At 49.3% G+C, this 275,646-nt stretch overlaps 13 protein-coding genes and 1 long non-coding RNA gene across 27 annotated transcripts; 8 read left to right on the top strand and 6 right to left on the bottom strand.

The window, feature by feature from the left end:
* The first annotated feature begins 32,751 nt into the window (after nt 1-32,751).
* POLB (DNA polymerase beta) lies at nt 32,752-41,254 on the top strand. Its single transcript, XM_062510450.1, has 14 exons — nt 32,752-32,834; nt 32,912-32,969; nt 33,044-33,110; nt 33,634-33,708; nt 34,208-34,266; nt 34,992-35,041; nt 35,469-35,520; nt 36,504-36,558; nt 36,645-36,717; nt 37,180-37,250; nt 37,961-38,047; nt 38,359-38,423; nt 38,963-39,102; nt 39,720-41,254. The coding sequence occupies exons 1-14, from the start codon at nt 32,774-32,776 to the stop codon at nt 39,812-39,814; spliced, it is 1,008 nt and encodes a 335-aa protein (XP_062366434.1). The 5' UTR covers nt 32,752-32,773; the 3' UTR covers nt 39,815-41,254.
* A 2,884-nt stretch (nt 41,255-44,138) lies between these two features.
* Nucleotides 44,139-54,496, top strand: VDAC3 (voltage dependent anion channel 3). Of its 5 annotated transcripts, XM_062510452.1 has the most exons (9): nt 44,141-44,207; nt 45,139-45,188; nt 46,286-46,288; nt 48,970-49,122; nt 50,153-50,205; nt 51,472-51,699; nt 52,594-52,744; nt 53,672-53,729; nt 53,977-54,496. In XM_062510452.1, the coding sequence occupies exons 1-9, from the start codon at nt 44,141-44,143 to the stop codon at nt 54,066-54,068; spliced, it is 855 nt and encodes a 284-aa protein (XP_062366436.1). In that variant the 3' UTR covers nt 54,069-54,496. The 5 variants fall into 5 exon arrangements, with proteins under 5 accessions (XP_062366437.1, XP_062366435.1, XP_062366439.1 ...); XM_062510453.1 differs by lacking the exon at nt 46,286-46,288 and having other exon boundaries at nt 44,139-44,207; nt 52,594-52,633; XM_062510451.1 differs by lacking the exon at nt 46,286-46,288 and having other exon boundaries at nt 44,139-44,207.
* A 127-nt stretch (nt 54,497-54,623) lies between these two features.
* Nucleotides 54,624-65,198, bottom strand: IKBKB (inhibitor of nuclear factor kappa B kinase subunit beta). Of its 3 annotated transcripts, XM_062510449.1 has the most exons (21): nt 65,080-65,198; nt 64,913-65,007; nt 64,095-64,212; nt 63,275-63,344; nt 62,770-62,858; nt 62,224-62,313; nt 61,719-61,843; nt 61,281-61,388; nt 60,831-60,960; nt 60,179-60,373; nt 59,812-59,926; nt 59,338-59,461; nt 58,933-59,084; nt 58,758-58,819; nt 58,210-58,319; nt 57,901-57,950; nt 57,286-57,385; nt 56,954-57,101; nt 56,625-56,752; nt 55,808-55,898; nt 54,624-55,264 (listed from the first exon to the last, which is right to left on the bottom strand). In XM_062510449.1, exons 1-21 carry the CDS (start codon nt 65,182-65,184, stop codon nt 55,196-55,198), a joined length of 2,274 nt encoding a protein of 757 aa, XP_062366433.1. In that variant the 5' UTR covers nt 65,185-65,198; the 3' UTR covers nt 54,624-55,195. The 3 variants fall into 3 exon arrangements, with proteins under 3 accessions (XP_062366433.1, XP_062366431.1, XP_062366432.1); XM_062510447.1 differs by having other exon boundaries at nt 64,913-65,171; XM_062510448.1 differs by lacking the exon at nt 54,624-55,264 and having other exon boundaries at nt 55,613-55,898.
* A 3,337-nt stretch (nt 65,199-68,535) lies between these two features.
* Nucleotides 68,536-77,464, top strand: PLAT (plasminogen activator, tissue type). Its single transcript, XM_062510567.1, has 13 exons — nt 68,536-68,641; nt 69,654-69,693; nt 70,099-70,230; nt 70,622-70,735; nt 71,089-71,263; nt 71,834-71,925; nt 72,180-72,354; nt 72,704-72,789; nt 73,230-73,425; nt 73,912-74,048; nt 74,136-74,276; nt 75,706-75,854; nt 77,216-77,464. The coding sequence occupies exons 1-13, from the start codon at nt 68,579-68,581 to the stop codon at nt 77,372-77,374; spliced, it is 1,659 nt and encodes a 552-aa protein (XP_062366551.1). The 5' UTR covers nt 68,536-68,578; the 3' UTR covers nt 77,375-77,464.
* A 1,196-nt stretch (nt 77,465-78,660) lies between these two features.
* Nucleotides 78,661-86,316, bottom strand: AP3M2 (adaptor related protein complex 3 subunit mu 2). 2 transcript variants are annotated; one of them, XM_062510607.1, is made up of 8 exons: nt 86,005-86,316; nt 84,574-84,745; nt 83,933-84,070; nt 83,306-83,391; nt 82,638-82,771; nt 81,642-81,849; nt 80,783-80,927; nt 78,661-80,346 (listed from the first exon to the last, which is right to left on the bottom strand). In XM_062510607.1, exons 1-8 carry the CDS (start codon nt 86,275-86,277, stop codon nt 80,246-80,248), a joined length of 1,257 nt encoding a protein of 418 aa, XP_062366591.1. In that variant the 5' UTR covers nt 86,278-86,316; the 3' UTR covers nt 78,661-80,245. The 2 variants fall into 2 exon arrangements, with proteins under 2 accessions (XP_062366591.1, XP_062366592.1); XM_062510608.1 differs by having other exon boundaries at nt 84,736-84,745.
* Nucleotides 86,317-91,235: 4,919 nt separating this feature from the next.
* Nucleotides 91,236-125,155, top strand: KAT6A (lysine acetyltransferase 6A). Of its 4 annotated transcripts, none has more exons than XM_062510755.1 (17): nt 91,236-93,431; nt 103,933-104,041; nt 104,613-104,728; nt 104,984-105,065; nt 105,818-105,953; nt 107,172-107,485; nt 108,674-108,792; nt 110,227-110,342; nt 111,130-111,271; nt 111,718-111,879; nt 112,804-112,897; nt 114,117-114,348; nt 115,550-115,760; nt 116,451-116,710; nt 116,795-117,143; nt 117,879-118,200; nt 120,112-125,155. In XM_062510755.1, exons 1-17 carry the CDS (start codon nt 92,829-92,831, stop codon nt 122,694-122,696), a joined length of 5,952 nt encoding a protein of 1,983 aa, XP_062366739.1. In that variant the 5' UTR covers nt 91,236-92,828; the 3' UTR covers nt 122,697-125,155. The 4 variants fall into 4 exon arrangements, with proteins under 4 accessions (XP_062366739.1, XP_062366740.1, XP_062366738.1 ...); XM_062510756.1 differs by having other exon boundaries at nt 115,550-115,766; XM_062510754.1 differs by having other exon boundaries at nt 116,451-117,143.
* Nucleotides 125,156-132,360: 7,205 nt separating this feature from the next.
* ANK1 (ankyrin 1) lies at nt 132,361-187,262 on the top strand. Of its 3 annotated transcripts, XM_062510723.1 has the most exons (44): nt 132,361-132,501; nt 158,350-158,451; nt 162,213-162,311; nt 163,351-163,449; nt 164,157-164,255; nt 164,358-164,543; nt 164,682-164,780; nt 165,338-165,436; nt 165,761-165,859; nt 166,309-166,506; nt 166,583-166,681; nt 167,035-167,133; nt 167,369-167,467; nt 167,658-167,855; nt 168,027-168,125; nt 168,209-168,307; nt 169,397-169,594; nt 169,805-169,903; nt 170,296-170,394; nt 170,574-170,672; nt 170,777-170,869; nt 171,032-171,104; nt 171,515-171,538; nt 172,651-172,750; nt 172,997-173,075; nt 173,354-173,451; nt 173,536-173,760; nt 174,161-174,315; nt 174,515-174,726; nt 174,854-175,058; nt 175,226-175,322; nt 175,687-175,915; nt 176,098-176,223; nt 176,305-176,424; nt 176,641-176,725; nt 176,982-177,056; nt 177,529-177,660; nt 177,864-178,010; nt 179,677-180,229; nt 180,930-181,188; nt 182,394-182,477; nt 182,720-182,846; nt 183,187-183,322; nt 185,040-187,262. In XM_062510723.1, the coding sequence occupies exons 1-43, from the start codon at nt 132,376-132,378 to the stop codon at nt 183,297-183,299; spliced, it is 5,805 nt and encodes a 1,934-aa protein (XP_062366707.1). In that variant the 5' UTR covers nt 132,361-132,375; the 3' UTR covers nt 183,300-183,322; nt 185,040-187,262. The 3 variants fall into 3 exon arrangements, with proteins under 3 accessions (XP_062366707.1, XP_062366708.1, XP_062366709.1); XM_062510724.1 differs by lacking the exons at nt 132,361-132,501; nt 158,350-158,451; nt 162,213-162,311; ... (36 more) ...; nt 180,930-181,188; nt 183,187-183,322 and adding an exon at nt 181,287-182,219 and having other exon boundaries at nt 182,720-182,887; XM_062510725.1 differs by lacking the exons at nt 132,361-132,501; nt 158,350-158,451; nt 162,213-162,311; ... (36 more) ...; nt 180,930-181,188; nt 185,040-187,262 and adding an exon at nt 181,287-182,219 and having other exon boundaries at nt 182,720-182,827; nt 183,234-183,321.
* Nucleotides 187,263-187,914: 652 nt separating this feature from the next.
* Nucleotides 187,915-190,374, top strand: NKX6-3 (NK6 homeobox 3). Its single transcript, XM_062510727.1, has 3 exons — nt 187,915-188,660; nt 189,666-189,835; nt 189,911-190,374. The coding sequence occupies exons 1-3, from the start codon at nt 188,288-188,290 to the stop codon at nt 190,139-190,141; spliced, it is 774 nt and encodes a 257-aa protein (XP_062366711.1). The 5' UTR covers nt 187,915-188,287; the 3' UTR covers nt 190,142-190,374.
* A 3,674-nt stretch (nt 190,375-194,048) lies between these two features.
* GPAT4 (glycerol-3-phosphate acyltransferase 4) lies at nt 194,049-202,684 on the bottom strand. Its single transcript, XM_062510576.1, has 13 exons — nt 202,589-202,684; nt 200,899-202,055; nt 198,295-198,364; nt 197,676-197,973; nt 197,515-197,589; nt 196,985-197,074; nt 196,777-196,870; nt 196,195-196,310; nt 195,909-195,964; nt 195,495-195,580; nt 195,143-195,271; nt 194,986-195,065; nt 194,049-194,420 (listed from the first exon to the last, which is right to left on the bottom strand). Exons 2-13 carry the CDS (start codon nt 201,061-201,063, stop codon nt 194,312-194,314), a joined length of 1,368 nt encoding a protein of 455 aa, XP_062366560.1. The 5' UTR covers nt 201,064-202,055; nt 202,589-202,684; the 3' UTR covers nt 194,049-194,311.
* LOC134054681 (uncharacterized) lies at nt 195,089-199,687 on the top strand. Its single transcript, XR_009934053.1, has 3 exons — nt 195,089-195,211; nt 198,796-198,963; nt 199,062-199,687. It is a non-coding gene; the product is annotated as an uncharacterized LOC134054681 (long non-coding RNA).
* A 902-nt stretch (nt 202,685-203,586) lies between the features above and the next one.
* LOC134054687 (protein phosphatase 1 regulatory subunit 3C-B-like) lies at nt 203,587-205,040 on the bottom strand. Its single transcript, XM_062510584.1, has 2 exons — nt 204,984-205,040; nt 203,587-204,895 (listed from the first exon to the last, which is right to left on the bottom strand). The coding sequence occupies exons 1-2, from the start codon at nt 204,995-204,997 to the stop codon at nt 203,986-203,988; spliced, it is 924 nt and encodes a 307-aa protein (XP_062366568.1). The 5' UTR covers nt 204,998-205,040; the 3' UTR covers nt 203,587-203,985.
* On the bottom strand, nt 204,830-210,303 carry GINS4 (GINS complex subunit 4). Of its 2 annotated transcripts, XM_062510585.1 has the most exons (8): nt 210,217-210,297; nt 209,964-210,050; nt 209,539-209,652; nt 208,979-209,076; nt 208,569-208,657; nt 208,111-208,201; nt 207,920-208,024; nt 204,830-204,895 (listed from the first exon to the last, which is right to left on the bottom strand). In XM_062510585.1, exons 1-7 carry the CDS (start codon nt 210,295-210,297, stop codon nt 207,928-207,930), a joined length of 657 nt encoding a protein of 218 aa, XP_062366569.1. In that variant the 3' UTR covers nt 204,830-204,895; nt 207,920-207,927. The 2 variants fall into 2 exon arrangements, with proteins under 2 accessions (XP_062366569.1, XP_062366570.1); XM_062510586.1 differs by lacking the exon at nt 204,830-204,895 and having other exon boundaries at nt 207,789-208,024; nt 210,217-210,303.
* Nucleotides 210,304-210,736: 433 nt separating this feature from the next.
* GOLGA7 (golgin A7) lies at nt 210,737-214,731 on the bottom strand. The gene is made up of 5 exons (XM_062510559.1): nt 214,586-214,731; nt 213,530-213,682; nt 213,154-213,255; nt 212,852-212,915; nt 210,737-211,985 (listed from the first exon to the last, which is right to left on the bottom strand). The coding sequence occupies exons 1-4, from the start codon at nt 214,694-214,696 to the stop codon at nt 212,868-212,870; spliced, it is 414 nt and encodes a 137-aa protein (XP_062366543.1). The 5' UTR covers nt 214,697-214,731; the 3' UTR covers nt 210,737-211,985; nt 212,852-212,867.
* An 11,204-nt stretch (nt 214,732-225,935) lies between these two features.
* On the top strand, nt 225,936-237,156 carry SFRP1 (secreted frizzled related protein 1). Its single transcript, XM_062510672.1, has 3 exons — nt 225,936-226,470; nt 231,172-231,249; nt 236,760-237,156. The coding sequence occupies exons 1-3, from the start codon at nt 225,936-225,938 to the stop codon at nt 237,080-237,082; spliced, it is 936 nt and encodes a 311-aa protein (XP_062366656.1). The 3' UTR covers nt 237,083-237,156.
* The last annotated feature ends 38,490 nt before the right edge of the window (nt 237,157-275,646 follow it).

The following is a 275,646-nucleotide window of genomic DNA, read 5'->3' as shown; positions in this document are numbered from 1 at the left end:
AGGAGGGGGCAGCTTTGGTCTGGGAGAAATCCTCGTCCTTATGGAATTTTTGTAGGCAGAAACCCTGGACGGGCCGCAGGCAAGTTAGGGATGTTGGCTTTGAAAGGAGGCACTTTTCCCCAAGAAGCCAAACTGAAGAGCCCACTTGGCAGGTGTCATTTTGTAGGGCGCGTTTGGGCCTCCGATGGCAGCCAGGTTTGGAGGAGGGGGCAGCTTTGGTCTGGGAGAAATCCTCGTCCTTCTGGAATTTTTGGAGGCAAAAGCCCGGGACGGGCCGCAGGCAAGTTGGCTTTGAAAGCAGGCACTTTCCCCCAAGAAGCCAAACTCAAGAGCCCACTTGGCAGATGTCATTTTGTAGGGCGCGTTTGGGCCTCCAATGGCAGCCAGGTTTGGAGGAGGGGGCAGCTTTGGTCTGGGAGAAATCCTCGTCCTTATGGAATTTTTGTAGGCAAAAGCCCAGGACCGGATGCAGGGAAATTGGCTTTGAAAGGAGGCACTTTTCCCCAAGAAGCCAAACTCAAGAGCCCACTTGGCAGGTGTCATTTTGTAGGGCGCGTTTGGGCCTCCGATGGCAGCCAGGTTTGGAGGAGGGGGCAGCTTTGGTCTGGGAGAAATCCTCATCCTTATGGAATTTTTGTAGGCAAAAGCCCTGCATGGGCCGCAGGCAAGTTGACTCCGAAAGGAGGCACTTTTCCCCAAGAAGCCAAACTCAAGAGTCCACTTGGCAGATGTCATTTTGTAGGGCGCGTTTGGGCCTCTGATGGCAGCCAGGTTTGGAGGAGGGGGCAGCTTTGGTCTGGGAGAAATCCTCGTCCTTATGGAATTTTTGTAGCAAAAGCCCGGGACGGGACGCAGGCAAGTTGGTTTTGAAAGGAGACACTTTTCCCCAAGAAGCCAAACTCAAGAACCCACTTGGCAGGTGTCATTTTGTAGGGCGCGTTTGGGCCTCCGATGGCAGCCAGGTTTGGAGGAGGGGGCAGCTTTGGTCTGGGAGAAATCCTCGTCCTTCTGGAATTTTTGTAGCAATAGCCCAGGACGGGCCACAGGCAAGTTGGCTTTGAAAGGAGGCACTTTCCCCCAAGAAGCCAAACTCAAGAGCCCACTTGGCAGATGTCATTTTGTAGGGCGCGTTTGGGCCTCCGATGGCAGCCAGGTTTGGAGGAGGGGGCAGCTTTGGTCTGGGAGAAATCCTCGTCCTTATGGAAGTTTTGTAGGCAAAAGCCCAGGACCGAGTGCAGGGAAGTTGGCTTTGAAAGGAGGCACTTTTCCCCAAGAAGCCAAACTCAAGAGCCCACTTGGCAGGTGTCATTTTGTAGGGCGCGTTTGGGCCTCCGATGGCAGCCAGGTTTGGAGGAGGGGGCAGCTTTGGTCTGGGAGAAATCCTCGTCCTTATGGAATTTTTGTAGGCAAAAGCCCTGCATGGGCCGCAGGCAAGTTTGGCAAGTTGGCTTTGAAAGGAGGCACTTTTCCCCAAGAAGCCAAACTGAAGAACCCACTTGGCAGATGTCATTTTGTAGGGCGCGTTTGGGCCTCCGATGGCAGCCAGGTTTGGAGGAGGGGGCAGCTTTGGTCTGGGAGAAATCCTCGTCCTTATGGAATTTTTATAGGCAAAAGCCCTGCATGGGCCGCAGGCAAGTTGGATTTGAAAGGAGGCACTTTTCCCCAAGAAGCCAAACTGAAGAGCCCACTTGGCAGATGTCATTTTGTGGGGCGCGTTTGGGCCTCCGATGGCAGCCAGGTTTGGAGGAGGGGGCAGCTTTGGTCTGGGAGAAATCCTCGTCCTTATGGAATTTTTGGAGGCAAAAGCCCAGGACCGGGTGCAGGGAAGTTGGCTTTGAAATGAGTCTCTTTTCCCCAAGAAGCCAAACTCAAGAGCCCACTTGGCAGGTGTCATTTTGTAGGGCGCGTTTGGGCCTCCGATGGCAGCCAGGTTTGGAGGAGGGGGCAGCTTTGGTCTGGGAGAAATCCTCGTCCTTATGGAATTTTTGGAGGCAAAAGCACAGGACCGGGTGCAGGGAACTTGGATTTGAAAGGAGGCACTTTTCCCCAAGAAGCCAAACTCAAGAGCCCACTTGGCAGGTGTCATTTTGTGGGGCGCGTTTGGGCCTCCGATGGCAGCCAGGTTTGGAGGAGGGGGCAGCTTTGGTCTGGGAGAAATCCTCGTCCTTATGGAATTTTTGGAGGCAAAAGCCCAGGACCGGGTGCAGGGATGTTGGCTTTGAAAGGAGGCACTTTTCCCCAAGAAGCCAAACTGAAGAGCCCACTTGGCAGGTGTCATTTTGTAGGGCGCGTTTGGGCCTCCGATGGCAGCCAGGTTTGGAGGAGGGGGCAGCTTTGGTCTGGGAGAAATCCTCGTCCTTATGGAATTTTTGGAGGCAAAAGCCCAGGACCGGGTGCAGGGAAGTTGGCTTTGAAATGAGTCTCTTTTCCCCAAGAAGCCAAACTCAAGAGCCCACTTGGCAGGTGTCATTTTGTAGGGCGCGTTTGGGCCTCCGATGGCAGCCAGGTTTGGAGGAGGGGGCAGCTTTGGTCTGGGAGAAATCCTCGTCCTTATGGAATTTTTGGAGGCAAAAGCCCGGGACGGGCCGCAGGCAAGTTGGCTTTGAAAGCAGGCACTTTCCCCCAAGAAGCCAAACTCAAGAGCCCACTTGGCAGATGTCATTTTGTAGGGCGCGTTTGGGCCTCTGATGGCAGCCAGGTTTGGAGGAGGGGGCAGCTTTGGTCTGGGAGAAATCCTCGTCCTTTTGGAATTTTTGTAGGCAAAAGCCCAGGACCGGATGCTGTGAAGTTGGCTTTGAAAGGAGGCACTTTTCCCCAAGAAGCCAAACTCAAGAGCCCACTTGGCAGGTGTCATTTTGTAGGGCGCGTTTGGGCCTCCGATGGCAGCCAGGTTTGGAGGAGGGGGCAGCTTTGGTCTGGGAGAAATCCTCGTCCTTATGGAATTTTTGTAGGCAAAAACCCTGGACGGGCCGCAGGCAAGTTAGGCAAGTTGGCTTTGAAAGCAGGCACTTTTCCCCAAGAAGCCAAACTCAAGAGCCCACTTGGCAGGTGTCATTTTGTGGGGCGCGTTTGGGCCTCCAATGGCAGCCAGGTTTGGAGGAGGGGGCAGCTTTGGTCTGGGAGAAATCCTCGTCCTTATGGAATTTTTGTAGGCAAAAGCCCAGGACCGGATGCAGGGAAGATGGCTTTGAAAGGAGGCACTTTTCCCCAAGAAGCCAAACTCAAGAGCCCACTTGGCAGGTGTCATTTTGTAGGGCGCGTTTGGGCCTCCAATGGCAGCCAGGTTTGGAGGAGGGGGCAGCTTTGGTCTGGGAGAAATCCTCGTCCTTATGGAATTTTTGTAGGCAAAAGCCCTGCATGGGCCGCAGGCAAGTTGGCTTTGAAAGCAGGCACTTTCCCCCAAGAAGCCAAACTCAAGAGCCCACTTGGCAGATGTCATTTTGTAGGGCGCGTTTGGGCCTCCGATGGCAGCCAGGTTTGGAGGAGGGGGCAGCTTTGGTCTGGGAGAAATCCTCGTCCTTATGGAAGTTTTGTAGGCAGAAACCCTGGACGGGCCGCAGGCATGTTAGGGATGTTGGCTTTGAAAGGAGGCACTTTTCCCCAAGAAGCCAAACTCAAGAGCCCACTTGGCAGATGTCATTTTGTAGGGCGCGTTTGGGCCTCCGATGGCAGCCAGGTTTGGAGGAGGGGGCAGCTTTGGTCTGGGAGAAATCCTCGTCCTTATGGAATTTTTGGAGGCAAAAGCCCAGGACCGGGTGCAGGGAACTTGGCTTTGAAAGGAGGCACTTTTCCCCAAGAAGCCAAACTGAAGAGCCCACTTGGCAGGTGTCATTTTGTAGGGCGCGTTTGGGCCTCCGATGGCAGCCAGGTTTGGAGGAGGGGGCAGCTTTGGTCTGGGAGAAATCCTCGTCCTTCTGGAATTTTTGGAGGCAAAAGCCCGGGACGGGCCGGAGGCAAGTTGGCTTTGAAAGCAGGCACTTTCCCCCAAGAAGCCAAACTCAAGAGCCCACTTGGCAGATGTAATTTTGTAGGGCGCGTTTGGGCCTCCGATGGCAGCCAGGTTTGGAGGAGGGGGCAGCTTTGGTCTGGGAGAAATCCTCGTCCTTATGGAAGTTTTGTAGGCAAAAGCCCAGGACCGGGTGCAGGGAAGTTGGCTTTGAAATGTGTCTCTTTTCCCCAAGAAGCCAAACTCAAGAGCCCACTTGGCAGGTGTCATTTTGTAGGGCGCGTTTGGGCCTCCGATGGCAGCCAGGTTTGGAGGAGGGGGCAGCTTTGGTCTGGGAGAAATCCTCGTCCTTATGGAATTTTTGTAGGCAAAAGCCCAGAACGGGCCGCAGGCAAGTTATGCAAGTTGGCTTTGAAAGGAGGCACTTTTCCCCAAGAAGCCAAACTCAAGAACCCACAATGCAGATGTCATTTTGTAGGGCGCGTTTGGGCCTCCGATGGCAGCCAGGTTTGGAGGAGGGGGCAGCTTTGGTCTGGGAGAAATCCTCGTCCTTATGGAATTTTTATAGGCAAAAGCCCTGCATGGCCCGCAGGCAAGTTGGCTTTGAAAGGAGGCACTTTTCCCCAAGAAGCCAAGCTAAAGAGCCCACTTGGCAGATGTCATTTTGTAGGGCGCGTTTGGGTCTCCGATGACAGCCAGGTTTGGAGGAGGGGGCAGCTTTGGTCTGGGAGAAATCCTCGTCCTTATGGAATTTTTGGAGGCAAAAGCCCAGGACGGGCCGCAGGCAATTGGCTTTGAAAGGAGGCACTTTTCCCCAAGAAGCCAAACTCAAGAACCCACTTGGCAGGTGTCATTTTGTAGGGCGCGTTTGGGCCTCCGATGGCAGCCAGGTTTGGAGGAGGGGGCAGCTTTGGTCTGGGAGAAATCCTCGTCCTTATGGAATTTTTGTAGGCAAAAGCCCAGGACGGGCCGCAGGCAAGTTGGCTTTGAAAGGAGGCACTTTTCCCCAAGAAGCCAAACTCAAGAGCCCACTTGGCAGGTGTCATTTTGTAGGGCGCGTTTGGGCCTCCGATGGCAGCCAGGTTTGGAGGAGGGGGCAGCTTTGGTCTGGGAGAAATCCTCGTCCTTATGGAATTTTTGTAGGCAAAAGCCCAGCACGGGCCGCAGGCAAGTTAGGCAAGTTGGCTTTGAAAGGAGGCACTTTTCCCCAAGAAGCCAAACTCAAGAACCCACAATGCAGATGTCATTTTGTAGGGCGCGTTTGGGCCTCCGATGGCAGCCAGGTTTGGAGGAGGGGGCAGCTTTGGTCTGGGAGAAATCCTCGTCCTTTTGGAATTTTTATAGGCAAAAGCCCTGCATGGGCCGCAGGCGAGTTGGCTTTGAAAGGAGGCACTTTTCCGCAAGAAGCCAAACTCAAGAGCCCACTTGGCAGGTGTCATTTTGTAGGGCGCGTTTGGGCCTCCGATGGCAGCCAGGTTTGGAGTAGGGGGCAGCTTTGGTCTGGGAGAAATCCTCGTCCTTATGGAATTTTTGTAGGCAAAAGCCCAGGACCGGATGCAGGGAAATTGGCTTTGAAAGGAGGCACTTTTCCCCAAGAAGCCAAACTCAAGAGCCCACTTGGCAGGTGTCATTTTGTAGGGCGCGTTTGGGCCTCCGATGGCAGCCAGGTTTGGAGGAGGGGGCAGCTTTGGTCTGGGAGAAATCCTCGTCCTTATGGAATTTTTGTAGCAAAAGCCCGGGACGGGCCGCAGGCAAGTTGGCTTTGAAAGGAGGCACTTTTCCCCAAGAAGCCAAACTCAAGAGCCCACTTGGCAGATGTCATTTTGTAGGGCGCGTTTGGGCCTCCGATGGCAGCCAGGTTTGGAGGAGGGGGCAGCTTTGGTCTGGGAGAAATCCTCGTCCTTATGGAATTTTTGTAGGCAAAAGCCCTGCATGGGCCGCAGGCAAGTTGACTCCGAAAGGAGGCACTTTTCCCCAAGAAGCCAAACTCAAGAACCCACTTGGCAGATGTCATTTTGTAGGGCGCGTTTGGGCTTCCGATGGCAGCCAGGTTTGGAGGAGGGGGCAGCTTTGGTCTGGGAGAAATCCTCGTCCTTATGGAATTTTTGCAGCAAAAGCCCGGGACGGGACGCAGGCAAGTTGGCTTTGAAAGGAGGCACTTTTCCCCAAGAAGCCAAACTGAAGAGCCCACTTGGCAGATGTCATTTTGTAGGGCGCGTTTGGGCCTCCGATGGCAGCCAGGTTTGGAGGAGGGGGCAGCTTTGGTCTGGGAGAAATCCTCGTCCTTATGGAAGTTTTGTAGGCAAAAGCCCAGGACCGGGTGCAGGGAAGTTGGCTTTGAAATGTGTCTCTTTTCCCCAAGAAGCCAAACTCAAGAGCCCACTTGGCAGGTGTCATTTTGTAGGGCGCGTTTGGGCCTCCGATGGCAGCCAGGTTTGGAGGAGGGGGCAGCTTTGGTCTGGGAGAAATCCTCGTCCTTATGGAATTTTTGTAGGCAAAAGCCCTGCATGGGCCGCAGGCAAGTTGACTCGGAATGGAGGCACTTTTCCCCAAGAAGCCAAACTCAAGAGCCCACATGGCAGGTGTCATTTTGTAGGGCGCGTTTGGGCCTCCGATGGCAGCCAGGTTTGGAGGAGGGGGCAGCTTTGGTCTGGGAGAAATCCTCATCCTTATGGAAGTTTTGTAGGCAAAAGCCCAGGACCGGGTGCAGGGAAGTTGGCTTTGAAATGTGTCTCTTTTCCCCAAGAAGCCAAACTCAAGAGCCCACTTGGCAGGTGTCATTTTGTAGGGCGCGTTTGGGCCTCCGATGGCAGCCAGGTTTGGAGGAGGGGGCAGCTTTGGTCTGGGAGAAATCCTCGTCCTTATGTAATTTTTGTAGGCAAAAGCCCAGCACGGGCCGCAGGCAAGTTAGGGAAGTTGGCTTTGAAAGGAGGCACTTTTCCCCAAGAAGCCAAACTCAAGAGCCCACTTGGCAGATGTCATTTTGTAGGGCGCGTTTGGGCCTCTGATGGCAGCCAGGTTTGGAGGAGGGGGCAGCTTTGGTCTGGGAGAAATCCTCGTCCTTATGGAATTTTTATAGGCAAAAGCCCTGCATGACCCGCAGGCAAGTTGGCTTTGAAAGGAGGCACTTTCCCCCAAGAAGCCAAGCTAAAGAGCCCACTTGGCAGATGTAATTTTGTAGGGCGCGTTTGGGCCTCCGATGGCAGCCAGGTTTGGAGGAGGGGGCAGCTTTGGTCTGGGAGAAATCCTCGTCCTTATGGAATTTTTGGAGGCAAAAGCCCAGGACGGGCCGCAGGCAATTGGCTTTGAAAGGAGGCACTTTTCCCCAAGAAGCCAAACTCAAGAACCCACTTGGCAGGTGTCATTTTGTAGGGCGCGTTTGGGCCTCCGATGGCAGCCAGGTTTGGAGGAGGGGGCAGCTTTGGTCTGGGAGAAATCCTCGTCCTTATGGAATTTTTGTAGGCAAAAGCCCAGGACCGGATGCAGGGAAGTTGGCTTTGAAAGGAGGCACTTTTCCCCAAGAAGCCAAACTCAAGAGCCCACTTGGCAGGTGTCATTTTGTAGGGCGCGTTTGGGCCTCCAATGGCAGCCAGGTTTGGAGGAGGGGGCAGCTTTGGTCTGGGAGAAATCCTCGTCCTTATGGAATTTTTGTAGGCAAAAGCCCAGGACCGGATGCAGGGAAGTTGGCTTTGAAAGGAGGCACTTTTCCCCAAGAAGCCAAACTCAAGAGCCCACTTGGCAGGTGTCATTTTGTAGGGCGCGTTTGGGCCTCCGATGGCAGCCAGGTTTGGAGGAGGTGGCAGCTTTGGTCTGGGAGAAATCCTCGTCCTTATGGAATTTTGTAGGCAAAAGCCCTGCATGGGCCGCAGGCAAGTTGGCTTTGAAAGCAGGCACTTTCCCCCAAGAAGCCAAACTCAAGAACCCACAATGCAGATGTCATTTTGTAGGGCGCGTTTGGGCCTCCGATGGCAGCCAGGTTTGGAGGAGGGGGCAGCTTTGGTCTGGGAGAAATCCTCGTCCTTATGGAATTTTTGTAGGCAGAAACCCTGGACGGGCCGCAGGCAAGTTAGGGATGTTGGCTTTGAAAGGAGGCACTTTTCCCCAAGAAGCCAAACTCAAGAGCCCACTTGGCAGGTGTCATTTTGTAGGGCGCGTTTGGGCCTCCGATGGCAGCCAGGTTTGGAGGAGGGGGCAGCTTTGGTCTGGGAGAAATCCTCGTCCTTCTGGAATTTTTGGAGGCAAAAGCCCGGGACGGGCCGCAGGCAAGTTGGCTTTGAAAGCAGGCACTTTCCCCCAAGAAGCCAAACTCAAGAGCCCACTTGGCAGATGTCATTTTGTAGGGCGCGTTTGGGCCTCCAATGGCAGCCAGGTTTGGAGGAGGGGGCAGCTTTGGTCTGGGAGAAATCCTCGTCCTTATGGAATTTTTGGAGGCAAAAGCCCAGGACCGGATGCAGGGAAATTGGCTTTGAAAGGAGGCACTTTTCCCCAAGAAGCCAAACTCAAGAGCCCACTTGGCAGGTGTCATTTTGTAGGGCGCGTTTGGGCCTCCGATGGCAGCCAGGTTTGGAGGAGGGGGCAGCTTTGGTCTGGGAGAAATCCTCATCCTTATGGAATTTTTGTAGGCAAAAGCCCTGCATGGGCCGCAGGCAAGTCGGCTTCGAAAGGAGGCACTTTTCCCCAAGAAGCCAAACTCAAGAGCCCACTTGGCAGATGTCATTTTGTAGGGCGCGTTTGGGCCTCTGATGGCAGCCAGGTTTGGAGGAGGGGGCAGCTTTGGTCTGGGAGAAATCCTCGTCCTTATGGAATTTTTGTAGCAAAAGCCCGGGACGGGACGCAGGCAAGTTGGTTTTGAAAGGAGACACTTTTCCCCAAGAAGCCAAACTCAAGAACCCACTTGGCAGGTGTCATTTTGTAGGGCGCGTTTGGGCCTCCGATGGCAGCCAGGTTTGGAGGAGGGGGCAGCTTTGGTCTGGGAGAAATCCTCGTCCTTCTGGAATTTTTGTAGCAATAGCCCAGGACGGGCCGCAGGCAAGTTGGCTTTGAAAGGAGGCACTTTCCCCCAAGAAGCCAAACTCAAGAGCCCACTTGGCAGATGTAATTTTGTAGGGCGCGTTTGGGCCTCCGATGGCAGCCAGGTTTGGAGGAGGGGGCAGCTTTGGTCTGGGAGAAATCCTCGTCCTTATGGAAGTTTTGTAGGCAAAAGCCCAGGACCGAGTGCAGGGAAGTTGGCTTTGAAAGGAGGCACTTTTCCCCAAGAAGCCAAACTCAAGAGCCCACTTGGCAGGTGTCATTTTGTAGGGCGCGTTTGGGCCTCCGATGGCAGCCAGGTTTGGAGGAGGGGGCAGCTTTGGTCTGGGAGAAATCCTCGTCCTTATGGAATTTTTGTAGGCAAAAGCCCAGCACGGGCCGCAGGCAAGTTAGGCAAGTTGGCTTTGAAAGGAGGCACTTTTCCCCAAGAAGCCAAACTGAAGAACCCACTTGGCAGATGTCATTTTGTAGGGCGCGTTTGGGCCTCCGATGGCAGCCAGGTTTGGAGGAGGGGGCAGCTTTGGTCTGGGAGAAATCCTCGTCCTTATGGAATTTTTATAGGCAAAAGCCCTGCATGGGCCGCAGGCAAGTTGGATTTGAAAGGAGGCACTTTTCCCCAAGAAGCCAAACTGAAGAGCCCACTTGGCAGATGTCATTTTGTGGGGCGCGTTTGGGCCTCCGATGGCAGCCAGGTTTGGAGGAGGGGGCAGCTTTGGTCTGGGAGAAATCCTCGTCCTTATGGAATTTTTGGAGGCAAAAGCCCAGGACCGGGTGCAGGGAAGTTGGCTTTGAAATGAGTCTCTTTTCCCCAAGAAGCCAAACTCAAGAGCCCACTTGGCAGGTGTCATTTTGTAGGGCGCGTTTGGGCCTCCGATGGCAGCCAGGTTTGGAGGAGGGGGCAGCTTTGGTCTGGGAGAAATCCTCGTCCTTATGGAATTTTTGGAGGCAAAAGCACAGGACCGGGTGCAGGGAACTTGGATTTGAAAGGAGGCACTTTTCCCCAAGAAGCCAAACTCAAGAGCCCACTTGGCAGGTGTCATTTTGTGGGGCGCGTTTGGGCCTCCGATGGCAGCCAGGTTTGGAGGAGGGGGCAGCTTTGGTCTGGGAGAAATCCTCGTCCTTATGGAATTTTTGGAGGCAAAAGCCCAGGACCGGGTGCAGGGATGTTGGCTTTGAAAGGAGGCACTTTTCCCCAAGAAGCCAAACTGAAGAGCCCACTTGGCAGGTGTCATTTTGTAGGGCGCGTTTGGGCCTCCGATGGCAGCCAGGTTTGGAGGAGGGGGCAGCTTTGGTCTGGGAGAAATCGTCGTCCTTATGGAATTTTTGGAGGCAAAAGCCCAGGACCGGGTGCAGGGAAGTTGGCTTTGAAATGAGTCTCTTTTCCCCAAGAAGCCAAACTCAAGAGCCCACTTGGCAGGTGTCATTTTGTAGGGCGCGTTTGGGCCTCCGATGGCAGCCAGGTTTGGAGGAGGGGGCAGCTTTGGTCTGGGAGAAATCCTCGTCCTTATGGAATTTTTGGAGGCAAAAGCCCGGGACGGGCCGCAGGCAAGTTGGCTTTGAAAGCAGGCACTTTCCCCCAAGAAGCCAAACTCAAGAGCCCACTTGGCAGATGTCATTTTGTAGGGCGCGTTTGGGCCTCTGATGGCAGCCAGGTTTGGAGGAGGGGGCAGCTTTGGTCTGGGAGAAATCCTCGTCCTTTTGGAATTTTTGTAGGCAAAAGCCCAGGACCGGATGCTGTGAAGTTGGCTTTGAAAGGAGGCACTTTTCCCCAAGAAGCCAAACTCAAGAGCCCACTTGGCAGGTGTCATTTTGTAGGGCGCGTTTGGGCCTCCGATGGCAGCCAGGTTTGGAGGAGGGGGCAGCTTTGGTCTGGGAGAAATCCTCGTCCTTATGGAATTTTTGTAGGCAAAAACCCTGGACGGGCCGCAGGCAAGTTAGGCAAGTTGGCTTTGAAAGCAGGCACTTTTCCCCAAGAAGCCAAACTCAAGAGCCCACTTGGCAGGTGTCATTTTGTGGGGCGCGTTTGGGCCTCCAATGGCAGCCAGGTTTGGAGGAGGGGGCAGCTTTGGTCTGGGAGAAATCCTCGTCCTTATGGAATTTTTGGAGGCAAAAGCCCAGGACCGGGTGCAGGGAAGTTGGCTTTGAAATGAGTCTCTTTTCCCCAAGAAGCCAAACTCAAGAGCCCACTTGGCAGGTGTCATTTTGTAGGGCGCGTTTGGGCCTCCGATGGCAGCCAGGTTTGGAGGAGGGGGCAGCTTTGGTCTGGGAGAAATCCTCGTCCTTATGGAATTTTTGTAGGCAAAAACCCTGGACGGGCCGCAGGCAAGTTAGGCAAGTTGGCTTTGAAAGCAGGCACTTTTCCCCAAGAAGCCAAACTCAAGAGCCCACTTGGCAGGTGTCATTTTGTGGGGCGCGTTTGGGCCTCCAATGGCAGCCAGGTTTGGAGGAGGGGGCAGCTTTGGTCTGGGAGAAATCCTCGTCCTTTTGGAATTTTTGTAGGCAAAAGCCCAGGACCGGATGCAGGGAAGTTGGCTTTGAAAGGAGGCACTTTTCCCCAAGAAGCCAAACTCAAGAGCCCACTTGGCAGGTGTCATTTTGTAGGGCGCGTTTGGGCCTCCGATGGCAGCCAGGTTTGGAGGAGGTGGCAGCTTTGGTCTGGGAGAAATCCTCGTCCTTATGGAATTTTTGTAGGCAAAAGCCCTGCATTGGCCGCAGGCAAGTTGGCTTTGAAAGCAGGCACTTTCCCCCAAGAAGCCAAACTCAAGAGCCCACTTGGCAGATGTCATTTTGTAGGGCGCGTTTGGGCCTCCGATGGCAGCCAGGTTTGGAGGAGGGGGCAGCTTTGGTCTGGGAGAAATCCTCGTCCTTATGGAAGTTTTGTAGGCAGAAACCCTGGACGGGCCGCAGGCAAGTTAGGGATGTTGGCTTTGAAAGGAGGCACTTTTCCCCAAGAAGCCAAACTCAAGAGCCCACTTGGCAGATGTCATTTTGTAGGGCGCGTTTGGGCCTCCAATGGCAGCCAGGTTTGGAGGAGGGGGCAGCTTTGGTCTGGGAGAAATCCTCGTCCTTATGGAATTTTTGGAGGCAAAAGCCCAGGACCGGGTGCAGGGAACTTGGCTTTGAAAGGAGGCACTTTTCCCCAAGAAGCCAAACTGAAGAGCCCACTTGGCAGGTGTCATTTTGTAGGGCGCGTTTGGGCCTCCGATGGCAGCCAGGTTTGGAGGAGGGGGCAGCTTTGGTCTGGGAGAAATCCTCGTCCTTCTGGAATTTTTGGAGGCAAAAGCCCGGGACGGGCCGCAGGCAAGTTGGCTTTGAAAGCAGGCACTTTTCCCCAAGAAGCCAAACTCAAGAGCCCACTTGGCAGATGTCATTTTGTAGGGCGCCTTTGGGCCTCCAATGGCAGCCAGGTTTGGAGGAGGGGGCAGCTTTGGTCTGGGAGAAATCCTCGTCCTTATGGAATTTTTGTAGGCAAAAGCCCAGGACGGGATGCAGGGAAATTGGCTTTGAAAGGAGGCACTTTTCCCCAAGAAGCCAAACTCAAGAGCCCACTTGGCAGGTGTCATTTTGTAGGGCGCGTTTGGGCCTCCGATGGCAGCCAGGTTTGGAGGAGGGGGCAGCTTTGGTCTGGGAGAAATCCTCGTCCTTATGGAATTTTTGTAGCAAAAGCCCGGGACGGGACGCAGGCAAGTTGGTTTTGAAAGGAGACACTATTCCCCAAGAAGCCAAACTCAAGAACCCACTTGGCAGGTGTCATTTTGTAGGGCGCGTTTGGGCCTCCGATGGCAGCCAGGTTTGGAGGAGGGGGCAGCTTTGGTCTGGGAGAAATCCTCGTCCTTCTGGAATTTTTGTAGCAATAGCCCAGGACGGGCCGGAGGCAAGTTGGCTTTGAAAGGAGGCACTTTCCCCCAAGAAGCCAAACTCAAGAGCCCACTTGGCAGATGTAATTTTGTAGGGCGCGTTTGGGCCTCCGATGGCAGCCAGGTTTGGAGGAGGGGGCAGCTTTGGTCTGGGAGAAATCCTCGTCCTTATGGAAGTTTTGTAGGCAAAAGCCCAGGACCGGGTGCAGGGAAGTTGGCTTTGAAATGTGTCTCTTTTCCCCAAGAAGCCAAACTCAAGAGCCCACTTGGCAGGTGTCATTTTGTAGGGCGCGTTTGGGCCTCCGATGGCAGCCAGGTTTGGAGGAGGGGGCAGCTTTGGTCTGGGAGAAATCCTCGTCCTTATGGAATTTTTGTAGGCAAAAGCCCAGCACGGGCCGCAGGCAAGTTAGGCAAGTTGGCTTTGAAAGGAGGCACTTTTCCGCAAGAAGCCAAACTCAAGAACCCACTTGGCAGATGTCATTTTGTAGGGCGCGTTTGGGCCTCCGATGGCAGCCAGGTTTGGAGGAGGGGGCAGCTTTGGTCTGGGAGAAATCCTCGTCCTTATGGAATTTTTATAGGCAAAAGCCCTGCATGGCCCGCAGGCAAGTTGGCTTTGAAAGGAGGCACTTTCCCCCAAGAAGCCAAGCTAAAGAGCCCACTTGGCAGGTGTCATTTTGTAGGGCGCGTTTGGGCCTCCGATGGCAGCCAGGTTTGGAGGAGGGGGCAGCTTTGGTCTGGGAGAAATCCTCGTCCTTATGGAATTTTTGTAGCAAAAGCCCAGGACGGGACGCAGGCAAGTTGGTTTTGAAAGGAGGCACTTTTCCCCAAGAAGCCAAACTCAAGAACCCACTTGGCAGATGTCATTTTGTAGGGCGCGTTTGGGCCTCCGATGGCAGCCAGGTTTGGAGGAGGGGGCAGCTTTGGTCTGGGAGAAATCCTCGTCCTTATGGAATTTTTGTAAGCAAAAGCCCAGGACGGGCCGCAGGCAAGTTGGCTTTGAAAGGAGGCACTTTTCCCCAAGAAGCCAAACTGAAGAGCCCACTTGGCAGATGTCATTTGGTAGGGCGCGTTTGGGCCTCCGATGGCAGCCAGGTTTGGAGGAGGGGGCAGCTTTGGTCTGGGAGAAATCCACCTCCTTATGGAATTTTTGTAGGCAAAAGCCCGGGACGGGCCGCAGGCAAGTTGGCTTTGAAAGGAGGCACTTTTCCCCAAGAAGCCAAACTGAAGAGCCCACTTGGCAGATGTCATTTTGTAGGGCGCGTTTGGGCCTCCGATGGCAGCCAGGTTTGGAGGAGGGGGCAGCTTTGGTCTGGGAGAAATCCTCGTCCTTATGGAATTTTTGTAGGCAAAAGCCCTGCATGGGCCGCAGGCAAGTTGACTCCGAAAGAAGGCACTTTTCCCCAAGAAGCCAAACTCAAGAACCCACTTGGCAGATGTCATTTTGTAGGGCGCGTTTGGGCCTCCGATGGCAGCCAGGTTTGGAGGAGGGGGCAGCTTTGGTCTGGGAGAAATCCTCGTCCTTATGGAATTTTTGCAGCAAAAGGCCGGGACGGGACGCAGGCAAGTTGGCTTTGAAAGGAGGCACTTTTCCCCAAGAAGCCAAACTGAAGAGCCCACTTGGCAGATGTCATTTTGTAGGGCGCGTTTGGGCCTCCGATGGCAGCCAGGTTTGGAGGAGGGGGCAGCTTTGTTCTGGGAGAAATCCTCGTCCTTATGGAATTTTTGTAGCAAAAGCCCGGGACGGGACGCAGGCAAGTTGGTTTTGAAAGGAGGCACTTTCCCCCAAGAAGCCAAACTCAAGAGCCCACTTGGCAGATGTCATTTTGTAGGGCGCGTTTGGGCCTCCAATGGCAGCCAGGTTTGGAGGAGGGGGCAGCTTTGGTCTGGGAGAAATCCTCGTCCTTATGGAATTTTTATAGGTAAAAAGCCTGGACGGGCCGCAGGCAAGTTAGGCATGTTGGCTTTGAAAGGAGGTACTTTTCCCCAAGAAGCCAAACTCAAGAGCCCACATGGCAGGTGTCATTTTGTAGGGCGCGTTTGGGCCTCCGATGGCAGCCAGGTTTGGAGGAGGGGGCAGCTTTGGTCTGGGAGAAATCCTCGTCCTTATGGAATTTTTGTAGGCAAAAGCCCAGGACCGGGTGCAGGGAACTTGGCTTTGAAAGGAGGCACTTTTCCCCAAGAAGCCAAACTCAAGAGCCCACTTGGCAGGTGTCATTTTGTAGGGCGCGTTTGGGCCTCCGATGGCAGCCAGGTTTGGAGGAGGGGGCAGCTTTGGTCTGGGAGAAATCCTCGTCCTTATGGAATTTTTGTAGGCAAAAGCCCTGCATGGGCCGCAGGCAAGTTGACTCCGAAAGGAGGCACTTTTCCCCAAGAAGCCAAACTCAAGAGCCCACATGGCAGGTGTCATTTTGTAGGGCGCGTTTGGGCCTCCGATGGCAGCCAGGTTTGGAGGAGGGGGCAGCTTTGGTCTGGGAGAAATCCTCGTCCTTATGGAATTTTTGTAGGCAAAAGCCCAGGACCAAATGCAGTGAAGTTGGCTTTGAAATGAGGCACTTTTCCCCAAGAAGCCAAACTCAAGAGCCCACAATGCAGATGTCATTTTGTAGGGCGCGTTTGGGCCTCCGATGGCAGCCAGGTTTGGAGGAGGGGGCAGCTTTGGTCTGGGAGAAATCCTCGTCCTTATGGAATTTTTGTAGCAAAAGCCCGGGACAGGCCGCAGGCTAGTTGGCTTTGAAAGCAGGCACTTTCCCCCAAGAAGCCAAACTCAAGAGCCCACTTGGCAGGTGTCATTTTGTAGGGCGCCTTTGGGCCTCCAATGGCAGCCAGGTTTGGAGGAGGGGGCAGCTTTGGTCTGGGAGAAATCCTCGTACTTATGGAATTTTTTTAGGCAAAAGCCCAGGACCGGATGCAGGCAAGTTGGCTTTGAAAGGAGGCACTTTCCACCAAGAAGCCAAACTCAAGAGCCCACTTGGCAGATGTCATTTTGTAGGGCGCGTTTGGGCCTCCGATGGCAGCGAGGTTTGGAGGAGGGGGCAGCTTTGGTCTGGGAGAAATCCTCGTCCTTCTGGAATTGTTGGAGGCAAAAGCCAGGGACGGGCCGCAGGCAAGTTGGCTTTGAAAGGAGGCACTTTCCCCCAAGAAGCCAAACTCAAGAGCCCACTTGGCAGATGTCATTTTGTAGGGCGCGTTTGGGCCTCCGATGGCAGCCAGGTTTGGAGGAGGGGGCAGCTTTGGTCTGGGAGAAATCCTCGTCCTTATGGAATTTTTGTAGGCAAAAGCCCTGCATTGGCCGCAGGCAAGTTGGTTTTGAAAGGAGGCACTTTCCCCCAAGAAGCCAAACTCAAGAACCCACAATGCAGATGTCATTTTGTAGGGCGCGTTTGGGCCTCCGATGGCAGCCAGGTTTGGAGGAAGGGGCAGCTTTGATCTGGGAGAAATCCTCGTCCTTATGGAATTTTTGGAGGCAAAAGCCCGGGACGGGCCACAGGCAAGTTGGCTTTGAAAGCAGGCACTTTTCCCCAAGAAGCCAAACTCAAGAGCCCACTTGGCAGATGTCATTTTGTAGGGCGCGTTTGGGCCTCCGATGGCAGCGAGGTTTGGAGGAGGGGGCAGCTTTGGTCTGGGAGAAATCCTCGTCCTTCTGGAATTTTTGGAGGCAAAAGCCAGGGACGGGCCGCAGGCAAGTTGGCTTTGAAAGGAGGCACTTTCCCCCAAGAAGCCAAACTCAAGAGCCCACTTGGCAGATGTCATTTTGTAGGGCGCGTTTGGGCCTCCGATGGCAGCCAGGTTTGGAGGAGGGGGCAGCTTTGGTCTGGGAGAAATCCTCGTCCTTATGGAATATTTGTAGGCAAAAGCCCTTCCTGGACCGCCGGCAAGTTGACTCCGAAAGGAGGCACTTTTCCCCAAGAAGCCAAACTCAAGAGCCCACTTGGCAGATGTCATTTTGTAGGGCGCGTTTGGGCCTCCGATGGCAGCCAGGTTTGGAGGAGGGGGCAGCTTTGGTCTGGGAGAAATCCTCGTCCTTATGGAATTTTTGTAGCAAAAGCCCGGGACGGGACGCAGGCAAGTTGGTTTTGAAGGGAGGCACTTTTCCCCAAGAAGCCAAACTCAAGAACCCACAATGCAGATGTCATTTTGTAGGGCGCGTTTGGGCCTCCGATGGCAGCCAGGTTTGGAGGAGGGGGCAGCTTTGGTCTGGGAGAAATCCTCGTCCTTATGGAATTTTTGTAGGCAAAAGCCCTGCATTGGCCGCAGGCAAGTTGGTTTTGAAAGGAGGCACTTTCCCCCAAGAAGCCAAACTCAAGAACCCACAATGCAGATGTCATTTTGTAGGGCGCGTTTGGGCCTCCGATGGCAGCCAGGTTTGGAGGAAGGGGCAGCTTTGATCTGGGAGAAATCCTCGTCCTTATGGAATTTTTGGAGGCAAAAGCCCGGGACGGGCCACAGGCAAGTTGGCTTTGAAAGCAGGCACTTTTCCCCAAGAAGCCAAACTCAAGAGCCCACTTGGCAGATGTCATTTTGTAGGGCGCGTTTGGGCCTCCGATGGCAGCGAGGTTTGGAGGAGGGGGCAGCTTTGGTCTGGGAGAAATCCTCGTCCTTCTGGAATTTTTGGAGGCAAAAGCCAGGGACGGGCCGCAGGCAAGTTGGCTTTGAAAGGAGGCACTTTCCCCCAAGAAGCCAAACTCAAGAGCCCACTTGGCAGATGTCATTTTGTAGGGCGCGTTTGGGCCTCCGATGGCAGCCAGGTTTGGAGGAGGGGGCAGCTTTGGTCTGGGAGAAATCCTCGTCCTTATGGAATATTTGTAGGCAAAAGCCCTTCCTGGACCGCCGGCAAGTTGACTCCGAAAGGAGGCACTTTTCCCCAAGAAGCCAAACTCAAGAGCCCACTTGGCAGATGTCATTTTGTAGGGCGCGTTTGGGCCTCCAATGGCAGCCAGGTTTGGAGGAGGGGGCAGCTTTGGTCTGGGAGAAATCCTCGTCCTTATGGAATTTTTGTAGCAAAAGCCCGGGACGGGACGCAGGCAAGTTGGTTTTGAAGGGAGGCACTTTTCCCCAAGAAGCCAAACTCAAGAACCCACAATGCAGATGTCATTTTGTAGGGCGCGTTTGGGCCTCCGATGGCAGCCAGGTTTGGAGGAGGGGGCAGCTTTGGTCTGGGAGAAATCCTCGTCCTTACGGAATTTTTGTAGGCAAAAGCCCAGGACGGGCCAAAGGCAAGTTGGCTTTGAAAGGAGGCACTTTTCCCCAAGAAGCCAAACTGAAGAGCCCACTTGGCAGATGTCATTTTGTAGGGCGCGTTTGGGCCTCCGATGGCAGCCAGGTTTGGAGGAGGGGGCAGCTTTGGTCTGGGAGAAATCCTCGTCCTTATGGAATTTTTGTAGGCAAAAGCCCAGCACGGGCCGCAGGCAAGTTAGGCAAGTTGGCTTTGAAAGGAGGCACTTTTCCCCAAGAAGCCAAACTCAAGAACCCACTTGGCAGATGTCATTTTGTAGGGCGCATTTGGGCCTCCGATGGCAGCCAGGTTTGGAGGAGGGGGCAGCTTTGGTCTGGGAGAAATCCTCGTCCTTATGGAATTTTTGTAGGCAAAAGCCCAGGACGGGCCGCAGGCAAGTTGGCTTTGAAAGGAGGCACTTTCCCCCAAGAAGCCAAACTCAAGAGCCCACTTGGAAGGTGTCATTTTGAAGGGCGCGTTTGGGCCTCCAATGGCAGCCAGGTTTGGAGGAGGGGGCAGCTTTGGTCTGGGAGAAATCCTCGTCCTTATGGAATTTTTGGAGGCAAAAGCCCAGGACCGGGTGCAGGGAATTTGGCTTTGAAATGAGTCTCTTTTCCCCAAGAAGCCAAACTCAAGAGCCCACTTGGCAGGTGTCATTTTGTAGGGCGCGTTTGGGCCTCCGATGGCAGCCAGGTTTGGAGGAGGGGGCAGCTTTGGTCTGGGAGAAATCCTCGTCCTTATGGAATATTTGTAGCAATACCCCGGGACGGGACGCAGGCAAGTTGGCTTTGAAAGGAAGAACTTTCCCCAAGAAGCCAAACTCAAGAGCCCACTTGGCAGATGTCATTTTGTAGGGCGCGTTTGGGCCTCCGATGGCAGCCAGGTTTGGAGGAGGGGGCAGCTTTGGTCTGGGAGAAATCCTCGTCCTTATGGAATTTTTGTAGCAAAAGCCCGGGACGAGACGCAGGCATGTTGGTTTTGAAAGGAGGCACTTTTCCCCAAGAAGCCAAACTCAAGAGCCCACATGGCAGGTGTCATTTTGTAGGGCGCGTTTGGGCCTCCGATGGCAGCCAGGTTTGGAGGAGGGGGCAGCTTTGGTCTGGGAGAAATCCTCGTCCTTATGGAATTTTTGTAGGCAAAAGCCCAGGACCAAATGCAGTGAAGTTGGCTTTGAAATGAGGCACTTTTCCCCAAGAAGCCAAACTCAAGAGCCCACAATGCAGATGTCATTTTGTAGGGCGCGTTTGGGCCTCCGATGGCAGCCAGGTTTGGAGGAGGGGGCAGCTTTGGTCTGGGAGAAATCCTCGTCCTTATGGAATTTTTGTAGCAAAAGCCCGGGACAGGCCGCAGGCTAGTTGGCTTTGAAAGCAGGCACTTTCCCCCAAGAAGCCAAACTCAAGAGCCCACTTGGCAGGTGTCATTTTGTAGGGCGCCTTTGGGCCTCCAATGGCAGCCAGGTTTGGAGGAGGGGGCAGCTTTGGTCTGGGAGAAATCCTCGTACTTATGGAATTTTTTTAGGCAAAAGCCCAGGACCGGATGCAGGCAAGTTGGCTTTGAAAGGAGGCACTTTCCACCAAGAAGCCAAACTCAAGAGCCCACTTGGCAGATGTCATTTTGTAGGGCGCGTTTGGGCCTCCGATGGCAGCGAGGTTTGGAGGAGGGGGCAGCTTTGGTCTGGGAGAAATCCTCGTCCTTCTGGAATTGTTGGAGGCAAAAGCCAGGGACGGGCCGCAGGCAAGTTGGCTTTGAAAGGAGGCACTTTCCCCCAAGAAGCCAAACTCAAGAGCCCACTTGGCAGATGTCATTTTGTAGGGCGCGTTTGGGCCTCCGATGGCAGCCAGGTTTGGAGGAGGGGGCAGCTTTGGTCTGGGAGAAATCCTCGTCCTTATGGAATTTTTGTAGGCAAAAGCCCTGCATTGGCCGCAGGCAAGTTGGTTTTGAAAGGAGGCACTTTCCCCCAAGAAGCCAAACTCAAGAACCCACAATGCAGATGTCATTTTGTAGGGCGCGTTTGGGCCTCCGATGGCAGCCAGGTTTGGAGGAAGGGGCAGCTTTGATCTGGGAGAAATCCTCGTCCTTATGGAATTTTTGGAGGCAAAAGCCCGGGACGGGCCACAGGCAAGTTGGCTTTGAAAGCAGGCACTTTTCCCCAAGAAGCCAAACTCAAGAGCCCACTTGGCAGATGTCATTTTGTAGGGCGCGTTTGGGCCTCCGATGGCAGCGAGGTTTGGAGGAGGGGGCAGCTTTGGTCTGGGAGAAATCCTCGTCCTTCTGGAATTTTTGGAGGCAAAAGCCAGGGACGGGCCGCAGGCAAGTTGGCTTTGAAAGGAGGCACTTTCCCCCAAGAAGCCAAACTCAAGAGCCCACTTGGCAGATGTCATTTTGTAGGGCGCGTTTGGGCCTCCGATGGCAGCCAGGTTTGGAGGAGGGGGCAGCTTTGGTCTGGGAGAAATCCTCGTCCTTATGGAATATTTGTAGGCAAAAGCCCTTCCTGGACCGCCGGCAAGTTGACTCCGAAAGGAGGCACTTTTCCCCAAGAAGCCAAACTCAAGAGCCCACTTGGCAGATGTCATTTTGTAGGGCGCGTTTGGGCCTCCGATGGCAGCCAGGTTTGGAGGAGGGGGCAGCTTTGGTCTGGGAGAAATCCTCGTCCTTATGGAATTTTTGTAGCAAAAGCCCGGGACGGGACGCAGGCAAGTTGGTTTTGAAGGGAGGCACTTTTCCCCAAGAAGCCAAACTCAAGAACCCACAATGCAGATGTCATTTTGTAGGGCGCGTTTGGGCCTCCGATGGCAGCCAGGTTTGGAGGAGGGGGCAGCTTTGGTCTGGGAGAAATCCTCGTCCTTACGGAATTTTTGTAGGCAAAAGCCCAGGACGGGCCAAAGGCAAGTTGGCTTTGAAAGGAGGCACTTTTCCCCAAGAAGCCAAACTGAAGAGCCCACTTGGCAGATGTCATTTTGTAGGGCGCGTTTGGGCCTCCGATGGCAGCCAGGTTTGGAGGAGGGGGCAGCTTTGGTCTGGGAGAAATCCTCGTCCTTCTGGAATTGTTGGAGGCAAAAGCCAGGGACGGGCCGCAGGCAAGTTGGCTTTGAAAGGAGGCACTTTCCCCCAAGAAGCCAAACTCAAGAGCCCACTTGGCAGATGTCATTTTGTAGGGCGCGTTTGGGCCTCCGATGGCAGCCAGGTTTGGAGGAGGGGGCAGCTTTGGTCTGGGAGAAATCCTCGTCCTTATGGAATTTTTGTAGGCAAAAGCCCTGCATTGGCCGCAGGCAAGTTGGTTTTGAAAGGAGGCACTTTCCCCCAAGAAGCCAAACTCAAGAACCCACAATGCAGATGTCATTTTGTAGGGCGCGTTTGGGCCTCCGATGGCAGCCAGGTTTGGAGGAAGGGGCAGCTTTGATCTGGGAGAAATCCTCGTCCTTATGGAATTTTTGGAGGCAAAAGCCCGGGACGGGCCACAGGCAAGTTGGCTTTGAAAGCAGGCACTTTTCCCCAAGAAGCCAAACTCAAGAGCCCACTTGGCAGATGTCATTTTGTAGGGCGCGTTTGGGCCTCCGATGGCAGCGAGGTTTGGAGGAGGGGGCAGCTTTGGTCTGGGAGAAATCCTCGTCCTTCTGGAATTTTTGGAGGCAAAAGCCAGGGACGGGCCGCAGGCAAGTTGGCTTTGAAAGGAGGCACTTTCCCCCAAGAAGCCAAACTCAAGAGCCCACTTGGCAGATGTCATTTTGTAGGGCGCGTTTGGGCCTCCGATGGCAGCCAGGTTTGGAGGAGGGGGCAGCTTTGGTCTGGGAGAAATCCTCGTCCTTATGGAATATTTGTAGGCAAAAGCCCTTCCTGGACCGCCGGCAAGTTGACTCCGAAAGGAGGCACTTTTCCCCAAGAAGCCAAACTCAAGAGCCCACTTGGCAGATGTCATTTTGTAGGGCGCGTTTGGGCCTCCGATGGCAGCCAGGTTTGGAGGAGGGGGCAGCTTTGGTCTGGGAGAAATCCTCGTCCTTATGGAATTTTTGTAGCAAAAGCCCGGGACGGGACGCAGGCAAGTTGGTTTTGAAAGGAGGCACTTTTCCCCAAGAAGCCAAACTCAAGAACCCACAATGCAGATGTCATTTTGTAGGGCGCGTTTGGGCCTCCGATGGCAGCCAGGTTTGGAGGAGGGGGCAGCTTTGGTCTGGGAGAAATCCTCGTCCTTACGGAATTTTTGTAGGCAAAAGCCCAGGACGGGCCAAAGGCAAGTTGGCTTTGAAAGGAGGCACTTTTCCCCAAGAAGCCAAACTGAAGAGCCCACTTGGCAGATGTCATTTTGTAGGGCGCGTTTGGGCCTCCGATGGCAGCCAGGTTTGGAGGAGGGGGCAGCTTTGGTCTGGGAGAAATCCTCGTCCTTATGGAATTTTTGTAGGCAAAAGCCCAGCACGGGCCGCAGGCAAGTTAGGCAAGTTGGCTTTGAAAGGAGGCACTTTTCCCCAAGAAGCCAAACTCAAGAACCCACTTGGCAGATGTCATTTTGTAGGGCGCATTTGGGCCTCCGATGGCAGCCAGGTTTGGAGGAGGGGGCAGCTTTGGTCTGGGAGAAATCCTCGTCCTTATGGAATTTTTGTAGGCAAAAGCCCAGGACGGGCCGCAGGCAAGTTGGCTTTGAAAGGAGGCACTTTCCCCCAAGAAGCCAAACTCAAGAGCCCACTTGGAAGGTGTCATTTTGAAGGGCGCGTTTGGGCCTCCAATGGCAGCCAGGTTTGGAGGAGGGGGCAGCTTTGGTCTGGGAGAAATCCTCGTCCTTATGGAATTTTTGGAGGCAAAAGCCCAGGACCGGGTGCAGGGAATTTGGCTTTGAAATGAGTCTCTTTTCCCCAAGAAGCCAAACTCAAGAGCCCACTTGGCAGGTGTCATTTTGTAGGGCGCGTTTGGGCCTCCGATGGCAGCCAGGTTTGGAGGAGGGGGCAGCTTTGGTCTGGGAGAAATCCTCGTCCTTATGGAATATTTGTAGCAATACCCCGGGACGGGACGCAGGCAAGTTGGCTTTGAAAGGAAGAACTTTCCCCAAGAAGCCAAACTCAAGAGCCCACTTGGCAGATGTCATTTTGTAGGGCGCGTTTGGGCCTCCGATGGCAGCCAGGTTTGGAGGAGGGGGCAGCTTTGGTCTGGGAGAAATCCTCGTCCTTATGGAATTTTTGTAGCAAAAGCCCGGGACGAGACGCAGGCATGTTGGTTTTGAAAGGAGGCATTTTTCCCCAAGAAGCCAAACTCAAGAGCCCACTTGGCAGATGCCATTTTGTAGGGCGCGTTTGGGCCTCCGATGGCAGCCAGGTTTGGAGGAGGGGGCAGCTTTGGTCTGGGAGAAATCCTCGTCCTTATGGAATTTTTGTAGGCAAAAGCCCTGCATGGGCCGCAGGCAAGTTGACTCCGAAAGGAGGCACTTTTCCCCAAGAAGCCAAACTCAAGAGCCCACTTGGCAGATGTCATTTTGTAGGGCGCGTTTGGGCCTCCAATGGCAGCCAGGTTTGGAGGAGGGGGCAGCTTTGGTCTGGGAGAAATCCTCGTCCTTATGGAATTTTTGTAGGCAAAAGCCCAGGACGGGCCGCAGGCAAGTTGGCTTTGAAAGGAGGCACTTTTCCCCAAGAAGCCAAACTCAAGAGCCCACTTGTCAGGTGTCATTTTGTAGGGCGCGTTTGGGCCTCCGATGGCAGCCAGGTTTGGAGGAGGGGGCAGCTTTGGTCTGGGAGAAATCCTCGTGCTTCTGGAATTTTTGGAGGCAAAAGCCCGGGACGGGCCGCAGGCAAGTTAGGCAAGTTGGCTTTGAAAGGAGGCACTTTTCCCCAAGAAGCCAAACACAACAACCCACTTGGCAGATGTCATTTTGTAGGGCGCGTTTGGGCCTCCGATGGCAGCCAGGTTTGGAGGAGGGGGCAGCTTTGGTCTGGGAGAAATCCTCGTCCTTATGGAATTTTTGTAGGCAAAAGCCCAGGACCGGATGCAGGGAAGTTGGCTTTGAAAGGAGGCACTTTTCCCCAAGAAGCCAAACTCAAGAGCCCACTTGGCAGATGTCATTTTGAAGGGCGCGTTTGGGCCTCCAATGGCAGCCAGGTTTGGAGGAGGGGGCAGCTTTGGTCTGGGAGAAATCCTCGTCCTTATGGAATTTTTGGAGGCAAAAGCCCAGGACCGGGTGCAGGGAAGTTGGCTTTGAAATGAGTCTCTTTTCCCCAAGAAGCCAAACACAACAACCCACAATGCAGATGTCATTTTGTGGGGTGAGTTTGGGCCTCCGATGGCAGCCAGGCTTGGAGGAGGGGGCAGCTTTGGTCTGGGAGAAATCCTCGTCCTTCTGGAATTTTTGTAGGCAAAAGCCCAGGACGGGCCGCAGGCAAGTTAACTTTGAAAGGAGGCACTTTTCCCCAAGAAGCCAAACTGAAGAGCCCACTTGGCAGATGTCATTATGTAGGGCGCGTTTGGGCCTCCGATGGCAGCCAGGTTTGGAGGAGGGGGCAGCTTTGTTCTGGGAGAAATCCTCGTCCTTATGGAATTTTTGTAGGCAAAAGCCCAGGACCGGATGCAGGGAAGTTGGCTTTGAATGGAGGCACTTTTCCCCAAGAAGCCAAACTCAAGAACCCACTTGGCAGGTGTCATTTTGTAGGGCGCGTTTGGGCCTCCGATGGCAGCCAGGTTTGGAGGAGGGGGCAGCTTTGGTCTGGGAGAAATCCTCGTCCTTATGGAATTTTTGTAGGCAAAAGCCCAGCACGGGACGCAGGCAAGTTGGTTTTGAAAGGAGGCAATATTCCCCAAGAAGCCAAACTCAAGAGCCCTCAATGGAGATGTCATTTTGTAGGGCGCGTTTGGGCCTCCGATGGCAGCCAGGTTTGGAGGAGGGGGCAGCTTTGGTCTGGGAGAAATCCTCGTCCTTACGGAATTTTTGTAGGCAAAAGCCTAAGACGGACCACAGGCAAGTTAGGCAAGTTGGCTTTGAAAGGAGTCACTTTTCCACAAGAAGCCAAACTCAAGAGCCCACAATGCAGGTGTCATTTTGTGGGGCGCGTTTGGGCCTCCGATGGCAGCCAGGTTTGGAGGAGGGGGCAGCTTTGGTCTGGGAGAAATCCTCGTCCATCTGGAATTTTTGTAGGCAAAAGCCCAGGACCGGGTGCAGGCAAGTTGACTCCGAATGGAGGCACTTTTCCCCAAGAAGCCAAACTCAAGAACCCACTTGGCAGATGTCATTTTGTAGGGCGCGTTTGGGCCTCCGATGGCAGCCAGGTTTGGAGGAGGGGGCAGCTTTGGTCTGTGAGAAATCCTCGTCCTTATGGAATTTTTGTAGGCAAAAGCCCAGCACGGGACGCAGGCAAGTTGGTTTTGAAAGGAGGCACTATTCCCCAAGAAGCCAAACTCAAGAGCCCTCAATGGAGATGTCATTTTGCGGGGCGCGTTTGGGCCTCCGATGGCAGCCAGGTTTGGAGGAGGAGGCAGCTTTGGTCTGGGAGAAATCCTCGTCCTTCTGGAATTTTTGTAGGCAAAAGCCTAAGACGGACCACAGGCAAGTTAGGCAAGTTGGCTTTGAAAGGAGTCACTTTTCCACAAGAAGCCAAACTCAAGAGCCCACAATGCAGGTGTCATTTTGTAGGGCACGTTTGGGCCTCCGATGGCAGCCAGGTTTGGAGGAGGGGGCAGCTTTGGTCTGGGAGAAATCCTCGTCCTTATGGAATTTTTGTAGGCAAAAGCCCAGGACGGGCCGCAGGCAAGTTGACTCCGAATGGAGGCACTTTTCCCCAGGAAGCCAAACTCAAGAACCCACAATGCAGATGTCATTTTGTAGAGCGCGTTTGGTCCTCTGATGGCAGCCATGTTTGGAGGAGGGTGCAGCTTTGGTCTGGGAAAAATCCTCGTCCTTCTGGAATTTTTGTAGGCAAAAGCCCTGCATGGGCCGCAGGCAAGTTGACTCCGAAAGGAGGCACTTTTCCCCAAGAAGCCAAACTCAAGAACCCACAATGCAGATGTCATTTTGTAGGGCGCGTTTGGGCCTCTGATGGCAGCCAGGTTTGGAGGAGGGGGCAGCTTTGGTCTGGGAGAAATCCTCGTCCTTATGGAATTTTTGTAGGCAAAAGCCCAGGACGGGCCGCAGGCAAGTTATCTTTGAAAGGAGGCACTTTTTCCCAAAAAGCCAAACTGAAGAGCCCACTTGGCAGATGTCATTTTGTAGGGCGCGTTTGGGCCTCCGATGGTAGCCAGGTTTGGAGGCGGGGGCAGCTTTGGTCTGGGAGAAATCCTCGTCCTTCTGGAATTTTTGTAGGCAAAAGCCCAGGACCGGATGCAAGGAGGTTGGCTTTGAAAGGAGGCACTTTTCCCCAAGAAGCCAAACTCAAGAGCCCACTTGGCAGGTGTCATTTTGTAGGGCGCGTTTGGGCCTCCAATGGCAGCCAGGTTTGGAGGAGGGGGCAGCTTTGGTCTGGGAGAAATCCTCGTCCTTATGGAATTTTTGTAGGCAAAAGCCCTACATGGGCTGCAGGCAAGTTGGCTCCGAAAGGAGGCACTTTTCCCCAAGAAGCCAAACTCAAGAGCCCACTTGGCAGGTGTCATTTTGAAGGGCGCGTTTGGGCCTCCGATGGCAGCCAGGTTTGGAGGAGGGGGCAGCTTTGGTCTGGGAGAAATCCTCGTCCTTATGGAATTTTTGTAGGCAAAAGCCCAGCACGGGCCGCAGGCAAGTTGACTCCGAAAGGAGGCACTTTTCCCCAAGAAGCCAAACTCAAGAACCCACTTGGCAGATGTCATTTTGTAGGGCGCATTTGGGCCTCCGATGGCAGCCAGGTTTGGAGGAGGGGGCAGCTTTGGTCTGGGAGAAATCCTCGTCCTTATGGAATTTTTGGAGGCAAAAGCCCAGGACGGGCCAAAGGCAAGTTATCTTTGAAAGGAGGCACTTTTTCCCAAAAAGCCAAACTGAAGAGCCCACTTGGCAGATGTCATTTTGTAGGGCGCGTTTGGGCCTCCGATGGCAGCCAGGTTTGGAGGAGGGGGCAGCTTTGGTCTGAGAGAAATCCTCGTCCTTCTGGAATTTTTGTAGGCAAAAGCCCAGGACGGGCCGCAGGCAAGTTGGCTTCGAAAGGAGGCACTTTTCCCCAAGAAGCCAAACTGAAGAGCCCACTTGGCAGATGTCATTTTGTAGGGCACGTTTGGGCCTCCGATGGCAGCCAGGTTTGGAGGCGGGGGCAGCTTTGGTCTGGGAGAAATCCTCGTCCTTATGGAATTTTTGTAGCAAAAGCCCGGGACGGGACGCAGGCAAGTTGGCTTTGAAAGGAGGCACTTTTCCCCAAGAAGCCAAACTCAAGAGCCCACTTGGCAGGTGTCATTTTGTAGGGCGCGTTTGGGCCTCCGATGGCAGCCAGGTTTGGAGGAGGGGGCAGCTTTGGTCTGGGAGAAATCCTCGTCCTTATGGAATTTTTGTAGGCAAAAGCCCTGCATGGGCCGCAGGCAAGTTGGCTTTGAAAGGAGGCACTTTTCCCCAAGAAGCCAAACTCAAGAGCCCTAAATGCAGATGTCATTTTGTGGGGCGCGTTTGGGCCTCCGATGGCAGCCAGGTTTGGAGGAGGGGGCAGCTTTGGTCTGGGAGAAATCCTCGTCCTTCTGGAATTTTTGTAGGCAAAAGCCCAAGACAGGCATGTTAGGCAAGTTGGCTTTGAAAGGAGGCACTTTCCCCCAAGAAGCCAAACTCAAGAACTCACTTGGCAGATGTCATTTTGTAGGGCGCGTTTGGGCCTCCGATGGCAGTCAGGTTTGGAGGAGGGGGCAGCTTTGGTCTGGGAGAAATCCTCATCCTTCTGGAATTTTTGTAGGCAAAAGCCCAGGACGGGACGCAGGCATGTTAGGCAAGTTGACTCCAAAAGGAGGCACTTTTCCCCAACAAGGTAAACTCAAGAGCCCACAATGCAGATGTCATTTTGTAGGGCGCGTTTGGGCCTCCGATGGCAGCCAGGTTTGGAGGAGGGGGCAGCTTTGGTCTGGGAGAAATCCTCGTCCTTATGGAATTTTTGTAGGCAAAAGCCCAAGACAGGCCGCAGGCAAGTCGGCTTCGAAAGGAGGCACTTTTCCCCAACAAGGCAAACTCAAGAACCCACAATGCAGATGTCATTTTGTAGGGCGCGTTTGGGCCTCCGATGGCAGCCAGGTTTGGAGGAGGGGGCAGCTTTGGTCTGGGAGAAATCCTCGTCCTTCTGGAATTTTTGTAGGCAAAAGCCCAGGACGGGACGCAGGCATGTTAGGCAAGTTGACTCCAAAAGGAGGCACTTTTCCCCAACAAGGTAAACTCAAGAACCCACAATGCAGATGTCATTTTGTAGGGCGCGTTTGGGCCTCCGATGCCAGCCAGGTTTGGAGGAGGGGGCAGCTTTGGTCTGGGAGAAATCCTCGTCCTTCTGGAATTTTTGTTGGCAAAAGCCCAAGACAGGCCGCAGGCAAGTTGGCTCCGAAAGGAGGCACTTTTCCCCAAGAAGCCAAACTCAAGAGCCCACAATGCAGACAACAATTTTTAGGGCATGTTTGGGCCTCCGATGGCAGCCAGGTTTGGAGGAGGGGGCAGCTTTGGTCTGGGAGAAATCCTCGACCGTCTGGAATTTTTTGTAGGCAAAAATCCAGTGTGAGCAAACTCTAACCCTTAACCTCACCCTCATACTCATCCTTAGCGTCACCCAAAATCCTATCCGTCAGCCTCATGAGTGTCCTAACCTTAACTCTAACCCTTTACCCTAGCCGCCTAAGCCAGTCCATACCCCTATCGCTAACCCACGTCCTCCCTATCCAATATGGTGGCCCCCATGCTCTGTACGTCATAACTGCTAATATGGCGGCTCCCAGACTTTCAGCTGTGATGTGCAGCATCTCATGGCTGCCGCTGCACACGGGACCAGAATAATGCACACCAGTGGGCCGCCGGGATAATGCGAATGGGCAGGTCCGGGAGTCGGAACGATGCAATGAGGTTAAGAGGCGGGCAGCCAGGGCAGGGCGTTTCGGTGTGGCAGCGGAGCGAGCGAATGTGATTTTGCAGGTCGAGCTGATGACCAGGGCGGCAGCAGCAACCCGGGGGAGCATGGCGTTATAGGCGGGTGGGGCGGCACCGCATTGCAGCCCAGTGGCTCTCCTACGGCACTGATTTACGGTAAAATATGGCGATCCCCTGTTCTGTCACGTTTTTCCAGTGTATATGGTGACACCCATTTCCCCCGTGCTTTCGTCTAATATGGTGGCGCCCATGCCACCACGTGCTTTCAGTCAAATATGGCGGCGCCCGTGCTGCGACGTGCTTTTTGTCAAAATGGCAGCACCCTTGCTGCCATGTGCTTCCAATCAAATATGGTGGCCCCCGTGCAGCCAACGTGGTTTTGGTCAAATATGGCGGCGGCCGTGCTGCCACGTGCTTCCTGTCAAAATGGTGGCGCTTCTCCACCACGTGCTTCCGTAATTATGGTGGCCCCTTGCTGCCCCGTACTTCCTGTCAAATATGGCGGCTCCCATGAGTATCGACGGACCGACGCAGCAACTCCGGAAAACACAGTGACACATGCATGGTCAGCCATGCAGGGGAGCGGAATGGCGCAATTGTGCGGAGCAGCGAGCCCCTGCAGCATTGCGTTGTGTTGAGGCGTGGAGGCAGGCTGTAGCATCGATGCGGGACGACACGGGCAAGCGCAGCAATTTCGGCGGGCGGAGGGCCTGATTTTGCTGGCGAGTGGGCTGGCGCGGTGCAGACAGCACCGTTGCCAACTCGGGGAGGACAGAGGCTTACCAAAGGAAGGTACAGTAAGTAAGGAGTGCTGGACAGCAGGTGCATACAGGTACAGGCAAAGGGACAGTGAAAGGGACAAAAATACTGTCACGGTGCAGGACAAAGGGAAAAGGAGAGGAAGAAAGAAAGATAAAGATGTAGGCAGGCTGGCAGACAGAAGCAGGGTGGAACAGGGAGAGGGATTGAGCAACATTTGCTAAATAAATATTGGAAAGGATTTATTCATTAAAATAAAACAAAGGACAAGAGGCAGTGAAGCCGAGAAGAGGAACAGGAGGTTGGACATGCAGGACAAGAAAGGAACACCAATACAGGTGTCATCAGCAAATAGATCCAGGCTTTCTTCTGCATTTGCCACGTGAAACTGCTCAGCACAAAGCCAACATGTGTCCTCGGCACTGATGTCTGGCAATACCAGCAAAGGCTTTTCTGGATGGCCACTGGGAGCTTCCAGGACTGCATCACCAAGGTGGTGCTGACCAACAAGACAGCAGACACCAGAACTCAAAAACCCCTCATCCTCTGAAAACTGAAATGTCAGCAAGAAAAAGCAGACCTGCTGGGCCTGACAAGAACTCCCCCCGACCTCCTGCCCCCCGGACAAGGACTTGAGCAAGGACTGAGGGATACAGAGACAAAGAGGGAAACAAGGACCCACAGAGGAAACTACCATGGCATGTGCTCAGGAGGGCAAAGACGGGCAAGGAGCAGCACAGGGATGGAGACAGAAAGGCACAGCCAGCAGGACAGAGACTCACCAAGAGAGGGTACAGTCAGGGAGCAGCACTGGGCAGCAGTCAGACTGGGCAGGGCTCCTTTAGGACAAAAATATTTACATGCAGAAGCAATTCCCTCACTGGCATCTCATTTTTATTTAACCTCCCCAAAACTGAATTCATATCACAAGGAATGTGCAGTTCTGGCTTCTCCCCGCCCAGGATTTGTACAGAGGACCTGGGCACAGTGCACACCTGTGAGTCAGTTGAATAAATCCCACTTTACATTTCAAGGGTTCTCCTTCTGGCACTGCATGCTTGCAGATCTGGACTGGCATGTTCCTCTCCCCTCACGGCCACATTCAAGAACAATTGATTAGACTTGGCAGAGAATTCCCAATAAAACTCACAATGGGTTATCAGAAAATCCTTTGGGGTTTAGTTCCATCTCTCACCTGTTCCAAATGGAGGGAAGATGGGCTTTTGTCACACATCACAGCAGCAGTGATGGATCAGGGCTTTTTTTTTTTTTTTTTTTTTTTTTAATGAAAGGGTAATAAAAATAAACCAGGTCTGATATAAATGTCTTTTAAAGCCATTAAAGCTTTTTAAACCCAAGGAGACCATCATGATGCCCGAGTTCAGTCTTCTATTAATACTGGTTTTGGTATAATGAAATCCATCGGGTTCTTTTAAGAAATACTAATTCATAGGAACTAAACCTCTGGCTCCTCTTTATTTGCACTTACAGCCCCTTGCAGGAAGCTCTGCAGCCTTTTTTTCCATCCTACATTGGAGAGAAGATGGATCTTAGTGACACACATATGCACAAACAGTCTTTCTGGTTCTTCAAAAAGTTAAAAACTCCTGTAATAAAAATGATATAAAGTAATACTGTGTCTCAGACTGTTCAAGAAAAGGGAAAGTGGAGCTTTAATGTCCCACTGAGAGATGTTGAATAAAAACTTCTCCCTGAGTTTGCACACAGTAATAACATTTTTTTTTAACAAACAAAAATAAGATTTTTTTGACCAAACAAGTTAGGCCTGTATAGAACAGCTCAGGAGGCTTTCAGGGCTCACAGCGATGATGGCAGAGCACAGAACGTTAAAGATGAAGTGTTAGTTCCCTAAATTAATGCCCGGATGGAGCCAAATCGTTTTGCAGAGAGACAAAAGAGCTTCTTCTCCTTGTTTCCGAGCTCCCAAGTCACCCTGTAGTTCACCTCCTGCACCAGTGCAGACCAATCTGATGTGGGTAAGTAACAGATCCGGCTCCTGAGCTCCAAGCCACACGGCCCCGATGTGAATGCAAGTCAGGAATACAAAAACAGCTGTGCAAGAAAGATGAGAGAAAAATCAGAAGAGATATTCTTCTATTTCCACACAGCAATACTGAGCCACGCTGTCTACCTCCAGGACTAGCTTTTCAAACAGTTCCCTAACTCTTTTCCTAGATGGAAAATGTGGAGTGGCTTGGCCCATTCCAAGCCAATGATCCTATTCACGAGAAGGAAAAAACCAGTTCCCTGTCAAATCAAAGTTTGAAATCTGACCTGTCAGATGCTCTCATGGACCAGCAATAGGGATCAGCATCCAGGACTTTTTTGTTTCAAATGCAAACTTGCTTGTAAATTATCAGATACCAGTTGAGGGTATTTTGTCTAAGGAAGTAAGTGATGATGAACCTTCAAAGAGAAATGCTGGTAGATTCTTACTAAGAGTAGTTCTATCACAATACATTGTCAGAATACAATTATTTGTGCTAGAAGTGACCTCAGATAGTTTTTAATCCAGGTACTGCAGGATTAGGTATTACGTTAGGCCATGTTGCTCAGGGCTGTATCCAGCCTGGTCTGAAAACCTCCAAGGATGGGGACTGCTTAACTGCTCTCTGCACAACCTGTTCCAATGCCTGACTGTTCTCACAGTGAAAAAGGAGATGCATTTCTACACATTACTTCAATCCAGATTGAAGCCAAAGCTAGATCTAAGCACGTGGAGCAGCTTTTTCACTTAATGCACTATCTAATAACTTCAAGGTGATGGCACCTGAAGCCAATCATACTTGGCTGCTTGTGCCAAAAGAGAGCTACGATGATATCAAGCCGTGAAGAGGGCCTGTGAGGCGGGAGACTGACGTTCAGCAGCGCAGCCGCGGCTCCGCCGCGCACCGGCAGCGGACGAGCCGTGACGTCACTGCCGGAAGCGCCTTCCTGCCGCCGGAAGTTCCCGCGGGCCCTCGCTGCCGGTGCCGGCCATGAGCAAGCGCAAAGCTCCCCAGGAGAGCCCCAACGAGGGCATCACCGACTTCCTCACCGGTAGGTGTGTGCGCTTGGTCGGTTCTGTGGGTGGGAAGGGCCACGGCCCGGCTGCTCTCACCGCGGTTCTCCTGCAGAACTGGCCAACTACGAGCGCAACGTGAACCGGGCCATCCACAAGTACAACGCGTACAGGTACCGCCTCCCTCCCGCCGCGCCCCCGGCCCGGGCCCCGGCCCGCTCGGGCGTTGATCGGCACTGTTTCGCAGGAAAGCGGCCTCGGTCATTTCTCGGTATCCGAGCAAGATACGGAGCGGGGCTGAAGCCAAGAAGCTGGTAGGTGCTCACGCCCGGGTTGCCGGCTGGAGGATCTGGGGCAGCCGGAGCGGGGACGAACTGCCGGGGGTTTCTGGGAAGCGTGAGGAGAGCCCCGCTTCTGCCAGCGCCCCTTTCCGGTACCCGAGCCGGAGTTCGGGGCAGGGACGAAGTGTGCCCACTGTGGGGGTTTCAGAGATGGAACTGGGCATTCCATCTGAGTGTCTTGCCTGTAAAAATATCTTCCCCCTTTGCTCTCTTACTCCTTTGTTAATTCAGAGATCTTGAGCAGTAAGAATCAAACCCTTGTTCAAACTTACTGCTTCGGGGTAACTTGATATAGCCCTTGCATTACAGTGTCTATGCCATTTATATTTTACCTTTGAATTCTTGTACTCTTTTATGGTCCAGTAAAAGAACCAAGTGGTCTTGGTTGCCCCATAGTTCTTTCTGGACTTTAAATTCTAGGTAGTTTTCATCCCACGTATAATGACTTCAAGTGATTTTGAAGTTAACTTGTTTGTACTCACCCCCCAATATTTAGGATGGAGTAGGTGCTAAAATAGCTGAAAAGATAGATGAGTTCTTATCCACTGGAAAACTACGCAAATTGGAAAAGGTGGGTTTCTGTCTCTTGTTCTGTGTTTCTCAGTAGGTTAACTTGCAAGGTACTCTGCTTGCTTTGCACATTTCTGTTGTTGTCCTGGAGAGTGTTAGGAGGGTAAACACAAGAGTGTTTGGTAAGCAGAAATCAAGACTTGAGAAGCTTAGTCAAAGCCTCAAAACTGTCTATTTATGGAAATATTTTAGCTAACATAATCAGCACGTGCAGGTCTTCTGTCAGGAGTGAAATTCTGTTGCCAGAAGGCCATGGAGTTTTGTGCTTTAGGCCTGCTGTTTGCCTTAGCATGGCTAGCTGGGCAGTTTTCAGGATAGCTGTGGGTGGTGTTATTGTGATACTCTGTACTACCCTTGGTACCATTTTGCGTGATTTACAGTGAACCTCCAAACCAGAATCTGACTAAGCTGTTCTATCTTCTCAAGGCTTCTTTTTGTTTGTTTATTGCAAATGGAGTAAATAAGTATTTGGGTTGCATTGTTTTGTTTTGTTTTTGTAGATTCGACAAGATGATACAAGTGCTTCTATCAATCTCCTGACACGAGTCACTGGCATTGGGTAAAAGTTTCTTGGGCTGTTTTTTGGGTATTCTTTTTCCCTTGTCCTGTTCATTTGATAGACTTATGAGCAGAATTTGGGTGATTTAACATAATGAAGAGAATGAGCCTGAGCTGATGATGTAATATCCACAACTGACACACACACACACTAGTTGTGATTACAGGATTGAATGAGACAAAAGGGTTTGCAGAATCATGAGTTACAGACTTTGTGGTACAGGAGTGGAATTGGGAAGGTCCTGTGTGCAAGCTGAGAGGGGAAGGAGAGAGATGCGGGTCAAGAATGGAACCCTGAAAGTCCAAAGTGAAAGTGAGAGTCTGCCCTCAGGGTTTTTGTAGAAGAAGGAACAAGAGCCTCGAAGTGGGCAACAAAACAAAAACAAGCAAATGAAAAAGTCCATCAGAACTCTGCTGCAGTGTTATCATGCATTTGGTATTATTGTCCGAAGCATTATTGCCTATTTGGTGTGATTTATTTAATTTTTTACGATTATACATCCCTGTATAGTTACATCAATGCTAAAAAATGTGCAGGCCAAGCTTTGGATATCTGCTGACTGAAAGCATAAGCTGAAAATTAGTATGCTGAAAAGATGTAAGCATCACAAGCGACCTCAGTCTTGGCCTTTAAGAACCTAGACAGTTATTTATAATTCAAATGTCCTGTTCAGTGTTGTAAGATTCTTGCTGTTCCTGATGCCACATTGCCTTGTCTCGTTGCAGTCCTGCTGCTGCTAGGAAGTTTGTCGAGGAAGGAATTAAGACTTTAGAAGGTACTTGTAAATATGGGGCCTTGGTTCACGCTCACTCCAGGAATTATTTTTTTTTCCTGTCAAGATGCCTCTTCTACAGTGGTACTGTGGTAGAATATATGCCCTAGGCTTTGAGGAGGGAGTGTAAGATGCTAAAGCTAGTACACAGGCTTAAGGCGTTTCATACGTAACAGAAGTAAAGTACATGCAGGTAAAATGGAAGATAATGAGGATTTTGGCTCTTTGGTGTTTTTTTAAGTCTCTGTCAGAAGTGCTCTGTGCATTTATAGTCATCCTATCAGCTGTTGTGTTGGTAGTTTGAAATTGCCTGCTTTGAGGCTGTATTATTGTTACCTGTTCTTTACGTGCATCATCTTTGCATCGGTGGAAACTTAGTGTAAGATTTTTACTCCTCGGTTAACTATTTTGTTTGGATTTTTTTTTCTAGATCTAAGAAGAATTGAGCACAAGCTGACCCATCACCAGCGAATAGGGTTGAAGTAAGCTTTCTTGGGTACAAGTGCTTGGTGTTTTCAATCCTTCAGTCACCAGGATGTAATGTAAGGTTACACAGACCGAGTAAGGTTCTCTTCTTGCTGGGCTCTACATGCTTTTCATTAGTTATTTAGAACTTTTGTTTCACTGGGGTTGGAAGGCTTGGTCTCCGTTCAGAGGGAAGTTAATATCAAGTGACTTTCTAGTTAGCTCATCTCCGGAGAATCACTTTAGCAAGGTTGTGGTGTTGTTTCTTCACAATCTGCATGGAAGTGGCCCGGGCTGTTTTTTTATGTGCTGTGAACAGGATAAGACTTTTGCATGTCTCAGCTTGAGAATGCTGCACAGAATGTGTTTGTCTCTCAGTATTCATCAGCTTAAATGCTGTTTGTTGCGTGTCTCTTCGGTGTGGTAGCTCTGGAAGAACAATAGCTATGTTTGTCAGAAGTTGCAAGTGAACCAAATAAAGCCAAATGGTGTTTCACTTGCCATCTTTTTCTCCAAAGTCAAGCAGCATGGTGACAATCTGAGTTTTACAGTGAAAGGCAAGTATATCTGGAGCTGTATTTGAGTTGTGAGCTTCCATTTAGCTCCTTCCAACATAGGTCACCTCTGACGATGGTTGACGGACCTGTTCCTCCTGCTCGCTGGTGGGCTGAGTTTTGTCAGGAATGTTTTGTATTTTCAGAGGGCCGTGTAAATATTAAGCAATTGGTTATATGGTAATACTCTGCCCACCTCATAGCAGCTCTTTTTATACAGTGGAAACATTGAGACCGTGTTCTGAGCATGGTCAAGCTCGCAGTTGTGAGTTTTTACTGTCACTTTGCAAGACGTTCTCTGAGATGTTTGATGAGAGTCAGGAGCTTTTTGTGATGTGACAGTAGTGTAAGTTAGTATTCTTCCCTCTGATATACATTTAATTGACTCAAATTTTAAGATGCTGCCCCTGCCACTCTTTCAGATACTTCTATTTTTATATTTGCAGATACTTTGAAGATTTTGAGAAGAGAATCCCAAGGGAAGAAATGCTGCAAATGCAGGTGAGAATCTCATTGTTAAGAATGCAAGGTACTGATGGCCAGTGAATGAATGACACTTTAAACATGCTCCTTTCCTTTTTACATAGGAAATTGTGCTCAAAGAGATAAAGAAGCTGGACCCAAACTATATTGCTACAGTCTGTGGCAGTTTTAGGCGAGGTCGGTACTCTGTGATCCTGTTATTTTTATTTTGGGATAACTATGTATGTTGTTGTTCTTCTTGACAGAGTCTGTGCTGGAACCTGGCCTTTCCTGTTCGTATTGTCTTGACTAGCTAGTTCAGTGATGAGACACCCACATAAATCCTTGTTTCTCCACCCTTCCCCCATAAAGAGTAGTATGTTGTAATGTGTTTTGGTTTTATATTAACATTTGTGCTTCATTGCTATAGAGTAGAGCGAGAAATTCTTGGGTATTTTCTTAAGTATGGGGAACATAAACTTTTTGATGAAAAAACAAGCTTCTTTTACTTTAAGATTATTTTTTGTTTGCTAATATCTCAAATAGTGACCATTTTCTGCTAGAAAAGTACATTTACAAGAAGAGGTAAGATGTATGTTCACCAACCTTCATATGCATTGCCACATACAGAGGATTTTTCTTTCCTTCTTTTTTGCCTAGGTGCAGAGTCAAGCGGCGATATGGATGTTCTGCTAACCCATCCCAGTTTCACATCTGAATCATCCAAACAAGTGTGTTTCACAGATGCTGTGGATCAGTACTGTACATTGCATATAGTCTCAGACTTGTATTGCAGCTTTTTCTGGTTTTGTATTTACTGTAGTATTGAACTTTTCTCTTGGAATCACCATGTTTATTTTGAGGAGTTACAATTACTTCTCCAGTCCATGTATTATGTTGCATTTCTCTTGCAGAACTAGTCACAATGCTTATTTTTACCCTTCTGTCCTTCCTCTTCCTTTCACACATATTTCCCCCACCCACTTGAATTCATGTGCTTTTATAATGCAGAACTGTAAAGCTAGATGGTAGATTATCTCTTTATGTAGCCATAATAATTTAGATGCTAGGAAGCTGTCCTGCTGCCCTTGTAATCTTCTGGAACTAACTCTGAAGTAGTATTAATGATAGCGGCTTTTTGTGTGTGTGTGTTCCTTCTATAGATTCATTGTTTAAAAGGTGAATTAGATTTGTCATTTCCATCTAAAGGCAATCTCACACGGGGTATTGGTGGAAATTGTTTTTATGTTGCACAACTGTAATTTTAATAGCTTTTCCCCAGTATTATTGTTACATCTTTTTCTGTTTGGGTCAAATTTTATGTAGGATAGTACATAAAATTATGATCATGTCCTGTACTTACAGGAGCCTCTGACTAGTAAATAGGTAAGATATTCTTGTTATTTATGAAGTAATTTCTTCTTTTTATCATTGTTCCTAGTCAAAACTTTTGCATCAGGTTGTAGAACAACTAGAAAAAGTCCGCTTTGTCACAGATATGCTATCTAAAGGTGACACAAAATTCATGGTAAGTGCTTTTTTGGTGCTGAAGGATGTTGTGGAGGAGTCCTGTAATCCTTCATGGTACAATAAAAATTTAAGAAGCAGTTGTATGCTACATTGAACAACAGTTCTCATAACAATGTAAAATAGTGATGCGCTGTATTCTGGTATCTGGCTGTTCTAGTAAAATACTTACTCAATTCAGCAGGGATTTAACTTTGCTTTCCAGGATGACTGAGGATTATTTAGAGGTTGTTTAGGGGTGGGGGAGGTAAAGATTGTGCTCACATCTGTTCAATTGCATCTGAATTTCTCACTTGCATTACTTCCTCACAGGGTGTCTGTCAGCTGCCAGATAAAGAAGATGGAACAGCCTATCCACATCGGAGGATTGATATCCGGTACATGCATCAAAACCCCCCACCCACACTCCTAGTTTAGCTGTCTGCTACAGAGTAGGCATTTGCATCAATTTTTGCATTCAGATCTCTTCTTCCATGTTCAGAATGTGGCATTTACTAGGTTTCTAATGCCTTTACAGAGTGGCAGCTACTGGGCAACTGTCAGTAGCTAACAGGTTATTAGCAATGATCCTGTGCTTCAAATCATGGTATTCTATTCAGATTCAGAATTGTGTCCTTTTTTTATCCTGGTTTGATGCTGATTCTCATCAGGAGTGCAAGCACCATAACCAGATAGGGGCTTAACAGCAGTAACTTCTGATTAAGGGTAGATATGCTGAACCTTTATTTCATATGCAGTTCCTTTCACTATATAATGGATGGGAAAATAAAATGTGTGGAGTTGCAGAATGTAGACTGCAGAATGTGGACACATAAAGACAAAGTAAACCTACATGTATCTGAATGACTGAATTCTAAATGGCTTTTTACTTCTTAGTTATTTGTTCTAAGTCTGCACTTCTACTTTTTTATTCCAGGCTTATCCCAAAAGATCAGTATTACTGTGGTGTACTGTATTTCACAGGAAGTGATATATTCAATAAGAATATGAGAACTCACGCCCTGGAAATGGGCTTCACAATTAATGAATATACGATACGCCGCTTGGGTGTTACTGGTCAGTCTGGGCTTTTGCACTATGAGTATTCTTTCTAGTTATGCACTTTGTGTGATCTCCTTCACTTGGTTGCAGTGTTTTGGAAATACTTCTGATAAATGCTGTAGTTTGTGATATTTTTCAGTGTCCTTTCTTTTGTATTGGGCACCATTACAGCAAGAAGGGGCAGCCTGTTTACATATAGGCAGCTCTGTGGCACGAAGTTTTCTCTGGGCCTCCTAATCTACTTAATGTCTTACTGACTTAGATTTTTTTTTCTGTACCATGCACAGCACATATTTGGTATCTTACTCCTTTCACAGGGTATGTCATGTCCTTCAGTTGCTTTGCTTTGGAGGAGAGGTGACTATATATAGCCACACACAATTATAAATTTATTGAACTACATAACTACATGGGCCCAAAGTTAATTCCTTACCTTATTTCCTTTGAGACTAAATAAGAATCAGTATGTAAACACTGAAAATTTCACAGAGGGTGGGGAGGTCCACCCAGAATGGGTGGGTTTTTTAGTTCTTTTATCTACAGCAGTTTTGTCTTAATCTTGCAATGCATTTGTCATTTCTGAATGGTACAGACTTTCCACCTTTCAAATAGCCTATGTAATTTGCTTGCAGGAGTTGCTGGTGAGGCCCTGCCAGTAGAATGTGAAAAAGACATCTTTGACTATATCCAGTGGAAATACCGAGAGCCAAAGGATCGGAGTGAATAACTAACTGCTTGTCTAGGTTTGTAGCCTAGAGAGAATGTTTTCACAGCTTCTTATGAACATGTGAAAGTACATTGTCTTAATTCGGATGTTACTTGAGAAACTGTGTATTACTGATGTTTAAAGCACATCTGTGGCACTTGAACAGAATATGCCGGAAGATAAATCCTGTGAGATTTCATTTTCATAGAGTCACAGAATAATTTGGGTTGCTAGGGACCCCTATATGTCATGTAGTCTAGTCCCCCTGCCATGAGCAGGGCCATCTTTGACTAGAGAAGATTGCTTAGAACTCAGTCTAATCTGACCTCGAATGCTTCCGGGGATGAGGCATCCAGCATCTCTCTTTGTATCTGATATGTATGTAGATACCAGAATGAAAGAGTGGGCTTTATCATGAAGTACTGCTAAAGAGTACCAATTTCAACTACTGTCTGTATCTCCTCATACCTGTGTTAAGTGTCTTGGTGCAGTGTTGAAGCTCATGATGAGTTCTTCCTGTGTACTTACTTCTAAAATCTTTCATTATGGGCTGTATGCTTAAGGTAGCCATTCTCTTGTTGCATGTGACCTGTGAATTTTGTTGCTAGATATGTTGTAGTACTACTGATTGCAGTGCTCTGTGTTTTGTTCAGCTTGGTCTGATTAATTGATGCACTGCTACCACTCCTGTAGATTCAGTCTGCCCTTTTTTTATATGCAAACCTGTCAAATCTTATACCTCCCCTTTAATTCTTGGGAAAGGTAGTGAGTATTTTGGATGTGAGATGAGATCTCTTCAAGAATGCATGTATTTGGGATAAGGATTCTGTTGGTTAACTCAAAACTTCAAAGTAGTAAACTACTAGCTTCCATGTGTTAACAGAGCATGAGCATGGAATTGCTGCTACTGTGTTTGAATACCTTGTAGCAGTAAGGCAACTGTATTACAGAACTGCAAGCTTGAAAAGAGGAGACTTTTGTAGATAGTCAAATTGACTAATGCTACCTATATAATACTTCTCTTGGTTTCTTAATGCTTAGATTCTTTATCAGTGCCTGTGAGGGCAGAGAGGATTTTGTATAGTCAGACTGCCTAACTAGAACCTGAATCATGAAACAGACATAATACTACTTCTTATTTTTATCTCACTTAAGCCTGCAGAACAACTACAATTTTAATTTGTTCTGGTAGGAGAGTTGATCAATCTTAGTAATAGAGATTATAGGCTAATGTTCTTACTTATTCATTTATTTTCTTCCATTTTTCTTGTTGGAAGTTTTAATTATTTTTCTGGGAGTGTTCCCTGGTGCTAATGCATGCCAGTAGTATGCAAGGTAACTAGAAGTTAACTTGGTACTATATGAAGTATTTTGATGCCTCGATGTAAAAATATATATAGCTAATGTATTTAGTATTTTCTTCAGTAATCAGTGGGAATAAATAAATGGAATATTCCATCATGAATGTGTAATGGCATTTGATTACTATTTTATTAGCTGTAATTTTAGAAGATCAAAAAGCAGTAACACATTTACCATGTTTACAGATGTTTCCTGGGCAGCACACAGCATTACACTAATGCATTCTCCAACAGGTAGCCCAGAAGACTACTTTGTCTTGGGCCTTGAGACAGAATTTGTTAGCTTTGCAGTCTCTTAACATAATACTCTGAAATCTTCTATGTGGGGGAAAAAAAAAAAAAAGGTTTCTTGAGACCTTGTTTTTTGTGAACTATATAAATGTATATAGTGTCTTTTTTTTTTTTTTTTTTTCCCCCTCTCCTTTCTCTCTCTGCTCCCTAGATTTCAGTTGACTGGCTTTTGTTCTAGACTTGTACTAGACTGCAAGATTTTTGGTAATCATGGGAGGCAATAGCTGTGAACCTTGTCACAGGGAATCTGCATAATGGGGCATATACTGTAGTCTTACTTGGGTGCATAGACAACCTTATTTATGTGAAGAGTAACAGTTGGGCTTTGTCAGTGACACTTTCTGCACCCTTCTGTTAGTGTTTGGTTTTGTCCCAGTTACCGAGTCCTACCTTAAGATTGGGTGCGCCTCTTTCCTTTGATTCAGGGGTATAGGGTCCTTAAAGGGTTCGTCTGTGCAGAAGCTCCAAACGGGGCTGGCAGTGACTTAAGGAGGTTTGTTGTTAAGGTAGGTGAAGGGTTTGAAAGGACCTTTAGTGCCCGCTGGAGTCTTGTACCGACTCGAACAGGCTGGGTGAGGTAGGGCTGCCTGCAGCTCCGTGGGCGCGGGGCCTGCGGCACTGAATACCTCCCCAGGCCTCCTCCGTCCCTCCGAACCACACCGTCGTGGCGGCCGCCGAGACCGGAGGCAGCCCCGGCCGCAGCGCGGCGTTTCGCGGTCCCGGTGGGAGGTCCCGATAAGAAATCCCGGTAAGAGGCCCCGGCGCGCTCCCGGCCGCGCTCCCCCGACGCCTTCACCGCGGGGCGGGGCGGGGTCGGGTCGCGCGGCGGCGGCAGCCGGCCCGGGGGGGCGGGGCCGGGGCCGGGGCGCGTGCGCAGCGCTGGCGCCGAGCGAGCGTTCGGGGGGCGCCGAGCCGTACCGGAGCAGCGCGGGCGGCAGGTAATGCCGGGACCGGGACCGGGACCGGCGCCGCGGCCGCGGCGGGCCGGCTGGGGTCGGGTCCCGCGCCGCTGTCCGGCTGGAGCCCGGTGCTGTCCTCTGGGCCTCGCCGAGGCCGAGGCGGGCGTCCCCCGAGTCACCTTGCCGCTGTGGGGCTGGGCCAGAGGCCCGAGGGGGCGCCGGGCGCTGGCTCCGGCGGCAATTCCTTGTCCTCAGGGCCGCGGGCTGCTGAAGCCGGGACGCGGGCCTGCTCTGAGACCGGGCGTCCCGGGTGGGTCTTGCCAGCTTCTCCGGTTTCTCGGCCGGGAGGCATGAACTTGTGGGACGGCTGCGACCGAGTGTTCCCACGGCGCCGGCATTTCGGCAGGGAGAGGAAGAGGCGCCGCAGCGCGCCCGCTCCGTTACCCGTTGCGTAACGCGGGCAGCGCTGGGGTGGGGGCGGCGCTCGCGCTCCCGGGGCCGCGCAGCCGCCGCCCCTCCGGCTCCTCCGCCCAAGGTGTGGATCATGATCATGGAGTAATGTTTCCGTGGGCTCCGGATCCTTTAAACCCACAAGTACGTATCGAACCGTAGAATATCCTGAACTGGAAGGAATCCACGAGGACCACCGAGCTTCTGTACTGACAGATATATACTGCGGTTTAGTTACTAAGTCACTGAACAAAGAGCGTTTGTATACTATGCTATGTAAATTGCCCAAGTGCTTAATTTTAGGAAGGGTTGTCTGTCTGAAAGCACGACAGTAGCGTTGCATTCACGACAGAGAAACTGAGTACACCAGTAAGTGACTACAATGGTGGAAGACAAGTGATAACTCAAGTACTTCCATATGTTTTGTTTGCGTCATTGTATTTGAGATTAGTCTTTCAGTTTGGTATAAACAAATGGGGGATCAGGGATTTTTGGTGTTGGGTGTTGCAGAGAAGAATATGAACAAATGCATCAGCAGCAGGAACGGCAAAGAATTGCTCTTAAAACCAAATGAAAGGAGCATCTTTGATAGCTCTTGTCTTATGGAGCAGGTGTGCCTTTACATTTATGCAAACTTATTTTAGAAGAGGAAGACATTTTCCGCTGGGGAAGAGTTTGTCTACTTTACTACAGGTTGTCTGATGCAAAATCCCTAAATTGCGGTAACTAACAAAATGTATCATCTGCACTGTAATATTACACATCCTTCCTTTTGACCTTTGTCCTCTGACATAGTTGTAACAGTATTAGGAAATGTACCCCATGAGCAAATTTAGTTTTTGCTGCTCAGTGTGCGCAGTGCAGAAGTACTCACTGACATCTCTGAAAAAGCTTTCTGTGAAGTCACAAGTGCAGATGGAAGTGATAGCTCCCTTCCTTTGGAATTGTTAACTATTGATGTTGTTTGCCATGTGGAGTCCCTTTCAAAATGGGTCTTGTTACAAAAGCAATGTTTCCTCATTATCAGAACAGCAGTAAGGCTCCCCTGAGTTCTTTTTGCAATGTAAGACTGTGAGGCCAGCATACGTAGTTGAATGTAATAGCTGGGGTTTGGTAGTTCTAAATAATGGATTGGCTTTCATAAACACTTTGAATTCAAGCTTGTTTCTGACAAAGTGATGATGATGCAAGGATGACTTTGGTGAACATTCTTTGAAGATCTGACAGTTCCATCTTTGTGACGTACTCAGAGACTACTAATCGTATTTATTAATGCTTTGGATACAGTTTGGATTTTATGCTGTTACAGCTAAGATTTATACAGCTTCCTGTATGTTTCAGATCCAATGGCTGTCCCACCATCATACAGTGACTTGGGAAAGTCTGCCAGGGATGTTTTCAACAAGGGATATGGTAAGTAAGATGAGGATGGTTTGATCCCCTTTCATGTTTTTTCTTAGGTATCTTGAAAATGCCAGTAAGGACATGAGTATATCAGAGACTGCCTAATACCTTATGGCAGAAAATCAGCAGAGCCCTGGAGCATCTATCCCCTTCTGATTCTGAATTTTGGACACGTGTTATGAAAGTACTGCAGTGGCAAAGAGTTTGAGGGGAAGGTTATGAGTTTGACCTCAATATGCACTCCATTACAGTCTTTTTAACCTTCTGATTTTTCTATTTAGAGTCATTAAATCAGAGATACTGATGTAGATTGCTGTAGGAGACTGTATGTGGCAATAAACAGGTTCCTGAGGCAGAGTGATCTTTATGTTAATCAGAATACCTTATTGTTAAAGCTGGAGTGCAAATATTTTCACAGTATTTGCATTTGTCCCTTTTCTGGAAACAGTACTAAAGAGTGTTGATTTTTTGCTATTGATTTTGGGTGCAATAAGGATTTCATTTGTATCCCAAACCCATATGCTACATAAAACTTACATGCACTGTGGTCTGGTCTCTCCCACCCTGGAGTTCAGGCTTTGCTAAAAATCAATTCAAGTACCATGCTTTAATGTCAGTTACTTCAAGCTTTTCTGCCTAGTGCAAGGGCCAGATAGTTCCTTTTTTTTTCAGAGCAGTCAGAAAAGGAAGAAAGCAATAGTACTTCTGTATATGGCACTAATTGAAGTAAGTTGGAACATGTGTTTTTTTGGAGTAGAGGAAAAGAAAAATTAATTCTTCTCATAATCCTTGTAACCCTCAGTATGATCATCTACTGTTTAAACATGTAAATAGGCTGTTTCAGGCCAGTGTATCCTACATGGCATACTTTGGGTATGTTGAAAATAAGCCTTGTTTATCTTTTCAGTAAAACAGGCACTATGTGCTATTTTATTTTCAGGATTTGGAATGGTCAAGTTAGAGTTGAAGACCAAGTCTTCCAGTGGGGTGGTAAGTATTGGGGGCTTTGAACATCAGCAGCATAGCAATAGAAGGACAAATTCCTGAACTGGTAACAACTATTAACTAGCTAGAAGGTGTTGCTTCTCTCTTTCATTTCTCACTTTAAAACTCATAGCTGACTGAGATATTTCTGCAGTAGTATGTAGCTGATGTAGCAGTACTTCTTTTCCTTTGGCGTGCAAGAGTTTTCATGCACCTTGTTGTTACTTTCCTCCCTGTTCCATGGACACATCCCAAACCTGAGTTTCTTCACCTTCCATAGCTCTCATTTCCACTTACGAATGCAATTGAGTTCCCTGCTGTTACTAGTTTTCATAGGATTTTTAGTCTGGAGGGGCTTCTATCCAAAAGGTGAAGGGACAAATAAGCACCAGAGTTTAACTTAACTGCATTTTCACTCATTTCCACTGTGCTTCAAATTCAAGACTTAATTAAAACTGAGAACAGTCCTTCTGCAGTACCCTATATGTAGAATTTGAGAGCTTAAGTAAGGTTTAGCATTCCAAGTAACAAGAATATTCTGTAATCCCCATTTTAATGATGGAGAAGTGGAGCTTCCTTGCAATTTCACAGGAGGGCTGGCAAAACCAAGAATAGGTGTCATAATTTTGATCTTTAACAACAGGCATATATTATTTACTAGATAGTATTTTTCTTAAGCTGACTCTGAATTCTGCATGTCTTACCGCTCAGTGCTGTTCTGATTGGTAAGATGAGTTGCTTTTCAGTCCACTTTGTGATTGTATTTGCCTGAGCTCCCTCCTTTTCTTGAATTATTGTGCAAGTGGTGTAAGTCCTTACTTTTGTATTACTGTATTCTGTCTCAGTTAAGCTTTAGATGATTACTTGCATTGTGTGTCAGGAATGTGTGGGCCTGAGGAACTATGTGGTCTCCCCACTATGGCTCCCTCCTCTTACTGACACCTCTTGACAGGCAATTTTCCTGGCTGGAAGTTTTGATTCTCAAATAATATGCTAATAGTTAATTATGCTGCTGTCTTACTGTGATGGAACATGAACAACTGCATTAATTTCTAAAATGGGCTTTTTCTTTTCCATGCAATTTTCTTTGGGTGTTTATCCAGTTGGTAAGAATAGTGACTATTATGACTTGTTGGCTCTTTATTGCTTTGTTTGACAAGGCTTTCTGTGCTGCATACTAAGTAATTTGTAAACTGTTGAATTGTTTTTAGTTGTGTTGTTATTCACATTGTATGGTTTGACTGTGTCCATAGCTCTAGATCTGCTGTGTGATCCATGTGCGTAAAGCCATTTGCAATCTATGTCCAACAGTTCACAACAAGAATGCTGTAAGAACAGCAAGAGGGAAAACAAGATAGATATGGTATTGGTACAGTTGTCTGTTGCTTCAGGTTTTGAGCTTGTTAGTGTTTCTGATGAGGATTCGGATGCAACAAAACAGTTTTGGGGATGGAGATGAAGTTAGGAAGAAAGCGTGAGATCTAATTCATGAAGGAATACTAATTGTATCCAATTGGGATCATAATGCGATTGTTACAATACAAACATTTGGGTATTTTTTCCCCGTGGACTTAGAAAACAATGGTGATACCTGTAGACTTAGAAAACCACAATGATTGTGTCTGTTAATTAAAACTGCTTCACAGATTGCAAGTGGTTTTGCCTACCAAGTGCATGGCATTCCTGTAGATGCAGGTACCATGAACTAGAAGGAAAATGAGAATTTACGCTTAACTGCTGATGCAGACTGGTGTGTGACATGGAGCCAGAATGAGTTTAATTCTTCAGCTAGAAAAAAATTCAAGAAATTATAGTTTGGCGAGATGTTCTGGTTTACACAGATAAAGACTGATGGCAGCAGACTTCTGTCTCTGTGGCAGTCTGCTTCCAGAACCAGATTTGAGTTCTTGACGCCTGACAGAATGTTTGGCTTTTGATCATATGACAGTGCAGGGGTTTTTATTTCCTTTGGCTTTGAGACAAGTGTTTACAGTCTGTCCTTTGCTTGATCTGAGAAAGAAACAAAGCTTTTTTAATCAGTTACCTGTTCTAAGGTTAGGAAAAAAGTTATTTCTGAATTCTGATGCAGGTTTGAGATATCTTTACACTGAGTTTGTGGAAGTCACATTAGAACACTATATAGCAATTATGTCTTATAGTAGTCTTAACGCATCCTGACTTCTGTCACATGTTTTTGTTAGCTGGCTAGATGTGTTATAACTGCTGTACTGCTGCAGTAGTTCATTAGCATAAGTGTCCCCTCCTGCCCCAGCAGCATCCCTCACCACCCCAAGCTGTGTGGAAGGAATGTGACCTGGCTCCCTAGCACTTCACAACCATTTAAAGACGGTCTTGGTAGCCTTGTGTGTTCTGCAAAGTCCAGAATTGTGAAAGTAATGTACATCCAGGAACACAATCCTGGAATCAGAAGGATCTGGAAAGTCAGGGTTCCAAAGCTTGGGTATGTTGGGAATGGATCCTGCCATCTCTTAAGCACTGCATCTTTCAATATTTAAACTTCAAGAGACACAATACTTGTAAACGTAGTGACAAATTATTTATCTTCCTTCAAGGGAAATATTTGAGAGATGAGGATAACAAATGAGAGCAGTTCTCAGATGCTTCTTAAAACCTTGCTCCTCATACACCTTGAGTTTACTACTGTGGCAATATGCCTGTTCACTGCTTCATACTCAGCTGTGCAGGAAACACTGAGTAGACTACCTCTTGAGCTATTCCAGGAGAGATGTACATTGAGACTTCAAGTCCAGTGAATAACAAGAAGCTCTGATGTGTGGAGGACTGGCGGAAGAGCATTTTAAACAATTCAAAGCTGTTGGTTCCATTACACTACTCAGTGAAGGACCAGCCTAATAGAGACATGTCAGGGTGCTAGGGTCAGGTTACTTTCTGATACTGTAAAGGAGTAAAGGTCTACAATTTGAAGGTGCCATATGAAGAGTGACTTAGCTTCCGAAGTGGAGTTACTGGCTGAGGTAATGAAAGAGAAGTTGTGGGGGAAGGTACTGAAGTCATCACCACAGTATATGAAGAGTCTGAATGACAATAGCATAAATGGTACAAAAAACCACAATGTTAGGGTGCAGTAGTTGGTATGAAAAGCATTGGTTCTCCACAAAACATTTTCACTGCTGGAAGGTGGGGAGCAAATTATTACAATGAAGAAACGTGTAAGATTTTCAGAGAAATGTGAGAAAAAACTGAATTTTTTCTTTTTGCTGTTCATCTAACAGTGTAACTTTAATGTAGGGTTGCTTTTCCTATGGAAAAAGCGTGGTAAAGTTAAGATGGGGGAGCAAATAATTAAACTCCCACAATGAAAAGTAAATTAAGGTGTCAGGTCTTTGTGTAATATGGCTTTTGTCCACCTAGGAAAGTTCTGAGTCTATCAGTACACCTCAATAAATACTCAGAACAGAGACACCAGGAGGAGTAGCATGCTGTGATGCAAAATAAATCATTTTAGTTGGGGATGAGGAAGAGGAGGAGGATGATTTTGAGGGTTCTGTCAAAAGGCCTGAGGGTATGAGTGCTGGCACTTGACAAGTGGAAAAATTGAATGTAATTAAATATAAAGAGTGCTGAAACTCATGACCCTGTGATTAGCTCAGTTGATTAGAGCATGGTGCTAATAATGTGAAGTTCTTACTTGTGGGTTTGATCTCTGCATGGGCCATTCACTTAAGAATTGGACTTGATGATCCTTCTGGTGGGTCCCTTCCAACTCAGACTGTTTTGTGATTCTGTGATACTGTGCTCTTAACAGGAATTCACTGCAACCGGTTCTTCCAATACGGACACAGGCAAGGCTTCAGGCAGTCTAGAGACCAAATACAAGGTCAAAGACCAGGGACTGACATTCACCCAGAAGTGGAACACAGATAACACACTGGGAACAGAAGTTTGTGTTGAGAATCAGGTAAGACCAAGTAGATACTTTGGAAATGTTTTCTGCAACTGGTATGAGACAGTATTGAGTTGAAAAGAAAACACTGGAGAACAAAAGTCGCACAAAAATATCTGGAGTATTAAAAGAAGTTACATATATTTGCAGAACACGAAGGCTGGGAGTGGGGGGTGCTGGCATTCTCAGAGCAATGTGCTGCTAGGTATTGATTTAGGGGTACAGTTACTGCAGTTACAGGTGTGGGGAGTTACCTAGCTGGTTGAATGAACCTGACTATGTAGAACTGTAGATGCTGCAGTCAGGCAGGGAAACCAAAGACAGGTTTTGTAATTTTAAATGCTTTAATGTATAAGCACTCAAGTTTGGCTGCCTTGAGATTGAATATATTTTGTAAGGTTGAAGATGAGTGTTTGCAGCTTGGCACTGCTTACACAGAGGGCTGCTCTCAGAACACAGTTCTTTTTGACATTAATAGGTTTATGCCTTTCACTTAATGCCTCAAGTATAAGGTAATGATGCCAAAGATAGTCAAAATTATGTGGTACTGTCTGCCATGTATGGACATTCATGTTTGTACTGTTACTTGTGCTTTAAAATGGAAAATGCTGTCTAGGTAATAATAAAGGTGGAGGAAGATGAGATGGGTATGTGCTTTGGCCTGTGAAGAAGTACTGTCTCGTAACAGAATATATGTAGATTTTGAGAGAGATTTTTGAGCTACTATATGGACTGTTTGAACTATAAAGAATAAGTAAACATGAAGGGAGTAGTTCTCTTTCTGTCATTATTCTGTGAATAATGTTCTCGTAGTTAGCACTAGATGTTTCATCTTCCCATATGTAAAAATATACCTACGAAGTCTGTGCTGTTAAAGGGCTTCATTGTGGGAAGAAAAAGTCCTACTTTAATCCTTCATCATGCAGCATCTTCAGATTTTGTTGTAAAACATGAGGGAGACATTATGGTCATATTTTGTTTTCTCTTTAGACAGGAAGTAGTGTTCTAGTAGTGGAATATAGCAGATGTCTGGTTTTCTTTGCAGTTGGCTGCAGGGTTGAAGCTGGCTATTGACACTACATTTGTACCAAACACAGGGTAAGCATTTTCTATTACCTTTATCTAAGGAATGGTAGAATTTCCCATAACTTCTAAATCTTCTTATTCTGCTCATTGTGGAAAAGATCCGCATTTATTGGAGATGGTCTTGCAGGCAGTGGATAGTACTTAACTCAGAAGGACAAGTTCTGCTTGAAAGCATTCTTCATCTTTTTGGCCAGTGGCAAATTTATTGTTTTGCAGCAGGTACTAGATCTCTTAACTCTCCCCTTAATCAACTAGGTCTTCATGGTGTTGACAGTCCTAAGGCTGTCAACTCAGTAAAACAGGGTTTTTTTATGATGCTTTTGGCCAGATGTCTGCACACAGTTGAATGAGGAGTTAGAATGGGCGGTGGAATAGCACTTAGCTGTCTTTCTCAAGTCTCGTATTTAAATATGGTAAGTAGTAGAGCAAAGGAGGGGTGTTTATGTCTGAATAATGCAAAAGGATAGATTGAGACTGCTTTGCAAATAATGTTTGGCATTACTTTATTGTTGGGGAGAGCCTGTCAGAAGAATCTTGAGTTTGAAATACTGCTTGGATATGAGGAATTCTAAGCTAAGTCAAAAATGAGACCCCGGGCCTAGGTGTGAGCGACAGGCAGCACAAGTGTTCTGCTGTATCTTGGTTGAAAGAGAAAGTAGGTTGGGGAGAGAATTAAAGAGCTGGTAAAGTTTTGTCGTAGTTCTATTTGAATTGCTATCAAAATCAACAGAGACGTGCATTGGAGAGAGGAAGAGGTATCACAAGAGAGACAGAAAACGGCAGACCAAGTGCATGATGTCTGGAGGATGAAGAAATCTGTTTTCAGTAGAGGAGACTGGTACCCAGCAGTGAAGAAGGGAAAGCAAGCACAGCACAAGGAAGTAACACTGGAGAGAACCAGAGAAAAATTGAAAGACAGGTGTTGCTGCAGGTTTATGGATGCTCCTGAAAGAAACTGATGTTGCTGTAATGCATTACACTTGCAGAGAAGAATTTGAAACCAGATGGGTTTTGAAGCATTAAGGAGAAACTATTTTGTCTTTCTTGCTTCTTGAGGACTGTAGCGAGTTTGAGGTGGTAGGGAGAAAAGTGGCACCATGTGAATATACGTAACACCATTATCCTTATCCTGTGTCCTCTTCAGCAGCAGTTGAGTTTTGAGTAGGGATTGCAGTAGTTTCATTAACTGGCCCTCAGGGACATACATATTGGAATAAAACTACATCTGTCACAAACTTGTATACTAGTGTGGATAAAACTGCATGTTTCTCTCTGCAGGAAGAAGAGTGGAAAGTTGAAGACTTCCTACAAAAGAGATTATGTACATGTAGGCTGCAACGTAGACATTGATCTCTCTGGACCAACCCTTTATGGCTGGGCAGTGTTGGGCTTTGAAGGCTGGCTTGCTGGCTACCAGATGGCTTTTGATACAGCCAAGTATAAGCTTACACAAAATAATTTTGCCTTGGGATATAAGGCAGGAGACTTTCAGCTGCACACTAATGTGTAAGTATTACCTGAGCCTAGATAAACATTCTCAGAGGAGTCAAACTGTAGGAATAGTTAGCAGTAATGGCCTTACGTCAAAGGTGGGTGAAGGGAAGGGGATGCTGATTTGTTTCCAATTAATTTATGTTCAGTATTTTCATTTGCAGTACAACTGGAGTAGGGGGAACTTCCCAACAATTGGCTATCTTGATACCTTGTTTCAGAGTAATTTCGAGGTTTCTACATCTAATATGGTGACGTAAAGGCACTTTATGGTAACTTGTAATTAAAAGCTGTGAGCTTTAACTTCTTTTATGGTGCAAGACAAAACTGCCTTCAATTAAACTACTGTACCTTCTCACCCTCTCCATCAAACAGAAAGTTTCACCCTCAGAAATGCCCAAGATGAAGGAGAAAGGCATGTGTAGCATTGTGTTTGTTTACAGCTGTCATCACTGCGTAGCTCTAGTCTTGGCATTCAGATGGCCTGAGATGCTTTGAAGATGGTGTATTTAAACAATTGTAATGCAACAACATTGTTTTCAGTCTTCTCATTCCCATAACTGAAGTCTCCTTTATGTGTTACTGCACACTGGCTTACTTGAGACAAGCAACCAGGTTATCTGGGTGGGTTGTGGGGTTTTTTGTTTTTTTGGTTTTTTTTGTCAGAACCTCAAACTGTAGGTCTCGGGCTTGGAAAGTCTTGTTCCATTCTGCAAGCAAAACATGTTTTGTGTAAAAAAATAGGAGCAAGAGTCTGCCAGCTCCACCTAGAAAGTAGTGAACCTGGGTTCAGGGAAGTATCGGATCTCTTGGTTCATTTTAGGAAATAATGATGATTGTGGGGAAGGGTTAATCTGAAGAGTTACTAAACAAGGCAAGGCTTGACACACTTGCATCTATTGCAAACAGGAATGATGGCACTGAGTTTGGTGGGTCTATTTATCAGAAGGTTAATAATAACGTTGAGACATCAGTCAATCTTGCATGGACTGCTGGCAGTAACAACACACGTTTTGGTATTGCTGCAAAGTACCAAATGGATGAGAAGACTTCCGTTGTGGTAAGAATTTTGTTACAGAAGTGAGTATTTCAAGCTCTCCTAAATACTGAACATTCATGTTAGGAAGCAGTTGCTTTAACTAGTTGCTGAGGAAGTACAGTGGATTGCAAAGTGTGGCTTCTCTTGTGGTTCAAAATTGAATTGGGACCTCACACATCATACTTGTGAAATTACTGGGGGAAAAGAAATCTAAAATATAATCTTGTCCATAGTGAAATAGTCTGACTAGTGTGCCTGGAATAGTGTGCTAGTGTGGTGCAAAAGGTATTTTAAGAGGTAAGGAAAGGACACGGTGTCCTTTTAGTTCTTAAATCTATAATGTAAAACTATATTATAGTTGCAATGGTGGAAGTTCAGCTGAGCTTACAGCCTTCTCCTGACAGTAAGTTAACCCTTGAAAGTCAGCTGACATGTGTTTGAATACTAAGAACTGAAGTAGCAAGCATTTATGTTTCAAAACAACAATTAGTTCCTGGACCAGTGAACAAAAATTACAGCTGAACAGTACTACTGTAAAGAGCTCAAAGCACAGTAATGCAAAAAAAGGGGGGGGGGGGGGGGGTATAGTTTGCATATTCATGTATTTCTAGCTCATTGGAAGAAAAAAGGGAAATCACTCCTGAGTGATGTGAATGAGACAGGCTCTGAGGGACTATAGTAAGTAGCCCTTTAAAGGATATAAAGACATAATAGAGAAGGCAGTGATGAACAGCATGGCATTTTGTGTAGGCAGAACTGGACCGCCATTTGCTTAAGCTGGAAACTCCTTAGAAAAGGAAAAGATTGGAATGTGCTTCTAATAGAGGTTGGTCTACAAGTAGCTGAAGAGCATTAATGCATAAGCCACCTTCTCAGGGCACTGGAACACTTCTGTATGAATACTTAAACACAGTTTATAAATATTGTGGTTCTTTTTTTTTCTTGCAGGCTAAAGTGAACAATGCCAGCCTCATTGGAATTGGTTACACTCAGACCCTCCGACCTGGTACGTAATTCTCACTCATAGCAGCGAATAGTATCAAGTACTACACTGAGGTTTAATCCAGTCATCTTAGGAACAGAACAGATGAACAAAGCAGCTAGAAGTATTTATGCAGATTCAGAGAAGTAAAGGATGTCTGTGTATGCAAGTTCCTGTGGCAGCTAAGCCACATTAGTGAGATCAGGTACCTGAGGGAGAGCACTCTACAGGGATCTCAGTGTATGATGGTTCTCCTGACTTGCTTTTGTAGGTGTAAAGCTGACCCTCTCAGGCTTGATTGACGGCAAGAATTTCAGTGCTGGAGGTCACAAAATTGGGCTGGGATTTGAGCTGGAAGCTTAACACAACTTTAAGTGAAACAATTGGTGGTGCTCTGGAAGATGAAGGAAAAGTGTACCTGGTGCATTTCAGCCTTAATATTACTCTGAAATTTGAAGAAGTGTGAACTTTCTACTCTTCCCAAGAATGACTTTAACCCAATGCTGAAGGCCAGAGTGTGCCAGCACAACACAAAGGAAGACACTTGAAGGCGTGCATGGAAGTTGTGATGTTTGTGCCACATTTCAGTTTCCTGTATTTTAAATCTGTTCCCCCCCAAAAAAAAAGAAGAAAATCCAACCTCTCCCATTATTGTATTGCATTTTGCATGTCCTATACTTCACAGCCTTTTATAAAAGGAGGTCTCTGTGCTGTAGTGGAAATTTGGGGTTACATCAGAATGAAATAAATTGGTCACAGTCAGAACATAAAGTTGGCATATGTTGACTCTCCTCAAGGTTCCATCCAGCTTGGTTTTTTTGGTCTTTTCACGCAAGTTTAAGCATGGTTAATAGATAATCTGCAAATGTTTTGTTACACAACACCTGTACAAGGAAGATTTCCTTCTCCTGTGGTTTCCAGGATAACGTTCTTACACATCTCGTTTTAGAGACCTACACAGTAACAGTAGCTTTTTCCATTATAATGTTATTGAGGGCATCAAAAAGAGCAAACCAAAAGTTTACACATTTTAGTTAATTTCGTTCCCATAGAGGAAACAAGTATTAAGTAAGTACAACCATTACACTTAAAGAAAAAAAGTGCAAATCAGCAAAGTTAAGAAATGAAGTTCACAGTTCATTAGGAAGGTGACATGTACCAGTGACTGGGTATACACTTCTTGTCCATTGTTCATTAGAAAGCCTAAAATGCAGCAAAACAGGCACAGGCGATGCCTAAGGGAAGATAGATCAGGACAGTATCTGCTGTCTTAAGGCACAATTAAGAACATTTTTCAAGCAGTTAGAACAGGCATTCCCTACTGTATCTTTGTGAAAAAGTGTGAGAAGTGGATACTAAAAGCTAGACCATATGTATCACATAAGCAGTTGGTGACAGTAGAAGGCAGTTGCTATTCCCTTCTGAGAGGCAGCAGCTTTTCACAGTTGGCTTCCCAAAGTAGCGTGGCTTCAGAAGCAACGAAAGTGATTTTACATCTGGGTTTGTTCTGGACTGTTTGTTTCTTCTACCTGAAGCTGCAGCCAGCTCCAGTCTAGAGCCTAAAGAATAAATGAAGTTCAACACTAGCTTACAGTTGAGTTTTCTCTAGAATAAAAGCGAAGCATGTTAAGAGTTTTAAAGGATTTACTGTGAACGAGTTGGGCAATGTAATTTCATGATGAGCCATGTGACTGCTGCCAAGGAAAGACTTAACCTACTTGCACTCTCTAGTATTTTACTCTCTTTTCAATATTCTGCATCATTAAATTAAGCATCCCTGCCCACCACTGTACTGCCACCCAATCGCCCCAAATTTGCATGCAGTTTTGCAATATTTTTGTACAACAGCCAAGTGCTTTACCCCATCCTTTACTGTTCAACACAACAAGTTACCAGTACATGGCTCCCAGTCTTGGCAAGCAGAGTATGTCAGTCAGCAGATTGTGAGGGAACAGGTGCTTCCTATCTGCACTCCTACCCTCCCCTTGTCCAAGAGCAAATTGCAGATTTCAATTAGTGTATTAGTGGTCCCAAAGTTGCACAAGTAGATATTTGAAGCCATGCCCTTCTCCAGTCAACTTACAGAAGAATGAATACATTACCAAGAAACTCTGCTCTTGATCCTTCATTGTGTCATGCATCACGTTTTCTAGCTGACTACAAAGTGTCTGAGATTCCAGCAGTAGCTCCTCACTGAAGGGGACAATTATATTACACTATTAATTTCTACAGCAATTGAAAAAGATGCTGCCTCTGTCATTAAGAAATATTTCTGGCAGATACTCCGCAAAACACCAAAGTTGGTCAGGTCATAGGCTTGCAGTTCATACTGCAACTTAAAAAGTTGGTGCCAACCCGATTTACTGGACATGGGAAAGGAAATGTATCCCAAGATGGTAGTGGGCTCTTATATGTGGAATCACTGCTGCTAGAGAAAAAGCTGAGAGTAGCCTATAAACTTAAGGATGGAGGCAGCAAATAAACAAACCAAGGTCTCTCGTTCCAAGTACTGATCCGGTTCATTTAAGCAAGCCAGAACTACACATGCTTGGTGACAGCAGTTCTCAAATGATACAGTTCAGCTACTATGACCTTACATGACAATGCTTCAACAGCTCTTGCTGGCAGTGTACTTCCAAATGAGCCCAACCATCTCAGCTTTAAGGAAGAAAACCAAAAAACCACCTTTATTACTGAGACAAGGGCAAGCGAAGCTATATATGATTCCCCTTCTTTCATAAGGAAGATCTGCAAGCCCCAGGAAGTCTTAACTACTAAGTAAACCAAAACTGCTGACAATGGAAGCTGAACACAAAATGTAAAATATAAGAAACCCTGTGTGCCATTATTTCACAAAGCAGGAAGCCCAGCTTTCCAGTGCTGGCATTAGCAGCTGAAAAACTCCAGACTTTGCCTCACCTTCTTCTTACAGATTCTGATAAATTGTATGTTCCAGAAGGGACCTGCAGTGGCAGCTGACCCGAGCTACCAAGACGTGATAAGTTCATGCTCTCTGGACTGCCGGTAACAGGACCACGTACTTTACTCTGAAGAAAACACAATATTCAGAGTGCAATTATTTCCACTAGTTTTCAGCAGCTAGGAATATGAGACAATCTGAAACTTGGCTTTAACACTAATTCAAAATAAAGAAAAGAACCACAGGACATACTCAATTTACTATTATTTCAGTAACCTGTGCTACAAACCATACTCTCAGGTTAAAGTGCAGTTCTTATTTTACTTACACAAGCAATTTTCAGCAAGTTCCACAGTTCTTTCTGTCGTTTCTCCTGAAGCCTAACAACTGTTTCCTCATCTTCACTCATCAGATTCATCACTTTCTCCACTCTGGGGAACAATTCCAATGCCTTCTGTTTGCAAACTACAGTTTTACTATTAAAAAAAGTAAAAACTAATCAGAGTACAAATGGGCCACTGCAGTAGGAGAACATTTCTGAAGTTACTTATTTCCTGCAACACAGCAAGATCTCATTAGCTGTATGCACTGAGTTTTAAACCTTCTCTTGCTGGAAGAAAAGATCTTCTCTCAACTGTGAATAAAATCTACAAAGCTCACCTGAGCTGAGCATAAATGACTCGAACTTTTTTTTCAAAGGTCTGGATTGCCTGTAGGAGCAATCGTACTATTTCCTGGCTGTCACCACTTGTCCTCTGATCTGGAATGAAAGTCAGTATTACACAGAAAGGTAGCTTTGTAGGATAGAACGAGAAGCTTCTTAGTGGCTTGTTTCCACTACTGCTTCAATCCTGAAAGTGATCCAAAGTCCAGGATATGCAAGTTTGGGTGGGATGAATTACACTGAATTTTAGCCACCTCCTTCAAAATTTAAAGAACTCAAAAAGGAGAGTTGGGACTGCATCAAAGGAACAGCCATGTCTTTCACCTTTCTTACACAGAAGCAGCAGCATATACTTGGGGCAACAGCCTGCTCTGAGAAGAGCTCCAGAGGAGTTTTGAGAACAGCTTAAAAAGCACCAAGAAAGGAAGGCTGCCCCAGGGTGAAACTGAGTCCCTGACTCCCCTCTCAAAAGGAAGTCTGGGACAGAGTCCACGTGCTGCTAGTGTCTGGGCAGGCCTAGAAGGCAGACAGCTTTCTCAGTGTTCATTACTACATCTCCCAACTTATTATCCACACAAAGCAGTCTGACCTTGAGCTAAAGTGTCCTTTACCTCTTGGCTTCTCTCTCAGTCTTCGGTACAGCTCTCTGGCTTGTTCTTCTCTAGAAGAAAAAGCAGGGAAAAACAAAGGATTTCCAAAGAATCAAAACTGAGAACAAATAGTTTGAGAACTCAAATCTTTTGTATACCCGTCTGCCATTTCAGAGCAATGAGGGATGAGTCAAAAAACATTTTTTAGTGTTAAAGTCCTCCTAAGTCCCCCATAATTTGGGTGGAAAAAACAGCCCTTTTATTGTCCTGTAGCGAGTAAGATTAGCTAGAAACACTTCTGCATCTGAAGCTCAAGGTAGTTCAACTCACAAATCCTCCAGTGTTCCTCCTTGTTTACGACCTAGTGGGCTTCTCTGCAGGTCCACAATGTCTGTCTGCAGGGCCATCATCCTCTTCACTAACTGGTCCACATCATCCTCCTGATAGCACAGTAGAACATAAGCAACAGAACAGTCTCAGAGGCACTACCACTCACATTGGTTCTTCCTTTCTCATTCATATTTCTAAACACACTAGCAAGATGCAAACAGCAGCCTTGGCCACAGACAAATAAGAACATGAGTCATTTCAATTCAAGATAAAATTAGGTCAATGCTCTCAGATAAGACAACTTTCAAGACATTTCTGGGGCTTCCCCAAGATCTCTCTTTTTACCCTAGGCCTTACAACAGAGTGAACTTCATGTAGTACTAGTAATACACAAAAATGGTGCCACGCAAACCCAAAGCAATGTGAAATCTGGAATCGGACATGAGTTCCTACTTAAGGCAGGGACAGTGAAGAAAAAGGGGGAGGAGGGGAGAGAGAAAAACAAGCCACTTTTTCTTTATGATAAGCAGTTAGATTTAGAAACATACCCGCCCACAAAGTTCCACAGCTTGCTCCATCTCTTTCCAGGCAAACAGCAGCTTCTCAGAAGCTACAGGAATCAAAGAAGAGTGACTGGCTTTCTCAGGTTCACAGAGAAAGAGACAGGTGCTTTTGTGAGGACAAGAGGCATGAAAAGACCTGTTTGCCAGATGCTATACTCACTAATTCCAAATTCAATCTGCTCTTTATACTTTTCCAGATCAATTTGGATGCTTGTTTTAAAGAAGTCCAGCTTTGCTTTCAGCTGCTGAGAAAGGGAGGCCATAGAATTCTTCATCTTCGAGAGGGTACTATTGTAACGCAACAGATTCATCCTGCATGGACAAGAAGGTCCTATTAGCATCTGAAACTAAAAATCCACCAGGCTTCCACTTACATCCAAAGTAGATACTTGAGATAGCAGTGAGGACAAATGCAGTTGTGCCAAAGGGCTAACTCTCAGCTTTTCATCAATTGCTTAGAGCTCCAATCATGGGCTTCCCCATTCCAACAGGGTCCCCTTTCTGTCTTCCCTTTCATCAGAGCACAAAGACAGAGATAAGTGTTCTAGAGAAACTGCCACCGTACATGGCTGCTCGCTGCCCCTGCTGAAGCCGGTTACAGTCCTCTTTCAGCGTCCGGATTGTGTGCCAGATCTGACCCCACACTTTCCGCAGCTGGAAAAAGTGGAGATTCTTCTTTGGATCCTGAACTGAGAACAGAGGAGGTGGGGGAAAGAGAAATGTACATATCACCATGAAGCAGGAAAGCTGTGTTATCACAAAACAGACCAAAGCACTGCTTCTTTGAGGGGCATGTTACCACCTGCAAAGCCTAGAGCTGGATAACCCCTGTGCAGTTCCCCCATATATCAAAATCAAACACTTCCTTTTTTCAGCTATTCTGATAAACTGAATGAATGACAGTCCATTTTACTGCTTCTTCAGTCCCAATATACAAAAGCTCCCTCTACTCTTTGTACATGACACAGACCACAGAACATGGACACTCCTCTCAACACAGACCCCTCCCCTTCACGTTCATGCCAGAGGAAGTCCTTACGGATGCAGTCAACACTTTCTGGATGAGGACGCAAGGCCACCTGAGCCTCATAGGAAACTTTCTTGTTATCAAAGAGGAAGAGAAGGTCTGTGTCTGCAGCTGCAGTAGCATTCACCTGCAGAAGACAAAAGACCCGACTAGGTTTTCTCAGGAAAAGCAAGCTTTGGTAACACCCTAAACAGAATAGTCCTCCTCAGCCAAACACACAACACCAAAGGCAATAGGGTGCCTATGCTCCAATGGCTGTTAGGTCTATGAGGATACCATGACAAAAGCATGCCACAACAGCAAGGAGTGCTGTGATCCCAAAATGAGAGCGGTGTATTCTGATTCACTCAAAAGCAAGAAAGGGAGTATGCAGACCCACCTTGCTATCACTTGTGTGTTTAGTGACCAACTTCTGAGAAAACAATGCAAGTCCTGCTTCCTGCAGTAGTTCCTGGTCCTGTTCCGGAATTCCTGTATCTGACTGAATCCTGGCCTTCACACTCTGCAGAGTCTCTTCCTCTGTCACGGGGTAGGTGTGCACAGTTCCCGTAACCATGTTCAAAACATGAAGCAACTGCAAAAAGAGTAGCATGGCATGAGAAAGGCTGAAGATACATTTGTCATGCTAGAGCAGAGATTGAGGGACTGAGACAATGACCACCAACAAACTGTTCAATGCACTTGGCAGACTCAAGAAGTCACTTTGCAGCCAGTTCCTAACATTACGGCAGAGTCCTTGCCCTCCATCAGGTGGGAGAGGCCACATGGCGATTAAATAGCTTCAGCTGTAGAATCCTCTATCAGAATATGGAACTAAGCATGCACAGAAGCTATCCACTACTTCCAACAAGCTCAGGTAGTATCTGTCCTCAAAGAAGCAAGAGGAAAGCACCTGTCACTGTCAGGAGACAGTTCTACAAGTTTCTGTCTCACTCTTTCTCCTACATCTATGATTCAATCCTCTCCACTCACAGGCTACAGGCAACTGCTCTCTAGAAAACTTTTCAGGGTAATACAGACCTATTGCCTACCTTCAAGTTCAAAATGTCATCCAAAGCTTTGAAACACCCATTGGGTCCATATGTGGGATCTGTACCTCTCTGACGTGGGTGCCACATTAACATGAGTTGCAGCCATTTCTCCAGCCTCTCAGACAAAACACTGAGCAATAAAAACCAGAAGATCAGAAGAGGTAAAAGTGCATTTGCAGTACCCATATGGCCTGTTCTGTGTGGGAGGACTGACAAAACTTCCCCCCCCACCCCCCGCCTTCTCCCTCCAACACTCCACCTCTCCTCATCACAAATGCAGTATTTAGAAGGTAGAAACCAGGACACAAGTCTGACAAGTGACAGTAACTTGTGCTGCCTGTGTTATGCACTCAAATTATTCACAGATTAACACAGTAAAGGATTTAATATAAACTTGGTCCTTTTGGAGAAGAATCAGTTCATCTCAGCACAGCAATTTCTGGTACTCACCTGTTTAGATTGTTCGGGCAGGGCAAACTGCTAGAAAACTTGACTTCTCCGGATAAGTCTTCTGAAACAACAATATCCAGCTCACTCTTCTGACGCACTTTTGTATGCCTAGTGCAAGCAAGTATGATGGTGAAATAATTGCCTGCCTTTCCCAGTCTGCATGTTAGTAGGCTCTTAAAGCTACTCCTGACACATGTAATACAAATGCCACTTGGGTTTCTGTTATCTACCCTGCTCGAGTCAGCCCTTATCCCATAGAGCAAGTATCAGGAATGCTGAACTCGCTCAAGTGGGTCAAACTCCTGGGAAGGGGGTCAGCTTCCATAAGGGCAAGTAACATAAGGATATTATCCTCAGAATCAAGGGACCACAATTCTACTTCCTGTAAACAGCAAAGTCACATCAAGCCCACTCATCACCCAGCCACAGCTCACTCACCATTGCACTGGCTGCCAGGTGGGTAGGAATGGCCGGAAGCCGGTAATGCACTCAAAAGCAAGTGTGCCAAAGCTCCAGTAATCCACTGTCACCGTGTACTTCTGCTGTTCCAGCAGCTCTGGAGCCTGGTACAGTTCACATACATGAGACAAAGCCACCCAGCTCTTAGCTTTCTCTATCCCTTAACATCTCATTACCATTTGTACAAATGATTAAAGACATTACTGAATGCTGCCTCTCAACGTGCTTTAAGACCCTTTCAGAGTGAGCAGCACAGGTTACTGGCACTCCTGCTTATTTATAACAGAAGTAGAAGTATTTAGTATTTATAACAGTAGTAGAAGAAAGCCCAGTGTCAGCAAAAAAGCTGTCACCTTTGCTAGCTTCAGCACCACAAACACACCCCGTATCACACAAGTACTTAATCCCAGCCCAAAGCTTGTAACAGTTAATTCTATCCCACTAGAAAGCAGTAGCTGCTCTTCTAGTTGAATTCCTTCCTTACCAAGTACTGCAGAGTCCCAACAAAGGATGTGCATAAGCTACCTTGATCCAACTCCTTAGCATAACCAAGGTCAATGATTTTGTGTATCAACTGAAACACAACAGAGAATAAGAACGCTAAACTGAAGTCCTGTTAAAAGCACATCATACAGCCGAAAGAAAAGGGTCAGCTGTTCAAAGCTATGCAGGAAAGGTGCCAGTAAAGAGACAGAAGCAGAAACGGGAACCCACTGTAGATTCCTAAAACCACGACGAATTTGAAGGTGTCATAGCACACTTAGCAGTTATGCATCTAGCTCCTTCCAAACTTTGTTCAACCAGTACAGTCTGGTTGATCTTAATAGTTCAAAGTCAAAACATCAGGTGTTAACAGATGTCTAATACCATGTCTCAGCTGCATACAGAATACTATTCATCTGACACAGGGATCTGAGAAAGGCATTATCCTGGGCTGAGTGCTCTTGCAGAGGGACCACATGAAGCACATGCATGTTCTTTGTAAGCTTACTTGTCTGTGCAGGGGTAGAGACAACTGCTTCCTGCTTACCCTTTGCTCTCCTTGCTGCAGCACAATGTTCTCTGGTTTCAAGTCTCTGTGGATGATCCTATTCTCATGAAGGTATCTGAGAGCAGAAGCTGAGACACAGAAAAAGCCAGTTGTAAGAGCATAATTAACAGTACCTAGCACAAAGACAGCAAGGACTTGGTTCTATGTAGTAATAAGCAAGGCTGTTATATCAAACCTTGTACAATCAAATGTACAATGAAACACCAAGTATAAGGGGTGTCCAGCATCATAGAACTTTGGACAAAAGCTGAGTTCTCTCTCTTGGTGTTCCCTCACATCCTTCCTGAAAAACTGTAGTAACGCTGCCTAGCTTCCAGTAGGCAAGGACCTCCCCAGACTGCCAACACTTTTGGTAGATGATCAAGATCATAAAAGGTCAGTCCAAAATGGAGTCACTAAGGTCACTGCTGTATATTTGGAGAGTGGATTCAGGACTAAAAGGGTTTGCATAGCTCAGACAACTGAAGGTACTGCTAGCACTTACCAATGTCAGATAACAAGATAAGAATAGCTTCCTCCCGCAAGCCACAGCAATTCTCCAGCTGGTTCAGGTACTGCAAGTAAGCAACACAACGTTGTCTTTCCCTCCTCTATCCCAAGTGAGGCCCACAGTCCCACAAATTCTCAGGGATGCAAGAAGTTTCAGCAACAGCAATTAAATTCTCGAGAAGCACAAAACTCAAGAAGGACTGTAACCAGTGGTACCAGCAATTACAGCTTCATGCCTTGGTTTAATTGTATGGGAGGATAAAGGAGCAGGCAAAAGAAGTCACTGTCACCCCATTCTCATCCTTCTATTTGTTCCATCCCTCTTTGCCATTTCCCCTATGCCTGACAGTATCAACTCCAATCTGAGGCCTAATGTCTGTGTTTTAGCTATAGATTATAGCACAGGTCAGAAAAGCCTTAGGATTAGAACTATCATGTGTTATTTCTTCCTATGACAGACAGGAGTCATTCACTTCCAGGAAGGGTACCGCCTACAGATGCATCTACCCTACAATAGTCTTGGCCATACTCACATACTGTTGCACATCCCTTAAGCTTGCCCTCATTCCTTATGTGCAAACTTCTCACCGTATCACTTGCACCCAAAAAAATACAAAGAGTTTCACAAAGCACTTAAGTCTTTAAAAGCTGAAGATAATATCAAGGACCAAGCCATCAACACCAGTTGATACCACGACTAGAATTAGGAAGCATCAGGATGTGAAAGCGAAGGTTTTGAGGGAAAACTTCAGTAGAAAACCTAGGACCAGATTAGAAACTGATCCATTCCTTGATTACCACCCCAGGGACCTCACCTTGCGGAGGTCTCCTCCTTGGCAATACTCCATGGCCAACAATGGCAAGTCATTAGGTGCAAGCTTCTGCATCCCTTCAGGGACATCACGGGCAGCCACCACATTGGGATGGTTCAATCTGTGGAACAAAAATTAGGCAAGGACACATGATGTTCTTCAACTGCTATACAGTTTCACATACTCATGGTCATCACTCAAAATCCCTACATGGTCATAAATCCTTCTAGAAACCGAATTAGTGAATCCTAAAGGTTTGCATCTCTCATGGATCTAGACTCATTCCAACTCCGGACATTTCACGTGCAAGACAGTGTGTTTCATCAACACGTAGGCACTACAGATCTGTCTAGAAGGTACAGCAACAAGCCTTGCAAAGGAGTGCAAGGCAGTCTGTTGCCAGCGCCTGGAAAAGACCCAAACCGCAGTCGGACCACTACACCCGTAAATGTTAATCCAACACCCCAAGGCACTGCCCCAGCACAGATGTTAAGTCAGGCAAAGCAGCGGCTAGGCAGCAGAGTTGTTGTAGCGCTGAGGGCACGGCAGCGAAGCCGAAGACGGCAGCGTGAGAACCAAGAGTCTCACGCAGCACAACGTGAAGTTTCCTTACGCATGAACCTCCACGCAGTTGCCGCCGCAGGGAACCGGGCACGTCCCGGAAGGGGCTCCCTCGGCGGCCGAAAGCCGCTCCCACCCTTTCCCTCAGCGCGCCCGCCAGATCCGCGCTCCAGCGCCGTCCCCGCCACGCGTCGCGGGCACCGACGCGACACCGCGCAGCGACCCCCCCGCACGGCCCGGCCCGGCCCGGCCCGCCTCACCTCTTCATGATCTGTATTTCCAGCGCCCAGCGGTCGCGGTTGCGCGGGCTCAGCTCCTGCCGGCACTGCTTAATGGCCACCTGCTCGCCGGTTTCCTGCGGACAAAGCAAGGGTTGGGCTGAGCACGGGTCTCGAGCCGGGGCGCCGCGGGCCCGGCCACCGCTTACCTTGTTGTGCCAGCGGATGACGTTGCCGAAGCCGCCGGTGCCGAGGCGCTCCCGCATCTCCCAGGGCCCGCAGGTCAGCGCCTGCAGCGCGGGCGGCCGGCTCATGGCGGGCTCGGCTCCGCTCGGCTCCGCTCGGCTCCGCGGGACCCGCGCTTCCGGCTCCGGCGCGAGCGCCCGCCCGCCCTTAAAGGGGACGCGCGGGGCCGGCGCTCGGCCCGATCGGGGCCGCCCCGGCGAGGAGCGGGGGAGTCGCGCTCGTCCGGGCCGCGATAGCGCGTGGAGGGGCTCGGGATGAGAGGAGAGTACAGCTCGTGGGCTGTGTAAGTAAAACTGCAGAGTTGCCGTCTTCTTCCCGCAGCATCTCCAAAACTTGCCAATCCGGAACGCGCCGTTTGCGTTTCCCACCGCACCGCCCGAGCCAAAGCCGGGTTCGGGTACTTCTTCCTGCTGGGCTGGCTTCCTCCTGAGGTGCTCTACTGCCACTGCACGGGGGTGGAAGATGCACTCCAAGACCTACCACAACTTCAGTCGCCTGCGCTGGCCCTGCCAAAGCCGCCGGGGTCCCGTCAGGGTGACACGGGCCTGCTGTGTGATGCCGTGATGCCACGCTTCGTCACTGACATTAAACAGTCGTGATGAAATTATCCCAAGAATCAACTTAGAGAAAAGCCAGTAGATGGTGCTTGAGAGAGCAGACACTTTTATCGCTGGCTTTCCTAAAATATGTTAAGCTCTACAAATGGCACCACACTCTGTATACAATTACAGTTGTTCTTAAGCTGTGAAAAGCCAGGAAATAATTACTGAAATCTTCCCCCATGGCCATTAGTTTGATAGCATCTTTAATCTAGAACTCAAATGGCTGTTATCTTTAAAAATAAAATAAATTAGCCCCTGCTCACTGAACAGTGTTCAGTCTCAACAACTGGAAGTCCGTTCTGGAAACGGTCAAATGCAGCTACACTTAAATCAGATTTATGGCAATAATGTTATCACCAGTACTGTGACTCTTGGAGAAATACATTTGATAATCTTGACACAGATCATGCAGAGAAGAGCTAAACATACAGAGTACACAGTGTTTCATCTTTAGCATTATGCAAAATAACCAGCGCCGTGCTTTCCAATGAGGACTCCATGCAGCTGCTTCCTGGAAATGGAAGTCCCTCACATGCTGGTTCTTACACTAAATTCTGTCAGGAACCTGATTGCTAGTGAATCTGTTCCAAGAAGGTAGGATGCATTCATCACTGTTAACAATTGCACCACTGACTGTTTTCCTACCAGTGCCCTAAGATCAGCTCTAAAACTAATCACCACATGTGTCTGCCACACTTTGATAACTGAACACCTCATGGCTACATCCTGGTGAGTAGATTTTTTCATTTTCTAGGACGAGTAGTATCAGTGAACATTTAACTTTGGCCCTCAACATGCTGTTCCTTATTTCTATCTAAAGTTCGTTTGAAGTTTTGCTCATTTAACTTGCAAGCTCCCCTGACTGTTTCTTCTCCCATGGCTCTGTTCAGGGCATGCTTTGCTCCACATGTGGGTCAGGGCCTCTCAGCCAAACATCTTCATTAGTACAGCACACTACACTCGTGCTTGAAACAGGAGTTTCTCATTATTAGGACTAAGTCCACATACTGCAGACTTCTAATTATATTAGAAATAATACAGCTGTGCATTCACTCACACTCCTAGGAGCATAATGGGACAGGACAGTTTGTTGTAAGGGATACGCACTATTGAACAGCAAGGTATTCAGTGGGGCAAAAAATACTTTGAAGACTGAATCTGCTCTCTGACTGGAAAAGAGAAAGAACAAAACAAACCGGCCGTAAGGTCTAGCAGCATGGCAGCAAGCAGCTTTCCTCCCACCCCGACAATCCGGAGCCAGCCGTGCCTGGACCACCCCGAGGGGAAGGGGTGGGATGAGGCAGCACGGCCCGGGGAGTCTCCACCCCCGCCAGTGGCGCTGCAAGTAGGACAGAGATCAGAGCAGACACACAGGAAACACAAACCCAGAGTGGTCGGGAAGGAAAATCATCAAGAGAATACAGAAGAGAAAAAAAAAAAAAAAAAAGGTAGGCACTACTCTGCACCTGCTTCAAAAAGGGCATTTCCTGTTTTTAACATCAATGGCACTGTCATTAAATACTGTTAAATATTATTATTTAATAAACCCCACTGAAGCACAATGATAGTTAACTCACTGAGCTATTGCCTTCCTGCTTTTGAAGAGAGTCAAAAGTGTGGGTAAAGCTGCTAACTTTCAGTTGTTTCAAGAAAGCTGAAGCTTTCCAGGGAAGGGACTGACAGCCTCAGGTTCTGACCAGTTAAGCAAGGAGGAGTCTCCTGCACAAAGGACATTAGCAGAAGAACTTAAAGAAAGACTTATGGACAAATAACTTGATGGTAACGTAAGGAGACACAGAAAACTAGCTGAAAAAGGAGATTTTATCTAATCTTCCCAGGAGGAGATCAGACTATGCCTTTCACCCCAGGTTCCAAAGCACGATAATGGAGGGACACAGAGGAGGAGGGTGGGTCATCTTCAGTTCTTCCTAAATATGCTTCTCTTTAAATGTGGCCAAAACCACAGGAAATACTGAGAATGATTCCCAAAACAAAGTAAGACTTTAAAATATTAATTTCCTCCAATGTCTTCAAAGACTACAGCATCTCACTTTAGTTTTCTTTTGGGTTTTTAGGTCTTTCCCCCCCCCAAAAAAAAAAAACAGAGGTCTGTTTGTTATATTTTTACAGAGAAATAGTCCAAATCTGCTGTTCATCTGCTGAGTTCAGAAAAGGGATAAAGAAATGCTTTATCCAGAAGGGAAGAAAAGGCAGCAAGGGTCTGCAGTCTGTTGCTTCAACTAAATCAAGATAGCTTTCTGGTCTAGCTGTCTTGGTCTTCCTGGGGAAACTGCCAGGCTGGACCCACATGTGTTTTTATTTGATAAACTTAGAAACTTGATAAGCTAGAGCACACTATTTTATGTATAGATGAAACTGAGAGGGTGTTTCCTGGGGGATAAGACAGAAGTAAATTCCAAGTATTTTTTCCCTGAACTGCAGGATGCCAACAGTACCATGTACATTTTTAGAGAGATGGGCTTGTCTGATGATGCAACGTAATGGTAATTTGAATGCGTGAACTGAGATTCTGATTACTGACACCAGAAATCAGGAGCTCAGACTCTGTTTATATAAAGCCAGAGAAGGCAGCTGGATAACAGCTGGTGAAATTGGAGTATGATACATGAGTCATAAACTGGGTTTCAAGGCAGTTTCCCCAGGAAGACCAAGACAGCTAGACCAGAAAGCTGAGAGGCAACAAGTTGAAAATGTGTAAAAAGAATTTTCATAATTTAAAACTTCCATTTAAAGTTACACTTTGAATTCCATTCACACTGCAAACCTCCTTTGTTCAATATCTTATTTTTTGTCTCTACAGATAATTTGAGATTTGGAGCTGATTTGGAAAACACTCAGAATGGAAGGCAAACTCCCATGTCTCCTTGTGCTGGTGGGAGCAGTCATGACTACCCAGTGCCAGGTAAGAGGCTAATGCATCAAATAATTATCTTGTCATCTTCCTGTATTTTTAGCAGCACTTCCTTACCATTGACTCCAGCTGTCTGCATCAGGCAGAAGAGAATCTGCTTAGCTCAGTAGAAATCAGAAGAAGAAAAATGTTGCAAAGTAGTCTGCCTCTTGCTGTAGATGTGTTATGTGTTATCCTGTCTGGTTTTCATTTCAGTAAGCAAGTCTTCTCCAGGTATTCTTGGTGCATCTGTTCACTGTCACTTTTCACTGTTAATAAGAATTCCATTGTAAGCAGCATTTCATTTTCCATGGTCATCATCTTCATCACTACTCTCACTTAAAACTGGACATCAGCGTTTCCCTTGTCCCCTCACTTAAAGCCTCACACTGCACACAGCTTGACTAAATGCTACACAATTGTAAAATGTTTACTCCCTTTCTCAAAAAATTGCTATTCCCCCTTCCTTCCTTCTTCTTTTATCCTCTTTCTCTTGTGGCTTAATCTAAGCAGCTTTCTAAATTGTTTTTTTCCATAAAACTTTATCCAAAATATTTCATTTAATTGGCTGCAGGAGACATACCGCTAAAAGATAATCAAGCTAAAAAGTCTTATGGGGAAACTGCATGTCAGTAAGCAAGAGTAACTTCTTGTTTACTTTACCTTGGAAATTATTTGTTTGAACCTCCTTCAAATAACTGACAAGCCTTAGTTAGCATTTGCAATGCCCCAAGACCACATAATGACTTCACACACGATGTGAGTACAGCTCATTCTAAGTCACTGAGATGACAAGCAGTCACCTGATAATCCATGGCAACTGAATGATTTACAATTCTTAGGAACCCATACTGAGGTACTAGAGGCACTTTTCACTGTACTGTCTGACAAGAGGGCAGACAGTTCCTCAGAGCTTCCCTGATTCACAGGACCTCAAGAAAAGGGCTGATTCTTTGAAGGTACTTGCTCTCTCATCTTTTTTAAGAGAGCAGTTACTCACAGAATTAACCTTCTTTGCTTGCAGGGCTTACACATGCGTTTCAAACGAGGAGCCAGATCTAGAGGTAAGCTAGGCTAACTAAAACCATATTAGCTGGAGCATTATGAACATGGGCAGGGAAGGCAAATGATGCTGAAGAAACAGAGCCTGAAAGCTTTTTGTCATGGTTATGTGGATGAGAGATTCAGAAGGCAAAATACCAGACTGTTAATACCATCCACAACAAAGTTTTCCTCTCCCTCTGCTCTTCTTGAAAGAAAAAGAGGCCAGTCAACAGTGGAACAGTACATCTGGCAGTACAGCAGCAAGAGAGATGGGACAGTTGTGGTCTGAGAAGGAAAAAGGGCAACCCATTAGACAGGTGCTCCCATCACAGATACTTTTCTCCTGGAAATACAAGGGAGTCCTTTGGCTCAGCCAGGTCTTTTCCCTGAATCTCTAAAAGAGGATTTCCTTTCTCCGATTACAGCCATTTGCAGAGATAATCCATCTGCAGAAATGTACCAACACAGGGGGACCTGGCTGAGGCTTTCAGGGAGCAGAATAGAATACTGTAGGTGCGACAGTGGTTGGAGTCATTGCCACACTGTACCTGTCAGAGGTAAGTATGACAAAGAAAAAGGAGAGATTGTCCATCTAATCATCCTAAAGAACAACTCCACTGTCAGGGCCAGAGTTACTGCACAGAAAATCTGTCTGGGAACAGAAGAGGATAGAAATGAAAATACCAGTGTACACTGTCTTGGGCAGAACTAAGTGGGAGTGGGCAAGGGGCTAAGAAAGTCTAATAGAATATATGGGGAGAATGAAACAAAGAAAGAATGGAAGTGCTACAAAAAAATGCTGTAAACACATGGCAATAACAGGCAGATAGGGAAAAACAGAACAGGCTAAAGGAGACTGACGGGAAAACGAAAGATGTGCATACATATTGCCAGTTTCTTGCTTCTGTGAAATCTAACAGTATTTCCTGGCTTTTGCTTATTCCACAGCCTGCACTAGAAATAAATGCTACAACGGCGGCCAATGTTCACAGGCGTATTACTCCCCACAGCTCTTCATCTGCCAGTGCCACCAAGGTTTCTCAGGGAAGCAGTGTGAAATAGGTGAGTACACCACACCAACTGCTGTGAACAATACTATTGGTGTTAGCTATGCAGTACAGAAGTTTGAGATACCCAGAACCTCCTGCTGTAGGCTAGACTCTCTATTAAGTTGTCTTTCTTTTATTTGAAAGCTAATACTACAAAGAACTTTTAAGGCCACCTGTGTGTCTCTTAATAAAACTGCATTCTGTAACTGAAGACCTTCATATACACTTACAGTCTGCCTGACAGGCCATCTTCACTGACTTGCTAGACAAGATGTTTGAGAGCCAAGTTTGAACAGAACAGAGACTGGGAAGCTGTCTGGGACAGAACTAGTATGTTGTCCTTATATTTTACTCCCTTTTGTTCAGATACTCAAGTTAAATGCTACAAAGACACTGGAGTAACATACAGGGGTACCTGGAGCATGACAGAGAGTGGAACTGAATGTTTAAATTGGAATAGCAACGGCTTGGTGAACCGGATGTACAGTGGCCATAGAGAGGATGCTGCTGAGCTGGGATTGGGCAATCACAACTATTGCAGGTGAGGGGGTGATGGTACACAGGTCAGAGCCACAGGAATCAACCCATTCTAAGATCCTGGAGCAAAAGAATGGCCGCTTGGTGTAGTCTGATACCAAGCAGAGAACACTGCACAGGTGCAGATATTGTGCAGCCTGTGAGCAGTAATTGCAACATCTGTAGACATATCTGAACTTCAGATCTTCCCAGACTGGATGTTTATGGCCAACTACAAAGTCCAAGTATCTTTCACCCCACAGTCTTTCCCTTGCTCCTTCTCAGTCCTCCCTAAACTCCATTTGTAATTCAGTTTCCTACAGCTTCAAATCCTGATCAATACTGTAAAACTGTAGTGCTTCCCGTACGTGACCCGAACTGCATAAACATGCTGTCCACTCCTGCTAGCTGCTGGCCATCTCATCTTCACCTCGATGTACTCCACCATTTTAGAACTCAAATAGGAATTATAGCAACTTCTGATGGTTCAGTCCACATCTTCACTGCAGAGCAGGACTAAGTTAGCAAATCAGATGACTACATGACACAATTGACAATAGCCTTATAATGATGCATAATATTGTAACTCTTTCAGAAACCCAGATGAGGATTCCAGACCTTGGTGCTATATCTACAAAGGGGGAAGGTACACCTGGGAACACTGCAGTGTCCCCTCCTGTTCAAAAGGTACATACAAGGGACAGGGAATGGACTTTGGAATTTCCATTATTCACTGCATGTATAAGGGTTCTTTGTGGACTTAGGCTATTTCTGTAGCCTAAAAAGTTGAGACTCTCATATCATATTTACACTTTCAGTATTTATGACACTAAGAGAATGAGATACATACAGGTAATATATAGATGCCTTGACAGAAATCACACCTAGATACAACTGACAGGTTCACATCAATCAATTAATGTGCAGCTTTCTTATTGAAGTTAGTAACATCAACTGCAGATCTGGAAGAGGCACAGATTACCGTGGCAGCCACAGTGTTACCAGTTCTGGAGCTACCTGTTTGAAGTGGAATTCTCGAATCCTTGAAAACAAGCTATATACTGCTTGGAGAAGAGATGCTTACCAGCTGGGCCTTGGTAGTCACAATTTCTGCAGGTATGTAGTTGGTTATAGGATTTTTTTAGAAAAACCCACCAAACTGTCTTGTAGTACTCTTTAAGGCAAGGCTCTAGTCTTTTACACAGATTAGTAAAGCACAGGAAATACATCACTGGTGGCAATGAAGCTCAGTACCAATATTTTATTGGTAGTTTTATTCTAATTGACCTATTTATACTTCTCTAAGGTCAGACTCCACAAGTGCAAATTTCATATGCCCTTAGGGCCCTCTGTATCTCTAGAAAAATCAAAAAAGAGTACACTTGGGTCACAGTAACCTTTAGGTCTCTGCAAATTCTCTGCAGATCTGGTAATACAAGCAGCTCTTCTCTTTCCTATGCTGCAGGAATCCTGATAATGACAGCAAGCCCTGGTGTCATGTCCTGAAAAGAAATCAGCTCACATGGGAGTACTGCAATGTGCCTACTTGCTGTAAGGATACCAGCACTCCTGAGTCTTCTCTTTCTTTGAAGCATTACTGTCCTGCATGTCATCTCTAGTAAAATAAAATCTGGAGGAAAAAAGCTGTATTATATTCAAGCATGTTCCAGTAAAAAAAAGAGCTGGAGTTAAACAAACAAACAAAAAAGGCTTTTTGGAGCAGAAAGGGATTCTGTAGCTCCACTCTCACAGAAGTGCCTTTTGCTCTGCCAGAAGGGAAGATTACAGAAATGGAGGACAGGAAAGGCAGGGTTTCCTTACTGTATTTTTCAAATCAGAATACAAGTTTCTTAGGAAACAGGGATGAGTCAAATACCAAACAGTTTGTGGCAGGCTGCCTCAACATGGACTGGTGACCAGCAGACTCTTAACCCTAACTCAAAGCAAGAGTGCCTGAACAAAAAGCCTATTTCTGGGTTTGTCATCCACAGCCACCTGTGGCTTACGGCTGCGCAGAGTACGCCAGCACAGGATTAAAGGTGGTTCCTACGCAGACATTGCAGCTCACCCGTGGCAAGCTGCCATCTTTGTCAAGTATCGCCAAGTGCCTGGAGAGCACTTCCTCTGTGGAGGAATTCTGATCAGTTCCTGCTGGGTTTTGTCAGCTGCTCACTGTTTTGAGGAAGGGTAAGTTGAGGATTCAGTACTATCTGGGGGAAAAAAAGTCTGGAAAATAGAAGCATCCCATATAGCCTTACTGGAAGGGTATAAGACTTGGAAAAAAACCCACTTTATCCCAGTAAGTCTGCACTAAAGATTATAGTTAATTGTGCTGAGCATTACAGAGAGAAATTTAATTGGGCGAATTAGCAGGATGGCATTAAAGTAGCATAGGAGAGGATCAGATAACCTTAAGAACAAAGCTGTCAATACACATGCAGAACCATCTGAAATTTAAGAACAGCAAGGGGCTGGCAGAGGAGCTTTGCCATGATGGCTGCAAGTACATAGAACAAAAATGAAGGCAAATAGGTCACTCTGAAGTCAAATTGCCCAGGTAACAAAATAGTAGTAGAACTAAAAATAAAAACATATCAGACATTCCAGCAGCACCTCTTAAAGGGAAGGGTCCACTCTAGTTAACACAGGAATAGAGACTCTCTTGTTCTTCAGCTTTAGTACAAATCAGCTGAAGATTGTGCTGGGTAGGACTTCCCGAGCAACTCCTGAGGAAAATGAACAGAAGTTTCAAGTAAAGAGCTACACTGTTCACCAGAGATTTGACTCAGAAAATTTCAACAATGACATTGGTAAGAACTTTTCTGACTTTGTGAGTGGAAGGTCATGGTTGACTCAAGTTTGTGATTAATGAAGTGGGGGTATTTTTCCTTGTTCAGCTCTGTTGCAGTTGAACTCGGATGCAGAAGACTGTGCTGTTGAAACAGGCACTGTCCGTGCTGCCTGCCTCCCCATGGCAGGGCTGCAGCTGCCTGACTGGACTGAATGTGAGATCTCTGGTTATGGCAGAAATGACGAATGTAAGTAGAAGGTACATGTCTACATGCAAGTAGAAGATAATATTTCCAGAGCTTGAGTCCTCTGCCTTCAAATAATTCAAGCCTTTAGCATCACTGAATGTGTAATCTATCATATTGGATCATATGAGCACTACAAAATGTACGTAGGAGTTACTAAAACCAAATTTTGCTGTAAGTTATTCATCTGAGTTCTGTCAGATGTATGGGCTAGTAGATTCTTCCTTGATACTCTTCACAGTACAAAACAAAAAAAAAATGGCACAATGAATAAGGTAGGACAGACATAAGATTTGCAGTCAGGGCTGCCACATCTGCTGTACTCAGTACATTTAGGTACTGTAATTTGGACAGAAATCCATTTCTGTCAAGGCTTAATATACTATACAGTTGCAGGCTGATGCATTATTCTAAAAGAGACACTGAGTATGCAAAGATAAGGAAAAAAAAGCTACAAAAAAAGCTAAAGAAATAGCAACCCCAGATATACATTAAAAGGCTGGTTAAATTGCTTTTAAAGTGAACTATACAAACAGAAATAAAAGCTGTCTGAAAGGATACACAGGCAGACCTGTATACAAAGCAAACAAAACACCCCCCAGCTCTTATTTTACTTTCTTCCTTTTCCATTTTCTTTAAATTCTCTAACTTGTAAACTGAGTAAGACAGAAACTGTGAAGCATCCATCATACAAGACCTGATCACAGTTTGGACCCATAGGGGTTTTGGAACAGACATAAAGATGTAGCATGTAAGTGTGGCATAGTGTTTTTAAAGTGCTTTTAAAGCTTGTCCTCAGCATTGCTTCCGGGGAGTACAAGTTAAACTCTGAGAGGGAAAAGATGCTGCAACTGTAATTCAAAACTCTACTGAATAACAACAATCCTGCCAACTTTCAGTTTTGTGCAATTGTAGCTATACAGGAGAATAAAACCAGTATATAAATCAACCAACCATATCTCTTCCATTCCAACATAAGTGTACCAGTTATTCAGTATTATGTATGATAAAGCATCTAATTTTTGTTAGTGCAAGTCTTATGTTAAGAAGTTAGGATCCTGTTTCATACAGTTAAGGCATTTTCATAGACATTTCCTGTGACCTCATCTTGATTGATGTAACTATCCAAAGATGACTTATCCACCCAAGAAACCCAGTAGTAGGCTCTTTAATTTGGAGCCTACATAAACCTCTCCAGCTTGCTGAAGAAAAAAATACTCTTTCTCAACTAGATTTAAGCTGTTCTGATTATCAAAGTGGAACACCCAAGATATAAAAGGACCCTTTTGCAAGGAAATTTTAGTTTAGCCATAGAGCTACATCTGTCCACTCTCCCCTAACTGTGGAAGCTGAATTGCAACTTTTAAAAAACCCCCTGCCTATGCACATACACAGACATATACATGTATTTATATTGTCATTTTGGTTCCAGTTTCCCCATTCTATTCAGAGCACCTGAAGGAAGGCCATGTCAGATTGTTCCCAGCCAGTCGGTGCACAGCAGAGTATCTCGACAACCGGACAGTTACAGACAACATGCTGTGTGCAGGAGACACAAGGCACCTTGATGATGCCTGCAAGGTAAACCCAGTTCTGTTCTTTTTTCTTTTCCTTGTCTCTTTTCTTTTCTTTGTACTTTGAGCTAACTTAACAAAAAGCTTCAGCAAATAGTTTAAAGAAGTTATGTATTTGCCTGCATGGCAGTTGTAGTAGACTTTAGATGAACGGAACAGAACTGGTGGCACCTCTTTCACTTCTCTTCCCCCACCCCTCATGGAGGGGAAGGCAGGGAACACTTAAGCAATCAAACCAGAGCAACACAGGCTGAAAACCCCAAATACAGGAAATACCACTAAACTGAACAGGAAAATCCACCCCAGCATTTCCTAGCATTTTCTCTTATGTGAGCATACAAAACACTCAGCAGGAGGTTCTGTAGAAGGAAGGGGGTGCCCCTCTACTGAAAAGTAGAGAAAAGAAGAAAGGCTGAAAGACGGTAGAGAACAAGCACTTATGGCATGAGGAAGAAGAAAGGCATGCATTCAATCCACATCCTTTCTGTTTAAACAGCTATTTAATAATTTTGCTTTACTGTTACACACAGCAGTATAAAACTCCATGGATCTTTACAGCTTGAAACTCTGAGCTGTTGACCTGCAGTGCTGTGGAGCTTCACACCAGTGGGGCATCACATGCCAGCTCCATCTCAGAACTGGGGAAGACACAGAACATCAGTCTGAACCCAGAGAACCTGGGCTTGTAGAATTCTGTGCTGTCAGTAAAAAAGTATTACCTTCCATACAATGATACCCGGAGACGTCAGGGGAGAAAGGGTCAGGGCAAATAAAACAGATTTGTAACATTTTATTGAACAGCAGAAAATGGAGCTTTTGTTCATCATGCTGCTGGACATAAGGTCAATTTGCACATGTGCAAATAAACTCTTGCATGTTTTCCCCATAATAGCTGCTGTTCTGAAAATAAGTCAGGCAATAGTGTCACAGCCACGGACACCACCCAGGGAAGATTGAGGATACAGAGCAGTGTGCTGGGAGCAGCAGAGGGATCTAGAGCTGTAAATCCAGCTACAGCCACACAGTAGATCGTCAGTGGCTGTTTTGTGCTGAGCTATCTGTTGCCATCTTCCTCTCTTTGTTCTTTCCAACATTTTACCTGCATTTCATAAATGAGCTCCATACAAAGTTACACACTTTAGTGTTACATTTTTCTGTGTCTCTCCCCATAAGAGGAGCACTGAGGGAGTCTGGAACATAAAAGTGACTTAGGTAAAAGTACTTTTACTAAAAGATCTTGGTTTGTGAGCATACTACATAGGGTATTCCTGTAAACACCTAGTGCACCTCTAAAGCCAGTGGGAGTGGGAAAAACAATGCAAAACCAAACAAAAAAGAGATTGTTACTAATCTGCTGCTTCTCTGTAGGGTGACTCTGGAGGCCCTCTGGTCTGTATGAAGGATGATCGTATGTATCTGATTGGAATCATCAGCTGGGGAATAGGCTGTGGCCGCAAAGACGTACCTGGTGTCTATACAAATGTGAATCGCTATCTTGACTGGATTCAGGACACTATGAGACTCTGAGAAAGACAGATGAACCCTTTGCAATCCTGTGACCATGCCCTCACAGCTTCCTTCTGCATGCTTTAAGTATGTTGGCAGGGCTTCCTGTTTGTCCAGATGCTTATGACTTCTAGTGCAACAGGAAGACAAACTGCAATGTGTGGGAAGGGCATGTTCTCAAAATACTCTCCTTTCCTTATTACAGATTATTAGAAGCTAATCATCCTTTTCCCCGACATCACCAAACTTTCACCTAGCATCAAATCACATAAGTACAATAAAAATTTAACTCTGGCCCTGAGTGTGTAAGAGAGAACATCAAGCATCTCTTTAGCAGCTGTATTGTTTTAGGAATGGGTGTGAACTGAAGAGGACATTTAATTTCCTGAAAACTTCATCTCCCTCCTTACTTGGCTGTACAATTGGAAGACATTAAGCTCAGGCCTTATACCATTTGACTTTGGTAATTTAAGCTGGTTTCAATAGAAGCTGGTTTCCAATAGAAAGAACAAAAGCTGTAGGCATGGGCTGCTTATTTCCAGATTAATATACTACTTGCATCTTCAGTTTGGAACTGATTAATTAACAGAGTTTGAGCTTAAACTGAGCAAATACAGGATGGCATGCTTCAAATTCAGGATGGCATGCTTATTAGGACATTTTATTCTTTCACTTGGTTTTGCTCCTGGTAATGGAATGGGAAAATTTTTAATACCAGCTTGATGCCACAGAATCAGTGCATATTTTTGACTATGAAATTTCCATGCATTATCATCTGATATGAAGCAAAAGCTCTCTCTTCGGTGCAGCAGGGCAAAACAAAGGACAAGTGTATTGGTGTAAGAAACCTTTCAGTATCTCGAGTAATATGAATCCCTTCAGCAGTAAATAAAAGATCCTTTAAAAATCAAAGCTACAAAGCCAAAGGACAGTATTAATACTTGAGGAGCAGGAAGGTGATGAGGTATTTAATTGTCTTCATAATCAAAGCACTGCACTTAGCATGCTACCCAACCCAGTAAACAAAAATGGTTCAGCTGCATTCCTAAAGACATTTTCACGTGAGGTTCTACAAAATGCTCAGCACTCCTTTTAGGAAACACTAAGAAAAATTATCAAGAAAGCAATTAATTTTAGTTTTTCAGACAGCGGCTAGGTCCCAGGTTTACACTGCCAACTGCATAAAAACTTTTATCTCCCTAAGGCACCCACTACACACAATCTAATTGGCGTAATTTACCTTCCTCCTCAAATATGAAACTTTATTTCTTGAAAAGCCTGCACAAACCACTCTGAAATGACACAGATGACATGTAAAAATTATTTTTATTGATGCCTTTGTTGAAGCTTTTGTTTGCACTGAACATACTCAGCAGTAATGTCACCTCAGCAGAATGCCAGCTGCTGTGGAATCCTCCAGCTGCACTGGAACTTGCAATCCCACAAGCAAGATGCCACTCATCCACTGCAAGTATCCACCACATGCAAGGTGGAATGGATGCTATCCTTTGTTCAGGGTCACCCTGTTCTGTTCACAAGGATGAACTGCACATGCTGGACTCCACAGCCACACGTGTGTGGTCATGCGTACAGCAGCTTAGGTGCAAGTTCTGCTACCAAGAGAAAACACACTGGAATGTAGGGGCCAAAGAGCCTGTTTACAGACAATATGAACAGTGCAGGTGTCTCTCATTTCCTATGTTCTGCTGTACCACAGGCTGGAATGGGCAGATACAGCAACAGCTCCTGAGGAAGAGATGATCCCAGTGAAAAATCTGGCATAGGTTTGAACCCATCTGCACAGCACCTGACTGGTACAGGAACTGAAATGAGGTAGGACAGGAGGAACACTACAAAGGTACCAGGTCACAATTATCTCAATGAAAGACATCAGTGAGCAAGAAAACAGCAGTATCCTCATTTGCAATAGCCAAGGAGAGGCAGAAAGGTTTCAGCAAGTTACTAGGACAGTAGTTATCTTCATATAGCCACAGCTTCAAACTCCATCAGTGCTGTCTCCACAGAAGTTCCTCTATCTGTCTCTTCAGTGCACCTGAACGAAGGCCATGTCAGATTGTTCCGAGACAGACCAAAATAAGCGGATTCCCCAAAGAAGCTAGGAGAATTCCTACCTTTAAACACTGATGAAATAAGAGGAGAAACAGAATTACATGGAGATACCACCACTCATCAGTTAAAAGATTGGAATGGATTTCAAGTCTGTATTCAGTGACTCAAGATCCTTGATGACCAGCATGCCTTATGAAGTATCTAGAGAAAGAATGCACTTATTGGCTTCCTCCCTTTGTGGGACCATTCCCAATCTCAGGCTTCTCAACTTCCCATCCTGGGTGGAACAATCTGCCTTTCTGCTGCTTCTAGTCCTTTTGAGGCAGAACAGCTAGATGCTCTCCCTGCTGGCAGGAGCTACACAGCTCTCCACCCTAGCTCCCAGTGATACGGAAAGGCAGATGCTGGATCATCACTGAAGTTTGTGGAAATTCAAGTTTGTATCATCTACAAAGGGATAAAAGCCAAACAAAATACAAGGAAGAGGTGCTACAAAAGGCCATAAATCCCTAGAATTTCCTCTAGGACAGCAAAATGAAGGTGATACAAGCTTACATAGCTGACTCACTAATCCTAAGGGACCTGAGCAACTCTCCCATCTACTATTGTTCCAAATACTTCAGACTCAGGTAGGGATGAGGTGGTTTCAGGTCAACCTTACTTTTCCCTGCTTTCCAGCACTCTTAGCACTCTGGCTGTCCTGCTTATGCTACTACAGACAAGGGAACAACCCTAAGGAGACGGATGGGATAAGAGGCTGCATCCAATAGCAAGGGACTGGGGAGACAGGGAACAGGCTCCTCACTATCATATCAGGAGCCTCTAGGTTCGGACTTGGAACTTGCCAGCCTTAGTCATGTATTTTATCCCCTTGAATGGCTTGTACTTCTCCCCATACATGTCCAGGCGATTCACCTTCAGTCCTAGAGGCAAACAAACACAGCGTAAGACTGACTGTTGCCACAAACAAAGCTGACAGGCCTTTGGGTTAAAGAGACAGAAGATAATACTGGTGGTGAAGAAAGCACAGGGAAAGTTTCAGCAAGCAGTAGACAGAATGGAGAAAAGCTGACAACTGCTAGTTGTTAGAATCATTCTTTACAAACACATCCATACCCTAAATTTCTTTAGGGTAGGTCTGTAAGCACAAAATGCCAGGAAATGTAGGTAAGTTGTTCCACAGAGCACCAGCAAGAACAAATCCATGTATCTGCAGTCAATGCAGACAACTTTTTTGCTTGAAGAACATGTTTCAGATAGAATGTACTTCAGAAGGTTTATGAAATTACTTCAGCTACATGCAGAAGGAGCACTGGCACAGCAGAGAACATTCTACTTCTCTACCTCACAGTCACTTACCAGATATAGCCAGCTGCTGAATTTTAAACTGCAGGTTAATGGTGGGGTTTTCATCTGGTTTCGATGTCCCAGCTTGCAGGCTCACGCTTCCCTTCAGACTTGGCAGTTTCTGGGGGTTTATTTTTCCAACATCCCATGACAGTAACTTTAAGGAGCAGAAAATGCAGCAGTGAAACTCAAATGCTGCACCCTCTAAAGAAGAGTCCTGTTCCAATGATAGCTTTTAATGTTTCTCTATTAAAAATGTCTTTTTCTTAGTATCTTGCCTGTCATATTGGCCAGACACAGGATTAAGGAACAGACACCTCAGAACCTTTGTTCTCCCTGTCTTTCCATGAGGCTCCCCAAAAGCCTCTTATGAATGTGGCATTTCCACTACTTGTGCTGAAGGCCACATGGGTAAGCCCATCAGATTAAAGTTTGCAAGGAGAAAAAAACCTGTTAACTCCTCAGGTTCAAATAACAAAACCAGAACACCCCAAACCAAATCAAAGCCATTAATCAACCCTCAGCATTTGCAAAAGACCAACATGCAGCACTGGGCATGACAACTAGATATGCAGATATTTGTAAGCCATCCACCAGACTGGTGTCCCATCATACAAGACCAGTACTTAGATTTTCTTCACACACCAAGTAGCCAGAACTACAATCGACTCAGACACCAAGGTATTTGTTCTGGGGATTAAGAAAACTCCTAGTATGCAATTGTTCAGAAAAAGTTGTCAACCCAACATACTGCCTTCCAGCAAGGCACTGTTCATGGAAGTGTTCATGTAAATATGAACAGGTTGACTGCATTTTCTGATAGATATGAAAGATTTTTTAAAAATTATCTGATTTCTCTTTTTCCTCTTACCTTTGTAACTGGATCGAAGACATGTGTTCCCTGGGAGGGTGTAAGGGTCATATTTAAGACACTTTTTGGCATCTGGCTAGTGACCATCACTCCCTCTACAGTCTTCCCCATAGTCTGCTTTGGCCCCATTGTGATCTCAAACCGTCCCAGTGAGCTGCTATCACGAAAACTGATGTTGTGCTTAACGTAGACAGGAATTGCCACAAGACTAGAATAAAGACACAAACAGAAAGTCCTTGTCGATCTCTTGCCTTTGTATTTGCTTAAAAGAAAAGGAAATCCTACACCTATTTGTTTGACCTAGGAGCAAAGTTAGGGTTCATTCTCAAGTCTTAATTACACTTTTTGTAAACAAGCTTGCTGTATTCTATTTTCTTTATCAGAACGGGGAACTACATCCAATAAAACAGGAGGGTTGAGCAAAAGACAAGTAATGTTTCTGCGTGTCACAACCAGGCTGGCAAGTAGTTCCTGACAGTGCAGCAGCACATTTGCCACTCCTTTTCACCTACTAGAGATAAATCTGACAGAGGCCTAGCAAAATTCTTTAGCAACTGTAACCCCAAATAGTACTTGGCAAGCTGTTTCTAGCAAAGAGTGTAAACGTGGACAAGAACTTGTGGTTCCATTACAAGAGATGTCAAAAACCTAACGGGATCACCAAACTATCTTGTTTTATTCTAAGAAGTTTTTATAAACATATGAAATCAACAGCTTGATTACTTCACACTGTCTAGTTCTTTCCCTATCTAGTTTGTTTATATGCTAGTAGTCTTTGAAAAATGCTGGCTGGCCAAAAAGAAATTACAGACTCACTGCTCCAAACAAGGAGAAAATATATAATTTAAAAAAAAAAAAGAAAAATGCAAGTCACCATGCACCTGTACTTCACTTGGCTCAACATGCCACCTCATCTTTAAAAGTTCCTTCTTTTATCCTCTTCCTAGCCAGAAGGATCCAAATTTCATAATTCACACCATCAGATTTATCACCTACTTCTGAGCACTGACATGGTAGGACAGCAAGCGGAAATTTCCATCAGGTGGAATGAAGGAGAGTATTCTCTCTGACTCCCAGCGCTTAAAACGCACACATGGGTGAAAGCTGACATCATCCAATAACCGAGGGTTCTGAAACAAAGTCACAAGGTTTGTGAAGGCAGTACAACTTAAAATGACCTCCTCAGCAATCTTCCATCCATGAAGGGCCTACCATTTGACACACTCTTGACCACTTGAAGTTGTCTACAGTCAGACATGTCTGATGCTGTTATATCCATGTCAAAGCAGTAGTCAATAGCCTCTGTCCTTTTTCAGGCTATTTTTAATCCTGTTTTGGAAAACTTAGTCATGTTACGTAACTGCATTGGTGCATACTCATAAAAGAGGTGGCCCTTCAGGATATCTGCTTAAAGCACCACTGTATCTCAGAAACTTAGACACAATGCACATTACCTGTGCTTTTAAACAAATAATCTGAAAAATCCCTTTTAGGCTCTAAGTTGCTGAAGTTCCTGATGAGTTCCCATTGTCATTTCTTTCTCTTTTTTTTTCTGGCATACCCAAATTCTGATGTACTGGGATCCATCATCACAAGCCCTTGATCTTAGCAGCAGGGCTGGGAAACCCCTTTCAAAATACTTAAGATACATCCTTGAGCTTTACCATAAAGGAGAGGGTAAGGTCTGGCATCCCAGTCAGCTTGACATAAGCGTCAATCACTCCTTGGATTTCAGCAGTGATGGTGGAACCTGTTAACAATGAACACAGGTGATTATGTGAACCTGATCAAAAAAATCCCAAAGTGGAAAAACTATCAGTGAGGAGGAAGCAAATCTGTTTTCTTAATGAAATGCCATGGCTCATTATTGTCTGTTGTCTGTTCAAGATTTGTGTCATTCCCAATGACTCCTCTGGAAGATTCATTCAGTTAAGAACCATGGACACCAGCAATGTCCATTTTAATGGCCAATGACAATAGCTCCCAATTCTAACAGGATAACGAAGCACAAATACTAAAGAGAAAGTGCTACACACAATTTTTACTCATTTTCTATTTTCCCAATATCAAATTGCTTATAAGACCTCAAGAACAAAGACAAATGAAAATCTCGGTAGTGCTGTAAAATTTTTGACTGAATAGCACATACAAATTAGCAACATTCCAGAGCAAAAATAAAAACAACAGCTTCCCACACTTGGATGAAGGTGTACCTATTTGAAAACCTAACTCTTTCTTCAGTCACTATCAGGACAAGCTATCCTATTCTCAGCCAGGAGCAACTTCCGTACCTGATTTGTCAATGATTGCATCTATCTCCTCAATCACATCAAAATAGGCCTCGTTGTTGGTGTATTTTACACCAGTACGTCTCCAAGGCACCACTGAGAGCTGTCCAGTGGGGAGCTGGTCACCCACATTAGTGCTTCCTGGAAAAAGAAAGGGAATCAACAGCCACAGAAGTTAAGCAGTGCTGCAGAACAAGTCTTTGGCCTTACAGAGCTTAATTATAATTGATCCCCAAGAACCTCTGTTTCTTTGCAGGAGAGCAATTGCTCTTCCAGACTCCCTGTACTCCAAAAATGTACATCTCTCTTACACCCAGCTCTAAAACACACCACAGTAATGCATGGGGAAGTGTCTGCACATGGGGATGCATAAACTCACATCAAACTAACTCATTCTGGAAGTCATGTCATGTTTGTAACTGAAAATGAAATCTGACTTTTTAGGTTTAAAAAAACCCAAATCAGACCAAAACCAAATGCAAAACCAAAGTGCAACTGATGATGAAATTGGAAGGAACCTCAAACTCCCTAAAGGCACCTGTGCTGCATGAACATAACATAAATTTTCTTCAACTATGTCCTAATTTACTTATGCACGAATACTGCCACCTGTACCAGTTTATCTTTTTCTTGTTTCCCTGTACCTGTGATGGTGTTGACGACTGTTCGCAGAATAGTAGGAGGCTTTATCAGTTCCTTAAGAATGTTAGATTCTGTTGCCAATGGGAAGCCATTGTCCAGCATCTCCTCCAGCACCTCATAAACCACCACAACGTTGTCCTTGATTATTACCTCTGAACAGACACCAAAATAATCCTGCGCAAAAGAAAGAATTACTCCACAATCTCCAAAAGACAATCTGAGTGATTGTTCACTCAATCTAGTGCTCTCCCACACAGGAATAAATTGAGCCTCTTCTTGGAGGAGGCAAAAAACCACTGGAACTCCCTGTATTACTACAAGCACATTACACATGCCACTCCCACAGACAACTCTGAGCACACCTTGGCCACTGCTCCAGTACAGTGGCAAATTCCCACATAAGCAGTTCCACCTGATTCAGCAGTTTTTAAAATGGAACAATTAATTTACTTACTGACTTATTCTATGTGGACTTCAAACATCTTTTAGGAGAGAGCAAGTGCACATGCAAAAAACACAAACCAGATCTTCTAGTTACTTTCAGCAATTAAAGAGATCAGGTATTTTTCATAAGGAATGAGTATACATATACTGTGACAGTAGAGAAATCCTAGTTCTGCATGACAAACACTCTGTTTCAGCTATATCAGATTTTAATATACATCTGAGCCAGTGAGGACACATTCATGCTTTGTACCCTCATAAAAACAAAAGACCTAAGGGTCTGACACAATTCGCCGCTGGCCTGAATGGCCAATCCACTCTCTAAAGTCAAAGAAACATAACTCAGAATACAATCAGGTTCTGACTGACATCTCAGAAGCAAAACCTCCCATGATACTTGTTTGGCCAAGCACACACATTTCCTGTATGCTGGCAAGATGCTGGTCACAAGACATTTCTAATCCAGACAACACAATCCTGCTGTTGCCAGGCAGAAGACGACATCTTTACCATTTTCCTAAACTGATCAGAAGATGTGTCAACCATAGTACAGAGCAAATAGAGCTGCTCTGGGGCAATTCCTGTAACTCACTGCTTTAGGAAGCTTCCAAGAAACGTCACTAGATGTGAAGGCACGGGTTGGTTGTCACTGATTAAAGCACGTGGCTATGAAATAGCCAAAGCTCCTTGTGAGAGCAAGGCCAGTTTGGTCTCAGTTCACAGCTCCCAGAGCAGGTGAGGCTGCAGAACAGAAATGCTGATTGCTGACAGGTTCATCCTGCGAGCACAGGTACATCCCGAATCCATCGTAATCCTAGGCAGTAAATTCCCGACTACGGAACCATTGATATCCTCGCAAACGCAGGATGAAAAATCATGTGATAGGAAACAAAACAACTCCGACAGCTGCAAACGAGAGGGGCCCTTTGCGCCGCCCGCCCGTCCCGTCCCGCAGCGCTACCGGGCAGCAGCGGGGCCCACGGCCATACCTGGAACGTGTCCACAACGCGGTGCAGGAACTCGATGACGAAGAGCGGCGGCACCTCGCTCTGGATGACGGCCACGAAGAAGATCTTGTGGCGGTAGACGCTAAGGAGGTAGTGGTGCGGCGTGGGGATCACCGGCGGCACGTTCTCCGCCTCCGAGGCCCGCTCCTGCGCCTCAAAGAAGTAGTCACAGACGGAGCGGCTGACGACGCTTTTCCAGTGCTTCTCCAGGAAGATGTCCCCCGAGGCGTTGATGAGGAACAGGCTGTGGATCATGGCTGCGGCGGGGCCCGCCCGTGCGGGCCCGAAACCCCGGCAGCGCTCCGCGCGCAGGCCCCGCCCCCCCGCGCACAGCCCCGCCCCCGGCGCGCGACGAACCACGGGAGTCGCGCGGGGCGGGTCCCCGCAGCTCCGGAGCGCCGCGAGGGGGCGCCACTCCGGCACTTCCCGCACCCCCGACACTCCCGGCCCACGGGCCGCAGAGCCGCGCGGCTCACGCTCCCCATCCCGGCAGCGGCTGGACGGGACCCAGCCGGGTACGGGATCGCGCCCGGCAGAGCCTCGCGTGGCCCGGCTCTGCCCGCGGCCCGTTCCGTGTTGCCCCGCCCCGTGACAAGGCGCGGGACCCCCAGGCCTGGAGCCCCCGCCGGGCGACACCATCGCGACCCGGGGACGTCCCACACGGAGGGCGCCGCGCAGCTCCCCCGCCTGCTCCTCTCCGGCCTTTAGGGGTCCCTTTTCTAAAGGGGAACTTGAGTACAGTTCATTAAATGAGGAAATAATCTAGCTTTTGAAGCGAGGAGCAGCTAGGGGAACGTTTTTCACTACAGTGTTCTGCTGGTTCGTCCACCATGGAGTAACACCCCAGAAAACATCCAGACGGCATGAAAACAATTGTCATGCCAAATTTACCTAAATTCTCTAGCAAAACATTCCTTTACATAATTAGAACTAGTATTTCATATTCACACAGCAGATCCCTGGACTTCTGAGTAAAACATGCCACAGCAAATAATCTTCCTATTACGCTGCTAGGAATGCACAAAAAACAACGGGAAAACAGTGCCTTGTATTCCATTAAATAAACTGAGCACACAGCCTTTCTTGCGTGGCAGGACTGTTGCACCAGCACGAAGAGACTGAGGTCTGAGATTTCACACCCAACCGTGATTCATGACTGTGGGCAAATCTTTTAAGTGGTGATATCCCAAAGTCTGGAAGAGGTGACCAATTTTGTCAGAATGCAGACAAAGGCCCAGTTCAGAGTTGTTATCTTCTATTTCTATTGATTCATTGTAGCTGTTTTTTTCCCAAAAATAGGGCACAGGTCAGTTCACTTACTCTGACATCACCTTTCAATACTACTGTCTGCACACATCCTTATTTAAAGCATTAGGTAATTCTACATTGGGCCAGATAAGCCTTTCACTATAGCAGTACAATAATGAAGGAGAAATTACCTATATATTAATTTCTCTTTTATGGTCAGTATTTGTATCAAATGCAATTTTTTTAACAACGTTTTTAAATGTCCAACTTAAATTACTGTGACAAATTACACATTCGAGAGCAACACAGAGGCAGCAATTTGTTATTTAATTACATCACTTGTAAATTTAAAGTTATTATTTTAATATAACCAGTTTTTAACAAAAAAAGCACTGAGAAGATTATCATATCAGTCTATTAGGAGATTGTATTATTTGGAGTCATATAGGTATCACAGACAGAAAGCAGCAGAACATAGACTGGCAACAGAGCCTTTATACTTTTGGCTCTCCATCAAACACAAAATGGTTCTGTGTTTAACCTGGACTTTAAAATCAACAGTCATGGGTTATGTATTTTCAATTAAGGCATTTCTTTATTGTCTCATGAAACGCAATTCAATTTTGACAGTATATTACCTTATTTAAATCCTGCCCTTTCCCTCTGACTGCCTGAACCCATAATAAAAATTTTATTTTATCCAGTTTAGTATATTGTCACTTTTCTATTTTTCCTACGGTTGCTTCAGCTTCCTTAGCCATCTAGAACATTAGTGCTGATACAAAAGCAACCATATGGTAACTTGCTATTTCTGCACACCAGTGCAAAAGGTCGTTGAGGGAAGCTAGCTGCTTCCAAACCATTAGACTATGCTTTGTTCTCAAAGTCTGCGCAATGGTTTGGGAGCTTACACAAACTGGAACTTAAAGGTAAGCATGACAGAATATGCTGCCAGAACAGAATTTAATTTTGGTGGTGAACTTAAGGACAGCCTGCAAACTGCTCAATTGAAGGGTGTTTTACTTTCATTATGTGAACCTCAAGAGAAAACTGTGCAAACAGCAGTGCTGCAAAATGGTGCAGCCAAAACATCATTGTCTTTACAATAAAACAACTCCTTACTGTCTGCAGTTTGCCAGGTGCAGGAATTCTAATGATTTAGCTGTTAGCCTGTGCTGTGAAAATACAAGACAGAGTTGATGAAAACAGGCCTTTTGTTAGTTAAATATTCTACAAAACCAATTAGTTTTGTGAGGTTGCTAATAATAACCTACTGCTAATTCTGAAACAGAATAGAGTCTACAGGTCAACACTGTTGTAGGAACACAATTGGGTTTCACTGTTCTGTACTGCATCCTCTTATTCTTGCTTTACTTTCTCATCTGGAAATTGCGTTTATGTCTCAATTAGCTTTTCTGAATAGAGCGCCACAGCCTTGTAATTTAAGGCAGCCCTATAATTTGGAAGCCTTGCAGACTTGAAGACTTGGGAAGCAGTCTGAGAAGGTAAATTTGTTGGGAGAATCCAAGTCTGACAAGACAAGGCCAGACCTCTGCCATCTATGTGGCAGAAACTGAACTGTTTGTACAGTACCTTGCAAAACAGCACCTCAAACTCCATTTGCTTCAACTAATAAGCAACTCACTGGGAACATTTAATTTCCACACTGAAAAACTTAGTATTAAAACATCAAGGTAATTCCTCTTGCTCAAAAGAGAAATTTCTCACCTTAAGACACTAAACAAAACCATTCAGAGAACACCATGTTTCTTTTATCAACTCTGCCTCTAGAACACTTAAGATTTTTCTTTTCTAAAAACAGAAGCTCACGAGAAACTTTATACAACAGTTGTCCTTTAAGGCAATGGTGAAAAAGCCTATGATGTGTAAACAACTGGTAAGCTGAGCCAGAGGTTACAAAAGGTGAGAGAATTGAATGCAGCACAAAGCCACACAGAATGCATAACAAAACGAGCCTCTTTCAACTAAATATAACCTAAGAGAGAATGCTGTTAAATTAAATGAGAGGCTGGCTTTTGCTCACGTCCGCCAAGGCTCAGCACATGCCAGTGGAACGCGGTACCTCTGCAGAGCGAGGAGGAGCCGCGGTGTGAGCGAGGCACGGCTGCAGCTCCAAACGGGCCCTGCTGGGTGCGAGGAACAGCCAGCTCTGCGCAGCCACACCGAAGCGCCCAGAGAGCTCCCAGCGAACTGTCATGTGGGACAGCTAATGTTGTGACAGCATACTACTCATTACTCGACATAATAAAATATGTCAGAAAGTTACACAAATTACATGGCGAAGATGGCCAAGGATAGAGCACCCCTTATTCACGCACATATGAAGACGCACAGGCAAAGAGTGTCCGCTCTCAGAGCTAAATAGTATCGTTACTTCAGAATTCCACATCACTTCGGAAAAAGCCTAGAGCCGCGGTTTCAAGCGCAAGCTTAACTAAGCCTGAGAAAGGAACTTCCTTCTTTCCAGAGTACGGTGTCTATCTCCAGCGCGCGCCAGGCAGTCCCAGCCCTCTCACCATCCTGCCCGTTTCGGGGGGTCGGAGCCTCCGGCGGCCGCAGCTCTCGTTCCCGGACCGCAGGGGATGCGCACAGCCACAGCGGAAAGCCCAGGTCTGCCCTACCGGCCGCTGCCCTCACTCACTCTCCTCTCTCGTTCCCCTCATTCCCTCTCCTCTCTCCCTCCCCTCACTCACTCTCTCTCCGCTCTCGTTCCCCTCACTCTCTTCACCCATTCCCCTCTCTCGTTCCCCTCACTCTCTCTTATTCCCCTCACACTCTCTCCTCTCTCCTTCCCCTCACCCGTTCCCCTCACTCTCTCTCCTCTCTCGTTCCCCTCACTCGTTCCCCTCACTCTCTCTCCTCTCTCGTTCACCTCACCCGTTCCCCTCACCCGTTCCCCTCACTCTCTCTCCTCTCTCGTTCCCCTCACCCGTTCCCCTCACTCTCTCTCCTCTCTCGTTCCCCTCACCCGTTCCCCTCACTCTCTCTCCTCTCTCGTTCCCCTCACTCGTTCCCCTCACCCGTTCCCCTCACTCTCTCTCCTCTCTCCTTCCCCTCACCCGTTCCCCTCACTCTCTCTCCTCTCTCTCTCGGGCGGCTCCAAGCGCGGCCCCGCCTCCCCCCCGCCTCCCCCCGGCGCAGCTGCGGCCCCACAGCGCCCCCCAGCGGCCGGCTGCTCCCGCCGCGCTGTTCCGTCGTCTCGCCACCCCCCTCCCCCGCGGGCTGTTCCACCTCGCGCCCCCCCGCCCCCCGCCGCAGCGCGCCGGGCCCAAGATGGCCGCCGTGTCAGTTTCGGGCTTCGCCGCCGTCCGGCCTTCACCTCCCGCGTCCCCGTGCTCGCGGGCCTCGGTAAGTAACGCTGGCGGAGCCGCCCCGACTCGGGTGGTTGATGCCGAGAAAGTCGGGGACAGGCGGTTGGCGAGCTCCGTGGCCTGAGGAACGGGAAGGCCCGTCGGGCGCTCCAGGCTCGCGGCCTGTTCCGGCCCCGCCGCCGCTCTGCGCCAGGCCCGGCCCGGCCCGGCCCCGCCGTCCGCTCCCGCGGCGCTCGCTAGGCCCACGCCTCGGGAAGGTGGCGGTCGCGGCACGGCACGGGTGAGGCGAGCGGAGCGGTCGGGGGTCCGCGAGCTGAGCTCCGTTCAGTGTCTGGCGCGAGAGAGCGCGGCCGAGGCCGGTGCGGGCCCAGCCGTACCAGTGCGAGGAGCTGGCCGGGCTGCGCTGCCTGTGTCCAGGAGGACGGAGAGCTGCGTGGGGTTCGGCTGTCTGCCGCGGCCCGCGCCCCGCTTTTCCCGAATTCCCCGGTGCGAGTCTCTGTGCTGAGGCAGTGCGCTCCTTGGGACGCCGAGTGCGGGACCCACCCGCGGTAGGGATGGGGACGAGCGGTAGCAGGTGCAGGGGTCGCTTGTCACGCAGAGAGCGAGCGACCGAACGACTCACCGGCGCTGGGACCCTCCCGGTGTCGCCCCGGCCTGGCTGGACGATTGCATAACGCCCTGCGCGGGGAGCTCGGCTGGGACCAGGGGACGGAATCCTTCGGGCCTCGGGATCCAGGCGGGCAGGGGCACCGCGGGAGCGCATCTCTGCTTTGCGAGGAGGGCAAGCGTTGAGGACCGTATTTCCGTTTACATCTGTTGTTCGCAGGATAAATGAAACTCTAGGCAACCACTGCATCCTTTCTGGCTTAAGCAGTCGTTCAGAATTTTTCCAGTACTGGCCGTGTGGAGCTTTGCTATTGGGTCTGATGTCTGTATGCAACTGTGTTCCGTGTGTTGATAAATTCATCAGTATTTACTAGAAAGCAGAGCAGGATAACTGTGTTGTCGAGTTAGCTCTTGTCTAAAACTTCCCTTGTAGAAAGTCGCTATTTCTTGTCATAAACACTTTACAGATCCTTCTCGGTTAGAGTACTAGTGTATTCCTGAAGAAGAAATTCAGCACAGCAGACAGTTATCACACCTAGAAAAAGCTATTTTAAAGATAACTAACTAAAAGCTCTGAAGTAGAGAGCCTCATATCCTTTCACCCGCATTGTTAATTAGCAGTGTCATAAGCATTCCTTTTACACTGTGTATGGTCACTTGTTACTTTGTCCTCAGGTGTTTATAGTGGGCCTCATCAGTACTGAAAATTATGTTGTATTCTTTTTTCTATAGCCTCTAAAAGTAAAGCATTTAATTATAATCTCCAGCTGTGATTCTTCATGTTTTTCCTTTATGGAACGACTGTCATAGCTGTTCTTCACAGAAGGGAAACGCATGATTGTACTCCTGAAAGTGCTCTGGAAGTTTCTTGCTGTTTGCTTAAATCTTTGTTATTCCTATTTTCTATTGAAGTTTCAGGCAGTGTCTTCCATGTGTAAAAATTAAGAGAGCTGCTGCTCTTTTAAGATGTTTGTTGCGGTTTTCTTTATCCCCCCCAAATATTAGTTATGTTGTCATGTTCAGCAGTGATACAAATCTTGGTATAGACTAATGGATCAAAATGGAAAGGACAGTTTTCTCTAGGTTGAGCGGAGTAATTTTAGTGCTAAAGTATGCTTTTATTAGTAGTAAGGATGAAACCTGAAGTATTACTTCAGTATTTCAGAACTGCAGTGGCTTAAAACTCTGCTTTGTGCTTAACAAATTAACACTGTCTGCTACTTTTTTTCTTTTCTTCATAACTGTTTGTTTTGTTGTTTTGTTTTTTTTTTAATGTCTCTCTTGTTTTCTTTCAGGCCTAACATTAGAGCTCTTTTGATTGTGAGACCAGAAGCTCAGGTGAGATAATGCTGAAATCTTTACACCTTTGTGGGAAACCTTTCTGTGAAGCTGTTATGGGATTTATTGGAAAGAGTATAGAAGTTTCTAATTATTTTGTTTTCTTCTCTTCAGTGTGAAAACAAATAATGTTTGAGAAAGAAGGATTAATTCAGAACAGAAAACGTGTATGCTATGGTTAGCTGGTTCCCATCATTCGAGGATCTGTTTTCTCATAATTTGAAACTTGTTCAGCATCAGGATAAAGGATAACGACTCTATGGATATACAGAATTCTTCACCATGGTAAAACTCGCCAACCCGCTGTATACAGAGTGGATTTTGGAGGCAATCAAAAAGGTAAAGAAGCAAAAACAGCGACCTTCGGAGGAGAGGATATGCAATGCAGTGTCATCTTCACATGGTTTGGACCGCAAAACTGTTCTGGAACAGTTAGAGTTGAGTGTTAAAGATGGAACTATTTTAAAAGTCTCCAACAAGGGTCTCAACTCCTACAAGGATCCTGATAATCCTGGGAGAATAGCGCTTCCGAAGCCTCGGAACCATGGCAAGTTGGATGGTAAACCAAATGTGGACTGGAATAAACTTATTAAACGGGCAATTGAGGGCTTGGCTGAGTCTAGTGGCTCATCCTTGAAGAACATTGAGCGCTTTCTGAAAGGTCAGAAAGATGTGTCTGCGTTATTCGGAGGTAGCGCTGCCTCCATTTTTCACCAGCAATTGCGATTAGCTGTCAAACGTGCTGTTGGCCATGGTAGGCTCCTTAAGGATGGACCTCTGTACCAACTCAACACTAAAGCAACCACTAATGCTGATGGGAAGGAGAGTTTTGAGTCTCTTTCCTGTCTCCCTCCAGTGTGTCTCCTTCCCCATGAAAAGGATAAGGTAAGACACAGTTTTTTGCACGGTCATTTTCTTGTGATTGATGGAATGTGTGAGTACAGAGTTGTAATTTGAGGCCAGTGCTCTTGAATCTGGTATGTTAGAAGTTATTAATGTGTATTTAGGATCCCATTGTATCCAGTTTTCTAAACATGAGAGGAAATGTAATGGATTGTAATTTGTACTTTGGACCAGAAAATTGCAGATGAGCTACTGTGGGAAATTTATAGTGCTTCTGTGCAGTGGAACTGAAAGTATGGTAATAGGCTAACTGTAGGTGTGTCAGCAAAACATAGGCAGTAAGCCTTCTCTCTCGAAGGTGAAGTCGATTTGCAAAGCAAACTTGAGACGATCTACTTTCGCACTTTTATTTGACTGCCATTTCTTCTTTCTATTTGAATTCAGGTAACATAGTGAGGGATTGTTTAGCAATTGCCACCTAATGCTGTCATAAAGGCTTTCTTTATAATGGGCAAAGAACTTCGTGTCCCAGAACCTCCTTGTTGTGAAACAGGAAGAAACCTTGTCTAGTGGAAGGTGTTCCTACCTGTGACAGGAGGTTGGAGCCTGATGACTTTTAAGGTCCTTGCCCACCCAAACCATTCTATGATCTAGAGAGCATGAAGATGCTGGAAAGAGCACTCGGGGACTTCTGCATCCTCTGCCCCCTCCCTGCTCCCCCTTTTTAAATATATATTCTTTATTAAAAAAACAAAATATTTTTTTCCTGTTGCTTTCTCTTAATTTTTGTGGTTTCCCCCTCCTTTCCACCATACTTCTGCATTCCTATGGAATGCACTCTAACCTCAAGATGAAGTTGTTGGAGTGAAGTTCATACCCACTCAGTCCCTTTTATTCTTTCTGTTACTGTGAATGCAGAGTAAAACAGAAACTTGTCTTTGTTTACTGAAGATCAATTTGCCAATGATTCATACATTTGCACTACTTGTCTCTAGGATATCTAGGATGTGAAAATCATTTTTTTTTATCCTAAAGAGTTACATTTTTCAGCAGAATGGGAAGTTTTTGAATGTTATAAATATCCTGTTCAGGGATGAGTTCTTTGGGTGTGTCCTACTCATGGTTTTTGAAATCAGCTTCACTCTCTGGTGAGAGATGCTTTAATGATGTAGTAGGATTTGAAGATTTAAAACTGCTGTGGGAGTCTTCTTCCTAAGGAAAATAAAATCTGCACAGCTGCTTTATCACCAGTAAAGTTTCCCTGAGGTTCTGGTTTAACTGGGGGAACTTTAGTGTGGACGCAGTACTTAACTTGTCTGTTGTTATGCTGTGGGCTGGCGTAATGTAGGAAGTATTACTATGCTGAAAATCCCAGTGTTCTGTCTACAAGTATTTCCTATATAAGTCTCCAACTTTATGTATAATGAAATGAGTACAGCTGTAAAATGTTGTGAAAACTGGATATAAACAAACCTGGTGCATGAGGTGGCTGGATTGAGAGTGTTGTTAGCAGATGAGAATAGTGGCTGTGCATATTATTAACAGTGTATTTCACAGCCTATTCAGCCTTCTTGTAATGTGCTGAAACTCAGGAGCAGCTTGATAGTCTTTTGAGATGGATTGTTCCCTGCACTTTTCTTAAGATGTTATAAATCGGAGTGGTGAATGGTAGTATGAGCTACTATAAGTACTGAAAGTACTCTGGGATTTGTTTTTTGTTCTGCTGGAAAAATATACATTTTGCAAGGGATTATTTTTTTCAATAAATTCTGAGTTTTTATGTCTGTGCATGTCTGTGCTTAACCCTAGATTTCTGCTGTTGATGTACTATCTCTGTGGTGCCTAACTCAGGTGGAGTTTCATACTAGTTTCTGAAGTAATTTTGAAGATACTGTGTTAAAACATGTAGGTTCTGCCAGTATTGATTGACTGGCAAGTCAGTGGTGGCTCAAAGTTCCTGTTCTCCAGGATTTTTGAGACAGTTTATTTTTTGGTTTTCATTTGTTCTTGGTTGGTTGTTTTTTCCATGCAGACACTGCAGTGACCTTTTTTTTTTTTTTTCTTTAATGGGGTATACTTGGTACAGATTCTTTGGGAGTGTTGTAACAATGTTTCCCTTGATTCATAACAAGAGCAAGAAAAGTTCCATCTCCCACCTGCCAATTGATGGCCTGACAGTCCCTGAGCAGCAGCCCCCAGACAGCTTCTCCCCAGTTCATACCCTGAGCATGATGCCATATGCTCTGGAATATCTCTTTGGACAGTCTGGGTCAGCTGTCCAGCATTGTCCCATCCCAGCATCCTGTGCCTGCCAACCTCCTCAGTGTGGGTGGGGTGAGAAGCTAAAAAGTCCTTGACTTGGTGTAAGCCCTACTTGGCAACAGCTGAAACATCAATGAGTTATCCAAAGTGTTCTCATCCTACAAAACACAGCACCATACCTGCTGCTAGGAGAAGAATTAACATGATCTCAGCCAAAACCAGGACAACTGTTCAATAGTTAGTATTGTACTGCTGCAATGCAATAATTACTGCATTACTTTGAGGGACTACTACAACACAGTAATATTTAATACTGTTTAAGAGTAAAGAGCTCTTTCCTGGTACACCATCGTGAGGAACTTAAACTGTAGTAAGTTGCAGGTCTTAAGGCTGGATGCCTTAAAGTTAGTTTGCTCTGCTTTTGTTTTGTTGTCACTTGTTACAGAAAGAATCTTCATAAAATTGCTATTATTAAAAAAAAACAAACAAACAAAACAGTAACATATCAGCTAACTGAAGGAGAAGTAGAAATAATTGCTATATGTGTTGGAAGTTTCCAGACCATCTGGAATTTGATCTCAGGACAAGAGTAGGACTGTTTCTTCCTCAATTAGAAGGAAAATACAGGTGGTATTATTTGATATCCAGTTGCACTGTCCTTGATACTGTCTTTTATGTCACTCAGAACTGGCTGTGGCTGCACCAACCTTTAGGTAAAAATCTTAATATTATCCTGTAGTACAGGTGAGAGTGTAAAGCCAAAATTCTGGAAGTGCTTCCTGAAAAAAAATGAGAGGAACTTCTGTGGCTGAAAAGTAGTAGTAATTTTTAAAGCAGATTCCTTGTGCTGCTGTCTTGCATGTTCCTTATGGCGTGTCTGTTTCCTATTTTTATGTTGCTATTTATATCTCTTGGTACTTACCAATCAGTTTTAACTGTGGACTATTACACGTGCAGCATCCTTCAGGCCTTCCTTTTTGCCAGTGGTAGTGCTAGATCCCAGTATGCACTCATAAACTCACATGAAGCCAAACTTCTTGTATCTTTTTGGAAAGTTCATATGCTATGAGGGCATCATAGTTGTTTTGAAGGCCTTTAAGTATACAATAGCTATTGCTATATAGTGCCTGTTTAAAGTTAGTAATGGTTGATTCCATGTCTTAAATGAAAGAACTGTCCGATTACTGGTAAAGAGGTTATTTTTGGATTGATCTGTGTGGGGTGGAGTGCATAAATGAACTGCAGCCAGAACACTGTGATTGCATATTGAGAGCTCGCCCACCTCTCCATGGGTGCTGTTCAAGCTTAGGCTCTCAGCTAGAGGAGGATTAGGATTCACTCTCTTCCAGCTGGTTCTGGGGAAAGGAAGTCTGTAGTTCTGTCTAAAAAAACTTTCTGTTTGATAACTGATGGCCTCCATCTCTATACTGTGTAGCTCTGGAAACCAAAGTGTTAAAAAATTACTTTGAACTTTATTAACTTGATTAATGAACAGGTGAAGTAGGTCTTAGTAATTGAGCCAATCAAAGCAGATCCTAAATACTATTGCTGTGGATGGCTGTGAATGGATATTATGGAATGAGGCTGAATGGCACCAAGCGTGGTGCTGGCAGTGTCTGGAGTCATGATAACTTAGAGGCAAAGCTTGTCACTGTGGGAAGACATCAGATGTTATGATGAGTACCTGTGTCAAGGAGTACTACTGTGGAGGAAGACTTTTCAACAGTGTTCTCTGACACAATTTCAGCAGAAGCCGAGTATAGGATTGCAGATTAAAAAGCAGGAAACCAGTCCAATATATTGGCCAGATCCCTGTTGTCAGTCCTTTCTGTCCAGTAGATTATTGACAGATATGGAATGACATCTCTCTGAAGTTAGGTTAATAAAGGAATTTTATTTACTACAGCTTTAAAGGCTAGTCAGACAGGGAGGAGAATGAATGGGGGAGAATGTTGATAAAGAAATAAGAGCTTGATTTCAGTGTTAGCTTTGTTACGTAGGAAGGGAAGAAACAGAGAGAATGAGGACAGGTTGTTCTGTTCTTGCTTTCATCCTAGTTTCCCAGCAATTTTATCTTCAGTCAATAGTGATGGTGGAAAAAACAGTTAAAAAGCAATAGTTATTAAATGAAGTGCTGCCATTTTAGTTGAAAAATAGGTTCCATGTTCTTAAGTCCAAATATGGAGTCCAGAAAATCTGGTGAACAAAGACTATGTGTGACTGACTGTTGAGTCCTTCAGCCTCTGTGAAGTAGGTGGGTATTTGCTTGTTCAAGGATTTCAAACTATATTTATCCTAGTGAGTTGTGATTAAGTCATGTTGGCCTCTAGTCTATTTAGATTTTCTCTGTATTTGGTGTATAAATCTTTCTTTTTCTTTCCTTACCAATATTTTTCTGATTGTATGAACACCTTTCCTCAGAGCAGCTAGTAAACTGCATCTGGCATTGGATGAGAGGTAATGTTGCTTGTTTAAATGTTCAAGAATCTGGCAGTCTACCCATTGTTACTGCTGTTGTGGTAAATCTGGACTTGTAGTGAGATGCAAAAGAAAGGAGTGAAAAGGGTGTCCAAGAAGAATGACCCTTGAGTGGGAAGCAGAATCCCATTTGTAATACATCTGCTTGTTTTGAGGTACTTGTGAAGGTTAGTTCACCAGTCTGTGGACCTAAGTCATGAGCAATGACTTCTGGTTTGAAAATACTAAAATCTAAAGGGACCTATAAAAGAACTCAACAGTTCTACACATTTCTCCCCATTTCTGCTGAAATGTCTCATCTGATCTTAAAAGTCCAGAAAAATTGGTGTCGGATACAGCCTCCAGACAAGTGTGTGTATAGGTTTGACTTCATTTAGAATTCATGAACAGGCATTAGGTTTCTCCTCAGTCTTTGAGACTCAGTTCTGGATATTTAGTCATGCATGTTTTGATTGTAGTGCTGGATATCTGAACTTGTCTGGACTCATAGTGAATTCCTTAAAGGTGTGCATGGAAGAAAAGAAGGTAATTCTGCTGCTGAGCATTGCAGTGACTGAACTTCAGAAGCTGCTGATCATTAAGCTGCATGCAAAATCTTCAGTGCAATTTCAGGAGCAAGTAGGTGCACTTGCTTAGTGCTGCCACCAATGGTATTTTTTCCTTCAAAATGTACAGCCTGAAAATGTTCTGACTGACTTCACCTGGCTTTGCAAATTCAGGATACCTTTGTGTGGGTGGTCGCTCAGCAAGAGACCTGTTTGGAAAAAGTTTTATCTGCATGTGTTTGGGGGTTTGCCACACTTGCTGTATAAGGCTGCTCATGTGAGGATGGTCTGTGTTTGTGCAGACAGTGCTGGGAGAGAAAATAGCATGTAGCAGGAACGTGGGACTTGGTTGAATCTTACTGTCAAGAGTGGTATATTGAGTAGTGAATTTTGATAGTGAAGACATAGGTGTAGAATGGTTTTGTTCTCCATTTTATGCTCAAGGTGGTAAAGTTTCAAGATCTGAGTAGAACTTGGTATCACAGTTGAACTTGTGTGGGTATCCTGGGTAAACTACAGGCAGCAGCCTTGAATCAGGTAGAGATCTTTAGTGTGCATGAAATTATCATTGACAGTTCCTTTTGTGTCATCTCTGGTATCATGTTTATGTGAGGCTCTGTATTCTGTTGAATAATTTTTTCCATTTTCTAACTGAAGTATTCTCCATTATTTTAGGGATGCTGCTAATCTTGAAGTAAAGCAGTGTACAGTACTTAAAGATAGAATAATTACCTCTACGCACAGACATTACTTAGTTTTTTACAAAATCTTATCCCCAGAGTAACTTATTATTTCTAGAAATCAAAGTAAATGTTGAAGTTCCTATTTTTTTTGGTGACAATCTAAGTATTGTGGAATGCAAAATTTTTTTCAGTGAGAGGAATTAAGATTTTAGCTTGTTCTTAATTCAAGGGGTGTGTTTTTCTTTTGCAGCTGTGGCTTTTGATCTAAAATAGAATAATAATCTTTCACTCCCAAGACAGCATCCTATAGTTTCTTGAAAATTATGAAGCTGGGACAAAGTGTACATGAGAGCTCACAGGCTATAACTTTGGGTAAAGAAAACTTCAGTAGCTTGAACTTCTAGGTTCCTAAATCAGTGTCAAGTGAAGGGAGGTTCTTTATAGTGCAGAGAAGGAAATCTGGGCCTCTCTTTACCCTCACTGCCCTGAGTTTGCAGTCAGGAAGTCTTGGCACGTGATTCTGATTGTGACTGACAAATCTTGAATAGTTTTAATCCTCTGATTAGATAACTTGTTAGTTCTGGAAAGGTTATTTAACAATTGAGTGTCTAAGCATTTCCAGTTGACATTCTGTGAAGTTTTTACTGTGTCTGATAATAAGATAATTTCTTCAGTTTGAATGTCAGTCCAAAATACTATTTACATTGCTTTTTTGCATTGGTTTCCAGATATCAGTAATCACTGCAGAAAATTCAGCCTGTGTATACCTCACTAATATCCAAGCTATTAGCCTTCACACTTGACTCTACTCTTGTAGCAGCATTTCAGATTTGCTGTCCATTGTATTAGACCTTGCTCAAACAGCAGCACATATTTTAAATGTCCTTTAATTTTTTTATTTAAATGACACTATATGTTTCTCTTAAGAAGAGGTATGTATTTCATGCTTGTTCCTTTCTTCTGTGTGCTATTTCATCTTTTCTCCCTTACATTTATTTTAATGTAGTCTCATGTTTTCAGCCATCATTCTGCCACATAAGTATGCTTATTCTTTTCAAATGAGATTCAACAAGTGAATTGGAGACAATATCCGTTTACACAGACAAACATACGTGTGTGTTTCGGTAATAGCTTTTCTTGGGTGTATTAAAAGATATTTAGTATTGTTTTCTTGAGTGAAAACAGTATTTTAAGGGATTTCTGTTTTTACTCTCATTTGCTTCATTTTTTTTTTCTTCATTATACTATCTGGAGGGAGCATTAAGAGTTGTGGTTTGGTAACTTACATAGAAGAAGGGTTAGTTACTAACCATTACTGCTACAAGTTGATATTATTGAACAGTATTTCCTAAATTCTGCTGTTTTCTCATGGTTTGTAAAATTTCTCATGTTTTGTAAAATTACTTTGACAGTAAGAAATTCATTGGTTCTGATTTTACTAGGGCATGGAACTGAAGCAGTTTTCCTCTCCAGCCACTGATCCAAAAGGCATGTAGTCCAGGCTTAGTGATGCCATCCATGCTCACTGAAACATGTTTCCTCATGTCTTAAATAATTATTCCATGTGGTGTAGGTTGTACTTTCCCTCTGTCTTTTCTGGTTCATCTGTTCTTGCCAGGAGTACATCTTTTGAGGGAGACCTTTGCAACAGAATGGGCTATTTGAAGTGAGGAGTAATGATTTGTCACTAGCTTAAAAACAGACACACAAAAAAGCATTATCTAGTGTGACTTCTCAGAAGTCATCTAGTGTTGCTTCTAGGGGGCTCACATTCAGGGGGTCTTAAAGAGCAAAGCAAATAAAAGTTGGTGTGAGTGTATGTGTTTCTTTTATGCTGGTTTAAATTCTATACCCACTCGATTCCAACCACAGTGACTGTGATGATGGGACAGAGCTAGTCCTGGTATCTGGTGAGCCCCAGATGGTGTTAAAACGTCTGTAAAGTAAAGTGCTTTAACATTACTGGCAAGTGACCATTGTGACATCGTGGTCTGCAGACTTGACTGAGTTTTGAGGCATTTCCTAACCTCACTTCTCCTAAATTAAGAAAACTACAAAGCAGATGGGTTGGCCAAAACTGAGATGGTAAAGTTACTGTACTTCTTCCATAGGCACTTCTCCATAGTTGCCTTTAGGAGAGCATACGGTCTGAGAATCTTTAAGGCACATTTGGTTTTCAGAAACCTTTTGTGTAGTAACAGCATGTGCTGAGAGGCTGGCAGGCTGTAAGACACTGTCAGTCCAATTTGTTCTGGCTCCCTACCTCACTGAATCTGGTGACATCACACAGATAGATGTGCTTGCTAGCAAAACAGCAGAAGGAGTTGACTGTCTGCCAAAAATTTTCAGTATGAAACTGAGCTGCCTGCTTCCAGTCTTGTTTTCACTAATCTTTCATTGTGTGCTTGTATTTTTCACTTGCCAGGATGTTCTTTGCTGAACAAACACAGCAGCAGTGAAATCTCTCCATACTTAGCACAACAGTCTCACACAGAAGCTTTGGAAGAGTAGCCTGATCTCCACATTCAAAATTGTTCCAATTTAATTAATTATTCTGAAACATTTTGAATTATAGTAGAGCCCTCCCCCAAACTGTAGATGTTTTGGGGTTTTAAAAAATGTGATAAAGTGTTTGCATGCAGCTTGCCAGGGGTAGTAAATGCTGGAAACATTGAAGCTGTGAAGGATAGTCTTCGAGCTGGTTCTTCCAAACCTGGACAGTGTTTACATGTGGGCATCAAATTTGAAGGACTGTGGGGATGAGCAGGGTAGGCACAAATACTGGCTGGAACAGAAAAGAATGACTATCTTAGGCTGTTGACTGTCTATGAAATTCTCTTTGATTAAATAAATTGTTCATTAACTTCCTGTAGAGGATATATGAAATAATTTTATTTCTCCCCTAAAAAGTTGCATGAGTGCTACAGCTTTTCTTTCAAAAGGCAGAAGGTAAAAGTAATTCCTGAAATCTTGATTCCAAAGAAATTAAAGCACTGGCTGACCCTCCATACACAAGGTTTTTTCCCCAGGTGAACCTGATAGTGACTGGAAGCAGCTAGCTGTCTGGCACCTAGAGTCCAGTCATGATCAAAAAGAGAACAGTTTGTGTACAGTAGATCCCCTCTCTGTTAAAAGAGGATGGGGAATCCCTGCATAGCTTATTTCAGCTAATGTTGCTCTGGTGGCTGTGGCTGGAAAGACACTGCCTATGGGCAGTGAAGATGCTAGCTTTCCCCTCCCACTTGGATATTAATGATTTGTATGCTTGGCATAACTATCTACACTTGTCTTGTTTTCTCTGTTTCTCAAAAGGAGCAAAAACTGTAATCCTTCAATTAACTAATCCTGTGAGCATACTCCAGACTGAAGTAGTTTGATGGGCAGGTGATTTGATGTTAGTTTATACTTCAGCATTATTTGGGATTTACCCAAAGGCTAATATAAATACCTGTATTCTAAATGAAGAATGTCAGGCTTTCATTCCTGTTGTGTTGCTAAATTTTGAAACAGCAAACTTCCAAGGTGTTCAGATTGTTTCCATCTAGTGGGTGCTTCAAGGACCACACCTCAGACTGCAAGTGCACTGTGTGTGCTACGTCTGTACACTGAGTGAAAGGTAGACCTTTCAGATTTTCAGTTTCTATATTACAGTAGTATAAACAAACCTGATGCCTGTTTTGGATACAGCTTTGTCTTAGGCAGAGTAAAGGTGCTTGAAGTTCTTTTGGCATATGCTTCCACGCAATAATTAACCGTATACGCATATTTACCTGCAGAATAGATTCTGAAAAGGTATGTTCAGAATCACTAAGTGTAACCTGATACAGCTATACAAAGAATATTTCTCAGAACTTGCCATAATCTAACTTTATTCCCATTTTCAGTGTTTTAAATGTGGTTTTAGCATATTTTTATTGTATTTTTAAATTCAATTTTGTGTACATCTTTGCTTTGGAAACTATAAATCGCAGGATTTAAATGCGGAATTGGGATTAGAAAGAATTTTCTAGATAATGGAAACCAGCACTTAATGTTAAATTACGCCATCCTTTCACTCTTATTAGTTGATCAAGTACCACTTGAAAAAAAACCCACTTACTGCACTTGCTACATCTTTGAGGCTGAATCTCAGTCCTTAATTTTAAAAATGTCTTGCTTATTGCAGTCCAAATGTATTGTTGACTAATCCATATCTAGTTCTTGCTTTGCTAGTGCTGTGCCTCATCTTAAATACATCTCATTTTTGCTACACAATGTCTAACTCCCCCCATAACTTTTTCAGAGAGATCACACCTTTTTATCTGCTTGTGATTGCTAAATAGCATACTCACATAATTTTCTGCAGGAAGATTTTAGTTCTTCATAACAGTGTTAATAGTTGTACAGTTTTTGTACTTTGGAGTACTAACTTCCATTCAGTTAGTGCCGTATTGAATGTGAGAACCAGGTAAAATCTTTGAGACGTGATGTGTATTACATCATGTTTTTGTGATATATAAACATCTGTGTCATTTTGTGTATTACAGTTTGCTCCCTTGAGATACCCAGTGCTCTTACTGTCTGTTTTCCTCACAGCCGGTTGCTGAACCAATTCCAATTTGCAGCTTCTGCCTTGGTACAAAAGAGCAAAATCGGGAGAAGAAACCTGAAGAGCTCATCTCTTGTGCTGACTGTGGCAACAGTGGTAGGTGACCATTTACAGGGGTGCTGCTGTTACCCCTTCCCTGGAGACAGAAAAGCTGGTACACTGCCTGGTGCTGTGCCATGCACAGAGGGAGTATTCATCTAGTAAGAATTTTGCCACTTCTCTGTCTGAGAAGTCTAGTGTAGTCACTCCTGCTGACCCAGGCATGGTGGGGAATATGCTTCTGTGGCATGCAGTACAGTTAGTTCAGCTGAATCTTGGGCTTCCAGAGAGGAAACAGCTAAGTTAACCTAGCACAAATAATTCATATGGCTCCTGGAAGGTTTGGGTTTTTTTTTTAAATGTGGCAATGAAGACCAGTTGCCCCATGTTTCTCAATTCAGTTATGAGGCATTATCTTCGGGTTCTTTTGTATGTGGGGCCTGCTGTTTGCTATCTAGGGCATTGGTTTGGGTTATAAGCAGGTTAGAATACAAGCACCTAAAAATAGGAGTATCTGAATAACCAAAATTCTGCATGGGAATACATAATTGATACAGTAGCCTCTATGTGAGCTATGTTAACAGAAATACAATGATTTTACCAGTAACATTTTCTTTTTTTTCTCTAGGTCATCCATCCTGTTTGAAGTTCTCTCCAGAGCTGACAGTTCGAGTGAAAGCCTTGCGATGGCAATGTATTGAATGCAAAACATGCAGTTCCTGTAGAGATCAAGGAAAAAATGCTGTGAGTAGTGGAGTGTCGATTGAATGAAGAGGATACCAGTTTTGTGGCTGTTACATTAAACTACAAAATAAAATTATTTAAGAGGCAAATATCTGCAGCTTTTATTTTAGTCTGGTAGTCTTTCTGAGACCTGTGAAATAATACCTTGAATTGTCCATAATTGGAAACTATGTGCCTGTTCTCTGAGATTGTGACAAATTAGTGGGGGGCTTGATGCTGATGCACATATAAAGAGAGATTATCTGTCTTCAACAGGATAACATGCTATTTTGTGACTCCTGTGACCGTGGCTTTCACATGGAATGCTGTGATCCTCCTCTTACCAGGATGCCAAAAGGTGAGGACTTTGTGGTGAAAAGGATCATTTAAGATGGTGTTGGAAGAGATCATTGGGCTGGCAGTGCTTCCACTTATTTGGTCCTCTTTTAGCTACATTTTGGTCGTTTTTGTATGGAATTACCTTTCAGGTATTAGAAACCAAAGAAGGGTCAGAATCTCACATCCAGGTTTTTTCACTATCTCCTAATCATCTGTGAAGGGTTTTGCAAAAAACATCTTGAGGTTTGAAGGAATAGAAGTGATCCCTACAGATTAAGATGATGAGCTTTCATTTGCATGAATAGCCTTGTACAAAGAGACAATTCCTGTGTTTTTGAAGTGATAGCCATTTGGACAGTGGAATATTCTGGACACATGAACTTCGCTTTCCAATCAAAAAGCAAATTATCTATGGAAGATTGTTCCTTGGTAGTTAGAAGAAAACTTTCGCATATAAGATAGTTGGAAGTAGTATAGTCGTAAGCAGATAATGGGATAATTAACCATTAAATTATGTTTTTCTGATTACGTACTGCCAATTAAGGAAAGCTTTCTTTGTGTTTGGAATTCTTTGGGGGCTGGGGAATATTAACAGGACTTGAGTTTAGATTGTTGAAGCATACGCATAATTCTTCTTGCACGTCTGTGTGATAATCAGTGCCTTTGGTACTGTTCCTACCTTTAGTCTCAGAAGGCATGTGGGCTGTATTTCTCCCTTTTGTCCTGTATAAATGTCTCATGCATTTGGTGATGGGGACTTGTGTCTTATAGGTATGTGGATATGTCAAATATGTCGGCCACGGAAGAAAGGAAGAAAACTTTTACAGAAGAAGGCAGCACAGATAAAAAGACGCTATGCTAACCCAATAGGACGTCCCAAAAACAGGTTAAAGAATCAAAATACAACGTAAGTCTCTCCAAGGAAGAGTAAGCTGTGACATTCTGTAGGACAGTGGATATTTCTGAAGTCTCTAGTTTACTTTGTGAGAAATTTTCTTTTACAATTAAGAGCTGTTCATTACGGATTTTCTGAAAAGGGCTGTGAAAGACTAGAAGTAACATTAGTGCTTCTTTTGGCCAACATTTTTCACTCCTCATAGTAATTTACTGTTTATTTTTAAACTATAGTCATAGGCAAATTTTGCTGTTCATGTAATCTCTTCATGAAGGATGCCTCCTTCTTCCAGCGTAACTGCCTTGCTTTGCATTTTCCAAGAACCCTTCCTGTTGTTTAAAGAAATTAAGTAATCGCAATAAAGTATATGAGATTGTTTGACAGATATTTAATCTGACACTGCTGCCAGAAAATATTTGGCCCCTTTTGGCTTCCATTCCACATGTTTCTGCATTTGTGGAGAACTCTGTTGTGCCAAGATAGATTGCGTTGCCGTGGCCTTGTCATGGTTGTTGTGGGGCAGCTAGATAGTTGTCTGGGAATTGGATTTGGGTGAGCAGGAATTCTTTGGATAACTGTTCAGCCAAAGCAATTTCCTTGAATTAAGATTGCTGTGCAGTGCTGGTTGTGATGCAGCACTCTGGACTCTTCAGGGTGCAAAACAGTGAAGGAGATGTCACAAGAACGTAAGTTTTGAACATGAGATCAGCCAGAAAAAAACAGCTGAATCACCACTTGATTCTAACCAAAAACACCAGAGGATGTTCTAGAAAACAGCCTTACAAAATTTAATGCTTCTAAAGACATAGAGGGAGCATCTCTATTAACCATTATCTTTTTCTCTGTCAGTACAATAACTTTGCATAGAAGAACTCTCAATATAATTCAGAGAAGTGAAAGGAAAACTTCAATGATTGTATAAATTGAAGCCTTCTATGCAATGTGTTCTTTCTGGTTACTGATTTTAAAATTTGATATTATGTTAAATTTGGTGAAAATCTATTGTTTATACTCAAATTGGTTTGACATAATGTTCAGTGTAGAGAAAAATAGTACAGTACTTCTACTGAGATGTTTAAATCCCAGCTCCTCTAGGGTACACAGACTCTCAATGACTCCTGTATTATTAAATTCTTCAGCTCATGTTTGTGGTTGATAAATATGTTAGAGAAGATCGTGGGCCACCTTACCACATCTTCTGACCATATCTCCCCCTTTGTCATCCTTTAGATCAAAAGGTCCTTTCAGCAAAGTTCGCACTGGTCCTGGTCGGGGTCGGAAGCGTAAGATGGCTCTGTCCAGCCAGTCAGCATCATCAGAAGGAGGATACCTGGAGCAGACAGATGTCTTGGACTTCTGCAGAGATGGCAGCAACACATTGAAGTTTAACAAGAAAACCAAAGGGCTTATAGATGGCCTTACTAAATTCTTCACTCCCTCCCCTGATGGACGAAAAGCTCGAGGAGAAGTGGTAGACTATTCTCAGCAGTATAGGATCAGGAAAAAGGGTACCAGGAAGTCTAGCACTTCAGAATGGCCCACAGGTAAAGATTTTTCACCCTGCCAATGTAAGTATCCTGCATACCAAGCAAATGTTCAAAGGATAGGATGTTGAAGTGACTGGAATTGTTAGAGGATGGAAACTTCGAGCTGAAAGTTAACACTGGAATGCACTTATATTTGGTGCATTGAGATAGAACGTGAGCTGGAAAAAGGAATTAATCCTGGAGACCTTAACCTCTTTATATATGATGGCAAGGTGTGATGAGGATTTAAATGATTACAGTGAGGTAGAATGCCCATTGGTAAGGAGGCATTTGCAGACAGCCTAGGAAATGGGCTAAATAATGTCACATTTGAAAGAAATAACATAGGCAGTGGTTCATGAAAATTAGGAGCAGCAAGGTAGAAGTATGAAATGGAAAATAGATAACTAAAACCAATCCAACAGACCCATGAGTTTCCAATCTATCGATGCATGCAAATGTTTCTTAATTTTCTCAGCCGTAGAGGAGCCTGCTTGTGTGGCTTGGCATCTTATTGCTGAGAACTGCCCCTTCCCTTTGGAATGCAGTTCTGCTTTCCTTGGTTTTTCTGGTTTTCTAGCTTAAGATATTATCTGTGTCTGGACCTTTATTTAATTTCTATAGTCAGATATTTACAGTTTTGTTGAATGGTTCTGAATTGTTCCTAAACAGGCAGTGGGAAATATTCCACAATAAAATACTATGTCTACAATTTTAGAATAGTTACCTGCATTAACCTGGCTGGTGCTGGAAGAACAGCAATGTGACTTAATGCTTTGGGAGTGAGGTGACGTGTCTAGAGGATTTTGTTGGGTTTTTTGTTTAGGTTTGTTTGTTTGTTTTTGAAGGGGTGTTTCTAAGGTGATGAATGTAGGTGTCCTGGTTTTGTTTTACATTTATCTCATTTAAATAGCTGTGATCCTTGTTTGTGAAAAACAGGCTTATAGTGGTAAGCCATTTATGCCTTCATGGTACTATGAATATCTAGGTGGTGACATTTGAACCTGCTTAAATACAGGACCATACTACTTATATGGTCCCAAATCTAGAACGTGTTCTTTCTTTATGGTCCCAAATCTGAATAGAAAATCCCATCCAAAAAAACTGGCACAGTGTGTGAATACAGCCTGATGTTGTTTGTCAGTGCAATAAAAGCAAATACTTTTTGGAAATGTGGGTGAACACAATTTTCTCTCTCATTTACAGACAATCAGGATGGCTGGGATGGAAAACAAGAAACTGAGGAGCGTTTTTTTGGAAGCCAGGATGTCTTAAATGAAAAAGACATGGAGTTGTTTCGAGATATTCAGGAACAAGCACTGCAGGTAGAGTTAAATTTCGAGTGTGTTTTAAAGAAATCTAAAACCACTGCCCTAACAAAAAATTACAAGAAATGGGAACTTCAGATGAGTCGGTCTGTCACAGAAACTAATGTGTTTGGTTTCTGCTGCTTGAGAGTAATGGACTGACCTGAAGAGAGCTGAAGGATAATATAAGAGTGTAAGAGGTTAAGGTGGCTAAAAGGCCTTGGGGCTGTGGCTTTAGTCCTCTCAGAATTGTTAAGCAGCTGGTAAAACACGTGGACTGTGAACACTAAATAAAATATGGGATGGTTTGCTAGCAGCATGGGTCACATAGGTTCTCTGAGTACTTAAAGCATTCTTTTTCTTGATACTTTAACTCCTTATGGATAGAGCATGCTCTAGGATAGAGCATCTCTGTTTGTGTCTGTGTACACCTTGATAGATGTTTACCAATAGAGGTTGCTGTTCCTTTTCATCCAGAGCTCCACGAAATGTGGATGCCTAGGACTAGATCCTGAGGTGACTTTTCCAATTCCAGTCCCACTTAGGAAGCTAAGTAAGATGTTAATTTGGAATGTTACCTTTTAAACACTAACCCATTGTCCTGGGTATACATAGCTGTCTCATTCTGCTAGCATAAATTTGCATATAGGTAATTCACTGGTGCTCTTCACATTAGTTGCTGACCTCCTGCATGAAGTGTTCTCATTTGTTAGTAACTTCAGTCCAGGTTGTTCATATTATAATGCAAGGCTAGTAGGAATACTTGGATTTCTATAATTCTGTGAGTGACAGTCTTTTGAGATAAAATCTTCGTGAGCTGAGAAAGCACTTGTTTTCTTTTAAAGTAGAGCATTTAGTATCCTTATTTTTAGTTGCTGTAAAATATATGGTTACTGTCAGAGGGACAGGGATAGAGCTAGTACTTCAGTAGTTAGTACTAGTTAGTTAGTTAGTACTTCAGTACTTGTGATGATAAGCAGGTAGCTGCATCCTGAATATTGGTTTGGTAGCTGTTACATTCACAGTAGTCCATTTAGTCACAGAGCTGGGAAGACACTAATGTGTGATGTTAAATATCCACATATTCTAGTTTTTAACCTCAGGAGCAGCTCATGTTTCTGTTCTTCACTATTGAAATAATAAGAAAGAAAATTACGAGACTCAAACTTTGCTTTCTACTAATTTATATTTAAAATTATGACATGCAACACCATGAATAGTAGTGGAGATACATGGTATGATAATGATTATTAATTCTTTCTTTTTGTGAATCACATGGTTGCTTGAAGTGTGACTGGTTTATAGTGTCATAGAGCAACATCTGCATCTTCCTAATTACCAGTGAGTTCGAGCAGGATTGTCTGCGTAGACTAAAATGTTTTAATTTACTTAATCTTAAAAGTCTTTCATTTGGAAATTCATGGAAACTTGTTTTTTTTTCCCCTTGCATAGAAAGTAGGGGTGACTGGGCCCCCTGATCCACAAGTCCGCTGCCCTTCTGTTATCGAATTTGGCAAGTATGAAATCCAGACCTGGTACTCCTCCCCATATCCACAGGAATACTCTAGGTAGGCCTCTTCTTTGTTCTTCTTCAGTGTTTATGAGAAAACTGTACTCCAGCAGGCATAGAAATCTGGTGGTTTCTACAGTTTGGTGTCTGAAAGATTGTTCTGCTGTGCTGCACATGTAGTTGCTTTGCTGCTCTCTTGCTTAAGAACTTTGCAAATTGTCTAAACTGCAAACTCTACTTTATTCAGAAAGAGGAATGACTTGTAAGGGCTGTAGCTAGAGGAAGAAAATTTAATGTAACTCTTTATTCTGCCATTTAATAAGAGCATGTGGTCTGTCATGAGGAATTATTCAAGCTGTACAAAGACATTCCTGCCCAAGACAGGGTACATAAGTGGAGTTAAATCACAATAATTTTGGGTTACTTTCACTCCAGTTGTTCACGTCAGTGTAGTATGTAATATGGTTTTAAAGCAAATGGGTAGGTGGTGATGTGACCCATCACTCAAGGGTATGTATGTATTTATTTCATCCATCCTAGCATCATTAGTGCAAAACTGGGGGGGGTTACTGTTTTTTCCCTAGGATTTTAATCTGTTTCTCCTGGCATAACTTAATAATGTAAATGTAATTTTGCAGGACATTGAGGGCATTTTTTAAATATGCATTTGTTACAGAATAGTGTCATGACTTTAACCATGGTAAGGTGGTTTTTGCCCTCATTACCACCCACACAAGGTCAGTGTGTACTGAGTTTTTCATCAAGTTCCTTGTTGTCAGGAGTGAGGAAATTTATATGGAAGTCTCTGTCTTCAGTCTCTGTTCTTTCTTAATCTTTGCTTACAGGCTACCGAAGTTGTACCTTTGTGAATTCTGTCTAAAATACATGAAAAGCAGAACTATTCTCCAACAGCATATGAAAAAATGTGGCTGGTTTCATCCTCCAGCCAATGAAATTTACAGGAAAAATAATATATCAGTCTTTGAGGTAAGTTAGAAAATTAAGCCACTCACTCTTATCTATAAAATAGGGTCCTCAGCATCTAATCATGTGATAAATTTTTCATAGTCCTAAAAATCTTCGTTCTTGAAACACTGGGTTTCCAAGAGTAAAGAACAACAAGCAAGCAGGCAGTAGGAACTGACCTTGTGTATAGATTATTCATCCATAAACCACAGAACACTCACTTCATAAAAATCTGGGATTTTTATTTTGCAAAAATTAATTTTAAGTTTTCTCTTAAGCTATTGGATGTAACAGTGACTTTGTCACAGCCTCTGTTCTGTGGAAGTTTTAAGTCCTCTGAGATGCTACCTGTGACAGAGAAGTCTTCTCTGATGTTAAGACATTTCAGCTGTACAGGGATACTCAGGTGAAGCCTGTCCTTGTGTAACAGCAAATGGATTGACAGAACTTTTCCTCATGTCTCTAAGGTTGATGGCAATGTCAGCACTATCTACTGCCAGAATTTGTGCTTGTTAGCTAAACTCTTCTTGGATCACAAGACTCTCTATTATGATGTGGAGCCATTTCTTTTTTATGTGCTGACACAGAATGATGTTAAGGGCTGTCACCTTGTTGGCTACTTTTCCAAGGTAAGTATTTGGGTACAAATTGTTTGGTATGATTAGCAGTGCTGCTTTGGATTCTGTAAGTTGTTGTCATTTAGGCTCTTGCATTTTATATAATTAATTATGTAATATAGGTATAGACATCTAGTTTCATTTATATTACAACCAGGTTTTATTTATATTACATTCAGAGACCACCAGTTAGTAAACCCAAGTTTCCTGTAACATTAAATAGCATATACTTGCTAAGGAAATGGTATTGCAGATAGTAGTTAAAAAAACACTTTTCAAATTACTTCCTGCTCTTGGTGGAGATTGGGTAGTACTGTTTCTGAGATAGCATTCCTTGGTAATTCTGTTTATCTCACCTTTTATTCTGTATATACATTGTTTTCCAAACAAGTTTGCCAACTTTGCACCTGATTTGAAGCCTTTTATTTATTTTAAGGGAGCAGGGCCAAGATTTCAGATAGGACTTTTCTTAAGATTTTTCTCCTTAATTTTTTCAGTTATTTTAAAATCATTTTATTTGAAGCTTTTTTTTTTTAGTATTCAGAACAGCAGATATGAGACAGGATTTTGGTATGTTATGCTTGTAACATTTAAAGAATTACTGGAATATTGCATTTTTTTGCAATGAATTTAGCTTCCTTCAGATTTATTCTTAGAATTTATCTTCTCTGCAGCCCATGTTCTTTACTGTATACTGTCTAAGCAGAAGGTTTATGTCAAGTTTTCATTCTTTTTGCTTTTCTTACCTGAAATTATTAAGAGAGTTTTGTCTCTTTTAAGTCTTTCCTTGGCTTTATTGTTCCTAAGAAACTTTGGCTGTGGCTTCCTATCTCCACTTTTTCTCACTTTTTTCCTATTTACTTAGGCACTTTTGCAGAGCAACTTACACTGTTTCTCACTGGTCTGTTTTTTCAATATGATTTTCTTTTCCAACAGGAGAAACACTGCCAACAGAAGTACAATGTTTCCTGTATCATGATTCTTCCACAATACCAGCGTAAGGGCTATGGCAGGTTCCTAATTGACTTCAGTAAGGAACTTTTTCTTTATTTTTTTTTTAGTGTGCCTTTTCTTTATTTTAAAGGACTTAACAGTGAAGCGGATATTTTTCAAAATAAACACCTCTCAGGACAAAGGCTTCTAAAGCTTATAAAATCATCTGAACTTCACCATTTACTCTTTTTATTGGAATTTCAGCTCTACAGATGAATTGATCATTTTCCCCTTAATTCCAATGTTTTCTGTGTAAGCAGCTTCAGGTAGAAACTAAAAGCATGTGTCAGTATAGTGATTTTAGCAGAAGCTTGTCTTGTGCATATAATTCCTTATGCAAAAAGCCAGTGGTAGGGCTGCATGGTCAGTGGAAATCTTCAGCAGTTTAATTAGGTGAATGAGTGTCTTAAGCAGAAGTGTCTTATATTTTAATTTTAACTTTGAGAGCAATAAAGCAAGACATACTTCAGCTCTGAATACTCAGATCATTCTGAGATTCGGACATGTATCTCAGTAACGTCATGGGAAACTTTCCCTGTAACTATACATTGTTTATTATGCCTAGGGCAATTTAATAGAGCCCTCCCTGTGGACATACTGATTTTGGAGTTAATGTTCAGAGGAAAACTCTACTGGTAGAATTACATCAGAATGGTATCTTTTGTAGATAAGTTTTTCTTCTCCTGAAAATACCGGTGAAGCAAAAAGAACTCAAGGATGTATCTTGAGAAATCAACAAATGCAGGTTGTGGTAGAACAGCAGTGAGAAGGGATATTTGTCATCTTCTTCCATTTTGAACCTGTGCAATGTATTACAGTCTTAAATTAATGACATCTCTGAAATTGGAGCTTGATATTCTCCAGTATAGTCCTGAAGTTTGACAGTAGAGAACTTCCAAAAAAATTATTAGTCATATTAAGTTTTAAGAGTGTGTTTTCCCTCTTCATTTCCAAAATTGCTATTGAAGTTGTGCTTCAGGCTTGCTGTAGTTTCTGGGTAGGCACTGCTGCCATCTCGTGGCATTACCTGTAGTCACTTTCTGATGGCAGCAGAGTTCAGAAATCTCATACTCTATCACTGAATAGCAAGAGTTTAAACAATTAAATAAAAAATCGGCCTGATAACTCGAAGTATCACTCAGAGTTGTTGTCTGCAACTTGTAAGCAGCACTAAGCTGTTTTATATGAGGCCTTTGTAGAAGTGAGGGTGGAAACAGAAGCTAATATTTCAAAACTTTTTTCTTGTTTGTCTTTAGGTTATTTGCTTTCAAAGCGTGAGGGTCAAGCAGGATCACCAGAGAAGCCCCTGTCAGACCTGGGCCGCCTGTCATACATGGCTTATTGGAAAAGTGTAATATTGGAGTGCCTTTATCATCAACGTGACAAGCAATTAAGCATCAAGAAATTGAGCAAGCTGACTGGAATCTGCCCTCAAGATATCACTTCCACTCTGCATCATCTACGAATGCTTGACTTCCGTAGTGATCAGTGAGTACAAGAGACCCATTGTAATCCCAAATACCTTCAGATGTATTTCATTGAAATTTAATGGTGTTTGAAGGCAAATCATATCTAATAAACTTGATTTTACTAAAGACTTTAGTGTCCAAATACTGAGACTATGGTACTCATGTGCAATGCAAAAATCATTCTGTGCCAAAGCTGGCTCAGATATCCAGCTGTGTAGCACTGTAGATATGGAATTTGGAGTAATTAGCTGCTGTGAGAGCATGTTGCTTATTTGGTCATGTTTTTTGGGGATCCCTCAGCCAAATCATTCTAATACACTCACAAACAGAGAAAGCACAGAAACTTCCCTTCTTTAGAGGCAGATCTTTTCCTTATTTTCAGTCAATGAGCAGACAGTTGTTTCCCTCCTTTCCTCTGTGTCTCAAAAATGCCATACACTGTGTGGATTAGCATGGAATGCTTGATGAGTGAGACAGCTGGGAGAGGTGAAGTGTGTTGGTATAGAATAGAATAGAATAGAATAGAATAGAATAGAATAGAATAGAATAGAATAGAATAGAATAGAATAGAATAGAATAGAATAGAATAGAATAGAATAGAATAGAATAGAATAGAATAGAATAGAATAGAATAGAATAGAATAGAGGGAGCCTGCTTGCTAAGCCAACAAGTCAGGTGGAATCCTGGGAATTAGTCTTGCTTCAGACCACAGCAGTTTGGTGAATGGGATTGGATTCTATTGTGTTTGTGTTAAAGTTGAAACTTATTTGGAAAACTTGAGAATAGTTTTTTGTCCTCAGCTCACAGTACACCTTTAATCAGTGATATTTCTCTCAGACCTGTAAACAAAATGCACCATGGTAGTGGGACTGCAAGTTTTCTTGAGCAGTCCTTTTATTTCTCTTCAGTAGCTTTCACCTTATATTGCCCATTCCCCAAATGGCATACCCCTTGGCCATAATAAAAATGCAGCTGAATGTTACCCTTGGAAGGATAATGGCTTCACCGTTAACAAGCGGTAGAAAGAATTTTAACATTTCCTCAGTTTTAAGATGCTTTCTCTGGTAGTCAGATGGTACTGCAAACTGTACTGTTTTAATGAGTTTCTGTTCTCTCTGAAGTACTTGTGGCATCACTGATTGAAAGTAATACACGTGTTTCACATGGCAACATGTACAGTGTGTCACATGTCATTGATCAGAGTATTACTGCTGTTTAGATTTGTGATCGTTCGTCGTGAGAAGCTTATCCAAGAACACATGGCAAAGCTTAGAACTCATGTCCGACCTATTGATGTGGATGCAGAATGTCTGCGTTGGACACCTGTTATAGTTTCCAACTCAGTTGTCTCTGAAGATGAAGAAGAGGAAACAGAGGATGGGGAAAATGAAGAGCAACAAAAGCAGAAAGAAAAGGATCCAGAGACCAGCGTAAGAGTGAATCTCTTATTTCTGTGTGGCATGTAGTTTACACTTAATGGTTTTGGAGGCTGTGCTAACAGAATTTCAAATGTGAAGCTAGTGCATTTGTCATAATCATGAAAAGCAACGCAGTCATGGTTAGTTTATGGTTTCAGATTAGAAAATAAAACTAGAGAAAACATCAAGGCTTAGTCTAAGAGAACAATTCTTGAAAGGGTTGTACTCTTGCATCAGGTGGTGAGTGGTGAGTAGCATACTAAGAGGCAGATTATCTGCTGTGTAGGAGTCAAGCTACACTGCTGTTAATGTATTTACATTAAATTAATTGTGCATTTTAATGGAAAAATAGCTTCACTTTTTTTCACTTTTCTCTTGAAAATTGCACGAATACTGTGTTTGAATGTAGCAAGGTTAAGTTAGCATTCTGGCATACCATGAATGAATGACTGACTGAAGTGACTAGTTGGGAAGCTAAGTGAGGTGTATAATCACTTCACTCTGAGGAAAGGAGTAGCAAGTATCACTACATGGATTTCTTAAAGGTCAAATGTTTTTTTTTTTTAATCTTTGATTTTTAAAAGTCACTTTTGTTAAACTTTTCTGACTTTTTGCTGAAATGTTTTTGTGGAATCAAAATTCAGGATAGACATTTATGCTGAAATAGGAAGTGTGAAATCTGTTTGTTCTTATTTAAATCAGATGGTAAAATCTGTGTCATGGGAGAAGAAAGAGCAAGAACCTTACTCACCAACAGAGAGTGAAAAAAAGCCAGACATTGTTGCTCCAGCCAATTCTGCACGACCAAACAAGCACATTTTTCCCCTGGATAGTCTTCCTGCAAACAGTCAGCCATCACGAAGAGGTCGATGGAACCGCAAGAGCAAAAAACTTCATGAGCCCTTTTGTGAGAAGGAGCCAGAATTGCCCATCGAGGAGAAAACAGCAGTTCCCAGTGGGCGGTGCAGTGAATGTGAGGAAAAATCAGCAGCCTCACGAAGCCGGTGCAGTGACTGTGAGGAGAAGTCAGTGGCCTTGCAAGGAAGATGTGGTGAATGCGAGGAGAAATCTCCAGCCTCAAGAGGCCGGTATGCTGAAGATGAGGAAAAATCTGCAGCTTCCCAGGGACAGTACAGCAAAGGTGAAAAATCCTCAATTCCCCGTCGGCAGCACAGTGAAGGTATGGAAAGGTGGAGGGGGCAGTTGAAGAAGAACACGGAGCCACTGAAATGTAGATTCCCAGAGGACTGTGACAGATTACCCCGGCGCTACAGTGATAGTGACAGGGCACTTCTGAGGTGTTTCAGTGAGAGCAGTGAAGAGGAAGATGATGAGCCTGTGAGTCCTCGATCAAGCTCTCCACCTGTTCTCACCAAGCCAACGTTGAAACGAAAGGTGTGTGCCATATTTCTTGTTCTTTTTGACTATGTTATCCAGTCAGTTTTGTAAGTGTGTTGGGGCTGTTTGAAGGATGGTGCAGTTCATAACGTCTGTAGTCTGTATTAAGTGTACAGGGAACATATGTTCAGTGTTTCAGAATTCTCTCTGCAGGGTACTTCCTGCTTAGTTTTTCTAGTGGTGGTTTTTGGTGAATCAGAGGTAGGAGTTTGAGGGTTTTTTGATTCTAGCTTCCATCTTGCGCTTTTGGGTTTTTTTCCCTAACTTAGTTATTAAAGTTTTTCTCAGTCATGCAAAATAGAAACAGATACAGTCCTAGTTATGAAAGAAGCTTGCAAAACACAAATGCTCTCCAAACAACTGAAATCAGAGTCTAAAGTCTTTGAAATTATTTACCTTGGAGATGTGAATTCTATCAATGTGTCTAAGCAAATGCTTTCTTCACGTGGTGCTGCATTAAAAGGTTTTTTTTCTGCATAATATTTGCACCTTGTTCTAAGCTAGTCACATCTTTGTTGTAGTGTGTCTAAAGTTCCAGCTGTTATGGATGGGCCGTTGGCTTCAGCTGTTTAAATTCTAACTAGTGGCAGGTGCCAGACAGTATTTCTAGTGAATTCTGGATTCTAGAAGGGAGCTCTCTGCTGTTCATGTTTCATTTAGTGTTACGTGTTAGTGTTTCATTTCTACTGCACATGATAAAACATCTTCTCTTTTCCCACCTTCTGTTTTCAGAAACCAATTCTTCATCGGAAGAGGCGGGTCCGCAAGCGTAAGCACCACAACAGCAGTGTTGTCACTGAAACAATCTCAGAAACCACAGAAGTGCTGGATGAACCATTTGAGGACTCAGACTCTGAACGACCAATGCCTCAGTTAGAGCCTACATTTGAGATTGAGGAAGAAGAAGAGGAGGAGGAGGAGGAGGATGAAGAGGAGGAGAGTGAACTTTCATCGAGTGGATACTTTCGGCACTTAGCCCAACCAGACACGCTCAGGCATAGACCCTCTTCTAAAAGGAAGTCCAGAGATGAGGAGGAGTCTGATGACAATAATGGTATGTGTGGTGGTATGCTGATGAGAGTTTGATAGATTGTGTTGGATGACAGCATCTCAAGACAGAACCAGCTGCTTTCTTTGGCTTGTAACTTCCAGCTGAAATGTAGGTTAGGCATAAATTACCAGTCAAACTAGCCTCAGACATTCCCTAGTTTTATGAAAATGTGGTGCATACATTTAACTGTCTTATTGGCAATGACCTGATCCCAGACTATCCTTTTGATTCAGCTTTCCTAATGGAATTGGTATCTGTGATTGTGGAAGAACCTATGCAGCAGAGTCACTTAGAGAAATAGCACAGAAATGAACTGGCAAGCCCCCAGTTTTCCATAACAAAGGGAAATATTAAATTGTCTCTTCTGACATCCTCTTCTGACATCCTCTTCTTCATCACATTACATGTCCACCCTCTCGGCTTCTCATATCTCCTTAAAGTTCTCTGAACCTTCAGTTCACAAAACAAAATAATTTGGTTGTGACTGGACTAGAGTCCACTGACAATTCAGAAGACACATCTGTCATTCAGATACTCCATTAGCAATCTCCTTTATGGCTGGTAGATGTCCTGTTGTTTTGATGTGCTACACAGTGCAAAGCAGTCAGCAAAATAAAAATGAACAACTGTGTGAAAAACAAGTATGGCGCTGTTATCACACAAGAAAAAATTGTTGCCTCATTAATTGATGACTTTCAGTTAGGCTGTGGTTACCAGAGAAGAATTTTTCTTTGGAAGTACTTCAAGACTAAGAGCATTAATACAGTAATAGCCAGGTTTACTGTCTATTTGGCATCAGTTACTCTTAAATCCTTACTACAGCATATAACTATGTAGTTTTAGTGCAAACATACAGACAGCATTAAGTTTGCTTGGTGGGAATACATGCACAGTCATCTTACACCATTGTTTTTTTGTAATTCTGTTGTGATTAGATTACTCATTAAATACATTTTTGTGATACTTCAGCACCATTAATAAGACTACAGAGTCAAAGACAGATCTCTTAAGTCAGTTGTTTTAAGTCTTTTTCATTTGTGCTCTTCTGAGTGTTTTATGATGGAGATGCAGGGAGTGCATATTCTTTTATAAAATAAATGAGTGATTTTTAACCATCTTTCACAGACTACAAATAGTCCTTTAATTGACCAGGGATCAAAAATGGTAAAGGAAAGCCACTGTTTTAACTCACACCCATCTTATACTACAGTGATACATTTCTGGCTTGCCTACTTTATAAATACTTTTCATTTAGTACTTTCTGCTCCCATGTCTCTCTTTTGTTGCTTTTTTATTTTCCCCCTGAACTTCTGCAAATTGGTCAGAACCCCTGAAGCAATAAAGTGGCAACCATATTATTTTAGGGTATTCCTGTTCCTGACATCATGCAGTATCTGTTGGCTGCTTTTGCCGTTGGTGCAGATGCTTTTGCATATACATATTAAAACTGTAATGCTTTTAGAGAAAATACAGTGTGCTGTTGGTTACCTAAACATGTTCATCATAAACAGCTGGCTTTTTATTTTGGTAAAAAATTAGGCTGGGTGAGAGGGACAGCACTGCCTTATGACAATTCAAAAATACAGTGTTGCAGCAATTAATTAGTCTTTTCAGGGCTTTATTACATGGTTTAGAGCCTAATTTGAATTGTGTATTAAAGGCTCAGAGCTTTGAACATGGAAAATCTTGAAAACATTGATGTTCTTAGAAAGTGTAATGTGCAATGTTATGTGCTGCTAATGAGCAGACCTTGAGCCTTCTAAACTAATATTTCTAAGCTAATAAGTAAACTCTAATAAATATCTAAGCTAATATTGAAATTGATACACATTTTGGGCATGCTTGGGAAGGCTTCCATGAATGCTTAAGTAAAAAGAAAAAGTTTGAACAGTGTCTTTCAATTTGTATTTTCAGGTAACCCACCCTTGAAACCATTATCTATGCTGAGGAATAGCGAAGCAAAAGATTCTTCACTTGAGCCAGATACTTCCACACCTTTGAAAAAGAAAAAGGGATGGCCAAAAGGGAAAAGCCGAAAACCGGTCCACTGGAAGAAGAGGCCTGGTCGAAAACCTGGTTTTAAACTGAGCCGGGAAGAGGTGCCACTATCAGTTCAGGATGAAATAGTTGATGAAGTGGTAGCTAATTCAAAACCAGGGCGTAAGGCCAAAATTTCAGATAAAGAAGAATGTGTTGAGCAGAAAGACCTGCCTCTCACTGAGGAAAGGAAAGAGGATGATGTGAATATGGGAGCAGAAGAGGTAAGAGAGGGAGAGGAGGAAGATATAGCCAGCAGTGAAGTAAGAGCAGTTTCTCCTGTGGATAGCAACAGCAGTCCAGTGCCAGAAGTAAAAGAACCTGAGGTAGAAGAGGAAGTGGAGGAGAAGCCAAGGATTTTAGAAGAGCAGAGGCAATCAGAAGAAGAGCAGCAAGAATTAGACGAACCTGAACATGACCATGAGGAGGAAGAGGAAGTTGCAATAGTGGCAAATCAAAATGAAGATCACGATGCTGATGATGAAGATGATGGTCATCCAGAATCTTTGAAGAAAAAAGAATTGGAGGAACACTCTGTTAAAGAAGGGGTGAAGGAGGAGCCTCAGGTGCAAGAATGTTTTTTAGAAACAAACATACCAAGCAGTAGAGATGATGTGAAAGAAAAAGATGAAGCAGAGGCAGATTCTGAAGAAGAGCAGGCTTCCAATGAGACATCAGTGGGATCAGAGCATGTCCCTGGGTCTGAAGATGATCATGAAGAAGAGCAAAGTAATAAAGAGGGGTTAATTGAATTAAAGGAAGAGGAGGAGATTCCTCATAGCGAACTAGATCTTGAAACTGTTCAAGCAGTCCAGTCCTTGACACAGGAGGAAAGCAATGAGCATGATGTAGCTTACCAGGACTGTGAAGAAACTCTTGCAGCTTGTCAGACTTTGCAGAGTTACACCCAGACTGAGGAGGATCCTCAGATATCAATGGTTGAAGATTGCCAGGCCTCAGAACACAACAGTCCAATATCCTCTGTTCAGTCCCACCCCAGCCAGTCTGTGCGTTCTGTCAGCAGCCCAAATGTGCCTGCTCTGGAGAGCAGTTACACACAGATAAGTCCTGAACAAGGATCCCTGTCCGCACCCTCTATGCAGAACATGGAGACCAGCCCCATGATGGATGTGCCTTCAGTATCGGACCACTCTCAGCAGGTGGTTGATAGTGGCTTCAGTGACCTTGGCAGCATTGAGAGCACTACAGAGAATTATGAAAACCCCAGCAGCTATGACTCCACTATGGGAGGCAGCATTTGTGGAAATAATTCTTCCCAGAGCAGCTGTTCATATGGAGGACTGTCTTCTTCTAGCAGCCTCACTCAGAACAGTTGTGTTGTCACTCAGCAAATGGCAAACATTGGCAGCAGTTGCAGCATGATGCAGCAAAACAGTGTCCAGCCTGCAGCAAACTGCAATATCAAGTCACCTCAGAGCTGTGTAGTAGAAAGGCCCCCAAGTAACCAGCAACCAACAACACAGCCACAACAGCAGCAGCCTCAGTCCCAGCAGCCACAGCCCCCACCTCCACCCCAGCAGCAACCTCCATTATCTCAGTGTAGCATGAACAACAGCTTCACCCCAGCACCTATGATCATGGAAATACCTGAATCAGGCAGCGCTGGTAACATAAGTATCTATGAGAGGATTCCAGGGGATTTTGGTGCTGGCAGCTATTCACAACCATCAGCCACATTCAGTTTAGCCAAGTTGCAGCAGCTGACAAACACCATTATGGACCCTCATGCCATGCCTTATAGCCATTCTCCTGCTGTGACTTCCTATGCAACCAGCGTTTCTCTTTCCAACACAGGGCTGGCTCAGCTGGCTCCCTCTCACCCCCTGGCTGGCACCCCACAAGCACAAGCCACTATGACACCCCCACCCAACCTGGCATCCACCACCATGAACCTCACGTCACCTCTGCTTCAGTGTAATATGTCAGCTACCAATATTGGTATTCCCCATAGCCAGAGGCTGCAGGGGCAGATGCCGGTGAAGGGGCACATTTCCATCCGCTCCAAATCCGCCCCGCTGCCGTCGGCCAGCGCGCACCAGCAGCAGCTCTACGGCCGCAGCCCGCCCGCCGTGGCCATGCAGGCTGGGCCCCGGACCTTGGCTGTGCAGCGGGGCATGAACATGGGAGTCAACCTGATGCCAACCACCCCGTACAACGTGAACTCCATGAATATGAACACCCTGAATGCCATGAACAGCTACAGAATGACACAGCCCATGATGAACAGCAGTTACCATAGTAACCCTGCCTACATGAATCAGACAGCACAGTATCCTATGCAGATGCAGATGGGAATGATGGGGAGCCAGGCCTATACCCAGCAGCCTATGCAGCCAAATCCTCATGGAAATATGATGTACACTGGCCCCTCCCATCACAGCTACATGAATGCTGCTGGGGTGCCCAAGCAGTCTCTTAATGGACCATACATGAGAAGATGAGCAAGATCAACTTGCATCCTAAAAACTGAAATAAATATAAATAAAGGAACCTTTTATACTGACGAACCAGAGAAAATGGACATTTTTCCAGTTAAAATATTGCTGTAGATGTAGAGGAATTTTCTTTGGTTTATTTTATTTTTTAGGAAGCCTGGTCTTTATTTTTTGATTTGTTTGTTTGTTTGTTTGTTTGTTTTCACAATCGTCAAACATTTTACAGCTAAAATCACTTAGAGATATTTTTAAGAGGGGAAACATGCACAAAATCTTCTCATAATTTAAAAAGAGCCTTACTTTGCTGACAAAATGGACAGACTATGTGTAACGTGATCTTCCTAAATTTTTTTTCAATATATGTCCTTTTCCCTCCCCTGTGCCCCTCTGTATGCAGTTTCTAGTGCTGCAGTCATGTAAAATGTTTGACATCTCAAAGAATAACAACCCTTCCCTCTAAACCCCATGTAACATTTCCTACTTCTAGCAGGAGGCACTTATTGGGAGATTTGGAAGGGGACACAGAGGATAAATGAAGATCTTTATTTCTGCAAGTCAAGAAAAATACTTAATTTTCCTTGACTCCCTCACCCTCAGTAAAATTTGGAGTTAGGTGTAAACAATAAACCATTCACATTGGTGTTTTTGTAGATGAGTTAATTGAAATTGTATGTTCTATGCTGAAAATATAATGTAACTTTAAAATGATCCCATTCACCACCCAGACGTGCATGTGAACACACATGTGCATGCATGCACACATGTTCTGTCACTGAACTGCTGGTAGCATCTCAAGAGAGAACTTGTTCTGTATCCCTTTGGCAGTCGTGAAGAGGACAGGGTGGGTAATGGTCTGTTAGGACAAGAAAGTGGTTCCAGGCTCTTGTGGTGGCCTGCGAGTCAGCCACAGCTCTGAGATCCCAGACTGCTGTCAGTACATACTTGGAAATGCTGAGGGTTTTGGTTCTGAGCCTTTGAGTCAGACTGAGCTCAGAAGCAGCTGTTTCCAGTTAATCTCTTGGCTTGGGAAATGCTGGAAGAAGAAGTGTGCATTTGGTGGCTGGGATGAGAACCCTGTGGTGTCCTCATCACTCTTCCATTCCTGGTCTGGGGTAGGAAGTTGCTGAATGTGCCGCTCTCTGGGGATCAGTGATGTTTTTCCTGATTCTCTTAACTGCGTTCGATATCCATTTTATAGGAATAGCCACACATTTGATCTAGTGTGGGAGAAGAAGGGAATCGGCCTCTTTTACAGCAGTGAAACCATCCCAACACCGTAGCAGGATCTAAGCGGCAGGATTTTGCTGTTTAATATTGCAAAATCCAATTTACGTTAATTTTGGTTACACTGCTGGCATGTCACCCAATACAAAAAGGGACAACCCTTTAATGTAAAGTTCTTTTTTTTCATTGTATATGAAGTAGAAATGCAGACACATTAATAAGACTAATTCCTTTTGTTTTTAAACCAAAAGAATCTAAAAGTTGGGGTTTCTTCAGATGCACTAAAATGGACTTTCCTCCAGTATCTGCTAACCATACAAGGCAGAATTCAAAGGACTTCCACTTTTTATTTCTGTTTAGTTTTGAGCATGTACAAGGCTGTGTAGGACCCCATTTCTCTGTATATAATCTTCCAGTTCCAAATAACCCGTGTAGAAAGCGCACTGTGCTGCCCTCTCTTCTTAGATCTTCAGCTGTGTCGCTGCTTCCTGGGGTGGGGGTGGGTTTGAGACAGGAGGAGAAGCTGTAGAAACGAGGGCCATGAATTTAGTTTGCCTTTTTGTTTGGTTTGGTTTTGTATGGGTTTTTTTATCAATTGGGCAGCTCCCTTTTCCACAAACCTTTGTGACTGTAGAACTATTGTAGAAAAAAAAAAAGTTCTTTTCTATATATAAAAAGAAATTATCCAACGCAGTAATATTGGTACCTACCATTTTTTCACTTCTGTTAAAAAAAAATGTATTTTTAGCAAGATAACTTGGGTAATCTTCTAAAAGAAATTAAAAAAAAACTCACTGTTAGTGACTTCGATGCCTTTTAAAAATAAGAGCTTTTTCATTTCATTCCATCTTTAAAATTTTTTATCTTTGTTGTAGAATATTAAAAACTATTTTAAGAAAGATAAAATTCTCTTTAAAGAGATCTCTAGAGTGTGTGAATAGGAGCTCCAGATGCCTCTAAAAGCCGCATGTACAAATGAAGCTGAGTCTATTCCTGTCTGTTTATATTTGCTTTTCCTGTTTTGTAACCTCTTTGTACTTTGTTCATGGTGACTTGTAAGCTAAGGGGAAGGGGGTGCCTAGATGCCTTTGTAATTCTCCATGTCATACGCTCCTGGCTGGATGGTCTCCCTTCCTCTCCTTGTATGTAATATCACTTTTTTTTCCCCTTTCTAGCAAGTACTTTCAAAAGAACTCTGTACATTTTAACATAAAAAAAATAAATTATGTTGAGCCATTTTGGATGTCAGTTGTGCGTGTAAATTTTTTTTCTTCCATTTGAGTGGTGATTGCTGTCCGTGGTACTTGGTTCTGGGAGTAGATTCCATGTGGGCCTTTTCACCTTCAAGAGAATTCACTTAGGAGGGATCTCTTCTTCATCTTAATTTTTATCTAGAATTTCTAATTAGAAAAAGATTAGGAAGAATAAACCTGAAGGTTTTCCAGAAATCCCCACCTTTAAATTCCTTTCTACCAAGGCTGGCCAAAACCAATTGCGGTCCTGGTTTTTATAAGCTTCAGTTTGTAATTCCCACTTGTGTTCTTTCACACCGCCAGTGTGAGTGAAGTTTCCCCTGTCCCTTTGGGCTGCTCTTCCATCTGTAATGAGAACCTCGAATAGGAAGAGAAGGAAACATTTTACCCAGCTTTAAGGCACAGTTGGATCACTGGGTGCTGCTGTCGCTGCGCATTCTCCACAAGCTCAGAGTTCTGACAACGCTAGAGGGAAGCACAGCTCCAGCCTGAGTGGGACCAAGGCTGGCAGGAGCCGTGGAAAGACCACAAGAACCTTCCAAAGGCTTTTCCACAGACATGCTGTCACAAAGTTGTCTTCAAGAAGGCAAGCTGTTTATAAACAGCATTATATGATCAAATAGGCTGCATCGTTAACTGGTCATTAATTAAAAACTAACAACAAAAAACCCAGCCTTAGTTTGTGTGGGCTGACTTGATGACAACCACTCTTGGGAGTCATGAAAAAGGTAACCTCTTTTTTAGAATCTTGTCCAACAAACTATCAGATCCTACCATTAGAGAATGACTATACAGGAAAGGGTGGGTGTTGATGGAGGGGTTTGTGGTTCTTTTGTTGTTGTTGTTGTTGTTGCTGGTTTTTGTTGTTTTCTTTTGAGCGAGTTGCCAAGCCAGAACAGGTTTAAAATCTGGCTGTCTTGAAGAGCAAGAACCTTTGGTACCCCAGAGCATGGTGTGAACAGCTGCTCCTGCAGGTCCTGCAGTGCCACAGCCAGGTATCGTACTGTGGACATGGGGAGAGTTGCTCTGTTTGACAGTCAGGTTTGCTCTAAATTAGCTGATAGGTGAACCAAGATGTGGATTCCAGCTCTCAGTATGCAGGGAGGAGTTGCAACCTACAGCAACAAACTACTGTCTGGGAGACTAGAGCTGTGGTTCTTGAAAGGAACTAACTGGAAGGAGAATGATCTTAAAGGGTTACGGCAGTTCTGAAAGCTCATCAGTGAGATAATTCAGAAAAGGCAAAAAAGAACTGAACCGTCTTAATTAGCTCAGGGAAAGAGCTCCTTGCTGGGATCCAATCTCTGCAAGATCTCTGCAAGTAATAGAGGAATGGAGATTGACTGAGGCAGACCCAAGTTTACAGCAGCTGAGGTGAGGCCTGCAGCATCTTTTATCTTCACAGCTTGTCAGCCAGAATAATTTACCTAAAAATAGATGCCTGAAGTTGAGCTTTGAATATAAAATTCTTTTGCCCCAAATACAGAGAATCTCAGCAACTTCACCAAACATTGATTTCTCACCTAGAGCAAGGCAGGACTCCAGCAACATGCTTAATCTACTGAAACAGCTGAAGTATCTTACAGTGAGAGTCAGGAATTTGTTTCTGTGCTTTCTTCCTTATAGGAGGTTCTATTGACCTTGTTCATTTTGTGTCATAATTTTCCTAAGGGTTCCTCTGTCAGTATTTGTTTGTTCTCCCTTGCCAAGTACTTTGCCCTGTGAACTCTAGATGGTGACTGTTGTCACTATGTCAGTATGTTTGTCATTTGTGTCACATAGTAGAATCCCAGTGATTGAGGTAACAGAGTTACCATAGTAAAAATAATCTGTTTTCAAGGAAAAAGTGATAAATATGGTGCTGTGTGGCAAATAATTAAATGAAATTCTTGAACAATTTCTACTAACATGTTGGCTGATATATGCACATGGTACCTTTCAACTAAAGGTGTTTACTGAAACTCTGTCATCCTCTGTTTCCCCATTTTACCCAATAGGAGCAAGCAGCAACAAGGGATCTTCTGCAATTCTGGATGCTTCTCAAACAACTTCTCCAAAGAAGACAAAAATCACTCTTGGACAAAAAAAAATTATGTGGTGAGTTAAGTGAAATGACTAAGTCCATTTCCTACTTCTGTCCTAAGTCCTACATGAATGATGATGAGCTTTTGGCTTTTGTTTATCTGCAGCAGGTGTCTAGGGTCCCTTTTTTACCAACCATACACTGACAGCATATAGAAGCTTGGTATCAGTCATAGGCCAAATGCTTCCTAACTGAGAATATCCTAAGTGTATCCCCTGCTCAGGACAATCTTATGTGTATGGCAGAGGTACCTACTTCCATTTAACTTGACTTTTAAATCACGCTGTCAAAATTCAAGAAAGGTGTTTGAGAAACAGCTGCTACTGATGCCAACAACCATTCAGTTGGCATGCTGCTTCCCCCCACCAGAGAGCTAAGCATCAATTCAAATCCTAGCAGCTAGGGAGGTACCAAGATAACAGCTCTGAACTTAAGAGTTTAGTAGGGATTAAATCCTCTCTGGTATCTTGGGGAAAGATAAAACGGTGTCACATAGGAAGAACTGAATTGTTACTGGTCAGCTGATTTCCTGGAGCAGGGCTTCAGTCAGTCCTGCTGGGAGGATCTGTTCTCCAGGGGAGCAGGTTCAAGTTGCTGTGTGTTCCCTTCTGATTAAAATCTTCTGCAGTCTGAAGTAGGCAAGACTGCAGTTACTTTAGGAGTGTCCTTGTCCTCCTTTGCATTGTATCAGTGAGCATGCTCTTGAGACCAAAGCAAATCACAGAAGATGGTCCTCAGAAAGTGATCAGAGCTGCCTAAGCATACACAGCATGGGACCAGCAGGTGATGGCTGGAAGGCTGGGGACAAAGGAAAGCACTGCAAAAAAAGCAGTATCTATAGAGGCCATTGCAGACACCCTTGATCATCTCTCAGTCTATCCAGCTATGAGACAGGCACTTTGATCTGTTTGGAAGCCTGATTGCTGTCCATAAGAACCTTCACGATTCTGCACAGGGCTCAGGAAGTCCAAGCAGCAAATGTTGGTGCAGAAGGAAGATAGGAAAGGGAACTGCAATGTTATATGGTAGATGTCTGGAAGCTCTGACAGTTTATGTACAGCTGTACATAACAGTGTTATAGTCAGGGTCTGAGGAATACAATATTGCTCTAGGTAAGGTGATAAGGAAAATTATTTTCAACAGGGATACATTTCTAGCCCTAGAAAAGTGCAAGTATCTCAGCTGCACTGGTAAAAACTATTAATCAACTCAAATGCACCTTCCTTTTCTGGGGATGGCAGATGATGCTTTTGTTGTCTTTCAGGCTATACCTGAAGTGTATTAGATCAATAATCCCTCTGATTTACAGAGGGAGTCTGAACCTGGGACCATCTGAAGTCTTGCTAGCTCATTCTCTGCTCTGTGGGAAGGCAGGGACTTAGTGGTATTTTGCAATTCATGTGTTTAGTGGTTTTCCAAGCCTTGATGCAGTAATGCACTGGGCCACAGGAACAGGGGTTTAGGATCAGTGCTATGGCCAGGAGCAGTATTTTGAAAAATTCTCTGCATCTCATCTTCCCTTCAGCACCCATTTCCAGCATTCCAATTAACCTGTGCTTTAACGGCCTCTAGAGAAGGAGACTGGGTCCAAAACATAGAATCACAGAATAGTTTGGATTGGAAGGGACCTTAAAAATAATCCAGTTCCAACCCCCTGCTGTGTACAGGCACACCTTTCACTCACACAAGTTGCTCCAAGCTCCATCCAGCCTGGCCTTGAACACTTCCAGGGATGGGGCAACCAGAAATTCTCTGAGCAACCCGTGACAGTGCCTCACCACCTTCACAGGAAAGAATTTTATTCCCATATATGAATTAGACCTATTCTCTGTCAGTGTGAAGTCATTCCCCCTTGTCCTGTAACCATATTCTCTTGTAAAACATCCATCTGCATCTTTCTTGTAGGCTCCCTTCAGGTATTGGAAGGCTGTAATTGGGTCATCCGTAAACCTTCTCTTTTCCAGGCTGAATAAACTCAGTTCTCTCAGTCTTTATTTCTAGTTCCATCATGTTCAATAGTCTGTGATGGACCTATCCTTCCCAAATTTATCTGCCTCATGTATTTCTTTGTTTTCACAGAATTCCGTAGGAGTGGATTCCACATTTCATTTTTATGTTGAGTAGAAAAATTATTGTGGGGTGGGAGGTGGGGGATGGCAGGGGTGGTTACTTTAAATGTGCTGTCTATGATTCTCCTTTGTAAGTAAAATAATGATTTTTTTTTTTCACTTTGTGTGTTCTCTGTATCAGTCACAATTTTATGTGCTCTGTTATTGCCTTTCTTTCAATCTGGAATTTCTCTGCCATCGTGTGCTGTCCCTTCATGTATCACAGAACTGCAGAATGAGTGAAGTTGGAAGAACAACTGGCAATCATTTGCTCCAACCCCTGCTCCAGTGGGGTCACCACTAAAGCAAAGGGTACACAAAAAGCAATCTTAAAGTAATTCTGTGGTAATACAGAGCTGCCTCCTGAACTGTCTGCCTGCTAGTACGTGGGTGATTCCTTCAAACCTCACTATACACAGTTTGTGCTTCTTTGTGGAATCATTAGAGTATTTTCACGATTTTTGTTCAAATGAGTGCCCCATTGTGCATTAAAGAGAATGGCAGCTAAGCATCCAAATAAATGTGTCTGGAGGCTTTATCAGGTATAAGCCTGCAGGCAAAGTTGAAGAACATTAGGCTAGCTGTGCCTAAGCATATCTGGACTCCAAGAAAGGCCACTCAATTAGTTAAAGAGTCTGCCCTTGCAGGATAGCCTGCCAGTGGCACGAGGAGTTCTTTCATTTGGCAGCTAGGTACACCCATGTTAATGACACTTGCACCTCCTCTCAAAAGTGTCTCCCTTATGGTCACTCAAAGCACTTGCAAAACTCAAAAAGTTCGTCAGAACTGAGCTGTTGATGCCCAGGCTGGTTGACCGTGTCTGCTGGGAAATGAGTCTGTTGCATATAGCAGAACTTGGTGTCATTTCTGAGTTGAGTGTTTTAAAAAATTAGGAAATTCCACAGAAAGAATTGCAAACGAGCAGAGAGCTGATTTAGAATGCAAAGTCCAACATCTAGAAGAGAGGTGGTCCCAGCATGCTATGGTTAATTTTGACAACTGCCTTCTGTGCTCCTGTTGTTGAACAAAGGTAATGTTTCCTCAGCCTCTTATGGGCTGCAAAAGACTCGTGTGGAGGAGGTTCAAATAGGGTGATAGTCCCATTGTGCTCCCATCTCCCTTCTGTCTGTGGAGCATTTTAACTCTGCAGCTTCTATTTAATTTTGTGATTCTTTTTTCATGGGCATTGACAGAACATTGCTATAAGAAGACATGCAGCTGTATCTAGACTTGAGTGTATTATTTATCAATGTTGGTAAAAAAACAAAACTAAAACTGTAGTAGGAAATACACTGTTAAGTTATATAATTTCCTATTCTTCATTTTTTATTAGGACCCTCTCTATGTTATCAGTCATCATATTCTTTAAAAACTGTATGATGGACCAGGCTGTTTTTTCTGATTTTAGCACACTCCTTGGTCTGTGTGTGAAGCAGCATAACTGGGGGAACTTCAAAGGGAAAAGAAACAAAGGGAAAAAAATGTAAGAATATTTACTCTAGCAAGAAAGTGACCTACAGTGTCTTTGCAATTAAGTGTGCATCTCAGCTTCTTGCCAGTCTGAATAATCTATGACTGTCAGGTAGTTGCTGAGAAGTTGACATTAATCCCTGCTTTGCCATCTCTTAATGATAAAGGACCATTACTGCCTAGAATTTGGGGAGCTGACTCCAGAAAAGTGCAGCATTTGCAGAGCTTCCACCAGTGCAGATAGTTTTCCCATGGGTCTGCGCCTAGGCAGTGTTCTTTCCAATGAACAAGAACTGACCTGATAAAGGCTCTGATAAAGATGGGGGTGTGTGTGTGAGTTTTTGGCTCGGAAGTGCCTGAACAGATAAGCACATTTTGCTGCGGTGTGGTCCCCACTGAAGAGCCCACCCCAAAAAGCCCATACTGGTTTTCTCCTGGTCCCCTTACGCTCTGGTGCCGGGTGCAGGAACCAAAGTCACTGCTCCGGGCCTCAGCCCTGGGTCTCAACATGGAATTGTTTGTGCTTTTGGAAGACAGCCGCAGGTGAAATGTGGGGCTGCGTGTCGAGAAGGGCTGTCTGACACTCTGGGAGCCCTCCGAGAGGATTTGAGCTCTGGCGATGCCTGGGTGGGCAGATCTGGCAGCTTGGGTTTACTTTGCTGCTGCTGTGTGAAGAGCAGACCGAACCCTTCGTTTCTGCCTCCTGTTCACAGCTGAGATCCCTCCCCTCCTCTTGCTGCTCACTCAGCGGAGAGATGCGAGGGGGAGAGGATGCTGCTGAGCTGCACTTTGCTCCAGTACTTGGCACATCCTTTGCAGCACTGGCTGTTTTCTGAGCGGAGATGCTGCCTGCCTGCTAACAGATGCAGCTGCTCCCCATTGCTCCGTTTGAGGGAAGATGGAATCGTAACCCAGAGGGTGAGTGAGTGATGCGGCTGCTGCACCGACACCGACTGTGAGCAAGAAAATTGGAGAGACTGCCTCAGCAGCACTGCAGTGGTAAAGCCCCTGCCTGAATCCATGCAGGTTACTGTTCTTCAGGCATTGCTACAGAGACCTCGGGAGTCGAATAAAATGCACCGGCCTCCTTTTTCACTGCTTCTCTATTGTCATCATGCATTAATTGCTGGGAGTTATTTTCCTTCCTGTGGCTGACTGCCTGCATCTCTTCTCATACTGCAGGAGAAACAGTGAGGGAGAGAGCACGGCACCAATCCAGTGTCCTGTCCCACAAGAAGGCTTCTGCATGATGTGCCAGCACAGTCAGGGACTGCTGCAATGGTGCACAGAATCTCTGGAACAGCTGGATTTGGGATTATTAATGGTTTATAAAGATGTTCCAGACTACATCTAGCAACTACCTGGAGACATTGGCTGTCCTTTGAGGCTTACTGACTGCTTTCAATTTTCCTCTCGTTACTGCTTTCACACTCATCTGGGTCGACAGCATTTGGGGAAGGGGAACATACTTCCTTGGCCAGGAATTGGAGGGTGCTGCACGGAAAGTGCAGGTGTGAGCTCTGGAGGGGACTGCAGTCTGACCAGCCATGGCTCAAGCAGCTAAGCAGCTGAAGAAAATCAAAGATATTGAGGCTCAGGCTCTGCAGGAGCAGAAGGAGAAGGAAGAATCCAATCGCAAGCGCAGGAACCGCTCCCGGGACCGGAAGAAAAAGGTCAGTGACATTGCGGAGAGTGCCCAGGTGCCAGCGGCTGTGCCCGAGCTGTGCCCGTGGCTGTGCCCGAGCTGTGCCCGTGGCTGTGCCAGTGGCTGCAGTTTGTGTTTGGGGGCACTGGAGGCTGGGGAGAGGATGACGGGGGGCAGCCTGGTCCCTGTACAAACCTGTGCGCAGTCAGCACAAGAGACGGTCTGTCAAACAGAGGACAACTTTTGGGACCAGAAATCTGCTGTTTACCCTGACAGCTTGCAGGGAGCAGGGGGAGGGAGGAAGGCAGCGCAGGTATGAAAAAGCCTAATGAAGGGGAAAGGGAAGTGAGGGGTTTATCAAGGCAGCTTAATAGAGTCACTCAGCCCAGTAACAGATTTGATCTCTAAGATGAAATTGCTGGTTTCTAGCTTCCTTCAGTTTCCCACAATCTCTTTTTGTGTTCAGATCTTAGGGACAAGAGATTTCCACCCATTTTTCTAGTGAAGAACTAGTTTTGATGTCCACTCCATCCCTTGCTTAATCTGCACCAGAGAACTGAAACCAGGGTATAGCAGGAGCAGACCCCTAACAGAGAAGGCATTTTTGTGCAGAGGTCAGTGGGTTCTGCTGCTCCTGGGGGCAGGCTACATTTGTGCATGGGATGTGGGTCATCCTTCCCTGCTGGCACCAGGTGAGGGGGATCAGGGGCAGCAAAGAGGTGTCTATCCCTTCTGCTGACACCAGTGTGCTGGAGCCTGGGGTCTGCCAGCTGTTTAGAGTTGTAGCTCCTCTCTGGAAAGTCACTGTCAGCTTTTTCTTGCCACCAGCTTCCTGCACAAATGGCCATGTTGCTAAGTTAGCTTTGCTGCCCCTTGCAGACCTCTTGAACCTGAATGTTCTTCTCACAGCAGGGTCTGAGGGTATATGTGCTATGCACCAGTGCAGAAAGGCAGGTGAGGAGAGAGGTGAAACCGATGATAATCAAGGTTATATCCAATAGGAGGTCATGATACAGGAATTCTTAGGTGGGCTTCTCCTCTGTCTCTACCCAAAGAGTTGGAGACTTCCATGTGCCCCTGTGAGCAGGAGCCTCACAGCAGAGCTTTGCTGTTGGAACATCCTGGTAGCTGGGCCCTGAGAGTAGTGAGGATAGTCTTGCTTTTCTTAAAGCTGGGCCAGCTCTCCAGCCTGGGAGAGGTCTGTGTCCACAGAGAGCAGCTCATCAAGGGGAGATCAGTGGATACATCAGGACAGATGTGAGGTCTGCAGGCGGCAGCTGGGGAGTTGAATGTGGGGGTCATCCAGCTGCCACAATGTCGTGTTGGATGCCTCCTTCTCCAGTGATAAAAATTGCTTGGTCCATGGTTGTTCCCTACAGGGCCTCTTATACTGGAAGCTGGTGGAGCAGCTTGCCTCTCACATTGCCAGAGGGCTTTAAAGGGTATCTGATGTGAAGAACCTCAAATCAGGACATTTTTCTATTGGGCCAGCTGTCTCTTGTTAGTCACTGCCCCAAAGCCTCAGTGTCTCTAGTGATCGTGTCCTTCCTGTGCAAGTCTCCTTGGGGGTGAGCAGAGACCTACCAGGATGTATTGGATTCTCTCATTCTGTTTTGCTGCAGCAGTTCTGGGGGTTGGATTTGGCTTAGGTCAGTGCCTGCTAGTGCCCTGTGAGCCTGCATGGGACTCGTGTTGTGTCCTTGCCAAAGGCCCTTGCCCTGGCTGTTGGAACGTACTGGAACCACTGTGGTGGCACTGCCTCCTTCTGCTCCTCTGCCAGTGCCTGCTAACTGCATCTTACTTTGTACACAGACACAGGCTTTGGGGCAAAGGCTGTTCATTCACTTGGTGTTTGTACAGTGCAGGGTATCAGTATCTTGATACCTGGTTGAGCTCACCAAGCATAGCCGAAAGGAAAGTTGGTAGAGGTATGACCTATGGTCCAAGGAAGCCTTAGCATGACACAGAGCAGAGAAGATGGCCAGAGGGAAGGAGATGACAGCCTCAGAAGAAATAGCTTCTCATCCTATTCCATGTGAGCTGCTGTTATGAGCTGTTATATCTTCAGTTTAGTATCCATTAGCATTTCCTGGAACTTGTGTGTGGTTGTATGTGTCCCAAGAGCTGCACAGTTGTATCCTGCAAGAACCTTGTATTCTGTGATACTTGGAGGCAGTGAGTTCTGTTCTTTAATGCTGTGTTGCCCAAAAACCTTCTCTTTGGACCATGATTATATTTGTTGCTTTCCAGTGTCCATAGCAATTTCTTGGGTTTTGTATTAAGCGCGTGTAATGACAACCTGACTGACCTTGTACTGTCCATTTTTGTGTTCTCTACCTCTCGTTTGTCTCTTGGCACAGGACAGTCCAGATGTATAACCTTGTCACTCCTCCAGTATTCCCTGCCCCCAGCCTTTGTAATTCAAGATGATGACAGCTGATCTTTCAGTTGACAGGGGCTGCATCAAGGATTTAAGGAACAGTACCTTGTCACTCATGTATGCTCCCTGTCAAGCCCAGGCATACTTCTGCTTTGGGCAGAGCTGCCACATGAAACAGCCAGGCATGTTCTGAAGTGTTCCTGCTCTGTGTGCTCTGCAGAGTGGCTGGAGGTTGTCTCAATCTTAGGATGACCCCAGAGAATAAGTGTTCAGTAGTCCTGTGTGTTCCCACATTTAGTGCAAGTGCTGAACTGTGAGGACTGACCAGGGCTGTGGCATGATGTGTTAGTGACTTCTGGTGATGCCCTGCAGACAGGAAGGTGTTTCAGAGAGCAGACATGAGCAAAAGAGAGTGTGAATTAACAGAAATTCACTGCTATTAGAGAATGTGCCAAGCATCACCTGGGTTGGCTTCTTGCTGTCCCTGCTGCAGGATCCTAGCTTCAAATCTCTGTGCATTTTCCTTAGATAGGTAGCTTATAGGGGACCAGAGCTGTTCTGTCACTGCTGCAGGGCTGCATGTGGAGTTTCTGATGTGGCCAACTGCACTGACAGGGAAGTAGTGATTGACAGGGATGGTATTTGTGCTTTGGATGCAGCTATATTTCTCTTTTTCGTGGTTTTGAGAGGCAGTCATAGTCACAAACACTTCCTTCCTTTCCCTGCAGATGTGGTAAGGCTACCTCAGCAGGAAGCCCTCACTGGGAAATCATGCAGAGCACTTCAAAGACACAGTCTTGTCTTTGCCAGGGTCAGTGGGCAGCAGCAAAGCACATTGGAAGAGTGGAAAAGTGATGTTTTGACACTGTTTATGAGGCAGCTCTGTAGCTTGTCATGTGAATATAGTTACTGAGTACTTTTTGAGTTGCATGTGACTCATTGTAGTTATGTATTAAAGATAGAAAATGGACCAAATTCCTTGCCAGGAATTCTGGAAGCACTGGCAGAGCTCACCAAATGGGTTGTTAGAAAGGGCCCAAACTCTCCAAACTGGGGCCCAGAGCACCTGACTTAGCCTTTGTCTCAAACATACATCTACAAGCAACTTACAGCTGTACCAGGTGATCCACAGTCGATGGCTTGTGGCATTATAGCCCGACATGCTTTGACTAAGACTAATAAAAAAAAGTTAGTACTACTATGAAAATCTTTCTTCCTATTGAAGTGTAATTATTCTGGTATTAAATTCAACCAAATATTTAGTCAAGCACAAACAGGGGCAGACACCTTTGTCTGCCTCTCTACAGAGATGCAGATTCCAGCTGTGCTTCTCAGTGGACATACAGGATTCATGGAGCAGGAGGCTGGAACCTCTAAAATGTCTATGACAAGAATGCTATGCAGCAAATAGCAAAGGACTTCAGTAACAGCAGCAGTGCCAATAATGTCCAAAGAATTAATCAAGTGTACATGTGAAAGCATACTCAGCCCGTGTGCAGCATAACTGGGGCTATGGTATTAAATAATGATTTAACCAAAAGCTTGAACAAAAATTCTCATGATGATTCCTATCAGTGTTTAAATTACTAGCATGAAATATGCAATACATCCTCTTAGTACATTCAGAACAAACTTTGCTTGGGCATTTAAAAAACAAATGAACAAGACTGTCTGAATTTACCACTTCTTTTCTTTCTTCTTCTTCTTTTTTTTTTCCCCCCTGGCTTGGGGGGGGGGGGGGTGGGCAGGGGCAAAGAAGGTGCAATGAGGAACAAACCTCTTTTCTCTTTCTGCTTCTGTCTGCTCTCTTTGTCTTGCAAGTGTTCAAGGGTAAGACAGTCTCTTTTTATGGATTTTTAGAGCATCTCCTATAATGCATTCTTGAATAGTTAGTGATTCCTAATGAGAAACTCCCTGCACAAAACTCCTCACCTATTTTCTAGTTGATAGTTTCCTGAAAACAGCACGCAGACCAGCCTGGGGGCTCATGGATCTCCACATTACAGTCTGGCACCCATCCTTAGTGCCATATTGCTTCTGCATGCTGCAGCAGGAAAAGTTTTAGTGCTCAGGATTGCACACTGAAACACATCCTGCCAGGAGAGGTTGGGAGGGTGCTCTGGAGAAAGGAAAGAAATTTGTGAGAGTGGGTTTGAATTTTGTGGGAAAGCGAGAGCAAGGTGTTTCCATTTGGCAGGAGCTCTTCCATTTGGCAGAGACAGAGCTCTTGCTCCAGCTGGAGTGAAATGGTGGGAAAGAGCTGAGGGAGGACAGAGGATCAAGTGACCCCCTTCCTATATTCAAGCATGGATAAGGGATAAACGTGGGCAGTTAAATGACTGATAACAGCTGTCAGAAGGAACTCCAAGCTGAGGTGTGTGAGGTGACTGGGGAGAGGCAGCACTGAGATAATTGCCACGACGTGAAGGATGCCGAGGAGAATGCTTTTACGTGGATTAATGTTTCCATCCTTTGGAAGCTAGGGAAATGTGGTAACTACAACAAGTCAGGAAGGGTTTGGACCAACAGCCACAAACTCAATCAGACAGAGGAGCAATTACAGATGATTCCTTAGAAGGACAGTTAAACAGTCCTATAGGGTGACCACGCTTGTGCTTGTTGTGTGACAAGCAAAAGAGGTCACTCAATGACTGTTCAATGATAGGGTGCATCAGAGTGGTCTGAGCTTAGGATTCTGAGACGGAAGATCAAGACACCTTTGTCAGAATTATGCAATAAGCACATGAGAAACTGGGGTGAGAAATCGCTGCTGGAGTGCTGCCAAAGAGCAGCCACTGGGTCTGTTCTCTCTGTTGCCTGCATCCTTTCAAAAGGCTGTTTCTTTGCAGCAGCCTTCAGCTTGCGCTGGGTTTAGAGAGGATGCAGAGAAAAGAGTGATGGACAGAAGGAGGGCAAAACCCCACGATAGCTGCACTTCTGAGCTCCACTGTGTCCTGTTCCCATGGATATCTGGCCACTGTGCCATCACTGGACTAGGCTACTGTGATTGTTGCATTCAGTTGCAGTTGATCCTGCCAGAGAAGTGATGTGGCTGGCTGTCAGCCACCTGGGGCTTTGCTAGCTGCTGGGAGGTGTGCTGCTCTCTTTTACCTGCAAGCTGGAGCTCAGCAGCAGGAGAAAGGACCTTGCTACCTGCAGAGTCTCAGAGCTCAAGGGCTGCTTTGTATCCTTTCCCCATGATGGGGTGGGGTGAACAGGAGTGGAATATGGGCATCTGGATGTGAGGGATGTTGGGTAGGAGCAGAATCCACTGCTGCAGGGATTTGCTTCTGGGAGAAAGCACTGGGGGATGCTGGTGCTATTCTGCACTGCTGCTCTGCAGGCTCTTAAATTATTCAGGTAATAACAGCATCTGTATGTGCTTGGTGAGCCCACTGTGCTGAAATGAGGTGAGCAGTATCTGAAACCTTGCAGCATTCAGAAATCTGTTTCAGGGTCAAGTTCTTTGAGGCTGTGCCCTGTTCTCCCTGCCTGGCACCTCGGCCAGGACAACTGCCCCAGGAGGGCACTGGCTGAATGCAGGGATGAGCCCTGCCTGCAGCAAGTCTTGCAGGAGGGTGAGAGAAAGGACAGTGCCTTCGTAGAAGTCCTGCACGTGACAGCCTGGTGGGCTTAGTCTGTCCACCATAGGAAGCCACCTGCAGTGTGGTGAAGCTGAGGTACAGCAAGCTAGATCTGAGCTCAAAGGAAAGCAGATTTACAGAGTGCTAAAATTAGAAGTTTAGTCTGAATTATGCTAATTTGTTTTAATTGTCTAAGTGTGTCAAGGTTCTTCCGAAATGTAACCTCTGTGGTGGTCTGGAAAGATGCAGCATTGCCAGTGGTAAGATGGAAGGATGGATCAAGGATGGTAGAGGTTTCTGGGTCCTCTGGCCTACTTGCATCCTTCTTGCAGTCCTCACCTCCAGCTCTCAAAATACCATGAGGTATGTTCTGAAAGCTCTAGCTCTGGATTGAATAGACCAGCTTTGTTAAAACTTTCCATGAGTAGAGGGCAGCTTCCTAAGTGAAGGGAAGTTCCTGACACCATCTCTCTCTAAGGGCACTTCTCAGCATGACAGAACTATCTGAAAAATCACTTTGTTTTTTTTTTCCACAAAATGATTATGTCATGTTTTGAGCCTCAACTCTGCAAGCAGCAGCAAAAATTCAAGCTCCCTTCCTATTTGCAAACCAGATTTTGCTGACTGGGTGAAACTTTAAGCCAGAGCCATACATCTCTGTGTAGGGGCTGCAAGCGTGGGGGACTTTGTTAAATCTATGGCTTCAAAATGTTGCATCTTCAGTGAAAAATCTACAGCAGAGACAAAGCAGCAGGTATTCACTGAGTGTCTTGGGAGGCGGAAGGAGAGAATGCAGCAGCAGGAGAGCATTAAGAAAACAGACGAGGTTTCTATATTTACACAGAGATGAGGAAGGAAAGAGAGCGTGCGCACGCGGGTTTGTGCCTGTGTGGCCAGGCCCCGGGAAGATTCCTGTTCAAGAGGAAAGTTACTCCAGCAAGATAGCAAGCAGAACTGAAGGCTATGGTCTGTCGCTACACTGTGGTGACAGGACTTTGCAGGCCTTTTGCATGTGCCTATGTTGGAACTTTTATTAAACGGGAAATGCAGAGAACAGCACACTGAAACCCTTTGCAGAATATTATATTCCTTTGCAGAATATAAACCATGTTTGATTTTAAACCAGTGTAATAGTGTTTGCAAAGGAATAATAAACATTGTCACTTTCTTACAGTGTCATTTCTCCAGCAAACTAAGGTGTCCAGATACTCTGCAGGAAATGCAGTGTGTTGAGTCCATTCATGATGCCATGCTTGGAATGAGGAGCATTGTGTCTTTCCCAGGGCTTGCTGATTACAGCACCAATGAATAAGATAAATACTATGAGAATGTGCTGTTTGGTGGGTGTGACACACAGGTGTGGGTGAGTGAAGCACATTCAGCTTTAACAATATACTTGTCTGTGTACCAAGCTCTTTGTTCCATTGATCTGGATATGGAGGGGAAGAGTAAAAGGTCTTTCCTTGGTCTGCCTGGAAATTGGCTGTATTTTGCTGATGACTGAAGTGTTAGCTTTTATTGTGTGCTATAACCATACATATACATCTTGTAGGTTCTCACACTGCTGTTTGAATCAATGAAATTATACTGTAAATGCTTTCCATGGCCTTGGTTATAATTGTGTCCTTAAATAAGATGCTAAACTTCAATAATCCAGCATTCTTGACTTGTAAATCTCTGTGTGGAATTTCTCTTACTTTTGAGTGATTTTTTTATTTATTTCCCCTCTTTACTTCCCTTGTGGTGAATGAAAGTACTCAGACTGACAGTGGGAACAGGGAGTGGACTACAGGGAGGTGGTGGTGTGCTAGAGAGTATAAGAAAGATAAATCTTTCTGAATTCTGATGTTAGAGTTGCCTTTACTGCAGTGGGGAGTGTTATAGTTCTTCCCATCTTTAATGCTGAAGGAGAAGTTGCATCTGTGGGACACTGGTTTTGGCATGTTGGGGGGGGGGGGGAGGAATGTTCAGTGCAGTTCAGGAGATGCCTGCATGGGATCAGTATTTGTCCTGAAGACTTTTATTTTCTATGCTTTTTCATTGTTCAGCTCTTTTCCTGGCAGAATCATCTTAGCTCACAGTGACAGTAGGTTTGGTCCAAGCAAGAATTGCTCAGTGGAGCATGGCATGGCAGCTCTCTTTACACGCAGCTTGGACATGCCCCTGCAGTGCTGCATAGCAATGTGCTCCTGTTAAAGAGCAGCATGATGGTCAGCAGGCTGACCCCCTTTCTGTGAAGACTGAGAAAAAATGCTTCCAGTCAGCCTGCAGTCAAATGGTTGTGGAGCTGAGACTGCAGTAAGAGGAGCTGCAGTATCACAGGGCAAAAGTATAAAATAGCTGTTGCCCACCAGTACTGTATCAGCAAAACTGCTTTTGAAAACTTGTGAACTCATCCCTGCCAGTGGTGAGATGTGCTTCTCAGACCTGCCAGGGAAGTCCTCCAAGGCCAGCAGCAGCTCAATAAGGCATAGCAAAAATAACCTCTCCATTCAAAATGTGAGGCACTGGCATTTGCTGTCTCCTGACATTTCACAGGGATCAGCAGCACTTGCCTAAATGGCCTCTCAGCACGTTGTGTGGCACCACCATCATTTTCAGCACAGGGTCAATGAGGTCCATTTATTCTGCCTTTCCTCTTTTGGCAGACAATATGGGTAAATTGCAGATATTTGGGAGGAGGAGATGACATCTTCCACTAGTTCACTTTGCTTTAAAGTCATGCCTTAGAGCTAAGAAAGCTGTGAAGACACTTGGAGCAGCTGGTTGAGAGGCTCTGCTCACAGCTGCAACTTCCTCATGAAACTGGGAGGTAAGGTTCATCACTGAGAAGGGGCATTGCATATTGAGAGCTTTAGTCTGAGCAGACTTTTTCTCTACAGAGGTGGTGTGGTTTTTGTCTGTTCTGTTAGGAATAAATGCAGTGTTCTCTCTGGAGAAAGTGCACCATAGTAAAATATGAACCTGTAGTTTGCTCTTGACAGTAAAAACCTATTGTAAAACACTGAGGGGAAAAAAAAAAAGAAAGATCAGAGGAGGAAGAGGCTTCAGAGTTTTCTTTACTGTTTTTTTGGAGATTTCTGGGGGAAAAAAATGAGCACCACAAATGAAGCACATTACATGATTTTTGTCCTCTTTCTGGAGCTGCAGCTGCTGCAGTTAGCTCCCCACCCTCAAGCTGTTTGCTGTTTATTGCCAAGCTTTGCCAGCAGTTTGCTGGGGTAATATTAGGCTTTTTTTTAATGACAAAAAGTGCCTAGAAAATAGAGATATATAATCTCTGCATTTACATTAAAAGAGGTATATGACATGCCAGTGATCTGGTTGGGAGGTGCCAAAGAAACAACAAAGAATCAAAGGAATCTCTTTAAGTGCCCAACCCTGAAAACAAGGACCTAATTTTGGCTATGTTTTTAAAGACCAGGGTGGATAAACACGCATGCAAACACGTTTGGAGGATGTTATGCCTCTGAAGAGGCACTAAGGGTTGCAATAAAATAGGAGGACAGAGTAAAATGCTGGAGGCTTCCAGCAGGTCTGTGTTCCAAGCCGTGGTCAGCAGATAACAGAGCAAAGCAGCTGTAATAGAACTGGTACTGTCACATGTCTGCCACAGTGGGCATCCTGGCCAAAATGGTTTCTCAGCCTCTGCCTGCTGGCAAGTGAAAATGGATTATCTTTTCTGTTGAAAAGAACTTGAAGAAGTCAAAAGAGGAAAGAATAGGTTTTCTTTACTGTTTAATTCCATTCACAGACAAGCACAGCCTTAGTAGTCTATGTAAAGCAGATACTTAGGCTCCCTCAAGAAGTTAAGAGGAAGAAATATGAAGTTTTAGGTTGAATTGCTTTTTTGAGCCTGATATCCAGCATCTTCTATAGTTGCTGTCAAAGATGCTCTGATACTTTTCACAATGAAGTGTTTGTATGCATGGATTGACTCTTTTGCTCAGCAAAAATCTTTCTTAGGTAATTGCATTCTGCTTCTTTCAAACCACTTTCCTAGAGCTCCCTGTAGCATTTCTGTGGTCTGCTGAAGGCTGCCTCCTCTTACTTGGTGTATGGGATCACTAGTTCAGCAAGAGGGCAAAAGAATGCAAGGAAACTTTGCAGCTGTGGAGTAGGCTGAACCTTAAAATGAAAGTGGTGGGAATGACAGCGTGCAGGACACATGTTCTCTGTGTAGAAGAGAACTCCTACTCTCTGAAGTAGGAAACTGCTTCACGTTTCTGTGTTTCATATTGTAAAGCAAATTCCGTCAGAAGTCTGGCATAAAAATCTCTCACGGGTTTCAAATCTTTCTCTCTGCCCCTGCACTTCAGAGCTTCTCGGCTTGTACTGAACCACCCTGACCTGGTGGCTCAGTGAGGTCGATGGATGCAGGGTCAGTGTCAAGCATTTCCTGGCACCGACAGCCAGGAAAAAGCCACCGACTGGTTTTTTACAAATCCTCAGGGAATCGTAGCACCAAATTCTACACGAGTGTTAATTTTGTGAAGTAAGCAATTGTGCAGTCATAAGCTCGGAGGTGTCCTTGCCATGCAGGGATCTCTGTGCTGCAGGAGAGGGGATCCAGCCCCTCCTGTGCTTGGCACAACCTGGGTGTCGTGTGGAATTACTTCCTTCTCTCTGCTGTGATGCAATGGAAGATGGGGAGTGTGTTGTGCTGCATCTTACTTGGCTCTGATGGCTGTTCTGGCTGTCCATCCTTTCCCAGATTCCCTATTGATGGCCCTGGGGCCAGCACTCATGGGGCTTAGCTCCCAGCACTGATAAAGTGGAGTACCAGCATCCTGGTTTTATCATTAGGGGGAAGGGGATTTTTTTTATTTTTTTTATTATTAGTAACTCAATTTATGCTGTGAAACGGCGTTTGTCAGATGTTAAATATTAAACTCCCTTAAGAGGGTGAGCTGGGGCACAGAAGCAGCAGCGTGCTGGTGGTGATGGGCTGTGGCAGGAGATGAAGTGGAGCTGGACAGCATTAACACTTTCTCCCTTGAGGGCCTTCTATCTTCAGGGCAGCCAGGTGCTCTTCCACACAGCTCCCCAGCTTCCAAATGGCATTTTTCACACATTAAACATTTTGCACGCTTTGAGCAGATCTGAACATCAAAGGCTGGTGGAGCCTGGCTCTGGCGTTACCGTGGCAACAGCAGCTGAGAGGATTGGGATGTTTGTGGGATGGGATTTTGCTGCTGGGTGTGTTGGGCAGAGTGGGGCTGCTCTTGTCACACCTGTGCCATTGTGGGCATCATGCTGCGTGAGGGATGCTCCGGCCCAACCCAGGAGTGCTGTGGTGCAGAGCTCCGTGTCTGAATTGCTCACCTCAGCTCCCACCAGTCTGGGAGAGGAGGAGGGAGTCCTTGCCATGCTATGCCACATATGGAAGTAGGTCAGCTGAATTATACCCTTAGATATTCTTGTTTCTCTCTGCTGCCTCTCAGGGGAGCTAAGCACCGAGCTCTGCTTCAAGCGTTGACTCTGTAGGAGCCCAAAACTGCTTCTGTGGGCCTGCCCCTGGGATGTTGGGTTCAGGTGCCTCTTCTAGTCTCCTGCAGCTCCAGATATGCCGGATACGGTGGATTTCCAGGAGTGAACATAAAGCCAACCTTTAAACACTGAGAAAATATAATATTGGTCTGTCTGATACTGTAGTGTGCTACAGCAGCACAGTCAAGGGGTTTCTGTTGATCCTCATGGTGAGTCTGTCAAGATGTGTGTCCTGGGCAAAATGCCCCACTGTGTGTGCTGTGAAATGGCCCCTGGGAATTTATTGCTGTTCTGTGACCATTACTCATGTGGGTGACTCTAGCATCTCTGGCCAATGTCTCAGGGGACAGGCACATTGTGACTTACTCACATTGTGCCATACACATAGCAGATGTCCTTCAGGGTGGTGTGTGTGTGCAGATGGGCACTTGAGACACTGGGGTGCTTTGATGAAGGAAAGCAGGTATAATTCTGAGCACCCTGCCTATTCCTTGTGCTGCCACAGCAATAGACGACCATCAGACTTATCTCACTGCTGTTGGCCACTGCATGCTAAAGCAGAAAATATTTTGTCAAACTGCCTGAACGTGACAGAGAGCAAGATCATTTGGGTGCAGGCTGTGGTATTTAGGTACAGTGCAGACCTCAGAGATTGGGTGGCTGTGAATAAAGGTACACTGAAAGTGTGAGGCAAGATCTGAGTTCTTGCTCTCTGGCTTGATTCTCAGGAGCAGAGCAGATTTCTTTCCAAGAGGAGCAGAGTGCAGCCTGCCAGGTGGGGACTGTGCATTCATCTTTTCTCACAGGAGGTCAGTCTCTGCTGCCTCCAGGCATGCACTGCAGCCAAGTGATGGAAATATCTTGGTCTTGAGATTCCCAAACAGGCGTAACATTTGGGCATCTGTCAATTATCTGTAGACTTGCAGTTACAGCAGGACCAGTGGATCCAACAGGATCAATAGCTGGGGTGGGATTAACTGCAGCCTGAGAAGAGTCTTGTTACATCTTTCAGATTGGTGCCTGTCTGAATGAAAGCTGAAATCTGCACCATGAGCAGTAATTAAGAAGTGATTTGCCCTTGGCCCATGTTGTGGGCTTAATGCCAAATTCTGGGTTCCCAGAACTGGAAATTTTCAGATTCGGGCTGAGTTAGGTAATGCTTTTTGCTCTCAGAACTGCCTGGTCTCTAAGAGGGGTGAGTAAACAGTGAGTTCTAATCCTATGGGTGAGGTGTGTTCTGGTCCACCGGATAAGACAGCTGGATGCAGAGGTTGCTGAACAATTTTATTTGTGCAGATATCTTCTTTACAGCCAGGATAGCACAGTACTGAGCTGTAGCATAAACAATGGGACGTGAATGTTCCTTTCGTTTGGGAGATTTGCAACTCTTTCATGTCTTCACTCTGAGAATTTGACTTCCTGAGTTTTTATGCTTGAATAAGTATAAATAAGATAAATCAGTGTGATGACATTTTCAGTTCTGTTGCCTGGCTTGTTCAAATGATGAGTAAAAAGAACACTTGATAAATCGTGGTAAGATGCCAGAGTGGCACATGCTATGAAGCTGTCTGTCTGCTCAGTATGTGTTCAGGGAGGAGCAAAAGGCTGCTGAAACATCTTGGTTTGGGGCTCAGACTGCTTCCTCTCCAAGAAATAAATTGTGGTTGTGCTGGTACATGGCAGCTGTTTCTTGGAGTAAGAGAGCAGTCTGCTTCGTCTACAAAGTCATGCCTTTGGAGGCAACAGTGCACAGTTCAAGAAACACAACCTTAAGAAGATCTATTCAATTTGTATTTCTGAATTTCCTTTGGGAATCTCATAGATTAAATAGTTCTGAACTGATAAATGACCACTAAATGGTTTCTTAGATCAGGGCTATGACAGAAAGAGATTTCTTATTTCTAATAGCTGCTGAGCTTTGCAAACCAGTCCACTGGGTTTCTTTTCATTTGTTCTGTGCTTCTGCATGCCAGTTTTTAGACTGATTTGGAGAGAAGTACCTTAAATTGGCTTTTCTGTCCTCCTCCCAACAACAAAGGAGACGGAGAGGTAGCTAGAGACCAAGGGCTGGAATATTTGTGTACAGCAAATCTTTGTCCCCCTCCCACCATATCACATTGCACAGCTCTTCATCGGAAAAGTGAAGAGCAGATTTGGTGTGGACCCCTCATGCTTCCTCTGTTGCTCATGGCTGATGATTCCAGCACTCTGGAAGCTGGGCACCAGCAGCACCTATGGACTTCCTGTGAAGTCAGGGATCACTATGGCAGAAGCCACAAACACCACAGGAAAGCAAAGCCTCAGCTCTGTGATATTCTGAGGGCTGCCTGCTCTGAGCTGCAGCATCTATCTCAGCTCTGCAGAGCATCCTTATCCATTTATTTATGCCTGCATCACTGCTGCTCTCTCCCAACAGGAAGAAGTGGCCTGACAGTGCCACTGTTTTTCTGTGTACCTGCTGTTATCCATGGCTGGGCAGCAGTAGCAGAATTGCTAAACATTTAAATTATTCAGCTTCTGTTGTTGACTCAGCTTTAAAACTACATTGATGTTTCTTGAGATAATAGCTTGCTGACTGGAACCTGGGAGCCTGGCTGGTCCTGGGAGCCTCAGCAGGTGACAGGAGCACAGGGAGTGTTTTCCTCTCTAAGGACAAATGGTATATGCTGGAGTAAGGTGAACGCGTGTGTATCCATATCCTTGTACCAGGAGGGTACTGCAAGTGCTCAGGGGGGAGCAGCTCCCTTCAGTGGCTGCAGCCCTGGACTCCCCCTGGCATCATTTCTCAACTGGCTGTTCAGGAGGGGCTGTGCTTCCTTTCCCAGGCAAAGGCCCATACATCTTCCTTGAAATATTAAAGCCCATTTTTATGTTATTTATTCTTCTCCAAGGTGAGGTGTTTAAGGTTCTCTGCTGTACACATTACACTCCTCATCCCCTTAAATGAAAGGAAGAACAGCTGAGGACAGGCTGGTAGCAGGCAGCAAGTGCCTGGTTCTGGGCAGTCACTTCTCTGGTTACATGGTGGATACCAAAACCGAGGAAGGAGCCTTGCATTCCTTCACAGCTACATCATCACACAGCTGAAGAGTTTCTCCAAAGGTCAGAGGCAGAACTTTGTATCCCGAAAAAAAAAAAAAAGGCTCTTTGTAGCTGAGGAACTAATTCTCTTCAGAGACCTCTCCCCTCTAGATCTCTAACAGAGCTTCTCTTCACCCCTGACTCTGTCTGCAGTTGCTACTGGAATTCAACCTTTTCATCTCAGGTGTGAACCCAGAATGCAACGGCACTGAGGCACCAGGGATGCTGAGCCTTGTCCCAGGAGCTGCCTCAGGACAGCAGAGGGAGAAATTGGCTTTCATGTGGGTATGATAAGTATTACAGCAGCCAGAGAACAAAACTTAAGAGAATACTGAAAGCCTGGCTTGTGAAAAATCCCTAAAGCCCACAGAGGTTCCCAGAGGTTGTTATTTGATATTATTCACGGTAATTCTTGGTCACTCTTTCTCAACATGAATTTGTTCTTTTTTAGACAATATTCCTGGTTTTTTGTAGTGCAAATAATGTCGCTTTGCAGAGCACCACTTCGACTCTGTGTTAGCTTTTGTGATTGCAACATGACACTGAGTCCACCTTAAGTTGTTTCTGAAGCCTTTATGGTGATGATCACATGCTCAGATGACACTAAGGAGAAGACACAGAATAAAATCGTTGGGAATGAGCAATCCAGACAATCTTAGTTCAGCATCTGGAAACAGGTAAGTGTTAAGGAACTGCCCGAGACGTTTGTTTTTTGTTTTTTGGTTTTTTTTGAGGCATTTTCATGAAAATGGAAAGACCTTTTGGAATTAAAAATGGTTCATTTATTTGAGTTGTATTTGTTATTTTTCAAGCTCTCACAGGCTCTGATTTCTCAGACAGGGTTGTGCCCATAAAGTTGGTTTCTCCAGAACTGCCAGGATGTTCCTGTTAGATATAACAGGCAAGATAACAGTGACAAACTGCTAGTAAAGCAAGTTGCTCTGAGGTATGAGTTTTCAGCACAATACATGCAACTCACCTGTCTACAGTTAGGTGTAACTTTTGGAGATGCCTCAGGTGAGGTGGTAATGAGTGAATGAGGCCTATTAGAGGCACCAATGGGAAATGTTCAGGAAATCACAATTAACAAGGGACAGCAATTAACGGAGCAAAGAGACAAGTTTTCTTACAGATGGAGCCTGCACCAGCTTCACAAACAGCCTGGGAAAGAAATGGTTTTAGTACATACTCAAGGCAAAGTGTTCTGTTCTCCCCCATCTTCAAGGAAGGTGGAAAACAGACAGGCACCTCCCATATCACAGGATCCCCTTCAGTCATGCTCCCGAAATCACCTTTACTTTTAGAGCTATAGGTATGTGACTCAGAGTAATATTAATGCTGCGAACTCCATACAGCTGCCTCAGGATCCATGGGTCTGCTGCAGCCTGTGACCTGCCAACCCATGTGGATGTCACCAATGACCGAGGATACCTCAGTGACCTGAGCTCTGAGCTGTGGAGAAGTTGTTGAAAGCTCTTTGCAGGCAAAACTCCAGGTCTTAGTGGGAAAGCAGAGACTTTGTGGCTTGGCCAAACTTGCCAGGACCATACCTAAAGGTAATATTTCTCTGTCAAAGGAGCTCTGACCTGCAGACATGTTGTATTTAGGTGCTTTTCTCATTCCTCACCGTGGTAGAAAGGTTCTGCCTCAGTGGTGGGGACCTGGGGCAATTCCAGTTTATTGTGCCTGCCATAGCACTGTGTGGTCATCATTCCAGACTCCACAGTCACCACAGCTGCTTCCTATCCTGCACACAGTCACAGGCCTTCCTTCCTTCCCTGCACCCTGCTGCGGCTGTGGGCGAAGGGCGTGCGTAAGGCAGTCCTGTGCCAGAGGCAAAGGTGAGCCCCGTGTTCCCTCCAGCATTGTGCAGGCTTACCTGTCCCCTCTCCCTCTCTGTGGAGGGCATGAGGCATCTCTGGATTACCAGAAATCTGTAGGACTGAGCCAGTCTGAGACTGGCTAAAAGGTTTGCTGCCGTGGGGATTGTCCCATCCTTGAGTTTCCCTGCTCTGGGTTTGTGAAAGTCACCAGTGCCAGAGGCTGCACAAAGCAAAGCCAACCTGACTCTCAGAATGGGAGAGATGAGGGAGGCAGTCTCACAGGCACTGTAATGCTGCTTTTCCCTGAGGTGTGCCAGGAGGCAAGCCCAGCTGGAATGTAGGGCACAGGTTAGGCTTTGTCAAGTGTATACACTCTCCTGGTGGATACCAGATCTGGAGAAAGTTTGCACAATGCTGAGGGAGAAACTTGGAATTGGTTCATGATTTCTGGCTGGTGATGGCCTTTGTCAGAGTGTGGACCTGTGTTTGAGTTCTTGACGTGCAGCTACGGAGTGAAGCAGGACCTGAGGCACTGACAGACTCTTGCTCTGTAGGTTCAGAGCAGTGGCACTTTCTAGAGCAAACACTTTTTAGAGTGTGCCAGCAGCTGCAGTGCCCATCCTTTTGGCAGCAAACTTTTGAGCTCTACCTGAAGGTGGAGTCTCTTTTTTCAAATATCAGAGGGAATCTAGACTGCCAATGAAGTGCTGAATGACTCTGGACAAAGGGAAGGTGTTTTTCCTAGACTGACATAAGGACTCTGCTTTGCTCTAATGCTAAAGTTGGTCTTTTCTCAGTATAAAAATCTCAATTACTATGTAATGCAAAGCATTTTGCCATCCTAACATGTTCTGTTGATCTACTTTTCCTGCCTCTTGGCTAATACAAGCTTTTCTGGTGGTGGGCTGGGCTGTTTTGTAGGAATTCCCTTGAGAGATACAGCTGGCAAAGCTGCAAATGTCACAAGCTCTATTTATCCATACACTGCCCAGGCCTTCCCAGGTGTGATCACCTCATGGCTGTGCATTCACCGGTTTGGCCCCAGTGCCTGGCTGGAAGCACTTTGGCCTTCTTGACCCTGTAAGTGGCAAAGGGGGCCAAGTGAATATTAGCTAGAAATAGAAACCGAGCTGTGTGGCTCCCCTGCAGTGCCCCAAGTCCTTTGCCCCAGTTTAGCATCTGGAGCCAGGATGGGATAGGCAAGGCAGGAGCAAGAGGGCTGACTCCTGGCAGGCAGGTGATCACTGCTCTGCAGGGTCAGCCCAAGCTGGAGCACAAGGAAAGGGTGGGACGGGAGCGGTCTCCAGGAGCTCTGTTCCTCTGGACAATTGGTGTGACTCCCTTGCGTGTCTTTCAGAGAGGGCATGCACCAACCACTGTGGACCCCTTGCCTTCTTGCTGCAAGCAAGGATCTCCTGAAGGGATGCTGGAGCAGGAGTCTGCTGTGCAGGTAGAAGGGGGGAAGGGGCGCGTTCATTGTATTGCAGCGGGCTCTGGGCCCTACACAGAGCCTTAGACCTCATTTGCTACTTCAGTTCCATCTCGGTGTCCTCCATTTGGGACTGTGCCCAGCCAAGGTCTGCAGGGACCTGTGAAAAACCAGAGGTCTTCTGCTCACCGTCCCGAGCCCAGCCTGCTTTGTGTGGCACAGACCAAGAGACAGTGTGATTCTGGCCACAGAGCTGTTTCATTTTGCTTTATATTGCTGAAGTTTCATCTTCCCTTGCACTATTTGAAGAGCTCGTGCACATGGGCTCCTCCCTGTTTACAGCTCACAGACATGTTTATGAAGTATGGCTCAAGCATGACATTCACTAAACACTGTCCCCAGCCTGGCAACTCTCCCCAGTCTCCTGACGTGGGACAACCCATAATCTTCAGAATCCAGACAGGAGATTCCTTGTTGTGCTGGCTTGCAGTCAGGTGCGTAGTGGTGATAGGGTGCAGTCCAGCTGCTGATAAACCTCTTCCAGCCTGCTCATGCTTAGTCTGGCTGCAGCATTCAGCATAAGTGGGTTGATCAGAGCTGCAGACCCTGGCTGTCCGGGGTAAGCTGACCTTCTCCTGCAGTGATGACATGCATGCATTACCTGAGGGTGAGTACTTGGGCATGGTCAGGGGTTCTTTGGGCAGCAAAAGAGGAATCAGGTCAGCTGGTTTACATGATGGAGTCCAGGTATATTCTGGCTGGTAATATGAACTTCAGTCCAAAGACAACACCTCTTCTCCCCAAACAGTTGCTGCTAAATGGACCTCAGACTGGCAGGAAGGGTTTGCTGCCCTTCTTGGGTCACTGGTAACTTGCCTAAGGTCATCCTTGGAGCCAGTGACAGTGCCTGGCAGTGAAACCAGGTCCCTTGGTGCTGCATTTGCCTTGTCCTTCTCAGCACCGCTTTACTGGGAGAAGGGAGGTGCCCCAGGTGTTGTTTTTTTGCAGTATTGTGATGCTGAATGTCGATTCCTGTGTTGTCACCTTCCTTGTTTTGCCCCTGCAGAGCCCTGGGCTAGGTGCACAGGATGATATTTCCCCCTGAGCACAGCGCTGCGCTGGCTCTGCTCGCATGTCCTCTCCAGGGATCTGCTGGCAGAGATATATTGCCAGGCCTGTGCTTCTGGTGCTTTTCTGTCAATGCTTTCTTCCCTGCATGGCTTCCAGAGGCTGCACCCAAGTGCTGGCTAGGCAAGCCTGGCTTAAGGCTCAAGACAGAAAATCCATGGTAGCCACAGCACAAAGACTGTACTGTGGCACCACCCAGCATGCAGGTCCCAGCAGAAAGCCCCCTTCCAAATGCTTCTGTTCATGCAGGCAGGCAGAGCAGGTGTGGAGTAGTCCTGCTGGAGGAGGGGTAGGGAATGAGTCAGAACAGATTGCAGAAATCAGGAGTAGTTTATAAAACATTGCTAGGAAAGAAAAGGAAGCTTCACAGGGCACCAGGACAGACCCTGATGATATGATCTGGACTCCAGCACCTCACCTGAGCATGAGGGTGCTGACAGAGCCCAGGGCAGGTTGAGGCTGGCCCAGAAGCTGTGTCTTAGTCCCAAGCTGACATCAGGCAGACTCAGAGCATGTCTCTGACTCCCCCCTTGCACTGGCAGCATGCTAAAGCCCTCTCAGCTCCCCAGTGTTTATTGCACAGACCTGCCTGAAGCGTGTCATGGTCCAAAAAAGGAAGTGCATCAGGAAAGTAGGAGATAGAAAGCAGTTGCTGTGCTGCTGCATCTCTCAGCAGCTGTAAATGTTGTTATTAGAAGAGGTGTAGTGCCTGAGCAAAGAGCTTTCATGTATTGTCTTCAGTCACAGTCTATATATTTTTTGATGAGGTAAAAATAGCTTTTCTTTTTCAGGATATGCAGAGAGCAGAGGCTTCTGCTAACATCAAAGGAGAGTGACAGCTTTCCCCTGGGTGTGCGTGGCCTCAGCTGGCAGGAGCAGTAGCTGTGTTAATTCTTGCCTCACTTTGGTTCTGTGTGAAAGAAAAGATGTTCTGGTCTTCTTCTCATGTTCAGGTCTCTGGATCAGCCCCTGTTTCACTCTCTACTGCTGCTGGACCCAGAACTGTACTTCAAAGGGAAAGTGATAATTTGCAAATGACAGAACAAGGTCTTGAACACGTTACTTAGAAAATCCATTAGGCAGCAGGCAGGCACTGCAGGCTTTCACAGAGCTGTGGGCTGTAGCCCTCCAGAGGATCCTTATCAGAAAGATCAGTCTGCTGGGTAGGGGCAGCTCCTTGCTGCCTTGCTCTGTGCAGATTAAGCTGTTTGTGATATCTACCCTCCTCACAGCTCTGAACCTGTTCCAGCTGGAGCAGCCAGCAAAGGGGACCCAGGAGCAAGGAAGGAAGGAGCCAAATGGCAATGCAGGTGTCATCTGTATCTGAAAATGCTCAGCAGGGACTCAGTTAACCTTGACTATGACCTGTACCAGCAGTGAAAGTCCAGAACTACCTCTCCTGTTAAAGGCGCACAAAAGTGGGCTTTCCAAAAGCTCATTACTCATGATTACATAATGGTGGAGGATTGTGCATGGTGGAGAGGCCTCTCTGATGCTGGCACCAGAAAGCTTGCCCTCTCTTCCTTCAGTGCTGGAAAAATGCTAATTGTCAGGTTGCTTCCCTTCCCACAAACCTGCCAGGGGCCCTCCTTCTTCTGCTTTGGGATTTCTCCTTTGCCAGTTGTGCTGAGTTCTTCCCTAGCTCTGTCCTTTGCATGGGAACATGAACAGATCTTTCACTTCCTGCATGCTCTGATTCACCTGCTGCAAGATGGTTGAGCTCTCCCTTGCATCCTGCTTTGGGGATCTCTGCTGGGTGTATCAGCATCAGCCTCTGTGGTACGTACTTTGGGGCTGTTGTGAAATCTGCACTAAGCAGAAAGGAGCATGGACAAAGGGTTTACTCAGGCTGGTGCATGAAATGAGAACAAACTCACCTGGCAGATGCCTTTCAGGGATGACTTCTTGTGCCTTGACTCTCATCAGTCCTATTAAGATCTGCAGACCTGTGCTAAACCATGTAGGCAGGCGAGGATGAGGATGATGGGAGAATAGAACTTTGGCATATGGATTTATCTGTCTTGAATCATGAGGATGGGGTGAGGATGATGAAAAAATAGAATCTAAGCATTTGGATTTATCCTTTCATCAGATGAATTTTCCCAGTGCTTTTGCTTTTTTTTTCTTCTGGGTTTGCATTATCTGCCTGTGTTCTGTTGGCTGACTGCCTGAGGCTTTGCTACCATGGCCTCTCTGGAGATGTTATATTCTCCTGAATGCTGCCTTCTATTCAGAAGGCAGAAACCTGCCAGTAGGTTTTGTTTCTTCTGCAGGGCCCACTGAGAGTATCCAGTTTCTGTTAATACAGATAGGAGAGAAAGTTCCTGTAAGACAGTATGGCTTCTGTTTCTGAGCATTTTGAATTGCATCTCCTAATCTTTCCTGATTATCCTATGGGGGCCCTAGGTGTTATCCCTAACTGCTCTTAATCTTAGCAGCTCTTTTAATGTGTTTTGAGGACTGATAAATTCTTCTCATCTGATGAGAAAGGATTGAGGTTATCACCTGCAGAACTGTGCACTTGATATCTGTAAGGTGGAGAGGTCCAAATGAGCATTGGCTCCAGAGACATTCCTAGGTTGGACAGTTACTTTGAAGTAAACCACTTCACTGATGTGAGGTTTTGGTGTTTCTGCTGGAAATAATGCCTCAAAGGTGAGGATCAAGCCCACTGTTGGACACAAGCCCACATGAGCAAGGAAATGTCCAAGCAAATGGCAAGGTCTGTTGCCCTTGCCAAAGGTTTATCACGTGTCCCCAGCTGGCAACGCTGACTTTAGGTTCCAAGACACTGGCACTAGTAGCTGGAAGTAACTGGATGACCTCTGAGATGAGACCTCTGAGATCTGGATGACCTTCCACAGCATCTAGACAGGATGCCCACAGCAACACATGGCTTGGTGCCAGGATTTGGGTTTGCATCTCACTGCCAGTCCTGGGGTTCTTTGGCTGTTGGGGTGACTCTGTGCTGCCCAGCCTTCGGGTGTTTCCTTGCTGGACCTCCTGTCTGCTGCTCCATGAGTCTGTGTCAGCTTGGCTGAAGAGACAAGTGGGCAGACAGGGGAAAGAGGACAATGCAGCAGGATGCCTGTGTGCCAGGCTAGAATAGTGTGGTGAGTTGCTTCTTGACTGCGTGTCCCAGAAAGCACTGTGAGATCAGCACAAGTCCCTGAACTCATTTCTACTTGGAAACCATCTACTTACAGCATTTAGCAGCTCATACGGAGTGGGCTCCTGCCAAATGTGGCTACCTTTAACAGGAGGAGGCAATGCTGAGACCCTCCCTATTGCTATCAGCCATGAGCAGCAGCAGGAGCTGGTGGGAGCTCCTCCCTGGGTGTGGGTAAGAGCAGGAACTGCCAGAAGAGATTAGGGCAAGACACTGACTGTGGCCAGAGACACAGTGGGCTTACAGACCTCTGACTGCAGCCCTTGAAATCCAGCCTGAGCCTCTGGTTTGACTTCCCCTTTGCTTATTGCCTTGGCCATGGCTGCAATGCAATGGGCTCATGTGGTTCGTGTGGCATTAATGCTTTGAGGACAGGAGGAGACCTGAGTAAAGGAACAGAAGAAGCCTTTCCTCAGGGCCAGGAGAGGGTGTCACGAGAAAAAATTGACTTTGAAACCAGGACAGAGGGAAAGGGAAAAATTGAGATTGTCAGCAGACAAGGGGAGATTTTTCCTGAAGGAAAAGAAAGGGAAGGAGAGTAGAAACACAGTCTAATGTGCAGTGCTAAGTTTTTGACTTTAGAAGGTCTTGGAACACTTAACAATGTCCAGATCTGAGGCTTCTCTCTTGCAGAATTGCTGGCAGCAGCCTCCTGACACTTTACAGCTTGGTTGTCTGCAAGTCTGTAGAGCATGATGCCTGTGTATAGGATTTAGCAGCCACCTAAGAGTGCAAGAGGTACACAACAGCAAGTAAGGCAGCTTATTTTCTCCCCAGGAATATCTCCTTCCTGGAAAATTGCTAGGAAGGCAAAGGAGAATGGAAAGAAACTCTGCAAACTCCAAATAAAGCAAAATCAGCAGAGGCAGCTTCTGCATGTGGAAGCAGTTGCTCTGTGTTCTGGGGCACACAGCAAGTGACTGTGTGTGCATGGGGCACGGCTGCGCTGCGCTCTGTGCTTGTTACTGGGTGGGGACCACTGTGCAATGTGTGTCTGTAGCTGGGTGAGCTGGGATGGTGCTGGCTGGGATATGTGTGTGTATCTTCTCCATGTGCGCATCTGCTCGTGTTCACGGGGTCTCTGCATTTCTTGCTGTCAGTGCTTCCTTTTGCTGAAATTCGGGAGATGGCAGTGACCCAGCCCATGCTTCCATTTCCTGGAGAGAGAATTTCCCTGAGCAAAAGGCAGGCAGTCCCATCTTGCAGCCTGACATCAGAAGGGCAATATGGCTGTGGATCTGCTTTTACTGTTTGAACCAAGCTATTCCATCTTCCCTGGTGCAATGTGTGCTTGGATCGCTGGTGTCTGATGCCCTGCATCTCTCTGTGCGTCTCTGGAAGGCACATGCTGGGCATGGGGAGCAAAAGGGCAGCACCTCTGACACACTCCAGCCTTGGCATGTTTTCCAAGGCCTGGGCCCCAACATCCAGAGGGTCAGGATGGGATGGTACCCCAGCCCCTCTCCTCTGTGGCAGGAGTTACCTGTGAGTTGCCAGGCTCCTGGGCATATCTGTGGGGCTGCTTTTCCTCTGCTGTTCCTGAGGTGGTACCTGCAGCTCTGACCCCCTCCCTGCACTTGGCAGCAGTCATTTGCTTTCTGGAGGTGGCTTGGTATTAAATATCCTGTCTGACACAATAATGGAGAGAAAATGAACAAATTCCATTAGCAGTTGGCAATCCCTGCAGGGTCTGCATTGGAGAGAGGATGGAGCCTGTATTTTTAGATTGAATGCAATGTAACTTACTGGCTCTCTCAAAGCTGGGGAGTAGATAACCAAGGAGGCAGAGAGGGGACACCAGGCTCAGGTTTCAGCCGAAGTGCCGGACTATGGCAGCACGAAAGGGCAGGTCCGGTCCAGACGTGGCTGTGAGTATTCAACACATTTCTCCTTCACACCCACAGAGACCTCTGCTTTGCTTTTCTGCTTGCTTTCTGCTTGTAGTCTCTGCTGCTGGGTGTGCTGGAACTTTGGGAGCCCCTTTGCTGCAGGACCATGTAGAGTTTTACCATTTAATTTTCAGAGTTCCATGTGTGTCCCATGGATGACAGAGCGTGGCTGAGCTGTGCTTTGATTTTCCAAGGGTTTGCTGCCTTGTCATTGATCCTCACCTGAGAAGCAGAGGCTTCTAGCAGTATCTGGAGTTGGAAAACCTCTTTGTATTCAGCCTGTTTCTTGAAGCTGTCAGCGTTTCCTCACTGGACCCCAGACAGCACGCAGCTCAGAGCGTGAATGTGCACTCCTAAGCACAACTCTGGTGTCGCCTTCTGCCTCTTGCAGTGGATCCTTCTGCGTGAGCAGAGCACTCGGGTGCTGTGTCTCCTCTGTGTTCACAGCCTTCCAAAGCCACAGCTCCGCTGTGAATCTGGGGGCTCTTCCCTGATAGCTGGGGCTCTCCTCTGAGCTGGAAGCAAGCAGAGCCAGCTGGCACAGGAGGTCATGCCATCAGCACGCGTTCCCCCTGCACGCGGAGCCTGCGCACCGTGATGGGGCACGGTGCTGCTTCCCTCCAGCACCTGTCCTTCTGACCCCCTGGCTGCCCCACGGGCCATGGCACCCTGCCACTGTGGGGCTAGCCTGGTCTGAGCTCTGTGCCTGTCTGTGGGCCTTACCTCTACAGCAGAGGATAGGGCATGGCTGCCTTTCTCTGTGGTAGGAGTGTCAGGCAGAAAGGATGAGCTGGGAGAGGCAGATGGAGAAGACCAGAAGGCATCTGAGTTGTGCTGCTCTGAAGGCCCAATTCAAATGTCTGAGACTGCAAAGAGAAGAGAAGAGCCCTGAACCTGTGTGGTGCATCATCCTCCCTAATATGCCTCCAGTGCTTTTGTCTCCGGCTGTGTTGCTTCCAGCTCCTGTCCAGGAGCTTCCTAATCCTGGGTGCTCCTCTGCAACCAGGCTGTGGGCAATACAGGATGACTTGGGGTGGCAGAACAGAAGCTCTCCTAGCACAGGAAGTCCCTTGGTCAGTCCTGATCTGAGTGGTACAAGAGGGGCTTTGTTTTTCTCTTGGAGCTGAAGACAGAGGATTGTGTCCTGCACCCATGCCATGAATGTCTTGTGGCTGCAGAGAGCCCTTTGGGCTGGCCTGAGCAGGCACATACCAGCTCCAGTTACCAGTCCAAGTTCCCAGACTCACAGATCCATATCACTGCATTTCCACCCTGTTTTCCAGCTTCTAGTGATCCATGCCATTATCTCCATTTGCTGCCTCACACTGCTAGGTAGTGTTGCTAGAAGTATTGCTGTGCCTTGCTTGGGCTGGCTGTGGTATAGCAGGGAGGCACTGTCAAAAAAGAGAGTTGTGACTTTCCCAGCTGTGAGGTGCTCAGCTGGGGCCATGGTCCCTGGTGCCGCTACCCGAGCTCACCACTGTTGCTATCTAGTGGCTTCTGGAGGAGGGTAGGGGTGGGCTCACCACAGCTCCATCAGTGTAGTTCTTCAGCCCAGGCACGGAGGGGTTTCCTGGGCCAAGGGAGGCTGTCATGGTGGCAGGAGATCCCTCCCTGCTGTCCCCATAGTGTGATGGGATGAGCTGCAGAACTTCTGCCCCATTACCTGGATGCTCTTCACTCTAAATCCAGGTCCCAGCCCTTCTTCTTCCTGTCTGATTTGGGACTCCTCAGTCTGTCCCAGCAGCTCCCACTGGGACGTGCCTGGCCTCTGGCTTTTCTGCCTGGTCTGTGTAGTTACATTCTTTGCAGCTGAGAGAAGAGTTGACCTGGTGCTGGTGGTTGGAGAGAACACAGGGGCTCTGAGTTTCATGTTTGTTTTTTTTTTTTTTTTGTCCCCAAGGCCGATGCTGCAACCAGTTTCTTGAGAGCTGCGAGATCTGGAAATCTGGACAAAGCCTTGGATCACCTCAGGAATGGGGTAGATATTAACACCTGTAACCAGGTAGGTGAAACACACAGGGCTTCTGGCACTATCTCTAGTTCATGTGAAAATGTGGTGGACCAGAGGGCAGACCTGGAGCAGTTGTCTTTGGGGCCAGGAGGGCAGCAATACCTATAAAGATCTGGGGAGCCTAGATGTACTGGCTGGAGCATAGCAAAGAACATTAGCAGGTAAGCAGAGAGGGTTCCTTTAGTGTGACAAGCAAATGGGACAATTGGAAGCACAGCTGCTTCTAAGAGGGCAGAGAAGGTAGCTGTGAAGGGTAGCACAGTGGCTAGAACATCACAGGAATGGCTCTTGAGGGTTATTGCCCTTTCCTGCAGTGCTGCACTGCTGAGGCTTTTGTATTCTTAGAAGCTGCAGTTTATCACAAGCAGTGAATGTTTGCAAAATGCCAGTTGTGGTGGTTTGGGAGGTGTTGGGCAGGAGGAGCCCTGCTCATCCTGCACAGAAACACGTTTGTACAGGAGCAAAGAGCAGCAGGCACTGAGGAATTGTTTGCACATCATCATCAGAACATTTTGTATCTGTGTATCTGCCAAATGCAAATGGCTGAGCCTGAACTGGGGCAGATGCTGTAGGGACAGATTCAGGGGGCTTAGGCTGAGCAGGGGGAGCAGACAGGCTGTGCTGTCACTGCTTTCTGGAGCAGTGGTGTTGCTGGGGAGGCTGACTCAGCAGGTAACACAAAGGCACACTCATCTGTTTCAGCATCAAGTCCCCAAACCAAGTGAAGTTCAGCCCTAGTGATAAGTGTGCTGCAGCAGCCAGGGCAGTTACTGGGGACAGCTTCCCACAGGGCAAGCAGAGTGCACCGTGAATATTCACTCATTTCCAATAGCAAGCCTAAAAGTAGAGGGAGGATTTCTACATCCACTGGTCCTGTAATGCTCTAGCCCAGAGGGGTATGGGGTTCTGGAGAGGGCTGTGTAAAGAATTACAACAGGGTTACTCATCCACAAGCTAAAGATGATGGCTTTGAACTTCTTCCTCACCAAAAGAGATGGTCTGTCATCAGGTATCTCCACCGACTGGCTTCAAGTCCTGTTTCCAGCCAGATTTCTGGTGCTGGTGAGGGCATTTAACACTTTGATGGAAAGACAGTGGCCACAGCAATATGAGGCTCTTCTCTCGGTGATGTCTTTGCACTGGTTCCTGCCTGAGGTTAGATGGCACTTTGGGGTTTCCTTCTGAGGAATATCAGACCTGTGGGAAAGGTCCAACCTCACATGTCCTGTATAGAATAAAGAGGGATATATGTGGTCAGACCTATCCCACAGGCCCTGTATTCTTACTCAAGTTCAGAGACCTTGACATGCCATCTGATCTTCATCCCGCCGCTTTCACCTCCTTCATTGCTGCATCAGTGTCTTCATCATCCACTTTTTGTGTTTCAAATTCCGGCATGGTCCCATCTCATCCGAGAGGAGCTGGAGGACTGAGGATGAGTGCACATTGCTGCCAGGACTCTCACCAGCTGGGAACAGCACCGTGGTGGCACATGGGTGCCCAGGAGATGGTCTTTATTGAGGTGGCCAGTCCTGACAGGCAGTCCAGAGCAGGTCCCTGCTTTGGGATAGGCTAAGTGCAAAGTCTCTGTGTTATTCTGCTGGGCTGCATTTGTCACATTGATAGATAGTGACTGGGATTTCTGGGAATTATTTGCAGCATTTGGTGAGGAAAATATGGCACCTTTCAAATTATGCACATCCTGTGGCAGTTTTGGGTGGGATAAGCTGTCATGCCAAAGCAAATATGCAAAACAGCCTATATTGCCCCTGGAGCAGAAATATCAATGGGCCATCAATAGAAACAATCCTCTGTGCTTATTGCACAACTGTTTGTTACAGGGTAATGATTTGTCACAGGTTTATAGCATTCAAAAGGATATTTATGAATTCTTCATGTAAAAGGGCTTATGGGCTGAGAGGAACAGCTGAGCATCTGTGGTCTTGCTCTCCATTTGTTGGTTCCATGTGCGTAACTGAGAAAAAGCTTGCATGTCTGTGGCCACTTATCACTGATCCAGCTTGTGAGCTCACAGAGGTAAGGGTGTCAGTGACTATCTGTATGGTTGTGTAGGTGTGTCTTCATCAAAGAAACAGGACTTGGCCAGAGAAGATGGACTCAATGTAGCCAGACATGGTTGGGGAGCATTTCCTTTCAGTGGCACTGTTCTGTGGGTGTTACAGCATTCCCACTCCATCTCCCCTTGGAAGCAGACCTTTTGTGCTTCAGGCTGGATAGAACCCTGGAGTTGGTGTGCTAAGGAAGCCTGTGGGTTTTTAGATTTTTGCTCTTTCTGCCATAATCAGAGTTGAGCAAAAGAATCTGTGACTCTTCAGCTATGACCCTGGGCAACTGGTGCTTTCAGTGAGAAAGAGTGAAAAACCCTCTTCCAGTCTGACAACACTCTTGGAGCAGTTCTGAGTTTAACTGGAGTGTTGAGGGCTGGAACTGAGCTTCCCTGGGCATTTTCTGCTCCCCTACCAATATTTAGATGGGGATGAAGCATTTCTGTGAAGTGACCTTCCAGTCAGGAGTTGAAACACATGACTGGGAGGTGGAGTACTTGGGCAGGAGCAGGTGTCCCTCTGTCATGCAACAACACTGAGTAGGGATGAGCAAACCCAGCATGTCCACCTGGGAGAAGTGAGGGACAAGGAGAAAAAGTGGAGTCTGAAACTGCCTGCAGGTATTTAACCTCTTTTCTGCCAAATATACCAGCCCTTTTGTTCACATCTGGGAAGTGGAAGAGGGTGTCAGAAATAACAGAGCAGAAGCTGTCTTAGTAGCCTTGAGGATGCTGTCTGACAGCCTGGGGATGCTAAAGGGGCACTGGCCAGTTGCCTGCTCCTCAGGTTCCATGTGTAGGAAAAAGGCAAGCTAAACTGGGGCATGCACAGAGATGTTCCTGAGAAGTCACTTTAGCTCTTTGGGAGCTTCCTGGAACTGGTAGAGCTTAACAGTCAACATCTTAACAGCCAACACCTTCTGTACACTTTTTACTGCAGCTGAACTCCAGGGGACCAAAGCCCACCATGGGCTGCAGGGTACTGGTGGGCAGTCTGAAAGCCAGGGAGAAGCCAGCTTCTGGCCTGGAAGCTTACAAACTACTGTGAATTAATTAGGCTGCTGATTGATAAAATCATTGTCCCAAGCAGCGCTTCTCACTGCATGCCTGTCTGTGTAAATGTTGAAGTTTAAGGGTTGTATGTACACTTACACAGCAGTTGTGGTGCATCCTTGCTCTGGGCTGCACACAAAGCTCAGCTCTGTGCTTTAGGTGTGGAAAGCCTGACTATGAGAGGGGCACCCCGTGGAAAGTCACTTGAACAAAGACAGGAGTTGACATGAGGAATGTGCCATGAGCAGGGAGGACTGAAGTAGGTCCTGTGCCTCAAGCACATAAACACTGAGCTGTGGTACCACCCATCTGTAGGAAACTGCCTACGTGGGCTGCATGTTTTGCTCATGGAGAAACCTCCAGCATTAGTCAGCAACTCAGCACTGGGTTGTGCGAAGTTTTCCTGGAAGCACGGAGCTGTTTGTGGCACCATGGCCATCCAGCGTGTGCTGGATGTCAGTGTAGAGCTCAAGGACAGGGCAATCGTTCCTGCCTTCACCAGCCTGGACTTTCTCCAAGCATGGGCCAAGTGCCTGCAGTCATGTGTGCACAGAAGCTCAGAGCAGGGTGCTCCCCAGAGAGCTCCCTCCGCAGGTGATGACTAATTCCCCTTTCCGACCTTCGCTTCCTCCAGAATGGCCTGAACGCCTTGCACCTGGCCTCCAAGGAGGGCCATGTGAAAATGGTGGTGGAGCTGCTGCACAAGGAGATCGTTTTGGAGACAACGACCAAGGTAAGGACAAGGAAGTCCGGCCACACTGCTCACAGCTCTGCACCCTGCCATTGCTGCCACACACACCGGCAGTAGCTGAGCAGCAATCTTGCTGTTTGCTGTCAGCCCCCAGAGAGACTGTGCCAGTGGCAGCGCTGCTGGGCTGAGCCCTAGGCTCTGGACTAGGCTCTGGTTTAAGCACAGGCTTGGCTTCTCCAGATGGGTGGGAGGTGCCTCTCTGCTGTGGGGACCATTGGGGACTTCAAAGGGGAGTAACATAAACCTTGACATGTACTAGTCCTGTCTTATTAACATCTCCTCCCCAGCACGGGCTGCTGCCCCAGGGCAGCCCCTACGTGTTCCAGCACTGAGATGGTGTCAATACCATTGTCACAAGCCTGGACAGCTCTGGTGTTCCGTAAATAACATCTTGTTCTCTCATGCATCACCACAGCAGGTGTGGTTTTCACTTGATGACAAACAAGACAACGGCACAAGCAAGCAGGGCTGACAAATGAGCAGCCTCCAGCACCAGCTGAAGGGCTGCGAGAACAGGAGGCCTCAGTTGCCACCTCCCTGGTGCTCTCACAGGGCTCTGGACACAGAGCACAATCTGGCATTCTGCCACACCACCCAAAGGCACAAGTTGGAAGAGCCTGTGTGTGCATTTTCCAGCGTGCTCATCATCCCTTAAATCTGCTGGGATGCCTTGGCTAGCAGGGTGCATACTGCAGCTTTGCCTGAAGATTGCCAGCTCAGCTCCCCCATCCTCCACATCTCTCAGTGCTGAAGATGCACAGAGCCTGACAGTGCATACAGCTTCTGCTGCCAGTAACTTCATGGGAGAGATGAAATCACTCTCTTCCCTGGCCAGCAAATGGGAAGGGTGGCTGGTTGGTCTACACCAGGGATGGAACATGGAGTGAGAGCTGCATGGCCTTCTAAAGGTTTTCCTGGCCAGCTGCTTTGCTTGCATGCCTGTTAGCACATGTCAAACCCATCTTTCCCTGGCATCCTGGGTTGCTTCAGCCCCTGAGCACTGTCCTGTGGTGTTTTTCAGAAGGGAAACACAGCCCTGCACATTGCTGCCTTGGCTGGACAACAGGATGTGGTCCGGGAGCTGGTGAACTATGGGGCCAACGTCAATGCACAGTCCCAGGTAGGGTGACCTGGTCTGAAACAGGAAGGCACCCATCATGTGTGATGGTGGTGTCCTCGTGGTGGGAACTGTGCTCAGCTTGGGTATTTCAGCAGCCCTTTGCAGTTTCCCTCTAGTCTTGCTCAGGAGCAAGGGCTGCTCTGCCAGACTCCTGAAAAGAGACAAGAGTGCAAATGGTATGGAAGGCGTCTGGAGGCACATGGAGTCTGGAAACCCCCAGCGTGGTCTCTGTTGAAGGAGTCCCTGTCAACACATGCTGAACTTGTCCTGGGAGGACTCATGGCTGATGCCTCCCTGGCAAGCCTTTGAGATCTCCAGCAGCCCCTGCAGTTAAATACACTGTGCTTCCTTCACGCTTTCTTCCTTGGGCCTGCTAGAGCTGTAAGCTCTTCAGGTTTTGCCTGATATGAGAATTGTCCCTGGAGCTAGGGACAATACTGGCAGTGAGAAGAAGGCAGTGTTTCCTGGACTGACTCTTATGAAACATTGCCTGTTTTTTTATGGATATGTGGAGCCTTGGGCTCCATCTCTCTGTGATTGTTCCACTGTTGCCAGGTAGTTTTTTTTCTTTTTCACACCCACAATGGATGCTTCTGCCTCTGTTCACTGACCTTGGAGTGTGGATGTTGATGGGGGTGTAGGGTCTTCAAAGAACTCAAGAAACAGAAGGAAGAGTTGTGTTGATACACATGGCCCTGTGTTTGCAGAAAGGCTTCACACCTCTCTACATGGCAGCTCAGGAGAATCACCTGGAAGTTGTGAAGTTCTTGCTGGAAAATGGAGCCAACCAGAATGTAGCCACAGAGGTGAGATCCTTGGGGAGGAGCCTGTGGCCCTGCTTGTGGGGGCTACTGAGGGGTGTGCTGGGTCCTGCCACGGCTCCTTGATTCTCTCCCTCTCCTTGGCAGGACGGCTTCACTCCACTTGCTGTGGCTCTCCAGCAAGGACATGAGAATGTGGTTGCTCACCTTATCAACTATGGGACAAGGGGTAAGGTCCGTCTGCCTGCCCTGCACATTGCAGCCCGCAATGACGACACTCGCACAGCTGCTGTGCTGCTGCAGAATGACCCCAATGCTGATGTCCTCTCCAAGGTGTGTGGTTTTCCTATGCTGTCTCTGGGAGCTTCCCCACATCCCCCAGGGAGAACAGCAGCATGGTATGCTGTATTTATCCCATAGTTTCATCAGGGAGCATGTGTCTGGCTGGCTGATCCCTCCTTCTTTCCCTAGACTGGATTCACCCCTTTGCACATTGCAGCCCACTATGAGAATCTGAGTGTGGCCCAATTACTGCTGAACCGTGGAGCCAGTGTCAACTTCACACCCCAGGTGAGTGCAGAGTGGGAAGCTGCTGGGGCTTGTGCTGCTCCAGCACCAGAGGAGGATGCTGTGCCTCCTATCCATGTAGGGTACAGCAGCAGCTGTCAGGGCATGCTGGTGACGTGGGACTATGCAGAAAGTAGTACAGATGCATGGGGAGTTGCAATTAATAACCAGCATGAGCCTTTGCTATGTTTCCCTTCTGTCAGAAACAGCCATGCATCCCTGAAAGCCCTTGGGGACCTTGTGTCCAGGCTGAGAGAAAGCTGGTGCTGCTGCTGCTGCTGCAGGGCAGAGTTCATAGAACCTGCACTTAGGCTGCCTCTTCCAGACCCATGGGTGAAGCCAAATCCATGAATTGGTGCTCTCTTGCAAGCTCTCTGTAGCTTCTGTCTGCAGCCTTTGGCTGCACAGACCTCTCTCACAGCCCTGTCAAATAAGCTGTTCAACAGCATTGTCCCTGCGCAGAGATGTAGCTCTCCCTGCCCTCTCTCCGTTGTTTGTTCCTTGCCTCCTTGAAAGAGAAGAGGCTGCTCCTTCTGACAGACTGTTGTTCCTCCTGACAGAATGGGATCACTCCCCTGCACATAGCTTCCCGCCGGGGCAACATCATCATGGTACGGCTGCTGCTGGACCGCGGGGCCCAGATAGAGACAAGGACCAAGGTGAGAGCACTTCTGAACACAGCCCATCTTTACACGGGCCACCCCCCTCCCTGAGCTCCTTATGCCCAGGGCTTACCGTGAAAACAACTTGCTGGGAATGTGAGGGAAGGCCTCTGATGCACTAAGGGAATGGACCAGATTTTTGCTGGCACATGTAGAGGTGAGAGGAGGCTGCATGGCAACAAAGGTGTGCCCTGGGAGCTGTGGCCAGGCTCAGTTTTGCCTTATTTTGCAGACAAGTCTGAAGTCCCTGTTAGTCATCTGCCTGAGGGAACCCTGCCCTTCCATGCCATACTGAGCCCTTGAACCCTTCTCTCTTCCCAGGATGAGCTGACCCCTCTCCACTGTGCAGCACGCAATGGACATGTGAGAATTGCAGAGATCCTTCTGGACCATGGGGCTCCCATTCAAGCCAAAACCAAGGTACCCAGATGATTTGGTGGGGCTGTGATTGGTGCCAAGCTCCCAGGGTAGCACAGTGGGGTGACAAGCTGTGCACAGGTGCTGGCTGGCACCCGTGGCTGGCTTGGGGCTTTTTTTGGCCTGGTGAGGGTAAGAAGCTTCCTGCCCTACTTGGCCCTAGCTGGAGTCCTTTTCCTGAGGGCTTCATCTTACAAAGGGACCAGTCCTGAGAAGGGGATGGCCTGGCTACAGTCTGCCCGATGGCAGCAGCTCTTCAGGCCCTTCCCTCCACTCGCTATTGTTCCTCTGTAAGTCTCAGTGAGGGATTTTGGGGCTCCTCTCTAGTAGCACCCTGGGGAACAAGCCGTCTCTTCTGCCCTAGAGTAGTGTCTGGAGGTGCAAGGTAGGGGCTGGGTGGGCTGCCTGGACCACTCCTGGCCCAGCCCTGAGGCCCTGCTCCACGGTTGCAGAATGGCTTGTCGCCAATCCACATGGCAGCACAGGGCGACCACCTGGACTGCGTCCGCCTGCTCCTGCAGTACAGCGCCGAGATCGACGACATCACCCTGGACCACCTGACACCACTGCATGTGGCTGCACACTGTGGGCATCACCGGGTGGCCAAGCTGCTGGTGGAGAAGGGGGCCAAGCCCAACTCCCGAGCCCTGGTGAGGAAGGGCGGGTGGGCTGGGCCTGGGAAGAAGGAGTGTTCCTGCAAGTGACTGTCCATCTGTCTGTCTGCAGAATGGTTTCACGCCCCTCCATATTGCCTGCAAGAAGAACCACATCCGCGTGATGGAGCTGCTGCTGAAGACAGGTGCCTCCATTGATGCTGTCACAGAGGTAGGTGGGCTGAACCCATCCTCAGCTCTCTGCTTCTGCATGTACAGTGTGGGCAACATGGCAGGATGTGATCTCCCTGCTGCTTCTGCCATACCCTAGGGACCTTTCTTGGCGCTCTTTGCAGCTCAGAACCTATTTAGCCTGGCAGCATCTTCCTGAAGGGCAGGGAGATGCAGGGGAGACAGCAGCTCCCTGTTTCCTCCACACTCACCTGCCAGGCTCCTGGAGCAGACTGGGGACTCAGATTTTGCCTCTGCAGAGACCTGCCCTGGGGAGAAAGAGGAGGGGGCAGTAAGAGATATTGCCAAGGCCATAAGACCCGTCTTGGTTTCTGGCCCCTTTCTCTTTCACAGTCTGGCCTGACCCCCCTGCATGTGGCTGCCTTCATGGGACACCTGCCCATTGTCAAGACTCTGCTGCAGCGTGGAGCCTCTCCTAATGTGTCCAATGTGGTGAGTTCCACCCAAGCTGGGACTTTGGCAGCTCAAGTTATTTGGGTTCAGCAGGATACCCAGGTCCTGCACCTTCTGTTGACCTGAGCAGTCCCTGGTGCCCTCTCCTTTGTGCTTGCACAAGGAACCAGCAGGGGTTGCAGGCACTGCTCTCCTCTGTTCAGAGCAAAGGAATGACTGCAGGAAGGCATTTTTTCTCCTTTGGCCTTATCACTTTATCCTGTCTTTGGTGCAGAAAGTAGAGACTCCCCTACACATGGCAGCCAGAGCTGGGCACACAGATGTGGCGAAGTACCTGCTGCAGAACAAAGCCAAAGCTAATGCTAAGGCCAAGGTAGGTACAGAGGACATGTGTGATAATCAGCTCTGGGAACAGCTAGTGCTGGTTTCTTTGCTGTGATGTGCCCAGAGCACAGCCCCTACCAGGGGCTGTGCAACAGTGGGAACAGGGCTGGGACCCCTTTGGCATTGCAAGAAGGGACTGGTCCAGGTCTCCTCAAACAGCTTCTTTGCCACCCTCACAGGACGACCAGACTCCTCTGCACTGTGCTGCACGCATTGGCCACACCGGCATGGTCAAACTCCTTTTGGAGAACAGCGCCAACCCCAACCTGGCCACTACAGCAGGGCACACACCCCTGCACATCACTGCCAGAGAGGGGCACATGGACACAGCCCTGGCCCTACTGGAGAAGGGAGCCTCACAGACCTGCATGACCAAGGTAGGCTGCTGAGTCCACTGCTGCGGAAGGCGTCGCCCAGCTGTGGCAAGGTTGGGCAGGCTGGTGGCACAGTGTCCCTGTGACAGGAGGGGCAGCCTCCTCCTGTGTTGCAGCAGGCGCCAGCACTCTCTTCATCTCTGCCATCCTGTGATGGGCTGCCTTTCTTCTCAGAAAGGATTTACCCCTCTCCACGTTGCAGCCAAGTATGGAAAGGTGGATGTGGCAGAGTTGCTGTTGGCACATGAGGCTCACCCCAATGCAGCAGGGAAGGTGAGTGTTGTTTGTGTGGGAGGAGTGGTCTAGTATGGGGAGAGGCTTTGTCTCACCTGTCTGTACTTTCTCCCCCACTGCAGAATGGCCTGACTCCATTGCATGTGGCTGTGCACCACAACAACCTGGAGATTGTCAAGTTGCTGCTTCCCAAGGGGAGCTCCCCACACAACTCAGCTTGGGTAAGTCTGGGCTGGCCTTCCCTGGGGATGGATGTGGGAATGTGGTGTGTGTCCAGTGCCTGCCAGTCTGGGGCCAGCACCGCCCCTCAATGCTCAGGGAACGTGTAAGGGGCTGATCGCCAGCAGCCTCTCTCCGTGTCTGCTGCTCATGCCTGCCTGTCCTCACAGCACGTGGAGCAGGCAGGGTGCCAGGCAGTGGTCCTGTTCCAGCATAGGCTGTGTCAGGGATGGTCCCTGCTAGCAGCGTGCTGGTTGCTGCGTGGGGAACGTGTTTCCATGGCAAGTCCTGCAGAGCAGCGCTGCGGTCTGGCAGTTTGGGAAACCACAGGCAAATGTTTGCATGCAGCTATGAAGCAGTGAGTCAGAAAACCCACAAGCTTGTGAGAGTCCCCCGGCTCTGCCTGAGCATGGGGAGCATCTCCCCACAGAGCACGCCAGCAGGCGCCTTGCTTCCCATGTTGTTTGCAGAAGCTGCATCCTCAAAACAGCCAAGTGGCTGGTGGTGCCAGCCCTCCCCATCTGGCACCTTGCTCTCCCCTGAGCAGGCTGCCGGCAGACATGCTGGGCAGGCACCGGTGCCAGCGCCAGCCCCCGCTGCTCTGCGTCACCGACAGCCTCACGTCAGCCTGGGCAGCGGGTTCTGCCAGCTGCTCTGCTCCTGCAGCGTGGCAGCAGAGCAGGGCTCAAGGCCCTGCAGTCTCTGCCTGAATACTAATGCTGTGTATTGGGAGTTTAGCTCCACACCTCAGCCAGGCACATTCCAGGAGCTGTGTCTGCCTCAGCTTCCTGCGGCTGCCAGAGGCTGCATACTGCTCCAGAAATTCATGTGTAGAAAACTCCAGGACAGCCCCCACCAGTCAAATCTGAGGCAGGTGGTCTTTGAAACCCCTGTGCTGACTTGGCTGGAAGAGTGGGATTTGGCATCAGTGTCAGGGCTGGTTGCTGTCAGAGAGATGGTGTGGGGACATACCTGAGCTCTGGAGGCAGCTAGGAAGGGCAGACCTGGCCTGCAGAGGCAGGGTGGTACCTCCTCTCCCTTCTAGTCAGCTTGGCAGGGCTGGGCACTGCAATGAGCCTCTCTCCCTGCAGAATGGGTACACGCCCCTCCACATTGCTGCCAAGCAGAACCAGATGGAAGTGGCCAGCAGCCTGCTGCAATATGGGGCTTCTGCAAATGCTGAGTCTATGCAGGGAGTCACTCCTCTGCACCTGGCTTCCCAGGAGGGGCATGCAGACATGGTGGCACTGCTTTTCTCCAAACAAGCCAATGGCAACCTAGGCAACAAGGTAAGTCCCAGCACATCCTGCCAGGCTGGAGGCAAACAAGCCAGCAGAGAACAGCATTCTGGGTGGTGGTCCAGGCCCCTGTGCCTCCCTGTGTTTGAGCAGCAGTACATTGTGTCAGTCATTTTGCCAGGCTGGAGACCTGACAGAGTCTCTGCTGCTGGACCTGCAGTGATGGCAGTGCCACTGTGCTGAGACCTCCTCTCTTTGCAGAGTGGCCTGACTCCTCTCCATCTTGTGGCCCAAGAGGGGCATGTGCTGGTTGCTGATGTTCTGGTGAAACATGGAGTCACCGTGGATGCAATGACCAGGGTAAAGTAGTGCATTGACCATAGCTTTGGTGAGACACATGGGAGAGAGAGCTACCTCTAGTCCTGCTCAGGGAAGAGCATTTCTTTTTCTTTGTGCAAGAGACTCCCTTCTAGCAGGCATCCTTACCATTTTGCCTGTGTCCTGGGGACTCTTCCTCCTCTTCCCCCCCACCTCTCTGGGGGGTGATTCTTGCTTGCTCCTATAGCTCACCTCTGTACCCACAGGTACAGTATGGTTTGAAGCCCTCTGCTTTGGTCTTGGGCTCTTGGGAAGCCCCCATATGTGTGCATCATCCTTCATGCATGGGGGGCTTGCTTGTGGATGAGCATATCCAAGCCAGAAGGGCAGTAAGCAGTGGTGAGGGCAGACTGAGACCTGATCTTGTCTTGCAGATGGGCTATACCCCACTGCATGTGGCCAGCCATTATGGGAACATCAAGCTGGTGAAGTTTTTGCTGCAGCACCAAGCAGATGTCAATGCCAAGACTAAGGTACAGAGGTGTCCTGTGCTCCAAGGACCCTTCTGCCATGCCAAACAGCATGCAGATTGATGGGGAAGTGGAGCTGTCCTCATGCTCTAGGCATGAAGCATAGTGTGTGAGGCCTGAGAGCATTTCTAGGGCAGCAGACTTCCAGAACTGATTACAGCATCCTCTGTCCTCCCCTGCAGCTGGGCTACACGCCCCTGCACCAAGCAGCACAGCAGGGCCACACAGACGTGGTGACACTGCTGCTGAAACACGGCGCGTCTCCCAACGAGATCAGCACAGTGAGTACAGTGCTTCCCTGCACCTCCCCACTCTATGGCAAGCTCAGGCAACTGCCTGAGCTGCCCTGTGGCTGCTGCTGACCCAGTCTTTGCTCTGTGCACAGAATGGCACCACTCCCCTGGCCATCGCAAAGCGGCTCGGCTACATTTCAGTCACAGACGTGCTCAAGATTGTCACAGAGGAAAGAGACATCCCGGTGAGCCCCTGGGTACTGGGACCGGGATGCTGTGGAGTAGGGCTGGGACTGGGAGCAGCCTGGAAAAGGTCTGCAGCTCGATGCTTAGCCCAGGGGGAGGGGGCTGCACATAAGCTGTGCAGTAAAACATTGGCTTCTTCTGACTCTGCTCTGCTCCCACAGTCAGTTGGTGACAAGTACCGCATGAGCTTCCCAGAGACTGTAGATGAGATTCTGGACGTATCAGAGGATGAAGGTGAGGGGTGGGAGTTGGGTCACACCATCCCAGAGATCTGCTGGCTGGGTCAGTGCAGCACGCAGCCATCAGGGGGTGGCACTGGTGTTCCAGCTGGAACAGGGACCACCCAGGGTGGGGGAGCTGTGTGGGCCCTGCTGTGGTATTGCAGAGAGGACGAGAGAAACCCACCAGCCTCCTGAAGTGGTACCTCCTGGCTTGGGTGCTTCCCTGCACTTCCCTGCAGGAGGGATATGTTTGGACATCCCCGTGATCCCATGCCCCAGGGACTGTGCAGAGAGCCCTTGGGCATGCAGAGCCCCCACTGTGCCTTGCTCTGCTGGAGGGTACCAGCTCCCAGCCCAGCTGCAGCTGGTTTGCTCCTGGACCCTCCCACCAATACCTCACTTTTGCCTCTTCTTACTTTGCAGGCACTGCTCATGTCACAGTAATGGGTATGAAATGTGTCCCCCTGCCCCAGCTCAATGGCCCATTTCACCCCATGGCCACTAACCATCCGCACGCCATATCCATCTGCTGAGCCTTGCTGCTGGTCTGGTGCTCTCCAGCCAGCCCTGCTATCCTCCCCTGCCAACCCATGTCCGTGCTGCTTGCTGTGGTGTGACTGCATGAGTGGGCATCCTCCCAGTCAGGAGGACCCTGACTCCCTTGTCAGACCCAGGCCCTGTCCATGGCAGGTGGAGGAAACTGGTACTGTGACAAACACTGGTGGCCCTCCACAACTGCCTCATGCCATCCTGGCCAGAGCAGGGATTAACCTGAGAGCTCAAGGGTCTCTGTGCTGCTGTGGTGCCCTCCCTATCTCTGGGGCACTCTGTGTGCTTCTGGAGGTGCTGAACACCCTCCCACATGGCACTGGCTAGAGCCAAGCTCTGATGAGCTAGTTAGCAGGTATTAATGGGACCAGTGGTCAGCATTAGCAGAATTCTGTACCTCCAGTGTGTGTGGTGTTAGGGCAGCCTCCAGTCGTGCCTATGTCCCTGTCCCAGACTTCAGTGTGAGGTGTCCCCTGCAGTCTCTGCACAGTCTTTGGTGCTGTGAGAAAGATTTGTGAGCAGCCAAATTTCCTGATGGCTCCCACAGCTTCTGTCCTGCTGGCCTGCCACATGGGCCTTGCCCTGCCAGCAAACCCATTCTGGCAGACAGCAAAGCCCTCCCTGTATCTGGCTGAGACCCAGGGAGCAAGTGTGTGTGTGTGTGTGTGTGTGTGTTTGTGTGTGTGTGTGTTTGTGCGTGTGTGTGTGTGTGCACGCGCGTGTGTGTGTGTGTGTGTTTGTGTGTGTGTGTGTGTGTGTGTTTGTGTGTGCGTGTGTGTGTGTGTGTGTGTGTGCACGCGTGTGTGTGTGTTTGTGTGTGTGTGTGTTTGTGCGTGTGTGTGTGTGTGTTTGTGTGTGTGTGTGTGTGTGTGTGTGTGTGTGTGTGTGTGAAGCAGTGGGAGCAGGGATGGGCCCTGGCTCCAGCCCTCAGGAGGGGTGGGGGCAAGGGCTGGATATCTGCATTCCTTTGTCCATCTGTCTCTGCTTGCTGAGCCAGCTCTTGGTTTCAGAGGAAGAGCTGATTGCACCAAAGCCCAAGACACCTGAACTCAGAGACCAGGGAGGCAAAAGGGAGATACTGGAGTTCATGACCACGACACTGGAGCAAACGTAAGAGACTCTGTATGGTGGGAAGGGGGCAGGTCCAGGGCCAGGACCAGTCTTGTGCTGGGAACTCAGATCACTGAGCCCTCACCAGCTGGCATGGCAGGCAAAGCTGGTCAGTGCTGTTCCTGCACCAGGACATGGGAGTACTGCTTAGTTTGTCTTTGTCCCGCAGCCCCAGGACTCTGTGGGGATGGGCAGGGGCTGAGGGACCCCACAACTTCTGTGTCTGTCACTACCCTCTCCTGCCAGGGTGGAGTCTCCAGGTGTCCTGCAGGTCCCCTGCATCCCACCTGAAACTGTGGTGACCAGAGCTGAGGAGACTGAGCAGGTAGGACCTGTGGAGACAGAAGCTGAGCAAGTCAGCCTGCTGCATGCACCCTCGGTGTCCCCACAGGAGGTGAGCATGAGATACAGCCTGCCATGGCCTCCCCCATGTATTCCCTGCTGGGACAACTCCCCCATTACCAGAGAGGTCAAGTGTGTGATGGGTAATGGGCATCGACCCGGTGGTACTGGATGTCCAGTGAGGATTTTGTAAGGGTGGGTGGGCTCAACGCCCCCAAATAGGAGCCTTTGCCCACAGGGTCTCTTCCCTGCCTTACACAGCCCTCCAAAGAGTTTGACGAGGACTCGCTGATCCCCAGCAGCCCTGCCACTGAGACCTCAGATAACATCAGCCCAGTGGCCAGCCCCGTGCACACAGGGTGAGTGCCCAGCCTGTGCAGCACATGCATGCTGTGTTCACGAGCTGCAAGGTGCCCACATGCCCATGCCTCTGTCCACTCCAGGTTCCTGGTGAGCTTCATGGTGGATGCTCGTGGTGGCTCCATGCGGGGCAGCCGGCACCATGGTCTGCGCGTGGTCATCCCACCCCGTGCCTGTGCTGCACCCACCCGCATCACCTGCCGCCTGGTGAAGCCCCAAAAGCTACCTGCACCCCCACCACTGGCTGAGGAGGAAGGTCTGGGCAGTCGGATCATTGCTCTGGGGCCTGCTGGTGCCCAGTTCCTCAGGTGAGCACAGCTGGGAAAAGAGCAGATTGGGCTGCCCACACCAGGGTCATCCCTCAGGACTGGAAACAGACCTAGGCTCATCTGGAGGGCTTCACCATCCAGGGCAAGGCCTCTGCCTGTATCTGCTTCTTGAGTTTGGCAGAGGAGAGATCCCACCTCTTGTTGGGCGCAGCATGTTTCTGGCACGGGTCATTTAAGAATAACAGAACAGTGGCAGAAAACCCATGAGCAGCCCTGTCCCACCAGGGGCAGAGCCCTCTTTCCCAGAAAGAGGGAGGTCAGCAGTCCTTCCCCCAGCAGCTGCACAGCATGGGCAGGCACTTTGCCCAGGGCCATCTTCGTGCCTGCGCGTCCTTGTGGCAGCTTGTGGGTGCCAGGGGCCTTGCTCTGCTGTCTGCAGCCCTGTCATTGTGGAGATTCCACACTTTGCCTCGTACGGACGTGGAGACCGCGAGCTGGTAGTGCTGCGCAGTGAGAATGGCTCTGTGTGGAAGGAGCACCGCAACCGCTACGAGGAGAGCTACATGGACCAGCTGCTCAATGGCATGGACGAGGGTGAGCATGCCAGGAGAGCAGGGGCTGCACATCTCACAGCTCCCTGCAGTCTCCACACTCAGGGCTCCCTGCAGGCAGGGCTGCGGTGGCCTGGGTGCTGGAATGGGGCTGAGAGCTGTGGTCAGTGTGGCACAGAGGGGTGTTGAGTGACAGCCACAGGCTTGGTGTATGACCCCTGATGGCTGTGCTGCCCTTGCAGAGCTGGAGAGCCAGGAGGAGCTAGATAAGAAGAGGGTCTGCCGCATCATCACCACTGACTTCCCTCTCTACTTTGTGGTCATGTCCCGGATTTGCCAGGACTGCGATATGATTGGCCCTGAGGGAGGGTGTTTGAAAAGCACACTGGTGCCCATGGTACAGGCCACCTTCCCAGACACTGCTGTCACCAAAAGAGTGAGGCTGGCCCTGCAGGTGAGCCTCAGAGAGCCTGGCCTGGGGCCCAGACATGCTTCTGCAGTCAGGGGTGGGCAGCAAGCCCAGGCTGTGCTCCAGCCTGGGGAAAAACCATCCCTGATGCCCAACCTTGTGCTACCCACAGGCACAGCCTGTGCCCGATGAGTTGGTGACTAAGCTTCTGGGGAACCAAGCGACCTTCAGTCCCATTGTCACAGTAGAGCCACGACGGAGGAAGTTCCACCGCCCCATCGGCCTCCGTATCCCACTGCCACCGTCCTGGAAGGACAACCCCCGAGACAGTGGTGAGGGTGACACCACCAGCCTGCGTCTGCTCTGCAGTGTGATCGGTGAGGCTGCAAGCGTGCTCTCCATGGGGATGGGCTGGGCTGCCTCAGGGGGATGCAGCTCAAGGGAGCTCAGTAAAGGGCACAGCTGTGGAGAAACCAAATGCCTAGGGGATGCAGACCCTGGGCTTATGGAAAGACAGTATGCTCACCCTTGGTTTCTGTTGCAGGAGGGACAGCCCAAGCCCAGTGGGAAGACATAACAGGCACCACAAAGCTGGTCTATGAAAATGAGTGTGCAAATTTTACCACCAATGTGTCTGCCAGGTGAGTGCTGGGCAAACGTGTGCCTGTCTGAAGATATCTGGTGCTCCTTGGGCCTTGCTACAGACTTTGCCAGAAAAAGACCCTTACCGCTGGTGCTGTGCTGCCCTATTCCTACATGCAGGGTGGTTTCCTCTAGCCTTGAGACCCCCATTCCTGAGCACACTCCAGGAAGCACTCATGACAGCTGGGTGTACAGAAGGAAAGGGAAAATTACTTGTACTTGGGTGTGTCCCCATCACAGATAAGGGCTACACCTGTGTCCAGAACTCTTGGGTCTTCCTCTGCAGTCCAGTTGGCTGTTGAGAGGGTAGGGGCAGCTCCCTGGTGCCATGCCCAGCAGCACCCCGACCCAGATCTCCTGCAGGTTCTGGCTGGCTGACTGCCCACGCACAGCTGAGGCTGTGCACTTTGCCACCATGCTGTACAAGGAGCTGACAGCTGTGCCCTACATGGCCAAATTCGTGGTATTTGCCAAGATGAATGATGCACGAGAAGGCCGGCTGCGCTGCTACTGCATGACTGATGACAAGGTTGACAAGACTTTAGAGCAGCATGAGAACTTCACTGAGGTGGCCCGCAGCAGGGACATTGAGGTTTGTCCCCAGCAGCATGTGTGGAGGGCAGCAGGGAGAGGGATAACAAAGTGAAGGGAGACTGATGCCAGTGGAAGGGCCTGGCCCTGGCCTGGCTAGGAGAGCCAGGGTTTCCTGCCCTGTCCAGGAGCAGGAGAAGCAGCTCTGCACAGGGTCCGAGCCTATTTTCTGCTCCCCGTCAGGTGGTGGAAGGAATGCCTTTGCACGTCGAACTCTCAGGGAACCTGGTGCCTGTCAAGAAGGCCGCTCAGCCCCGCACCTTCCTCTTCCAGTCCTTCCGGGAGAATCGTCTTGTCATCCCCATCAAGGTAAAGTCAGAGTACAGGACTGGGCAAGCAGTTAGGGCCCTTGGCTTGTGCCAAGCCACCTAACTGGGCTCTGGCGCTCAGGTCCGGGACAGCAGCCGGGAAGCCAGTGGCTCCCTGTCTTTCTTGCGCAAGGCCATGAAATACGAGGACCTCCAGCATGTGCTCTGCCACCTGAACATCAGCATCCCACCCTGCACCAAGGTCAGTGTAGGGTCTCTGGCACTATGGTAGGGGGCAGTGAGGGCCCAGTCCTTCCCCAAGTGCAGGGGACAGCCCTTGCTGTCAGCTTCCTTCTTCACCTGCTCCACGTGGCCACGTCACGCTACTCCGGGGCTGAAGGAGAACCAGTCGTGTCAGGGCAGAGCTGCTGCCCTCTTTTCAAGCTGTTGACCCCTTGGTTTTTCACCACTTTCACAGGGAAGCGGCAGTGAGGAGCGGAGGAGGACACTGACACCGTTGTCTCTGCGGGAGCGATACAGCATTCTAAGTGAGACCAGTTTTGGTATGCAGCCTGCTGGGACCATTCCAGCCCACTCACTACCTGCACTTGGGGTGCTTAAGCCAGTGGAAAGGCTGGGATAATCCCGTCATAGTTGCACTCGCAGCACTTCCCTTTCCCTGAAGGTTTCCTTGGTCCTGCCTGCAGGGCAGTGCTGTGCCTAAGGGCCGGTGTGGCCCTGATGGCCAGCCCCCCATTCCCCTCACCACTCTGGTGCAGGCCCTGTGCAGCTGAGCTGTGACTCCCTCTTCCCCTCCAGGCTCTCTGAGCAGCACAGACAAGGCAGACCAGAAGATGGTTGACATAGCAGAACAGCTGGGCCTCAGCTGGGCCGGTGAGTCCACACCTGACAGTTCTGAGGGTGCACAACACTTCCCGGAAAGCTGACACTTGGGGAGGCTGGAAGTGTACTTCCAGGTGTAGTGACTGTTTTGCACTGCACCCCTGCTGGGAGCGTTCCAAGGCACTGAAGTGAACCTTCCTATGGCTGTGCACATATTCACACACACGGGTACCGGGCTAGGGCTTTGTTAGGAGCTGTACATACTGCTGCTGTTCATTGCAGCCACACATCCGATGGCAGAGCCCACACTTGTCAGCATGAGACCCTACAGCACTAGTCACAGCCAGCCTGAGCAGGGGGGCTTCAAGCCTTGCCCCATCCCAGCTCCTGCTCCTGCCTGTTCAGCTGTGTTCAATTGTATGTGACAGAGGGTCTCTGCACTGCTCCTGCTGAGCCCTTCCCAGTGTCCCTAGGCCTGTGGTGGGCACCAGAGGGTGTGATACCAACGTGGTGTTTTCCCCAGAGCTGGCACGTGAGCTGCAGTTTGGGGTGGATGACATCAACAGAATACGTGTGGAGAACCCCAACTCCCTTCTGGAGCAGAGCATAGCCTTACTCAACCTCTGGGCCAGCCGCGAGGGCAAGAATGTCAAGAGTGAGTAGTTGTGGTGCCCTTTTGCAGGCACAGAGGTGGCAGGGCTAGTTACACAGAGCAGTGTCTGCATCTTCAAGGATCACTGGCTGGCTTTACAGCAGTGGTTCATGCATATTTGCCTTCCCTGACCACCTAGAGGGTGTCTGGGGCATGGCTGTGTCCCCCCAAGTGACTAGTTTGCTAACTACACCTTCCCCCTGCAGTAGAGAACCTGTACACGGCACTGAGGAACATCGACCGTGGTGAGATTGTCAACATGCTGGAGGGCTCTGGTCGGCAGAGCCGCAGCCTGAAGGGAAGCTGGCGCTACACGGACAGAGACTACTCCCTCTCACCATCCCAGATGAATGGTGAGCCCCAGCTTCTGACAGGGAATGCAGGAGGGCCCTGGGGGCAGAGTGTGTGCAGAAATTGGGGCTGGTGTCTTGCCTGACCAGGTTGTGCCCACTGAGAACTGAGTGGGCACAAGGCATTATTGACAGATGTGGCCTCCTCACTGGGGCTTATGCTGCAGAAAGCTAGACTCTGCCATACTGCTTTCTCAGAAACTCTCCAGGTGGGATTGACATGTGTTCCTTATCCCAGCGTACCAGTGAGAGGTGTCTCTGGCTGTGCTAGCTGATCAGTGGCCAGGGAGCTCACTGAGTCCTGCCTGTACAGCTGTGGTGGTGGTCCTGGGCTGGGTCCCAGGCAGAGTATGCCTGGGTGTGGGGACACAGCCAGAGTCAGCTGTGGCATATGCTGCTGGGGAGCCGGCACATCAGACAGGGGCAGGGCTTCGTGCTGCTACAGCCCTGCCCTGTGGCTCTGCCCCTGCAGTGCTGGCTCATCGCTCTCTCCCTCTCTGTCTCTCCCCTTGTTCTATTTTCTCAAACATGCCACCTAGTGCTGCCAGGTGCGGGCACTCCTGTGGGTCACTTCTTTTCACCTTTCTCCACTGAGCTCATCCTGACCTCTCCTTCTCTCATCTTCCACTGCCTGTCTCCACTGTCTCCACCTCAGCTAAGCCCTGTGGGAGCTGCATCCTGCTGCAGCGACTGCATGTCATCAGGGACTTGCCCTCTTACAGCTGTCATGCTTGCAAGCAGCCATCCCAGGCATCCCAGCATCTCCTCCTGCACAGTCCCACACTATTTCCCTCACTGGCACTGCACTGCATGCCCTGGCCAGGCACCTGGATGCTCACGGGTGAGGTGCCCTTTCTGTGCCAAGGGTCCCAGCCGTACCCTGTGCCTTGGCTCTGGCTGGCATTCCCTGGCTGCCAGGGGAGAAGAACAGGTTCACTGCTCATCTCCAGGGGTGAAAAAATGGCTCAAACTGAAAAAGGCTGAGCAAAGCCATCTGCATGGGTGGGAGTGCCTGGCTTGGCTGTAGTTTGTATGGATGTGCCTGAGCTGTGCACATGGCCCTGGGCAATGAGACAGAACAATGGCTTGTATCACTGGAGGCACCAACAGGGTTGTAAGGCACTGGCTGCCTTCTGCAGGGCCTTGGGGTTGCATGGCATGTTTTGGGGCCATCCTCTGCTCATGGTGCTTCCAACCTGCTCCTCTGTGCTGTGGAGAGTGTTTGGCTTTGAGAGTTGGTGCCTGCCAGCGTTGGCTACTTGAACTCCAGGCTAACTGCCAGCCAGCTGATGCTGGATGGGGGCTGTGGGCAGGGACCAGGGGTCTGGTAGAGAAGGGCAGCAAAGAGGGCACTGTGTCCTGCAATGTAGATGGAGAATCGTGTGAACACCAGGCTAGTCCTCCTCACAGGAAGGAGGCAGCCCCAGGACCTGCCCAAACCAGCCCCAGGACTTGAAGGGAGGCATGGCAGAATTTGCAGGGACCATGTGAAAGCAGCTGCTGCTGTGAGCACAGCCCTGCTCAGCCTGGCCACAGGGGGCTGTGACCAGCATGACCACTGCTGTCCTTAGGGCAGTCATCCTCCCAGAAGCTGTTTCCCTTTTGCCCTACTGTGCTTGTGCGTGCGTGAGATGGCTGCTGGACATGATGCCTCTGTCTGCCCATATAGGTTACGCTTCACTGCAGGACGAGCTGCTGTCCCCTGCCTCCCTGCATTACACACTGCCATCCCCGCTGCGTGCCGACCAGTACTGGAATGAGGTGGCCATCATGGATGCTATCCCCATGGCTGCCACTGAGCAGGATGCCCTGATGGAGATGTCCGACATGCAGGTGTGGTCCTCGGGACTCACCCCCTCGCTGGTGACTGCTGAGGACTCCTCTCTGGAGTGCAGCAAGGCTGAGGACTCGGATGCCACAAGCGAAGGCCGGTTCCCAGGGCAACTTCTAGCAGATGCTCATGGCCCAGACCACATGGGCTCTATGGATCTGGTTGAGGATGACACAGTGGACTCAGATGCCATGAATGGCCTGATTGACCTTCTAGAGCAGGAGGAGGGGCAAAGGCCAGAGGGGAAGATGCCATCTGGTGATCATCAACCAGGGACTGGGGAGCAGGACCCGGAGAGTGAAGTCTCTTTTGTTTCAGTTCAGCAGAAGGTGCAAGCCAGGATCATGACATCACCTACCTTTAGCCATGCTGTGGAGAAGAGTGCAGACAGGTACTGCAGCCCGGGGCACCAGAGTGACTGTGGTAGGGGAGCTCAACTGCTTTGCCAGCTACTGCCTTGTGCTGGGCCAGCTGCAAAATAGTCTCCCTGCTTGGCTTGCTTCCCTGCTGGTCTCCAGCTCTGGAGCCCAGGCATCTGCAGTACCTAGAACAATGGTTGGGCTGAGTGCCTCACACCTTTGTGGCAATGCTCTGGAGGGCTCCTTGCAGAACAACTGGAAGGGACCCCAGTCAGCCAGGCCCTGCATGTAGGTTGTACTTACAAGAGCTAACCCTAACCTGGGTTGCCTCCTCCCATATTCCCAGTGGCACTGGACCCATGAGGTCCCATGGCAGCATCCAGAAATGCTCCACATTAGTCCACATTAGAGCTAGACCACACCAGGCCATGAGAGCACAGCATGCTCTTGCCTCAGACCCTGGCAGCCAAGCCATGAGGCTGTAGGATGGGCAGGGAGCATGGCATAGAGTTGGCCTGTGCCTTTTGAGCATCTGTGTGTTTTGTGCTGCTTCTGCCAGGCACCCAGCAGCGCCGTGAGCTGGGGAGTAGAGCCAGGGCCTGTGGGGTGCAGGCAGTGCTGGTGTGCCTGCCGGAGCTCGGCTGGTGCTCAGGGTGCAGCACTCCATGCAAAGCTGACTGCCTCTCTCTCTCTGTCTCTCTCTCCCTATCCCTGTCCCTCTCTGGTGCCCAGGCTGAGGGACTGGAATGCAGAAGGCTCCTTTATCTCCTGCCTACAGGACCTGACAGCGGGCTCCTGGCAGGAGGGAGTCACCCGAAGGCTGCTCCCAACGCACACCACAGCCTCTGGGGCACAGGGCCAGGAGCAAGAGCAGGTCCTGATGCCAGCCACGGAGCTGATGCGGATCAGCTCTGCAGAGGACAGCGACTGGCAGCCTCAGCACCCCACAGGCGGCTGGCAGGAGGAGGCCGACAGCCGCTTCTTTGGGCAGGTGAGGGTAGAAGCAGGAGACAGCCCTGCAGGTGAAGCGGTGACCCCATGAACAGCCTTTTCTGGACCCTGCTGCACGGCCAGGCAGGCAGAGTAGGTGCTAGCTCCCCAACTCTTCTGGCATACTTCCTGTCCCCTGGGGCACCTCTCAGCCCAGAATAGCCTGCTGTGCTTGATACCTGAGCTCTTGCTCTCCATTTATAACCCAGTCACCCTCCCAGGCTTGTTCCTTATTGAGTATCTGCCCTGGCTGCCAGCCCAACAGCCTGCTGGAGCCAGAAATAGAGTTGGTCTAGGGGCCAGGCTGGGTGGTGGGCTTGATGCCACGGTCACACACGGCCAGCAGGTACAAGGTGAGGGCGAGCACCTCTCCCCAGCCGGGGCACACAGCCATCCCGGCAGCACGGCCATGCTCGGAGCGCCTGTTCCGCTCTGCCGCGTGCGTTACCTGAGTCACGCGTGGTCCCGGTGGCTCCCCAAAGCCTGGCTTCTGCCCAGGGCTTCATGTGTCCCGCGACAGAGGAGTGCGCGCCGCCCTCCCAGCACGGTCAGGAGGCCAGGCTGCCGGGCAAGCTGACAGAGCAGAGGGACAAAGCGGTCCCGCCGGCTGCCAGGGGCAGCGCTGGCCCCATGACTTTGAGCGGGGCTGTTCCTGCCCCACCCGCCCGCCCCCTTCTCGCCGCCCACCGCCGGCAGCGCTGCGGTGACAGCGGCTCCGGCTGACCCGGGCAGGCTGCAGAGCCGCAGGGCACGGCCGGGCTCCGACGGCGGCTCCGAGCCGCGCACACGGGCGGCTGTGCGTGCCCAGGCACGATGTGGGCTTTCCTGGCCCAGCTGCTGATCGCCCTGGTGCTTCTGGCCTTCTTCCTGGTCAGCTGCCAGAACGTCATGCACATCGTCAGGGGCTCTGTCCGCTTCCTGCTCAAACACGCCCATCGTGAGCTGGACAAGGAGCTCGGGGAGAGCCCGGGGCTGGCGGATGACGAGGAGGCTCTCTCGGCCAGAGTCGTCCGCCGGCGCGTCCTCCTGAAGGTAACGAGCGGGGAGCTGAGAGCAGCCCCAGGGCAGATGCAGAGGAGAGCAGTGAAGGGCCAGGGCAGGGCGGGAGACGGAGGCTGTGGGGTGCATGTCAGGTGTGTTGTTCTACCTGCAAAACGACTCCCCTCGCCGCCCTCACGTGCCCTGATCTCCCTCCTGTTCCTGCAGGGGAATGAAGCCCTTCATCTCCCTGGAGAGCAGGTCACTGAGGAGCAGTTCACAGATGATCAAGGCAATATCATCACCAAGAAGGTGAGTGACCGGCAAGATACGGCAAGGGCATGCAGCCTTCCTCTTCTCCCCTCCACCCCTGTAGCCCGGGGCCCATGTAGGGCATTCGTCCAGTCCCACTGTCTTCGGTTACAGTCAGGACACTTCTCCAGCGCATGAGACAGAGGCTGCACACCGCGTGCAGTTTGGGACCAGACTGCATGAGGAGGGAGTCATGGTGCCCTGGGGCTAGCTGTGACACCCAGCTGTGTGGGTCTCCACAGATTATCCGGAAGGTGGTGCGTCAGCTGGGCCCTGGTGACACGGGTGACAGGCAGGAACAGGAGGAGCTGATTCTGGAGGGCTCCCTGCAGGAGCCCCAAGACCTGGAGGCTGAGGATGATCACTTCACGAAATACTCCATTTTGCACCGGGATGGTCTGGGCGCCAAGGTACAGTGTGGCTCATAGCCCTGCCTTGCAGGCAGCCTGCCTGGGCCAGCACCCAGGACTCTCAGGGCTTCAGCAGGACACCCAGGCTCTGAGACAATGTCACTCTCTGTGCTTTCTTCTGCCCTGCACTCCTCTCCAGTTTCCCCTCTAAGACTTTCAGGGGCAAATCCTTGCCCACTGCACCAGTCTTCTTGCTTGATGTTTTTTTTTTTTTGCCTGCCAACTGACTCCACCTTTCCCTCTCCTGTCCTCTTCTCTGTGTCTGTCTGTTCACCTGGGTGATGTCCTGCTTCCTGCCCTGCGGCTTCCTCAGGAGGAGGTGCGAGTGCGTGTCCCGAAACCAGAGGTCTCTGGGGGCAGGATGGGGGCTCAGATAGTGAAACGAGCCAGCCTGAAAAGGGGGAAGCAGTGACCCCTCAAATGGCCTCTTTTGAGGTAACCCTGCCTTTCCTCTTCCTTCTGTCCTGGCTCTCCGTGCTGCTGCCTGCACTGAGCTGCTGGTCGTGCGCGTTCTCCTGGAAGAAATGTGACGGGCTGTACCCAGCTCCTGGCCTGCAGAGAGGGTTTGCTGTGCTGCAGCAAAAGACTGAGAGTGGGCATCGATGTGCCCCTTCTGATAACCTGCTCCTGGGTGCTTAGGGCACAGGTCTGCAGCGATGCTCCAGCCAGCTTTGTGCACGGCACCCCACTGCAACCACAGTGCCAAGGGCTGCTACTGCCATGACAGCATCCTGGCTGCTCAGGGTGGTGGTCCCCAGTGACAGGATCACAAGAGTAGTTACTCCTGGTTTTGCTGGGCTACAGACAGAGGGATGGTCTTTGTCCAGAGCCATTCCAGGGGCTAGATTGCATTTGCATGGGGTCTGAGCAGAGCTAACCCCTTCATGCATGAGCACGAACTGTGCAGCTTTGCGGCAGATGAGACCAGCCCTTGGAGCTGGTACCTTGGTGTCCCCCTTCCCAAGGGCTGCAGCTGGGCACTGACAGAGCTGTGGGTCAGAATGAAGGGTGTCCCAGTTCTGTGGGGCTGTAGCCTACTGCCTCTCACCTGCTCCTCGCTGCTCACAGCACTGTTCTGGGAGACGCAGCTGCTGCCTCTGCCAGCCGTGTAGGGGAAAGCATTGAGGTCTGCTGAAGCTGAGATGGGGCAGGCCTTGGCAGGGTACTGCTGGGGAATTTCGGGACAGTATGGATGCAGGAGTGGCGGGTGCAGGAATGTGATACCTGTAGGGGCTGACAGTAGGGCACCCACCTTTGATCTAGGACATTTCTTCCACTGTTCCCCACTGAGCTCAGAATGGCCCCTTGTGTATTCCCTGATCTCCTGCCTTCCCTGTAGAGTAGGACTAGACCAGGTTCAAGGCAGGGTGCTTGGCACAGCACACTTGAGCCCAGCTGCATCATTTTTCTCTGCACACTCACTGCTGGGACAGTGCAGCACTGGGGGAAGATGTTGCATGTGTGCTCCCCAGCTGCCCAGCACTGCCTCCTGGTAGGAGGCTGCCAAGCAGGGGCAGCTGGTCCTTTGCACTCTCTCCACTCTAGTGGAGAGAATTAGTGAGCTGTGTGGGTGTATGAAGGTCGAGAGGCTTATGCTTGTGGGCACATGTTCACGCAGACTCTGTCCCCATCTGCCTGCCCCACTTCCCAGATATTCCCTGACTCTGCCTCTCTCTGGGGCACCACTCCTGTTGCTTTGCTTTTACAGTTTTCCATTGTGTGAAAGTGGCCCAGGTTGTGCACTGGGAAAGGTCTTCCTCACTGCTGGGAGAGTGGGGTGCAGTCAGTCACCCTAGTTGAGGTGGGGGGCTCAAGGCTGGCCTCCTCCATCCCAGAACCTACAGCAGCCCTCCCAGCTCTTTCCCAGTGCCACGTTGCAGTTGGTGCAGCTCAGCTGCTGCTTGCTGCCCTCTGCAGATGGGGCACCACCATCAATACCATCGATGTCATTGCTCCTAGTTCCAGGCCTGCCACTGTCTGACATCCCCTAACACTTGTCTTATGGTTGCTTGGCAGCATGGATGCACGTAGGACAAGCACAGTGTACAGAAGGGACTTCCCAGCTATGTAGCTGGCTGCCCCCACCATTTATCCTGGATGTGCCACCTTGAATGCCTGTTAACCCCATTTCCGTGTCTCTGTGTCTCTCCAGGATCGCACCTCAACACCAAACCACTGAACTTCACACACGTTCTGACACATACCTGAGAAGAGGGGCGAGGAAAGCAGAGAGTGGAGGGGAGCAGAGCTGGCTGTACATGTTTCTATAGGCTAATGGCATGATTTCTGTATGAGACATACTTACCGTCCTATCCGCATGACTGACTGACTGCAAGACGCATGAGCTACAGTACTTAAAACTGATGAGGGGCCTCCATCCCTGCCCCGCTGCTGCCAGGAGCCCAGAGACAGCACCACACACCACAGGGATGTGCTCTCAGCTCCTTTGGGAGGCAAGAGCTGGAGTAGAAGAGAATGAAAGGGAAAGAGATTCCACCTCCGTGTGATTGCGTGTGTAGATGCATCCCCACGTCTGTGCTCCAGCTGCAAGAGGAAAGCTGGGATAGCATGGCGCGGCTCAGCACGGAAGGAGAGGTGCTTGCCCCCCCAGCAAATGCCTGTGCTGCCTCTGCTGGACTTGCTTCTCATCCCTCCCTGTGAGTGTTGGGTTTTGGGGAGGGCAGCAGTGGCCAGAGGGTGCAAGGGGAGGCTGCAGGGAGCACAGCTGCACTGGGCGGAGGGACTGGTGCAGGGCTGCCCTTCCTCTTCCCAGCACGTGCAATGTCTCCTGCCAGGGCAGAGCTCTGGGCTGAGCACTGAGCTCATTGCTTATGTTGAAAGTGTAAACTGTACAGCAATCAGCCTTGTGTATATGAACCAATAAATACTATGCAAACCCCTAGGGACACTCTAGCAGTATGTACAAAGCACTAACAGCTCTGCTCTCAAATACCTCTTCAGGCTGCAGGATGGGCAAAGCCTTTGGAATATGTGAGCAGCTCTGGTGAATGGAGCAGGAAGGCTATAGGAGTGAGAGGGCAGCAGCCCACCCCTGACCTGTGCCACTCTGCCTGAGCCTGGCCCCTTCCTGGCCTGAAGAGGGTGGGCTACAGGTGCAGCCCCATGGTCCAGCCCCAGTTTGTGTTAGCTCCAGCTGGGTTGAAGCTGTAGGCTTGTGTTGAGGTGCTTGGGGCCCAGGGAGGATATGCAGTGAGAGAGAGCAGTGGGTGCTTGTGCCACACATGGGGTTGTGCCTAGCTCTACTCAGCACAATATCTGCTCAGGAGATGAGCCAGGAGCAAGCAATAGCCAGCAGCTGTGCAATATGCACCCCAGGCAAGGGCTTTGCAGGGTCCCTGGCCTCCCTGCAATGGGGGGTTACAGCCCTGGATACTCCAGGACCAATCCCAGAGACATGGGGCTGCTGCCCTGGTGGCTGCGTTTTCTCCAGGTGGAATCTGCCAAGGCAGCAGCCTGAGCCCTGGGGGCTGGTGCAGCCTCAGACCAGCTGCTCCAGCCAGAGAGCAGTGCTGGGCAGAGCTGCCCAGGCAGCTCAAAGTCGGGCAGTAGATTGAACTTGTAATACTTGGCCCCAGAAGCGCAGGTGGCATTTGGTCCCAGGTCCCTGACCTTGTCCTTTACCTAAGTGATGTGGGGACCTGGTGTTCGTAGCACAGTGATGTGGGGACCCCCTGCTCTTTCTCCTGGAAGTGGCCATGGACCTGCTTTGCAGAGTCTGAATTTGTTCTCTGTGGCCAGGTGCAGAACGAGCGCACCTCCAGCTTCAGGCCATGTGATGGTGGCCTTGGCAGGGCAGCCCTGCCTTTCAGTGGGTGCACGTGTGCTGGGAGAGCCCCTGACTGCCCTGTGGCCGAGAAGCCTCACTCCAGTGAAGCAACTGACCCAGCTTAGCCTTGGAGAGCAAAGCAGTCCCCTCCCCACCCCAAAGTTGAGCCATATAGGCACAGACTCTCCATCCATCACCCTTGCTGCGTACAATAACCTCCCTAGACCCACTGCAACAGCTGACTCTGTAGCATCACCCTAGAGTTGTGTGTGGGTCCAGTGCTTTGGCCTTGTGTATGCCGTAGGGAATGTGCTGTGCTGCGACTGTGCCAGGCACCTGCAGTGACATTGCTTCGCGCTCAGATTGCTTGTAGGGCTGGTAGGGGGAGGCTGCACCCAACATTGAGCCTAGAGAATGCTGCAGTCTGCACATTAGAAGCTTTTTAGAAGTTTTAAAAATAACTTTTATTTTCTTTTTTTAATTGTTATGGAAACAAGCCTTTTGGATCTTCCCGTCTTAGGCCCTGATGTATAGATCATTTCCCTGTACACCAGCTATGAATTAATAAATAAATGAACACAAACAGCATCTCGTCTCTGCTTTTCCAAAGGTGCGAAAATGGAGACCACGGGAGCGGGTCCCCTCTTGCCGGGAGGGCGGGGGCAGCCGTGGGAGTGGCGGCTTCTTGTGCTCTGCTATTCCTGGGGGAGTTGAAGGGAGCAGGAGCGTGCGCTCGCCCGAGGGACTGCGGCGGCTCCTCCCGGGCTGGGCGAGGGGGGAAGAGTCTGGAAGCCCCAGCGCTGCGGGGGCTGTCCCGGGGCAGCGGCGCTGCTGAGTCCCCGGCTGAGAGCACCGGCCCGACCGGCGCTGTCCAGCATCCGCGCCGCCCCGCGCTCCGGCCCCGTATCCCGTCCCGTCCCTCCCGCTCCGCTCCGCTCCGGTCCCGTCCCGTCCCGTCCCTCCCGCTCCGCTCTGCTCCGGTCCCGTCCCGTCCCTCCCGCTCCGTTCCGGTCCCGTCCCGTCCCGTCCCTCCCGCTCCGGTCCCGTCCCGTCCCGTCCCTCCCGCTCCGTTCCGGTCCCGTCCCGTCCCGTCCCGTCCCTCCCGCTCCGGTCCCGTCCCGTCCCGTCCCGTCCCGTCCCGTCCCGTCCCGTCCCGTCCCTCCCGCTCCGGTCCGGTCCCGTCCCGTCCCTCCCGCTCCCGCCGCCGCCACCGCCGGTGTTCAAAGCGCAATTTGTCTGGGCCGGACCAATCGCGCGCTGCTGCTCTGGCTCAGCCAATGGCGGCCGCGGTCGCCGAGGCCCGGCCAATGGGCGCGCGGCCTGCAGCCTGCCGGCCAATGGGCGCGCGTTATTCTAATAGGGCTCGTCTTTATTAGAGAAATGTTGGCGCTGGCCGAGCCCAAGTTGAGGGTCCGGGGCCGGAGCCCCCCCCAGGTCACCGGGCGCTCCCCGGGCTGCCCGCGGCCCCGGCCCCCGCCGGGATCCCAGTGCCAGCCGGGCTCCGCGGGCCAGGGCGGACTCTGGGGCTCTGCAGCCCGCCAGGCCGGTGGTAATGGGCCAGCCATCGCACCTCCGGGGTTCCGGGCGCTGAGGGCCGCCTCGGTGCTAGAGCCATGGATGCCAACCTGCCGGGCACCTTCCTGCTCAACGGTCCCTCGCTGGGCCCCTTCCCCGAGGCCAAGGCGCCCGTTTGCCAGTACTCGGTGCAGAGCTCCTTCTACAAGCTGGGAGCCCCCGGACTGGGTGCCCAGCTGGCTGCTGGCACCCCGCACGGCATCTCGGACATCCTCGGCCGGCCCGCGGCGACACCGAGCAGCAGCCTCCTCCCCGGCTACCCCCACGCGGGCGGATTTAACGGACTGAGCTCCCCGGGCGTCTATTACGGGCCCCAGGTGGGCGCTCTCCCCAAGGCCGGTGGCGAGTACCTGCCGCGGGGACGGAGCTGCTGGGCGGAGGCGGCCCCGGAGTGGCGGCAGTGCGGCGGCCGTAAGTACCGTGGGCTCGGAGCGGCCGGGTGCTGGGTGGTTGGGTCCCGCCGGTGACGGGCACCGCGCGGAGTCCTGACCCGTCGGCGCTAGGGCAGGGGCGTGGGGCAGGCTGTGTCTTCTCCGTCGCCCTACACGAGGCACAGCTGGTTGGCTGACCCAGGGCGGTGGGAAAGACCCCAGTGCCAGAGCTGCTGGACGTCAAACTCTCACAGAACTTTTGGCTCAGGAGCAGGGGCAGCTCTAGTGACAAATGCTAATGCTTTGCCCCCAGGCAGCCACAGCTGGCAAGGACAGGCAGAGCCCTCTGACTGACAAGACCTGCCTGTCTCTCAGCCAGCCTCACTGGGGATCAGTGCCTGCTTCACTTCATGGCGGAGACAGGCAGGATGGCCAGCCCCAGGCCGGCAGCACTGCCTTCCTGGTGGACAGCTGTCAGGGGAATTGCAGAGCATGTTGCTGCTGTCCCGGGGGGTAGGTAAGATGGGTGCATCCACTGTCCCATGGGAGGCCTCAGGAGGCTGGGTGCAGCTGCTCAGAACCTGCAGCTCTGGTCCCGTTCACCCCTTTGCAGGTGATGATTTTGGAGCAGATGGGTCAGGCGGTTTGGCCATCTGCTCCTGGCACAGCTACCAGCTCTGCCTGTCCTGTGCCATGCATCCTGCAAGGTGTGGGGCATGGGGGCACGGCGTTCCCTGCGCTGCATGGCTCTGGGGTCAAGCACTGTTGATAGTGACCCTTACCCTCTCACCACAACCGCTTAGCACTGTCCTTGATCAGGAGGTGCCTAGCCTGGCTCTGGCTGTGTGGGACCTGCACAGTGGGCAGCTCAGCCTTCCTGGGATGGGGCTGAAGCCCTGAAACAGGAACACAGTTTTAACTTGGAAGGGAGCAGGTGTGGAGGGACTGTTTGGTCACTGAGGGCTGGTGCATGTGGACAAGGGGAGAACTGTCCAGAGTTGTAGGCTGCCAAGAGCTCACCCACTTCTCTCTTCCTCTCCTGTAGCCCCTGCTCACTTAGCTGACAGCATCCACAAGAAGAAGCACACGCGCCCAACCTTCACGGGACACCAGATCTTTGCTCTGGAGAAGACTTTTGAGCAGACCAAGTACCTGGCGGGTCCGGAAAGAGCACGGCTGGCCTATTCCCTTGGCATGACTGAGTCTCAGGTGAAGGTGAGTATCGGTCCCTGTGTGGCATGGGGTGCCAGCGTGTTGGCTGCTAATTGAGCTGGGCCCATGGGGCAACAGGTCTGGTTCCAGAACCGACGGACCAAATGGAGGAAGAAGAGTGCCCTGGAGCCCTCCTCATCCTCTCAGCGGGCGGGGGGCTCTGGCGGAGAGCGGGCAGCCTCTGAGACCGAGGACGATGAGTACAACAAGCCCCTGGACCCAGACTCAGATGACGAGAAGATCCGGCTGCTGCTGAGGAAGCACCGTGCAGCCTTCTCGATGCTGGGCTTGGGCACGCACAGCGGCTGAGCAGCACCAGCACAGCTGCCCCTCTGGGCCCAGGAGCGACTGGCCCAGCCACCTCTGTCCTGCTGGGGGTGACTCCCCTCAGCAGCAGGTGCCTGGCTGTTGGGATGGGATGGCTGACAGCCTGATGGGGAGCAGGGCTGGGAGCAGCACGTGTTGTAGAATGAGGTGCAGTTGTGTTACGGGCATTGATGAAATAAAGGTCCCAGTCAAGTCCCAGCACTTGTTTTGTGGGCGTGTGGTCCAGGGTGGCCTTGTGAGGCAGGGCCAGAGGAGGGTTGGGGATAGGATGTACAGGGTAGGGTCTGCATGCCAGGCAGGGGAAAGGGCCATGCTGTGGTGCTGTGTGGGGCAGGAAGTGTCCACAGAAACAGGGGAGCCCTGGAGGTTTTCCCAGGGTTTTCTCTGGTTTGGGTGTGTACCAGCAGCAAGAGCTACTCGTTCAAAAGTCACTCACTGGGGCCTCTTATTGGAAGCTCTTAGCAGCAAATAAATATCATTTATCTTAACAGTGTGAGTGAGAGCCCATTCACCTGTCGGGGCTGCAGGATTGATGTGGCATCAATAGCCCCAGTGTGTTTGCCTGCCAACCTGTTGGCCCCCGCTGCTCTGTGCTGCACCCCTGTGCAATGGGGGCTGCACATGGGTCTGCACACACCCTGGTCTGGCTCCCCGTGGCTCACCAGAGGCGTGCCAGCTGTGGGTGCTGCACAGGACCAGCTGTCCTTACCTGCTTAGGACACCAAAGGAGCTCCAGCTGGCACAGGCACAGTGCTGAAGGCCGGGAAGTTTTTCAGCCAAGAGCCAACTAAGTGCCAGCCAGGTGTGAGCAAACACGTGGGCTGTGTCTTGGAAGGAAATCGATAGCAGATAAGGTGCTGCCGGCCCATCAGGCACAGATTAGCAGCATGGCACGGGCATGGAAGGAGTAGGAATGGGGCTGGTGAAGGGATGCCCTTCCCAGCTGCTGCAGGCACTACCTGCAATGGGCTGGTGGCCGAATCCATGCCTGAGACAGCTGAAGCTCCTGAGCACTAGGTCCTTTCAGTGGGCCTGGGCACCAGCCTTGTGTGGGGCTGCAGATCATTGCTATAGAACCTCCCCCACTTGGCTTAAAACCCTCTCTGATCTCTCACTGGGCTGTGGGCCCTTTGCAAGGAGACCTGGCTGCTCAGTGCCACTTGTCCAGAGCTTAGGGGACTACTGTCCCTGCATAGGTGCCTGTCCAGCCCCTGCAGTGAGCATGGGACTTTTAATGCTCCCCCCTCAGCCATGCAGCCCCTCCACTGCCTCCATGGGAGAGAGGCTGGGCCAGGACAGAGCTAATGGACCCTCTGCAAGGATATGGGATGGCAGGTCCCGTGGGAGCATGGTGCACAGGGCTGGTGGAAGAGACACATCACTGTCTGTGGACAGTCAGCGCTCAGCAGGAGCAAGTTCCACATGGTGTGAGAAGTGAGGGGCTGCTGGTGGGATATTTTTTTAACATTTTCTAAGCTGCCCAGCTTGGCTGACAATTTTTAATGTACTAACTGCCTGGTCCAGTGAGCTGATTAATTGGTGCTGTGGAGATCAATACAAAACAGAAAATTAAAACAATTTTAAAGTGATTAAGTAGTTTAACACCTGTCTGATGCCACGTCAGGGCTGGGAGACAAATAAAGCAGGTGGCAAAGGGCCTGCTGTAGCCAGGGAGAGTGACAAATGGCTGCTGCAGCCTGGCTGCCCTGTGCATCCCCACACTGAGGCAGGACCCCAAACAGTGCTGATCCGTGCAGGGCCCCAGCCCAGCAGCCAGGACTGATGCCCTCTCCTCCCAGTGCTGCCCGCTGTGGCTCCCACTTCCCCACTGACCACTTGCTGCTGCTGCAGAGTGGTGCCCTGTGGTGTCCTGAGCTCAGGACAGGGGCAGGCAGCAGCGAGCACTAGCTCTGCCCACCCTGTGCCTGGTGCCAGGCAGCCTCGGGCTGTGTGGGCAGAGCCCCGAGCCAGCTGCGCCGGGGGTGTGAGCACAGGCAGGCCAGCCTGGCAGGCAGATGGATGGCAGCTCCGCTTCAATTCTGCATCCCTTTTCTCCCAGACAAACCCCGTCGGATTTTCATAAATCAAAGCGCCACACTGTTTAATAAAAATTTATTGACTTACAAGTGATTATTTATCAAAAGGCCATTAATAGCAGCTCCGGGAATGATGTGCTACTGGGTGGTGTGTGGAGACTAATAGCAAATCAATGCCAGCATCTGGGCAGAATGCATATGAGGGCTCCTGGCCCCAGTGGGGTGCACGGCTGCTGCAGCCGGAGCCAGCAGCCCCTACCCCATGGGCCGCCCAGTGCTCCCCCCCCAGTTATTTATTGCTTACAAATGAAATGATCGATACTTTTAATCTAGAGCTAAATTTATTAACTTTCTCATCGGAGAGAGACATATTGACTGGGGGCATGGGGTGGGAGAGCCAAGGAAAGATGGATGTGTGCCTCCTAACCTGTCCAGCTAGCTCCTTACTTGCTGTGGAGTGTCCTGAATGCTGCTGGGGATGGTCCCCAAGTATAGCAGGAGGGCTGGACGTCCCCCAAGGCTGAGGAGGGTTCTGCACATCACCATGGTGTCAGGGGCAGGGCACCCAGCTGCAGGCTGGAGACTTATGGGCACCTGCAGCTGGGTCCAAGCGCCTGAGGACATGGCAATGGGGTGGGGGAGGCCTGTGGCCTTCAGCAGTGCCTGAAGAAGATGTCCACCCCACCCTCAGAAAGGAGAGCTCAGGGGCACAGGCCTTGCTGGGGCTCAGGAGCGGCTGCTGAATGGGGAGAAGTGAAGGAGAGCCTGGGGACCCTGCCTGGGCAGCAGGGGTCAGCAGGCAGTGATGTCCACGTCCCTAGCAGTTGTGTCCCCAGCTGTACCACAGTAGCCAGCGAGCACCACTGCTTCGGCAACCCAGGGCTCACTGTGGCTCCCTCCAGGGCTCGCCAGATCACAGCATGGTGCAGGGATCTTCATCCAAATGGCCCTGAGCTTGCAGCCAGAGCAGCAACATTCCATCGGGCAGATTAAAAAAAAACAGCACGAAAATTCTGATTTAAGGCCACTTAGAACAGCTGTCCTCACCTGGCATAGCAGCTGCCCTCCCCAACAAACATTTGTACTTGAGGTACAAATGAGGCACTTGGATAACTGCCTTCTCCAGAGTGCTATAAAATGCAAGCAGGCTTCAGCACACAGCAGTGAAATGGCTCTTGCTTCTAAGAGTAGAGAAACCAGTGCAAGTGCTCAAGTTTGTGGGAATGTAAGGAAAATTGGAAACTACATGGGACAAATGCTCAAATGCAAGTTATTTTACTGAATAATTTACTTGCAGAGCAGAAAGGGGCACTGCCTCCAGCACATGATTTCAGTTTTCTTGCACCAAGTTGATTCTGTGCGTGTGTGTGCATGAGAAGGTCAGATACCACTGTTCCCTCAGGAGACATTTGAAAGGGGTTTGCTGCCCATAAAGTCTTGGGCTCTCCTACACACCCTAGGCTGCCACTATAGCATGTACAGATTCCTCAGGGGCTCCACCTGCTACTGCAGGGACACCTGGTGCCCCGCAGTCCCAGGGGACAGAGGAGGTTTCCAAGGAGTATGATCCTTACTGCATCAGGAGCAGCAAAAAGGCGGGTTCTGCAGAAGCAAGTCTGGGTCAAGCTAACAGAAAGGTGGCAAAAGAAAAAAAATTCTCCTGGAAATGGCTCTGGAAATGGCCTGAGAGACCACATTCTGCTCATAAGGGGTTTATGCCTCACACGCAAGAGGCACAGGATCATTCCCTTGGTTGTCAAGGCAGCCAATTTGAGCACAGCTTGTGACTGACATACATGCACATCACACCAGTCCTTCCCTGGGGCTGGACACACCAGATGGAAGCACACAACACCGTAAGAGTTTCATTTAATACTGCCCCTGCAAGGGGCTTCACTGTAACAGTAACAAGAAGGCATCTTTGCCATGAGCTGCCCAAGGCCTAGACTCCAGGCAGCAACAGTGCCTCCGGGAAACAACAGCCAGAGGATGACAAAGAAGAGTCCGAGCAGCTCTGGAGTAGGCCAAGTCCAAAGATGCAGAGTTGCTCCAGACGAGCCCTGGTGGGTGCTGGAGGCTTTGGCCAGCCCCAGTGGCAGTGCTGGAGGCAGCAGACTCAGGAGCGGCTCCGGTCCTCATGGCTGCCTACAATCATTTTGCTGTAGAGTTTCTGTTGCTCCTCCTTGAACGCGTCTTTCACCTTCTCTCTTTTCAGTCCTCCATCCCTGGGGAGAAAGTCATGTCAAAGAGGCAGGCACCATCTTTGGCTGGGACTGTTCAGGACAAGTGAGAATTCCAGTGAGTGCTGGCAGCTGCCCCTGTACCACATGCTGCCAGGGCACACTGTAGGCCACCTGTCCCCCAAAGGACATCACTTTCTTGCCTGCTTCTGGTGGAGCTGCCCCCATGGCCCTGCACTGTGCTCTAAATAGCAGCTCTGCCAGAAACATGAGCTACCCTAGTACCACTAGAGGAGACTGCCTGCCTGCCTTTCGGGCTCTGAGTCCTCAGTGCCCGGGAAAGCAAGTTCTCAAGCTGAACACACTTTGCTGAGTAGAAACAAGTCAAACCCAGGGCATCACAATGTAAGCTACAATTACAGAATGAAGCCCTGATGCCCAGCATACAGAAGAAGCAAAGACTTTGGCCCCTTCTACAGAAGAACATTCCTCCCGAGGCCTGCTCTACCCTAAGCAAGAAACAAATGGAGCTCTACAGCCCATGAGCACATACCAGGACCCAGAACAAGGAATTCTGGCACCAGGAAGAGAAAAGCCTGCTTGGACTCACCACAGCAGATCCACAAGGCCCCCCTGCCTGGCAATGGCTGACTTCACTCGATTGGCAAATTGCACTGCATCCTCTTCAGGCTGTGGTAAAATAAGACTGTTCAGCAGGAACAAAGGGCCAAATAGGAAAGCAATCAGATAGGCTGGGTTCACCTTACCTGCCTGGTCATTGGGGGCAAGTACCAGACACTGCAGACGATGGCCCAGCTGGTCATCATCCTGAGGAGGTAGGTGACCATGCCATACTTGCTGCTGTTCCAAAAGGCATCTCCAAACTGTGGGTCATACTACAAAGGCAGAAGAGCTCGTGGAAGTCAGGCAGTGGCTGCACCCTCTCTGAGGCTCCAGCTTCCACCCCAAACTGAGCTACAGGTCAGCTCTCCTAGAGGACTACATGGAGTGACCTCAGCTTTCCTGTGGCCTCAGACCAGGTTGGACTGGGCTGCCAAGACAGAGATACAGAGGGACAGAAAGACAGACTTTTGCCCTAAGAATGTTGCCTTGTCATACCTTGATGGCTACAGGGTAAACTGTGGCTCCAATTTCAAAGCTCCCCTTTTTGAACATCATCACAGATGTGTTGTTGATGCATGTTCCTGTAAGAGGAAAGCACAGTCTTAACTTTCACCTGCAGGTCAGTTCAGAAGTCTAAGCTACAGGCTTAAGGGCAGGGCCACAGGAACCCAGCAACTCCCCCCTAAATCTCAGTCCAAGCCCTGTTTTCTGTGTGCACAGAATGGGTCACTGGGACATCATGTGTGACTCCTGCATTCTGCGCTCACTCAGCTCTTAAGACACAATGTCCCTTTTGTCTCAGTGGAGGGTCTCAAGCCCTTGGCTGTGTAAGAAGGAAAGGAAAAGAAATGTAGTGCTATCTCAAGGTGTCTTCTCCACCTGGTGCTTCTCTGGCATTGTTGCACTCACCTTCTGGAAAAATAAGAATGGGCAGTTTGCTTTTGTCCTGGACGTGTTCTGTGAGCCTAAACAGAAGAGTGTCAAAAATCAGCAGAAGGGACAGACGCTCCCAGTAGCAATCCACACAGCACACAGTCCTTAACCTGCAGACACCAGGGACTATCAGAGTGCCAACAACAGGGGCACAATCTCCCAGCACTTACGATGCCATGCAGTGTCCTCATCCAAGGGAGGTGAGCAGCCCTCTCCCTCCCTCAGCCTTCAGACCCACCCCTGCAGCCAGCGACTGTCACACCTTCTGGCGACGAGGTGACGATCTTTGACCTCAGAGCGTTCGAACCACACGTGGGGACAAGCTTTCACCATGGCTCTCTGTATCACACCCATGAGCCCTCCATGGATCTGACCCACCTGAACAGGGCAAGAAGACACAAGTTACAGGACCTGGGCGCACATGAAGGTCAAGGCAGCGCCCAGTTTCATAGCCAAACTGAGGTTCATCTTCTTACCCACTACCCTGGAAAGGCTAAGAGCAAAAGTCTCGGGTGCTAACTTGACAGACAGACACAGAAAACCCCAAGTGCTTTCCCTGTGGCAGGAGGTCCAGCTGGGGAAGCACTTTGCTCTTCCAGCAACAGCAAAGTCTAGAGCTCTCGTTGCAAAGCTGTGCCCACAGACCCCTGCTGCTTTGAGTTCCAGGCTGAGCTTGCACAGATACCATGCACGACAGAGTCTGACAGTGCCCTGCCATATCGTGCAGGGAAAAGTAGTTCTGCATGCTCAAAGGACTCCTGCTGCCTACTTCCTGCCCCATAACAAGCTTACTGCTCTCTCCATGCAGGCAGCCAGGCCCGGGCAGGCAGAGCTGGTACCTTACCATTGCATAGTAGCCATCGCTGGCCAGGATGATCACATCAATGGGGGAGGTGTGATTGGCCACACAGATGCCTCCATTTCGGGGTCTGTTTTCTCTAGATGCAAAACAAAGGTAGAGGTGAATAAAGAGGAAGGAAGCATGAGAGCTGCATAATGCCTGGCCTGAAGCACCCCCAGGGCAGGGACAGCTTAGAGCAGACAGGCCCTACCTGTCATGGTAGGTGATGATGGCTGTGAGGGCACGCACGCAGATCCGGTAACACATCAGGTGTACGTGTTTGCTCAGGAAGTCCTTACACCTGCAGCCCAGGACAGAGACCATCACTCCCCAGTCCTACAGTATCTCCTGCAACAATGCCACTCAGCCCAGCTGCCCCAGGCTGTGGAATCCAGCCAAGCCTTCACATCTCTTCTACAGAAAAACAGCATGTCCTGAGCTTTGCCATCAGCTTATGATCACTGATTCTTAACTCATGCGAACAAATTTTGGCCTTTGCTCTTTTCTGTTATTCCTCCTTTCAGAGGACAGGACTGAGCACTCTGCCACCAGCTTAGCGCTCACATCTAGGCCTTTTGTTGGGAATGACAGCTGCCAGGACCTGAGAGACCAGAGCAGCCAGAACCACCGGCTGTGTCTGCAGACAGCAGAACAGAAAGCATTGTAGGAAATGTCAGGATTATCAGGTCTCAGACTGCACGGAGTGCTCCCCATCTGCTCCTCCCTCGAAGATGAACTCACCTTCCATTTGGCAAATATCCCACCACTGTGGTACCAGTCACCAACAAGCTGATGCCAGTAAATGCCAGGGCTATCCTGCAGAGAAAAACCACATGCTAGCAAAGAGAAGCCACATGCTAGCAAAACCAGGCCACCAGCATCTTCCCTGCACCAGCGCCCACCTGAGGGGCAGAAGGAAGCAGTAGCGGATGAGCACACCAAGTCCCCAGAGCACCGTGAGGCGCAGGCTGATGTACTGAAAGTTGTAGTTGGTTCTGCTGAGCAGGTTCCAGGACTCCAGCTCTTCAGCTGAGAACCTCTTGGTCACTTCATCATCCATGATGGTCTCGATGCCTTTGCGGCAGAAATAGAAGATATCTGAGAGCTCAAACTCAGGGGTGTCCAGGGCTTTGCCACTGCCACTCCGGCGGATCTCCTTGATCTCCTCCTCCAGCGACGTTGGCTCCTTTGCAATGATACCTGCAACACACCATAGGCAGCTCTGAGCAAAGTGTGACTTGCCCAAAGAGAGACAAAAGCCAAAGCCCTTCCTCACCCACCCTCCTCAGGGTCCCCTTCCTTTCTCCAGTACACACAGGCAGAAACCAGTCCTCCCCACTAACTAGAAATTAAGCATTCCTGGGGTGCTTCCCTGCCTTTCCTCATGAAACAGCTCTCCAGAACTCCCTCCCACATGGACAAGACTTCCCAGCAGACCTCAGCTGCTTGGAGACATCACATTTACCCCACCTCTCCAAAAGAATTTTGAACACCATGTACCCATGCAGGGCAGGATCTCACCATTGACATAGGGCTTGTACAACGGATGATTCTTCTCCTTGGCACCACGCTCTATTCTCAGTGTCGCCCACTGCAAGAAAGACAGGACAACCAAGATTTGCAAGGCCTATGGCTCCACACTACTGCCCATTTTAGAGCAGACTTTCAGGAAGGACCATAGCTCAGGGGAGAAGATGGGGCTAAAGCAGGAGGCTTCCACACAGAAGTGAGTGAGTGATGAACCCAACTGAACTGAGCTGGAAGCAGAGACTGGCCTGGGAAATAGAGAGTGCCAGAAGGAAGAAGAGTGCTTAGCGGTGAGACAGCACAGCAAAATTTTCTGCAGTTTCCATGACCTCTCAGCTCTGCTACACCTTGCACATGGTTGCCACTGCACAGCTTCTGACTGAGCTGTGCATCCTACTGGGTGTCTGCACCACAGTGTAGGAAGCTGGTCAGGGGACCAGTGCTACTTTTCAACCCTCATTTCTTCCAAATTCAAAGCAAAGTCTTTGTTTTCAGGTTGCTGCGGAAAACATCAGGCTGATGATGGAATGGGATCCTTTCCCCTCTGATTGAGCTAATGGCTGCTGCTGCTTCTCAGCTCAGCAATCTGCCCAAAACAGCAGCAGAAAGCACCCTCAGACAGCTGTTTGCCAAATCCTGTGCCAAGACTACTTGTTCTCTCAGGTACTTTTCAAGGGCACCAGCACAAACTGCAGGCTGTACTTCTGTGCAGTCTCCCTGCCTGCCCTCCAAACAACCTTCACAGACTGCAATTCATACAGGTCTGGAAGGACAAGCTCTGAAGGAGGAGGACTTGTGTAGAACATGCTGATCTGTGAAGAGGGGAAGTTGCTGGGAACTCTGGCATCCTGATCTCAGCCCATAGCAGCAGCAGATCAGGAAGCAGCAATGAGGGAATTTCAATTGTATCTGGAGTGTCCTGCTCACCTTGCAGCTGCCTCTGACAGCAGCTGGAATCCAGGATCGCAGAAGATTGCCTATGTACTGCCATCCCAGAAGTCAGGAGAGGAGCTCTGACCTCACAGGAGCTAAGCAGTCTATGGACAAGGCAGTGCTTGCAAGCCCAGCACATCTCCATCCTGACTGCGGCAGCATCAAACTCAGCCTCCCACCTGAGTCACCAGGCAGGTGCCCTCCCTCCCCACCAACACAGGTGTACTGCTGCCAGCCAGGTCTGGCAGCTCAGGCTGTGTCCCACAAGCTTCCAGACTCTGCCACACTCCCACATGCTGCCCCTCTGGTTCCCAACACTGGCCTCGAACACTGGGAAAGTATTTCGAGTAAATAATTGCCCTCCAAAATATAATTCTGAATAGTCAAACTTAACGAGTAAATCTTCCACTAAATCAATGACCAATTGTGCACGAGTGCTCCTCTATCCCACCACTAAGATTCTTTAATAAAAGCTGAAATAGACTTCCCAGTCTTTTCAGAAAAATAGTTTCAAACACCAGTATAGGTGTTGAGAGAAAATGTTCCTGAATCGAAGGGAAGAAAAAGAACACACTGTCAAAAGTTAAATTTAAAACATTTTTTCTGCCCACTTCAGTTAGTATATTTGTAGTCAGATCTTTGGAGATCTGTGTTAATGAAGCCCCTCACAAAGCCCAGGGTCTTCCCATTGATTTGTCAGGCTTTTGGGAGGACTCAAGTGTTTAAAGAGCTGAACACTGAGCTCCAGGGCTGTCTTTCCAAGCCAGCCAGCAGAGGGATACTCTGGGTACAATCAGCCCTGTTCCAACTGCAGTAGCTATACCATACATCCTTTAGCAGCATGAACTCCATATTTAAGAGCCTAAAACCTCCCTAGCAAACACTTTGCCTTTCACCTGGGCTGCCAGGGTAGGGTGGTATAGGCTTTACCTACTACTCTTAATAGATATAAAACTCTGGTCTGGTCAGGAACTTGCTTCAAGAGGTGTTGGCTCACAGATAGCTCATAAAATTAGTCCACCAAAGGCAGGCAACAGAACAGCATGACAACAAGCTGGAAAATTCCACTTGGCCTCTTGGAGCCAAGAGTCAGCAAGGGCAAGGGCTGCTGGTTGTCCTCCAAGGCAGCAGGTCCAGATACGGCTCAGTACGCGACGCTCCAGGACAGAAGCATGTTGAGAGCTCTGGGTTCTGGCCACAGACCACTCAGGGCTTGCAGCACAAAAGTCCTGCCTTACCTCCTCTGCTCCTCTGCGTCCTGGAGAGCAGCAACCTGCTGGCTGCAGCCTGGTCCCTCCCCATCACACCTGACACCCAGCAGCAGCAACAGCAGCACTCTGCCTTGCCTGGAACATAAGCCCCTGCAAGCTACCCCTCAGATCCTGCCCCACTCCTGCCAAGCCCTGCTGCTAGCTACTGCTTTACCTGAAGACTTACTAGATTAATTCCAGGGAAAAAAAAACAGCCCACAAGCAAAGGTCTTGTAAACTGCGTTTGGCTGAGTTGAGCCAAAGAGGTCAACTGGCAGCAGCATGACATTGACAGCCCAGCCTTCTGCTCCAGTCACCCACAATGCCCTCCTGAGGTGAAAGCCTCTCCTCCTATCATGACCATGCTTGGACCAACCCCTGCAAACACACAGAACATTCTGAAAATATGACTTACCTGAAAAATCTTTAATAAAGTTTTCATGTAAACCTTGCGGATGCCAAAGGAGACTCCAAAAATTGCTGGCACAATAATGAAAACCAGAAGCAGAGTGAAGAGGACAGTTATGGAAATCCCCAAGAGATTAACCACTAAGCTGTCAAAGGGGAGCAGGAGGAACATGGTGAAGAACCCAGGCAAGGCTGGTGCCCTGCAGCCAGACAGCAGGGCTGCTTGCAGCAATGAACCACTCTTCCTGCTACTCAGCAACAGTCTCACACATGCACTGAGTCTGCAGCGTGCTCAGAGACTCCATTCCAAAGTTCACATCCTTTCAGGACTCTGACAGAGGGAACAGGATCACAGAGAGCACTTGAGAAAACAAGCCAAGAGTCTGCCAGGAGCTCAGGTGAGTTCCGACGGTGCAGGCCAAAGAGCTCAGAGCAGATGGTGCACACACACCGGTTTGTCCACGGGCAGGTGCTGGGCACGGCAGCAACACGACTGCAGGAACGGATCCCCTCCCAGGCTGCCACTGAGCAAGTCCTGCTGCGAGGCAGCTTGTGGAGAAGCTGGCAGCAGAATCCCCTTCTGGCTGCTGAGAGCATGCAGAGTCTCTTCAGAGGGACAAGGTGGAGTCCATCCCTGAGCCTGCATTGGAGGAGATCGAGGGAGTTGGCACTCACAGGAGCCTACGGTACGTGGAGCTATTATTGTTCTCCCCAAGAGGGCACGCGCACCAACACGGGTCCTTGCATGACGCCTGGAAAAAGTTTAATTCTAGAGGGCCCTGGCATCCACTCACACTGAAGGGTCATTACAGACACGAATGAAGCTTGTGCTCCTGGAAAGCTTTCAAACGGTGAGTTGGCCTCTTGGCAGATGTGGCACTCACATGCCACCAGCAGCAGTGGAGGAGAGCGACTGAAGTCAGCAGAGATGTCAGTGCAGAGAGCGCGGCAGGAGGCCAGAGACAGTGGGCTCCAGAACCTGGAAGGCAGTACTTGGGCTGAGATCACACATTCAGAGCAGCTCCGGAGACAGCAGGACTGAGACTGATACTCTAGCTTCTGCCTGTCACTGTCACAGACTTGGGAATCACCTCCTGCTGCCATTCATCCTGTATTTTCATACCATGCACACCTCAGAGGGAGCAGACTCATCCAGAACCACACCTATGGCACAGGATGCTGCAATCAGGTCTCAAGTACAGGAAAGGAATGACAGAAAACCCCTCCTTCATGACATAGACCTTATAACGCGTCTCATTTCAGGTGCATCCCAGAGAACTGAGGAAGCCAGGTACCCAGATTCCTGGGTAGGCATCACTTCCTCTGCTCCTGTACATCTCATCCCCAGTGACAAAGGGCAGATTTACAAACAGTTCAGGACAGGAAGTTAGCCTAAGGGGAGAATTACTGCTGATGAGTAGTCAAAGAGGAACTTGCTGGGGTACAGGGACCAGTCAAAGGTCACACAGCCACAGGGCCAACGGTCTCTTGTGACAAGAAATGAGTCTCCTTCACCAGGCTACAGAGTCTCTACCCGAGTACGGGATTTAACAGGTACCCGACAAGCACACAGGGCAAAGGAGAGTCTGTAAAGATCCTCTCGCACCCCTGTAGACTATGTTCCAGCTGTTGGTTAAACGCAGCTGTACCAGTAACGTTAACAATAGCGTTAGTGCTTCAAAGGCATACACACAGACCATGTACTAGGAGAGGCAATTCGTCAGCCACACGTGCGGCTGCCCATTATGCCACAGCTGTCACCCATCGGAACCTGTCACCCTTCGGAACCAGGACTCGTGCCGGTAAACTGGTCAGACCGGCCCCCTGAGCCGGCGGCCGCGTTGCGAGCAGCTCAGCTGTGTCTGTCCTGCGCCGTGTCACCCGCCACAGCACAGCCCACGTGTGCTGCAGCGCTGCCCGCGGGCTCCCGGCGGGCCCGGCTCCGCAGCGGCACCGCCCCGGGGCTGGGGCACAGCCGGGCGGGCCCGGCAGGCGCAAACAGCGCAGCCCGCGCCGCTGTTTCGGGGCTGCAGCGATCCAGTACCGTCCGCCCGGCCGGCACAGCAGCGCAGCGGCCCGCCCGAAGCCGGGGCGGCTGCAGCAAGACCGGGGGCGGCGGCGAGGGTCGACCTCAGCTCTGTTCCCCGGGAGCGCGGCGGATCACGGCAGCGCCGGGGCTCGGCCCTGCCGAAGACCTTCGTCCTCGTTGTGCGCTGGGCGGGAGTGCGCGGGGGCGGCACGGGGGGGCACCGCGGCGCGGCCGCGGCGCGATAGGGAGGCCGCGGTGCCGGGGATAACGGCGTGCGGGTGGGCCGGGCCCGGCCCGGGCGCGCGCGCCGCGCGGGGCGGCGGTGCCGGGCCCGTGCGGGGCGGGAGGGGGTGCGGAGTCCGCTCCGGGCGGTCACTCACCTGCTGCTGCCGCCGCCGCCGCCGCCGGGCCCCGCTCCGCCCCGCCACGTGCCGTGCGCGCCTCCGCACCACGCGCGTGACGTCAGCGCGCCGCCCGCGGGGTCGCGCCCGCAGCGCCGCCCCGCTCTTCCCCCCCCCGTCCCGCCAGAGGGCGCCTGCGCGACAGCGACGTTCCCGCGGCGGCGGCTGAGGGGCCCGGCCCGCCCCCACCCCCGGGCAGGCGGACGAGCAGGCAGGAGTCGCGAAGCGCCGTCACTTTATTAACTCCCCGTTACAGCACCAACGAGCTCGGGCCTCACGCCCCTCCCGGCACAGGAGCCCCGCGGTTTGGCCCCGGCAGCGCCACGATCGTGCTCCCTCCACACAAGGCACTTGGGCAGCATCGGCCCCGGGGGTGGCTCAGACATGGCCGCGGGTCCAAGCCCACAGCCCTTCCTTTGTCACTCCCCTTCTCTCCCGTTACCGTTACCCTGAGAACCTACAGGCAGGAGTTACTTCAAGCGGCAGCTTCCAGCCTCTGTAGCAGCAGCAAGTGAAGAAGCTTCTGCAGAAACTGGCAGCTGCTCACAGAGCAGCAGACCACGAAGGAGCTAACGAAACCAGCAGCAGCATCTTCTGCAGCAGACCCCTCCCGTGTACCAGTCAGGACAGGGAGGGCACCTACATCTCTCCCCCCACTGCCTTCCTACCAATAAGGAGCTTGGGTCTCTGAATGCCGCCAAGTCTGCAGGTGAGAAAGGACTAGAGCAGCAGCCCCAGAGGTGCCAAGATGCTCCCAAGCCCTGCTGGCACTCTTCACAGCATAAGAGGCAGGGCGGATCATGCCCACATGGCAGATCCTGTAGTTCTTCCCATGGTTGTTGTCCCAGTGGGTCTTTTGTCCACACTGGAAGGAGATGCAGAACTCTGTGCCCCTATGGGAAATGGATGGCTTGGGCAGGGTAAGCTCAAAAGAGAAGACGTCTGTGTCAGCTGAGCCGTAGGTGCTGTGCATATACTGGCAAGAGATGTCCCGGAAGCTCTTCCAGCCATCAAAGGTGATGCGCACCGCCACTTTCTTCTCGTACTCGATGTTTCTAACCCTCACTGTCCCTGACAGAGCACGGTCCTGGATCAGACAGCTCTCCAGGCAGACAAAGTTGCTGTGCAGGCTGTTGCGGAAAGCCACATAGTTTGCAGACGGCTGTGGGAAGTCCAGCACATACCTGCACGCTTCTGGGCGTAAGTCCCACAGCCTAGGTTGGAAACAGGCAAGGTCTGACAGAGCATGCTGCAAATCACAGAGGTCCTCCTCAATCTTTGAGAAGAAGCGCACAGCCGTCAGTGAGAGCCCCTTCATATCAGCAAACACGACCCGCTTCTTCTTCTGGCCCTTGCAGATCTTGGTACTATCTCGCCGCTCTGGCTCAGGTTCTGCGCTCAGCTTCTGGTTGAGACAGGATCGGAGGGGTTTGCGGCCTCGGTTGCCCCGCAGCTCCTCGTAGGAGTTCAGCAGCTTGCGGATGGGAGGCGAGCGGCTGAGGCAGAGCCGCACGGCCAGGTCCACGGGCACGGCTGGGGGGGCGACAGACCGCCCGCTGCACACCTGGAAAAGCCTAGAGGCGAAGAGGGAGTCAGGCGGCGCGGCCCCAGCCGCCGGCCCCGGAGATCCCGCCCGCCCCACCCGCGGCCGGCCCCGCTCACTCGCCGCAGCTCATCGCGTCCGTCCCGTCCCGTCCCGTCCCGCCCGCTGCGCTCCGCTCCGCTCCCGCCGCAATGGAGCCGTGGGAGCGCCCGCAGCCGGGACACCCCGCGCCAGCCAATCAGCAACGAGGCCGCGCTCCCGGCGGCCAATGGGGCCCGGGCCCGCCCCCGCGGCACCGCGCCCCCGAGACCCGCCGGGGCCGGGGCCGGGGCCGGGGCCGGGGCCGGGGCCGGGGCCGGGGCCGGGGCCGGGGCCGGGGCCGGGGCCGGGGCCGGGGCCGGGGCCGGGGCCGGGGCCGGGGCCGGGGCCGGGGCCGGGGCCGGTGAGAGCGCACAGCGCAGGCAGCGGCTTACAGGGCGAACAACACAGAAATGGTCCCGGTGCCACAAAAACACGAGTGCTTTTGGAGGACCAGTATCTGTGCAACTACCAACACCGGGAGGTCGCTCTGGGAGAAAGAGCGTGTTCCTCTTACCTAATCTTCATTGGGGATGTTTCAACTGGTTTTATACACTCCTTTTCAGATGCTTGTCCAACGACAGCTAGTTGCAGGGTGTCTCAGCAGAGAAAACCCCAGACCCTCAGCTCATCCTCTAACAACTCAGAAGCTTCTTACCTTAGATGTGTGCACTGACAAAAATTTGCTCACACCCAAGCACGCAAGAGACACTGTGGTGTCCCTGACATCTATATTCAAAATCACCCTCAGTGTTCAGCTCACATGTGACTCCGTGACAGTAAAGACTGTCACCTAAATCAGATCACCCCTGCCTTGTAGTCCTTGCTAATCTCCCCAGAGCTGTCTAGCCATTTATGTTAAGCAGCCCTGATTGTTCCTGCTGACAGCACAGATTTTCATCAGCTCATGACACAGCTGACTGACCTACCAATATTTCTATATGGCTCTCTACCACCACCAGGTCTGAATGTCTGCAGTACAATACAAGACACCTCTCACAGGATAGCATAAGTGAGCTTGAACCCAGTGCCCAGCTGGCAAAAACATTATGCAAAAACATCCTTTCAACAAATCTTGGGCTGACAGAACAAAGCCCCCACTTCAGCGACTTGGGGCAGCCAGCACAAACATGAATCTTCCTAGCAATGAAACCAGTTGTCCCTTTGTCTGCCCCCCAGGAGAGCAGTTCTGGCCCTGGCACAGAAACTGCAGCATTTCACCATCAGTGCTGTACCCTCCCTGTGACCTCTTCCACCATCCACCTACTTTGCGTTCAGAGTTAATCACTAAGTAAACCCAAGCTATTTCCACCCGGGGGAGAGCAGAGAACAAGGAATGTATTTGACCCCAAGTTTAACAGCAGAGCCCATGAATACTGGAAAAGCTGCTTCTACTCTACACGTTCTCTCCCAGCAGCACAGGTGCATGCACTGCTGTGTCTTCTCCTCCACCTAAAAGTACAAGCCAAAACCTTAATTTTCTCCATAAGGTTGTAGACACTTCTCCTTCCCCCAGCAGACAGAACAGAGGTGCAGTGTTAGCATTTCCCCAGATGTCCTGGCATTTAGTCATGAAAAGACACAAAGGCAGGTAGCATTTTCAGGTGTGCCACAACTGACTCTCACTTGGAGCCTGGCTAATCTCAGCCTATTTGACATCTCCACTCTCCTGGACACAGCTATGTGCCAGCTGCAAGCTCCAGAGACAAGCTGCAGCAAAGGCACTCTGGAAACCATCAGGTCAGTTAAAGTTCAGCCACTAGAAGAGGACAGATGCCCCTCACGCTCATACTGCTGCAGTTATGTGACACACAGCTGCGTGGCAAGTACAAGCTGTTTGGACAAGCATTCAGTGAAACTGAACAGGGCCAAGGAGAAAGCCTGCAGACGTGCCACCTACACACTCCTCAGGCACATCCTGTGGAGCACGCTTTCACAGCAGCAGATTAACAAGGATTTTGTCTGGAAGCTTCAGTCACCTCTGTGAAGTTGTCTGGCAGTAAATACGGGCAGGGCACAATTCACAAGCCCTTCCTGGGGAGCTGTCCAGAGGAACACACTACTGATTCCTAAGGATTAAACCCAGCCCCCTCTAATGTCTATACTTGAATCTTCTTTACCTAAACGGATTAATTAGGAAGGCTATAAACCACACATGCAAAGCTGCTCACACTACAAGATGCCCTGTGTCACCCCCAGCCTTGCAGAGGAAGATGCTCCCCAGACACCCCTTAAGCAGACCATGCAGGGAAGAGAGACCCTGCCCTGATGAACACAAACCCTTGTCTACCCACACACTTGACAGGTTCTGAGCTAACACAGAACACCCTGGCTTCTCCTCCAGCTACAAGAGCTCTGCCTGGGGCAGCAGGGCCAGAGGAGCTTTTGCTTTGCATGACCAGCAAAAATGAACTGTATGTCCCACTTCCCTTAGCAGTGCTATCCATAGAAGGGAGTCTGACAGTGTCTACTCTCACAAATGTAACCTGAAGCTGTACCAGAATCCCTCATACTCTGCAGTGAGGGTATTCAGATGACACACAACAGAAATTACTTTCTCCTGAGCTCATGACCAGAGTTTTTCTATTTTAGTGATGCTATCTGCCACTGCTCTTAAACAAGGCATTCCAGAAGCTACACACTAAAGCTTTCCAAACACTGCCCTGTGACACAGCCTTCCTCACCCAGGAGTGCCAGAGTAAGGACTATATGGCTGTATGCTGGGCATGTCACAAGCAATCAGGAGATTGATGAGCTGTGGGGGTAATGAACACCTCTGGGGTACAACACTGTGGTACTCACCTCCAGCGCCACTGTGCTCTGCCTGCCATTTCAGTGGAGACCTGGTCCTGGGAAAGGACCCAGCCCCAGAGGGGACCTGGCCCAGGCAGCCCCATGGGGAGCTCCTGCCAGCCCCACTGTGGTGGGGTGGGCAGGGCAGATGGTGCAGTCACTGGTCCTCCCACCACACGCTTACCTCTCCCCTCAGATGAGCTGCACGGCTCCTGAAGCCACCAGAGGGGCCACGGTTCTGTAGCGGATCAGGTGCTGCGAGCCCTCCTCCAGATTGATGGCATATTCCCTGCAGAGAGAGAAGGACAGGAGCTGCAGCCCATGCCCTCAGTGACACTGACTGTACCTGTGCCACAAGCAGAAATGCCCACTTACCTGTGCTCATCTGTCTCTGGCTCCACTAGGATGTTCTCCTGCCGCTCCAGCACCCTCAGAAACACAAAGGAGTCCAGGTTGGGCTTTGGAACTGCAGACAACAGATTGAGAGCACAACCTGAGCCCCCACTCACGTTCTTCTGCAGAACACCGAGGGGTCTCAGGGGTAGCACACTTACAGCCAGCAAAGGGAACACCAGACACTTCTAACCAGGTGTACGTGCTCAGTGTCATGTCAGTGTAAGACAGGACTTGATAGCATGATCCCCCATCAGCAGCGTGAAACCATGTTACAACATTATCATCTTATCACCTTTGCTTCAACTTCTTATCACCTTTGCTTCAACTGAGCAGCAAATGGAGGACTAGCCCTTACATTTGGGGCTCCCTGGAGCTTTCCCCACACTTCCCCCTGCTTCCACAATTTTCAGATTACCCGGAAGTCTGCATGGACTCACCTGATTTTAGGAGAGACACTTTCTGCAGGTTAGGTGGCATGTGTTTTAGAGCCACATTTTTCAGGTAAGCTTCTGTGTTTGCCATATACCTGAAACAAACCATTGAAGTACTGACTTGGTTAATCAAATACAAATCTGCAGTGACAGTATTGACTCAAAGCAAGAGTGACAGCTCCTCATCTCAGGGGCATGGCCAAAGACAGGCCCTCGGCCCGCCCTGGTAACAGACTCAAAATCATTACAGATATTTTGTTTCAGTTCCTTTCCTGCCCATAAGGAAATCTCCTGGTAAGACACACTGATTCTTGCTTTAAACCAGTCTGTGGCTCACAGTCTCAAGAACTTCAGCAAAACACACAGGTAAATTTCTAAAATCTATAAAAGGAAAGATACATTGAAAACCTACTCACTCTTTAGCAAAAGCAAACTCCTCTGGTGATAAAATGGAGGGCTCCCCTTCAGCTCGAGACTTCTCCTTCTCCAGGATGTGGGGAAAAAACTTCTCTATCTAATATTGGAACACAATCCAAAAGAATTATACAGATCTCTCCCACAAGTTCAGTGCTCAAACCTTCACTCTTCACTAGATTCCCTACAAACTGTAGGAGCAGCCACAGGCCTGCCCAAATCCCTTCTCCTGAACTAACTGTGACATCACACAGGAACACCAAGCTATACAACCATGCATGCACACAGCACGACTCTGGCAGAATGGGACAGCATTCAGCTGTGCCACACCAGGCTTAGATGAAGCAAACAGCACTCACAATGTTGTGATCAACACTGCTGTCATCGTCCTTCATTACGATATGAAAGTGTGTCCAAGAAATTAATCTGAGTTACATTTCAGAGAACAGAGAGAAAATATGCTTTAATTAAATGCTGTGCTGAGGCAGGAAGCTCTGTGTAGGTAAAAAATCCCTCCTGAAATTACCCTTTTTCACCCTCTGGGCTGCACAGCAAGCATTACCTTCACCAGTCGACACCGCAAGTAGCTGCTGAGCACAAAACGAATCCTTTCGACCTCCATGTGGTGAACACTGACCTTCAGGTCTCCCCTCTTTGCCCGTTTCAGGTTTGCTTCCTGCAAGAAAAAGCAACGAGAAATTAAACGGCTGAAATATCATACAACAAGAAAGAGAAGAAGACAAGTTTTGTATATAGGACCCACAAAATCAGACTAAAAAAATCAGACAGCTGCTTTTGACAACCTAAAGCACACTGCTTCCTTGTACTTCAGCCCCTCTCCAAGGCAAGCTCAAAGAAAGTCGGAGAAGCTTTGTCTCAGAGACAAGGAAGCAGACAGCCCCGTCCCTCTCAAAGAGATTCAGGCATGTATCTGCCAAACCAGGCACCCAAACCAGGCCTCCATCACCACCCGATCCAAGAACCTACCATATGGTCCAGCTGCTCTACAACACACTCGACGACTTCAGGTTTACTCTCCAGCAGTTCTGGAGCAAATTTCTCATTCAGCCAGGCCTGAAAGAAGGCACGCTGTCAGTGAAATCGAGGAAGACCTCAGCTACACAGCCTCACCAGCGAGAGGGAGAAAACACAGCCACGGCCGCGCCGCTCGCGGCTGCTCCAGTGCGCCCAGCAACCCCCGCTTCCCCCGGCCCGAGCCCGTGGCTCCAACCCGCGGCACCTGCTCCAGGCTGTGGATCAGCTGTGCTGGGGTAAGCACCAGCTCCTCGCTGTCGCCGTCCGAGTTACCTGCGGCCGCCATCGCTCCCGCCACCCTCCCCGTCCCGCCCGCGCCACGGCGCAGGCGCAGCAGCCAGGGAACATGGATGGGGAATCACGCTGCGGCCGCTCGGCCACTCAGGAAACGCATTGAGACCGCCGCTTCTTCGGCCAATCAGGAGGCAGATTGAAACAATCCGTCCTTTTCGACCAATCAGAAGGCGGGTTGAAGCTGACCAATCATCAGGCGGGCAGGAAATGCAGTTTTTCTGGAAGCCAGGCGCTGGATCAGCCCGCAGCCGTCTCGACCAATCAGGAGAGCGTCAAGCGGCAGCTGGTGGGCCACTGCAGGAATGACGTGCGGCCGCTCCAGCCAATCAGAGCTCAGCACCCCCCCCCCCCGCCCCGAACAGGCCGAGCCCCGCGGTTCTGCCGCTCGGGAACCACCCCGTGCCCCATGGCGCTGCCACAACACACCTGGACACAGTTTAAGAAAAGGTTTACTGATCCATCAGTTCTGCCAATATTGCAACAGCTGTGAAAGGCAAACACTGTTACATTTTAGAAAAAACAAACTTTATACAATGAAAATATTCATCAAATCTCAAACCCCCAGTGGTTGAGGAATGAGCCTGGAGTTCCACATCCAGTATTAGCACCCGCAGCACCACCACCAACCAATCCAGCCCCTCCACCCCTGCTAAGCTCTTCTGAACTCCTAGGTTCCTTCCACAACTGGACACCGACACTCGGCCCCTCTATCAGGACACCTGGGCTTTGACACGGGAAAAGGATGGAAGAGGAAGAATTCAGCCAGCTTGGACTGTGGGAAACTTCACTCGTGCAGGTACTGCTGAGCAATGCACAGGGATGCTAAGGAATGCACAGCTCAATTCCTCAATGTGTGCCAGCAAACAGAATTAAGAAATCAATCTTACACAGTATCTTACCGTTTGTCAAATCAATGTTCTCCTATAAATCATATATAAGAAATCCATAAAGAAACAGCTTTACACTTCACATATTAATCAGAGAAGGATGGGAATCGTTATTTTTATTGGCTCAGCATCCACTTTACTGTGCTCATTGTTTCAGAGCTGACCAGGTCCCTCTTGGTGAGCACTGATGGGGCCAACAGTACAGACACAGGGGCAGAAAAATCACCAGGGTTAGAGTCTGGCTACACTCCCCCTCCAGGGATAACCAAGACATTAACACGAGGAACACTTTGCCTTTTGGTTTTCCACAAGGATCAGCACAACAGACATTGCCTTGAGTAACTCCTCATTGGGAAGAGGCACTGTGTATCTCTGCATTCTAACACTGAACTGGAGGCAAATTCCCAACTTTGAGCTGGAGCTTTCCAAAGCCCAACTGACACACAGAAGGGTTTAAGAACCAGGGAGGAACAACACAGCACTTACAGGACTAAAACTAAACCTCTGCTGGGCTGAGGGCCCCATTTCTTTCAGGAGAGAACACAGCTTTACCACTTCTTTTTCTTGAGGAAAAATAAAAGCCCAAACCAAACAAAACTAAGAAGTGATCCCGTTGCTTCCAAATCTACTGCAAGGTGGATGCTGACCAGCTGGGTCACCCCTGGGGTGCAGTTTGAGGAAGTTAGTCCTTGTAGTAGATGGCACTGTGGATCTGGCAGCAGAGAAAGGAATGATGCTCTAAAGTAGGAGGTAGGGGAAACTTGGTACAGCAAGTCCACCGGTGAACTATCATCTAGAAAAGAAGTTTCATATGGTTAGAAACTCTTCTAAATCAAACCAAAAGCTCCCCTACACAAACCTTCCTACAGCTGCAGGAAGAGTGTGGCAGGAGGAGCAAATTATCATGTGTTATGGTGAGCAGCATGAGCAGAACCCAGAACTCTTGATTTCATTTGTAAAAAAAAAAAAAATTGAAGACCTTTAATGTTTGTTTCTTTTGGCAAAACAGGCATAAATATTTCCCACTGTTTTCTGTATATGCTGCCAACAATCCAAACTTGACACTCCCATCCCAGGACCTGCAGAGCACCTAACATAAGGGAGCCAATCCCAATGTGAACTTTCCAAAAGCCAGTCACAAATAGTAATTTTGGTGGGCTATATTGGATACAATTAGCATGGGCCCAAGTCCCGTAAACACTCTTCACTTTGTGACTTGCTCCACAGCATCAAGAGAACTGAGAGCCACTCAGAAGAGCTTTTCAAGGCTGCTGGTCCCTATTACCTGAAAGCAACACAAGTAAAGACATCAGCATGATAACTAGAACAGCAGTCACGTGAAAAACTGCAACAAAAAGGCTCTGTATGGGAGAATACAGCCAGGGACAGAGTCCATTTTTTACCAACCTGAGAATTTTGGACATAATATAGCACAAGTGAGCATATTTACGCAATCAAGACCCAAATTTCTCCAAGGTAATGTCCTGCAACATCATGCCCAGTACTGGTATTTTTACTTCCAAGAAGATCTGGTCCACACATTTATGTGAACAGTCTTTGGTTACATACAAGGGTGGGATAAACTCTCAGCATGACAGCATCCAATCCTCTGAGCACACAAAGATGTTGAGATTGATGTGAGCTAAGGGTAACAGGTACCTGAGACACCACAGTTCTATCTTCCACTGGTCAAACCTCTGTCTTCATAAATGGTAATTTCAATCTGCACAGAAAAGCTGTTAGGGAAATACACTATAAAGAGACTATGAAAACATACCCAGAAAAAGGCAGGAAAACCCAATTTTAACATACTAAAACCTGACTGGACACCAGGACACAACAAAGAGCAACAAGAGTAATTACCAATTCTATATCACAGATCAAGCATGAGCAGAGGAGCCTCACTGAGACAAACAAGGAACACAAGGCAGGAGACAATGTCAGAAGCCACAGAAGGATACAACTCTTAATCCTCTTTCAATAGGGTCTGTCAGCAAAAGGCCCTGAGGAGCATAGATCTTCTCGTTCTGTTCCTGAATGAACTTTGCAATTTTCTTTAGAACCTGGTAATGAAACAGCACAGGAGTCACAACTATTTCCTCTCCAATGATATCACAGATATGGCAACGTGAGAACCAACACACAACTGGTCTGATGGCTCCACAGTGCAGGCACTTGCCATAGGATTCAGGGTGAGCCCCACGGGACCCAAACTGACCCGTACCAGCATGTCAGAGGTACATCTGTACAGAATCTGTACCAAAACACTGCAAGTCACAGGAAACCCACCAAGAACCATGTACTTGCCTGCAGGTTGAAGGGGAAACAAGCACATACCTTTTCATAGTGTGTTTCCATGCACAGAAAGATGGTATAGGCAGTCAGGCAGGCGAGACAACCCTCAAGGTAAGACTGGCCCCCAAGTTTTTCAGCTTCTGCATAGAGGTTGTTCAGTGTCCGGACTGTCTCTTCAAACTGCTGTCTGTCAATCTGCAAGAAAAGCTAATGTGGCTGTCGGCTGCACACTTCAGAACTCACCAGCAGCCCTGTACATCCACCTCCAGTCATGGACCATCTGCACCGTGCTCAGAGCCCCAGCCTGACACACACAGTTACAGATCTGCAGCTCTTTGTTAGACACCTGTCCTGTGCTCAGGCTGAGTCTGAATTCAAACACAATATGGACACAAAACCATTCAGAGCAACACACCTAAGCAAAAGTGCAATTCAACTAGGAAAAGAATGGAGTTCACAGACAGGGATGAGCTGGGTTAAAATGAACAGGAGGAGAGTGGATGGACACTCCATACCCACAGTGCCTTGGTGCTGCTGCAGTGCTGAGCAAACACAGCCCCAACAAAACACAACAAAGGCACGAGGAAGAGAAAAAAACCGAGTGAGAGAGTTGGAAGGCGTGTTTCTTTGACTGTCAGCTTAAGATACCACATCTGATAGCACTGACAAAAACAAGACAACTTGAGACAGTATTTGTGAGGCCTCTAAGCAGGTTGGGCAGGACGGGCAGGATTTCAGGGGAAAGGACAATGCTAACACCTGAGAGCACAGTCAGTTCAGTTCTCACAGACACAACGAGTACATTCTGCTCTACTGCTGCAAACCAGCCGCCTTCCCCAGGCCTGACCACAGTCCGGAACGGGGACATGGGGGAGTGACCACGTCCGCTCCTGCACCTGAACGGCCTCGCGTAGAGATTCACGCAGGAGATGCTACCCCGCCCTCGGGGAACCCGCGGAACTGGCTCCCACCGGGGCAGGGCACCTGCGAACGCCACCTGGCCGCAGGTCCCTAAGGCCCGGGCCCGGCCCTGGCCCTGGCCGTCGTGCAGGCTCCGTGCGCCGCGCTCGCCGCCGGCCCCAGCCCGCCCCGCCTCACCCTGTTCTCCAGCTCGGCCGGGAATTTGCTCTGGAACTGGCAGCGCGTCCCACCGCTGTAGTCGCGCTGGATGAACACCTTGCCCGACACGGGCGCCTGCTGCGGCCTCATCGCGCCGCCGCCCCTGTCCCGTCCGGTCCCGCCGCTCCGCCGGGCGCCCCGCGCACTTACGGCTGTCGCAAAACCGCCGGGGCGATGCCGGGCTCGGGGTGAGGGCGGAAGTGCCGCCGGGCACCACGAGGCACGGCAGTACGCATGCGCAAAAGCACCCACGTCTGATTGGGCGCACGGCTCTCCCTCAGACCTCGGGCGCGGTTACCCCACGTGACAGCCCCCGCGTTCCTCCCCCCGCGGCCGCACTTGGTACCGCCCGGCCCGTGGGCCCCGGCTCCGCTCCGCGCCGGGCCGGGCCGGGCCGGGCCGGGCCGCCGCTCCCAACGCCGGCGTCCGTTTCATGGCTCTTCTTGGGAACCGGAGCCGCTGCGAACAGCCCAGCGCTCCGGCAGCTTTATCCCAGCTCGGTGTACTGACGCGCACGGGGTCCGCTGGCGGCCCATCGCCCTTTGCCCGGGAGCTCCGAGCTGCCCCGCGGCAGCGAGGGCACGGGTCACTGCGGGTACGGAAACGCCACACCGGGCAAGCAGCAGAGAGCTCGGGAACGGTGTCGCAGCTGCGTTCTGTGTCCTGGGGCTGCAGTGCGGGCTGCTAGCGGCACGGCTCCGCTGCTGGTCCCTGTGTCCCTGCTGGTCCCTGTGTCCCTGCTGGTCCCTGTGTCCCTGCTGGTCCCTGTGTCCTGTCCCTGACTGTGTCCCTGCTGTCCCTGTGTTCGGTCCCTGTGTTCTGTCCCTGTGTTCTGTCCCTGACTGTGTCCCTGCTGTCCCTGTGTCCCTGCTGTCCCTGTGTTCTGTCCCTGACTGTGTCCCTGTGTCCCTGCTGTCCCTGTGTTCTGTCCCTGACTGTGTCCCTGCTGTCCCTGCTGTCCCTGTGTTCTGTCCCTGTGTTCTGTCCCTGACAGTGTCCCTGTGTTCTGTCCCTGCTGTCCCTGTGTTCTGTCCCTGTGTTCTGTCCCTGTATCCCGCTCTGTGCCGGCTGAGCAGGCTCTGCTGGGATGCCACTCAGAGGCCTGCTTATTTAAACGATAAAACCCATTACTTGGGCAGTGAAAAGCAAAGAGATGAAAGCGTTTGGAACTTGAATTTCATTATTTGCTGCTGCAGCTGCTCCCCCTCAATCAGCCAGAGATGATAAACATGAGAGGATTTCCCAGGCATGCCAAGGGGGAATGAACTCCTTTGAGAAGCTGTCTTGGGTCATGCTCAGTCTTTGCTGGGTCAGTGTCCAAGTGATGATGCAGTGCTCCCTATGAGCCCGGGTTCTGAGACTGCAGTGGCACTGGAGGCATCCCTGGGCCCTCCTGTGGCTTGTGAGGGAGGGATTGTTGCCAGGCTACGCTCAGAAATATTTTGCTTAAAATACTGTACCAGATGGATGGTGTCTTCCTAACCTTTAGCTGGTTTCATTATTGTTTAAGTTAGGTCGGAACAGGGGTATTCTGGAAAGCCAGATCTGGAGATTGAAACTGAGTAGGGGCCATCCAGCATTTCTGTAATGCTCTAAATAATATATTCCATGATATATGGAGATCTCGTATTAAATATTCAGGAATAGGATTTAATATGTGTATCAACAGTGACAATTTCAAAGGGTGCTGCTTTCAAAAAAACAAGCAAAAAACAAATGGAAGCTCTAAGTAGCACCAAAAAAATGAAGGGTTTTTTTTTTTCTCTACCAGTTTGTGCTATCAACAAAGTTATCAGTTTTACTGTCTGAACAGGAGCATGACTGCAGGGCTTGGAACTGGCAGGTCTGTGTCCTGACAGCTCAGGTGACTCCAGTGGGATGTTCCCAGCACCCTGCAGTGCACAGGCACCCCGGCTTGTGAGGATCAGGCAACCAGCAACTTGCTCCTGGGCTGTCTGGAACCCTGACACTCTTCCTTCAGCTCAAGGAGCCATCACAAGCCCGTGGGCTCTGCAATGCATTTTGTGCCCTGCAAGCCAAAAGCAGCAAGAAGACCTTGGCAGCACTGAGTTGGTTAATGGCTCGACTCGGTGATCCTAGAGGTCTTTTCCAACCTTAGTGATTGTGTAATTCTAAGACTATTTCAGCAGAGGGATAAGCCCCTGGCTCCCACTGCTGAGCTCAGCTGCCAGAAAAGTTCCCCGGGAAGTAACACAATCTTTGTTTGGTCATTAAAGCAGAAAAAGAGAGAGGGAATCTTAGGAAATGCTTGAAACGATTAGGTGATCTTAACTCTAAGGAGCTAAACAAATGCAAAGCAATTCCTCCCTCAGCCCCTCGTGCTGCTGTAGAATGTAATCTCATTTCTAAACACACAATTACAGAAAATAAAAAGAAAAGAAAAGAATAATTAATTTCTGCTTCCTCATGCAAATCCTCTGACCAATCATTTAGGGATCAGGAGCAATTCAGCTTCTTGTGCAAATTCCAAACTGAAGGCCTGAAAAAAAACAAGTGAATGGATTTACTTTTCTAAGAACCAGAATTAACAAAGGTTCCATTTTCCATGGTTATGTGCCTGGCCAGACAGCCCTTGCTGACAAGCTCTCAAAAAACATGTGTTGGCCTGTTGAAAAGGCCCCAGTGTTGACTGACAGACAATTGAAGTGACAAATTGTTTCATTGTACTTGGCAGGGAGAGCGCTGTATTAGATAATTACAGCGAGGAGGGAAGCAACAGGTCACAGGTCAGAAGACACGTCTGACCCTGTTTTCTGGAAGGCCTGAAAGGAGCCCATGCCCGGGAGAGCAGCGTGATGCTGCTAGCAGCTTCTCCTTCCACGTGAAGTGGTTAAGAGCTAGCGAAGATGGAGCGGGGAGAGCTCGCCCGTTCTCGCCCCAGCTGTGGCTCCTGGGCTGCAGCCCCCAGCAGCACCCACCACCCCTCAGTGGCTCCAGCATCGTCAGCTGCCTTCAGCACAGCCCCGGGACACTACCACCTCTTCAGCAGCACCAAAGCCTCAGCAGTCCGTGACAACGGGCAGGAAAAAGCACCATTTCTGGTGCTGAGGGCTGTCCCAGGCACTCGGGCGCAGACACCTTCCTTGGGCAGCCTGCAAACACCAGCAGGACCAGCCCCTCCCTGCCGGGGCCTGGCTTTTCTTGTGGGCTACAGCAGAGTACAACTAATAGTTATTGAAGCTTCTCTCCTGCCATAGAAATAAAATATGGCATGGAATCACAGCACAGCTACTCCATTGAGAGCAATGCTACACTGAGTAATGCCAATAATTCAAAACAGATGAGCCAAAGGCTCGAGCACTATGGGCTCAGTATCCCAGTCTGCCCTGACCCCTGGAATTCGCTGAAAGTTACCTTGAGACTCGCCAGAACTCTTTTGTAACTTCTGTGAGGGTTATTTATTGCAAAGTCATAAATATTTGCTATGGATTTTCTCCATCAATCTACAAAATGAATTAGGTTAGAAAAAATATATGTGCTTGGATTTTGGGCATGTGTTTCCCAGGCAGGGGAGAAAGCGTTGGATCTCCATTGTGCAGAAGCTGGACTGCTGCAGAGCTTTGGGCTCTGCTGCCTGTGCTAATTAATTCCCTTCCACAAATCATTTAAAATGCACAGTATGTTTGAGAAAGGGGGAAGGGAGGGAAGAGATTCTTCTTTAAATCTCTTTTGAAATCTTTCATAAAATTATTTATGGGGAAAGGAAAATTCTGTTTCCCTCTCCTCCTTCCCAGACCCTACCAGTCCATTAAAACACTGGAACTGAGAGGCAGCGTGTTGTGCCCCAGAGAATCAGTCTTAAGTCAACATCTTGCAGTATACCTCAGAAGCCAGCACTGGCACAAGCTGGATGTGAGGATGGAAGGAAAGCACCCAGGCTCCTCTCTCTCCATCCCAAGGCAAAGCTGCCATGGGGCAAAGCCACCCCACTTTCTCACTGTTAAAAAGAGGAGGGAGAGTAGGACTGGCCTTGCCTTGCAGGAATTTCTCTTAACAAGTTTTTATTCAGAAAAGTGCTTAAATGAAACCTTAACTTTGAGGATACTGCAGTAGGATTTGAGCACAGGTGGATGCTGTACCTGCTGGTGAGGGAGTGACAATGAGAAGTGAGGCAAGTTCTTCCCCCAGAGGGTGGCCAGTCACTGAACAGGCTCCCCATAGCAGTGGTCACTGCCCCAAGCCTGCCAGAGCTCAAGCGTTTGAACAACGCTCTCAGGCACAGGGTGGGATCCTCAGGCATGTGAGCAGGGCCAGGAGTTGGACTTTGATGATCCTTGTGGGGCCCTTCTAATTAAACCTCCAGGATCCTGCACCTTTTCAATGGCTGCCAAGTGACTGCATAGGACCTGGCAGCCTGTGTGTCCCAATGGCAATTCACACACAGGCAGCGAGTCCTGCACTCCTGTGGCTGCTCATCCTGCCACCAAAAGCTCCTGAAAAGGTTTGCATGAAAGAGCTGACCTAGCTTTGTTTCTGCTCCCATAGTTTGCCCTTTACCCTTTGGCCTTTGCCCAGCTCTGTGGCCACAAGAGTGACGGTCTGGCCACAGATGACTGCACAGCTGGCCAGATGCTTATTGTGCATGGCACAATGAGCCATGGTGGGGGCCAGCAGCTCCTGCTGCTCCTCAGCCCCAGCCACTGCCATGCTCAGTAAAACACCAAACCCCGCATATTTTTCCTGCTGCAAGGAAAGCTCCAGTGCAGTGCGCTGTGTGGGCTGTGTGCAATGCTTCCTGGTTCCAGGGAAAAGGGATGTTGCTTCCCATGTACTTGGGGCTGTGCCCTGTTTCCATCCTGCTTTTCTTCCACTCTATCTGTGCAGCAAACCCAAGCTCTGCCAGCCCTGGCTTTCCTTCCTTGGTGAGAGCCCTTGGTTCTGGGGGGACCCAGCCCGGAGGTAGCCAGGGCTCTGATCAGCACTGATCTCTCACTGGAGAGGAGCTGCCTGTGGGCCATGCACGTGCTCACATGGCACGTGGCCCATGCCAGCCAGCTGGCCCACTGGAGGGCAGCTGGCAGGTTGGCAAAGGCCCCTGGTTTCCTTCCCTTCTCTCATGAGTGTCCCAGGAAGGAACAGCTGCCTCTGGTTCATTGTGTATGCACTTGGGACTCTGCCCTGTGCAAGTGATTGGTCTGGCCAGGTTCAAGAGCAATGTGACCAAGAGCACGAAGAGATCTGAATACATGCTGGCAAGAAGGCTAGCAAGAATACCTGCCACTGTATGTAGGTAAGGCCAGATCAGCTGACCCTCATGCTGAGGATCTGCATGGGGATTTTTGTGTAGGTGTGTATCCAGCTGCATCGGTGACAACCCAGTCTATATGTGCAGGTGTGGGTACACATGTCTGCCTGCTTGGGTACTGCATGCACCCCTGCCATCAGCTGGCCACCACCACTAGACACGGGCTCCGGGCTGGGCACCAGAGTAGTAGGAAAAGTTGAGAGAGGGAGCATGACAGGAGGAGCTATTTGTTCAGTCAATGATTTACTAGATGTGTACACTGTACTAAAGACTTGTAAACATACTTTAATGGCCAGCTGTAAATCTAGGAAGTAGCAGTGCCAGCTTCCTCTCCATCGGATGTGTCTTAAGAACAGCAGAGGAAGGGCTCTGAATCACTTTGTTACAGGCTCTGTCAGCTCTGCAATTATGCATTTAAATCAAAGAACCAGTGTCCTCAGGTCAAAATTATTTGGGCGTCAGGAAAGGTTTTATCACCAGCAGCTTCTCCTTTTCTGGGTTCCCTGCAGTTCCTTGTCTTCCACAGAGGGCATCTCCAGAACATTGGGTTTCCGTCCCAGTGCCCCAAGTGGTGGCTGTGTTTTCACTGACTAGGCTGGAAGTCTCTTTTGTTAATCACTGAAGCACAGCGTCATTAGTGAGAAGTGCAGAGTGTACACAAAGAGGAACTTGCCAAATTACTAATAAGCAGAAACTCCATCCATCTTAATGAGACAGGGTTAAGAAAATAGCAACCTAGAATATACACAATGGAGCCTTTCCAATCTGCTTATTTACTCCTGTTAGAAAGTACTTCTGAACTCCATCTCTGGTCCGTGTTGGAGATTATCGCATGGTTTCCAAACCACAGGCATCTTATGCTCCTGCAAATCATTCATCATGAGAAGGATAAATAAATAAGTGGACAGATGCTTCAAAAAATTTTAGAGGGAAGAGAGTAGACAGGATTGCTGAAGAGCAAGAAGCATGAGGAGATGTTTCCTCATGGTGGGCTAGTCTCCTGCTCCCTTCCTTTGGGGTCCTCACAAAAGCAGCCAAGGGTCCCCATGCTCTCAGGCAGCACAGGGCCACTCTTGGGCCAAGACTTCCATGACATCAGCAGTGTGATTTATACATCCCCAGTCACTTGCAGCACTTCCCCAGGTTACTCTGGCAACGCAGGAGTGTGCACCCACACTAACATGCCTGCACACCTGTACTCCCCAGCCACATTTTTCTTTTGTTGGGTAAGAAATGACTTGCAGTTCCTTTCACGCGTGCAGCTTGGCTGCTGCTGTTTTATTGAACACCAGCACTTGCTGTATGTTATTCAGGCAAACTTTATATATGCCACAGACCCTCTCAGCAGCCTGCACCTGGTCCAGGGTAAAGCTGAGCCTTGTAGAGAAGAATGTGCTGTAATGCAGCAAGTTATTACAGGATAAATATTTATAAGCCCCTGTAAACATTTGCCATCAGTTCCCTCCTGGGACTAGGGGCAGACGGTCAAGAGTTTCAGCAGTGCTGAAGGCATTAGCTCTTGTAGTCCTTTATATGTTAGCTAGTAAACCTGTTGTTGGCTGTGTATAGTTATAGCATTTATTGGTGCTAATTTCACACAAACAGGAGACATTGGCTGGAATTGCTGCATGCCTTGATCCTGGCCCTGCTGCTGGGCAGCTTTAGGTGAAGGTGTCTCCTGCAGCCCCAGGGGCACTGGGCACCAGGCTGAGGCATCAGACCGGGTCCCCACAGCTGCAAAACCTCCCTGTGCACATTCCCTTATCATGGGGCAAAGGAGTTTTCCTGGCTGCATCAGTGTTACTGTAGTCTTGGAGCAATCTCCAGAGAAAAACAGAAAACAAACAGGGCAAAACCAACATCTTCCTCAGGGAATGACCCTGGCAGGGGCTATCAGCTTTTGGTGAGCTGAGGGGTTCTTAGCTAAAAAAAATACTCCCTGGGGGTGTCCAGGAGCTGTTCTGCTGCAGGGGTGGCACAGTGGGCTCTCCATGTAGGGACATGGTAGGTGGGCTGCCTCTGCTGGTGCATCCCATCTGCCCAAGAGAGGGGGCATGGACACCAAGGGACAGTGTGAGCCCTGGGACAGGGACTGCGGGGATCCACAGCCAGTTGTTCTCATCTCCCCTGTCACTGCTGCCTCTACTGGGGCTGAGATGGGGCTAAAGCAGTGGTGGGAAACTGGAGAAGAAATGCCAGGACAGGCAAGGCCATGACTCCTCCATGCCCTCAAGTGCAGGAGTAAAACAATGAGAGCTGGGCAATAGTGCTTGTTGCATGGGAGTGTTTGGGGGCTCCACTTTGCTGCTCATGCACTAAAGCCAGTCATTTGGCAAAAATCAGCTCAGTTAGCAGGCTTTGTTCATAAAGAGCCAGGGCCTGAATGGACTCAGGGCTAATATATTCTATTATCCCATGCCTGCCTGATTCCCCAGGGCAGCATGCAGGGAAAGGCGCATTCCAGCACCAGGTGGCCAGGGCAGAGTGTGCCCAGTGTGGGCAGAGAGGATGGGACAGGTGGGAGAGCACCCCTGCCAGCAGCATGGGGACATGTCACCTGCCACCTGCCCTGTCACCACCAAGCACCCACTGCAGGGGGACATGGAGCAGGGCGGGATGCTGAGCTGCAGATGAGGGCAGAATGCCTGGTCCTGCAGGCTGCTGGGATGAACAATGGAGCCAGGAATAGGCACGGTTAATTGGACTGGGCTTTTCACAGGGCACGAGAGGTCTCGGGACAGCCAGAATGGTGTGTGGTGCAAAGCGTCTCATTATTCAATAAGAAAATGTTAGCCCCTGTGGGAAAGGCAGCAATAAATGGCTATGACATTAGAGACAAGGCAGAGATCTAAGAACCAGTGGACTACATAATTGCAAAGGGATATGGCCGCACAGGCTTCACTCAGAAAAGTTTGTGTGCAGTCTGGAAGAGGTCTGCTGGAAGAACAGCCCTTCTTGGGCAGCTGCTTTCTGAGAGATCTGGTATTGTGTATTAAGCAATTTAGTGGCCTAGACCAGAGTTGGCATTTTCATTTGGTTTAGGTTTTTTCCTCCTCCTTGGTTTCTTATATTTTTTAAATAAAAAATGGTTTGCCAGCAATTGTATTTGCTGGTCAATTGTATTTCAGTTTAAAATTTACTCTTGATTCCCCATTCAGGCGCTGTTGTCATGAATGTGGATATCAGCCACATAAGAGAGAAGGGAACCAGCAAAAACCTTCCCTGGGCCAAGTTCAGGAATTGTTCACGTTATGCATGTGGACAGATTTAGCAGCCAAGGCATGCTGAACTGTAGCTTTCTGCTTGGATCAAGAGCCGTGAACTGTGGCAGGCTCAGCAGCTACTGTTCAGTGTGTCAGGGCTGCAGTAAAACCCCGAATCAGTGTGGGATGCTCCAGGGCACACATCCCTGGGGTGACCATGACAGGACATTGACCTGGTGCCATGTGGTATTTGACCTGCAGATAACTGGAACCCTGACTGTAGTTTTGTTGCAGTGTTCCTGCTGTTGCCTTTGGAGAGCTCTCCAACTGTTGAGCAAGAGTTTCCCAAGTCCTCACCTTGACTGCCTACCTGTGATATTCCTATTGCATGCCTCAGCCTGGAACGGAAGGATCATAGCGCTGCCAAAGTCAAACACACCCATTGCTGCTCTGCAAATAGAGAGGCTCTGAGACTTTCCTGTGATCTTGCTATGGAAAATGGAGAGGCACTGGCTCAGTTTGGTTCCCAACCAGAGACTTGTGCCCATGGATGTAACACCTGGGTGCAGATCAGGATGCATGAATAAATATTTGGATTAGTGCCCTGTTCCACTTCACACCTGTTTTCCTGGGACACAGAATTATTTTCTAATTCTCAATATGAAATGTTTCAGTGTTTCTAAACTAGTTTTGGTAAAAGCAGATTTCAGAATTTCTCAAGGAATGAGAAGTCCATTTTGCAGCTGTTTCTTGGTAGAAACAGTGATCAGCGCTTTGCCACCATTTCCTGAGCCCAAGTAGCAGGAGAGGGCCTGCTCCATCCAACCACCTCTTTCATTCCCCGGGTCCCTCGTTTACCGCTAAATTCTTCACTTCATTTGTGGTGCTAACTGGCTGCTCTCTTCTGCTAGCCCTCAGGTGGAAGTGGTTCTTCCAGGCTCCCGTGCCACAGAGCCTCTTCCTTTTACCTCGCAATGAGGTGTAGTTCCTGTTTTAAGTAGTGCAAGCTGTTCGAGCCGAAGGCAGCAGCAGGAAGGAGAGCTTTGGCGATTCCAGAGGAGGGAGCTGAGGAGAGGGGGCGGATAGGGACCTGTGGGCGCACAGGGGCAGAGCTGCTCAATGGCCAGATGTTGTGCAGAAGGACCGAACCCACTTCTCCTGTCTGGCGTGCTCCAAGGGGCACCCTGCTCTGCCGCACACCTGTGCTGGCACCTGGGCAGCCCCACGGCCTCCGTCCTGCACGGACGCAGCTCCCGACTGCAGGGCAGGGCGGGTTTGCAAGCGCTGAGGGGCACAGCAAGGTAAGGGCTTGGGGCTGGTGGAGGAGCAGGGAACGCAACTCCTGCTCCTCAGGGTACCCAGATACAACACCACTTTACAGAACAGACCCCCCTTTCTCTCTCGTTTTCTTTTTTGTTTGGTTGTTGTTGTCGTTTTTATTTTTTTTCTTTCAATATCATAGTTTCTGTTGGAATTTGTCATATGAGAAATGAGTTCTGCACAGTCCAGTCCAGGTTCACAAAAGTATCTGCAACCTTGGAATAGCAGCTCAGGAGCACTGGGACCCCGCAGAGCCGCCCCAGCTTCAGAGACCGGGAACGGCTCCGGGTGCTCGGGCCGCCCATCGGGGCTGCATCCGAGCGGTGCTGCGGGGGAGCTCCCTCGCCCCGGCCCGGGGGCGTCTCTCGGGATCCCCGAGCATCCCGGCCGCACTCCGTCGGGCCGGGCCCTGCGGGCCCTCAGCCGCTGCGGGTGGCGCCGGGCCGGGCCGTGCTGTGGGGCCGGGCTGTGCTGTGGGGCCGTCGGGGCCAGGCCGGGCTGTGCTGTGGGGCCGGGCTGTGCTGTGGGGCCGTCGGGGCCGGGCCGGGCTGTGCTGTGGGGCCGGGCCGGGCCGTGCTGTGGGGCCGGGCCGTGCTGTGGGGCCGGGCCGTGCTGTGGGGCCGGGCCGGGCTGTGGGGCCGGGCCGTGCTGTGGGGCCGGGCCGGGCCGGGCTGTGCTGTGGGGCCGGGCTGTGCTGTGGGGCCGGGCCGGGCTGTGCTGTGGGGCCGTCGGGGCCGGGCCGGGCTGTGCTGTGGGGCCGGGCCGGGCTGTGCTGTGGGGCCGTCGGGGCCAGGCCGGGCTGTGCTGTGGGGCCGGGCTGTGCTGTGGGGCCGTCGGGGCCGGGCCGGGCCGTGCTGTGGGGCCGGGCCGGGCCGTGCTGTGGGGCCGGGCCGTGCTGTGGGGCCGGGCCGTGCTGTGGGGCCGGGCTGTGCTGTGGGGCCGGGCCGGGCTGTGCTGTGGGGCCGTCGGGGCCGGGCCGGGCTGTGCTGTGGGGCCGGGCCGGGCTGTGCTGTGGGGCCGTCGGGGCCAGGCCGGGCTGTGCTGTGGGGCCGGGCTGTGCTGTGGGGCCGTCGGGGCCGGGCCGGGCTGTGCTGTGGGGCCGGGCTGTGCTGTGGGGCCGTCGGGGCCGGGCCGGGCTGTGCTGTGGGGCCGGGCCGGGCCGTCGGGGCCGGGCCGGGCTGGGCGGGGCGGAGCGGGATTGGTTCCTGCGGCCGCTGATTGACAGCGGCGGGCGAGCGCGCGGCGGGCGGCGCTGCGGTGATTGGCTGCCGCGGGCTCACAAACCCACGGCGCGGCCGGAGCGCGGCCAGAGCGGGGCCGGGGCCGGGGCCGGGGCCGGGGGTGGCGGAGGCAGGGAGAGGGAGGGCGGGCAGGCAGGGCAGCGGAGCGGAGTCTCCGGCGGGGTTCTGCGGGCGGCGAGCGAGGGGAGTGGGTAAGGGCAGCGGAGGGCCCTCGGCGGGGCTGCGAGGAGGGTCCCCCGGGGCGCCCGGCGGGGAGCGGCGTCCGCTGCTGTCGGGGCCGCAGTCGGCGGGTCGCGGCGATGGGCAGCGCGGGGGGGCCCGGTGGGGCCGCCCTACGGGCGCTGGTGTCGGTGGCCGCCGGTCTGCTGGCCTGCGGCGTGGCCAGCGAGTACGACTATGTCAGCTACCAGTCAGACCTGGGCCCTTACCCTGGCGGGCGCTTCTACGCCAAGCCCCACCAGTGTGTGGCCATCCCCGCCGACCTGCGGCTCTGCCACAGCGTGGGCTACGACAAGATGGTGCTGCCCAACCTGCTGGACCACGAGACCATGGCCGAGGTGAAGCACCAGGCAAGCAGCTGGGTGCCACTGCTCAACAAGAATTGCCATATGGGCACCCAGGTCTTCCTGTGCTCCCTCTTTGCCCCCGTCTGCCTGGACCGGCCGGTCTACCCCTGCCGCTGGCTCTGTGAGGCCGTGCGTGACTCCTGTGAGCCTGTCATGCAGTTCTTTGGCTTCTTCTGGCCAGAGATGCTCAAGTGTGACCAGTTTCCCCAGGATGACGTCTGCATTGCTATGACGGCTCCCAATGCCACCGAGGTCTCCAGGCCCAAAGGTAAGGCATGGCTCGTGCTGCAGCCTTGCTCCTGGCACTCCTTTCTGAGCTGACAGGGCACTTGTTAGCTCAGGAGGGGCCACATGGGACTGAAAGGGCTCTGGTGGTGGGAGGCTCACCTGAACTCTTAGCAGCAGCTCTCCTCTAGGTTCTGAGCACTGTCTGTACCCTCCTGTCCCAAGGAAGGTGGGATGCCCTGCCATCTCCTCATCCCTGTCCCAGAGCCTTGGGACAGGCTGGGGGCTGGAGAGGAAGCAGGAAACCTGCCCAAAAGCAACTAGGGAAAGTGAGCGTGGTTCGTGTTTGTTTCCATTGCGTGCAGCAGGTTTCTGTGGTGCGAGACTGGCATGTTCAAGTTGCTGTGAGTCTGGCTTGTTGCTGGAAACTTGAAAATAAATAAATATCCTGGTGTCACTTCGGTGTTTGCTATTGGAGCACTGTGGAAGGCAGGCAGGAGGAATGTTTGTAGAGGGAGATGGCAGAGGGCTCTAGGAGAGCGTGGTGCTTTTTGGCAGCAGAGCCTCATTGAAAGGAATTGTCACTCCTGATTCCATGGGGGCATCGTGCCTCAGGAGGCAGGGAGGGCTGAGTGGTTTCTGTGGCTTCTGCGCCCTGTCAGAGGTCATCTGCAGGGACATCTGCTCTTTGCAGTTACCTGTACAGACAAATGCTGGACGTGGTGCTCGACTGGGAGAAGTAACCCGGCTGACAGGGACTGTGCAGTGTCATCCTACCCATCTTGAAAGGACTTCAGAGAGCCCCTGTGATACAGGCCAGGTGTGATCCTGCAGCGGGGGGCACGCCCTGAGGTGTCTGTGGAGCTGTGCGAGGGCAGGGCAGGGCAGTGGCACCGTGACTGTGGCACGGCAGGCACAGGGGGCAGCCAGGCTCAGTACCCAGAGGAGCTGTACACAGGAGCCCGTGTCACGTCTCGGCAGTGGCATCCAGGGGCAGGTGGCATGTGAAGCTTGTGCTGGTGCAGGGGGTTGGGGGGCTGAGCTCAGGCTGGTCTCATTGCCAGGGACCCAGCCTCTCCCCACAGTGGTGGCAGCACAGCCATACTGACTTCCTTGGCATGGCTTGCGCTTACTGATGTGACTGCTGGAGAAACCTTGTTGTTTTCTAGGAATTCCCTAAATCAATAGGTCTTACATGAACCTGGACCCTTGGTCAAGGCTGCAGCCATGTTCTGTGTTACAGGTACAAAGGTTGCTTTTATTTCCCCAGGGATTTGCAGCCAAGCATACTCCTGGGACAGCTGGGTCTGAACTGCCCCTTCCAGGGTCTGAAATAGAGTCTGAGCTGTGTGCAGGTCATTGATTTTACAGACATTAATGAGCCAAGACTGGGAACAATCTTGTAAATGAGCAGCATCTGCCAGGCTTTCCTTTGAGTAGTTTAATGACTTTTTCTTCACCTTTCAGACCTGTCTTGAAGGCAGCACTGGGATGGGATGCTACTGCTTTCTTGCGGTGCCTTGAACAGTTTGGAGTGAAAAAAGGAAATTCCCAAGTTAATTGCAACCACTGCTGTGATGTGATGCAGCACTACTGCATCTCCTTCGTGTGACAGAGGATCTGTTAATGACCCGTGAGGCATCCATTGCTTCAGCTGTGGTGCTGCCACCTCCTGCAGATGTCGAGTTATCCTAGGCAAGCTGCAGCTCAGTCCATGCCCCTGTGCTTGGCTGGGTGCTTTTGTCTGCCTGGGTTCTGCTATGTGCACCCTGTCCATGGTTTGTCTGTGTTTTCTGTCAGCACCAAGTCCTGGAGCCCCTTTGCTCTTGGGCGTAGGGGTGTTTCCTGTTGATTCAAAGAGGGTCAGAAGCAAGTACTGTCCCCCCTTTTCTCTTGGTACTAGTAAGAACAAACTCTTTCAGTATTTTTTCCCATTAACACCTTGAAATTGGAATTTGTTTCTGCCTCTCAAAGAGCTGACCTGCTGAATTCCTTTCTCCTTAAGCACAGGCAGTAAAGCCTGCAGGCCCACAGGATGCATCAGGGGAGTTGCAGATTAATACAGCATTACACATTCCTTCTCTTGCCCCTGGAGTAAGCTGGCTCTACAGCCAGGCATTGGAAAATGGTCAGCAGGGAACAAGTGAGCTGGAGGCAGGCTGAGACTGTGCTTGGAGCTGAGCCGTGAGCTGCAGCAGATGGGCCCCAGCCAACCTGCAGTGGGCCCCAAGGGTGGGCTAGAGATGTCTGCTGTAGTGCCTCAGGAGGGATGGGAGGGCTTGCAGTTTTGGGGTAGCTGTGGCTCCACAGAGCAGCAGTTATCCTGGAGCACAGAGCTGTGCCGGAGCTGGCCAGGCCCCCAGTATTTGTGTTCCTGACTGTAGTAGTGATTTGGTGACCCAGGGCAGGGGACAATTTTCCTTCCCATTGACAGGGGACAGTGTCTCCTTCAGTCCTTCAATCCTGTGTGAAAGGGCTGCAGGAGGCAGGGCTGGAGAGTGGGTTGATTTAGATTGGATGGAAGGAGGAAGTTTTTTGCAGTGAGGGTTGTAAAACACTGGCACAGATCACCTAGAAACATGGTGGATGCCCCGTCCTTGCAAACATTCATGGTCAGGTTTTGTGGGACTCTGAGCAACCTGATCAAGTTAGGGCAGGGGGATTGTGCACAAGTGAAGCTGCTGGCTGTGGAAGGGGCTACCCAGGTCCAGCCCACAGAATGGCTGCTTGCTCTGGGCCCTGGTGCAGCAAGGCAGGGGTCTCTGACACCTTGGGTGTGTTACAGGCTCTTCAGGGGCTGATGGAGCATAGCTAGAACAAAGTCTGTGTTTGCACCAGGAAACAATGAGTCTTATTTTCCATTTTTGTTTACTTTTTTCTTTTTTTTTCTATTTTAATTGGTTGCCTGAAAAGCTCAGAGAGTGGATGCAGTGGTGGCTTTCATGTTTGGCTGGCTGGTGTAGGCTTGGCCAGGCTCCTCATGTGCACTTTGGCTGCTGAGGCAGGTTGAAGTGCTTGGCATAGCTTGTTCCTGATGATGGTCCCCAGCACAGTGATGAACTCCTGGCTGTGCAGCAGATGGAGGAGATGTGTCACCTTCCTATGAGGATCCTCTCTCCCTTGTAATGAGCTCATTAGATGTGCAGCCTGGAAAGAAATATTCTGACTGCTTATTTTAAAAATCAAGTGTTAGGGATGCCATCCTATCTCCAAAGGCTGGCTTCCACCTGTGTCACTGAGTGAGAATGGTGATGGTGGCTGTTACATGTTAGTGTTCTGGAAGAAGAGTTTACCCAGGTGATGGGCAGCTCTCAGAGGTCCAGAGAGTGTGGGGCTGTGGAGCTGGATGTTGGTGCTGTGAAGGCTCACTTGTGACTTGCACATAGGAGTGAGCAGAATGCCAGTTGCTCTGCATGAGTGATTAATAAAGTCATGGTGCACGTCCCCAGGAATTAGCATTTGGTGCAGAAGAGATTTGAGGGTGGCGAGAGGGAAAGAACAAGCCACAGAAAACAAATGTCTGGCCTGAATCCCCATGGGGCATCTGTGGCTGAGGAGACATGCCACTATGGTCGTGGCTGTGCCTCCCTCGCCAGCTGTGCTGGCTCTGCACCCTTCGTTCAGTGACACCTCTCTGCCTTTTTGGTCCAGCAATGCTGTGGGTTTGCTGGCCTGGCTGAGGGCTGGAAGGCCATGAGTGTTCTGTTTACATGCAGGAACTGGCAGATGTTTTGCTGCAGTGTTGTCCCTGAGAATAACTCCCTTGTGTGGGAAGAGTCCTCCGTCTTGCTGGACCAGGAATAAGCAGCATCTCCCAGCTCAATAAATTCATCTGCCAGTAGCTCAAGTCTACATCTGTGCTGCTGGGTGGTCTTCTCCAACTGTGGATGGGAACCTGGAAACAGATTCTTATTCTCTGGGTGAAGTGAGCTTTCCTCCCAGAACAGATGGCAGTGAAATCCCCAGGGCTGGTGTTTCCCAGGAGGTAGATGTCAGCCAGTGACCGACAAGCAGAGATGGTTCTGCTCTGCTGGAGCCTTGAGGCTGCCCTGGGCTCAAAACAGCAGAGAGAATGACCACTCTTGGTGGTGGCAGCATCCACAAGAGCTGTTCTGCTCCGTTCCCAGCCAGAGCTGCTCTGGGACAGGAGGGAGGGTGGTGAGGGCCTTCATCTGCACTGGGCAGTCTGTGGGATGGTCCCCAGTATTGAGGGGATCACTGGGCTGGACTGGGCTGTCCCAGTACTGAACCACCTTGCCTGGCACCAGGTTAGCACCTTGGCACTTGAGCCGTCTTTGGGCAGCATCCTGCTGCTGTGCTGGGGTTCGGGCATTGTGTGGCTGCCTTGGCATGCCATGGGGAGGGATTGTCAGCAGGCTGTGGGCCTTGGCAAGCACCTCCCCTCAGCTGAGTGCCTGACCCTGAAAACTCCTCTTTGCCAGTGCTGTCCTTTTGCTCTTAGCGGCTGCCTGTGCCTGGCCTTGGGGCCACTGACAGCATTGGAGTGGGGCTGGCAGAAGGCTGTCTTTGGTCAGTGCTGCCCTGTGAGCTGGTGGATGGTTCCTTACACCCAGTAGGGTGCTGTCCCTCACGAATGGGGAGCTGGGAACCCATGGTGGGGTGCGTGGACATAGATCCCCCTCAAGGGTGATGGTCTGACAGCATTGGTAGTCTGGCTCTGCAGTGCTGCTTGTGCTGGCTTCTCTCCACCTCTCATCTGTCTTCACTTCTTTTCTCTTGCCAGGAACGACTGTGTGTCCCCCTTGTGACAACGAGATGAAGTCGGAGGCCATTGTGGAGCACCTGTGTGCCAGTGAGTTTGGTAAGGAGGAGCACTCTAGGCAAGGGGAGGCTTCCCAGTTGGGTATGGGACAACATGGCTCCTGTGTGGGCTAGCTTGGGACTGCCACGTTTCCCTGCCCACAGTGGTGCTGCTGTGTCCTGTGATCTGTCCCCAAGGCCAGGCACGTGTGCCTCTAGATGTCAGTGTGGGTATGTGGAGGTGGGTGCTGATAAAAAATGCAGAGCTACTTGAACGCTTTGTCCTAAATGAGTGAGTGAGTCAGACAATCAGAGGTAAACTGAACTTCATTAAAAAAAAAATATTAGCACAAGGAAATACATTAGCTTTCTCAGTTTAAACCCGGAATTAACTGGTTTTGACATCCTTGCTGGTGTATGTAACTTTTTCAGAAGATTATTAAAGGCATATTGAACAAGGTGTGCATTCCTGGGGGATTAGCGCTTGAATGTGCCCTGTACCAGAGCATGCTTGAGCAAACCCAAACCTGCTCTGCATGCTGGTGTGTTACCCTTTCTGCTGGAAATGAATTCTCAACTCTGCTGCAGATTTGGTATGCCAGGAGTCCTAAGTTCAGCGCAGGCTTTTCCTAACAGGGAAAAGCATCACCAGAAACACCCATGTAATAGTTTCCCAGGAATGCGCATACTTCTGGCTTGGCTGGGGAATGGAAGCAGACATTCAGTGCATGGCCTGGCTGGGGAGTGGGAGGTGCTCAGAGCTCTGTTCTGGGCAGACCATGGAAGCTGAATGAGAGCTGCCCCTGCCTCGCTGCACGCACAGGGAGGGGAGGTGGGGAGGGAGAAACGGCCTCTGGGACCAGCACACCTGGTTTGGATAGGAGCTCCCTGCCCGGGCTTGCAGTGATGCAGAGGCATTGCCCCAGTCCAGGGGCTGGGGGCCCTTCATCCCCCAGGAGGAGCGAGGGGCACTGGCCTGTGGCAACAGTGGGTCTGGTGCAGGTGGGTCACTGCGATACCCATCCCCTTGCAAGGGGGACAATGTGTGCAAGGGATGAGCTGAGGTCGTGTCCTGCTGGGGAGCAAGTGCTGGGAAGGGAAATACAAACTTAACCACATCCTTGTCATCAACTTGTGCTGCGAAATATCCTCCCGTGCTCTGGGACAGTTACACAACAGGGAGCAGAGGCCAAACCAGAAGAATTCCCTGCCTCGGCAGAGCGGCCTGGGACAGTGACTTGCCCACACTATAAGTTGTTATTGGGAAAGATGGTGGTGACAGTGTCCAGAGGATGGAATTATTTCTTGGCAGATTTGGCCCATCTGTAGCCAGCTGGGGAGCAGGAGGATGGGATAGGATGCAATGCAGGTCCTACCTGTGCCCTGTGAGGGAAGGCAATGTAGGGGTGAGAAGGATGTCTCAGTGGAGGACGAGGCATTGGCTTCAGGAAGTTTTCCCAAAGCACAGTCCATGGCCCTTGGATCTTTGTTTAGTCTTGTGGGGTTACTGTCATGGGGTGATTTCTCAAGGAAAGCTGTTTATCTGGCACTATTATAAATTTCCAAACCTTTAGACTGAGGTTTCTCATGTACGTCCACCAAGGTAAACACTGGCAGCTGACAGGTTACAGATCCTCGTCAAAGCCAGACATGTACAATAAATGTTTAAACTAGCATGTGCTGCATGGGGCAGCTGTTGGTAGGTCTTGCACTGATTCCCACTGTGTCATTACTGCAGGTTTCTCTTATACCCCAGCAGCTTGTTACAGAAAAGATGTGAGTACCACAGACATGGCTGTGGCTGTGTAGCAGTCCTGGTGTCGGTCTAGAGTACAGTGCAGGAAGAGAACTGCAGTGAGCTGTGAGCACAGACTGTAAAGACAAGGCAGGAGAGATCTTGGACAAGATGCTGAGGGTCAGAGGGGTGCCAGGAGACTGCCAGCCTCGTGGTCCAGCAGAACTCTGGGTTTGCCTTTTTTTTGAGCAAAGATGAATGTGGGCTCTAGGGTGCTGTTTTGAGGCAGGTTGACTGCTCCTCTGATGGTAAGATAGCTTTGGGGTGGATGTCAGTGAGGGGTGCCAGAACCCTGGCCTGAGCACAGAGCAGCACAGGGAGGTGGATCAGGTATGTGGGGTAACTGTGGTGTAGGTTTTAGTGTAGTGCTGGTGTGCTAAGGCAGCGATGGATGCAAGAGGAAGCATGAGATCAGCCTCCAGTGCCCCCACAGCTGCCTCTCCCAACTGCCCTGGGCTGCAGCCAGAGCTTCTTTCTTATTCTAGGAGTTCATTCCACGCTCTGTTTCTCTTAGTGATTTTATTTATTGTTTCTGCCCTTTCTCTGGGGTCTGAGGGGATCCTGCTGAACGGGCTCGGTGGCACTGGGGACTGCAGAACAATCAATACATGCTGTTTATTTTTTCTCTGTGACTGACAGGTCCCTGCCTGCAGCCTTCTCCTGTTACAGCCCTAATGTGTCTTCTGGCAGGTTTCTTCCTTCTCAGTGATTTCTATAGGAAGGAAAAATGAGGCTGAATGAACAGTGGAGCTTTCCCTTCTCTCACATTCCCTTTCCTGCACGTGAGGTGCTGGAGTGGGGCCCCTGCCTGTGCAGGCAGGAGAGCAGCATCCTAGTCCTAGGGTGTCCTGTCCTGTGCTGAAAAAGAGGGGTGGAGGTGCCAGTGAGGAACAGGGATGGCACATGGTAGTGGGTTGTGAATAGGGCATAGGGGCTTCTGCTCTTAGATGGTGACTGCCCTGGTACAGTGCTGTCCTTGGGGAAGGTTGTGCTGGAACGTGTGTATCCCATGAAGGTAAATGGTAAGAAGGGCTTGGGGGTGGCATGTCGATCCTGCAGCCCTCTTGGGCCACTGTGGCATGCAGAGTGGCAGGGCTGATGCTGAAGCAGCCTGTGGTCACAATGCAGCTGCTGGACTGGAGAGGTGGCACGTGCTCCCGCTGTGGATAACTCTGCTGGGGTCAGCTCCTGCCTGGCAGCCACAGCTGAAGATTTAGTCTGTCTGAGCAAGCGTGTCCTGGGATCTCAGAGGCAATTCTGGCCCCTCTCCCACTTGGTGCTGAGACAGACTTGGTGCAGCGTGGGGGGAGTGGAGAGGCCAGGGTTCCCCGTGAGGAAGCTGTTTGCTTTGGCAGCTCAGCTGGCTGCTGGAGCCAAGACTCAAAGCATCCCGCTCGAGCCTTTTGCCTGCAGCGTTCCCAGCACTGGAAGATGCCGGGCGAGCTGCTGCAGCACCATGGTTCACCCACCAAATGCCATGTTCTAGGAAAGCCAGGAGTTGGAGGCTGCCTCCCTCTGCGTGGTGGTGAGCTCTTAGAGCAGGATGGAATGAATGCTTCCTCAGTCACCGCCTTCCTGGTGTGCAGGGGACGTGCCAAAGCTGCGTGTCTGGCCTGCCACTGTGGAACACAGCTTTCATACCTGGGAGTCTCACCTGGAATGTGGCTTGGGACTTGGGGAACGTGGCCCAATTAAGTGAACAAGGGGAATTTGGGGAGCCGGGTCACTGTGGAGAAACAAGGGCTGAGCAGAGATCGTTGTGCTTGTGTGAATGCTCCGCCTGCAGCACCAAAGGCAGATGAGGCTTGGTGGTCCCTGAGCCAGGCTGTGTTTACCTGGGCAGCACTTCAGGCTCTTGCTGGTTATGAGGCCATTGCTGCTGGGAAGAACAGAGCCTGACACAAACTATTTGCACCCCTCTCAGCCTCCTCCTTCATCCATGACCCTTGGCATTATCCCATCTTGGCTCTGTGTGCTGCTCTGCACAAGCAACGTTTGGATGAGGTTTTGGTTTACATCTGGATTTATTGTTCCCCTGGGCAGCTCCCATGAACCTGCATCGCTGGATCACAAACTGCTGTGTGCAGGGAAGGGAGCAGCTGTGAGCTCCCTCAGCACAGCATTACCATGCCTTCTTTGTCTTCAGTGGTGTATGATACTTGGAGTAGATCAGCACCTCCACTAGCTGGCAGATCCTCTTCTTCCTGTAGCAAAAAGGATCAGACTTTGCAGTGATCTCAGCAAAGCAGTTTGCAAACAAGCCATTTGGCAAGTCTCGTACTGTGCTGTTGTAATGGTGTTTTACCATCCTTGCTGCCCTGGCCACCTCTGTGCTTAGTGCAAGGGCTCCAGTCAGCATGAATAAAGGAAAGGAGGTGAGACTGACAATTGAAGGTTGTTGCTGCTACTGCTGCCCAGTTGAAGTCATGGAGCTTAGAGCTGCTTGAAAACTACTTAGTTTTCCAAATTTGTCGCTAATTGATCTGGTTCAGCATCTTTAGCTCCCTAAAGCTGGAGTCTCTTTAGCTCCTGAATTTGGAAAACAGATGGAATGAAAATTTCTCTTAGTCCTAAATTACTTTCTTATACAATGACAGTGTAACATGACAGGGCACTTGGCAAACCTAGGGGGTGTTTTTGGCACAGGGCAGACAAACACCATTGCTCCTGTTGCCAGGGTAGTGGCTGGGAGCATGAGGATGATGCTGAGTCTTTGCTGCCTGCTTGGGATGTCATCATGCTGTCCTGCTGCCATCTGTGTCTGGAACAGTGAGCAGTGCTGCTATCCAGGAAGCAACACGTGTTCACTGCTACGTGTTCCAGCAGAGCAGGACTTCAGTGAATGATGCTGTGGGGACCTGTCTCCCTGCCAGAGCTAAAGGTTCTTGTGGACTGCCTGCAACTGTCCTGAGACTCTGATGCGAAGGGACAGCAGCCAACAAATCACCTCTCTGAGCACCAATTATCTGCAGCTCTGAAGTAAAACTCCCAAATGATGAAAGTATGTTAGCAATTTTTGGCCATATGTTCTTTTCCCCAAAAATGAGGGAGAGCCAAATGGCACAGAAATTATGTTTTAATGTACAACACATTTTCATCATTTTCCCCATTCCCATGTATGCAAAATTCCTCTTCATGGTCATGGCAAAAAGCTTTTTTTGTTTTTTTGGGTGGGGGTGGCGGGGGATTTGCGATTAGCTGAAGAAAATGCTGAACCTAAAGAGGGGAGAGGATTTTTGGTGGAAGTTGTATCTTCCCTTCTCCCAGGGAAGGTGCAGGCATGTGACTTCATGCCAGGGTCTCCGCAGTTCTGATTCACAGACATCCAGTGCTTGGAAACTTGTTTCACAGGCACCTGAGGGCTGATGTGACTGCAAACAAATGCTTGAGAAGCCAAATTGACCTTTTAAATGATCCTTTCAAGAGTCTCTCCATGCCTCTAGAGCAGGGAAGTCACCTAATTTACTCAGCTAACATTCGTGCTTGGCAGCTGAGCAAGTCCCCTCACAAATGGGAAGTGCTGGGTGCTTTGCTGGAGGAAGGGAAACAAAGATATCAGTGTTGTACCTTGGTGCAGCTTCACCTCAGGTGCAAGGGTATGAGTGTCATAGTGGCCAGGGTGATGCCATGGAGCAGGAGGATTCAGGAGCAGAGTAGGGTGAAAGGGAATGCAGGAGTGGAGCAGGGCACTGCGTGTCTGCAGTGGGACTGGGCATTGCTGCTGGTGAAGGATGCTTAGGAGCTTTGATTTTCTCCTCTCCTGTCTTGTTTTGCAGCTCTTAAGATGACCATAAAGGAAGTGAAGAAGGACAATGGGGACAAGATGATCATTCCACGGAAGAGGAAGGCGCTGAAGCTGGGGCCCATCCGAAAGAAGAACCTGAAGAAGCTGGTGCTGTTCCTAAAAAACGGGGCAGACTGTCCCTGCCATCAGCTGGACAACCTCAGCCACTACTTCCTCATCATGGGCCGCCAGGTGAAGACCCAGTACCTGTTGACAGCCATCTACAAGTGGGACAAGAAGAACAAAGAGTTCAAAAAGTTTATGAAGAAGATGAAGTCCCCTGACTGCCCGACGTTTCCATCCGTGTTCAAGTGACCCGGAGGGTGCGGGGGAGCCGCTGGCTGCGCCTGCGCGCTCGGGCACGGCGGCTCTGCAGCAGCAATGCTGGAGCCAAGCCCTCCTGCTCCTCCATCCTGCTCCTCAGAGCTCCCTCGGTGATCTCAGCCCTCCCACATCCCCGCTGCTGGTGTTGGCCTCACGGCCTGGGCGTGTGATGCACGTGCACCCAAAGTTGCTGAGGTCACACACGATTTCTGTCTGCACTGTCCAAAAACCTGTTATTGTACAGATGTGTACAACCATTGAAATAGCAGCTGTCTGGTAAAGAGGGCAAGCAGAGGGGTGTGAGGTGACAATAAGAGCTTGCATGCTTGCAGAAAGGACCCTCGTGACCATGTCACTCCCGTCTTCATGGCTGCAGGATTGCCCCGAATTTCTGAATGAACCTGAGCTGGCTGATTAGACAGAGATCCTATCTTCATGATCAAAGTTCATAAATTAGTAGTGGAGAACCCGTTACAACCTCTGATAAGAATTCCTAATAGCTAATAGCCCTCTCTGTAAAAATATCCCATTATAGTGTTAACCTGCTTAGTTTAAGCCTTAACCCTGGTTCCTTGTGGTGCCTTGATGGGCTGGAGCCCTTTCTCACCAGCATCTCTTGTTGTGTCTCCCTGGGTGCCTGCCTTGGCATCTGCTGTGCCAGCTGAGCCCCTTTGGCCCAGTGCTGTGCTGCACCCAGATAGCTTTTGCGTCTCCACACTGGTCCCAGTGTGTTAGTGCACTGGGCATGGGGACCAGGGGTAGAGGGGACTCTGCCTACACCTGTGCCTTTGGCCTTGTGCAGGCCCTGTCTGCAGCAGTGTCCAGCTGAGATCCCCTGCCCTGCCCTGGTGTGGCAGTTCCCATGCACAGTGGCCTGAGCTGGTGGTGCCCAGAGCTATCACTCCATTTCAAATCTGAGCAAAGGTTTTCAGTGCTGGCCTGCCCAGAGCTTTGTTGGGGGAGCTCATGGCCAGCTCTTCCAGCTTGTGTCAGTCACTCCCTTGCTTTACCAGTGATGTTTTTATAGTTCCTTTAGGCTGCTGGCAAAGTACCAGAGTGCAGAAGGCCAAGGACGTGTCCCTGCAGAGCACTGCAGGCAGTGTGTTGTCTCTGTCTTTCCCTCTGCTGTGGGACCCATCAGTCTGGGGTTTTGTCTGTTTGATCTATGACAAATAGCTCTCTATCATTATGTCGTTTTTGCTCTAATCAAAATGTCATGTTTGTATGATTTCAAATAGTTTATGAAAGACAAAGAATATCTTACCCAAATGTTTACATTTATTGACCAAGCTGAAATTCATTATTCTGTTAATTGGACTAGTTCTCTTTTTCATAGACCCATACCACTCCATATTCATTATCCTTCCTCCTTCCATTTAGTATTCTCATCCGTCACCGGTACTCTAAGAGAATGAATACCTGATGTCTGAGATAATCCTGTTGCATCACAGCTAAGTGAAATGACAAATCCTCATTTTTGAGGTTTGAACCAAAACCCCTCAAAACTGGTAAATTCATTATTCCTTAGCTTGGGAGTGGTGCTTATTCCCCACATGGGGACAGAGCCACAGACTTGGTTGTAGAAGAATCTGAGGAATGATGTTTCATGGCTAACAGAGAGATGGATTTAGGATGTGAACTTTGTAGAGTCCCCCTAGGTTGTCTTAAACCACCATTTGTAGTAGTGTTGTTTCCTTATTGCAAAATTAATCATTGTAGATAATGTGCTTTATTAGTGAAGTAAAGAAATAAATAAACCATGGGCTTTAACATCACAGATTGATGAGGTGAAATGATGGAGATGGCTGACAGATCCAGCAATGTGGGGAATGGAGTCAGGACATGATGAGCTGAAAGTCTGGTTATCTGTGAGTGCCCACAGTGCCCCTAAAAGCCCCGCTGGGGCAGGGCAGGGACCCTCTGTCCCTGCTGCCTCACCTTCCTGAGTGCAGCACAGCAGAGGGTTGGCTGTGGCAGAGACAATGCTGCTGCTAAAATTGCCAAATTAATCCACTAAATACGATTCCCCCAACCTTTTATGAAGAGATGCTGTTTTCTAATCCTTTTGGGGCTGCTGCAGCATGACTGGCTGCGGGTGTGCTGGGGGAGCCTGGCCTCGAGGCTGTGATGGTCCCAGGGCATTGCTGGCCAGGGAAGTGGTGGAGTCACCATCCCTGGGATGCTTCAAGAAATGACCAGATGTGGCATGATGGTTTAGCTGACGTGGTGGTGTTCAGCCAAGGGTTGGACTCAGTGATCTTGGAGGCCTTTTCCAACCTTATTGATTCCATGGTTCTATGACTGCATGCCTGTGGCAGGTTGCAGGGAGAGCAGATGTCCTTCCTGGGAAGCGCTGGCTGCTTCCCCAGCCCTGGCTGCAGCTCACAGGTGGCTTTAATCAAAGTGATGTCACCTGTTGGGTGAGGAACTGCTGAGAACCTGCTGCAGCCCCAGATGGGGCCTGAGTGCAGGGCAAGCTTTGAGAGCTGGGTTAAGCACCAAGTTCTTTCTGCAGTGCATTTGGTCTGAGATGTTGGCTGCAGCAGTGTTGTCACCACAAGACCAGGTAAGGTCAGTGCTGTGGAGCTGCTGCTTGGGGTCTCCTTTTCCCAGCTCAGAGCCAGTGCCTGGGGCAGTTTGAGAGCTGACCTGGGGCAGTTCAGGGCCTGGGCTGAATCTGGCTCTACTTTGTGTCCCTGCATTTCACTACTGGTTCATCTGTGGTCATTCAACAAAGTGAGAGCATCAGGTCAGTCTGAAGAGATGCAGGAAGCCAGGCAATGTGTTTGCTGAAAATTGACAGAATCAATTCCTTTACTGGCTTCTTGTCAATGGCAACTCCTGAGGTATTTTTTGGTCATGTGAAAGTGGGACTTGGAGTCAAACTGCTGCATGTGGATGCCTTTGCTGTCTTTAGATTACCTATACTGCTCTCCAACAAGAAAAATCTACTAAAACCTGAAATGGGCTAAGTGTAAACTATGGAGAAAGTACCCAAAATCCTGGATTATGCTTGTGTGGAGTCATGTGGAGCAAACAGGTGTTTACTGAAATGAGAAAGCACAAGAGTCTCCTTAAATCAGGCACCACGTGTCTGGTGTAGTGTACCCAGAACAGAGACATGGGTGTTTGTGCACTTCACGGATACAGTTTACATTTTAAAATGTCAGATGCTGATTTTTAGAATGAGTTTCTGGTTTAAGTTACAAGCGTATGTGTAAATGCTCAGTCTAAGACATACTGTGTGCTGGGAGACACCCTCAGTATTGCCCTGCTGAGGACTGTGGTGTGTCTGTGGGACAGTGATGTGCCACCTCTGAGGCACTCAGGCTTGCTACAGCCTGGGCTTGTCTGAAGTACGAACCTTAAATCCTAAAATAAAATACCATCCTTTTGTGACTCAGTTTATCCTACCAATAATGTTTATTTCCCTCTGTTGAGTTCCGCCTGTCTGGCCTCCAGTTTGTAGTTCAGTTAAAAACTAAATGCAGTTTTCTTTCATGCTATGCAAAAATTCATCTTCTATCCCTCAGTTAATTTTTTATATTGCTGGCAGTCTGTGTTCTGCTTTGACCACCGCTGGGAAATGTAAGGCTGGGAAGAGCAGCTGAGCAACTGGGAAGGATTTGTTCTGGAGAAGAGGACGCCAGCCTGGTGTGGAGCTCTCTGAATGCTGTGTAGGGTGAGGGGTGATGCACCCCAGCTCTGCCAGGCTGGGGCTGGCTCCCAGGCAGCAGGTCTGGGCTCATCGGCCAAACATCTGCCATCCAGAGCTGGGTCCTGCTTTAATCAGCTGTTCCATAACCAGGGCAGCCCAGGCGTGCAGTGAGTGTAGCCCAGATAACTGAAAAATAGCAGAGTGAAAATGGAAATAACAAGTTCTTTCCCTTTGTGGGCGGATGGAGCTGCCTTGAGCGTGGTCACTGCTCTGCACTGTGCCAGGGGAAGCAGTGGATGGACCCCTGAGCTCCCTGTGGATATGGATGGGCCCAGCAGTGAGGGGTTGTTAGGGTGAGCATGCAAGGTCTCAGCTGAAACCTTCTCCAAAGCCACAGTGAAACTTTCCTTTCCCTGCCTCAGCACTAGAAACCTTGCAGAGAAAATGCTCCCCTGTGTTTCAGAGTCTGCTCCTGCTTTCTCACTGCATCATGCTGGATGACCCTTAGAAAGGATGCACATGCACACGTAATTAAAGCCACCCTCCAACCCAAGGCCAGAGCTGTGTTTGCAGACTGCTGTTCCTGGCACTGAGGCTCCTTTTTCCACCCCAGCCAGGCTCCGCAGTGGCACCGCCAAGGAGAAAGAGCTCCCACAGACCTAGTGAGGAAAAACATCTTCCAGTGTCTTTAGCAAGTGCTTTTAAAATCCCTGTTTTGTAAAGGAACAGACATTTTTTGTTATTGTTTCTTCCCCAGTAATCCCCTGTGAGCCTCTGACTGTGCAGCCTGTTGGATGAGCTGTTCCCTTTGGGCAGTCTGGAGGTGTCCAAGCCACACTTGAATGTCTTCCTTGGAAGGGGAGTGGGGCAGGCTGGCGGCTCCTCTGCTCTTGGGAGCTGCTCACTGCAGACAGACTGACAGACAGGGTCCAGGAGCTCTGCAGCACACGGCTACCCCGAGCAAAGCCACATCCAGGACAGCCTTGAGGCAGGGAGCGTGGGTCCAACCTGCCAGGGTGGCCTCACAGCCCTGAAACAACCGAGGGATTTGTTTCAAGAGCTTCCCACCAGAGGCTGAAATCTCCTCTGGGGAGGCAGTCTGCCACGGGAACGTTGCCTGCATGGCAGGAGCAGGGGCTGCTGTGCCCCTGCCATTGGCAGAGAACCTGCAGTGCCCGCCAGCACCGGGGAGCCCTGGCTCTGTCTCCCCCGGTCAGAGTGATGGATCTGTCTCCACTTGCCAGAGTGAGGGCATGGGCACACTGCAGCACAGCGGGTTCTTCTCACAGCCTGCCAAGATCCCAAGAACCACGAGGAGTCAGCAAACAGTCCCTCTTTTCTGAAGAAGTGTGCTAGCACAGGGAATTCGCTGCTGTCTGAAACGCTTTTCCTTTAGAGACACCCAGCAGATATTTTCCAAGCCATTCTGTGGAGAGGAGGGGGGAAGCCAGGACGCGGCTGGAATGAGCTGTGCCTGATGCAGTCAATGCAGCATTCTTTGGGATGCAGCTCTCTGCTCTCGTTCTGAGGTGCAGGAACAGCTCTGTGGGGCTGCCACCAAAACTCTTCCTTTTCTTTAGCTCAGGTTGGGGCCCGTTGTGCTGTTGGCACCATATGCTGTTGGCACTTCACTGTCTCGATCTGACTTTCTCCATACTCTTGAGTTAGTGATGTGGCAGAGAGGCTAAATTATTGGGAGGTGTGGTATTGTATATGAATAAATTATGGCTCCAGGAGGATGGGGTATCTCTGAGTGTCTCTGAGTTACTCATCTGTGAGTATCTCTGCTGTTACTCAGATAAAAAAATGAAGTCAGGGTGTTTGCCTTGGGCAGGGTGAGGAACGTGTGCAGCCTCTCCTGTATGGTGTTCAGAACTACATTAAACCCTGGAAATAACAAACTGCAGCCCCTTGAGACAAATGTGGCATCTTTAGATTGGTCATCCTCAAGTGGGGGTGAGCACACCCAGCTCAGACAGCCTCCCCAGTTACTGTACAGCAAGGGAAAATATGGATCTGGAGAAGGTTGAGCTATCTGTGGAACCTCTGAGGAATTTAACATGTCTGAGGCCATGTGCAACAGTGATGGTGCCGGCTGGCATGTTCAGATTTGTATGTTAAATGGTCTTTAATAAAATATTAATATCAGGCTAAACTTTTATCAGAGTCCTGCTCTTGGACGAACATTTGCCAAGAGCAGTGGAATGACTATGTGTGACACTACATAAATGATTAAATACTGTCCTGCACAGCTGAATCTGTGCAGCCCCAACTGCCTGCTCAAGGGTTTGCAATTTCTTCAACCATTTCATAGTCTTTCATTTGTCCTAAATGTTTATTTAATAATCCTGGAAGACCTTTTAAGCTTCCTAATGTTTGCTAAACACCCTGTCACTTGCACTTGTATTGATAATTCCAGCCCCTGTGCTCTGCAGGACAGCCCTGTGCTAACCCAGACCTCAAAAGCCAGCGCTGCCCAGGCAGGGTGTGTGGGAGCTGGGATGGGAGCTTGTCAGCTGGATCATCTGGCCTTCACATTACCCCAGCCCCTGTGCTCTCCACGGGCCCCAGCTGTATTAGGTTCACAAATTCATTTTCCTGCACAAAAGCTTTTGGTTACTTTGGGATTAGGGACTGTTTAGAGTTCATTGTTTTCTCAAGCTGCCTTGTTTTGCTGTAATGCTGAGATGCCTGGGCTACAGGAACATAATCCCCCTCCTCCTCTAGCAGCCCTGCTCTGTGAAAATCTGTTCTCTGCTTAAGTGCAAATTGTTGATGGGAGATAGCAGCGGGTCTTTCTGCTTCCATTTAACGTGTCAGCAGAGAAAGACATCTGCTTGCAATTATGGGCATGGCCTTGCTGAAGGATTGGCCTGGTAGATTTTATAAGGTATTAGGAAATCTTTAGCGATTCATTATTCCTGGTGTCAAAGAAAGGAATATGTTTCATTTAAATTTTTCATATTTTATTCTTACAAAATCATAGGATAAAACATGAGATTGATATCAAGGGAAGAATCCATGTGCTCTCTGTGAAGAACGAGTCCTGGATTTCCTGTGCAAAAGGCTCTGAGCAGGCGAGGGCCAGTCTGGGGAGGAGTGGGCTCTGCTGCTGGTCCTTTGCTGCCCTCTGTGACGTGCCCACAGAGGCAAATCATTTTGGAAATTGTTTGCTGTTGGCTTTGCAGCTTGATCTGGAACAGGAAGATGGTCCCCAGTGCAGTGCCCAGAGCATTGGAGTCTCTTGGGTGGGGCAAGCGGCTGCAGAGGAGCTGCTGTGCACTGGCACATCCTGAGCTGGCAGAGAGCCCCTGTGGGGCTCATTCCAGCACATTCCCAGTGGCTGCAGGGATAGCCTTGGGTCCAAACCCCCTCTGTTCTCACTGTCTCCCACCCCAGAATAACCAGTGCTGTTGGCAGTGCTGGCTGCCTGCCTGGAGCAGGGGCACACAGCAGTGGAGGTGCCCCTGCACCCTGCCCCTTCCAGCTGGGTGGGAGCCTCCTGCCTGGAGCGTGGAGAGGGGGCTGCTCCCTGCCCCGATCCCTCCACTTGCCCTTGAAGCTGCTCCTGGCAGGACATGCTGTCAGCGTGGCTATTCTTGGCTGTGCTCAGACCCATTTGTCAGCCCACTGGGAGTCTGCTGTAATTTCCTCTGTGATTAAGTGTCTTAGAGCATGTTCAATATCATTAAAGAAACAAGAAAATAATAACAATAATGATCTGTGCTGAGGAATGCTCCCAAGAATAGTTAGAATTTCATTCAGTGCCTTTCAGCTAAGAAAGCTCCTGATGCTTCAGCTTTGGCAGATTCACAGGGACAGCATCCCTGGTCTGGGAACTTTCTGTGCTCTTTCGTCCATCAGCAGCAATTCCTGTTCCCTGCTGTCCACTTCTGTGTCTGGATCCGGAGCTTCACCTCTGGGGAGAGGTTGAGGAGAGTGTCAGGCTGCAGAGACACATTTCCCCAAGGAATGGTAGGCAGATGCAGATGCCCGTTGTCCGGAGAGGCTGCGAGGTGCAGGTTCTGGCAGCTGGTCTCCTTGCTGATGTAGAGATGCCCTCCCTTATCACAAAATCACTAAGGTTTGGCATTGTTCTGCCACCACATCTGGTTTGCTCTGGGGATGGGAAGCATATCCTGGGCTCCTGGGCTATGGCAGTGTCCGTACACGTGTGTGTGAAGCATGCACATGCTGCTGCCAGCCTCTGACCACTCCCCAGCCCAGGGAAATACAGAGAGGCAGCATGGGATTCAGACAGACTTGAGAACAAAACAAAGACTTGAGAAGGGTGGAGGAAATCCTGAGCTAATTTCTAAAATGCCATGAATTTCTGGGGGCAGTTTGAATGGCCAAATCTTTGTTAAGGCAAGGAGAAGACCTACAGCCAGGGATGCAGTGTCCAAGGCTGCGTCCCACAGCAGGACAGCAGCTGCTCTGTTTGGGCTCCATGTCTGCACAGCCCTGTGTGTGCCAGGGGCTGATGGCTACCCAGCCTGAGGACAGCTTGTTCCTTGCAGAGGGGAGACAGGCTGGTTTAATTTTGCACTCCCAGATGTTTGTTGTGTTACCAGCATTTCTTTTTACTGAAGTAAATCTGAACTATTCATCTTTAAGTTCTCAGACATGAGACATGGGGAGGTTTGTTTCTCTACAGCTCCCAGCTAAGTCCTGGCCAGGTGGGATGTGCTGTGGCACCCCACTGAGGACAGAGCACCTGCCCCGGTGCATCTGCAGGGTCTCCACATCCAGGTGCCCCCAGAGTGGGATGGGAGTCTCACGTTGCCACAGCCATCTCCATTTGGGTCGCACATTCTGATGGCTGGGCTGGCTCTGGCCTCTGCAGCCCCTCAGTGGAGAAGAGGGAGGCAGCCAGCTGTGCCCCCAGAGCTCCCTGGCCTGCAGCTCCCCAGTTCCCCCCTGGCTGGTGACCAGTCTGCCAGTGTGGACCTGCAGCTTGGAGCTTGGCTTGCAAGCAGGGTCTGGATGTCCCTGGAGGTGTTCCCAGTCTGCAGGCTCTCCCTGTCATATCTGTCCATCAGCTGCCCTCCAGCGGCACCAGGAGTGGGAGGAGATGCCCTGTGGGCTGGCACTGGTGTGTGACTCATAATCCCCCATCACCTGCAGCTCTGCTCTGATGGGAATTCACCTGTCTCAGTCATACAGTGGGAAAACATCCCAGGAGCTCTGGACTTGGCATCTTGCTGCAGTTCTGGGGATGCTGCTGGTCATGGAGGCACAGGAGAATGTTCCAGAGCTGCCCAGGGTGCTCTGGACTCCCCGTACCCTGAGGTTTGCAGGTGATGCACCCAGGGAAGGTGCAGGCTGGTGGGCTCGCTAGTCATCTCCTGCTGATTTGGAGCATTAGACTATGCAGGATTGAGTTTGATTTCTTCCCCTCTCCCCAGTTTTTTAGTAGCTGACAGTTGTTACCAGCGTGAGGTACTAACTTTTTATTTTGAACGCATGAGTTCAGGCTCGTTAATCACTTCCAAATGTCCCCGTCTAAGGGCGATATTGTTTCAGCTTTCAGCCACTAATTTTTTGAAATCTCTGAAATAAGACTCTGCTCTTGAACATGTGCTGAAGAGTTGTTCTTTTCCGCTGTATTTTAAAAATATACATGTGGTTTAATTCAACAAGAGGGCTAGAGGGGACATTTTTCCTCCAGTTTTTTCCCCCTCTTTTTCTTTAGAGCTGTGTCTGCCAAACCACCCAGCTCTGTGCCAGCAGCAGCCCCTGGATGATCCCAAATGCATTTGGAGGCTAGAAGTGTGTTTCTGGGCAAGCGCAGTGCTGCTGCCCTGCAGTACAGACTGAGATGGACCCAGGGTCGGGAACACCTTGGGCCTGGGTGCCAGGCACAAGGAGCAGAGTTGGGCTCCCAGCAGCTCCGGGGCACGAGCCACGGGAGCAGCCCTGGGGTCACGCTCCCTCACTCCTGCAGCAAGGAGGGCTCTGCTTGCTTGGTCGTCTGCTGAACAAGACAAAGCCCAGCTGTGATGGGGATTCAGGCTGCTGGGCTTGGAAAGTCAGTGAGAGCTGCAAAGCCATAAGAGAAACAGCAGTGAACACTCACAGCTCCGGCAAACACTGAAAATCTGGGGATATATCAAAACAATGGGATATGGTTATTCAAAAATGTGAACTGCAGGAAGGAGTCCTGCCAGGCCTAAAGCCCTGGAGGAGCTTGGTTGTGTCTGGGCTCAGGGATCTCAAGGAAACATTCATTTCTGTGACTAAACTGCCTTTTATGTGTCCTGGTTTTGGTAGAACTCTTTAGATTTGGGTGCTCCACAGGGTCTGGCAGTTACAGGAGCTGCTTCAAACCCAGACATCAGTCAGGGACCTCTGCCTCCAGGGAGATAGAAATATTTTTAAATTATTTCCACTTGATTTGTAAATAAGAAAAGTGGCAGGGGAGGGAGATAGGGAAAAGCTGTTGTGCAGTGTCCAGTAGAAACAGACCAAGGAGGCTGAGCCGTGGTGAGGAGAATTGGGCTGGGTCTCACCTGGCAGTACCTGGTCTCCCTCCTGGCCAGCATGGCCACTGACAGCAGAGCTGTGTCCCTGTGCCAGGGCCGTGTCCTGCGCAGCCCTCACAGCACAGCTGGGGCCACCGTGGTGGCGAGGCTGAGCCAGGGCTCCCGCGTCTCCATCCGCAGTCTCAGCCACAAAGCTCTCTCGCCCTTCCTGGGGAATTGCAACTGATGGAAACTCTCTTCTGTCTCCAGCTCTTGAGCTTGCTGAGGCTGTTATCTCCTGTGGTTTTGTTGATATTGTAAATAGATGTTGTAACTGAACATGAAAGAATTTGTGCTGAGCAAGGGTTGTTCTTATTAGAACAGAGCAATGAATGAGGAGGGGATAGTTCCTGTCAGACCCGGTCCCTTATGCCATGGTGTCCTCTGATGGCTCTTACAGCCCATATTGTCCCTGCAGATGCTGGGTTGCTCCTGGCACAGCCAGCCAGCTGCCAGGTCTTCCTTTCAGGAGGACGGGATGCTTGGCTGTGCGTACATGGCATTTCTGTGCTCAGACAAAGATGTAGAGAGAGATTCAGTTTAGGGTCTGGGGTGTTAGTGCAGACTCCAGCACAGCAGAGAGGGGCTTTGAGCAGAGCTTCATGTGGCTCCTCTCCTGAAGAGCACATGCAGGAGCCAGAACACGCAGCTCCCCGGTGGCTGTAACCAGAGGAACAATGAACAAAGGCGGGGTGGGGGACGGCGTGGAGGGCTCGGAGCTCCTGGGGGTGTCAGAGGCTGCAGCGAGGGTTCGGCTCCGGCAGCACCGGCAGCTCTGCAGCACTTCGGGCTGCAGGACGAGCGGGGTGATGCCCAGGGGCACACACAGAGCTCATGGTGGACTCACACAGAGCTCATGGTGGGCTCACAGAGCTCCTGATGGACTCACACAGAGCTCATGGTGGGCTCACAGCTCCTGATGGACTCACAGAGCTCATGGTGGGCTCACACAGAGCTCATGGTGGGCTCACAGCTCCTGATGGACTCACAGAGCTCATGGTGGGCTCACACAGAGCTCATGGTGGGCTCACAGCTCCTGATGGACTCACAGAGCTCATGGTGGGCTCACACAGAGCTCATGGTGGGCTCACAGCTCCTGATGGACTCACACAGAGCTCATGGTGGGCTCACACAGAGCTCATGGTGGGCTCACAGCTCCTGATGGACTCACACAGAGCTCATGGTGGGCTCACACAGAGCTCATGGTGGGCTCACAGCTCCTGATGGACTCACACAGAGCTCATGGTGGACACACAGAGCTCCTGATGGACACACAGAGCTCATGGTGGACACACAGAGCTCATGGTGGGCTCACAGAGCTCCTGATGGACACACAGAGCTCATGGTGGACACACAGAGCTCCTGATGGACACACAGAGCTCATGGTGGACACACAGAGCTCCTGGTGGACACACACAGCTCCTTCCCTCTACCTCACAGCTCGGCTTCTGCATGGCAGTGGGCAGGAGGCACAACTGGCTGGATGCCTTTTGCAGGCCCAGAACCCACTTGTTTCCCAGGTGAGCCCATAGGAAATGTGATGTCCAGAGCTCTGCTTTTCCCCCCGCCTGGATGCTGGAGCTGTTGATGGGGACCCATGTGCAGGACACAGGCACCACCATCTGTTTGTGCTTTATTAAATTCCCCGTGTGTTTACGCCAACCTGTCAGTTAATGACAGCCTTTTGAGATAAAGCAAAAGCATCCCAAGGAGAGAAGGGAAGAACCATTCAGTGAGCAGGTTGGTTCTACTCCCTGGAAAAGAAACAAAGCCCCAAGTCACAACCAATGCTCTTGGTGACAGACACAGATCACATTTCTTTTGGAGGAGAAAACCTACTGAGAGTTTTAAAAAAGTATTACTAGAATGAAAGTACTCATCACAGACTCTCAGGGTTTCTTTACACTGCTGAGAGCACTCTTCTCTCTTGGAGTCATGCACTAGAAAAAGGACTTTATCGGTGTGATGCAGGGTGTGATCAGCTGAGTATTTCCAAACAGCATGGGGTCTAGCCCACTGCACAGATCTTGCACGAGCAACTCCAATGGCACCCTCTGAGCTCTGTCCCAGGGCTACTGCTCTGGCTGTCCTCACCATCCACTGGTGCGTGTCTCCAACCAAATTCTTTTTTTCTGGCCACAGAGAGCAGCCAGTGAAGCAGTCTTCCCACCCCCATGCCCCGGGGCTGTAGCTGAAAAGGGCTGTGCTGTCCAAGTGAAAGCTGGATGCAAGCTGAGGGAAAACAGATGGTTTCAAGATCAAGCCCATCTTATGAATGAGAAGCCAAACTGCTGATGGATGGGGCAGCGTTTAGCTCAGGCGTGGAGCCAAATGCACTACTGTCCTTCCCAAACTGTAGGTCTGCTGATGACCAAGAACACAGACCCTTGGAAGGGCTCAGAAGAGCCTGGCTCTGAACAGAGAGATGACCCAGCCGGAGCTCGTGCTGCATCCCAGCGTTTCAGCTCTGCTGCAGTGTCACTGCACAGCACAGACTCGGGAAGTGCATTTACACTGCAGTGCTGGGGCTTGCCCGTGTGAGGCAGGTTCTAGCTGCCAGCCACAGCACCATGGCTCTGGCTGTCTGTGGGCTGCTATCCTCAATGCATCCCCTCCTTCAAAAAGGCTGCATTACTGATGGTGAGCTCTTGGTAGTATCCTGTGTGCACTGGGAAAACCTGACCCCACCTGCTGGGCTGCTGGTGGGGCTGGAATTTGGAATGGCAGCAGAAGTGCTGCTCATGCTTGTGCATGGCCATCTGATGTGGTGCCAGACGCTTGGAATAGGTGGCAAGGCTGCAGTGGGGAGCTGGCACTTGTGCTGTCTCAACAACGTGCTTTACCCCCAGCCTCAGAAAATCTCTAGGAGGAAATTTGATTTAAAATGGATCTTCCTGACTCCCAGAAGGCCCAGGAGTGAAGGGCTGAGCAAGGGTCACTCATCACCAGCTCATTAAAGGCAGAAACCCAAAACCCCAGGGAGTGGCCCCTGACACGGGTCATTGGCATGGGCTGCTCCACGCTGGGATTTGGCAGTTGGGAATGCACAGTGTTCCATGCCCCAAAGCCATGTCCAAATGGGGATGTTTTTGTTATTTTTAGCATTACACACAAAGTGTTCCCTGTTTTCATCCCACAGGACCAAATCCAAAGTGGTATTTACTCTTGGAGATGTAGATGCTTTGTTTCTCTAAGACCTTTGGGTAGAGTTGTGTTGTGTTTTCATTTTCGTTTCTCATCTATAACTTGATATAGGGTTTTGTGTTGGAGAGTGTGCATGGCCTGAGGGGAGGAACATCCCTTACCACAGTTCCTGTGGCCTCAATGGGTTCACAGCAGGACTGAGAGCTCAGTGAACAACGGGGAAGGCAGGGGGAGAGGGGGGATGGCTGATGCAGTGGCATCTGTCCTCTGCCCACTCAGGGCAGGAGGGACACTCCAGGGAAGAGCAGAGCACGCACTGGCAGTTTTCCATCAGCACCCTGCTCCTTGAGCTGCCTGGGGAGGCTGCCAGCTGCAAAGTTGCCTCTGAAGAAGGATTTCCCCTTTTGACCAGGAGCATCATCCCCTGGCACTGCCACTGTGCAAGTGCAGTTTTTGAGAAGGAAGAGGGAAGGAGCCACCAGCATCCTTCTCCCCCATTGCCATTTACACATCAATGTGCTCTCCCTTATGGGGTGAATTCAGAAAAAAACACATTTGCACTTGAATACCCAGCTAACATCTGGGCCAGCAGTTGATGTCTCAATCCATCTCCACAGCTCACTGCTACAAGCACTTAACTTTACCCTTGCCCAGATGTGTCTGTTCTCTGCACTGTGCAGAAAGGCAAAAATTGCACAGGGTGGAATGTGTTGGAATTGGCACTTTGGAAAATGCACGCTCTGCTGGAATGTGCTAACATCCAGCTCACACAGAAGGGCAATTAACTCTATTTATGTTCATGAGCCTGAATCTAAAACTGGCTTCAGAAAGCAGCTCACTCACATTAAAGGGCTTTATAATCATTATGCTAAAGTATTTCTTTTGAAAACATTTTCCGTTTCTTAAACAGTTAGGATATTTATATAATATGGCATCAATTACTACATATTTCTTTATTCTTACTGATTAAACAACCTATAATTATATTTAAGCCTCTTATTTGTATATCATGGCAGCATTAAGAAAAGCTCTGTGATTTGTCTGCGTGGTTTTTTTTCCAAATAGCAGAGGGCCACGGTCTCTCTCCTCCTCTGGAGCATTAAGGGGGTGGTGTTGCCCAAACAGCAGCAGCAAGGTGCCTGCAGCTCCTGGCAAATGGCAGGCTGAGGCTGGCAATGCATTGTGACAGGTAATATTCGGCTCTGTGTTTCTTGGACTCTGAATGCAGTGTTTACAACAGTTTCTCACAGTCATTTTCTCACAGAAAATCATTTTCCTGGATCCCTTTTTCTTGCTGTGAAACAGTCAGTGTTGGAATAACCAAATGCTCTCTGGCAGTGCATTGATCTGGCAGTGTGGGCTTAGCCCTGCTGCAGGCGTGGTGTAGGACACGGTGTGGGACATGGTGTGAGGTGTGGGACACGGTGTAGGACACGGTGTGGGACACGGTGTGGGACATGGTGTGAGGTGTAGGACACGGTGTGGGACACGGTGTGAGGTGTAGGACACGGTGTGAGGTGTAGGACACGGTGTGGGACACGGTGTGGGACATGGTGTGAGGTGTAGGACACGGTGTGGGACACGGTGTGAGGTGTAGGACACGGTGTGGGACACGGTGTGAGGTGTAGGACACAGTGTGAGGTGTAGGACACGGTGTGGGACACGGTGTGGGACATGGTGTGAGGTGTGGGACACGGTGTGGGACACGGTGTGAGGTGTAGGACACAGTGTGAGGTGTAGGACACGGTGTGAGGTGTGGGACACGGTGTGGGGTGTGGGACACGGTGTGGGGTGTGGGACACGGTGTGGGACACGGTGTGGGACATGGTGTGAGGTGTAGGACACGGTGTGAGGTGTAGGACACGGTGTGAGGTGTAGGACACGGTGTGGGACACGGTGTGGGACACGGTGTGAGGTGTAGGACACGGTGTGAGGTGTAGGGCACGGTGTGGGACACGGTGTGGGACACGGTGTGAGGTGTGGGACACGGTGTAGGACACGGTGTGGGACACGGTGTGAGGTGTGGGACACAGTGTGGGACATGGTGTGAGGTGTGGGACATGGTGTGGGACACGGTGTGAGGTGTGGGACACGGTGTGAGGTGTGGGACACGGTGTGGGACACGGTGTGGGACACGGTGTGGGGTGTGGGACACGGTGTGGGACACGGTGTGAGGTGTGGGACACGGTGTGGGACACGGTGTGGGGTGTGGGACATGGTGTGGGACACGGTGTGGGGTGTGGGACATGGTGTGGGACACGGTGTGGGGTGTGGGACATGGTGTGGGACACGGTGTGGGGTGTGGGACATGGTGTGGGACACGGTGACTTCCAGCTGGTGGCAAAGCCTGGTCAGGCAGCAGGAAGGAGTGGTGGAGGAGGGAGTGTGCTTTTCTGGGCAGGAGTAATGGCTGGGGTGAATCCTGCAGCCTTCACCGGGCCCTGACAGGACACCCCACACCACAGCAGGGCAGTGATGCTGCCAGTTAAGTTGGACAAGTTCAGCAGATACAGATTTTGGCCTGCCTGTGTCTGAGAGCACAGGACAGTGTCACCTCTAAGCCTTCAGCGGTGGCTCTGCCCTGTATCTCTGACAGAAGTGGGAGCTGTGCTCAGCTCCATTTTTACTGAGCGTTTCCTTCCCATCCAGCATAGAGCCAGCGCCTAAGGCAGTGTGGTTTGTCCAAACAACCTGCAGGTCTCAGGACAGGGTGTTTCTGTGCTCAGGCAGGACTTGGAACCTTGTGTGCTTGGGTGCGGTGTCTGCCGGGGTAAGGCTGGCAGAGATCAGCCCACCATGTGCTATCCCAATGCAAAACACTCCCTTCTCCTTTAGCTGGGGAGGAATTCCCAGTTTGTCCTGGTACAGTGGCAGGAACATGGGACTGGAGATGAGGACGGGGATGGGAGCAGAGGCACAGCTCCTTGGCCCTGCAGCCCGGAGCTGCGTTCGGCTCCTTCTGCTGTGTGTTCCAGCCTGGCTCTGTGGTTGGCAGCTGGCAGCACAGAGAATGACGGTCTGGAATTCCCAGATGGTGGTCTGGAATTTGTGCGGTGCTGGTGAGGTCCAAGCCATTGTTTCTCTCTTGGCAGAGCGGCCGAGAGAGTCCCAGCACAGTGGGGCCAGTGACTCTCCTTGCTCTTTTTATGGCTCTAACGTTGTGCATTGTTTCTGCTGACCTTTGTGGCCAAACACTTCCCCTTTCTTGTGAAACTAAGGCTTTCTGCCTTAGAAAATCTTCGAGATGGAGAAGTCTGTACAGTGGGAGAACTGAAAGAGAGTTTCATTTTCCCACCCTCTTTTTCTCCAGTGGCCCTTCTGTTCACTTTGGGAAAGAAGCGATACAGTTATTTAGCAGGAGCAAACAGACTGGTCCAACTGAGAACTTGAGTCACTTCCAAAATCGCTATGCAATATTTCACAAGCCACATCTGATCCTTGAAGCTCCTTGTTTTCTGTGATTACACCTCCTCTGCTGTCTTTAGTCATCCTGTCTTACCTGGGGCTTCTTCCAAGTGCCCTTGTACTGGGCCCCTGCTGCATCTATGTGGTACAGTTTGAGACACTTCTAGGAAGAAGGGCATCCTCAGTTTATCCAGGTAGGCACACATGGATACCTTTTCCCCAACAAGGTTCTCCTTGAAGCAGGACACGTTAGTTCCAGCTGGGAACATAGAGCTCCTGCTCTTTGATAAACATCTCTCAATACCTGAACTGTTTCCTCTGAGTAAAAAGGTTTCAATGGCAAGATACTTGCATCACTTTTGTGGAAATATCAGATTACAGCGTAGAAACCAGATTGTCTGCAATTAGATGACTGAATTAATAGGAAGACAGAATCATGTAAAATATGAAAGAGGTTCATTGTCTGCCTGCAGATACTGAAATTTCTTCAGTTCACTCTCAAAAAAGCACTGCTGTGTCTTCCAGAGTGGCACAGAATTTGATCTGCTCTTTCTTTCAGCTTTGGGATGGGGTCCAAAGTTAATTCCCTGCAGATCACCTTACTTTATGAATAAGAGGAGCTCCTCCTGCAGTACCTGTGCTGGGAAAAAGCATTTGTGAATGCTGCTGGGGCTGCACACTGGGAACAGGAGCAATCCCGGGGCTCAGACACCTCTCCCAGCCTGGTGGAGTGCTGGCTGGCCAGAAGTAGGTGCTGGGCTGTGGGTGAGCAGCCAGGGGAAGGGGCAGCATGCAGCTGGCACTGCCCAAAGCAGAATGCCCCGAGCCTGCTGGTTTACACTTGACCCTCCAAAATGCATTTTTCCCTGTTTAAGGCATGTAGAGGAGGAGGAACTATCAAAGAGCAGGGAAGCATATGAGCTGTCAGAGGTAGCTTGTCTGTGATCGCACCTCAGCTTTGGTGCTCACCAGCCTGTGCAGCACCCAGGACCCCAAATCACTGGGAGCTTTGTGGAGATGGATCACAGAGTCTGGAAACTTAGTTTATCACTTGTGCCTGTGGACAGGGTTCAGTGGTGAGCTCAGGAATGCTGGGGTAATGCGTGGACTTGCTGGTCTTAAAGGTCTTTTCCAGCCTAAATGCTGCTGTGGTGCTGGGATGCTGTGGTGCTGGGATGCTGTGGTGCTGGGATGCTGTGGTGCTGGGATGCTGGGGTGCTGTGGTGCTGGGATGCTGTGGTGCTGGGATGCTGTGGTGCTGGGATGCTGTGGTGCTGGGATGCTGGGATGCTGGGATGCTGTGGTGCTGTGGTGCTGGGATGCTGTGGTGCTGTGGTGCTGGGATGCTGGGATGCTGGGATGCTGGGGTGCTGTGGTGCTGGGATGCTGTGGTGCTGGGATGCTGTGGTGCTGGGATGCTGTGGTGCTGGGATGCTGGGATGCTGGGGTGCTGTGGTGCTGTGGTGCTGGGATGCTGTGGTGCTGTGGTGCTGGGATGCTGGGATGCTGTGGTGCTGTGGTGCTGGGATGCTGGGATGCTGGGATGCTGGGGTGCTGTGGTGCTGTGGTGCTGGGATGCTGGGATGCTGGGATGCTGTGGTGCTGGGATGCTGGGGTGCTGTGGTGCTGGGATGCTGGGATGCTGGGATGCTGTGGTGCTGGGATGCTGTGGTGCTGTGGTGCTGGGATGCTGTGGTGCTGGGATGCTGTGGTGCTGTGGTGCTGGGATGCTGGGGTGCTGTGGTGCTGGGATGCTGTGGTGCTGGGATGCTGTGGTGCTGGGATGCTGGGATGCTGTGGTGCTGTGGTGCTGGGATGCTGTGGTGCTGTGGTGCTGGGATGCTGTGGTGCTGTGGTGCTGGGATGCTGGGATGCTGGGATGCTGGGGTGCTGTGGTGCTGGGATGCTGTGGTGCTGGGATGCTGTGGTGCAGGGATGCTGTGGTGCTGGGATGCTGTGGTGCTGGGATGCTGGGATGCTGGGGTGCTGTGGTGCTGGGATGCTGTGGTGCTGTGGTGCTGGGATGCTGGGATGCTGGGATGCTGGGGTGCTGTGGTGCTGTGGTGCTGGGATGCTGGGATGCTGGGATGCTGTGGTGCTGTGGTGCTGGGATGCTGGGATGCTGGGATGCTGTGGTGCTGTGGTGCTGGGATGCTGGGATGCTGGGGTGCTGGGATGCTGTTTCTGTGATTCCATGTCTTGCAAGACCTCAGGACGCGCCGTTCAGGGCAGTCATGAAGCCCTGGCGCTGGTGCCAGAAGCTTTCCATGCTCCCGAAGCTGATCCGGGGGAGGGTGCGGTGAGTCGGGGGGCGAAGCCTCCCTGCGCCCCACTCTGGAGGCGGCGGCTCCGGGGAGGAGCGGAGATTTTCCAGATTTCCATCTTGCTTGGGCTGTGGTGCCTCCTGCTGCCGGGCCGAGGACGCTCCGCAACCCCGGGCAGGGGTCCCTGTCCCTGTTCCCATCCCTGTCCCTGTCCCTGTCCCTGTCCCTGTCCCTGTCCCTGTTCTCATCCCTGTCCCTGTCCCTGTCCCTGTCCCTGTCCCATCCCTGTCCCTGTCCCCGTCCCTGTCCCTGTCCCTGTCCCCATTGCTGTCCCCGTCCCTGTCCCTGTCCCCGTCCCCTCCCTGTCCCTGTCCCCGTCCCTGTCCCTGTCCCTGTCCCTGTCCCTGTCCCTGTCCCTGTCCCCTCCCTGTCCCTGTCCCTGTCCCTGTCCCTGTCCCTGTCCCTGTCCCTGTCCCCTCCCTGTCCCTGTCCCTGTCCCTGTCCCTGTCCCCGTCCCTGTCCCTGTCCCCGTCCCTGTCCCTGTCCCTGTCCCCTCCCTGTCCCCGTCCCTGTCCCTGTCCCTGTCCCCTCCCTGTCCCTGTCCCTGTCCCTGTCCCCGCCGGGATCAGTCCGGGTTTGTCGCCGGGAGCCGCGCGGTGGCGCGTCTGTCCCGGGAATGGCACCGCCGGTGCCACCCCCGTGCGGGGCTCCCCCTGGTCCTGCTCACCCCAGCTCCCTGTCTTTGCCAAACTTTCTCTTTTTTTGTTCCTTATAATGCATTTATATATTATCTGTATGCATGTACAATATATTTATAATAGATTTCATTATTTTTAATTGCCGCTGTGAAGTGAATCTTGGCGAGATGCATTTGCCCTGAACATTGTATTTTTTAAAGAATCAGCCTAAACAGCAGCAGCAGCGCTTTGCTTCTCCTCTGCCCAGGTAACAACAGATAACACACTTCGTGCCACTGAGAAAGCACCACTGAATTCTGCACCTGTCCTGGTTTCTGGGGCTCAGCTGTTATAGTTCCCACTCTGGCCTAATGAGGTCAGTGCCTCTCTGTGGCATAACTAATCTGGACATACGAGCTGCTGCTTTATTCCTTTCACTAATTGCTTGTGGCTGTTAAAGCTTTTCATGCTTTAAAAAAGTGAAAGTGAATCCCCAGAAAATTCAGGAACTGATAACAGTCTCTGTGCTGGAAGGAGTGGAGATGAAAAGACTTTTGATTTGTAATTTGTGGTCCAACAAACTAATTAAGAAAGAACACAAAAGAAGCTTTGTTTATTTTATTTAACAGAAAATCCAAGCTGGTTAATTTTTGCTACGTGGATTTAAATGCAGAATGCTGGGTGCCTGAAACCTCCCCAGCCTCACTAGGAAGAGGGTGAGGAGCTCCCCTAAAAGCCATAATTAGAAAGGCAGCGATTTCCCCATGAGTTTTTTAAATGGCCTGGTCTCATCCACAGAGCTCCCTCCCTCTCTCCTTCCTGCCTTCTTCCCTCCCAAGTTTCTCTAATGTGGGTCATGCCTCCACATTTGCAGGTGGCACAGTACAGAATCTGCATTTTTCTTTTTCAAAGTTAAAGTGTCTTTGAAATATGGTTTTGCATCTAATGCAGAATGTAATAAAAAGACTTTAAAGAGCTGCTGATGCCTCGTGGAAAAGTGAAAAACATTCTGTTGAGAAACAATCCTGCTAGGCTGTCTTATCTGCTGCTCCCTTTGCTCGTTTTTGATAGCAAGGGGCACTATAAATATATGTAACTATACATAAAATTGAGAAACCTTGGCAACCAAAGAGAAGGTTGGCTGTTTTCTCATGTTCCTTCACTGTGGGCAGGTGGGTGAGGGTAGACAGAGTTCATCAGTCTCGTTTCATCTTTACAGCTACTGTACTGATGCTGTGGCCGTCACGTACCAGTGGATTATTTTTTCCTAGATGTATTTGTTAACCCTCTAAAAATAGTGACAGTGGTTTCTGGAGCACTCTGAAAAGGCTGGAACAGAAATGAAGCGACGCCTCCGAGCCAGAGGACAGGAGCTGCCATATGGTGATGGGGCCAGGGCTGTGCACCACAGCTTCCAGGGAAAGGGGCAGGGAAGGCAGCAGTGCAGGGGAGGAAGGGATGAAGGGATGAAGGTGCAAGGGATGGCTCCAAGGCAGTGTCCCGGTGTCACACCAGGCTGCCGGGTCACTCTGAGGATGCTGGGGGACAATCCCTGCAGGGCACACACACCTCAGGGACTTCCCTGTGACGATGGCAGGAACCCATGGTGGTCCCTTTAATCTGCTCTGCGGAACACAGCTGTTGTCTTGTGGAAATAATGGAATTTAGTCATAAATGGGACCCCACACGGGCAGATGTCTGCTGCAAGGAACTACTTTGACTGTTTCCAAATGACTGGGCAGAAGAACCTGCCTGATCACTTCTGCTGGCTCTTGCAAAGAGCAGCTCTGTCAGAAGCACAGTAGAGTCTGCTGAGAGGGGCTCAGCCTCTCTAAAGTGAGTGGAAAATCCCTGTCTTGGAGCCTGGGCTACAGAGAGGAGCTGGGGTCCCCTGCCTCATTGCTGGGGTCCTGCAGATGGAATCTGCACTGCTGCCTTGCTGAGCTAAGTGTTCCTTGGCTGTGCAGTTTTCCAGTAATTTTCCCAGGCAAACCATGCACCTGCCATAGCCTCAGGAGAAAACGTTTATTGTCATATTCATCCACTGTTCAGAAAAAATAAAGTTATTTTGGCACTGAAGTACTGTACTCCCCTCCAAAACTGCACCTTGTTCATGCTGTCATAAATGGTAAAACTTAAACCACAGAAGGTGGGCTGAAACCTCCATCAGGTATTGCAAGAGGTGCTTTCCTGTCATCAACATTTTCTGAAGTAAGAGCCCTTCTACAGAAATTCTTGAGTGTATTATTAGTTAGTTGTATGGAAAAGAACTGTTTGGACAAAGAACAGCTGGTTTCCAGCTTGGGTCTGCCAGGACTGCCAGAGGTGGCTGAATGATGTGTGACAGTGTGATGGTGCAGGCAGGGCAGGCCGTGTGAAAAATGCCCCTTTCAGTAGGACAAAGCAAGCAGTTGCCTGGTAAATAAGGCAATCCAATTTCAAACCAAGGGTCAGTCAGGAAGCCAATATGAAACAGGTCTGTACACTGCAGAGTGGTACTGTGAGAGGGTACAAAGCACAGGTAACAATTACATGGAATTGCAGCTCTGTGAGCTGCCACCCAAGGCTGATGGGATTCCTTTGAGGAACTTGGAGTATGTATGGTTTCCAGACATCTCTTATTTAATCTAGAGAAAGACCCTTTTCTCTTTTTCCTTTCCTGCACTTGTGACTTGATATTCTCTGAAATTATGAGGTGACATACAGGTATGTTTTGCACAGAGCAATCCAGCCATGCTGGGTGAGTGGGCTCAGACATCTGCACAGTATCATTCCCCTGTCACCAACTAATGGTGGTATAATTAGAAAAGTCATTAATCCTTGCTCAGCAGTGCTAGAAACTATTTATAGCAAGGTAGAAAGCCCTGCACATGAGGCTAGGGGGTATGGAAATGGCTTCTGATGTCATGTGTGTTGTGGGGCCCAAATCAAGAGGGTTATAATTTGCTTCCAGGAGGGAACTTCCCTTTCTGACCCTATGGAGACAGTGCAAACTGTCTCCTCTGACTGAGACATCTCCCTCTGGGCTAGCTGTGGGCAACTCCTTTTGACATCCCCTACAGGTGTCACCACCACAGGCTTGGGGGTCCTGGGGTCCCTCTTCCCCCAGCTGCTCTGCATCTCCCACTGCTGTGGACTGTCCTGGCAGACCACTGATAGCCACCAGCTTGATTGCCCAAAGCCCCAGGCATCTCCTGTGCTGACAGCACTGCAGCAACAGAGAGCACGGAGAGCAAACTGGGAACACATCTTCACGTCTGCACTGCTGCTCGGGGCTGGCAGATTGCACCTGCATCCCACCTCCTGCTCCTCACGCCTGGGCTCAGCCAGCAGGGACTTTTTGAGATGCTTTGGCTGGTAAGAGCCCTTTACTCAGCTCTCCTCCCACCTGGGGACTCCAGCAGCAGCTGTACCTGTTTGTTTGGTGTGATACTGCTCTCGCCTCCAGACTGATGCTGGTGGTGTGGGCAGAGGCTGGTGCCCGGGTTTCTGAGCCAGAGGAGAAACTGGGCCACTGGCGATGCTCACTGAGTCACAGGCAAGGGAAGCTGCTATTTACAGGCGTCCAGGATGCAGCTCAGCTTGGGCTAAAGTCCATGTTTTTCCTGTACAGGAGTCAATATTTCTGCTTGAGGGGTTCAATCATCTCCCCGTGCGTGGGCTTCACCTTGGTGCCCTTCCTTGGTGAGGGGTGGGAAGAACTCGGAACTCTCTGCAGCAGCCAAAGAGGCTGCAGTGGAGAACTGCAGGATGCTGGACTGGGGGCAAGGAGCCTGTGGAGCTGGGGCAGAGGCAGCCACTGCTCAGAAGTGGAGCCTGCAGGCTGGTGTGGGAGTGGGTGCTGCTGAGGTGCTGGGGGAGCCTGGGGAACTGTGCTGGGGTCAGCTGAGGTGGCATCGTTCAGAGAAACGCTCCCGTTGTCAAGTTAAACACTTCACTGGGTTTTGCCTAGTGAGGCACAAATAGCCTGTCTGTGTGCTGGCAGTCAGGCAGCAGCATAACCACAAGGGAAATATGTTTCTGTCTGGGCTCGCCGCGTCTTTCAGGCTTTGCTGGAACGATTTCTCAAAGAAAGCATAAAATTATTTTAGCCTCTGAGATTAGTGGACCAAGCCTTGCCCTCCTCTGAGACTGAAATCCCTCTCAGAGAGGCCTGGTGGGCAGCTGCTGCTGAGGTGGGACAGGGGGAGGAGGGAAGGACCTGTTGGAAATGGGGCACCCGCTGTTTCGGCATTGTGGGAAGTCCCCGTGCTGGCTTTGCCTGTCAGGAGAGCACTCGGGCTCTGTGGTGTGCCTGGATCATAAAAGGTGACCTCGGAAATTGCATTTCCAAACATCTTCCCCTCCCTGGGAACGATGGCATTGTTCCCAGCGTTTCAGGCTGGGACTGCCTGGGGCTCTTTATTCAAACTCCCTGGGTGCTGCAATTGTAGCACAGAGCTAAGGATGCTTTGCCAGAGCCTGGGATCCCGGCAGGCGGCTGCGGATCAGCCTTTTGTTATCCCGAGGATTAAAAACTGCAGTTGGGGATCGGCTGTTGAAATCAAAATAACTTATCTAGGGACGTCCCCCGGACACATTTAGTGATGGAGCCAGGGTCAGCTGCTCCTTCAGGTTGTTTCAAGCAGCACGAGCTGGCAGGAGGACCCACAAACCTGGGTGAAGAGGCACAGAATATTTTAAACACGCTCAGCAAACTTTGTTTTGAAAAGAACCTGCTGCTGCCTGCTCTGATCTCACCGCTGAATGTCAGGGAAGAAGTGCAGAGTGCATCATGCCACGTGGAGGAGGATCTGAGAGCTGGCCGTGGCAAAGGCACAGGGACTGCCGGGGCAGGGGGGCACGGCCCTGGAGGGCTCATCTCTGTATCACACCTGGGCACACCCACGTGTGCTCATGGCCGCAGGCTTTGGGGAATCTGATGTGAAGTTTTCTCAAACCTCTGTCTCCTTGTGCTCTGGATAAACCCAGGAGCTGCTGTGCCCAGCACCAGTGCTCTGCATCCATCCGCCATCTCTGCTCTTCATGGAAACAGGAACTGGATTTGGGAAAGGAGTGGCACAGAACTGCAGGTAGTTTTCATCTGCCCACAGCCACTTGCACCGACGGCTGCTCTCTTTGTCCCAGTTCAGGCAGGGTTTGCTGCAAGGATGTCTCTCTGATAAACAGTGGGGAAATAACTGTGTCTTTGCCCATGGTTTCCTTCGTCTTCATTCCCTCATGCCTGAGAGAACAGGCAATGGAACCTGGAGAGCACTGTATAGGCCGAGGGAGGAAGGGGAAATAGAAAATGCCATCAGGAACACCAGATGTTGCTGCATTTCACGGTGAAGCATCATTTCTCCTCTCCTCAGAATTCACTCTGAATCCACAGGCTGAGAGCTGACTGTTCCAGGGGAAGGCCTGGAACTATGTCCCCTGGAGTATGTGGCATTCACCACATGTCACTTGTTTTACTGGAATGAGATAGAAAGTGGATTTTTAAAGTGCAAGGTGCAGCTCCTTTCAGTGATCCCCCTCTGTCTGACAAGGTGAGCTACTCCCAGTCCTGGTACTGATGTGCTCGGGCAGGTTTTGCAGTGTCCTTTGGTGGGCTCTGATGTGCAGGCACTGAGCTGTGAATGCACACAAGAGCTGGGCACACAGCATGTCCAGAGCCTTTCCAGGAAGGAATCAGCTCCAGTTTGTGATTTGCTTTGTTCCATGTCTGTGTTAACCTCTCCTTCTTTGGAGAATAAGATTTTAAAGAGCTTATGAGAATGATCAAACCCTTCAGCTTCACTACTGTGATTAATCAATCACAGCTGCTGCTTTACAGCTCCTTGTTTTGATGTGTTTTGAGTTGTTCCAAAGTTAGCCCAGCTCAGGGCCAAGAAATATATTCCTGAGCCCTGCAGGGTGCTGGGATAGAGCAAAAGCTGAGTTTTCAACATTACTCCCAACATTTCTTGTGCCTATGCAGCCATTTATTGCCAGTGAGCATGGGGTGCTCCTGGGAATTGTACAGTCCCCTCAAAAATGTGAGGAAAGGATTTAAGAACCAGTTCTTCCCTGAATGGTAGCTGCATCATTGCAAATGTTGTCTGATCTGCCCTTCTTAGCACTGAAGTATCTGAGACTCCGCGTGGCATCTCTAAAGAGTTTGTGTCAATTTTGGAGGCTTAGTTGCATGACTTAAATGCTCCTTAGTAGTTATTTTTTTTACAGCTAAAGAGTGTAAAACTGTTGTCAAGCAGATTAAGCCTGAAACGGAAAATCTGTGGTGAAGTCTTTTCTTTCTAACGTGTGATAGAGGGTCATTTAAAGTCCATTTCACCACTGAGGTGAGGTCCCAGGTAGCTGGTAGCAAAAGAACAGTGGCGTGGCTCAGCCTGCTGCACTGCACATACACAATCCCTGAGACTGTCTGCAAAGCGTATTTAATAGAAACAAACTACACAGACTCACCTCTTGGAGGTCCTGACAGCACCCTGTTAGTGCCCCTCAGCCAGGGCTGGGCTGCGGGTGCTGCAGAGCTCTCACAGGTCCCAGGCCCGTTCTGCCATCACTCTGTGATGTGTACCACATCTGCTTCCCAAAAACACGGGTTACTGAAGGTGCAGCATTTTTATCAGACTGGCAAAGCTGACACCTGGACAGCAGAGCAGTTTGGTGAGAAGAGGGGGAGGCATGTAACCACCCTGATTTGCCAAATATTCAGGAGGGGAATGATGCAAGCTTAGTTTCACCTGGCTTTGGAAGTGAAGGCACAAAGGAGCCTTTCCGTATCCTGACATGGAAGACAAGTATGCCACAGTTCCTCTGGGGTGCAACCACCAACTGCCTCGAGCTGCAAAGCCTTTAAGCCATCTCCCCTCCCCTGTGGAGACCCAACAACCTCATCCCTGCTGAGGGACGTCATGGGGACTGAGGGAGGTGGAGCAGAGCCAGATTAACTGCCTTTGTCCTGGTTGTTTGCACAGCCTTACACCTGGAAGCACAGGGCTTGAGGCTCAACCTCTCTCTGCTCCGTCACATCCCTGCTTCTTACCTCATCTGCTGCTAAATGAGGCACCAGCCGATTCAGCAGAGCTGGGATGGAAAGCCTCCCTGACACCAGCGAGTCCTCAGCCTCCTCTCCATTGTAGGCAGAAAGGAGAGCTGCAAGATGGCACTGCCACTGCAGGTGTGTGCTGGCACTGCCACTGCAGGTGTGTGCTGGCACAGGGATGGTGCGTGGACTGTGCTCACCTACAACGTGGGCTTCCAGGACTGCCAGTCTGCATTTTGAAGTGGCTTTGGCTGGGGATAGTGTGCACAAAGATAAGGGAAATCCACCTTCTTTCCAGATTCAGGCATTACTGGATTTCGGAGAGAGGAGACAGTTTGTTTTGAGCTTGACTTTGCATCAGACTCCCAAGCATGAGTGCCTCATGCTGTATTAGGGCTCGTCTTCCCATCATGTAGTTTGCAGCGGTCTGTGTCCCCCCGAATTTTCCTTCCCCTGTTTATTACCTTGCTCTGATCCTTGCCTTGCTCCTCTGCTTTGACCCTGGAACACTTGTTCATTGCCTGCTGCCTCCCCTGGGGCCGTGACCAACCTTTGACTGGACAGGAACGCATCCCATTCCCTTTGGCATTTGCTCTGCTCCAGCTGCTGCTTTGAGGAAGCCATTCCTGCCCGTGCAGAGACTTGCCTCCCACTGTCCCCGCGTGCTGTGTGTGGTGGGCTCCTGCAGTGGATGCATGCTCGCTCCATAAATCCAGGGTATTAAAATGAGTGTGTCACCTGCAAAAGTAAGAGTCTGGAAGGGTGTTCTCCCTGGCGACTGGGATACCCTTCACAGCCTCTGCCCTGCAAATCAGACATGCACATCCTTCTATTTTCACAGTGGGGGAAACCAAAGACTCGCAGAATGACTTGGGATAGTAGAGATCATCCCGTTCCAAGCCCCTGACACGGGCAGGGACACCTTCCACTAGACCAGACTGTTCCAAGTCCCGGCTAGCTTATCCTTGAGCACCTCCAGGGATCCAGGGGCAGCCACAGGTTCCCTGGGCACCCTGTGGTCATAGGGAGGAATCTCTTCACACATCTGATTCAAAGCTCCCTTCTTTCCCTTCAAAGACGTTTCTTCGCGTCCTGTCGCTGTCTGCCCGTGTCAAACCGGTCCCCCGGGGTGGCGGCCGGGCCGGACAGCTCCGCTGTGCCCCGAGCTGCCGGGGCCGGGGGATGGCGGGGCCGGGATGCGGGATGGCGGGGATGGGGGCGGTAGGGCCGGGGGCGGTGGGGCCGGGGGCGGTGGGGCCGGGCCGGGGGCGGTGGGGCCGGGGGCGGTGGGGCCGGGCCGGGGGCGGTGGGGCCGGGGGCGGTGGGGCCGGGCCGGGGGCGGTGGGGCCGGGCCGGGGGCGGTGGGGCCGGGGGCGGTGGGGCCGGGGGCGGTGGGGCCGGGCCGGGGGCGGTGGGGCCGGGCCGGGGGCGGTGGGGCCGGGCCGGGGGCGGCCCTGCGGAGCGCGGCGGAGCCAATGGCGCTGCCGGGGAGGAGCCGCGGCCCCGGCCCGGCTCCGCCCGCCGCCCCCCGCCGCACTCGGCCTGGGCTCGCCGGAGCGGCGGGGAGGGAGCTGCGGCTGCGGCGGAACCGGGAGCCACGCCGGTGCCCCGCTGGAGCGGGCTCGCCGCGCCCGAGGCACCGGCCCTGGAGACGCCGGCCCTGGAGGCACCGGCCATCGCCCCCGAGGCACCGGCCGCACCCCAAGGTACCGGGCACCGAGCCGCCGGATCCGCGGGGGTGGTTGCGGGGATCTGTTGATGGGAGTTGCAGGAAAGTTTGCGGAGGAATCGGAGTCCGTCAGTCGCGGTGTCGGTGCGGCGGCGGGAGGCGATCCGGCACCGGCTGGGAGCGGCTGCCGGGGCGGTTTGGGCGATGGCAGCGCTGTTGCGGATGGAGCCGGGATGCGGGTTCGCCCCGTCGGGGAGCGGCTGTGCCCCCGTGCACCCCCAGACCCGCGGCGTTAGTCGGTGGCGATCGGCGCACGCCCTGCGAGCGGTCCAGAGCCGCGCCAAGCCCCGGAGCGTTCTCCCGGCGGAGTTTCAGGGGATGCTGCATCCACCTGTGAGGCGGCGGCCGGAGGCAGCCAGGCCTTTGGTGCGGGACTCTGGGGAAGCAGCCCCGGTGCTGATGCCGGTGCCGCCCGGTGCCGCCCGGGGTGCTTTGCCGGAATGAGCTCTGCACAGGGGTCCCCATGGTCCCGGGGCTGGTGGGGTACGAGCGTCGATATCTGTAGGTGCAGGAAAATAAGCCTGTTCTCTGTGTTGTTCGGGAAGTCTGGAGGAGTTCCTAAGCCCCCAGGGCTTGCAGACCAGAAGCGCGGTGGCAGCGAGGCCGCTGAGCTGCGGGCTGGGGCCGCTGTCCCTGGGGACAGCCCGGAGCGGCTGCCGGAGGGGCTCGGTCCCTGGCGGGCTCCAGGTGCTGCCCTGGGGCTGTCCGTGGGTCAGAGCCCAGCCAAAGCTGGCCCTGACAGAGTGAGGAAATGACGTCTGGTTTGGGCCGTGTGAAGGGTCTCTGGCAGCTGACCCCTGAGCTGTCTGGATTGCTGGCGGTTCGTATGCCTCAGTTAGTGATACCGGACTTGGGCAGTGCCCCCCTAGTTCCTGATGCTGATCGTGCTTGGGTGCCTGTCCTTGGGGCAGTCCCACACTCCTTGTAACCTCCCGTCGTGCTGAAGTGACCTCTGTGTGTGTGGTATTTGGTGAAGAACGAGATTTGCAGAGCGTTGAGTTAAAAACCATCAGTTTGCATTTTCTGCGTGAGGTTGTGCTGTTTGCTCTTGCAGGGGCACGTGCAGTCCCTCTGCAAAACACAGCCACCGGCCCGGAGGGTGGGAGGTGAGCGGAGGGATGCTCTTGGGCAGGAGCAGCTCAGAAAGGGGGACGCTGGGCAGAGGAGCTTTGGGGCCCTCATCATTCCACAGGCAGGGGAAAGTGACCTGGAGCATTGCCCTGTGCTGTGGGGCAAGGACCCAATCAACAATAAAAAGGGTTTTGCAAAAGGTTCTAGACTTACTTACTGTAGGAAGGGACAGGAAGGAGAGGCAGCACAGGAGCTTTCTGGAGTACAAATGGGTCTTTCCCCCTGATTTTATCAGAAGCAGGGGGTCACGGATCCTTACTACTCCCAGAGCAGTGTAGACCTGTAGGTTACAAACCTCCTGATGCAAGTGTCCCTGGAACAGCCCCTCCTGCATCCCTGTCCCTGGGGAGGATCCTGCCTTTGGGCCACATTCTGGGGTGGGACAGTTTCAAAATTTGGGGTGATTTCCAGTCCTTACACTTGATTTTATCTGACTGTTCTTAGTCACTTCTGAGTCACTCCAAATAATTGATCCTTGTCCATACGTTGCACCACGGACTCTGTGTGCCTGGCTGGCTGGGGTGTTTCAGAAGTCATTTCCCTTGCCTCTGAGTTGCTCAGTATTAACTTTTCTTCTGCATCCAGCCTTCCTCCCTTGGGCTTTTCTGCCTTGTCCTGCCCTGGAGAGGCACAGAGGAGGTGCAGTGCTGCTGCCTTTCACTTTTCCAGGTGTGCTGCACCCTGAGAGGCTTCCCCAGAAGCATTGTTGACTGCTCCCACTTGAAAAGTGTCTGTGTAAGGAGTTGTTTTCCTGATATTTGCCTGGATTTGTTGTATTTGCTGCTTCCAGTTTGCAGAGGAATTGGTGCAGCCAGTTGGTCCTTGCTGACTGAGCACCTTGCTCACAAGGAGCAGCTGGCTTCCTCTCTCTGGGGATTTATGGTTCCTGCACCACCTCTCCCTGTTTGCTGGGGATGCCTCTGGGAATGCTGATGCCTGGTCTGGTCTGGTGGTGGATTTGTGCAGGGAGGGAGGAAAGATCCCCAAGCGTCCAAACAGACAGCCCTCATGCCAGTGGTGAAGGGCAGACAGTAGTGGGGGTTTGCTGAGAATAATTCCATTGCAAGAAGCAACTTTTGGCCAGAAGTTGGCATCTTTTTGAGACCCGTGAGTCTCAAATGATACCCTTTTCCATTACAAGGTGCTCTTTTATAATTAGGTGGGCTTTTCAAACTCTCTTGGAAATGGCTGTGGGGTCCTGGGGCTGGTCCTTGTTGGTCCTTGCACCCTGGGCAGTTTTCAGTCTGGGGTTCTCGCTTTATCTGGGTTAAGCTCCCGAGGAAGGAGGTGTGACTTGATATCCAGAACTGGTTTGAGAGATCAGAACTGGGCCAGTTTCTAGGCCAGAATGGGGCTTTGGGTGTCCCAAGGGCAGATTTGGGTACAGAAACAGTTGAAGGTCAAGGTTCCCACCTCCCTTCCTTGCACAGATGCCTTCCTCTGCTGAAGGCAGAGGGGGTTATCGCCCTGACATGTGCTGGGCAGGTAGCAGGACATATGGCAGGACATAGCTCTAGTACTCCTTTCAGAGCATGAAAAACACCCCCAGTGAGAAGTACTGGAGCTGTGAAATGCAGACGAGGCTGCCCCCAGGAACAGCAGCAGCCTCGGGGAATGGAGATAAAGCTTTGTGCCCTACCACCTCACCCTCTGAAGAGAGCGTTCACTGTGTCTGCATCCCCAGAGGAAGGTTTAACAGCGCCAGGCTTTGCTGTAACCCTCAGGCACCGTGTGGGTGAGCCTGGCTGGAGAAATGGTGAATGGGAGAGTGCATCTTTGCCTCTTGGTTTCATTTCTGCTGCGGTTCCCTGCGTGCTTTGTTGGTGCCACGGTCCGTGTGCCCTGCCCCGGGGTGTCAGGGAGGCACTCCAGGCAGTGTGCAGGTTGTGGGGTGCTCAGGGCTCCCTGTGTCCTGCCTGGGGCACCGCAGGGACTGATGCCCAGAGCCTGCCCTGCTCTGTCCTGCAGCAAGCTTGAGAGGTTTAGTTAAAGTATATATAGTAGATTGGTGAGTGCATTTAAAAAATCAAGTGGTATTAAATACATATTTTTCTGGGCTGTGGCTTGTATCAGAGCTGTGTGCAGGAAAGCAAAGGGTGTTCTGGGGTGGCTTTTGCTCTGCTGTTGGCTTGTGCCTGCTCAGCCCAGCTCGTACACAAGAGCGTTTGGGTCCTTGTGTTCCTGCAGCACACACAGGCACCGGTTTCTGTTCTTCCTTTGCACCCTGTTCTGCTGACACCTGCGTTTTCCTTGGCCTGGAGGTGTGAATGCTTTACCTGCCACCACCTCCTGCTCCTGCAGAGCAGAAGATGGCTTTTTGCAGGGAGCCAGGGGGAGTCATGCCACTTACTTCTTCCTTATTAATTAGAAAGGAATAAAGTAGCAGAGGGATCAGATTTTGAGAAAGACCCAGAGTTCCAAAGTGCTCCCAGAGGATAGATCCCTAATTACTCTCTAATTGCATTAGAGTTTAATTTGTTGTTGTTTTTACTGTAATGTTCCCATTTTCCTCGACAGTTTGGTCTGTTTCATTAACTAGAAATGACTGGAGATGAATATTTGCGATATGAAAACTTGCCTGTTGTGCAATGCTTGACAGGTTTCAGGCCTTTGTTGTGCTGTCAGGGACCTGGGTGACGCTGCCAGCCCTGGCTGCCTGGGACCCAAGCCTTGGGTGCAGTGCTCACCAAATGGCAGCATTTTGCCTATACATGCAGGTTTGGTCCTGGGAGTTTTGGTGTCTGTCCTGCTTCCAGGAGACACAGAAAAAACTGAGCTGAGCTGTCTCCAGAGCAGCTTACGGGCAGCTGCTCTTCAAAAGGCTTGTTTAATCCATTTCTCCTGAGCACAGCGGGGAGCAGGTCTGGAAATGAATTTGGGAAGCTTCAAAAAGAGTTTTCAGGAGCTTCATTTAGAAAGCAACAGGGGAGAAGAATATTGCTGCTCTTAATTCTGAAGCAGAAATATATTTGCTTTGCCTTGTTTAAGGGGAAATGGTGTAGAAGGTATAACTAAGCTTAGACCTGCTTTTTGCCAATGCATCTTTGTTGGTGAAACAAATCCTGAAGGTGGATGGGTATAAATAAACCTTTCCAGCTTACCATCCTCAGCCCTTGAGGCCCTTAGAGGTGTCCCTTGCTTGTGTATCACATACATGTTACTTGTGTGTGTCACAAAGGGCACCTGAGCAGGGTCCCCACTGCCCGTGTGGGTGTGGTGGAGCTGCACCCACAGCTCTCAGGAGGTGACATGGACCATGACGAGACATGGGAACTGCACTGTAAACTCAAAACTGCTCCTAAATTTGATCCCGCCACTTAGAAACAGTGGGTGGACCTGGTGGTGAAGTGAGACATTGGTATTTAAAGCTGTCTTGAAGGATGCAGCCAGAGACATGACACCCAGCAGCGAGCTGTGAAGGTGAGACATGCTCTGGTTTTAAAATTCACTGAGAAAATGGGAAAAGCTTGGAGTGCTGGATCTGCAGCACCTAGAGTGGCTTGTCAGAAGCCCCCAGGAATGGGATGGAATTGAACACCCAGTGCATTTGAAGCCATAAATCAGCGGGTTAAACCTGCTGTTGTGCAGAATGCTGTGCAAGCCCCTCTAGTATTTGATGTAGAATAAGCACACGAGCTGTTTGTACTGGAGGCAGAGGCTGTTGTGGCCTCGGTGCGTGATGAGGGTGCTCGGGCTCCCCAGCTCTCAGCTGCAGCCCTGGGTCTCAGGGCACTGGTGGTGTCTTGCAGGTCTGTGCTTGCCACCTCCGAGTTTCAGTCTTGGCTTCAGTGACAGCACGTGGCAGAGGGAAGCCGGAGTTTAGTTTGACTTAAAATGAAAACTAATTAATCAATTCTGTGTTTTCCACCCTACAGTGTCACTGGTGAAAGCATCGAGATGATAACTGCAGATTCAACTGCTCATTTGAAAATACTGAGCAATTAGACAAGTTTATGACAGTATTATTTCCTGCCACCAGAGATGATTCACAATACTACTAATTGTAGCAATAATTAATCCGTCTACTTTTCAAGCACACAGCTGTAGTTCATGGTAGTCTGGCGGGGACAGGAGCCACACAGAGTGTGGGGACCCGTTATTTTCTCTGTTTAATTATCAGAGGCCTTTAGTGCCCTTGCAGCTTGTTGTCCTTTGTGGAGGTGCCGGGCTGCTCCCCTTGCCTGCTCCCAGAGGCACAGGCTGGGGGTCCCAGCAGGTCCCCGCACCTGGGAACAGGGAAGTGAAGGCAGAGGGGTGTGAGGAGCCAGCTCAGAGTGCTCTGCTCCCACAGGGGGTTAGACAGGACATTACAAAGCAGCTGGGATGTTTTTGGCTTTGCAGAACACACGAGGAGCATTTTTGAGCCCTTTTCCCTCCTAGCCAGACTGTAAGGCTGACAACCACGGGTGCAGGAAAACCTACGAACTCCACGTGGAAAACTGATGGGATATGAAACACATCCACTTGTTTTAAAGCCTTTCTGTTGCTTCTGAGTACCGCAGAGGATGCCTAATAAATACTGTAGGAATTGGAGTCCCCGGACTATGCAGGGAAAGGGAGACCTTTCCAAATCTATGAGTCAGAGCAGGTCTCTGAAAGGAGCAGCCAGGGCCCGCCCCAGAGCGTGCCCAGCTCCAGCCCTTCTGCAATGGGTTTAATTTCTACAAAAATGGAACAATTTGCATTTCTGGAGACCCTTTGGCACACGAGGCTGGAGCACTGCAGTGGGCATTGATAAACCATTTCTCATCACTCTTCCGTTGGTAAGGGACAGAATGGTGTTTTTTTCTAGAGGAGAAAATGAAACGTGAATTATCCCAGTGGCTTGCTGAGATGCTCCCAAGCACAAGGAAGACAGGTCTGACATAAAAGTCCAGCATGCTTCTGCTTTGTGTGGCATAGAGTGGGAGATGCTCCTGCTTCTTAGAAGACAGCAAATGCAAACAGCAGGAGGGGTTTGTTTTTTCTTTTTTAAATCAAAGATGGGCAAAGACACAGAAAGTGCTGTGGGAAGGATGTAAATGTTTTATGTTTTACTTAAGATAAAGCTCCTTGTTTGCTGGTGCTCACAAAGCTAATTGACAGATTACATGATAATAAGAAGGAGTTTAATGAAATCTGCCAATACCATTCAGACAATGTGGAATTGGGATGTGCAGTTAAATGAGGCCAGAGGTTTAGCTGCTGTGTGCTAACTGGGGGGCTCTGGAAACATTTGTATTCCTGGTATTTTGTTTCTAAATCAATTCATCGATGACAAGAAGCTCTGCTGTAGCAGGGAGCTGTGGCTGAAGGGAGCAGAGTCCATCAGTCATGGCAGGCAGGGACTGTTCCTGGCCAGAACTGCTCAGCTGCCTTGGTGGCACCTGAGCTCCTGTAAATCCTCACCAGGTGGCACTCGGTGAGTCACCTCTGGCTGGCAAATACAGGGTGGGAGAGGAACCACTCTGGGGAGGGGACACGAGCTCAGCCCACCCGCTGCACCTCGGCTGAAAACTCAAGGATAACCAGGAGCATCTCTGCCACTGCTGCCTCTAACTTGGCTCAGGTCTGCTGGGCAGGGAGCGTTTGGTGCTGTCAGCAGCGACCTTAAACTGGTCTGGGCTTAGTGCTGCTGAGGCTGATTGTGATTTTGGGAAGAGGTGCTTTAGCTTAGCCAGCTAGGCGAGCATGCAGGCTTTTATCAGGGATCCAGAATTAAAATAATCCGCCATCAGCAATGGACAGATTTGTTCTTCTGAGGCTTCTTCTAATTCTGTTGCCACCTTACACGGCTTTTCCTCTGGGGTTTCTGAGCTGAAGCTGATGGGGACTGACAAGCCCTGATTATGCAAAGTACCAGAGGCAACGGGCTGCCGGCATGGGATTCGGCTTGCCTTGCTTCCTGCCATTTTGTACGTTATTAGGGAGCCCCTGGAAAAAGTAGGTCCTGCTTATCCAAAAATATCCGTGTCGCCCTGACGGGGAAGGGCTGCTTGGGGCTGCTCCCCCGGCCCGGGCAGCGCTGACCCCTGCATCGGGGTGCCCCAGCCTGGCTGCACCCACACTCCCAGGGCAGGGATGGTTGGTTTTGTGAGAAACCACCGTTTCCATGGCAACCGTGGGCATCACCGTAGCCCTGGCTCTTGCTGCACCCGCGCTCCAGCCCGTGATGCCCTGGGGGCTGGCAGGGTCCCTGTGTGACCCTAAGGACTGGCAGGGTCCCTGTGTGACCCTGGGGGCTGGCAGGGTCCCTGTGTGACCCTAAGGACTGGCAGGGTCCCTGTGTGACCCTGGGGGCTGGCAGGGTCCCTGTGTGACCCTAAGGACTGGCAGGGTCCCTGTGACACCCTGGGGGCTGGCAGGATCCCTGGGCAGTGTGGGGTCCCGGGGGCACTGGGAGCTGCCAAGAACACAGCCCGGGTGCTGGGGTGGGAGGAGGTGTGCAGGGGGGAGCACTGGGGTGCGGAGGCAAGCGGGAGCCAAGGGTGCAGAGCAGGCTGTGCTGGACAAGGCATCCTCCCCAGGTTAGGGAGGCCTGGCTTAGTCAGGGGGATCTGTTCCTGCAGGAGGGTGCCTGCAGTAGCTGAGTCCCAGGTCAAGGTCCCTCTTTTGCTCACCATCCTAATGCGAGTCCCTCCCCTCTGCACCTGACTCCAGCAGCCCCTCTGTGTCGAGTGTAGTCTCTGAGAAGCCTGTACAGATCTGCTTCAGCCCTCATTTCAGGAGGTGTCTGGGCTGTCCCCACTGCTAAGGGTTGAGCTGTGCCACCTGGCCATGCTGGAGTGAGTGACAGAGCCCCGTCCTTGAAGTGTGCAATGCGCAGAGTCGATACCCTGAGGCATGAGATGTGATCCCTCTCCCTTGAGTTCTTACAAACTGTATTAAAACAGTCACAATATATCAATCTCTTTTTTTAAAATGTATTTTTATTCAAATCAGCACGTTTGCAATTAAACCCTGCTATATGATGTCATGTGAATAATTAGAAAAATTCATGTGCTTAATGGGATACTTGATTTGTAGGGAAGGAATGATGCCACTCACAGAATCGAAGTGTGGCTCCCTCTGAGCTTGGCAGTGGCCTTCCCTCATGTCCCCTGAGGCCCTTTGGGGCATGGAGGGCTTGTCTCCACTGCTCGCCCAGATCTGTCCTTTGCTCTCTGATTCTCTGTGCCTGTAATTTGCCTTTTGTTCCCACTTCAAACAGGCTGTAGGTCAAAAAGTCGCTGGCTGGATTTTAGTGCCACACATAAGCTCAAGTCTCTTGCTTTTGCTCCCCCCTTCAGGTGGGTGCTGTGCTGCCAGCGTGGTGCAGGTAGGGGCTGCAGAGGCACACCTGGAGACCTGGTCCTGCTGTTGTTCTGCCTGGAGGGTATTGCCTGTCTCTCCTGGCTTCCCTCTGCTACAGAGCACTGCTTTTCCTGATGTGTTCATCAGGCTTGGTTCTGTTTATATAAATGGTACCTTGAGGATTAGGTGAGGAGATGGGAACATCTGGCAGCTTTCCCCCTAGTCCAGAGCTCACGAATCTTGGGAATTCAGTGAGACATCCCTGGCAATTTCCTCCCCACAGCGGCATGAAAGCTGAGAGGCTCTTTTCAAAAACACCATCTCCATCCATTGAGAGGGCACTGTTGTTGTGTGACTGTACCTTTCTTAGTCCTAGCAAACACAGAAACCCAGAACGTTTTTGGTTAGAAAAGACCTTAAAGATCATCTGGTTCCAGTTCCCTGCCATGGGCAGGGACACCTTCCACTAGCCCAGGTTTCTCCAAGGCCCATCCAGCCTGGCCCCTTTGGCACTTCTATCAAGAAGTCAACCCCAGTAAATGATCAGCTTGCCTGTTTACAATTGGGGAAATTGTGTGAAGTGAGACATTTGGGGTGCTGAGGCTGAGCCTCGTCTGCACTGAGGCTCTGCCTCCCCCATGTTGTTCTCCACAACCTCTCCTCTCTGCTGACACATGCAGCAGCCACGTGCAGGATCTCTCCTGCTCCCCAGCTCATGCCACACACAATCTTGTTCTGATTTTCAGGGCTCCAATAAAGTGTGTCAAAATGCATCAAAGGCTCAGTGCAGAAGTGAAGCAAATCGACTCTGTAGAGGATTTAGGGAATGGAGGGAGTTGGGATAAACCCCAAACCAAATAAGAACTGCAGGGGAGGTGAAGCATGGTAGAGGCAGCAGATGTGCAGCACAGCTGGAGGGATGTGGAACATCTTTGATTTGGCAGGAGAATGGGAAAAATGAAAATAGCACAGACATCCTCTGGAGATGCGGGTAGGGACACACTTCCATGACCTCTGGGACACAGGATTGTCTGGGCTCTGTTACATTGCCCTGCTCCACCTCTCTGGGCTGTGGAGGGACAGCAAAGGAAATTCAGGTGCTGGTACAGGCTGAGGCTGCAGATCCCATGGCTGTGAATTTGGGCTCTTGCACCAGCTCAGGGTGGGCTGCAAAGTCCTGTCGTCACCGTGGGATGGATTGTCCTGTCCTGTCCTGTCCTTTCTTTTCTGTCTGTGGCTGCCAGAGAGAGCCAACAGCACAGACCTGCCCTGGGCTGCCCCATCCCAGCCCTTTTCCTCGTCTCTGTGGCCTCCAGCACCCAGACTGTCTCAAGGCAATAAAAGCAGGAGGAGAATTTTACTCATGGAACAGGCTCAGCCATTGTCTTGTCATGGTGGGAAATCAGGCACTTCAAAAGGCAGTTTTGCATTTTCTTCAGATGCCTCAATGTAAGTGCAGTGACAGAGTTGCTCAAAGCACATTAATTATTAGTAAAGGCTTTTTTTCTTTTTATTGCAAGACAAATTAAACAACAGACGAAAACAGGAGGTGTTACACGAGATGTTAATCCATGGGAGAGTGACAGCAGCAAAAGCCACAAATAATTCATAACATGAAAATCAGGACATTTAATTTTTAGCTTCTTGTTTGCATTTAGCATTTGTACACGTTACTGCTTCTTTTGTGCTCCAGTGTGGAGATTTTGGAGGCTGTTAATTTT

Source organism: Cinclus cinclus, chromosome 29 (assembly GCF_963662255.1).
Source record: "Cinclus cinclus chromosome 29, bCinCin1.1, whole genome shotgun sequence".
Lineage (NCBI taxonomy): Eukaryota > Metazoa > Chordata > Aves > Passeriformes > Cinclidae > Cinclus > Cinclus cinclus.
Note: the sequence above shows the minus strand (reverse complement) of the source record. Positions and strands in the feature narration are given on the sequence as shown.

Excerpts from the sequence above, each read along its gene's own strand:
- POLB (XM_062510450.1), top strand. The coding sequence starts at position 32,774 with ATGAGCAAGCGCAAAGCTCCCCAGGAGAGCCCCAACGAGGGCATCACC. Across the intron at positions 32,835-32,911 it reads CATCACCGACTTCCTCACCG|AACTGGCCAACTACGAGCGC; the intron begins GTAGGTGTGTGC and ends GTTCTCCTGCAG. Across the intron at positions 33,111-33,633 it reads GGGCTGAAGCCAAGAAGCTG|GATGGAGTAGGTGCTAAAAT; the intron begins GTAGGTGCTCAC and ends CCCAATATTTAG.
- VDAC3 (XM_062510452.1), top strand. The coding sequence starts at position 44,141 with ATGGCTGTCCCACCATCATACAGTGACTTGGGAAAGTCTGCCAGGGAT. Across the intron at positions 49,123-50,152 it reads AAGTTTGTGTTGAGAATCAG|TTGGCTGCAGGGTTGAAGCT; the intron begins GTAAGACCAAGT and ends TTTTCTTTGCAG. Across the intron at positions 51,700-52,593 it reads TTTCAGCTGCACACTAATGT|GAATGATGGCACTGAGTTTG; the intron begins GTAAGTATTACC and ends TATTGCAAACAG.
- IKBKB (XM_062510447.1), bottom strand. The coding sequence starts at position 65,136 with ATGCGGGAGCGCCTCGGCACCGGCGGCTTCGGCAACGTCATCCGCTGG. Across the intron at positions 57,951-58,209 it reads GGAGGAACACTGGAGGATTT|AGAAGAACAAGCCAGAGAGC; the intron begins GTGAGTTGAACT and ends TTTTTCTTCTAG. Across the intron at positions 56,753-56,953 it reads ACTTGCTGAAAATTGCTTGT|AGTAAAGTACGTGGTCCTGT; the intron begins GTAAGTAAAATA and ends TGTTTTCTTCAG.
- PLAT (XM_062510567.1), top strand. The coding sequence starts at position 68,579 with ATGGAAGGCAAACTCCCATGTCTCCTTGTGCTGGTGGGAGCAGTCATG. Across the intron at positions 70,231-70,621 it reads CCACACTGTACCTGTCAGAG|CCTGCACTAGAAATAAATGC; the intron begins GTAAGTATGACA and ends CTTATTCCACAG. Across the intron at positions 74,277-75,705 it reads TTATGGCAGAAATGACGAAT|TTTCCCCATTCTATTCAGAG; the intron begins GTAAGTAGAAGG and ends TTTTGGTTCCAG.
- AP3M2 (XM_062510607.1), bottom strand. The coding sequence starts at position 86,277 with ATGATCCACAGCCTGTTCCTCATCAACGCCTCGGGGGACATCTTCCTG. Across the intron at positions 84,746-86,004 it reads GCGTTGTGGACACGTTCCAG|GATTATTTTGGTGTCTGTTC; the intron begins GTATGGCCGTGG and ends TCTTTTGCGCAG. Across the intron at positions 80,928-81,641 it reads TCTTCGATCCAGTTACAAAG|TTACTGTCATGGGATGTTGG; the intron begins GTAAGAGGAAAA and ends TGCTCCTTAAAG.
- KAT6A (XM_062510753.1), top strand. The coding sequence starts at position 92,829 with ATGGTAAAACTCGCCAACCCGCTGTATACAGAGTGGATTTTGGAGGCA. Across the intron at positions 107,510-108,673 it reads AGATTTTTCACCCTGCCAAT|ACAATCAGGATGGCTGGGAT; the intron begins GTAAGTATCCTG and ends TCTCATTTACAG. Across the intron at positions 110,343-111,129 it reads TATCCACAGGAATACTCTAG|GCTACCGAAGTTGTACCTTT; the intron begins GTAGGCCTCTTC and ends CTTTGCTTACAG.
- ANK1 (XM_062510723.1), top strand. The coding sequence starts at position 132,376 with ATGGCTCAAGCAGCTAAGCAGCTGAAGAAAATCAAAGATATTGAGGCT. Across the intron at positions 165,860-166,308 it reads CCATTCAAGCCAAAACCAAG|AATGGCTTGTCGCCAATCCA; the intron begins GTACCCAGATGA and ends CCACGGTTGCAG. Across the intron at positions 171,105-171,514 it reads GGACGTATCAGAGGATGAAG|GCACTGCTCATGTCACAGTA; the intron begins GTGAGGGGTGGG and ends CTTACTTTGCAG.
- NKX6-3 (XM_062510727.1), top strand. The coding sequence starts at position 188,288 with ATGGATGCCAACCTGCCGGGCACCTTCCTGCTCAACGGTCCCTCGCTG. Across the intron at positions 188,661-189,665 it reads GTGGCGGCAGTGCGGCGGCC|CCCCTGCTCACTTAGCTGAC; the intron begins GTAAGTACCGTG and ends CCTCTCCTGTAG. Across the intron at positions 189,836-189,910 it reads TGACTGAGTCTCAGGTGAAG|GTCTGGTTCCAGAACCGACG; the intron begins GTGAGTATCGGT and ends ATGGGGCAACAG.
- GPAT4 (XM_062510576.1), bottom strand. The coding sequence starts at position 201,063 with ATGTTCCTCCTGCTCCCCTTTGACAGCTTAGTGGTTAATCTCTTGGGG. Across the intron at positions 195,965-196,194 it reads CGTCACCTCGTCGCCAGAAG|GCTCACAGAACACGTCCAGG; the intron begins GTGTGACAGTCG and ends TCTTCTGTTTAG. Across the intron at positions 195,066-195,142 it reads TGCCCCCAATGACCAGGCAG|CCTGAAGAGGATGCAGTGCA; the intron begins GTAAGGTGAACC and ends ATTTTACCACAG.
- GINS4 (XM_062510586.1), bottom strand. The coding sequence starts at position 210,297 with ATGGCGGCCGCAGGTAACTCGGACGGCGACAGCGAGGAGCTGGTGCTT. Across the intron at positions 209,653-209,963 it reads TAGAGCAGCTGGACCATATG|GAAGCAAACCTGAAACGGGC; the intron begins GTAGGTTCTTGG and ends TTTTTCTTGCAG. Across the intron at positions 208,202-208,568 it reads AGTGTCTCTCCTAAAATCAG|TTCCAAAGCCCAACCTGGAC; the intron begins GTGAGTCCATGC and ends TGTTGTCTGCAG.
- GOLGA7 (XM_062510559.1), bottom strand. The coding sequence starts at position 214,696 with ATGAGGCCGCAGCAGGCGCCCGTGTCGGGCAAGGTGTTCATCCAGCGC. Across the intron at positions 213,256-213,529 it reads TGGAAACACACTATGAAAAG|GTTCTAAAGAAAATTGCAAA; the intron begins GTATGTGCTTGT and ends TTTCATTACCAG. Across the intron at positions 212,916-213,153 it reads TTGAAAGAGGATTAAGAGTT|ATTGAAATTACCATTTATGA; the intron begins GTATCCTTCTGT and ends TTTTCTGTGCAG.
- SFRP1 (XM_062510672.1), top strand. The coding sequence starts at position 225,936 with ATGGGCAGCGCGGGGGGGCCCGGTGGGGCCGCCCTACGGGCGCTGGTG. Across the intron at positions 226,471-231,171 it reads CGAGGTCTCCAGGCCCAAAG|GAACGACTGTGTGTCCCCCT; the intron begins GTAAGGCATGGC and ends TTCTCTTGCCAG. Across the intron at positions 231,250-236,759 it reads CCTGTGTGCCAGTGAGTTTG|CTCTTAAGATGACCATAAAG; the intron begins GTAAGGAGGAGC and ends CTTGTTTTGCAG.